The 263,340-nt window shown below is 44.9% G+C and overlaps 5 protein-coding genes across 11 annotated transcripts; 2 read left to right on the top strand and 3 right to left on the bottom strand.

The window, feature by feature from the left end:
- Positions 1–4,470: 4,470 nt before the first annotated feature.
- On the bottom strand, positions 4,471–103,038 carry KIAA0319L (KIAA0319 like). Of its 5 annotated transcripts, none has more exons than XM_045858457.1 (21): positions 102,878–103,038; positions 99,706–99,875; positions 69,908–70,437; positions 42,456–42,702; positions 39,641–39,742; positions 36,157–36,254; positions 33,179–33,266; positions 31,907–31,999; positions 30,002–30,134; positions 26,387–26,615; positions 25,004–25,127; positions 24,230–24,362; positions 22,339–22,487; positions 20,474–20,625; positions 19,971–20,109; positions 18,018–18,177; positions 13,991–14,133; positions 12,775–12,897; positions 12,122–12,212; positions 10,996–11,087; positions 4,471–5,692 (listed from the first exon to the last, which is right to left on the bottom strand). In XM_045858457.1, exons 1-21 carry the CDS (start codon positions 103,036–103,038, stop codon positions 5,505–5,507), a joined length of 3,345 nt encoding a protein of 1,114 aa, XP_045714413.1. In that variant the 3' UTR covers positions 4,471–5,504. The 5 variants fall into 5 exon arrangements, with proteins under 5 accessions (XP_045714413.1, XP_045714415.1, XP_045714416.1 ...); XM_045858459.1 differs by having other exon boundaries at positions 102,646–103,014; XM_045858460.1 differs by having other exon boundaries at positions 102,882–102,971.
- A 38-nt stretch (positions 103,039–103,076) lies between these two features.
- Positions 103,077–111,545, top strand: NCDN (neurochondrin). 2 transcript variants are annotated; one of them, XM_045858463.1, is made up of 7 exons: positions 103,077–103,208; positions 104,395–104,535; positions 105,601–106,569; positions 107,302–107,543; positions 108,097–108,321; positions 108,711–108,853; positions 110,020–111,545. In XM_045858463.1, exons 2-7 carry the CDS (start codon positions 104,413–104,415, stop codon positions 110,454–110,456), a joined length of 2,139 nt encoding a protein of 712 aa, XP_045714419.1. In that variant the 5' UTR covers positions 103,077–103,208; positions 104,395–104,412; the 3' UTR covers positions 110,457–111,545. The 2 variants fall into 2 exon arrangements, with proteins under 2 accessions (XP_045714419.1, XP_045714418.1); XM_045858462.1 differs by having other exon boundaries at positions 103,098–103,542.
- Positions 111,546–117,561: 6,016 nt separating this feature from the next.
- Positions 117,562–131,958, top strand: TFAP2E (transcription factor AP-2 epsilon). The gene is made up of 7 exons (XM_045859650.1): positions 117,562–117,588; positions 117,905–118,387; positions 118,968–119,019; positions 127,615–127,837; positions 129,172–129,290; positions 129,806–129,947; positions 131,676–131,958. Exons 1-7 carry the CDS (start codon positions 117,562–117,564, stop codon positions 131,956–131,958), a joined length of 1,329 nt encoding a protein of 442 aa, XP_045715606.1.
- Positions 131,959–138,084: 6,126 nt separating this feature from the next.
- PSMB2 (proteasome 20S subunit beta 2) lies at positions 138,085–172,172 on the bottom strand. 2 transcript variants are annotated; one of them, XM_045859337.1, is made up of 6 exons: positions 172,114–172,172; positions 166,965–167,087; positions 165,124–165,194; positions 141,863–142,025; positions 140,318–140,367; positions 138,085–138,316 (listed from the first exon to the last, which is right to left on the bottom strand). In XM_045859337.1, exons 2-6 carry the CDS (start codon positions 167,074–167,076, stop codon positions 138,209–138,211), a joined length of 504 nt encoding a protein of 167 aa, XP_045715293.1. In that variant the 5' UTR covers positions 167,077–167,087; positions 172,114–172,172; the 3' UTR covers positions 138,085–138,208. The 2 variants fall into 2 exon arrangements, with proteins under 2 accessions (XP_045715293.1, XP_045715292.1); XM_045859336.1 differs by lacking the exon at positions 172,114–172,172 and adding an exon at positions 171,937–172,107.
- A 44,150-nt stretch (positions 172,173–216,322) lies between these two features.
- CUNH1orf216 (chromosome unknown C1orf216 homolog) lies at positions 216,323–221,057 on the bottom strand. Its single transcript, XM_045859292.1, has 2 exons — positions 220,903–221,057; positions 216,323–218,844 (listed from the first exon to the last, which is right to left on the bottom strand). Exon 2 carries the CDS (start codon positions 218,837–218,839, stop codon positions 218,150–218,152), a length of 690 nt encoding a protein of 229 aa, XP_045715248.1. The 5' UTR covers positions 218,840–218,844; positions 220,903–221,057; the 3' UTR covers positions 216,323–218,149.
- Positions 221,058–263,340: the final 42,283 nt, after the last annotated feature.

Raw genomic sequence — 263,340 nt, forward strand, 5'->3', positions numbered from 1 at the left:
TCCGGCTTGTGTGCCTCAGTGGATTGAACATTGGCCTGAACGAACTGAAGGGTCGTCGGTTTGATTCCTGGTCAGGACACACGCTTGGTTGCAGGCCAGGTCCCCAGTTGGGGGCATGTCAGAGGCAACCAATGAATGTTTCTCTCCCTTACTTTCTTCCTACCTTACCCTCTGTCTGAAAAGAAATAAAATCTTTTAAAAATAAATATATTGAGACTTGTTTTGTGCCCCAACATAAGGTTTATCCTAGAAAATTTTCCTAGTGTACTGGAGAATGTGTATTCTGTCATTTTGGGAAGGAAAGTTCTAGACTATCAGTTAAGTCTGTTTGGTCTCATGTGTCATTTAAGACTGATATTTCCTTACTGACTTTCTTTTAGGGTGATCTATCCATTGCTGTCCATTGTATTCAGGTCCCCTGCTAAATTGTACTTTTATCAGTTTTTCCTTTTAGGTCTATGAGTAAATTATGTATTTTGGTGCTCTCGTCATGTGGGGTGCATATATATTTGTGTGTTATTGTCTTGTTGAGGTGTTGTCCCTTTATCATGACAGAATGACCATCTTTGTCTCTGGTTACCTTTTTACTTTGAAATATATTTTGTCTGATATAAGTACTGCTACACCCATTTTTCCTTGGATGTTTGTTTGAAGTATCATCTTCTGTCCCTTCACTTTGAGCCTGTGTTTGTCTTTGGATCTGTTTCCCACAAGTAACACATTGTTGGGATTTGTGTTTTAATATGTACCACTATTATTCTGTGCCTTTTCATTGGTGACTTTAGTCCATTTACAATTAGGGTGATTATTGATAGATGAAACTTAAACCCGTAGACATTTTTTTATTTCTTTTTGTATCTGCATAGTTATTCCCTCTTGTGATTGTTTCTATTTTAGTTCAGTGGTTTTTCTATGATTTTTTTTTCTCCATTTCCTCTTTAAGTTTGGAATCTTAGCTCTGGATTTTTGTTCTATGGTTACCATTAGGTTTGTGTAAAATTCTTCAAACCTATTCAAGTTATTTTCCTCCTTTGCTTTTATGATTTTTGTGGTCACAAACTATCCCTTTTTATGTTATGCATTCATTACCAAATTATAGTGGTTAATAGTTATTTTTTTCAGTGCCCACATCCATTTCCCCCTCCTTGAACCTTTGTCGTAATTGTTCAATGTCCTGTTCTGAAGTAGGTAGATGGCCAGGTTCCTGCTTCTGGTAGTCATCTTACTCAGTCTTGTATACTTTTCTTTTTTTGTTCCCAATAAAAGTGCTCCTTTCAACAATTCTTACGATTCAGGTCTGACAGCTGTAAATTCTCAGCTTTTGCCTGATAAAGCCTTTATTTCTAAAGAATAACTTGCTGGATATATTATACTTGGCTGATGGTTCTGCTCTTTCAGTATTTTGAATATTTCCTTTCATTTGCTCCTGTCTTACAGTGTTCTACTGTGAAGTCTAATCTAATAGGGTTTCTTTGTAGATCAGTCTTTTTCCCCAAGCTGCCTTGAGAATTCTTTGTCATTGATTTTTGACAGTTTGAATAAAATGTGTCATGAAGGTAGTCTTTTTGCATTGATATAATTAGATGTTATTTATGTTCACTTTTTCTATTATAAAGTGCAGTTCTTTCCAGAGGCTTGGAAAGTGTTCTCTTCAGTTATTTCTTTGAGTAGTCTCTTCGTTCCTTTCTGTCTCTTCTGGTATACCCATTATCCTTATATTGCTCTTTCTAATGTAATCAGGTCGTTTTCACAGAGTTCTTCCATTTTAAATTATTCGTTCTCCCTCCTGGGTTATTTCTAGATTGCCGTCTCTGAGCTCTCGTTTCTCTTTCCATCTGTCTGGGCTGCTGTTTCCAGTGTTCTCTCGTGTGTTCCTCATCTCACCCATTGAGTTTTCTTCAGCTCCAGAGTTTCTTAGTATAGTTTCAGTCTCTTAGTAAGAGGACCCCTTTTCTTCATTAGCTCGTTGAACTACCTCTCTCAGCTTTCTCGCTTGTCATTGAGTTTTTTCACAGCTGCAATCTTAAATTCCCTGACATTTAAATCACCATCTTCCTGTCTTCCATGAGTTTGAGTTTGGTTTCTGGAGACTTTGCTTTTTCTTTCTGTATTCCCAGAGTACCTTGGTTGGTCATGGTATTTGATGGATTATTTTTCTGTTTGAGGTAGTGACCTCTTTTCTTTAGATACTGTTTGCTTTCATCTCAGCAGATTGATAGGTAGGTACCTTTATTTTCCAGTAGATGGTGTTATAGAGCTAGTTTTTGTTTTTTCTTACCTCCAGTATTTGTGCCTCTGGGATCACAATAGTGGCATTGCTTTGGTTAAGGAAGTGACATTTACCTACTCACCTCTGTTAGGGAGCACCCCCACTGTGGTGGGGGAACATGGCAGATGGTGAAGTGGGTCTTGTGAGCTCCCAGAGCTACCTCCTCTTCACTAATCACTGCTGTCCCTGCTCTCTTGGCGGGGGGGGGTCTTCCCTGCCTCTACCAGGCTGTGCCAGGATGTGTGGGGCAACAGAAGCCAAGTTTGTGATTTCACAACTACCCCCCTGCCTGCAGTGGCTGTCAGTACCACTGTGCTGCTTAAGGTGGCAGACATTGGAAGTGACTGTTTTGGGGGCAAGAGCTGAGGCGTCATTGTCAACCCTGGCAATGAACTCGAGCCCAGGGAGGCCTGTGACAGAGAGCCTGGGCCTATAATCTTAACCTAAGTTGTTGGGGTTTTTTTTTTTTAATGCACTGGCTAGTACAGTAATTTATTTCTTTCATAATAATCCAACAGCCATCTGATAGGACAGTTCCTTCTAGATGGTGGTTCAGGGTGAGGCTCCCTCTGTCTTGTGTCTCCACCATGGCCTCAGTGTCCCCCAAGTGCTCTTCTGTTCTGGAAGGGGAGCGGGAGTCACACAGAAAATGTAATGGGCCAGGGCTGAAGATGGAACACCTCTCATGCCCATATTGTGCAGAGGTCTGGAGATGTAGATGAGCTGTGTGTCCTGAAAAGGACCCTGGTTTGGTGAACAGTTGATCTCTGCCACACCCAGCTCCAAGGGCCTCTCCCTGAGGTGGTTAAGAGGTACTGGGTGTCTGGGTACTCATTCCTGCAGGTCTTGAGGCTGAGCTGCTAAGGGTTATTCCCTACTCATCAAGGGCATGGTGTGACTGTACAAATTATCTGAGGAATTAGTAAAAGATCAGTTAAATGTTCAAAAACCAAAACCTCCTGGGTGTGGGTTCCAGGTACCAGTGCGGTTTAAAAGTTGCCCAGGTCCTGGCTGGCATAGCTCAGTGGATTGAGCACGGGCTGCGAACCAAAGCATCGCAGGTTCAATTCCCAGTCAGGGCACATGCCTGGGTTGCAGGCCACGGCCCCCAGCAACCGCACATTGATGTTTTTCTCTCTCTTTCTCCCTTCCCTCTCCAAAAATAAATAAAACCTTTAAAAAAAATTTTTTTTAAATCTCACAATTAAGTAAAAAAAAAGTTGCCCAGGTGATTCTTTTAAGCAGCCTTCGTGGGAACCACAGGTGTTGATGCACAAAAACGTGCTTGTTAGCTTAGACTCGAGGGGGGAGGGAAATCTGAAGTGTAGTTTGAACCTACACTGCAAATTGGATGGAAAGTTGGCCGAGACCTGTCCTTCCCATGAACTTTACTTTTTTTGCCTTGTGACCCAAAAAGCCTGATAAATACCTTTCAAAGTCAAATCTGAACAACTCAGAGAGTTCTTTTTTGGGGGTGGGGGCGGACAGGAATGGCAGCCATAGCCCCAGTGCTGGAAATCTTGGAAACTGGGTAGCCGCCACCACCACCAAGCACAAACTAGGGGGTTAGGTAAGTGGAAGGGGTTATAACAGCGGCCTGGGCTTAACCAAAGAATGTATAGGGGCCTGATCTCACGAAACTCTCTTTTCTAGGGGCCGATGGCCCAATTTCACCCACCTTTTTTCCATACCTGTTTTTGGAGAGTAATTATCAGTGTGTGTGTGACCACCTCTTCAGCTCCTTCCACTTACCAGGTGGATGAAAGGGAAGCTGGAAGAACAAGGATCAGTCTTCCCCCCAAACAGGAAGGCCAAGGCTGCAGCCTTCAGCCCTAGGGGTTTTGAGTTTTGCTTCCTGGTAAGTTTCCTCTATGCACACAGTACCCAGGGGGGTTCCAGAAATGTGAGGATGACTTCTGTTTGGTGTTCTTTCTAGCAAGGGCCCATAGCCTGGGCATTAGGCCCTGGAGTGAGGGGGAGCTATAGGTGTGTGAGAAAGGACAGAAAACCCCTCCCAGAAAGCCAGAGCAGCTGGCATCAGGGCCAGGAGTGACACCATCCTCCGCCACTGCCACAGCGCTGATGCCACTCCTGGGACTTCCCTGCTGCAGGCCGTTCCCTTCACAGGGACGCACAGATAGCTGCACCTGTGGTACAGGTCAGTGAAGGGAGCACAAAGCAGCACACTCAGCACACACAGGTACAATTAAATAGCATGTTTAATCATCTCACAACAGGCAGTAGTGTAGTAGTATAAACTGTAAGTTTCTTTTTAAAAAGTCACTCCCCCAAAGCTCCCATTCCTCAACAACCAGACACAATGGCTGAGGAAATGGCCGGAGGGAATCAGGAAGTCTGTTCCAAGGAGCTGAACGTCTTTCCAATTCAAGGTTGACTCATGAGCAGCCGAGAGCTCTACAAGGAGCTGATGCACGCATACACACTCGAGTGTGCACACACACGCAAGAGACAAGAAGACAGTCGGACATAGAGGAGAACACGGTGGGACAGTCGCACACATGCGCTTTCATGCCATAACATTCCAGTCTAGCTGTGGCTGTCTCCTCTGGGCACAGGGACTGGTGGCCTGAGCCCTGAAGCAGCCAGTACTGTTCAGGAGGAGAGGGGGAGGCAGCCTATGTCCAACCCAGCTGCTCTGACAACAGCCAGTTCTCCCCTAATCTTGGGCCTGACACCGCTTCTGCACTACCAGCCTGCCATCTGTAGTGAGGAGGAGGGGTGCCACTTCTCTGGCCCTGGCGAGACGGTCCGCTCCATCCCAGAGAAGAGAACAAAGAACGTGGAGCAGGCTCTTGGAGTCAGGAGGCTGGTGGTGCTTGGTTCTGTACCTAGGTGTGTGGGACACAGCCAGGCCTCACTGGGCAGGTGCCCTGGGAGCAGCAGCAATACCATCAGAGCTGGCTGTGTCCACCCTCGGAGCAGGGAGGGGTTTGCAAAAAAAAGGAGGCCCTGAGGTGAGGATATTTTGGAGGGGGGTGGCTACCAGATGGGTATAAAGAGGAAACCTCTTCATTCACAGCTTTGTTCAGGGGTTCCTGGAGAATGTCTCTGGATGCAGGTGCTAGCAGCTCCGGTTGGGGATGATGGGGGGAGTGACCAGCAGATGCTGGGAGAACAGCTGCCCACTGAAATGGGAAGTGTGAGAGCCAGCCTGGCAACGCTCTGGACCCTGGCACAGCCAACCCTCCCCTAAGGAGACAGACCAGGTGGTTGGCTATAAGATCTCCTCTCGTGGGCTCCTGGCCTTAAGCGGGGTCTGTCCGTTGGGCACGGAGCCATTCTGACCATGCAGGAGCTTGCCCTTCTCTCTGTCTGGCCAAGTGAAGATGGCATCATCGCTGTCCAGCTCCGACTCGGAGTGCATCAGGCTGCTGCTCAGCACTGGGCCTTTCTGTTTGAAGCCTGCGAGGGAGAGAGGGGACCCCAGAATTAGGAGCCACACCCTCCCCCCAGCCTGAAGAGGAGCAGAGGGAGGGGCAGATGGGAAAGAGGCTTCCTGAGTGCTCTTGGTGGCTGCTTATTGGGACAGCCCCATAAGGAGTGTCTATAAAATGGCCATCAACAAACAGTTCCAATGCTGATTGTTTATCTCCAGTAGCTTTGATTAATGCCACCCAATGATTTTTTTCTCTCTCTCAAATGTGCTATGTCTTATCTCCCTGTATGGACAGAGCAACGTTCTCAAGGCAGGAAATTACAACAGAGAATAGAAGCTCTAAAGAATGAGCTTCCACTGTGCCCTGGCTCGGTATGGATGTGATGTGCTTGCCAGAGTGCCTGACACTGACAGAGGACATGACTTTCACTGTATGGGGATGTTTGCTCGGGCTTCACTGAGCAGGGACCAGAGGTGGGACAGCAGGCAGAGGGCTCAGGAGGCTCTCCCTGCTGCGAGAGCCCGATTGGAGTAGGGGTTCTCAGAAATAGTCCCAAGCCATCAGCTCATTGGGCCACACAAACAAGGGCCCATAAGAAGCACCTGAGATCGGAAAAGATGTCAGATTCTGCAAGCCATGGAGGTCACCTTCAGTTCTATGCCTATGGCTGCAGAGGCCACGCTGCACAGTGTGGTCTGGCGATGGCTTAGGGCAGATCCCATCCCACAGCAAGATGGCTGCCCCCTGGCTGGTACCAGTACTATTCCAGAAAAAGCAAAAGGAAGACTGAGAGAGCAGGACTGGAGAGGGGAATTGCCAACAGCGAGAACCCAGCTCAGCAGTGCTCTGGTCCCTGGCACTGCCCACCCCCAGCAGAAAGGAGCTACCTCCTTTCTCTATAAGGTAACCAGTAGTCAGGTGAAGTGTCGACCCTCATCATCTGACAATCACGTTCCCTCCCCTGGTCCCACCCAGAGCCCCAGAAAACAAATGTCCTGAGATGATTCTCAGCCATTGTGCCCCTTCCTGGCCAGATATGACTGAAGGCTGTGAATGCTGGGGGCAGCCAGACTCTTGACGGCATCTGTCACCCAGGAACCACACCCTGCAGACCATCTCGGGGGTCCTGTTCTAGGACGTGACTGCAGAGAGCTCCACCTCCCACTGAGTCTCAGGATGGCTGAGCTGCAGGGCCAAAGAAGAGTGCTACTAGCATCCAGGGCTTCTACAAAGTGGGGGCTGTGGCCAGCATAAGAACCAGGCCCAGAGAAGGCTCAAGGTCCTCAAAACCCCTGCTGTGCTCCTACAGAGTAAATACCCCTGCTTCTCTGTAACTTCGGGGGGCTTTCTCCTCCCAGTCCCCACTAGAAGCTTCCCTTCTTCCCTGCCACCCTTCTGGGTCAACGCTGCAGAAGACAGTAGTCGGGGGAGGGAAGCAAATGCTCCCAGCTCCACAGTACACAGCACTCACCCAGGGCCCCCCCACCGCAGATTCCTGCTCTGCTTGAAGAGCCGAGTGGACTTGCCCCACTGAACAATGCAAGCTGAGAAACTGCTAACTTCAGTGGGAGCTGAAGAGACACACCTATCACAAAGCAAGTGCATTCCTAGGTCTACACCTAACAGAAATCCATGCCTGTGTCCGCTCAAGGACAAGGAAGAGGGACATTCACAGCAGCACTCCTCATGACAGCCAAAAATGGAAAGAAAGCAATTGCCCACCAACAATATCCCTGGCCAATTAAAATATTCACAGTGGAAATTACACAGCAGTGAGAATGAACGAACTCTTGCTAAACCTAATATGGATGAATGTCATAAATGTAATGTCGAGTGAAAGGAGCCCAACACATTGATTCTGTTGGTATAAACTACTCCAAGACACCAGGAATGGTCGGTGGGGGTGGCTGGAAAGAAGCACAAAGGCACTTCTGGGGTGCTGATTACATGGGCCTGTTCACTTGTGAAAATTCACTGAGCTGTGTTGACAATTTTCTGTACATACTAGGTTGAACCACAAAAAAAAACTGCCATTTTTATTGGCCAGATAGTAATTTCACACAGTTCAACCTAATATACTTCAGTAGAATGGTTTTAAAAAAGATCAATAGAGAAGCAAAACAAAATCATAAACAACAGCTGCCAAATGTGAACCAATCTCCCGAGCCGGGCGTCCCCCACGATCCGCCTGGCAGCCTCTGGGCCCAACGGCTCGCCCAGGCCGGGCCATGCTACTTCCACGGCCGCTCTGCATCCAGGCTCTGCCTGGCTCCCAGCAACGCTTCTACACACGTCCTCTTCCTCCGCGACACGCCGCACTCGATTCGCCCTTCCAGCTCAGCATGTGCAGTGCCACGCCGTATGCAATACCGTCTTGAATCCTACGAGTGACTGCCCTGGGCTGCGCCCGCTAATCCGCAAAGTCCAGAACAGGAGCCAGGGGTTCTGGCCTGGTCAGACCCACCCCAAATCCAGAGGTACCCCCACGGCCCCCTCAGCTGGACACCTTCCTCCAGAGAAGGGCCTGCTGAGCCTCATCTAGTTCCGCCTTAAGTTACACAGATGGGACTGCCACCCTGTGGCTCTCCCTTGCCGCCCTGCCCTTTCACAAGAAGCCTGCTTCCATTCTGCCTTTCAGCCCAGCACTTCTTGGCACCAGCAGCCAGCTTTCCCTCCCTCCTGCCTCAAAAGAGGTGTCTGCCCTTCTCCCTCCATCTCTCAAGAGCCTCACTGTGTCTTCTGCATCTCTGCCCAGACTTGCTCCCTGAGAGAAACCTGTCCAATAAAGCTTTGCTTTCCAACCCCCATTCTGCTGCTTCTCCACTTTTCATCGCTCAACCTCCACAAGGACTTTTAAATATTTAATGCCTCCGTTTCCTCACTGCCTACTTCCTCCCTCCATAACCTGCACTTTCATTTCTGCCGTCATCCACCACTGCTTGGGCTCTGCAGGTGACCAGAAACCGAACCAATGTGTGGTCAGTTCTGGCCCTGCAGCAGCAAACTGCTGGCCACACACTAGTGATGCCCCTCCCGCTCTTTGAGGACGAGCCTTAGGCTCCTCAGCCCTGGGCTCTTCTCTCCTCCCTCAACATTCTCCCCAGGAGGGATCTGGTGCACTTCTGTGGTTCTGGCTCTCACCAGCAGGTAGATTTCTCCGGTGACACTTCTAGTCCTAACTGCTCTGCTCAATTCAGTGTAATTCATCTTCTCTTACCCAAACCATTACTGCACCGAATGTCCTAATTCTGTCAACAGTGCTTCCATTCTCTGTCTCAGGTTGGAAGTCAGCCGTGACCTTGCCCATCCCTGCGGTCCAAGAACACTATGCTGTTCAAGCCATCACTACCTCCTCCTCCGGCCATCGCGGCAATCCTGCTGGCCTGCACCTGTAATCTCTCCTCTGCAGTCAGTAAAAAACATTATCATTAGACTAAATTTCTGAAGCCAGAACTTTCAATGTGTCACTTCTCATCACCATCAAAATAAATGCTTAATTCCTTAGGTTGACATGCGGCTCTTTCCACAATCTGGTCCTCGATCTTCCAGCCTCACTTCCTCGTCCTCATTCATTCCTGTCCCCAACCACATGCTTGATCTCCATTTCTTCCAGGCTGTCTCAGCTAGAGTAACATCGCCCACCTCACAGGTGCTCAAACAAGTGGCCTGGGGGCCACCTTCTCCTTCTGTCTCACACCCCTCAGCCAACACAGCACGAACCTTGTCATGTCTTCCCCCAAACCCAATCCGGAAGCTGCTGGCCTCTCTGTCCCACCACCTCTACCACTGACTCTCCTCTCACTACTCCTGCCCTCTTCGGTTCCTTCACACAGCAGCCACGGCTGTCTTTTCAAAATGTAAATCACACCGCATCATTCGCCCCTTAAAACTATTGGCGGCTCCCTATTGCTCGTAGAAGGAACCCACGGCAAGTTCCCCACTCCCTGTCCAGCCTCAGGCCACCCACCTTCCCGCCGGTGCCTGTCTACCTCCTCACATGCTCTCCGCCCCTTCCAGCAGCTGGGCCTTCGCTCACTGGGCCCTGGAGTGCTGCTTCCCAGCCTTCACGTGTCTAAGTCCTCGTCCCTCGGGTCTGCTGCTCACTCTTTAGAAAGACCTTCCGTGGTCACGTCTGTGTGTGTGTGTGTGTGCGAGTGTCTGTGTCAATCCGTTTTCCCAGATTCCCTGCCCTCAAGAATTTCACTGACCGGGAGGGAGACAAACGCATCACTAATAAAATACAGACGTGCTGAACTGACGGGGAAAGATGAGCACGACTTCAAGTAGCAGGTTAAGGGAGGGTTGAGAGGCAGCTTTCGGGACAGAGACATGAACCAGGCGGAGAGAGCAGAAGGAAGGAGGAGCTCGGAGAAGCAAACTGCTGTCCCACCCCGGTCATGCCCACCGGACCCGAAGTGCGCCACTGAAGGACTTCGGGGAGGGGGGGACACCCGGTCAGAGCAGCATGAAGACGACCGCGGCTGCTGTGCGGAGGGCGGCCAGTGCACGCTCTGACCTCCAGGCCTCCGTTCCCAGCATCTGCGGTGCGATGCCCTGGCTGCACTTCACGGTTTTACCGCCGTCAGCTCCAGGCCCCACCCCACCCGCGCTCTCTAACCGAGCTGCCGCCGGGGTGTGGAGCCCAGGCGGCCTGTGGCCATTTGTCTTCTGATGAGCCTTTCCTCCCTCATGTGACTGAAATTCTGAGGAGGAGGCCTGTCTTACAACTCTTTCTTTTCCCTACTGCCTCTCCTAATGATGAATAATTACTTGGAATAGAAATAGTTACATTCAGAAAGTTTAGAAAGAGCTCTACGAAGCATCCAGTCCCCAAAACAGACGATGCCTGTGCTGCGGCATCCGTGAGGGACGGAGCGGTGACTGAGCCCGGCCGAGGAGGGGCCCCTCCCGTCCCCACTCTCCCAGGCCGCCCCGGGAGCATCCGGGCGCCTGCCCTCGCCCTGCTCTCGTCCAGGAGGGGCGGAGCCCGCGGGCCTGCCGGAAACCCTGGAGAGGAGGCGCTCAGATCTCATAACTGCCTCGCCTTGCTGGCCAAAAGGAGAGACCACAGTCCCCGAGCCTAGCCAAGCTCTGCCGCGTGGCGTGGCGGGACTGCCAAGGAGTGAGCCCAGGCACCAGGGCTGGTCCTCGGCCGCGCCTGCCAGCACAGGGCCCCGTCCACCCTCGGCCTTCCTCAGGGGTGGACAGAAGGCTCTTCCAGCACAAACAGTGGCTAATGATGCATTCAGGAGGGAACCAGTGACGGAGACTCTTCACAGGGAGAGTGCACAAATGAAGGTGCCCCGGCCCCGCTCCCCAGGCCACTACCTGCTCGGGGGGTTGGCTTCAGTTCCAGGCTTTCCTGGTCCGTGGCGTCCAGGATCTTGTACTTGCTTTTTCTCTTGGGCTTTCCTTTTTGCCTGAAAAACACAGGGCCCTCCGCTGCTCAGGAGAGGGGTTGTGTGTAAGATGCAGGCAGCCCACCACCGAAGGCGGCCACTGCAACCTGCTCTTCAAACAGGCCTTACCAGCTCTGGGAAGAGGCAAGGGAAATATGAATGTCTTGGCCTGGACTCACCGGTCCAAAGTGGCACTGACGGACAGATTGCTTAAAAATGTAGAGACTGAAAATCCTGTGCTTGAGGGGTGTGGGGGAGAGAAGCAAGCATTAAACCAAAAAAGCTGTGAACGGTGGTTGTCTTAGGCTGGTGGGAATTTTTAAAAATTCTTTGAAAATTCTCAAGTTTTACGTGTGGTGATAGCAGGTGACTCCCAGCGGTGCCACCTGCTAACTGTGCCCATGGGTGAGGGATGTCGTTTTCCTCTCGGTAAGGTGAGAAAGGGGTGTTGTGCGTATTAAAACACAGTATCTATAAAGTGTTATCGTGGTGCTTGGCACACAGTAAATGTAGAAATAATACTTATTAATAATGAAAAACATGCAGTAAGCATCACCATTAAATATTATAAGACCAGATAGGAAGACCAAATGAAATAACCCGTAACACCTAACCACGACCAACCTAAGACTACAACTACGTGAAAGCATGCAGACACGTGAATCCCTTCTAGGAAGGAAGGAAGGCAGGAAAAAAGGAAGAACTCAGGTGCTACGGCAGCGGGGCTGAGCTAGGAGGGCTGAAGGACTACGCCCTGGAGATGTGATCGAGGTCCACACCCAGGCCCACCCAGGCCCACCCTGGCCACACTCCCCACATTGCAAATCACCGCGCTGACAGCCACTGGCTGCAGGAGTGTGCTTCCGCCCTCAGCGGTGTCCAAGGTGGGGAAAGCCTTGGTGCGCATGCCTTGGCTGGGCCAAACCACTACAGCAGTGACGGGAAGAGAGGAAGCCAGGACTCAGCGCCTCCCGGGTGGAACGGGCCGGTATCTCTCTGATGAATGACAACAGGACTAGAAGCCCGAATGAATTTCCAAGGAGAACCCATCTTACCTTTTACAACAACAGACCAGAGTCCAGGACAGGGTTCCCAAGGCAACAACAATGACGAAGCAAGCGATGATAACATATAACACGCTCCACTCTGCCAAGAAAAATGAAAGTTGGGTGTGGAGAGAGAGGCTAGAGGGAGGTCTGGCCCAAGGTGGGGCCATTCCCTAGTAGATCAGAATGACCCCAGGGCTCCCCAGGGAAGGTGAGACCTCAGAGTCTAAGGGAACTGTAGCTTTAACCCTTTTGAGTTGTTCCTGTCTCTTCTCTGAGACCCTGGGGCAGTGGGGCGGAGGAAGGAGCTTTCACAGCTTTAACAGGGAGTGGGGTTCAGGGGGAAAGAAAACAGAAGGCTCCCAGGAGGCTGTGGCGTGTAGGCACCCCAGAAAGACGGAAGGCCTTGGGGCTGGTCTGGTTTAGGCTGCGATTCGCAGTTGGTGTGATTTAAGTTTGGTTCTTATACAATTGCTTCAGAGCTTCCCTCTAACCTTGGGCAAGTGCAGAGGAAAGAAGTAAAAATCCTCTGAAAACAGAAAATACACAAAGTTCTTGTCTTCGCTTGCTCATCTGCCTCGGAAACACCAACACCCACCCACTCAACTCAGAACCACGTTCGGTGCCAAGTCAGCTGGCTCAGTGCCAAGCGGAACACTCACCACAGTTGCTGTCTCCATCCCTCAGCTGCACCTTGATGAAATTCTCCATCCAGAAAGGGTCACAGATGCAGCGTTTGGTGAAGGAATCGCAGTGGCCGTGGTCTGAACAGTTCAGCTGGCACGCTGACCACAGCGGCAAAGAGACACAAGACAACAGGGGTCAGAGCCAGAGGAAGGCCCGCTCCCAGTGCCTGTGCGCCGGAGAGCACCCGCCCGGCGGCCTGGGGTGCAGTGCCCCGGAGACCGGCCCCAGGAGCTTCCACAGCTGGGGCGCGTTGCCCGGGATTACCATCCTGGTTGGGTGGGACTGGAGCAGTGGGAAAAGCCACTGGAACACGGTTCCAGCCTGTTTCCACCTGGTTCTTTCTGTGTGCCAGCAGGTGTTAACATTTCTCGTCCCGCAGATGCCCTTCTCCGAATAATTTAATTGCCAAAATAAAATGTGTAGTATTACAAAGGAAAGTAATTACATTGAACATGTTTTTAATACCTAAGAATATGATCTTTTAAAATAATATATGTGTGCTTTTATTAAAACATAAAGCAGCACCCTGGGCAGTGTGGCTCAGTTGGTTGGAGCATCATCCCATAAACTGAAAGGTCAGGGGTTCAATTCCTGATCAGGGCACATTTCTAGGTTTTGAGTCCGGTCTCTGAGTCGGGGCACATACCAGAGGCAACCATCAGTGTTCCTCTCCCTTTCTCTCCCTCCCTTCCCCTCTCTCTAAACTCAGTAAGCATGTCCTCCAGTGATGATTCAAAAAAAAAAAAAAGAATGAAAGGAACGGCAAGATCTGGAAGTGGATCTAGTAACTGATAACTCTGAGGGAGTGATGAGTAAGACAATTTCATCAGGTTGTGCGATACGAAATCATCTGTGACTCCACTGCCTCGAAGTCACAGGCTCCATTAATGATACTGTAGTCTGTTGCCTACTTTCATAATTGAGGGCAATAATCAAGTTCGGTTAGTGGTTAATGAAAAGAAGGATGTAATTTTTCCCCAAACATACAGCCCCTCTGAACCCTATCTCAGGGGCCCACAGACCCCAGGTTAAGAGCCTCGACAAGTCAGGACTCTCCTGGACGTGACAGTCGGGGGAAGAGGTTATCTCGGTGTTCCTGGGGCACAGCGGGTAAAGGCAAAGGATGGGGGGAACGACAGGTGAGGGTGGCCACGGGGAGGCTCTTGTTCCCGACATCCCAGCATTACTCACTGACAGTGTAGATTTCCAGGGCTCTGAACACCAGAAAGTCTGCCTTTTGCTTCCGCAGCTCATTCTTGAGCATCGCTGCCACCTCGTAGCCTTTGAGGATCTGGTGGGGAGGCTCATTTTGAACAAAAAATACCATCTTGGTGCTGTAGAGACATGCAGCAGTACGTATGAATGAGCCGGAGCTGTCAGCAACGACAGCAGTAGCTAAGTACCTTCTGCTTGAGCCAGGGCCTGCGCTGAGAATTACATGCATTCTCTCCCAGCAAGCCAGTGAGAAAGGGTTACAGCGTCAGCTCCATTTCGGAGGACAGCACTGGGCTCAGAGGTGTTAAGTAACTTGCCCAAGGTCACACAGTTAATGATGGCAGAGCCAGATCCCAACCCTGATGTCCCTGACTCCACAGCCTGTGCTTTTAGAATGCCCTACGCTGCCCCAGCTGACAAGACAACCCATGCCAAACAGGTAACCGCAGGTCAGGAAAATGGGGATTTGGTTATGACGACATCCCTGCTACCATTAACAGCTGAGACTGTGGTGCTGATGGGTTTGTGCGTGGGTTTCTTGTAAGCCAAACCACAATGCTTTGTAAAATGTAAATAATTAGATGGCATCCAAGAATTATCCATTAGCCAAAATGATCGTTACTATGACAGCAACAAGAAAGACTCCACAATGGGGTGGCTGGTACAAGTTTATGTCACTCCATGCTCAGAATCTGCTTCCTGTCAATTTCCGTCCGAGGCAGACCACGTCTGAACTCACACCTGGGTGGCACCACACCTGTCTTTGGCTTGGCCTCAATTTTGGGTGCCCTGCTTCTTGACTTCATGTTCGTCTCACAGACAGACCTTCCCAACTCCGGGAGTCACGCTGGGTTCATAGGGACGCCCAACACACGGACCCCTCAGCACACGGCACAGCTGGGGGGGACCAGCTGCTTACAGGGTAAGTCCATTTATTCCCAAAGTGCTATGTAAACAGCATCATTTTCCGTGTGGCATGACATACAAGTTTGGGAAGCACTGGCAGGAAAGACATTCTAGAAGCCAGCTGCAGAAGGCTAACAATGGGGTATCACAAATTCCAGAATCAAGAAACAAATCTTTACATAGAAGATCTGTGGTCCATTTCTCATTATCTTCTGTAGTTATCTAATCCATGCTTATAGTTTCGACTTCTGTCTATATACCAGTAAATCTCAAATCTTTATCTCCCCTCCCCATGCCGCTGCTGAATGACCATATCTACCTGCAAATGCTTGCCAGAATATCTACCCCAGACCCTCCACAGGCACCTCAAATCCAACATGTGTCAAAGTAAATGCATAATAACCACTCACTGAGCACTCCCTGTGTGGCAGGGACTACACAAACGCTGTCCTATTGGACCCTCCGTAACAGCCTACAAAATGGGAACCCGCACTTCACAAGAGACACAACAGGTTTGGGGAGGTGAAGCACCGTGTCTGGGAAGGGCCACACTTTCCCCACTATAACATATGAACTAGCTCCCTCCAATGACCCAATCTCTCCAGAATTCCTCAGCTAAGCCAACCCAGTCGAAGCCAGAAACCCAGCCACCCGATGCTGCTCTCTCCCTCGGGCCCCCCGGGCCCCCGGCGACAGCTAGCCTGCGAGCACGCCCTTCCTCACTGCTCTCACCAGCACGGTTTGTGTCCGGCCTGTTCCCACCAGCCTGGGTGGATCCAAGCAGCCACTTCCCCTGCCTGCCCCCCCGCTGCTGAGCAGAGCTCACAAAGAAAGTCCTGGTCCCCATGCTGCCTCGGACCCAGGGAGCCCCAGCTGTACATTAGGTCCACTGGGAGCTTTCGGACTGTTGGTGCCAAGACCTCACTCTAGAACGAGAGCACCGTCATCTCTGGGGTGAGGCCGGGGTAGTGGCGTGTTCATGAAAGCCCCAGGTGATTGATTCTCTGACGTAGCCCGAGCCGGGAACCGCCGATCTCGTCGCGTGTCTCTAACCTCAGCTGAGACCCCAGTATGGCTCAGGGCCGGCAGCCTTTCCAGGCGCTGCTGTCCCCAACCTTTCCCACTTTCCGTGGGCTGCCCACCTCACTCCCACCGCCTCACGGCAGATGGGCCCATCTCCAGTTTCAGAGACAAAACAGGATGCTGGTACCTACGGTCTTAAACTCCATGCTCGCTCCCTCTGCATTCGCCCACAACAGCACATCTTCCCTCCTCTCCCGTCTCCAGAGTGCTGCTCCGGCTCGGTCCCCCAGGCCTGTGTCCATTGACAACCCCCTCCCCAAACTCTGCCTTCTGCGTCTCCTCTGTGCCTGCCCCTCAGTCTATAAAAATGTGCAAGTATTTCCTGCCTTTAAAAAGTGTTCTGTTCCTGGCTGGCATAGCTCATGGATTGAGCGCAGGCTGCGAACCAAAGCATCGCAGGTTCGATTCCCAGTCAGGGCACATGCCTGGGTTGCAGGCCACGGCCCCCAGCAACCGCACACTGATGTTTCTCTCTCTTTCTCCCTCCTTTCCCTCTCTAAAAATAAATAAATAAAATCTTTTTTTAAAAAAGTGTTCTGTTGATGTCCCCCAAATTATTTTCAGCACCAACCTCTTCAAAAAGGTGTTGTTATACTCACCATCTCTGTATCTCCTCAAACCATGAGATGAATTTGTCCTCTGCCCCCAACACCTAAGTAAAATGCTCTCACCATCACACACCCACAACCTTGCTGGGCACCTGCACCTGAATCCCTTGGCACCCCAACCCCCTGCTCCCCCTTAACTTCCAGGAGACCAGCTCCACCTGGCTCCCCGCACCGCTCTATTTCTCAGTTTCCTTTGCCGCCTCTTCTTTCTAAGCTTCCCCCTTAAATATGGCTGTTCTCCAGAGCTCTGTCCTTGGCCCTCTCGACACTCCCAGTGTGACTACTCATCTGTCCTCACAGCTTTGGCTCCTGCTCTTGTTCCCGACTTCTGGCTTTTCCTCCACCCCAAGTTCCAGCCTGTACTGACTATGATCTGCTAAAACATCTCCCTAAGACGCCCCGAACAGAACAGTCAAAACCGCCTCATTCTTAGAAACGGCATTCTTCTGTGTCCTGGCCTCAGTCAGCGGCACTCCACCTGTTCAGGCCTCCAAACCAAAGCCTCCTGTTTGATACTTCACTCATCCCGAAGTCCCATCGATTCACCTCTGAATTTTGTTTTAATTTCTTCTCTTCCTCTTCCATTTCCATCGCCGCTACCTCCATTCACCACCTTTTTACTAGACTGGCCCAGAAGCGTCCTGATGGCCCTCCCAGCCGTCAGCCTCTCCCTCTTTTAGCCTGGCCCTCCCACTGCTGAACCCCTTAGAAATCATGGTAATTTCCTTGCTTCACAAACAAAAAAAACAAAAATGTCACACGCATGAAGAACCACTTGAGTCCTCCTGCCCTAACGATTAACACTGAACCCCTGGATTGCATGTGACCTTTCTCAGTCCGCACAGCCAGTCCTGCCCTCGCCCGCGCTCCGGGGCCCAGTGAGCTCTCTGAACCCAGTGACTCTCCAGAGGAGCTGCTGTCCTCCCTCCCGCAGGCCCACTGCGCACGCTGAGACCGTTCTGAATTCCTCCCACGCTTGACCAGTGCAAGCTTCGCCGCTCGTGGAAAATCCGTGGACTACCCGCCCCTGCCCCCCAGCCCAGCCCTCCTGAAGGACGTCGCTGCCCTCGCCTCCGTGCCTCCAGGACACCACACGTTCTGGCAAATCCACCCTGTACCGATGATGTATGTTTACTTGATTATTCCCCCACTAGCCTGCCTTCCCACACAGTGGACCTCTTCTGACCTCGTGCCCTGACACTCTGCCGCAGCGTCTGACACAGAGCACGCGAGCTGTTCTAGAAGAGAAGAGCTCGTTACAGAAAGGCACAGCACGCGTGGTTCCTGGTCAGAGAGCCCACCCTTCTCTACCAACCCACACTGCTTTCTCAGCTCAGTCACGAAGCCCAGGGGGCCCTGGTCTTTCCTTATCTCCTCCCCCCACTCGCAATTCATTGCCCAGCTACCTCTGCTCCGTGTACGGCTGAATCTTTTGCACGATGATGTCAGAATCCAGCACCCCCAGGAGGACCCCGATCTGGCGGATGAACATCCCCTTCAGCCTCTCAGTCAGCTGACTGACGTTGACATCCAAGATGACCTCCACCAGGTTGTTCTTCCTGGGATCTGGAAAGCATGTGGGTCAGTCATGGCTTTAGAAGTAGGAGAGTTCACACACCCTGTGCGTGTGCTTGGGCACAGGAGAGAAAGTAATGAGGGCATCAAAAATGCAACTGCCTTTCAAATGGAAAGGGGCATTGATGAAGTCTTAGTGGTGCATCCAGTGTTGGCTTGGAGAGCTTTGAAAGCGCTCCTGGTCCCTAAGTCACCCTGAGAATGACCAAGCATATGCAGGGATTAGGGAGGCAACTGGGTTTAGTGAAGGGAGTGGGAAAAAAAGAACATGTGTTTTAAAAGCTTCTCCCTGCCCCAGCTGGTGTGGCTCAGTGGATTGAGTGCCAGCCTGTGAACCAAAGGGTCACCAGTTCGATTCCCAGTCAGGGCACATGCCTGGACTGTGGGCCAGGTCACCAATGTGGGGTGTGTGAGACGCAACCACACACTGATGTTTCTCTCCCTCTCTTTCTTCCTCCCTTCCCCTCTCTCTAAAAGTAAATATATAAAATATTAAAAAACAAACAATAAAGCCTCTCCCTCGGCCAGGCAGCAGCCATCTAACAGTGGTCATCTAACAGTCTCTCCTGATCCACATCTGATTTTCGGTGACTTGCTGTACTTTGCCTACAACATGGGAGGGAAAACGCTCATCTCATCCACCTTACCAGTAACGCGAGTGTGTCTGCCCTACAGGTTTCACAACAGCTCAACACAAAGGAAAGCCGGGCAGCCAAGAAACAAGGAGCCACACTGCAGCTCACAGTGCCTTTTCAACTCTGGAACTGGGAAACCACTGTGTTTTACTTCTGATTATATCTTAAAAAGTATTCTATACTTAGAGCCCTGGCTGGCATAGCTCAGTGGATTGAGTGCGGGCTGCGAACCAAAATGTTGCAGGTTCGATTCCCAGTCAGAGTACATGCCTGGGTTGCAGGCCATGACCCCCAGCAACCGCACATTGATGTTTCTCTCTATCTCCCTCCCTTCCTTCTCTAAAAATAAATAAATAAAATCTTAAAAAAGATTTATAAAAAAAAGTATTCTATACTTGGAAATTCAATGATTATTCAGAATAACTTATTCATATACCTCAATGTACTCTTTGCTTGTTCTGATGTATAATCTGCATAATTACTGGACTCCTTGTGATCTAATTTTAAACAGAGAGTGATGGGACAAGGAATGGACGACCTGCCAAGCCCGTTTCCCATCTGCAACATCACACAGGAGCTCAGCCCAGATAATGGAGTAGGCCCCTATCCCACCCGCACTCACTTCCTCTCTAAAACCAAACAAGCCTCCAAGCAAATCTGAAAATATAAAGGACACCAGTCACTTTACCTTCCCTGGGTTGTCAGAAAAAGCCTGAGGCTCAACTCACAAAAATAAATTGTTTTCTGCATCTGGAGCTGATGAGACATCGTGACTCAAGTCATCCCTGTGCTCAGATTCCCAGAGCACCTGAGCCCCATCTCATCGGTCGCATGCAGAGCAGAAACTGCAGGAAGGGGCACAGAGGCCTGGCTCCGACACAGCTGCCATGTGACGCTGAGCAAGCCCTGCCTGGGTTTCTGCTCCTGCATCTGAGATGAGCAGGGGAGGTCCACGTGCCTGTGTGGGCAGGAGGGGTAATGCTGCCACAGACAGGCCCGAAGGATTTTTCAGCTTGGGGTTTTTGCATTTTTTTCAAAGCTGGATATCCCACCTGGCTCTGTCCAGGCCGGGGCCAGCGGGGTCTCGGGACCGAGGCCCTGCTTGGCTGACCCAGCAGTGCCATCCAGGCCTGTCACACACAGACTCACCGGGTTTCACCTCCACAGTAGTCCGGTCCGTGCTACTCTCACCCTTCGCATCAGTCACTTTCAGATGGAAAGTGTAGGTCCCCTCGACCAGGTTGGAAAGGAAGAGGATGGGCTGGTGGTCAGAGCGATTCAGCACCTCCTGTGGGGGTGAACAACACGGTCAGGCTGCAGAACAAAACCACTCTCCTCCTGTGGACTCGGCGGCTGCCTCCGTCACCACTAAGCCCCTCTGAGCCGCACTCTTCAACTCCAGGCAGTCTCTGCTCTGCGACAGCGCTGCAGCCACAGCTGCTGGGATCGGGGAGCAGAAACACACCCTGTGCCACACTGGCTTGCAGAGTGCCCCTCGGCCAGTCACTCAGCACCCCCAGATTTCAGAGAGCAATCCAGCTGTGAGAGAGGAACCACCTGGTTAACACAGACCCTAGGATGGTGGGCCCGGCCTCCTCTCACCATCTCACCACCGTCGCCGGGCGCCGCCCTCCGGCTCCTGGCACACTCACCCCTGCTGCGGGGCTCCCCTCGTCCCGGGTCCAGAGGTAGCTGACTATTCCCTTGTCATCCGAGGACTTGGAGCCATCCAGCTCTGCCGTGTCCACGGGCAAGGTTATCACCACATTCCCAGTTATCTTGGCAATAGGTGGTTTGTTCATTTCTAAGCAAAGACAGATTATTGAAATAATATAACATTCTGGGAAAAAAGAAATGCTTCTTCATGACACTTATGGGGAAGTTAAACACCAAATGCATCTTAAATGGAGAACTGGTTCCAGCACCTGTCCCTGCCGGCAACAGTGCACATTTAAAGCCACCACTGCCACAGGCCCTGAGGCTACAGCCGCACCCAGAAATGTTCTCCTGATGCCACACAATGGAGGGGACCAGCGCAGTGTCCTCCAGTATTCTCGTAGCAGCCTCCCTGAAAGGAATCCGTTTCTGTGCTTTGGAGGTACAGGATAATTGGAAACAAAAGCCCACAGTTGGATTAAAGCCTTGGAGTTTAGGTTTCATCCAGCTAATACCATAAATTGTCTTTAAAATACGGGTTAAGCCCTGACCAGTGTGGCTCAGTGGGTTGGGTGCCGTCCCATAAACGGAAAGGTCACCAGCTTGATTCCCAGTCAGGGCACATGCTTGGGTTGCGGGCCAGGTCCCTGACTGGGGGAGTGCAAAAGGCAACTGATTGATGTTTCTCTCCCTCTCTCTCCCTCCCAATCCCCCTTTCTCTAAAAATAAGTAAATAAAATCTTTAAAATAAGATAAAACATAGGTTAAAATGTTATTCTCTGAACATCTTTTTTGATGCCTTCCTTAGTACTGTAACAGAGAAAAAGGAGAGACCTCTTAACCCAGACCCCACCTGCAGCTTTGTTTACTCAGGTGTGTGCTTTCCAGTGTTTACTGAGCTCAGGTTACCGCAGGTGGGGGTCACCTGCATATCTGACAGTTTTTCCTACCATCAGCTCATAGCCCTCGCCCAAGGCCAAGGCCATCACTGATCATTGTGCCTGCGAACCGGAGCAAGGCCCATAAACTCTTGCCTCCAGCTGGCTTCAACATGCAGATTCCTAGGACGAGCACAGACAGCGCCAGTGCAGGACAGCCATTCTAAGGTCTGACAGCAGGTGTCACTGTAGCGAGCAGGAAAGTCACAGGAATGCCAGGTCTTAGCAGCACAGAGGAAAAATAAAAATGCAAAGGGAAAAAACCTTAATCCTTAGATTTAGTTGTTGATAGTTGTGATTTTGTTGCCATTTTAATGTTCATAGTTTTGAACTATCAACAACTGAATCTAAAAAAACTAAGCAAACAACCAGAACAGGAACAGAACCACAGAAATGGAGATCACATGGAGGGTAATCAGCAGAAAGGGGGAAGGAGGAGAATGGGAGAAAAGGTACAGGGAATAAGAAGCATAATTGGTAGGTATAAAATAGACAGGGGGAGGTTAAGAGTAGTGTAGGAAATGGAGAAGCCAAAGAACTTACATGCACGACCCATGACATGAACTAAGCAGGGGATCGCTGGAGGGAGGAAGGGTATTGGGTGGAGGGGACAAAGGGGGGAAAATTGGGACAACTGTAATAGCATAATCAATAAAATACATTAAAAAAAAAACACCTTAATCCTTTCCCTATTCAGCGAGAAGGAAAGAAAGGAGGAAGGAGGAAAGGGAACACAAGAAGTTAAAGTTCACCTTACAGTCACTCTCAGTGAAGGTTGTTTTTGAAAAGCAAGTAACAGCTGCCCTTACCCAACTTTCTCCCCCACACCCTGTCTCTGATCAATTCCTCAGCCAAACAAGAGACGATGAATTCTCAGTTATCCGACCCAAAGGCTGCTGCACCAACCCGAGGCAGGGAGGTACCTTCTTTGACAATGACATTCACAGAGCTCTGGCTTTGCAGGTTCCTCTCATCTTTGACAGTCAAGGTGAACACGTAGGTTCCCACCTGCAGCCCCGTCACAGTGGCAACACTGCCGTTAGCGTTCTCGAGCTGCACCCCATCAGGGCCCCTGGACAAGGAGAGAAACCAGAGGATGGAGCTGTGCCTGCTGCTCTCCTGTCCCTGACTCAGCAGGTGCAGACAATTATTGCCTCAGCGAACACATGAACTATTGTTTCCCAGACCTTGAGAGGACAAGTTTTAAAATATTCTATTTGGACAGAGTCTTTTGGCCCCAAAATACAGGCTACCTGCTGAGCAGAAAATTCCATTCACCAGCTTCCAAATACATCCAGCCTTATCCTTTATATGAGCTTCTAGAACATTCAAACTCTTTGCTGTTCCAGTTTGTAAAGGAAAGGAAGTGCTCCAGGGAGGTCTCCGATCAAAAGAATGACTTCCGAGTGATGTTTCTGAAAAGTATTTCTGGCCCAGTAGTTGGTTCAGCTCTTGCCAGCAAAGAAGCAAAATGTATTTCTTAATCCCATGCCAAACTCACTCTTGCTGAAAAGTCAGAGAAGGAAATGGGCCAAAGCTGCAGTGGAATTCTCAGGGCAAAACCATCCACTTCTTAGTGGCTCTGTAAGCAAAGCTGCCTCCAGCTACTGGACAGGGGCCTCAGAGGGCCCGGGACACCTGCTCTGTGCCCACATCCAGCACAACACTGCACGCGCCAGAGAGCCCTTCTGCTCAAGAATCGAAACACCCCAGAGCTTCCCCTAAAACTACAGGAAGACCAGAGACATCTGCATATTTGCAGATGGCATTGCAAATACCATTGTTTTGTTTCACTGTTCAAATCTATCATCTCTGACCCTAGTAGCCCTCCCTGAAACAGATGCTTCTCCAAGAAGCTTGCTAAGCATTATTTCTGCTGTAAACACTAATAAAACTCAACCAAAAGGTTCACCACTAGTATCTTCAATAGTTATAACTAAAACGCCCTACGCTGGGAAAGATTAGGTTCTCAAAAAGATAGAAACAAGAGCAGAGAAAAATAATTTCTAGAATCCAATTCACCAGTCATAAGCCACGTACAATGCAGAAACAACGCTTTCCCACTATTCTCTGGTGCCCTAGACCAAAAACCAGAACAAAAACTAAATAGCCCAGCTGTCCTGTGGTTGCTACCTTTGGAGATAGAGAAATTTAACTCCTTTCCAACTTGTAACTCTTCCTTGGAATTCTTTCACTGCTTTTAGGGTCCTGCATATAATTTGAATCCCAGTTGTCATGGTTTAAAGGAGACAAAAGGAACCGCGAGATTTAGGAACGGTTCAATTTGGTAATTCTAGTTTAATTAGAATTATTTCAGTTACCGCCTTTGCCTCTGGCTAGCATGCTTGGTAAGTGCAGTCTTGTTCAAGGGAACGGTAACAGAGCAGTGCTTTCATTCTGTAGATGAATTTCCAACTCTCCTTAATAGCTGCTCTGTCCCATCCCCCTGCCGGCCTTACCCAGTTAATTTTGAGCAACAGTATTTTTCTGCTCCATTACCCCTTCCAACCAGCCTCTCAAGTGTAATTAAACTATGCATTTCAGCAGATGGATTACACCTGCGAAAGCACCAGGATCACAAAGTACTACCTGGGGACTAACTGATGGTAGGCATTCTTTTTTTCTTAGAAAAATTATTTTATATCATTTTCTTAGAACTGAAGTTGGACATTGCAAAGTTTCTTTCTCAGTCACTCCCCTCCCCGCCCCTTGAATAAGTGAACAAGAACAAGTAAACTCTTAAAAAGCAAGTAAAACCGTGCTCTTCAAACATCTGGAGCCTCTGCATAAGTAAGAGTTTGTGTCAATACTCACTGTGTTTTTTTCCAGAGATAAGAGATAATTTTCTGATCATCTGAGCTTTTGCTACCATCCAGGGTCGTGCTATCCACGGGAAGGGTCAGCTCTTTATCTGGGCCTGCATCTGCCTGCGGGGGCTTGTTGTTTTCTGGAAGACAGAGACGTGGAGGTCAGAAGCAGGCAGCCTGGCTGGGAAAGGAGAGGATCCAATCGGGCCATGTGTTCCGGAAGCCACGAGGACTCCGCCTCTCTGCCCGCAGAACTGTCAGATACCGTGGGACAGCTATGTACTGGGGTGTACTCAGGAAGCTCACAACGCAGACTGCAAGGCTGAAACAGAACAGTTCCGAAAGAACACGGCAGAATTTAATGAAGTTACAATGCCACACTGAATGCAAAATATTATGCCATAGCAGTGCACATAAAAGGGTCCGAGAGTTAAGACAGGGCTTTCTTGAGGAAGTAGGCTTGAGGCTGGTCCTCAAAGGGCACATGATAGGACTGGGGATGGCAGAGACTCTCTCTGCTCTGTGGCCTTGACGACACTATAACTAGCGAAGGGCAAGGGCATGAGCTGAGGCTGTGACATACTCTTCCTCTCAAGCTATGAAGAAAAAGCACCAGAGGAATAAACAACAGAAGTTGCTAGGACAACAGAAGCAGCCGGGTGCTCTGTGGATTGGTGCCTCCCACTTCCCCCCTCTTTCAGCTCAGAACCCAGACCCTCTTCTTCCCCAAGGGTAAAGGGACCAGCCAATCAAAGAGCCTGCACCTCAGGTTGGACCTTACCAGGCTGCACAATCACAGTCACTTGAGCAGTGGCCTGCTGTCCGGTTGTGTCAGTCACTGTGAGCTGGTACGTGTAGTCTCCTTCTTGCATGGCAGAGAGCTGCAGGATCGGTGTTCTAACACCCTGGATACATAAATACAGGCAGTGGAAAAACAGCCTCCCAGAATCCCATCATACGCTAGGTCCTGCTCGGGTCTAAGAGATTTACCCAGTTTTCTAAGCCTAGTTGGTGCTGGGCTATTACCTCCTAGTTCAGCCAAATTAGTGAATGCTGGATCAGACGCTATAAAACATCTTGTTAAAAGGTTCCCCCTTAGAGGGAACAACCCTCCCCGACACAGCAGCTGTTTCAAATGAAATCAAGAGCTCTCACAAGGGAGGGGAGTACAGGAAAATACGCAAAGACAACCAAAATCAGTCTCCACTACCCAAGCAGAAAGGCCACAGATATATAACAACACAACTTTAAAAACAGTGTTCTTCCTACGAAGGCCACACAGCGATCCCAACAAAGCTGCCTCAGTAAAACATGGCAGTAGCTCAAGATGCTATGTGAAGCCGTGCTGCCTTCTTACAGGTCGGCACAGACCTTACAATGGCAGAGAAACCCAACACACTCCTTAGACTAACTCCGGGTGAGATGTGAGCCTTAAGCCACACCTCAAATCTAGAAACATGGAGTCTTGAGTATCAGAAGGAACATCATTTGTAACTTAGCGCAACCTTCCAACACAGGAATGTGAGAACAGGGGCCACAAACTGGCAGCCTCTGGGTGGAATCCAGCTTGTAGACTTTCTGTTCGGCCTGTATGTCTTAAAGAGCTGTAACATTTCACACAGAGGTCTAGATTTCTATCTTTTCTGGAAAAGTTGTGCATTCTAGCAATACAGGGACCATACTTCCATCTGGCAACCACCAGCTGGGCCTGGGGGGCAGCCGACCCTCTAGCCTGGGCTTGAGTTCTTGGGTGCACCACGCCCACCCAGTCTTCTGCGTGCGCTTTGTCACCGGTGTGGTGGCAGGTCTAGGCTCTTCCTAAACATCTCTGGAGAGACGATGCTCCCTGCCTCGTCAGGCCGTCTGCCCCAATTTGTAGGATTCACACCGGGGTCACTTCTAAATAGTCTGCCTCTCTGGAATCGCCCTGGAACAGCTACCACTTCTCATCCAGTCTTTTCCTGACACTAAACATTTAAGATAAATGTGTTAGCCAGTATGTTAATTAAAGGCTCCTTAAACTTTCTGGATTTTTTTAAAATTATATATTCTATGCACAAATCTGACTTTGGTAATTAAAATACAGCAGATATAAGCCTTGGATGGGTGATCCAGTCCAGCAGCTCTAACTCCCCTGGGCAAGAAAGAAACTCCTCCCTCCTACCTGCATCTCCACCACCTTCCCTTTGCTGCTGGGGCTGAGGGACCACTCATAGCTGCTGATGCCGTGGTCGTCAGTGCTCTGGTTCCCAAAGAGGGTGATAGAGTTTTGGGGCAGGGTGATCACTTGGTTGGGGCCTGCGTTGGCCACAGGAGGATAATCCACAGCTTTGTTCACTGTCAGACTGGCCGTGGTGGAGTTGGAAGCTCCATCCGAGTCCACCACCGTCAAGCTGTGAGGGCAGAGAGAGGCATGCAGTCACAGAGGGGCTTTGGTGCAGAGGAATCAACACGAGAGGACTGATAACCAAGGCTAAGGAATACCACGGTGGCAGCGTTACCAATTGGTAACCGATTCTTACCATTCCTCTGGGAAAGGCAGAGTAATACTAGAGGCTAACCCTGACTGAGGGTTTACTGTGTGCCAGGCACTGGGTCAAGTGATCTGGATCTCAATAAACCCTCCCAAGAGCTCTGTAAAGTCTATCCTCATTTTTCTCCTTATACACATGAGGAGACTAAGGCAGAGAGAGGTCAAGGAACTTGCTCGGAAGTGGAGGTGTCAGATGTGCATCCAGGCAACGTGTCTGCCACGCCGTGCCACTCAGCTGTCTGCATGTGTCTGTGTGCGGGGCCGGTACGAGCACGGTCTGATACGACCCCACAACAGTCATCAGTCTCCCTTTGCAGGTGGCAGAGAGAGGCTACGTAACCTGCCCAGGGCCCCATCATGAGCCAAGAGGCAAGGCCAGTCAGTTCTGACTCCCAAGCCCAGAAACCAAGTCTTAAGAAGTGATAGTCCATGGCCCCCATTCCTGTGGGGCTTGAAGACACTACACTAACTACAGCTCTGACTGCAGCAGGCTCTCCTGCCGTCATCCTGGTCCAGAGGTGTGCGTATCACAAGAATGGACACCCTGGCACACAGCCTCTGGGATGGACCGGGAGGGCTGGCTGCGGTGAGACACAAGCCTGAGATGGAAATGCACTCTCCTACGCAACAGCCCCACAGTTTGTGCCAGTGTGAAACAGGATTTGAAAGAGAAAAAAGTGCTCATTTATAAGAACAGGCTTTTACCTAAATGATGCTTTCCAGCTGAACAGCCTAAAGCTGCTCTTGCCACCTCAGAATGTGAGCATAAGCAAGCAAGGTTTGGGCTCCTTCCATTCCGCTGACGGAAAGAGGAAAAGCATAGAAAAGGCCTGTCGTTTGTTTAAATCTCACCACCAGCCACAGACAGAGCCAGACATCTGTGGGCTTTCCCTGTGGTCTGGAGGGGGTTTGGTACTGCAGCCTTGAGAAAGAGCACAGGAACATCAGACACGCAGACATGCAAACCAACAAATACCAGAAGGAGAACAATCCACAGGAGTTTTCTTCCTTTTCCAGTTTGCCTGTTGCTTTCACAGTTTTTTTTGTTTTTGTTTTTAAACATATACTATTTGTCTCCTATTTCATAATAAAAGCAAGTTACAGATAGGTGGCAAAATGGCAGCTGCCCATCACGGACTTCCACCTCAGTCCCTGGCTTTTGGGCAAGAACCCTGGAACCAAACAGCAGCTGACCACAGGGCTGGGGAAGGGCTGCCCATCACTGCCGTGTAAAACTGGGGGGAGGAAAAGTGAAGTGGAATCAGACTGAACCTTAATGCTAATCAAACCCAAACCTGTCAGTTCACAGACTGAGGCTTAGAAAAAAAGAATCACTCCCTAATCCCCCATCCAACCAAACCACTGCAGGCTAACAGCACCGTGAAAAGCTCAGACTGCCTGGGCAAGTTACTTAACCTCTCGATGCCTAAATGTCCTAATTTATAAAATAAAAGTAATTATTTTTTAAAAATATATTTTACTGATTATGCTATTACAGTTGTCCCATTTTCCCCTTTACTCCCCTCCACCCTGCACACCCTCTCCCACCCACATTCCCCCCTTTAGTTCATGTCCATGTGTCGTAAGTTCTTTAGCTTCTACATTTCCCATACTATTCTCACCTTCCCTGTCTATTTTCTACCTATCACCTATGCTACTTATTCTCTGTACCTTTTCCCCTCTCTCTCCTCCTCCCACCCCCCTGTTGCTAACCCTCCATGTAATCTCCATTTCTGTGGTTCTGTTCCTGTTCTAGTTGTTTGCTTAGTTGGTTTTTGTTTTTGTTTTTGTTTTAGGTGTGGTTGTTAATAATTGTGAGTTTGCTGTCATTTTATTGTACATGTTTTTTATCTTCTTTTTCTTAGATAAATCCCTTTAACATTTCATATAATAAGGGCTTGGTGATGATGATGAACTCTAAAATAAGAGTAATTATAATACCTGTTATAAGGATTAAATTGGCTACTGCATGCAAAGAGCTCAGAACAGTAATGAAGACATAGTAAACGTTCAAGAAACAAGTTATTATTGTTATTATTTTTAAAAAGATCATCCTAGCCCAGGCTAAATTCCATAAATGTTAAAATTCCTACATTAGAAATCTAAGGTAAAAACCATTTACATTTTGATTTTAAGCCAATGAGAAGACTCCAACCTTGTGGAATGGCAACTACCTTTCCTCCTCCTGAAGTCCCGAGGTGCTGACGGTTCTGCACAGTCAGAACCTGCACATTCACCTGCACGGTGGGTGTTGTGCTAGATCGCTCAGCACTGTGTTTCTGGCAGTGTCTAAGCCTGACTGACCTCGGGTCCAGTGAAGAAGACAGACACCCATGAATAAGCTGCTGCTCCGAGGTAGGTGCCACATAAGGGCGCTGAGTGCAACATTCTCTGCTCTTTGGAGGGTCTTAGAGAGCCTCATAGGAACCTGGAGGTCCTTAAGAGTAGGCAGAACTCCAACAGATTGAGAAGAGCATTCCAGGAAGCTTAAACAAAACCCATATGGGCCACATCAAGGAACGGAGTAGAATGAGCCCTGACACAGGGTTTAGAAAATCTGCATTTCAGTTCTGGGTAACCTCAGAGAAGCTAGTAAATGCACGGAGCCTCACCTTTCACGAATATAAAATGAGGGCAGTATCATGTACACACGGTGTCTGTATGGTGCAAGTGCTTTGTACCATATGAGGAATTCTGCAGATATAAGAATTACTCTACAGTCAGCCTCACACTCTTAATCGTACTCTAGAATGTTGACACCAGGTCCCCAAAGGACTGCCTTTGAATCAAATTCTCCAAAAAGCCCTATTAGAGGAAGATCCTACAACTCACGTTCAAATAAACTACTTGTCAAAAGTAAAGCGTTAAGAAGTGTTTCCCAAGGGGAAGAGATAAGATGGTAGGTAGGTTCCTTCTAGATTTGTCCTGAGAAAAAGCAAAGAACGATGGACCCTTTCACTTAATAACAGCAATCCTAAAAATACGTTTGGGGATCTGCAAGGTGAGGCTTTGAAAAGGACGAACTGTGGTGGATCCTCATCTACTATGCAAGGGCTTTTGCCCTAAAATGCTATTAATGTTGTAACCACAATCACCACAGGGCTCAGAGAACCGACGGAACCACAGGCTTCGTTTCCATCCAACTCTACAATGAATTTGCTATCTGCCAGAGTTACTCCTGTAAGAATGTAAAACCCACAAGGGGGGAAAAACGGCCAATGGTAAACTTGAAGGATCCTAATTTACCTGAAAGTGTAGTTCCCAGGGACGAGCTTACTTAGTTTTAATATGGGCGTATCTTCAGAAATCTTCTCTTCTCTCAGAGGTCCCTTAAGTTCTTCCCAATGGTACTTGACGATTTTATCATCATCAGTGCTTTCTTGACCGTAAAGAAACATCAGTTACAACATGAGCGCGCTGGTCTCAGCACTTATCCGGTTTACACAAACCAGGGCAACTGCCTAGAGGGTTGAGGCTAGGAAACCGTTGCGAAATTACAGACTATCTCTCCAGAGTATTTCCTTCCTAGGAATAGTGGGTCATTCTGCCTCTCTATGAATATTCCACTGAATAGTTTTCCAAGGACTCCAACACAGGCAACCTCTGGTTAAAAGGCTAATGCATAAAAAAAGGAAAATCAAAAACTCTTAATGCATGAAAAGATACTCAACTTAATTGAAAATAAATGCAAATTTAAATTATACTTAAGATACCATGTTTAAACCTCTCAGATTGGTAAAGACCAAAGTTTCTTAACACATTAAACAGGAAAAGGTATGGAGGAAGAGGCCCTTTCACATGTCATGGTGGAAGCATAAACTGATACAACCTTTCTAGGAGCAAGTTGGCAAAATTTACCTTTGTCCCTGTAATTCCTCTTCTAGGAGTGTATCCAACAGATATCCTTGCATGTGTTAAATGTCATGCTTATGAGATTATTCATGATAGCATTATAATCATGAGAGACCGAAAATAATCTAAACTAACAGTCATTAATAAAGAGTGATTAAAAACAAGTATTCAAAAAATGAAACTATACATCCATATAATGGAAGGCTATGTAATCATTAAAAGAAAAAAAATGAAGTATTTCATATATTGATTCAGAAAAAATTCTCCAACACATCTAAACAGGCATTGTACATAAGTGTGCGTAATGTTTTATCATAAAGAACTGTATGTGTCTCTTCTTATGTATGCATAAGATAGCTCCAGGAAGATATGTAAACTATCTCACTGACTGGAGAAAAACTGGAAAGCTGGGAGACAGGGATGGTAGTGACTCTTTTTGCCGTAAACCTTTACATAGTACTTAACTCTGATCTACTCAAAAACATAAAATAAAGCGGTGCTGCGTGAACCTTTCTACCATCCTCACACGTGCTTCTTCCTGATCTGCCTCATCCCTCCTGGCCTGCTCTTCTTCTAGCCTCCTCTTCTTGTCAATCTACACGAAACGTTTAACATTGCTGGTGGTTCCTCTGCTAAAGCAGGAACCACCTCTGCCTGAAACCACTATTGCTGCCAAGATAGTCAGGGTAACAGGGCCTTAATGAATTTTAAAAGAAACAAGCAAATACTGGTGAGATTCGAGGCCTGAAACCTCCTGCACACGCACAGCCGGGATCAATGGCCAAGACCCAGAAACCCTCTCCTGCCCGCTGACAGGAAAATCTGAGTGAGCCCAGGCAGGGGGCGGAGCCTCTCACATTCTGTGAGTCTCTCACAGAGAAGGCCAAAGAGAACCCTGTTAGGCGGGGATGGCTGGGCTGGGCAAGAGCTCCTCGGTTAAGCCTCTCAGTGACTTATCTCGCCATGCCAGGAAAGAGCTTTGTTTCCCATTACTGAGAATGGCAAGTTTGCCTAAGAAAATTTGAAAACCAGCACGTTTCAACTAAATTAATGCTAAATACATGCATAATCCCACTTTCTTACCATCTCAGAATAGAAATATTACTTCAGACAAGCCACGTGGAGGTCTTAAATAGGGCCTGTCTGGTGCTCACTTCCTCATCAGCTGCTTCAGATGGTTGGTCTTCCCAGAGCATGGTCAAGAAGCCTAAGCAGCATGCAGACATAGCCGGCCAAAATCTTCTACCAGAGGGCACAGTGAACGCTCTCCTAAAACACCATGCCTAGGGAGGTACTCACGGCTGCCATCAATGACTGTAGAAGTGGTTGGCAGAGAAATCTCCTGGAACTGTGGCGACACAACAGCAACGGGAGGCCGATTCTTACGGGGCTCTGCAAGAAAGCGACCCAGGAGAAATTAAGAGAGGGGCTTTGTGAAGTATGCAAGGGGGAGACCCTATTTGGTTGAATTATAAATGTTCCCATTCATTACATAGCTGGTGGCTGAAGCATCACCAAATTCAAAAGTCACAAGACCAGATTGGCATCCTAACATAAGACACCTGGGAATGTTAAGCCTCTTCCAAACTTGACTATTCCCAAGACTACGCCCTGCATTCTTTCAAATGCTCAGGGGCCATCTAGCTCACGAAAAGTACTGAAGCAGTAAGTGCCTGCTCTTGGGCAAGCTGACCAGAGGTGGACAACAAATAAGCTTTGTGCAATAAAGGCCTTGGCAGGCAGACGATCCCTTGCCACAAGACTGTGCTGAAAAGATAATGGGAAATTTCTCAACCACCCGTGAGCCGACTGTGTGTGAGGTGACTAGGCCAGAGTGTTGGGAAAGGCACAAACCACTCTGGTCCTGCTGAGTGACTGTGAGCCCAGTGGCCTTTTCTTTGAGAAATAATCAAATGGCCTTTATGCTAAACATATTTTTAAGAGAAAGTATTACCTTGGCTACAAGGTTCAAGGAATTAAAAGAAAATCTATTACAAAGAAAACAAAGAAAACAGTATTAAGAATTTCTGCCAACTTGCCAACTTCCGCCAAATATCTGTGAAAATGCAAAACAAGATATACTTGCTATTGCACTGTAATCTACTTAAAAAGAATGACGGAATTTGGTGTCCAAGGTGAGGGAAAACTGGCAGGGTTTCAGTGAGGAAGTCTGTGTACAAAGGCCCACATTTCTGGAAAGAGATCAGAAAGGGCCAGCCACGCAACTGGTCCTTCTACATGCTTCTCCTAGGCTCCTGGTTTTTTCGTGTCTCTTAATTACAACACACGGTCCTCTCTCAGCATGACCCACTTGGAGACGTAGTTCTCAGGCAGACAGGGTATCGTTCAGGCCAGACTTCACTGTCGGTCATATGACTTACGTTTCCTTGCCCAGCAAGGTGTTTCACCCAAAACGAAAGTATACGAGTATGCTTTGCCATTCCTAACCTTTTACTACATTGAATTAGGAATTGCCCAGAAAAATGTATTACAAAAAAGAATGAGAATTTAAAAACCCCTAAAGTCAGCTCTCCACCTCCTTGGGAACCCTGAAGAGGGCTGAGAACATACCTGGTTTTACAGTCACGTTCACAAAGCCTTCCCCTTCGGAATTCCGACCATTTACACTCACTTTGAATTCATACAGGCCTGGAGTGAGCTGCAGAAAGGACAGAAGATTTCATAGTCAGCCACAAAGACTAGCAATTATACTTAAAATCACACATATGTGAACTTCCCAGTGCTGATTCTTGGCACTCTCGTCTTCTTGCACTGTTTTCAAAATGGAGAAAGTAAGCTAGCTGAAGAGACAAAACGATGAATAATAAACTAAAAAACCATAGCTTTTAATGTGAACCTTATTGCTAGCTGACTCTAGAACAACAAAAGGGATTTCAGTATCTCTGTACTCCCATTTTCATTTAAGAAGAACATTAAGGGCCCAACCATCCTAGTGCACAGAGTTATGAAATTAAAACAATCATCTCTGCAAAGAAAAACATTCTGTAAAAATACCAAATAGCTCCCAAATATCAGACTGTTTTTCCCTCCTGACTTTCACTAACTGTATAAACATAGTATGAAAGAAAAAATAATCACCCAATATCCCACTGTCCTAACACATCAATTGATGGTATTTTTCTTATTTCCTTCCAATCCTTAACCACACGAAAAAACACTTTCCAGCAGTTCATCCATTCGACAAACATTTATTGGGAACCAACTATGTACCAGTACTCATCCTAGACCTGGGACTTGGAGATGAATAAGGTAAGATCCCTGCCTTCAAGGAAGGTGTATGTAAAAGGTGAGGCGGGGGGGGGGGGGGGGTCTGGCTAAAATCAAAGCATGTATCAAACTTTTTATTATTCTTTCTTCCATTCATTTAGCATGAACGCTTCTCCCATTGTAACAGTGTTTTTAATAGTCATTTTAATAGCTGCAAAATAGTATATGAATACATGTGCCATAATTCTCATAAGCATTCCACATTGCTGGCTATTTGAGTTGTTTCCAAATTTTTACTACTATAACTAACAGTATGATGACACCTTTTGGGCTTTTAAATTGTCTTCTTTGGGTAAATGTTAATTGACTGCACGTAGCGTTTCTGACCACTCCCTTCTTTTTGTAATGCCCTCCCCTTCCTTGGCCTTCACTTCCCTGTCCACTCCTCAGTTTCTTCAGTCTCCTCTTTCCCTAAGCGACAGTGTTCCCCAGGATTCCACTGGCAACCCATTTACTCCTTCATTCTGCACACTCTGGATGATCTCATGTGTTGCCATGGCTTCACCTGCCATCTCTTTGAGGTTGGTGTGCACATTTAGCTCTCCAGCCCAGACCTGTATATAACCTGACCTCCAGCTCCTTACCCCTTACTGGACGCCGCACTCAAATGTTTCACAGGCACCTCAGACTCGCTCTGTCCGAAACAAGTTACTCATCTGCAAACCTCCCACAACCCAGCCCCTCTTTTTGTGCTCCTCTTTCCAGTGACGACCCCCACGTTCGCACCAACACCCACACAGGCGCCTAAGCCAAAGGCTAGAATTATCCTGGACTTCAACACCTTTGGGCAATTAACTGATCGCCAAGTCTTATCATCAATTCAACCTCCATATTTCTCCAATCCAATCACTTCTCTCCATTCACACTACCATCAGTTTAATTTTTAGCCATCCATTGCAGCCTGGCTGTTAAAAGCAAGGGCAGGGGGGAGGCTTTAAAGATAGAAAATTCCAGTTCAAATCTCCTGTTTTACAGCCTTGTGAACTTTGGCCAAACCACTTTATTTTTCCAATTTATAGTTTTTTCATTTGTAAAACATATATTCATATCTACATCTTGGGGTCATTATGAAGATTAAATAAAATAATTGTATTAAACAATCAGCTTGGTTTCTAGCATATGGTATGAGGTCAATAGGTGGTTTTCAAGTTTTATTTTATTTCCTTAGTTTTCTTTTTACTCAGGTTATTATCCTCTCACACCTAATTTTGTCAACAGATTCCTCACTGGTTTCCCTGGTCTGACTCTTTTTCTCCTCCATCTGCAGTCAGGGTGACCACTCTGAACTGGAAATCTGAACATGTCTTTCTCCTGCTTAAAGCCTTTCAAGGGCTCCATGATCCCTCCGGATTGGACTCGAAGTCCTTACAAAGGCTCTGTGTGGTCTGGCCTCCGCATCCTCCTACCTTCCTTGTGCCATTGCTCTTCTCATACCATAGGGTCTATTCAGGCCGAACCACATGGATTTCCTTTTTTCCACGTTTTCTCTCTAATATTTGCCCCAGTGGATTATCTCCCTAATTACAGTGTTATCTCCCCTGATTACAGTGTTATCACTCTGCCCTTTACCCAGTAAGTTAGTAACCTTTCATGACCCAACTAGGCAAACTCTAAGAAATCTACTCCAACTCCCCAGGGTTTCAATATCCACTGCACTGACCTACTGCACCCCTCCCACCTTATAACTCTCTGTTTCCAGTCAGTGCCACCCGCTGTCTTTGAGAGCTAGCTGTCCATTGTCTTTGAAAGCTAAGAGTATGGCTTAACTCACAGGTAAACCCCCAATGCCTATCACATAATTAGTGTACAACAAACAGTTTAGGAAGGAAGAAAGGAAGGGAGGGAGGGAGGGAGGGAGAAAAGAAAGAAGTTAACTGTTTGACCAAAGAAAATGTAAATTGTTATGGCTCTTAATAATTATATTGAGTCACAAGAAAGACTGAGCCAATTTACACAGTCATGTGGCCACAAGTAACCTAGCTTATCTCCCAAATTCTAAACTCCTTATGTTACCCTTAAAAGCTGTTCAGTGTATATTTGCAGCTATCACCACCATGCTTGTACAGTCTTCTCATCATAAATGAAAATTTGAGAATCATACACTAACAAATATTGGATGTCAGCCAGTCAAGACTTTCGAATGATTCACTTTCAAAAGATTGCTCCCAATAGGAGTGTGGCCAGATAATTCTATATTATAAACTTTTAAAAATGATCAACACCTCTACCCCAGCCCTGCAAATGACAGGAGGCAAATTCACCTTAGATAGTTTGAGGCTCTTGGAATATTTCCCTTCCATTTCTCCACTGTAGTCTTTAGGATGAGTGATGAGCTGCCAGTCATAGTTGTAGGTTTCTCCTATAAAACAAAAGTTATAAAAATCATCAAAACACACACCTACACACAAATAGGGCAGGCATGCAAATCTCAATAACAAATCTCATCTAAATCTTTTTTGTTTTGTTTTTTTTTAAGAGAGAGGGCAAGGGAGTGAGAAAGAGAAGAAGAGAAACATCAATATGAGAGAGAAACACTGCTTGGTTGCCTCTCATCCGTGCCCTGACCAGGGATGAAACTGCAACCTAGGCATGTGTTCTGACCAGGAATCAAACCGGCAACCTTTTGTTTTGTGAGATGATGTCCAACCAACTGAGCCACACTGGCCAGGCAGAAATCTCATCTAAATCTTGACAAAGCCTTAGTTCTTAAGATTTCATCCCAAAGCTTGTAGGGAAACCAAACATTCTGTTAGAAGAAAGGATGGATTCTGACACAGTCAGGGCTTCTTCCACTTTCTTCCAGCAATGGTCAATCCTGCCCCAAACCTACCCGACTCAGGGCCGATCCTCCCCCAAAATACCAGGTTTCTCATGGTATGGTATCCCAATGAAAATGCGTGCCCTGCCTACCGACCACCACAGATGAACTCCTTGGGCACAAAGGCCATTTTCTTGCAAAACTTCTTTTGCAACAAAGAACAGCAATAACTTCTAAATAACATGGTTCAAAAATAGCTTTTTACAAAGTGCTAACAATGCTCGTCTCACTGAGGTCATCACACCCTGGTGAGTTAAAAGAGCTACTTCATTCCTGCTGAGCTAAATAACACAGTGCAGAAGGTGGTGGGGATGGCCCACTTAAAACAGGCCCCACTGAAATTAATTAAGATCAAATGAAGCACTAAATGGTCTTCATTTGTAGCTCAAACTGTATGACTGGGTAAAGCAAGGATACAAGGCCTTTATCTAAATGGAATCCCCCCCAGTAAAAGTGGTTTTAAATTTTAGGGAAGAAAAATGCATGTGTGGCTAGGAAAGAGTGGGATTTAGTAGGAAGGTTTAGTTTTAAGTTACCACCCAAAAGTAACAAATAAAAGGAAATATAAGAAACCTCAAATGCTTACCAGAGAATGGTCATTTTCTTCTGATTTTATAAGTTCAAAAGTTAAAGTTAATGCATAGAACCCCATGCCAAGATAGCCTTCATCTGAAGACCAGATTTTCTTTTATGAACCGGAGATACAAGATCTATTACTCTTCCTTCCTTTCCAAAACACTAGCTTTCTCTTGGCCAGCGCTCACCAGCGCCCATGCGGATGTTAGGCAAGGTGAGGAGCAGGAGGGAAGGAGCACAGGCAGGACTGACACTAGGAGATGACATTTCCTCCGACTGTAGTTGGACAGTTTTTCACATAGAAAACAGGCCCACACTAGCTTGGAAACTGACAATTTTGTAATCTCTAAGACTAACAACACAAATTTCCAAAAAGAACAATATTCCTAGGACAGAAAAGCTCAGGGGATAAATTATGTCTTATAGCCAGAAATTGATCCAAGGGTGGGCACGACTTGAGTACAGGCCTGCTGGACAGAATGCTGGTTTTAATGACGGAGGGCGGTGGTTTTCAAAGGGTGCCTGCAAACCCTGGAGGGGCCCTGGGAGGTGCTCCAGGGCTTGCCACAGGAGATGAGGGGGATGAGGGGGATGAGGGGGACGAGGGGCAGGCAGAGCTGGTCCCGCCTCATTGTTCCCAACCTTTGAAAGTTTGAAAACACCCACCTCCTGTATCTGATTAAAGGTTGAAGAACCTGGAGAGTGGAGAGTTGGAAAAAATCTGTTTCTGAACTGTGTTCTGATCTCCACGGCAATGTTAACTCACAGAAATGCATATGCAAACAGAGGTTAGAAAAGAAAATACCACAGTAGAGCCCAGCATATCTTTCACCAAAGAGTGGAAGCAACGGCAGCTCAAGGCAGTTCTTTCCTCACCTCTGTCTTCAAAGACCACCAATCCATTCACCTCAACTCACCACCAGAGGAGGAAAGGGGAAAGCTCTAGAGGGAGGTGGAATGAATTGACAAGGAAACAGAATGTGAGGACAGAAATACAGAACAGAGAGGGCATTTAGGATCGGGAAAAGTACTTTCTGCATAAATATACCATTTGATGTTAGGCCCAGAAAGTAGAAATATTATATTGGAACTGTGTATACCTAAAATGGAAGTACCACTGCACCGACTGGCGTGGCTCAGTGGGCTGGGCGTCGCTCCGCAAAGAGAAAAGTCGCTGGTTGGATTCCCGGGCAGGGCGCATGCCTGGGGGGAGCATGCGAGAGGCAACCGATGTTTCTCTCCCACACTGGTGTTTCTCCCCCTCTCCCCCTCCCTCCTGCCCCTCTCTCTAAAAAATAATAAATAAAGTCTTTTAAACAATAAAATGAAATGGAAGTACCTCTTCCTGAATTGAGTATGACATTCCACTTGACTAACATTATAAATGACAGTAATATAGACCCACTGCAGTCATTTTTCCATCCAAGTATACTTCACTTCATGTCACTGATAGTCTTAAGAAAATATGTATGTGTTTATAAGTCAAATTTTGGTATATAATGTATACTTCTAATGTGAAAGGGATGCTCATATTACAAAAGTTTTCTTAAACAATGAATTAATCATACTTAAATTTATATATTTTGTAAATTTGAGTTTTATATATTACATTGGGCCTGTCTTTTCTTTTTATAGTAGCAGTAATCTTGAATAACTTCTCTACAAATTTTGTATCTGTTATTTTCTAGTTGTTTGGCCAAAACAAAGAAACTGAGTCTCAGTTTCTTCCTCTTTTAAGTGCATATATTACAACCTGCATTTAATGAGCATTAGCTATATGCTAGGCATTGAATTGGGTGCCTTATATATACTATTTCGTTTTGCCCTTAAAGTAACATAATTATATAGGAATCATCCTGATTTTACTGAGAAAGAAACAGAAACTTAGAGAAGTTAAATAACTTTCTGAACATCATTCAGCTAATAACAGGATGAGCTGGGATTTCAATCCAGGCTTGACTAAAGCCTATGATCTCACACAAATTATATTACCTCTTGCATCACATAAATATTTGTGCAGTTGCATGCGATATCCCATTCTCACAGGATTGTTGCAATGAGTAAATGGGTTACGGTGTATAGATATCATTATACATTAAAACATTATCCAAATGTAAGGGGAGCCCTGGCTGGCGTGGCTCAGTGGATTGAGCATGGGCTTGTGAACCAAAGGGTCGCCGGTTTGATTCCCAGTCAGGGCGCATGCCTGGGCTGTGGGCCAGGTACCCAGCTGTGGGTGTATGAGAGGAGACCACACATTGGTATTTCCCTCCCTCTCATTCTCCTTCCCTTCCCCTCTCTCTAAAAATAAATAAATAAAATCTTTAAAAAAATGTAGGGGAATGTTTTACCTTCAAGTGGTTCTTGAAGCACAGACGCATTTAACTGAACTTCATCCTTAGGCAAGGTAATCTGGACACTCTCTCCAGCAAATACCACCAGTTGCTTTTTAACTGCAAATAAAGAAAACATACAAGAGATAAGAAATTAGATCCAAACTATCTCATTTATCTTCTTCCTTTTGTGGCCAAATTTGTTTTATAAACAATATTCAGCTACTGCTTTCATTTCCTCATTATTTACCCACTCGAATCCCCTGAAATTTGATTCTGCCCCCACTTCTCCACTGAAAAGGATCTTTTGAGGTCATTAATGAACTGCTTCTTGGCAAATCTAACAGCGTTTCTCAACCTTCACCCTTCACCTCCGTGGCATCTAATACTGCTGACTGCCTCCATCTTAGAACTTTTGGTGACCATGACACCACATTATTCTATTTTTCTTCCTTTCCCTCTAAGTTTTTCTACACTGTATTTTAACTATGGTCAATCTTTAAACTCTCTATAGAGTTCAATAAACAGAATTCAACTCTGTTTCAGGGACCATTTTCATGCTGATAAATAACTTTCTAAATAAAATACATCTACAAAGGCCCTGGCCAGGGAGCTCAGTTGGTCGGCACATCATCCTGATACACCACGGTTGCAGGTTCAGTCCCAGTCAGGACACAGACAAGAATCAACCAAAGAATGCGTAAATAAGTACAACAAAAATCAACATCTGTCTGTTGCTCTCCCCTCTTCCTCCATCTCTCTAAAATCAATTTTAAAATATACATACATAAAGTTTCTAGAAGAAAAGGCAAGTGTCGACCACAAGGCCAGCCTTACTTTCTTTCCATTCCAATTGCTACAACCACAGGCTTAGACCACTCCAAGAATCTTCACTGTTCTTTCCTCTGTTAGCTCTTTCCACTCTACTGCATTCTGTCTTCCTAAAACACCCACCAACATTAGTCTTTCCAAAATACCCACCATGTTACTCTCCTACTCAAGACCCACCCCCTCCAACACACACACCATGTTTAAGGCCAAAATCACAACCTGGTATAAGAGAACCACTATCATCTGATCATATCATCTAGCCCTTCCTACCCAATTCTGTCTCTAATTATATTTTCTCTTGTGTTCCTGTTGAAGTCTACTCTTGGGGACTTTGCTAAAGCTATTTGCTTCAGTTAGAGTATGAGCTTTCTTTACTCTTAATACAATGCTTTGCTTTTAGCTTAAAACCACTCTTCTCTCCAAGAATTCTTCCCAGGTGGTTTCAGTTCAAACTGATCTACTTTATAAAAAATTTTATTTACTTATTTTTAGAGAGAGGGGAAGGAAGGGAGAAATAGAGGGAGAGAAACATCGATATGAGAGAAACATCGTTTGCATGTCTCACACATGCCCCAACCGGGCCCAGGCCACAACCCAGGCATGTGTCCCAACCAGGAATTGAACTGGTGCGCCCTTTCGCTTTGCAGGACGATGCTCATCAGGGCCAACCAAGCCATGCTGATCAGGGCCTGACCTACTTCTTGAACTACTTTAGCATTTCTGGAACACCATACCACGTCAGCTAATAGCAATATATTGTCTTTATACTACTCATCAGCTATTTCATACATGTTAGGATTTCTCAACCTTGGTGCTTTGGACCAGATAATTCTTTGTTGTGGCCAAACTGGGTTGTGCACTGTAATAGGATCAGCAGGATCCCTGGTCTCTACCCACTAGATGTCAGCAGCACCCCTCCTCCATAGTTGTAACAACCAAAAATGTTCGCTGGTTGTTGAAAAACACTGATTACATAAATCTGACAATAATCGTTCCTTTGGTATAAGACCTTGGGAACTAGGGAGCTTAAGCAAACAACTGGCTAGTCCACCTACATTTCAAGACTGGAGGTGAGAAAGCTTCCTAACAAACAGGAAATCTGAGATTATCAGTCTGCGTGGGAACACTGCGTGCACTTGGGGAGTAATAAAATCATCCATTATGGAAGCTTCACCATTTAGACACGCCAGGAGGTGGAATAAGAATTCTCTGAAGTGGCTTTCAAAAAAAAGAAGAAAGAAAGAAACCACTATACTCAAGGAAAGTATAAAGGACAAAAATGTAGTACATCCCAACCCTTTCTCAATTATACCAAAAATTATATTTGCCTGAATGACAAATTACTTTAGTGCCACAAGACTGAAACCCTAAAATTTCATGTTATTTTACACCAAAAAAAGACCCTTGGAAATTAAAATTTGGTAAAAAATCATTTTCACCGGCTTTGTATCACCCTGTTGACTTTTTCAGGGGTTGAAAATCAACTCAGCCTCCTTCATTGACCACTTCCTCCTAATACCTAAGAATGGAACTCATGAAGCACAGACTTGTTAAGGCAATATTCTACGTATAAATCTCCATCTTATGGATAGCTTTAAAAAAACACGGATGCTGTCAAAATCAGAGAGGTAAATATCTGACCTACAATCGGCCATTCAGAAGGCAAACAGGTACACAGATCCAACTCTTTTTTCCCAGTAGACTCTGTTTGCTTGATTCCTTGAACATTACTTAATTGAATCTGTGCCTTGAAGTCCCAGGCACAGTGGAATCTGGCTCTGGGAAAATGAGCCTCATAAATTCCCATAGGTTGGGGCCTGTTGAGAAAAGGATGGAGAGCCCCAAATCCTATGTTTACAGGGACACTTAGAGGATTATTTTTTCTCTAACCTACAGAATTAAAAGACATGCCTCCTTCCTTTCTTTCCACTAAAAGGGAACATTTTGATCAAATGTTCAACTTTCCCATCCTATCCCCATGGGCAGAAGCACAGGGCCTCACCTGGATATGATGCTGAGGTGGTCTGGAAAGAAGTGTGGGGGGTAGGAGTAGCATAACTGTAGGAGGGAGTCACTGGCAGAGGAGTAGCAATCTGGATTTTCCCAAGGCTTTTCACTTGCTGAGTGCTAGGCATAGTAGCCAGATCCTCTGATGTCTCAGGTTGGACTGATACATTCTTTGTCCAAACAGTAGCCTCCCCAGGCACATCTGTGGTTAGGGGATTGGAAATTGTAATTGCCTTGTGGACCTAAAGAAATATAAAAATTCAAATGAACAGGCAAAAGTTATACAGCTTATTTTTCAGGTATGTCTCATGAAATAATTGCACATCAAATTTTTTTAATGTAAAACTGTCAAAAAAAAAAAAAAAAAGAAACTAACCTCACCATCCAAACCAGTGTTAAAATGTTGACATAAATCTTAAAACAAAAGTTATAAATAATTATATTCTGTGTAGTACTTTTATTTTTTTCTCAATATTGATATTCAATCTTTCTGCAAATACTTATTACACACCTATTATGAAACAGGCCTTGTGGGTCCAAAATATAAATAAAACATAATCACTGTGGTCAAAAGTGAACAATCAAGTAGGGGAGAGAGAACTTAAAACACAGTAAACCAAAATGGTACCAATATCTATACAAGTTATGGTGAACCAAAGAAACACATCTGAGAGCATTTAATTCATCTCTTGGAGAAAGGGAGCACATGAAGGATGGTTTAAATAAAGGTGTTCTGGAAGGGGAGAGTCCTGAGCTGAGTTTTAAAGGGTAAAACAGTTGTTTACTCACAAAGCTGAGGTGAGAGATGCATACAGGCACAACAAAAGGGATTAACATGGCACGTGCTGGGAACTGAGAATCGAATAGTAAGCAAAGAGAGAGGCAGAAAAGTAATGGAAGGTGAGCTGGAAAGATAGTCAAGGGCCAGACTAAAGAAGACAGTATATGCTTGTTTAAGGAGCCAGTTAATGGCGAGCAATTAAAGAGTTGTATGCAGGGAAGTGACAAGGTCGGGTTTCTGCTTTAATGGATCACTCAGGTTGCTGCCTAGTGTAAGGGTTTAAAGAATTAAGACAGCAGCAGGAATACCACTAGGAGGGTGCTGTGTTCATGCAAATAAGAAACAATGAGTGGCTAAACAAAGGTGGTGGTATGGATTTTTTCAAGTTAACTTAATTGAAGTATAATTTACATAAAATTAACTGCACACATTTAAAGTGTATAGGGAGTACTTCTGGCCAAGATGGCAGAATAGGTAAACTCCTCACACAACCACATCAAAGGTAAAACTAAAATACAGAACCACCAACACTCAGAACCATCAGAAATCAAGTTGAGTGGAAGTTTGACAACTACAGAATTAAAGAAACCACATCCACCCAAGCTGGTAGGAGGAAAAGAGACTCGGAACAGGCTGGTCCCATATCCACATGTGACGGGTAAAAATTAGGAAGGGATATCTTGGATTCAAGGAGTCCCAGCCTCACCCCAGTCCTCCTAGCCCAGGGTTCCAGTGCCAGGAAGCTAAGTCCCCATAACTTCTGGCTGCAAAAAGCAATAGAGACTGAAGTCAGTGGAAGAAATTGCTAGAGCCCCAAGCAGTTCCTCTTACAGAACCCATGCACGAAATTACTCAGACTCACTCATTCTGAGCTCCAGCACTGGGGTAGCAGGTTGAAAGGCACCAGTGGCACACAGGAAGAAATTGAAGATTCTGGCGACAAGATGAGTGCTGGGATACAGCTTTTTCCCAGACAGAAGGGTGGGCAGAGGCCATTATCCCTTTTCTGAACCTTCCCCCAACAGAGCTATAGAGCCAGCAGGCTGGTGCCATATCTGAGACTCCATCAACCTGGCTAACACTGTTTTCCCCTCCCTAGAGGTCCCCAGAGACTCTGTCCCACCCAACATACCCTCCCATGCAAACTGTTCTTCCATATGAATGGCTAATCTTGGCTCAGGCTTTACAACTTCCTAAATCCTATCAAACAAGGAACAGCTGGCCTCAGTGAGTCCCGAGCCCCTGTACCTCTTGATAAGTGGGCCCCAGGCCTGGCACTAGCAGCAGCCAACCTAGATTCACAGCTCTGCTTTGCCTGAGAATCTCCAAGCTCAGTACAAATAGCAGCCATCTCACATTGCTTTATAGCTCAGGCAGGGTGGACCCAGAAAAAACACAGGTGAGTGACCTTGATCAGTACCACCCAGGAAACCCCAGAGCCTGCACACCCAGTAGACAGCTACACATGTCGGAGCACCACCAACCTGCCCCTGCACAGCTGATCCTCCACAGAGGGTAGAGGTTGGTGATCAGTGGTCACAGCCAGTCCCTGCTGTGGTAAATCCCTCCCATTGACCTACTAACAGCAATCAAGGTTCAACTACAAGAGGAGGGTATACTCAGCCCACACAAAGGATGCACCTCAAGTACCCAACTTGGGTGACAGGATAGGCTGTGCCCCTGGACTCTCTACAGGACACCTACCTCATTAGGCCATGCTACCAAGACAGGGAGTACATAGTACATAAAAACTTAAAACAAACACAGGGAGGCTGCCAAAATGAGGAGACAAAGAAACATGGCCAAAATGTAAGAAGAGATCAAAACTTCAGAAAAAGAACTAAACAAAATGGAGATAATCTATCACATGCCGAGTTCAAGACATTGGTTATAAGGATGCGCAAGGAACTTAGTGAGGACCTCAGCAGCATAAAAAAGATCCAGTCAGAAACAAAAGATACTCTAATTGAAATAAAGAACAATTTACAGAGGGAAAAACATAGAGTGGATAAAGCCAAAAATCAGATCAATGATTTGGAACATAAGGAAGGAAAAAAAACATTCAATCAGACCAGCAAGAAAAAAGAATCCAAAAAAACAAGGACAGTGTAAGCAGCCTCAGGGGTAGCTTCAGAGGTCCAACATCTGCATCATAGGGGTGTCAGAAAGAGATGAGAAAGAATAAGAAATTGGAAATGTATTTGAAAAAAATAATGAAAGAAAACTTCCCTAATTTGGTAAAGGAAATAGACATGCAAGTCAAGAAAGCACAGAGAACCCCAAGCAAGATGGATGCAAAGGGGTCCACTCCAAGACATATCATAATTAAAATGCCAAAGAGAGAATCTTAAAAGCAGCAAGAGAAAAGCAGTTAGTTACCTACAAGGGAGCTCCCATAAGACTGTCAGCTGATTTCTTAAAAGAAACTTTGCAGGTTAGAAGGGACTGGCAAGAAATAGTCAAAACAGGGACCTACAGCCAAACCTGCTCTACCCAGCAAAGATATCATTTAAAATTGAAGGACAGATAAAGAACTTCTCAGACATGAAAAAACTAAAGGAGTTCATGATCACCAAACCATTATTATATGAAACAGTAAAGGGACTTATTTAGGAAAAAGAAGATCAAAACTATGAACAATAAAATGGCAAAAATTAAAAATCTATCAACAATTAAATCTAAAAAACAAACTAAGCAAACAAGAACAGAGACAGAATTATGTATAGAGAGAGCATTCTGCTGATTACCAGATGGGAGGAGACTGTGGGGGAATGGGTGAAGAGGTGAGGGGATTAAGAAGTACAGATAGGTAGTTAACAGAATAGCCATGTGGATGTAAAGTGCAGTATAGGAAATGGAGTAGTCTAAGAACTTATACATATGACCCATGGACATGAACAATAATGTGGAGATTGCCTGAGGGAGTGGGGGGTGCTGGTTGGAGGAGGTCAAAGGGGGGAAAATCACAACTGTAATAGCATAATCAATATAATCTAATTTAAAGAAATAAAGTATGTAGGTCAATGGGTTTTGACAAGTATATATACTCATGTAACTGTAATCAAGAGAGAACATTTCTATAAGCCCCAAGTTGGTTCTTGCTTGCCCCTCTGCAACAAATTCCTGCCTCCATCATCAGGTTCAGGCAACCAGTGATTTGCTTCTTGTCATTATAAACTAATTCGGGCTTTTTTATGTTTCATATTGTAAAAATTTTACACATACTATTCTGGTTTCTGGTTGTTTTCACACATGTTTTTAAGGTTCATCCATGATTGTGAATATCAATGGTTCATTCTTTTTATTATTGAGTAGTTTACTATTATAGAAATATAAGCCCTGGCTGGTGTAGCTCAGTGGATTGAGTGCAGGCTGGGAACCAAAGGGTCACCGGTTTGATTCCCAGTCAGGGCACATGCCTGGGTTACGGCCTACTCCCCAGTAGCATGTGTGCAGGAGGTAACCACACATTGATATCTCTCTCCTTTTCTTTCCTCTTCCCTTCCCTCTCTAAAAAATAAATAAATAAAATCTTAAAAAAAAGAAATATAAGATTTTTTTATCCATTCACCTATTGAAAGAGATTTAAGTTGTTTCCAGTCCTCAGCTCTTATAAGCAGAGCTGCTATAAATATTTCAATACAATTGTTTCTGTAAACATGTTTTGATTCATCTTGAGTAAATATTTAGAAGTACTTATTATTAGTTACATATAACTGCATGTTGAACTTCATATGTAACCATGAACTGTTATTTAAGTGGCTGTACCCTTTGCATTTCCACCAAAAATGTATGAGTTGTGGTTGCTCCACAACTTCACCAATACTTGGTATCCATTTTTTTTTTTGCCATTCTAATAGTACCTCACTGTGATTTAATTTGCATTTTCCTAATGACTAATGAGGCCAGCCATATATTTTCTTTGGCTAAGTTTATTCACATCTTTGTTCATTTTTTTACAACTTTATTAAGATATAACTGATACAATGAATAAACTGAACATATATAAAGTCTACAATTAGGCAAACTTTGACATATGTGTATACCTATGAAACCATCACTACAATCAAGATAATGAACATATCCATCCTGTCCAAAGTTTCTTCATGCTCCTTTGCAATCACTTCCCCACCTCCCACCTCCCTCCCCAAGCAACCACTGCTCCACTTTCTGTCACTATAATTAATTTGCATTTTCAAGAATTTTATATTTTATGTACTTTCTTTGGGGGGGTCTGGCTTCTTTCACTTAGCAAAAATTTTTTGCTATTCACCCATGTTGTCATGTGTATTAACAATTCTTTTCTTATGATTGCTGAGCAGCATTCTATCTGATTCATTAACTGAAAGATGAACACTAGGGTTGATTCCAGTTTGGCTACTACAAATTGAGCTGTTATAAATACTCCTCTAGTCTTTATGTGACTATATCCTTTCATTTCTCTTAGATATATATCTATGAGTAGAATGACTGGTCATATGGAAGATGTACCTTTAGATTTTTTAAAAAACTGCCAAACAATTTTCTGAGGTTATTGTATCATTATATAGTCCTACTACGAAACTGAGCACTCCAGTTGTTCTACAGCTTTGCCAGAATAAGGTGTAGGAAGTCTTTAATTTTAGCCATTCTGGAGGTGTAGAGCAGCATCTTATTGTGGTTTTAATTTGCATTTTCCTAATGAATAATGAGGTTGAGCATCTTTTCATGTACTTATTGGACATCTTCTTATTGTATAACTTCTTTGGTGGGCAATCTGTTCATGTCATTAGTTTTCTAATTGAGTTACAAGAGCTCTTTATATATTCCACAAATAAGTCCTTTGTTAGGTATTTATTTTGCAAATATAGTTTCCCAATCTGTAGTTTGAGTTTTCATCTATCTTGATAGCATCTTTAAAACATTAAGTTTATAATTTTGATGAGCTTAAGTTTATCAATTTTTCTTTTGTTTCATGCTTTTAGTGACTTATTCATTCAAGATAACAAAAATGTTCTACTGTGCTTTCTTCTACAAGTTTTATAGTTTTAGTTCTTAAATTTAGGTCTATGATCCATTTTGAGCTGATTTTTATGTATGGTGTAATATAAGGATCAAGGTTCATGTTTTTCCTTATCACTATTCAATTATGCCAACACAATTTATTGGAAACACCATCCTTCCCCTGCTGAATTGCTTTGGCACATAAATTGACCATATCTGTTGAATCTATTTCTGGATTCTATTCTGTTTCATAGATTTAATCTCTCTTTACGCCAACACCACTGCTTTGATTAGTACAGCTTTATAGTAAGCCTTAAAGCTTAAGTCTTCCAATTTTGTTGTTCATTTTCAAAATCATTTTTGATCATTCTAAGTCCCAATCCATGTACATGGCTGTATGAGTTTCCTAGGGCTGCCATAACAAATTACCACAAACTCGGTGACTTAAAACAGCGGTCCCCAATTTTTATTTTTTCAGCACCAGGGACTAGCTTCATGGAAGGCAATTTTCCCCCCGACTAGGCGGAGGGAGGAGGTGGGAAGGGAATGGTTTCAGGGTGATTCAAGTGCATTACACTTATTGTGCACTTTATTTCTATTATCATTACATAGTAATATATAATGAAATAATTATACAACTCGCTATAATGCAGAAACAGGAGGAGCCCTGAGCTCGTTTTCCTGCAACTAGACAGTCCCATCTAGGGGTAACAATCTGTATTTGCAGCCACTCCCCAGCACTAGTATCACTGCCTCAGCTCCACCTCAGATCATCAGCATTAGATTCTCATGAGGAGCACACAACCTAGATCTCTTGCATGTGCAGTTCACAGTAGGGTTTGTGCTCCTATAAGAATCTAATGCCACCACTGATCTGACAGGAGGTGGAGCTCAGGCAGTGACAAGCAATGGGGAACAGCTGTAAATACAGATAAAGCTTGGCTCGCTCACTCACTGGCCACTCACCTCCTGCTGTGCGGCCTGGTTCCTAACAGGCCACGGACCTATACCAGTCCGTGGCCCAGGGGTTGGGGACTCCTGACTTAAAATAAAAATTTATTTTCTCATAGTTCTAAAGGCCAGGAGTACAAAATCAAGGCATCGGTATGGCCACATTTCCTCTGAAGGTTTTTGAGAAGAATCCTCTGTGCATCTTCCAGCTCCTAGAGGCTCTTAGCATTCCTTGGCTTCTGGCAGTCTCCATCTTATCCTAGCCTTCTTTCTCGTGGGTCCAAATCTCCCTCTCTCTTTCCTTTTTTAAATAATCCTCACCTGAAAGTATGCTTATTGATTTTAGAGAGAGAGAAACATGGATGTTAGAGAGAAACATCAATCAGTCGCCTACCATATACACTCCAAGTGGGGATCAAACCCACAACCTTGGCATGTGCCCTGACTGGGAACTGAGCCTGCAATTTTTTTGGTATACCCAATGATGCTCCAGCAAACCAAGACACCCAGTCAGGGCTCTCTCTTCTCTTTCTTGTAAAGAAGCCAGTCATTGGATTTAGGGCCCACCCTAAAAATGGAATGATTTCATCTCAAGATCCTTAACTAATTATATCCGCAAAGACCATATTCCCAAATAAGGTCACATAGTTAAGGTTCCAAGTGGATGTAATTTTGAGGGGTACACTATTCAACCCATTACAATGGTATCTCTCTCCATTTATTTAATTTTCTCTCAGCAACGTTATATAGTTTTCTGTACATAGTTTTACCCCTATTTCATGTTTTTGGATGCTACATTTTAAAACTTTAATTCTCTATTGATTACTAATATATAAACACTTGATTTTGTACATTGATCTTATATCCTGTAACCTTGCCAAATTCACTTAATAATTCCAGTAGCTTTTATGTATATTCTGTGGAATTTTCTAGGTACATGATGGTATCATCTGTGACTAAAGGCAGTTTTGCTGCTTCATTTCCAATTTGTATTCCTTTCATTCTCTTGCGTTATCACATTAGCTAGGGCCTCCAGAACAATACTGAGTGACAGTGGTTAGAGCCATTCTTTGTTGTGTAATTGTCATTCCATTTTCCTTTAAATCTTGGACATAGATTCCTTTACTTTTTAAGCATATTTTAACAGCTGCTTTAAAGTATTTGCTAAATTAATAGGTGAGTTCACTCAGAATTCATTTCTGTTATTTTTTCCCTGAGCATGAGTCACATTTTCCTGATACGTTTTTACATATTTCATAATATCCAGTTGAAATTTTTGATAATAGATTGTAAGAACTCTGGATTCTGTTTTATTTTTCTGAAGGACGGTTATTTTTAGTAACTTCCCTCTACTTAAACTAGAGAGTCTCACACACACACACACACACACACACACACACACACACAGTATGTTGCCATTGATGTCCCTGCTCAGTTCTTTTCATTCTCATTTTGATTTCAGCCTGGATTCCTAGGTATCACCCTGTATCTGCATAGTTTAGCAGTCAGCCAGTGATTTGGGTAGAGGTCACGCAAACACCTGAAGCCCACAAAGCTTCACCCTTTGCCAGTCCTTCTGTGTATTGCTTGAGGGATGCATTCTAAACTTCAGCCAATTGTTAAACCTCCCTTGACTTCTACTTTTTACCAGGCTCTCTTGGGTCGCTTTCGCACATGCAATTAGTTTCTCAGTCAGCTAGGGATATGTGGAGAGCTTATCTCAACCCTTCTGTGGCTCTCTTATTTTCAGGATCTTCTCATTAAGTTTCTGGCAGGCCCTCCACTCATCCAAACAGGCATTGCAACCTCAACCTAGTCAAGCTGTGGATTCTCTTCATTCATTCTCAACCAAATTTGCCGATTCTGTTCAGCGCAGCTGTAAATTTCACCCTCTTCCCCAAATGAGGTTTACCTCCTCTTGCAGAAAAGTTGCTATTTTTCATGTCCAGCCGCACACTGATAAAACTAAATCTCTTTCTTTTTCTCACAAACAGTATTTTTTATTTATAACCATTAAATGTCTGAGTTTTAAACAGACTCTTGGACTGAGGGCTCATACCCATCAGTTCATTCAACTTTAGCACCTGTCTCATCACCAGTACCTTTCCCAAAACTGCTGCCTTCACCATGAAATTCCATGAGTTTCCTCAATTCAAACATGGGCTTCTTTGGTATTTTGACTTTTCTAACAAAGACATATGGGGTGGATAATTAGATTGGCAAGCCTTTTCTATGTGTTTTCCAATGCTATCTGGAGTCAATTTATTTACACCTTCTTTCAAGTAATTTGTCTGCATCTCTCAGGTCATGATTTCCATCATCGTTTTTTGGATTTGGCAAGCCCGTTGATGCTGAGCATAAGAAGTCTTCCAAATCTGATCATTGCATTTTTTTAGTAAAACCAACACAGAAAAGATGAAGCAAATAACCATCAGTAGTCTTGACATCAACATGATCTTCAATTATGGTCTGCCATTTTTTGATCATGGAGCAAGCACATTTTGTCACAAGTAAGGTCCGTGTTGTGGAAATTACGTAATTTTTATCCTGAACATTCTCAGTAATTAGCTTGAGTTTTCTAAATGCAATGTCATCATTCTTCAGATCAACTAGGGCCAGGGGTGTCAAACTCATTTTCACTGGGGGCCACATCAGCTTGCAGTTGCCTTCAAAGGGCCTAATGTAACTTTAGGACTATATAAATGTAACTACTCCTCAACAGTTAGGCGAGAACTCCGCTGGGTAGAAACAAGGTGTCAGGCCAGATTCAGCCCGAGAGCCTTTGTTTGCCACCTGTGAGCTAGGCTCACTTCAAAACCACAATCCGTGAGACCATCAGATACGATTTGGGTTCCTTGAGTCCTTCCTAACTAATGTTTTTCCAGTATTTCTTATCAGAAAGCTGTGCTTTCACATCATATCCATCTTTTGTAGAAACTGGATAAACATTTTCTTCTTGGCTTCCTTTTTGCCCCCTTTTGTAAGTGCTTGTTCTTGATGAATGCCATGATGCTGCTCAGACAGCCAAAAGGAAAACTACATTTTCTTGTCACCTGAGCCAAGGTGATGGTGGTCGAGACAGATGGGACAAGCCCCAGGAAGAAGGCTACAAGACTCCCACTGTATTTGTTTAAAGCATTAACAAGAATAAAGAATAAATACTTTTCAAAGAATAAACACTTCTCAATTTGCTTCTGCCTCTATTATATTTCTAGTAGCCAGGAATACCTGTTTTTTGACAAGTTTGTCCAGTTTTATATGTGTTTTTTACAATGAAATAATTATTACTCCATTGTGATGCCTTAAGTGAAAGTTCTCCTATTTCTATTTTCCCATTTTAAAAATTGTTTACATTTTGTTTTTGAAACTCCTCAATTGTCCCACACTAAAACCATTTTCCTTTAGTTCTCTGACAATACTTGGGAGTCTCTGACAATTAACTCGAACACCTGAGCCAACGTGGAGTCGGTTCCTATTGACTGCTTTTTTTCCTGCTGACTATGGGTCACTCTTTCCTGTTCTTCTGCATGTCTAATAATTTTTGTTTGAATATTGGACATTCTATCTAATACATGTAGTGACTCTAGATTCTACTGTTTTCCTCGGGATTGTTTAGAGTATTTTTTTCCTAGTAGGCAAGTAATTTATCTAGATTTAAACTGTAGACTTTGTTTTCTCTGCAATGTGCAGCAACTGATATACTGTGTAATTCCTGAAGCTACTTTATTAGCCTGGTCACCTACAGGTCTTCTTGAGTAACCTGATGATTGGCCAAAACTTTGGCCATAGGTTATGCTCAGATTTGGGTGGGTCCTGCTATCACTGTGTTTTTTTATTCTGGAGATCACTCCCTAATTTTTCCGTCTTAGACTCCATTCTCTGGACCACAAATCCATAAGACTTCAGATTTTTGCCACCTGAGCTGCATGTGGTTAGGGAATGCATTCAGTTACAAAAGCAACAAACTCACACAGCTCACCTGGTGCAAGCTCAGTCTTTCACAGCCAGAACTCTGCCTCACTGATTTCTGTCTGCTTTTTCACCTCTGGAATCTCCCCATGTTTAGAGGTTCAGCCAGGAATTTTAGTAGAGTTTATGGTCAGGTTATGGGTTTTACCCTCTTACTTTCAAAGGCACCTTCCCTTATATTTCCAGGTAATTTTTCTGTTTTGAACTCTGTTCTTTGCCACCATAAGAAAGTAAGACTGATTTTTCCACTGCCACTTTCCTTGGCTGTGAGGGATGGTTAATGCCCTCAGGCAAGAAATGTTAAAAACTGCAAATTCACAATTCTTATCACATCCAGTTGCTGTTTTTCAAGAGTAAACTCTTCTCTAGCTTCTGCCTGCTTCTGGATCCTTTCCAGTTTCTTTAAATACAATTTTTACATATTTTATAATTATTATGTGTGGGAGAATTCAAGAGACCACTTTATTCTGCCACCGTTACCGAAAATTCCCCCTAAGGGATGGATTTTAAAATATTAAGGAACTGTATTTGTGAAGCTGAAATGCATCTGGGGCTTGGTGAAAAGAATTTAAGATGACTCCCATGTTTCTAGCTTGAGTGAGGGACTAACTATAGCAGTGTCAAAAACTAGGATAGACTGGCTCTAAGAAAATAACAGGTAGGTTATGTTTTAGACATATTGAATCTGAAGTACCTTTGGGAAATTCAAACAGAGACCCCAGAGCTGGAATCAAGTTCCTAAAGACAGAAGCCAAGCCATGGGAATAAATGAGTTTACCCAAGAAGAACATATAAATAAAGGAAACAGGCTCAAAATACCAATGGGAATACCAGTATTTAAGATGTGAGCTGATGAAATGACCCACAAAACTGACTAAAAAGGAATAATCGGAGAGAAGGAAAAAATAAGAAAGTGTTATAACAAGAAAGAAGGGTCAATTGCAACCTGTATGAAATAATGCAGGGAGGTTCAATCAGATAAGGACTAAAAAAAAATACATTATACTTGGCAATTGTGAGGTTACCAGTGAACGTAGCAAGAACAGGTTGGAAACCAAATTGCACAGGGCTGAGGATTAAATACGAGTGAATGAAGAAAAGCAAGTGTAGATTACCTTTCAAATTTTGGGATGAAAAGAGAGAACAATGTAATAGTAACTAAAGATGCAAGGGGACAAAGATCAAGGATATCTTTGGAAGGACTGAACTTGAACAGTAAGCACCATGCTCTCAGACTGAAAAGACAATAATAGGCTATTAATTACTCAAACATTTAGGAGAGCATGTGGGCCCAATTTGGGGAAATTAGTATCAGAGAAAGCTTCCTATAGGAAGTAAAGCCTGGGGTAAGTCTTGAAGAATAAGTAGTAGTTAAGCAGGTGAATGCCAAAAAATTATAATTCGAAAGACAAGATGATGCATTTATAGTTGTACACCTGACACATACATAATATTATTAACCAATGTCACCCCAATGAATTCTGTTAAAAATTATTTTTTAAACTTATGTTTTATATATTTTTTTAGAATTTTGTTTGTTTTTAAAGAGAGGAAGGGAGGAAGAAAGAGAGGGAAAGAAACATCAATGTGTGGTTGACTCTCATGTGTCCCCTAGTGGGGACCTGACCTGCAACCCAGGCATGTGCCCTCACAGGGAATTGAACCAGCGATGCTTTGGGTCACAGGCCCGTGCTCAATCCACTGAGCTACACCAGCCAGGGCCTGTTAAAAATTATTTTTTTAAAAAAAGACAAAAAACATGATGGACTTCTGCTTCCAGTCAAGATGGAGTAACAGGTACCAGATTTATCATTCCACCTCCAACAATTCAAAAGCCAGACAAAATATATGAAACAACAGCACTCAAGACACTGACATTAGGCAATGAAGAAAAGCAATTCCTAAGAAATGAAAAAAAAAAAAAAAATAAGATGACTCCTATGATTGCCCCAGCAACTGCCAAGAGAAAATTTCTAGGCCACAGCACAGGAAAAGGAAATCCAAACAGAGACTGGCAGTCTTCCTGAGTTGAAGAGATGCAGCTGAGCCCTGGCTGCTATGGCTCAGTGGATTGAGCACCAGCCTGCAAACCAAAGGGTCACTAGTTCGATTCCCAGTCAGGGCACATGCCTGGGTTGTGGGCCAGGTCTCCAGTAGGGGGCGCGCAAGAGGCAACCACACATTGATGTTTCTGTCCCTCTCTTTCTCCTTTCCCCTCTGTCTATAAATAAATAAATAAATAAAATCTTTTAAAAAATTAAGTAACAAACACACCTAACATTAAAAAAAAAAAAAAAAGATGTAGCTGGAAGTCTGGGAGAGCAGACAACTACAAAGAGACAGAACTCTGAAGGTCTACAGAGGATCCCCCTCAAGTATTCAGCTGAGTATTAATCATCTCATATGTCTGTGAAAATGACAAAGGCCAAAGAACTACCAAAATGATTATAGGGCACAGTACCCAGAGTTCACATTGGCCAGGAATAATATCTATTCCAAAAAGCCAGGATAAAATCTTCATAACTCATGGGGCATAAGTTAGAATATTAATAACCACAAAAATGTATCATCTTACAATTCTGTAAGACAGAAATCTGACACAGATTTCACAGGGCAAAAAATCAAGGGGCTGGCAGTGTTGTGTTCTTTTCTAGAAGCTTTACAATATAATTGATTTCCTTTCCTTTTCCGTTTCTAGGAGTCACTCACTTTCCTTGGCTCATGATCCCCTTCCTCCATTTTCAAAGCAAGCAATATTATATCTTTCTGTGTGTTTCTTTCATAGTAATATCTTTCTCTTTCACTTTTAAGAGCCCTTGTGATTCATTTGGGCCTACCTAGGAAAATCTCCCTATTTTAAGGTCAGCTGTTTAACAACCTTAACTTTATCTGCCAGCCTAACTCTTCTTTGTCATATAATATAACACAGTCACAGGTTCCTAGATTAGGAAACTGGCATCCTTGCAGGGAGGGGGTGTTATTCTGCTTACCACAACTAAGAAGTCAACAAAAGGAGGTAAAATGGAATAAAAATACCCAATTAATTCAAAGGAAAGCATAAAAATGCAGACAAAATAAACAAAGAACAATTGGGACAAACAGAAAATAATACTAAGTTGGTAGACTTGAATCCAATCATATCAATAATCACTCCAATTGATCGGCAGAGACTGTCAAACTGAATAAAAAGCAATACCTGGCTATATGCAGGCCATAAGAAATCAACTTAAAACATAAAGACACAAATAGGTTAAGGGAAAAATGACGGAAAGATGGTAAAAAATATATGCATTATGCTAACACACAGTAACCAAAAGAAAGTCTGAGTGGCTATATTAATATCAGACAAACCCTAATTGGTGTGACTCAGCTGGTTGGGCATTGTCACAAAGTGAAAGGTTGCTGGTTCCATTCCCAGTCAAGGTACATGCCTAGGTTGCAGGTTTGGTCCCTGCTTGGGGCACACACAAGAGGCAACCAATCAATTTTCCCTCTGACATTGATTTCTCTCCCTCTTTCTCCCTCCCTTCCCCTCTTTCTAAAAAAAAAAATATATAACTAATAATTATATATTTATATATTTAATATTTATAGTATATTATATATTTAACATTTATAGTATACTGCATCTTTAATGTATTATAAATATATTTAATATTTATATATTATATGTCTTTAATATATAAATGTGTTTAATCTTTATAAATATATATATATGTTTTTAGACAAAACAGTTTTTGGAGCAAAGAATATTACCAAAAATAATGAGGATAATTTTATAATAATAAATTATCAATTCTTCAAGAGGACATAATAATCCTAAAAATGTACACATTTAATAGGACTTCAAAGTACATAAAGCAAAAGTTGATCTAACCATAAAGAAAAACATATATCTACACAGTGTGATATTTCATTACCTCTCTAAATAACTGATAGAAATTAATAGAAAATAAGTCAGAATATAGAGGATCTGAACAACACTAACCAATTGACCTGACTGACATTCATAGAACACTTGCCCAACAATAGTAGCAGGATACATATTCCTTTCAAGTGCACATGGAATTTTTAACAGGATAGATCATATTCTGAGCCATAAAACAGGTCTCAATAAATTTAAAAGGATTTGAGTCATACAATGTTCACTGGCTACAATGGCAATAAATTATCAATCAATAATAAAACAATATCTAGAAAATCTTCCCAAATATTTAAAAACTACATAAGATACTTCTAAATAACCCAAGTGTCAAGAAGTAGTCAAAAGGGAAATTTTAAAGTATTTTGAACTGAATGAAACTAAACACAAAATATCAAAATTTGTAGATGTGGCTAAAGCAGTATTTAGAGGGAAATTTACAGCACTAAAATGCCTATGTTAGAAAAGAAGGAAGTTTCATATCAATGACCCCAGATTACAACTTAAGAAACCAGAAAAAAAAAAGAGCAAATAAAATTCAAATTAAGCATGAGAAATGAAATAAGAGTAGAAATCAATGGAAGAGAAAATGGACAAGCAATAGAGAAAAATGAATGAAACTAAAGACTGTCTGAGAAAATCTAGCCAGTGTGATCATGAGGAAAAAGAAGGAGATGGAGGAATGGAGGGAGAAAGGGAGAACACAAATTGCAAATATCAGGAATAAGAGAGGTAAGAAATTAAAAGGACAATAAGGGAATATTGTGAACTTTATGCCAATAAATTTGACTAATGAGATAAAATGCACAAATTCCTTCAAAGACACAATCTGTCAAAGCTCACTCAAAAAGAGCTATTACAGATAATCTAAATAGCTATATATCTATAATGCAAATTGTATATGGAGTTTAAAATTTTCCTACAAAGAACTCCAGGGCCAGATGGCTCCACTAGAGAGTTACACTGAACATTTAAGTAATAAAAGAAAATTACAGACTAATATCCCTGATGAATCCAGATGCAAAAACTTGTAACAAAATTTTAGTAAATCAAATTTAACATTATTAAAAAAAAGAGACTTCTGGCCAAGATGGAGATGTAGGCACAAACTGCCTCCTAGCACAACCAAAATAAGGACAATTTAGGAAAAAAATAACAACCAGAACTGACAGAAAATTGAACTGAATGGAAGTCAGACAACCAAGGAGTTAAAAGAGACACATTCATCCAGATGGATAGGAAGAGCAGAGTTGGGCAGCCGGAGGGAGAGGGGTTGTGGCACAAAAAGCGGTGGCACCGGGCGAGTAAGGCATCCTGGGCGTGCAGGCGGCGGCGAGGGTGGCAACAGGCAGACCCAGCGAGGCAGCGATTGTGAAGCGAGGCGGCGATTGTGAAGCGAGGCACTGCACTCAAGGCTGACCAGGCGGTCCCACATTCAAGCAAAAATAAACCACACAAAATTGGGGAGCAAGACAGACTGCACAACCCAGGGTACTAGTGCCGGGAAACAGAGCCTGGGGCACTGATTGAAAATACTTGTGGGGTTGAGGCACAGGGAGAGACTCCTAGCCTCACAGGAGAGTTCATTGGAGAGATCCACAGGGTCCTGGAATGTGCACAAGCCCATCCATATGGGAATTAGCACCAGAAAGGCCCAGTTAGCTTGGGTGAAGCAACGAAAGGGACTGAAATCCAACAGAGAGAGGAGCAAGTGCCATTGTTTCCTCTTGGACCGCGCCCCCACTTACAACGTCACAACCCAGCAACTGGGTTGCCCCACCCTGGAGAACACCTAAGGCCACACCCCTCATATGTAACAGGCGCAACCAGATTAAAAAAATGGCTCAAATCAATGTACAAATCAAAGCCCGAGAGCCAATACTTTTAAGCAACCAACAGATAGCCAACCTATCAGATGCACAGTTCAAAGCATTGATGATGCTCAGGATGCTCACAGAACTGGTTGATTTTGGTTGCAAATTAGATGAAAAAAATGAAGGCTATGATAAGAGAAATGAAGGAAAATGCACAGGGAACCAATAGTGATGGGAGGAAAACTGGTACTCAAATCAATGGAGTGGACCAGAAGGAAGTAAGAAACAACCAAACAGAAAAGAATAAGAAACAAGAATTCAAAAAAATGAGGAGAGACTTAGGATCCTCCAGGACATCTTTATACATTCCAACATCCGAATTATAGGGGTACCAGAAGGGGAAGAGGTAGAGCAACAAGTGGAAAAGTTATTTGAACAAATAATAAAGGAGAACTTCCTCAAGCTGATAAAGGAAATAGACTTCCAGGAAGTCCAGGAAGCTCAGAGAGTCCCAAAGAAGTTGGACCCAAGGAGGAACACACCAAGGTACATCATAATTACATTAGCCAAGATAAAAATGAAGGAGAAAATCCTAGAAGCAGCAAAAGACAGTAACCTACAAAGGAGTTCCCATCAGACTGTCAGCTGATTTCTCAAAAGAGATCTTGTAGGCAAGAAGGGGCTGAAAATAAGTATTCCAAGTCATGAAAGGCAAGGACCTAGATTCAAGATTGCTCTATCTAGCAAAGCTTTCATTTAGAATGAAATTTAAAGATAAAGTGCTTCTCAGATAAGGTCAAGTTAAAGGAGTTCATCATCACCAAGCACTTATTTTATGAAATGTTAAAGGGATTTATCTAAGAAAAAGAAGATAAAAACATGTATAGTAAAATGACAGCAAACTCACAATTATTAACAACCACAGCTAAAATAAAAACAAACTAAGCAAACAACTAGAACAGGAACAGAACCACAGAAATGGAGATCACATGGAGGGCTAGCAACAGGGGAGTGGGAGGAAGAGAGAGGGGGAAAAGGTACAGAGAATAAGTAGCATAGATAGTAGGTAGAAAATAGACAGGGGGAGGGCAAGAATAGTATGGGAAATGTAGAAGCTAAAGAACTTACGACACATGGACATGAACTAAAGGGAGGGAATGTGGGTGGGAGAGGGTGTGCAGGGTGGAGGGAGTGAAGGGGGAAATGGGACAACTTTAATAGCATAATCAATAAAATATATTTAAACACACACACACAAAAGATAATATATCATGACTAAATGGGGTTTATCCCAGGAATGCAAGGTGGGGTTAACACTGAAAATCAATCAAGTTATTTACCACTTTAACCCACTAAAAACAAAGACTTATATGAATCTCAATAGATGTAGAAAATGTATTTGACAAAATCCAACATTTATGCCTGATACAAATTCACATCAAACTAGGAATAGAAAGGAACATTCTCCACCTGATAAAAGGAATCTTAAAAAAACCTACAGCTAGCATACGTAAGGGTAAAAGACTGATTTCTCCTAAGATCAAGAATGTGGCAAGGATGTATGCTTTTACTGATTCTATTCAACATGTATTAAAAGTTCTAGCCAGTGCGATAGACAAGAAAGCATCCATACTGGAAAAGAAGCAAAATGCTCTATAGTCACAGACAATATGATCACACACAGAAAATCCTATGAAATCTATTTAAAAAACCTACCAGAATGAACAAGTGAATTTACCAAGGTTTCAGCATACAAGATAAATATATAAAAAGTCATTGTATTTCTAAAGATTTTATTTATTTTCAGAGAGAGGGGAAGGAAGAGAGAAAGAGAGGGAGGGAAACATCAATGTGCAGGAGATACATAAATTGGTTGCCCCTCACACCCCTCCAACTGGAGACCTGGCCCGCCACCCAGGCATGTGCCTCAATGGAGAATCGAACCAGTGACCTTTCAGTTTGCAGGCTGGCACTCAATCCACTGAGCCACACCTGCCAAGGTAAAAGTAATTGTATTTCTATACACTAGCAACAAATGGAAACTGAATTTTTAAAATATCAATTACAATACATCAAAAATGTATTAAGGATAAATCTGACAGAAGAGAACAAGATCTGTACCCTAAAAACTATCACACATTGTGGCCAGAAATTAGAGATGACAAATAAAAGAGAAAATATACTGTGTTCATGGATTAGTAGACTCACTATTATTATTAGGCTGTCAATTCTCCCCAAATTGATCTACAGCCCCAACAAAATCCCAATCAAAATCCCAGAGGGCTTTTTAAAAAGAAATTGACAAGATGATTCTAAAATTTATATGAAAATTTAAAGAACCTAGAATAACCAAAACATTTTTGATAACAAAATACAAAGTTGTAAGATTTATATATCCAATTTAAAGGCTCATTACAAAGCTATCAAGACAGTTGTTGATGTTAATATAAACCATTCTACTGTTTGTTCCCTGTAAATTTTTCTTTATCTCACCACATGTAACCTTCATTTCTGCCTGGGTCTTTTTATGCTTTTGAAGTACCCAGAAAGTTCCTCAAGCATCCTGATAACCAGCATGTTGAACTCTGCATCATAGGTTACTTATCCCAATTTGTATACTTCTTTTTCTGGAATTTTATTCTATTCCTTCATTTGGGCCATGTTTCTTTGTCTCCTCATTTTGGTATAGCCACCCTGTATTTGTTTCTATGTAGTAGATTGAGCTGCTTTGACTCCCTGGTCTTAGCATGCCCTATTGTAGAAAAGTGAACCAGTAAGTTTGATGGGGTAGAGCCTTAGGTAATTGCCAGGGCAGGGTAACCCGTATGAACCTGGTTGATAGAGTTTCTGATACGGTGTCACCACGCTGTGGCTCTGCGTAAGGGAGGATTCAGTAAGGGAATAATGCCATCGCCTGGTCTATGGAGTTTTGTCTGGGAGGAAGCTGTCCCCCAGCACTCACCCTGATGCCAGATACTTCAGTTTCTCTCCATATGCCACTTGTACCCTTCCAGCTGCTGTCCCAGTGCTGGAGCTGAGAAGGAGTGAGTCTGAGTAAGTCCTAAGTCCATTGTGGGCCCTTTAAGAGGAAACTCCTGAGAATCCCAGTTTCTTCCATCACCCCAACCTCTTCTGGTATTTACAGCCAGGAGTTATGAGGACTTACCTTCCTGATACTGGAATTCTGGGCTGGATGGTCTGCTGTGGGGTTGGGATCCCTTGCTCCCAAGGTATCCCTCATGATTTTTAGCTGCCACCCATTCCACATCTCCCCATCTCCAACCCTCCTGCCTATCTGGATGAACATGATTTCTTTAATTCCTTGGTTGTTAAACTTCCATACAGCTTGATTTTCTGATAATTCTGGGTGATAGTTGTTTTATAAATTAGTTGTAATTTTTGCTGTGGCTGTGCAAGGAGGTGAACCATGTTTACCTACACCTCCACCTTGACCCGAAGTCCCTGATTCCATTTATTTTTTAATTCTAGGAAATCTATATCACCCTAAAGTAGATCAGAGGTTGACTAGAGATAAGGGCGGGAAAGAAAGATTAAAAAGGGACAGAAGAAAACTTCTGAAGTAATGAATACCTATTTTTGTGGTGATGGTTTTATGGGTATACACATATATCAAAACTAGTCACATTGTATACTTTAAACATGAACAGTTTACATGTCAATTGTACTTTAATAAAGCTGTTTTTAAAGTATGGTGTCCATGGAAGAACAAACATTCAAACATGGCTGGAGTGACAAGCAGAAGAGAGTAACAACAAAAAAAAGCCATTTGTGCAACCAAACATATATTTTTAATGACTATACAACATCCATTTTCCCCTTCTTAGAGTACTTCCAACTTTTTTATTAAGTAAACAACATCTCATCATTGTGTGCAAAGCTCTAAATAAATTACCACTTTAGAATAGAGTCCCAGAAATAGGAAAAAAGTACGAATATTTTTAAGTAAGGCAGACAGATTTTTAAAGAAACAGCTTCATTTACTATTTATTATTTCTAAAGAAACAGGGAAAGGAGATAAAAAAACAAAACTTTTTAGTGGGTTGGGGACACTTGGGTGAAATTTCCTTAGGCATTTGACAGAAATCATAAAAACTAACCCAATTCCGAACAAACCATAAGTCATATAATCATGCCCCAGAAGGCACACATGTGCCTTCTTCAAAGAATCTTTATTCAGAATGATAAAATGTTTCTATTTACATTCCCTTTCTCCATCTCTCATTTCTCTCTCTCTTCTTCCTCTTGCTCCTTCCTCCTTCCTCCTCACCACTATTCTGGGACTACCCTCTACAAATCAAGCAAGCCAGACCCAGTTATTGATACCATAACTCAAAATGAACAAAAAACCCTCTATTACAGGCTATTCTGTTTTGACTATGAAACTTCAGAGCACACATAGGATGTTGGTACTTACCTGGATCCTATCATCACAGTCCAGGTAGAGGCCCTCCTTGATAAGATACACGCTACCCTGGTGTCTACTTAATATTGAAGAACAATAAGCAAAAATTCCATTCTCAACACATTTTGATTTGAGGCACAACTGTATTAAAATAAAAACTACTATTGCCACAAACAAAATCCTACTAAGGCAGGGAGACAATGCAGTGTCTCCCTACATTAGCAAAGCCAGTGGGGTAGAAAAGACATATCCCAGGCAAATTCTTAGTAACTAAAGATGTGGCTAGAGAATATGGCAGGGTTCATGTTTGTAGTAGTCAGTTACAAAGTTATGTCTTCTCAGGTCTCCCTGACGAAATTAAGACCACCAAAGAAGGGAGAAGGGGGGAATGATGAAAGGAGTGTTGTTAACTAAGGATAGCTGCTTTTGAGACATTTTTACCATGGCTTGAGTTCAGCCAATTAGCAAGGATCTGTTAATGAATTCACACTAAAATCCTCATCACCTCCTGCTTTATAAGTTAACTTACAAAGTAACCAACAGACACATTTTCAAATTCATTTCACAGAGTAAAACCAGATATGTAGACAAAAGAACCAGAACACTTAGGAGATTACAGGAGAAAGTGACCAGCGGTGGTGAAAAAAATTAAAGAAAGGCCTTTATAATTCAGGCACTAATACTTTAGAAAAAGGAAAAGTACAAGAGCAGGAATTCTTGCACAACCCTACAGAAGGAAATGGGCTGACCAGGTTTTCCCTCCATGCAATAAGCCGCTTGTATAAGAGTAGAAGGGTGGGGAGGTGGGGTTAGCGAGTGCTTAGTGAGTCTACGCACACAGACAATACTGGAAGGGCCTAGGTCACTGAAGGGTCAGGAGCCCATATAGTTTATACATGCCAGACCGCTGAAGGGGGCCTGGAGCTAAAGAATTTTTGGTGTTTTCTGCTCAGGTAACTAAGGATGAGAATCTGGGAAAAACTAGGTCCTGAGGGATTCCAAATTTGCCAGGAAATAATAGCCAGAAGAATAAACAAACCCTGGGCAAAGATTTTACAAGCCTAAAGGATTAAAGGAGAGATTTAAAAACCAAAAGAAAGCAACCAAGCAAAAATCCCTGATAAACAAACCAAAACAAAACAAGAGCAGAGAACTACTTGGGTTTCTGTCCTTGGTTATGCAAGGCTCTTCATCGCTGCCCACACCCCACGCCTCGATTTCCTGGTAAGAGGTAAGCTTTGGCCTTATTAAGAGTCAGCACAAGAGTTTTCTTCAGTGAAAAAAGGCTGCAGAGAGGTGTCCAAGGACTTGGCTCATTTATCCACTCAGTCATTTGTTCCACAGAAAGCCATTGTTTGGAGGGGTTGAAATGCTATAATTATTGACTATAAGCAGGGAGTTGGGTGGTAGAGAGAGGAGGATGTCAGTTTTCCTAAAGTCAAACCTTACATGTAGGGTTACCTAATTGGACCTTCATTTCCTGGACTCAAAGAGAACACTCCTTTTGCTTTCACAAAACAGGACTGGCAGCAATTAATTGTCAGTGGCTGAAATGCTTGTACTGCAAATGTTCCAGTACCCAATCAAGACGCCTTCACGCTCCTCCTGCTAACAATTCAGAGATTCGTGGCACAGAGCAGATGCAGTAATTAAACTAAGCAGTAGCAGCTTCTCCTTCTTTCAGTTGAGAAAGGGGAATAAATTGGTGATATTCCTTTCCACTTCTGGAATTGCAAAAGCTCCACAATACCTTCTCTTGTATACAATATATGTACATTTCCCAAAGAATGAAAAATGCTACTTACAACACTAGGCCTTTGCAACTCTGCAGGCATTTCAGGCAAGACAAGAGCAATTTATAATACACTTTTTTTCTACTTTCAATGCAGAGTTGCTTGACCTACCTTAGTAAAAACAGTACAAACTAAAAACTAGTGCTGCTAGCCAGCCATCCCTAATTATAAGGAGACGATCTACCATGCATATATTTCTCTTCCTTTCCCTAGTAGATTAAGCAGAAGTTTGAACCCCAAGTCCTCTCCTAAAAGAAATGCCTACCAGTTAACCATTCTGAATGTACAAGATGATCACCTACCACCCTTCCAAAGCCATCCATGGCTTTCTTAAGCATAGCACACAAAGTCAAATACAAACTGCCTGGATCTTCACTTTGCACCATTTTTGAGCAATGCTTGCAGTTCTCAACGTGTAATGCCAAACTATACAATGCCTCTGTGCACAAAGGCCCACACAAAGGCCCACTCCCATTCTTGGGGCTTATACTTCAAGTTCAATACCCCTCCCTCGCACCAACATCCACCCTGTCTCCATGTTAGACCACAAAATTTGAGATCGGTGAACAAGAAGAAAAAGAACTCCCTAGCCAACACAGGATCTTCCTTCCAGCATACACCTGAAGTCTATGAGGCCTGAGTTTGAGTTTTCACCATCTTCCAGGAGATTGTCAGGCCTAAACCTACCATGTTTCTCATTTTACTGATCGATTTCTAATTCTATTGAACATAATTATCCTCTAGTGTGCTGACTGTGCCCATCTCTCCCAATTCTGTGTTCAGTGATTTCATGTTGGTAGCTTGAAATTGGTTATGGTATTTACACTATGAAATTGGCTGAGTCTACAATTCAGGGCCTGTTTTTGTTTACTAGGGGAAAGCCAGTTGTTAAACATGTACCACACTAAACTGTTATCCCTATAATCATCTATGCTTCCTCTCCTGTGAGACCCAACCTCCTTTTCTTTGAACTGAATTGCCTTGTTATTTCACTCCATGATCAAAAAGTCACTTATATGCTCAGTCATTTCATGTTTTGTTCCCTATACCTCCTGCAGGACAGGCTACATAATTTGCAGGATCTGGTGCAAAATGAAAATGTAGGATCCCTTGTTGAAAAATTATGAAGAATTTCAGGACAATAAGAGTAAAGCATGAAACCAAAAACAGGACCTTTCTAAGTGTGGAGACTTGTGCAACCACACAGTCACCTGCCCATAAGCTGGTCCCCGACCACTTATTCTAGGATTGAAGGTGGGTTGCTATTTTATCTGCCTCCCTTCCCAATGCTCTTTGCAAACCATTACTCTTCTATCTTCATTGTAAAAACCTCTCCTCCTTCGCCATCTTGCTGTACTACAGCTTCAACTCTCATAGCTGTCATCTCCTAACTTACTCGTTACTCCTCCTTCTTTACTGATGGCCTTGACATTTGGCTCTCAAAATTCCTCTTTACCCCAAGTCCTTGCCTAGTTAAGAGAACAATCTCCAGACAGAATCAGACTGCCTGGGTTCCAGTCTTGATACTACCATGTACTAGCTATGTTACCTTGGCCATGCTCCTTAACCTTTCTTTTCCTGAACTTCCTCGTTTATAAAAGAGAGATGATAACAGCACTTCACAGTATTTGTTATGTGGATTAAAAAGAGTTAATACATGCAAAAGGTTCAGAATGGTGCCTGGCACATAGCAAGTGCTCACTCCGTAGACATTAGCTGTTGCTGCTATTATCATCACCACTGTTAAAGTCTATCTCAATGTCTACATGGATAACTCATTTAACATGTACTTTGAGCTCCCTGTTGTTGATAAATGTCTTCTCCACTCTACCTCAGCAACCCTCTTCCACAGACAGCTGTACCCTAGATCCTGTAATCACCAGAACTCCTTCACCTCCAAAAACTTAATTTCAAATATCCCTGACGATTACCTCCTAGCCTTCCAAGACTCACTTTTGCCTGTGCTGTGCCCCATAAGTCTGCTTCCTATCAGCAAAACCTCTGAATATCGAATCTCCTCTATCATATCTCTGTCGGTCCCTCCTATCTTTACTTCTTTTCCTATCTTCTTACACTCTCTCCTTCATCCACTGTCTTGACAACAACCTCTATTTCCATGCCCCAATTTCCTTTTATACAAGATTGGCAAAGTTTCAATCCTGGATGAATCAAACTATCAGCCTTTTCTGGACAGGGCTGCTGAAAGCTGCAAAGAGGAAAATCATACAACTCTAAAGCTTAGTACCACTTCTTGTAAATTCATGGCCTCCATCATTAGTGCTGCCTAGAATTTTTCTATTTCTTTACCTAGTCTGCCCTCTCCTACCCTTCTCAATGGCTATTTCCAACCATTACCACTCTCTCTAAACCTCCGATTTTCCTGCCTCTGCATACCTATCCCCACTTCAGCTACCTTTACTTCTGCTCTCAGTAACTCAGACATGAAGACAGATATTTCTACCCCACTTCAGAAAAAAACAGGACAATAACAGAACTACCACAATGTCCTCTACCAAACCTCAAAACCACTTTAGCTATACCTGTATCCACCCATTTCTTCCTTCCTATCACAATGAAGGTGTCTTTCCTCTTGCTTAAAGCTAATCCTGTGCTCCATTTCTGGATTATAATGCACCTGTCCTGGAGGGCAATGGTTCTTGAAATATAGCTCCCAGACCAGTAGCATCATCATTCTCCAGGAACCTGTTACAAATGCAAATTCTCAGGCCCTGTGCTAGACCCACTAAATCACAAATACTTGAGTTAGGACCCAGAAATGTTTTAACAAGGCATCCAGGTGATTCTGATGCATACTAAAGTTTGAGAACCACAGCTCTGAGGGATTTGCTGTTTATTCCTTTCCTGTATCTTCAACCTCCGTCTTTAATGCAATGGTTTCCTTGCCTGAAGAGCATCCTATTTGACTGCTCCATGTATACTCTTGCCCTTCTCTAGTCTATTCACCACACAGCAACATATCTAAGTCATGTCATTCTCTGCTTAAATAAAGACCAATATTTTAAGAAGGCCTCAAGGCTCTGCACACCACCAAGCATCTCTTCTTTCACCACTAGCTCTCTTGCTCTGTTTGGGAAAAGCAAGGCTCTCTCAACTTCATTTTTTTTTTCAACTTCTTGATCTTGCCACCTGACAAACTTTGAAACTGTTATCCCCTCTAACTGAAACACTCTTGGCTTGTTTCTTTCCCTAACTGCTACATCTACTTCAAGTCTCAGATTAAACTTTCCTTCCTTAGTAGCCTAACCTTACCCCTGAGTCTTGATTAGGTTCCTACTAGATGCTCTACAGAACTCTGCAGTTACCCTCTCACAACCTGCAACAAACTTATAATTATTTAATTATTATAAATGTAATGTCTGTTTTCTTTGCCAGAGTGTAAGCTCTATTAGGGGAGAAATCATGTTTATCTTATTTACTATAATATTCCTAGTGTCTAGCTTAGTATATAGTACCTTGTACTAATAAATATGCAATCAATATTTGCTGACTAAATCTTTGCATACCCTGTGCCTCTGTCCAGAATGCTTTTTGCAACCTTTAATCCCTTAGTGAAATCCTACTCCTCCTTTGAGAAACAAGTTAAACATCTCTGTAAAATCTTCCTTCGCACAAGTGGATCACTTCCTCTGTGTGATCCTGTTGTGTTATATACAGAACTCTACTAATGCAATAATTATACATTACTGTAACTATCTATCGTCATATCTCAGCCTCCACTAGACTGTAAATAAACTCCCTGAGGGCCATGCCTTGTTTACTTATATATCTCTAGTGCTTAGAAAAGCACCTGACACTGATAATAAGTGCCTATAAATGTTTACGGGCTTTTAAGCCTAAGACTATACCTCTAATATTGCACTGAAAGGTTTTTTTCCTTAACATTAAACCTGGGATCCAATTCTAGGTTTGCTATTCCTGAGCTGCATGATCAAACTGTTTAACCTCTTTAGGCCTCTGTTTCCTCACCAGTAAAACAGGGTTAATAACACCTACTTGGAAATATTGCTATGAAAATTAAACAAAATGACATAGTGAAATGATTAGCACACACAGTGCCTGGCATGCAGTACTGCCTCCCCACTCTGGCTTCAATTTGATAGAGACAACCAGGACAAAACAAATACAAAAATAAGTCAGAGCAATCAAGGGAGACTGAGCATAGAGTGAGTCATTCCTTTTAATCATTTGCTCAGGAAGAATAACAATGAAGAAAAATAAGCAGAATAAACTTGCCTGGTGGTATCTCCCTTGGCATACAAAGCTTGGTAAGAAATCACCCTAGAGACCTCTTGGCTAATGGCCAAATCTGACTCCCTAGCCCAGTAGGTGAAGTATTAATCTGTGGTACCATGGTTACTTCCTACTGAATAGAAGCTACCTCATAAGGAATGTGTTTATAGGCAGAGATGGGGGAGGGGGAGAAGAGAACTTGACTGCAACCACATCAACCAAGTATCTTGCGATCTGGCAGAAATCACTGCAGAATCGTTGGTGGAGACTAACGCCCCCACGATGGTACTTACCTGCAGCCAAGAACCAGCTTTGACTAGAAAATGAGCAGCTTTCTGCTTTTACCAAATAATGGTCAGACTTGTATGGAGTGAACATCACTAAGGTCAAATTACACTTGTTCATCTGGGAAGCCCCCACGAAGATAACACCAAGTGGCTTTAGACACACACGCCTCAGCCTAGGAGCACTGCCCACAAGCACCAGCTCCATTGCCTAGGTATGCCAAATGTAAAGGCAGATTTAAGGGATTCTCTGCTCCTTACTCATAATATGCTTACCTCTTCAGAGCCACTGGTATTCAGATGACCTAGTTCCTTGGAGTCGTTCACTTCAGAATGCTGTGTCACTGCAGGTGTAACTTTAACTTCATCAGGAGACTCTCTCTTCTCAAGCTTCCTGATTAAGCTCTGCTGGTTACTGGAAGATACAGTGGGTCTGAGTGGAGCTCTGAGAGGGCTCTGCCTCCTCTCAGACGCCCTGCTCCAACCTAGCCCCAGAATATGAGGCGCATCATCTTCAGGTGTAAAGCCTAAAGCATCTGCAGTTTGGAGTTTTTTTAGAAACACCAGCATGGAATTAGAAGAGTCTGTCCTAAAAGCCTGGCAGCTCTGGGGCCTGCTGCAGTCAGCCCGAATGCACACCCCTTCTAACCACCAAAGGGCGTGGCACGCAGAGTCCCGGCAGCAGGCATCCCAACATGACTGGAGGGAAGGGGTTCCTTCGAGAAGCTGGAGGTGATTTTCTCCCCCAGATCTTAGGCCAACTCCAAATTGTATCTTCACCTGCTCGCACCTGCTCTCACTGGCATCTAAAAACAAAGAATGAAAATATTTTAAGATGAAATAAAAACAGAGACTACTGTTCTGTAAAGAACCCCAAACACCAACATGTGAGGCTATTTTGAAGACTGACTTTTAAGAAGGTGGGAAAGCTATCTCCTAAGAGGAACAGAAAAAGCAAAAGAGAGTGTTTTTAACTCAAAATGTTTTATCTTGTAGAGTACTGCTCCACCTTCATGGCTGGTTCCCTCTCAGTACGGCCCTTCCATGTAGACCTCTTGCACAGAACTCTATCCAGTTCATGAAACAGGAAAAAAAACCCCACAATCAAAAGAGCTATTCTGGTGGCAGGACAGGGAGGGAAGTGGGGCACAGTCACCTCTAAGGCATTTCTCAGGAGCAGTGTGAGGACTACAGGACCAGAAGAACAGATAGCTGAACAAGCTTGAATATTTCTCCCACTGAACTGGCAGCAACACAGACAAAATGCTTGATCTTTAGCAGGTTACAGGTTTATCATGTTCTAATCAAATGTTTGACAGAGTCGGGTGGTTTTACATATCCTGGTGTTAGACAGACCAGTAGTCAAGCTTAGCAAAAATTTTAATCATGAGAGGGATTCTGCCAGAACTTCTTAATGACAAGCCATGCCATAATAGGAAAAACAGTGACTTACTGTGGTTAACCTAGATAACATGGTTCAAAATTCTATCTAATGTTGCTTATGGAGAAACTTTTGGTCTGCTGAATTACTGTAGGCATGGCATTGACTTTCACTTCTGTATTCTTAGATGCAGTACAGTCAAAGCAAGCTCCAAATGAAAGCTGTTATAAGGAGTTCATTTTAAGGTCTTAGTTATGCAGGTGTCTGTAACCAACTATGGTCAGGGTTATACGGGGCCAGAATCAGGGTGAGGCAAGAGAGGTGCCCCAGGCACAAAGTTTAAAGAGGTGCTCATTCACAGAGTCATGAAGTGCAAGGGTGGTTACCCAACCCTTGAGAATGAGTGTCTCCTTAAATTTTAGGCCATATGTGCCTCTTTCTTCACCCTAGCCCTGGCCCTGCAGTTATAACATAAAGTATATTTTAGAATTTCATATAGAAAAGATGCAGAAGAATCAAACTATTAAGAAGATGGATAATCATGTCTGCATGTATGCATAACTGATAACGGGCTACAGCTAGCTAAAGCCGCAAGCTGATAATCATCCAAAGCCAACCTGACTCCCGGGAAACACCTACTTAAATGTCCAACAGACTAAATGTGGACACAACCAAAGAGAGATAAGAGGAAAATAAAGGCAGGCTTCTGGGTCACTGAGCTAAGCCAGAAGCTTTAAAAGTTCCTTTAAAAGACCAAGCAGCCTGCCTTTGGTCTTTCAAAGAAAAGAGATGCACTGGCACCAACTTAACACCAGGCAAGGCAATTGGGAAGGCTATAAAAAACAGAACTTCCTTAAGAAAAAATGAAGAAACAGCAACTAGGAAAAAAATGAAGCTACCAAGAGCTGCAGAAATACCCCTCATTTCCTCATCCATCTTCCCACACAGTACCCAAAGATGTGAATCTTGGTAACAGCTGAGGGTACAGACTTTGTTGAAATCAATAAATTGTTCAATAACTACTGTGTTACTTTTGTATCAACTTTCCATCATTCTACTCAGAAAAATTCTCTCATATTTAACAGTGAAGATGTCAGCCCCAAAGCAAAATACTTCTGAAGAGGTCCACATAAATAAAAATAACTTGCACTTTTCTGTAAGCCACTATTATATTTCATTTTTTTAAATGTACTGTGACCTCCACTTCTACCCATAAGGGAGAAATTGCCAGAGGACTTGCCCTCCCACCATGAGCAGCTAGGAAACCAGACCAAATATATGAAACAACTGTTTCTAGACACTGAACCACAGGTAGTCCAGGCTGTGATCTCAAAGAAAAAGCACATAAACATGGTATGCCCTACGACCACCTTGGCGCTCCATATACAAGCGAGCTCCGAACTGTGGCACAGGGAAGGAGATCCCAAGCCAAACAGAGAGGTCCTGCTGAGGAAAGAGGGTGTGTGGTGCCTGTGACAGAATTTTGGAGCAAACTACCAGAAAGGAGAAAGATCCTCAGAGAAAGAGCTCCAGAAATCTAGGTAACAGTCCCCTTCAGTCTTTGACTGAATACCAACTTATGCCAAGTGTAGGCTGAAAGTACATGAGGGAAATTAGAAAATATTTTGAACCAAATGAAAAATAAAACAAAACATATCAAAATGTATAGGATTCACTTAAAACAATGATTACAGGGACATTTGTAGGTTTAAGTGCTTACTTTAGAAAAGAAGTCTAAAGTCAACAATCGAGAGAGACATTTAGGGAGAACACCACGTGATGACAGAGGCAGAGCTGGATTGAATCAGCTGCAAGCCACGGATGCCAAGGACTGACAGGGACCATGAGAATTAGGAAGAGTCAAGGAAGTATTCTACTTAGAGTTGCAGAAGACTCTGCCAACACCTTGATTCTGCCAACACCAACTCTGCCAACACCTTGATTTTGGACTTCCAGCCTCTAGAACTATTATTGGCTTATGCAAGATTCTCTGCTCCTACCTGGGAGAACAGTTCAGGAGACAGATGGCTCCAAGATTTCCAAGAACCTAGATATCCAGGACCCAGTTACATTTGAGGACATGGCTATGTCTTTTACTCAGATCGGGTAAAAGTGGCTGGATGCCATTCAGGGGCCACGTGTATGGATGTGATGGTAGAAAACTATGGGAATCTGGTGTCTGCAAGGATTCTCTCTTTCAAATCAAAATTAATTACCCGACTGGAGCAAAGGGCACAGTCCTGGGTGAAAGTACAAGAAGTTCTGCTAGGTATCTATGCAGTCCAGGAGTCCTGGTTTGAAACAAAGACATCAGCCCCAAAGCAAAATACTTCTGAAGGATCTGCTCTGGAAGAGCAAACAAAACCTGTCATGTGCGATATTGGTCTGAATCAGGAGGACTAACAATTTTTCCACAGAGAAAAATCACTATAATGTGGGCAAGTCTTCAAATCTACTTCCTCCTTTATTAGCCATGAGAGAAATCATACTGGGGAGAAGTATCATAAATGTAAAGAATGCGGGATAGCCTATATGAGTAGGTCATTTCTTTTAAATCATAAAAGCCACATAAACAAGCAATCTTATAGATCTATTGAATGTGGGAACTTTCTCAAGAAGCACTCAACAATTACTAATCATCACAGAATTCACTCTAGAGAGAAGCCCTATTCAATGAATGGACAAAAGCTTTTGGAAAAAACTGCATCCTTTTAAATCATCAGACAACTCCTACCAGTCAGAAACTCTCCAAATGTAAAGACTGTGGGAAAGCCTTTGCTGGAAGGCAGGCCTTAATCATTATGAGAGAATACATAGTGGAGAAAAGCCTTTTTTAAATTGTTTTGAAGATTTTATTTATTAATCTTTTGGGGGGCAGGGGAGGGAAAAAGAGAGGGAGAGAAACATCAATGTGCAAGAGAAACATGGATCGGTTGCTTCTTGCATGTCCCCAGGCAGGGTCCTAGCCTGCAACCCAGGTGTGGGCCATGGCTGGGAATCAAACCCACGACCTTTTAGTTTGCGGGATGACACCTAACCCACTGAACCACATACCAGTCAGGAAATCAGGGCAGAAAAGCCTTTTAAGTTGTGAATTTGGAAAAGCTTCCAGGGATAATTCAACTATGTTGGGATATCAGAAAATCCATGATAGTACAATGAATGTGGAAAAACCTTTAGGAGGAGGTCAACTCTTTCTTTTTTTTCTTTTTCAATTTTAAGATAGCATGGGTTTAATCAGTCTTTCAGTGTGGAACTACTTCAAAAGTTTGTGTGTGTGTGTGTGTGTGTGTGTGTGTGTGTGTGTGTTTTAACTGAATATAATGCCCTCCAGGGGCACTGGGAATATAAGAAAAAGCTCTTATAAATTTTGAGAAATGGGCTAAAGGCGCAGCACTAAGAGACCACAGCTCAGATCTCAAGATTCTGGTACAGACACTCCTGGGGAAAAAGATGTGTTTAGTGAGACACAAGTAGAAAGACGCAGGACTCTGCAAACCCAAGGGTCATCAGTTCGATTCCCAGTCAGGGCACACTGCTGGGTTGCAGGCCAGGCCGCCATTGGGGGTACATGTGAGAGGCAACCACACATTGATGCTTTTCTCCCTCTCTCTTTCTCCATCCCTTCCCCTCTCTCTAAAAAATAAGTAATAATTTAAAAAGAAAAGAAAAGAAAGAGGCAGGATTTATTAAAAAATACCGAACCCCCCACACCCTAAAGAATACAGGTGGGTAGGTGGATGGGGTTGGAGGCAGGAGCTCTTTCATCAGGCCCCTTAGGAAGAGCTCAGCTCTCAATGGTATTGAAGAATGCAGAGAGGAGACAAACCCTACCACTGTAGTAAATGTGGACAATCTTTCAGGTATACATTCTTTGCTGGGCATCAGAAAACTTATAGTGGAAATGAACTCTATTAGTGTAATGACCATGGGGAAGACTTTATAAAGAGCTGAATTCTTATTGGACATCAGAGAATTCATACTGGACAAAAACCCCATCACTGTAAGAAATGTGGGAAAGCCTTCAGATACAGCTCAAGACTTGCTGAACATCAGAGAACCTATACTAGAGTAAAACCTTATGGATGTAACTGATGTGGGAAGATGTTTTCCCAAAGTTTGGCTCTTAAACAACATAAGAAATTCATAACAAAGGAAAGACTATTTATTGAAATTAGTGTGGTAAAATATAGAGAAGTAGTTATTCCTTCTGGGCATCAAAGAGGAGACATTGAATAAATTACATGTTTATCAAAAATACTCTGTGCACCTCTATCCTGGAGAACATCTCACTCTTAAGGATTTTATTGCAGTATAGTTTGTACTGGTGAAAATCTGAAGAACCTCAATGTCTATCAATATAGAAATAGTTACTACAGAATAGTATGTGCTATTAAAAACATGTTGCATTCTATATACAGGTAAAGCAAAAGTAGGTATATAGTTGTGAATACACAAAACACAGTTTATTCTTGCATTGTTATTTGTTAATCATTGTATTATTTTCCATATGAACAACTGTAAACCTACTTTTGCCCCACCCTGTATAGCCACAGAAACATCCCCACAATGCCTTATTAAATTAAAAGAGTAAGTTGTGAAAAGCTACATATCATGATCTTATTTGTTTGTACATATATATTATATGCCTTCAAAAGATCTGGAAAAATAAAAACCAAACTCTAACATAGAAATAAAAAAAATCAATGATCTATGCTTTCATCATAAAAGCTATAAGAGTAATTTATACCCAAAATAAGTAGAGAAAGGAAAAGATAGAGATTAAAGTAATCAATAAAACAGGAAGCAAACAAAGAACAAAGAATATCAAAGACAAAAGACAAAGAAAATCAAAGAAACAAAAATCTGGTTGTTTGAAAGATCAGCAAAACTGATAAAGCTCTAATCAGACTGCTGACAGGAAAAAAGACAGTAGTTATAAATTAACAGTATCGGGAACAAAAGAAGGATATAACTACTGATTCTGTAAAGCAAGGGCAGCAAACTATGGCCTATCTGCAATTGTCCATAAGCTGCCTATTATTGTAAATAAAGTTTTATTGAAGCATTGTCACACTGATTTATTTATGCATTGTTTATGGTTGTTTTTGCTCTAAGATGGCAGAGTTAAGTAGCTGTAACAGAGTTATCTAAAGACTGGCAAAACATAAAATATTTACTATCTGGCTCTTAAAGAAAGTTTGCCAACCCCTGGTCTAAGAGAATGTACTTTTAAAATATCATTTATTTATTTTTAGAGAGATGGGAAGGAAGGGAGAAAGACAGGGAGAGAAACATCAATGTGCGGCTTCCTCTCGCACAACCTCTACTGGGGACTTGACCTGACCTGGCCCACAACCCAGGCATGTGCCCCGACCAGGTATCAAACCAGAGACCTTTTGGTTCACAGGCCAGCACTCAATCCTTTGAGCCACACCAGCCAGGGCTATTTTGATTTTTATAGAGATGCAAATTATTTCTTTCTGGTATAAAAGATAACCTCTAAGGTTTAATTAATAATAACCTCATTTCCCACCTAGATATTATCCTTATCTCCTCATTCATTCATCCATTCAACAAACATTACTGAGCATCTGTTTCATGCTAAGCACTGCTTTGATGGAGCTCGTAACTTGGAAGAGGAAGACAGAAATTAAATAGACATAATAAATGTAGGATTGCAAACTAATCTAAGTGCCCTGAAGGAAAAAATTTGGCCTTTATATGATAAAGGCAGCTAAATTTGGAATTTATTGAATAGATATATTATCATACATAATATCAAAAATAGTCACTGTGTGTTGTTTGAGACGAAATAAATATTGGGAATAACTTATACATCCATTACTAGAGAACTGGTTCAAAAAATTAAGGAAGATCCATGTAGTTACTAGAATAAGACCATTCTGTATCATTCTGATATGGAATGATATCCAGGATACACTATGTTGAAAAAGAAAGGCACAGCACAGTGTGCATAATGTGCTACAATTTGTGTTGGGGGAAAAAGGATTAAAGTGTTTATGTATATTATGCATAGACTATTTTTGGAAGAATATTCAAGAGACTGGCACGGCCAACCTTAGGAAGGGAAACTAGGAAGCTGGGAGACTAAAGTTAAGAGACTTATTTGTTCACTAAGTACCCTTTTATGCCTCTGAATTTGTATAATGTACAACATACTATGTTTTGAAAAATAAATTTTAAAAGTTTACATAAACAAGATTTTTTATGACTTCCCAGGGCTCTTAGAATAAACACCAAAAGCCTTAATTAACCTAAAGAGATCTCATATGATCTGGGCCCAGCCTACTTTTCTGGCCCCATCTTGTATGATGCTTTCCCTCCTTCACTAAATTCCAACCCACCAGTCCTCTTTCACTCCTTAACTGGACCATGCTCCCTCCCCTAATGAGGCTCTGCACACACTGTCCCCTCTGTGTGGAACTCTTTTTGCCTCCCTTCTTTACCCAATTAATTCCTCAATATGAGGTCTGGGTTCAACCATCATTCCCTCAAAGAAACCTCCATGCCAAGTTAGGTCTCTCTCCTATATACTCTGTGGATCCTGTTGCCCCTTTCCTTCAAAGCAAGTATAATACATATAAGTTACATTTCTTTGTATAATCATTTGCTCAGTCTTTTCCCCACTCACAACACTGTAAGCTCCAGGATGACAGAACGATGTCTGTCTTTTTTTCTTTCACCCCTGTGTCTCTGATTCTTGTGTTAAGGCTGACACATTACACTGTAGGTGCTCCAAAAATCTTTTTGAATGAAGGCACAAATAAATGCATCTATGCGTATGCATGAAGTATTAAAAGAACTCCCATTTTATTCTTGCAGCTGTCTCACACACAGTTAGGAGACCAGGACACCAAAATGAGTGCAAAAAAATGTCTTCTAAAGAACAGAAGAGCATTTCTGACTTTTCAAAAACCCTCATGCGAGGATATTTTTTAATTGATCATAGAGAAAGGGCAAGGGGGAGAGAGAGAGAAACATTGATATTAGAGAAACATTGATCAGTTGGCCACATTGCCTCCTCTCCACCACCGCCCCCTCCCCCAGTACATGCCAGATCGAACCTGCAACCTAGGTATGTGCCCTGACCAAAACTCAATCCACAACCTTTTGGTGTACAGGACAATGCTCTAACCAACTGAGCTACCTGGCAAGGGCAAGAGCATTTTTGAAAAATACACAGCCAGAAAAGGTGATCCAAACCAGCTGTTGAAAGAAAGCTGTTGCTATTGATTCAGAATGAGCTTCCCAGTTTACTGAAAGGCCCAAGCGCCCTAGAGGACCTGTTTAAAGAACTGGACAAGAATGAAGACCGAGGCGTTAGTTTAGAAGAATTCCAGAGATTATTGAAAAAAAAAAATCCCAGTGAGAGAAGAAACAAACTGGTATCTTTTTGTTCATCAAGAGAAGAGTACCTGGGAAGTGGCTATATTCTACATGGAGTCCCCAGTGTCTGCTTAATTCCTTCCTATTATAATAGTCTGGCAGTGATATCCTGTTATTGCTAATAGACATGCAACAACACCAAAGAATGAACAGTCAGGAAACCAGGCAGCCAGGTATCACCCAGGTCAGTCACACTGAAGATACCCTGACTGATGACAAGATGGAGAGATGAGGCCCATCTGCCATCATAAACAAGGGGGGTGAATGACAGTTGGTAGATGAGTAATGATTAGTGGTATAAACCTCAAAGAGCAGAGTTTTTACATGAAAGTGGAGGAGTAATGTTCAAGAAGTGACAGTGAGGAGTAATAAGGACATCACATCCACCTCCAAACTCATACGTACATGGAATGAGCAACCACTGCCTGCAGGCTGGAGAGGAAAGCAGTGTCTTTCTCCAGGAAAAAGCCAGGTCTCAGAACATCCTTCTCTCTCAAGTCTTCACTAACAAGTCTGGGTATAAAGGGAATTTAGTAACGCCACAGATTCTTGTCATGGTGAAAAAGCTGGGGAGGGGGAAGGTGGTGAGTGAGTGAATTGGAAAAGCACAAAGTTATATAGCAACTTTGTCAAATCAGACACACACAAATCATAATGGTTAAGGCACTTTACAGAGAGAAAAAAGGAGAGGATGGAAAAATATGATGAACTGACAACATGATTGCTGCCTATCCATCTTTGGTATAAAATGTTGAAAGTTTTGAGGTAAATCACAACCATGTCTTAACAATGGTTTTCAGGGAACAGATTTAGAATTAGGGGAAATGGTCAATGGGATTTATGGGGATTACAAGGTCAAAGGGAAGGTAACAAAAAATTCTAATTCCCTGGCTGTTGCTAATAGCTCTGGTTAAATCCTGGTCTTCCAACGAGGAGATAAAAGCAGGGAGCTACAAGACTGGTTTGTCCTGCACAAGCCTTTTTATGCTTCCAAAGCTCCCTGAGGAAGTCACATAAGCTACACAAACATCTGGTAGTATAAAAGGAACGGTCCATAACCTGAACACTCCCTGCTTTATGAGGTGACCTGGACGCCTCAGTTGGAGATCTCACCCATGACTGGCTGGAGAGAACAAGCTCAATGAAGAAAAGAAAACCTGGGGGATCCATATGGATGTTCCAGACTCTCCTACTTCACTTGTACCTCTTTAAAAAAATTTTTTTAAAGACTTTATTTGTTTACTTTCAGAGAGAGGGGAAGGGAAGGAGAGAAACATCGATTGATTGCCTCTCACATGCCCCAACCGGGGACCTGGCCTGCAACCCAGGCATTGCCCAGGCTGGGAATCGAACTGGCAACCTTTCAGTCCACAGGCCAGCCTGCAATCCACTGAGCCACACCTGACAGGGCTCACTTGTACCTCTCGATTGCTGTATTGTTAAAAATCATTACTAGCCCTGACCTGTGTGGCTCAGTTGGCTGGATCCAATTCCAGTCAGGGTACATGCCTGGGCTGCAGGTCCAGTCCCAGGTCGAAGAGCAAACATGTGAGAGGCAACCAATTGATGTTCCTCTCTCACACAGCTGTTTCTCTCCCTCTTTCTTCCTCCCTTCCCCTCTCTCTAAAAATAAATTAAAAAATTTTTAAATTATTACTGAAATTTAGTTATAGTTAAGATCTTTAATTCATGTGAATCTTATCTGACCATTTTAATCCTTTGTCTTAGCCCAAGGGAATAGAGCCTGAGAGGACAAATGGTCAGGAGCACTTGGTGGCCAGGTGTGAAAGACCTGTGAGTTCCGGGGGAGGTTAGCTGTCTACAACGCTGCTAAGAAAATTAGTCCCAATAGCTGACAATAAGGGAAGAAGGTCCTGTGATCTCTTGTTTCACATGTTTAGTTAGTGGGGCCTTGACTGAGTTATTTTGATTAACTATTACTTAATGTTTGCTCCACTATGTGCTCAATAATAAAAATATGGGAGGGAAACAGTTCTTTTCATCCATTCAGTGGATCATAGTTCTTCCTTTTAGATGGTTAAAAGATGGTCAACTGTCTTAAGCAGTTAAAAGACATGACGACAAGAGTTCTAGTTTCAGCTCTAGATTAAGTCCATCTAGTAGTACTTTAATCTTGAACAGTAATTTAACCTCTCCAAGATTTAATTTCCATTGCTTTCATTGTTGTTACTCTTGAGAAAAAGTTCACCTGAGGAGGAAGCAGGGAATCATTCCTAAAGTCAATATTGGATTCTAGATGTAACTAGGATAACGGGTAAGATGAAAATAAGCTCCAATTTTAGATTGGTTCCTCTCCCTGGCCATGCCACCACAGTCTGGCTCTGTTCCCAGAGCCTAAGAAAAAGCAGTATTAAATCCTTATAAAAAGGGGCCCTAGGCCCTTTTTGAGCCCTAGGTTAAAAACCCTGTGGAAAAGTCTGGAACTCACTGTTGGTAGGAGAATGTACAATAGAAAGCTTAGGTTGAGAACAGGAGACAGAGCCATTCCCCTTCCTTTTAAAACCATGGCCAAGCAGAAACTACAGAGACAGGACAATAAGAAGCTGGGAAAATTCCTTGGCAGGTGGAATAGGGAAACTGAGACAGCTGAACACAAAGGCTGAGCAATCTGCAGCCAGATAGGAAAGGTCACCTCCCTAGAGATAACATCTAGCCCTCAGCTGTACTTCAGCTCCAGGACTAGAAAAGCAGCCAAAGCAGGTGGGTGTCACCAGGACCAACTGCAATGACTAATGACCCCTGGAACTGACCAATCAGTGGAGAACACAAGACCACATCCCTAAAAGCACACACTTGGAAAACTGATGAATATTCTGCTGTAACCCTCTCCTGATACCTCCCCTAAGATTCCCACCTGCAGGGGAGAGATAAAAGCCTCAAGACAAAAGACCCTGCCTGGGCTGAGGAGCAGCTAGAGCCAATCCCTTTCTCCTCTTCTTTTCTGTCCCGAGAAGTACTCTAACATTGTGAGTGTCCACGTGAAGGTCTGTCCTATATAAGTCAGCCTCCAGCCTTTGTCACAAACCGGAAGCTCCAGACCACCTATATGGCCACCAGCTGTACAGATAACATCAGCGCCAAGGAATAACCATGAGCCAACAAAGGTGACTACTATGCTATTCACTCAGCTTTTATTGATGCAGGTTCAATCTCAATCAGTAACAATTAATCAATAATGATAACACTCAGAAACAATCAGTAACAGTATCACACAAGAGAACTGGGGAATAACGAACCCAGGTCCCAACACTCCAGATCAGGTCCGGGTCTGAGAGGCAGCTGGGCAGGCAACAGGCAGAGTCAGAGAGACACTATCGTGGCAGAGCTTTCTCCAGAGGCAGAACGTGCAGCACATCTCAAGGTGACTCACTCTCGGATGCACTGTGCACCGTCTGAAGTCCGTCCTCTGCTTATACTCTCTTGTACAATGCAATGTTGTGTCAGCTTCTGATTAACGCAAGTTGTTTTGTGCAACCTCAGTAGACACATGTGGTTTATGTCGCTCTACTGCACATGCTCTGAGAGGATGGTGTGACCCTTCAGATAAGAACATGTTGACCACCTTGTACTTCACATGCTCCGGAGACTGCATCATCCCTCTGAGTCACTGCTTTATGGCACATGCTCTAAATATGGCTTCTCAGTTGACAGGACTGACACCATCTCAGTTTGTCCTGCTCTCCACACTTCCCCACAGGCACACATCTCCTAAACTCTAAAGCAATGAGCAACTGGCAGCTTGTCCCAGGATAATCTCCTGAACCTGTTCTCAAGGCCACCTTTTCTCTGACTTCCCTGAGAGCTTAAGCAGCCTAGCCCAGGCTCTCCTGTTGCTTCTTCTATGCTAAGCCCTTCCTTGTTTCACAGTCCCCAGCTTTAATAAACGTACTCTCATAGTCACCCAGACTTGTATTCTGAAATCTTTCCCACATGAAGTCAAGAACCTATGTACCACCAGCTGGCCCTAGGCAGACCTGGTCAGGGCCAGGCCCCCTGCCCAGTAACAATAGGACTCCTATATGTATTACGTGAAGGATCCCCAAAACAGGAGGCTCTGGAACTAGCAATGCTTACTTATCATTACCACCTCTCAAAAGGCAGAATTCTAATAAATCTAGCACAAAATCTAGACCAAGTTTCATAATTTCAAGCAGCAGGGTAGAAAAGTCTATAGAATATATGAATCATGGCTCAAAGGAAATTCATCAAATACTTTTAGAAAGCTATGAAAAACTCTGGAATTATTTAAGAGGTAGTGCTGTTGCCTCTGGCATTCTTCAATCTCAGATAACAAGCTTGACTTCTCCAGCTAACTTGGAAACTGCTGGCTGACAACCAAGCAGAAAGCACAGACAGAATGCCCCCACATCTCAGGAGCCATATTGCTAAGGTCCTTGAGAATTCAAGCTTTAACCAAATTCATCAAACTGTATCCCAATGGAAGGGCTGAAATGGTGGGAAAGGGTGTGGAGAGAATGCCCCACTAATATTATTCCAAAAGAAAAAGAGCAGTCAGTAAATTCTTTCCTGGGGCAGGGGGTGCAGGGTGGCAGCAAGGGGAACCAACTTTCTGTGGAAAACAATAATACGTGGTTAGGACATTTTATAGGTAAAATGTGCACCTACTTTTAATATTCATTGAAACTAAAATTCTTTTCTTGACATCACACAATTTTACAATATGATCACAAATCCATTCAAAGCTTTCCTATAATAAACTATTATCAAGCAATAGGACAGAAGCCTTCAATTTGGTGAAGCCGGTGACTAAACTTCGGCTGCGCACCATCTGTCTTCCTGCGGCTATCATCAAAAAAAGTACGCGTTCTCTCAGAAACAGCTGGCCTTGGCCAACATGGCTGCCGTATGAAAATGAGACAAGCGGGCATATTATCAATCTCAAAATCAACTCACAGGAACTGTTCAAAAACAAACCACCCCAGGGGGAACCCTTCACCTTCCTTTTGACTGTCAGCATGTCTGTCACCTGCACACCCACTAATAAACAAATACAAAAATGGTTCCATATTACTCTCTGCACCCGTTCGCTCCCTCAGGGGTTAGCCTATTCAGAAAGCCAGGCAGAGGAGGTAACTAAATCCTTTAAAGCGCACAATCGGGTATTATGAAGTTTGGAAAAAGCCAGGGTAATAACCACTGCCCTCTCTCCTTTTCAAAAGGGCCAACACTTTTTTCCTCAACTGCACATAGGTTAGATTGAAAGGTGGCAGCAGCCTCACAAAGCAATCCTTTGAAAAGAAAATAATTACTATTCATTGCTTTTGCTGTGTGCCTAGCTTTCGGAGTACCGTTTGTTAAATGTTATGGTGTAGGTGATTTGCTGAAACTAAGCTAACTGCTAAATGAGAATAAGTAGGCTTTGTATCCACAGTCTGACTCCTTTCTCTTTACCACAATGTTTCCATTTCTCCCAAACACCATTCTGATCAAAGACAAACTCCCTACGGAACTAGCTGCTCAGCAGATACCCCTCAGACACTATTCACATTAACTCATTTGTCTACAGACAGAGGTGGGGAAAAATCTTCCAAATAAATGATTACAAAACCTGAGTCTTGCAACACTTCTCTAGTTAAGAATACTTAGAAGACTGAATCCTCTCCTATAAGACTGTCACAAAGAAAACTCAAAGGCACTAGATTGGGGCAAATTGACGAAGAGAAAAAGAATACAATAACATCTCTGAAAAAGAGGGCAATATTTACATGCAAAAAAAGAAAGAAATGTTCTTTTAATCTACCTACTTAAGGCAGAATAACTATACTTTCAAGGTTAAAAGAACTATGAAAATAACCCTCATTTAATCTTGGTTTAATGAGAAAATATATTCAGTCTCCAAGTTGAGGTTCATACAGAACCCTCAGAAGAGTGAGCTTAAAAACTTTTCAAAAGAAAACCCCATGTCAAGATCAATACCCTTATTCCATCTTATTCTATCTTCTGGCCTCCACCCTACAAGTCTGGTAAAGGCTCTGGCACCTGAAATAAGACTGACTGGGTTTGAATCTCAATCCAGTCAATTTACTGTGTCACCTTGGGTCAAATCTCCTGGTTTCTTCATGTACAAGGACCTAACCTGTGGGATTACTATAGATGTTGTAGGAGATACGCTATGCAAAGCGTATGCAAAGCCTGGCATGTAAAAGCTCAGTAAATATTAGCTGCCATTACTTTTGTTGTTATTACACTTCATTTCAGCTCAGGCACCACTTCTTCCAGAAAGTCTTCCTTGATGGAACCTTCATCCCAGGATTCCTCTTTTCTGTATATTTTACATATGCTTCTATCGTAGTATTTCTCTCAATGGATCACATTTGTTTGTCTACCTCACACACTCTGCCCTCTTTAAATGCTGGGGTTGTAGCTTGCATCTCTGAATTTATACTTATCATGTAGTAGACATTCAAAGAATTATTTGTTAACTTTAAAAGTTTATTCAATATTTAAATACATTTGTGTTATTTTTGTTCATGTCCTTTAATCCTCATCTGAGGATAATTTTTAAATGATTTTTGAGAGTGGAAGTGAAAAAGAAACATCAGCATGAGAGAGAAATATCAATCAGTTGCCTCCCATATGAGCCCCAACTGGGGATCAAACCTGGGGATTGAACTGCAACCTAGATATGTGCCCTGACTGGGGATCAAACCTGCAACCTTTTGGTGTATGGGCTGACACTCCAACCAACTGAGCCACCTAGCCAGGGCTACATTTTTTTTTAAACAAAATCTAACAAAAAAATGTCAGTTCCAATATGGAATTACTTGAATTTTAGTCACTTGAGTCAGATCCTTAGGGTTAATTAATTTATTTGAATAAAAGAAGACAAGGACAAGAGATAAAAACAAAGTCCTCAGTTAACTAAAAAAATATTTTCCAATTAAACTGGGGAGAGCACTGAATGGGAAGTATGATGAAGATGTCAGAGAGAGAAACTGAAAAAAAGCTTAGTGGGTTAGGAGGAAACAACTGAATCATGTGACCAGCCAGGAAAAAAGCCTTTCTGCCTAAACATTAAACTGAAAAATCCTTTCAAATCTCAAAAGCAATCTTTCCTCAAGAAAGGACCAATCGAATTTCAGTTCCTTGAGCTATCTATTTCAGACCACTCAATTTCACTCACAAGCAAGATATGCTTTCATCATAGAACAAAGCAACAGTGGGTGGAGAATAGCTTTCCAGTTCACCTAAGCAAACAGCCATCCATCATCCATCACTGATGACACCTAGATCCATTCAATTTCCCTTCTCCTGAGTAATGATGGGAAGAGGTGGGGAGAAAACCCTCAAAATGCTAGTCACCTAGGTGACAAAATGGAAACCAGTCTAGTATAATCCTACGCCCTTAGCATCTACCTGACTGATACTTATTAGTCAAAACTTTGCATTAACTAGATATAGTTACTGTTAAATTTCAAAAGACCTATCTATTAAGGCTTGGTCCAAAGCCATTTTCACAACTGAGGTATAAGTGAGAGTATTATTCAAAACACTGATATAGCTGGAAATAGCTCTCCTACCATAAACTCACCTGCTCAGAAATGATCCAGTCATCAAGGGTTTTATAATATTTAAAGGTAGATTAAAGGAAAATGACTTAGCCATGTACTTTTTAAAAACACACACACTGTAACTAGCAGTTACATTGCTACATGTGACATACTCAGAATCTCCTGCTTCGCTCTTTCTCCCACTACCTTATGACTAAAAGACTCTGGAGAATGCTGTCAGCAAGGAGAGCACGCCTCCAAGCCACAGTGTGAAGGAACCCACACCTTTCTATGTAACACTGTCTTTGTATTTTAAAAATCACAGGTATCAAATGGTAACAGATAAACTTTGGCCTATACATAAAAATGGCTCTAAAAGGAAAAATTTTGTTTCCAAAGAGAAAAGTGTCTAGATTTGATGTCATGAATCTAGCAGTTCCCTGTAGAGCCCCTGTAGATGTGCCTGTCATCAGCCTGCAGTTGACTGCTGCCTCTGACTGCAGCGCTAATAAATCATTTGCATTCACCACAATCACAGCAACCTTCTTTTGAAACCCACACAGTGAACCTTCAATCAGAATACTGTTTTGTCTTTTGTAAAGGTTTTCTTTCTTTCCTTTCCTTCTTTTCTTTCTTTCTTTTCTTTTTCCTGACTGATTTTGTTGTTTCTAAAGAGGCCATTTAGAGAGCTGCAGCAGAAATATGTAAATTAAATAAAATAGCAGTAAGCTTTGGAGGATAATACAATACAGCAAACCATGATGTGTTATTTCAGCAGATATGGCCAATAGAGGAAAAGTTTATGTCAATTTATCCATTAAAAATCTCTCTTTTTGGAGCATTATATAAGTGTCATAAAAAAAAAAACAAAAACCCTGCAGTGGGCTGAACTGGGACATGTGAGGACTCAATACAACCAAGCTTCGAACACTTAAATATCTCAAACAACTTTTTGCTTATAGCAAATAAAACGCAGAGCTACAGATGCTTTCTCATCTGTGTGTAAATGAAAGCAAAACTGTGTGAGTAGTTAGTATTCTTAGAATTTTGGAGCCAGTTTATTTAAATGAAATCAAAGTCAATCTGTATCTGTACAGAAATAATTTTCTTAGGGCTCTCATTCTCTAGTTTTTACAGAGCTATACATACTCTTCCCTCTACCCCTCCCTCCGAGGTAAGGAAGTGAAAAGAGCTCTGCAGGTTAAAAAATCGCTCCCAGCAAACCTGGGAGAAGGAAGTTCAAAGGGATCAGAATATCCCTTGTCTCACCAGCCTGCTTTAGAACAGGGTTCAGCGTGTCCCTGCCCCACTCTTTGTGCTCCCAGAGCGCATCTGGGAATTGATCATGCTACTTTATGTTTTTTTACATCTATCTCTGCCTCTACAGAGTGAACTCTCAGATGGCAGGAACTAGGTTTTATTTAGATGGGGATGGTGTTTGTTGACCTGAATTGAATATATCTACTGTGTGAGCATAACACCTACATATTAAATATCATTAAGTGATTTGAATTAAGCATCCTAAAGAAGGAATTAAAATTCAGTAAGCATATTTTTAAGACACTGAATGTAACACCACACATATAAAGAACCAGGGATACACTGGGCGGGTGCGCTGGGATGGGAGTAAAAGGCAGAAAACTGTACTTGAATTAAAAATAATAATAAAAATACATTAAAAAAAGAACCAGGGATACAAATATTAAAAACATGTATTTTAGTTAAAGTCACCAGTATAATGTGGCACTGATATTCAGATACTTTGGTATTGTTTGGTTTATTTACTATAGATGTATGGCTTTTTAATAGACTTCATTTTTATGACAGGCACCTATATGTTATCCTTCTCTTATAGCTCCATTTTCAAGTTGACTGTAATTCATACTACTGACAGGATAAAAATTTGGGCAAAATGGTCAATACTTCAGACTTCCAAATTACCTGGTACGGGCTCTTTCTAACCACAGAGAAACTGGCTTTCCCTACCCTCATCTGCAAAATGGCAATATTTCTTTGCTGCTTCAAAAGTAACCTTAATTATAGGCAAAACATAAGGATATCAAAATGCGTCTTGGTGTATATGTGTGTGTGGCTCTCACACATACACACACTCCCTGTAGGCACACAGAACCACGCCCCCCCAAACACATCGATGCACAGAGGGCCTTCATCTTTATCTCTTCCTCTCTTCTTCCCCACTGACAGAAGCAGCCATGCTGCCAAGGCAGCAACCCCCACATGAAATATGAGAGTGGAGGCGAACCGGCTCAATCAAAACAGCTTGGGAAAAGAAAGGAGGGTATGCTTGTCAGCAAAGTCTCTGTGGAAAGGCCAGAAAACTTTTGCTTCTGCTTTGACCATCCTGGGCAAATAACCCTATTCCAGGGCTTCTTATCTGAGCTTAGAGGCCAAATACCAACACTTAACCTTTTACATGTGGGTAATATGGAAATGCACCCAGTTATTTGAAAAGTGCACTGTGAGAAATGTCAGGGTGCGGCTCAGAAGCACACTCTGGAGAACAGAGCTGAGAGCGATTTTGAAAACAAGCAGTTGAAAGGCTGATGAAGTGGAAAGCACAAGTAGAAGCAAAGCTCGCACTGCTCCAGCACAGGGGGCTGTTCTGCAGGCCAAAAGCCACCAACTGACCCAGCAGGATACAGATTACTCAGCTTTCTGAAATGGAATATGACTCGACACCTCTCTACAAGGCTGCTTCATTTGTTCTGATTAAGATTCACTCATTCTACCAGGCCCACTTCCATAAGCCTCCAGCTGACTCAGTTAAAAACAATAAACACTGTTATCAGAGGGGGGGTGGGGGGAGGGAGGGAGGGAGGGAAACCATTTCTTAACAGGCAGAATAGCAGTCCTTTAAACTTTTAAACCTGAATCTCAAATTAGAGCTACAGAAGTAAAGCCAAGTCAATATAAACTCCCCATCTCCCAGGTCTGATAATACTAGTCATTTCCCTCATTACTTAAAAGAGAGAATCCACAAACACACACTTATTTCAAACTCAAATATGCTACCTGGTTTAGAATCAAAGTTATTAATGTTAAGCCAGTTGGAAGAAAAACAGCATTTTTAAAATCCTGTCATTTGCTGGGAGAGTTTAAAAAGGGGGGAATTGGCATGAGCTACACTGGGCACCCACCCTTAGGGACAGAGACTGCAGTTGGAGTTTCAGATATGCCTTGGCCAGCATTCTTCCCTGCTTTTGTATCTCCTAGGGCAGCGTCTGTGATGGTTAGTGCACCGCTCAGGGACATTATAATTCTACCTTATCTTAGGATATTTTACAGTTTCCTTTTGTGACTGACCAGAGAAGTTCAGGATTTATATAATTTGGTGTGTGTCAGATGCTAAGCACTGGAATTGTTCCCCTCAGACCTGATGCCAAAAAGGCAGGAGCATCCTGATGCAGAAAAAATTTTCATGAGCTGACTGGCTAGATGTATCTAAAACCCATGAAGTCAACGGAGGATACATACTTCCAAAATGGGGGCCAAGCCTGCAGCTGTAGGACTTTTTCCAAATCTTCAGATAACCACTCTCACTGCTCATTCAGGAATCTGAGTTATTAGCGGTGGAGAGAATGGGCTGGATTGAAATACTATATTGTGGACAAGGGCTTCACCTACATAATTCTTAGCAGAAGGTTACTCTATTGAGACCAGCTTGAGACATCAAATTGCTGACTCTCCCACAGTCCTGGGATTCTGCAAGCAGAGTGGCTCTCGTCCCTGAGTTGCCTTGGGTCCCTACAGAGGCCTCAGCCTCTTTGGAGGAAACTCGATACCAGCAGCATCATTCCTCTTAGAGAGAACTTCTGTTCCCTAGGAATGACAAAGGTCTCAAAGACTGCCAGCTCCACGAGGACAGAGACTATGTCCACCTTACTCACCACTGCATTCCTGACGCCTAGGTTGCCTTCCTTCCTTCAAATATGTTTGGAAGGAAGGAAGGCACTAACTCTGCAAGCTACTTCTGACACAAAACCCAGAAGTACTATTGAATCACCTTCAGTCAAAACACTGTGCCAACCAAAAAAGTTGGAGCTAACCTAGCCTACCACAAGGCTTTGCTAAGCACGGACACAACATTAGTGTTGCAGGAAGTGAGCCAGGGCTGAGGACCAGGTGGTGTCCTGGCAGCAGGAGAGAGTCCCCTTCCAGAGAAAAAGCATCCTTGGCTAAAGGATGAACATGCAGCCAGTCAAGCTCCTCAGTGGCATGTTATAGTTATGGAAAATGCACAACACAGCTCCCTCTGTCATGGGCTTCAACAAACCTCCTGCCCGTAAAGCTGTATGAACGGAGGTCTAATTTTTCCTGACAATGCAGAAAGGTCGGGTTGCCTACATTATACTAAAAAATGTAGGGACAGCCTTGACCAGTGTGGCTCAGTTGTTTGGGCGTTGTGCCGAAAGTAAAAGGTCACAGGTTCGATTCCTGGTCAGGGCCTAGGTTGCAGGTTCAGTCCCCAGTCAAAGAGTGTGCAACAGGCAACTGATCAACGTTTCTCTCACACATCGGTGTTTCTCTCCCTTTCTCCCTCTCTTTCCCTCTTTCTAAAAATAAATAAGTAAATAAAATATTTTTTAAAAATTATTTTTAAATGTTGGGAGGGACTGACATCCCACTAAATAGAACTGTAAAGAAGCCAGCCAAGACCTCAATCCTGCTGCCCACTGGGTCATCTTGGAATTAGACAAGAGTTTAACCAAAGAGAATTTTACTTTATCACATTATAATGACTATTGCTAACATTTCCTGAACTGTTATTTATGCACCTGGAAGTGGGTTAAGCACTTGGTGTGAATATTTTATTTAACCCTCACAACAATCCCATGAGGGGTGCTGCCTTTCCCATGTTGCAGGTGAGGAGCCTGATGAAAGGTGGTTTTCAGGAAGACCGACCAGTAAGCAATAGAACCAGGGCCCAGATTCAGGCCTGTCTGACTTCAGAGTACACGCTCCCTACCCCTGGCCACTCTGCCTTCTGCCTCTTGCTCAGATGGTAAGTAGGCATGTGATCAAGACCAAGTCTTAACTTCTCTCTAGAATCTAACCCAGCAGTGTCTGGAACCAAAAGTGGCTAAAGGATCTTAACCACACGGGCTGACATGTTATAAGGAAGCTCTTGGATTAAAGGATCAAAAAGAAAATTCAAAATGCAGGCCCTCAAACCAAGAACTATGCATTTTGACTCAAATTCTTCAATACTGCTCACGTCATTAAAAAATGGCCAAACACGAAGCACACACATAATTCTTGGTCATATTCTTGCCAATTCCACATATTGAATTGAAAAGTGTTCCAATTAGTAAGATCATTTACAAAAAGGTTTTCTTTAGTTATTTTCAGAGAGAGGCGAAGGGAAGAAGAAAGAGAAAAACATCCATCAGTTGCCTCTCACACATCTCCAACTGGGGACCTAGCCCATAGCCCAGGCAAGTGCCTTGACCGGGAATCAAACCAGTGACCCTTGGGTTCACAGGCCGGCACTTAATCCACTGAGCCACACCAGCCAGGGTCTAATTAGTAAGATTTTTATACAATCTCCAAAATAAACCAAAAGGCCTTGCTTTGGCCCTGCAAATATTATTTTGTTTTAACAAACTCCTCCACTATCTTATTATTTCCTCCCTTGAGGAATTCCTGAGAAAAGTGAGTTTAAGAAAGTTTTTAAATTGAATTGGATTTATTGGCCAATTATGCCATTTTCTTATCCCTCTTTGCTTTGTTAGGAAATGTTTATTTTTGCATAATGTTTCTAAAAGGCAAAAAGAACCCACTAAGAGTTTTATAGTTTTCCAAGTTAGAGAAAAAGACTTAAGATGATTATCTTTTACTAAAAAGTGTGTAAGCAAGAACTTCACTGCATTGGGAGAGAGGCAAAATTAGAGGATTCTGATTGGTCTTACTTAGCTCAGTTAAACTGTGATATAACAAGATACCGAAGACTTGCTCAATGTTAGCTGAAGTTTAGAATCAAAAGGCTTGCATGGTTTATGTTAACAGCCAGAACACTCTACCTTCCCCCAGCTGCCATGTACTCAAGTCATTGTCCTACAGTCCAAGGAGACAGATTTAGGATTAATAATTTATCACCTTCCTGTACTGCAATGTAGTTAGGAATATAGGACAGTTTGGCAGGAGAAAGTTCCTGCTGAAGGCTCATTGGTATGAGATATATTTCATTAGTCATCCATAGGTGCCCAAAAGATACAAGAGCAGGGATATAATGCCACCTAAAAAGTCTCCTGAAAATGTTTTTCTCCTGAAGATAAGATCTATGCACATTCAAAATACATTCTCCTAAAGGAAAAAGAAAACACTTAGTCTGCTACAAGAGGCGTTACAGCCAGTCCTCAAAGTACAACCAAAGGATAGAGGCAACGGAGGAAAGTGAGTTCCAGTGCCTTCTATCTGCCAGAGGCAAATACAAGTAGTTATATTTTGATAAGATCAAAAACAGAATGAGTACTGGGGAAAAGATCTCTTGTCCAACCAGGAGCAGTCCTTGTCTCATATGTAGTTTTTGTGTGGTTTGAGGGTGATAATTAATCTCTCCCACCCAGAGTTTGGGATTAATTACAAAACATAAAACATGGTAGTCAGAGGTAGATGGAGACTGAAATACTATCTTTATAAGAAGTGATAAGAGGACTAGAGAACAAAGCTTAGATGCACAATCAAAATGGGCTTTCTAATACTTTCCCATGCTGAATGAAACTTACCCCAGTGGACAAAGGCAGGGGGTCCTAGCATGGGCAGACCAGTTACCTAGAACACGGCAGGGAGATTGATTCATGCAAATCCTGAAGACTGGCCACTCCATACAACAGGACTCTTTTCCAGTCTCACCAGTCAGAAAAATCAGTCCTCCATTAATGAAGACAGTCAGAGTAAAGGTGGAAAAGAGCAAAAATTTCCTTCCAAATATTATTCCCTCCTGGGAAGTAAAGTGTCCATTAATGGGCTAAGATTGAAAATCAGAGTAGGAAAGAATGATTCTCTTTAACATGTATATTCCAACGTGGTACTATTTCCAGCATTATCTTTAGGTTAACCCAACAAACCTTTATTGTTACCTACTATGTGCTAGATGCTAGGTATGTAACTATGAGTAAGATACTTACATGAAGCAGTCACATAAGTAATCATAGTAGACTCTGCTCCCAGCCATGATGGAGTAACAGGTACTAGACTCACCATCTGCCATAAAACTACACAACCGACAGAACAGACAACTGTTTTTAGGAAATAAGAGGCAGTGTGAGGCTACAACCCCTGAGAGATGGGAAACTTGAAGTGAGCCTTACTACTGCCCAGTTCTCTGTTAAGAGACAATTTTCCAACCAGTGCACAGAAAGCCAGAACCCAAACAGAACAGAGGGGCCTCAGTGAGCCCAAGAAGCAGCAATCTGAGTGTGGCTAGAATCTGAGTGGTAAGACACTGAAGAGGAAGGAGCTGTGAAAGGAGGGGCAGGGCCGCAGAAGCCTATTGGGAGAATTCCCTGCCAGGCAGAGGGGGTAGGATATAAAGGCACAGGGCAAGCCCATCTGGGGTTTATTAGATAGTAGATGCTACAAGGCTGAGAGGAAAACAAAATCACAAGAGGTCAAACAGTTCTGGGGGAAGGAGGTAGGAGCATTTTGGAATTCTATCTCTGCAAGAGCAAAGAAATCACATTAACACTGTAGATCAGCAAACACCAGAAAGGCTTCATCTTAGAGTGGGTCACACTCTAGAGCAGAGGTGTCAAACACATTTTCACCAGGGGCCACATCAGCCTCCGGGTTGCCTTCAAAGAGCCGAATGTAACTTTAGGACTGTATAAATGTAACTACTCCTTAACTAGGGGCAAGGAGCTCAGTGCTGCCGCCAGGTAGAAACAAAGTGCCAGGCCAGATAAAACAAGGTGGAAGGCCGGATTAGACCAGCGGGCCTTGTGCTTGCCACCTGTGCTCTGGAACAAGACCTACTTAGAACCTCTCCTCATAAAGCCTACCACCCCCCAGTATAATCTGGTGTAATAAATAGGAGATGTGTAGACACCATGAGAACTTTGAAGAGCAGGTTCAATCAGGGGGCTCAGGGAAAGCATTATGAAGGAATGCTTATGGTTACCTGAATCAGAATACATCAGGAGGCAGGATGATAACAGCATATGAAAGGAATGGAGCGCTCTGCCTGGGAACATGAGATAGCAGCACACCCCAAACAGTGATCTGAATGTGGAGGGGAGAAAGGAGTATACAATGACTCAGGGGTCTCTGCCTGAGAACAGGAGTGGAGGTGGTCTTTTCACGACTATACGGGACAAAGGAAGAGGAAGAGGGGTAAAAGATCATGGGTTCATTTTTGACATATTAGAAGTAGCTGTGAGACATCCAGTTGGAGATGTGTAACACAGAGGTGGCTGAGTGGTTTGTAACCCAGAGAGAAGTGAATGAACGGTTACAGATACAGGAGTACTGGGCACACAGTTTACAACTACGGGGGGAAAAGAGATTTCCCAGAGACTGCACACAAGAGTAAGACAAAAGAGAGTAGAAACAGAATTCCAAAGAGCAAAACTTTTAAGGGACAAGCTAAGAAGTGAATGATGAAGAATAATTGGGAAGCTCGATGCATAAGCTGGAAGGAGAACCAAATACAGCCTGGTGTAATTTAAGGCAACTGAGGAAAGGGTCTTAAGAAAGGACTATGCAAAGGTGCCCAATGCAGCAGTTAAGTGAGGTAAAAACTAAAGGTCTCCCACTGAGAAGGTCACTGGTTACCTTGGCAAAAGCCAAGGTTTGGGCAGAAGCCAGACCTCACTAGACTCAGAGGAGGACAGAGGTGGGAGATGGGGACAGCGCATGTGGTCTGCTCCCTCTGAACGCTTCAGTGGCTGGAAAGACTAAGTCATGGACCTGGCTAGAGATGCCTCACAAAGAACAAATCTGGCTCAATAAACACTATATTTGTTGACTGAATATGTGCTTTTTAAAAAGTAAATGAATGATTTGTACCCATCTGGTTGTTTTACCAGTCCTTGTTTCTTACTGTGTCTATCTGCACACTGGATATGAATTATGCATAAGGCAAGTTCCATTTCCTCCACAAAACCCTCCCTGATTTTTCTAAATGTCAAAACCCTCCTCTTTTAAAATAAAAAAGACAGACAATAACAAGTGTTAGTGAGGACACAGAGAAACTGGAACCCTCATATATTGCTGGTAGAAATGTAAAATGGTGCAGCTGCTATAGAAGAGAAAACGTTAAAGAGTTCCCATATGATCCAACAATTCCAATCCTAGGTATTAAAGAGAATGTGGTATAGCCATACAATGGAATATTATTCGGCCATGAAAAGGGATAAAATACTTATATATGGTACAACATAAATGAACATTGAAAACATTATGTTAAATGAAAGAAGCCAGACACAAAAGATCACATACTAGCCCTGGCCAGTGTGGCTCAGTGGATTGAGCACCGGCCTGTGAACCAAAGGGTCGCCTGTTCAATTCCCCATCAGGGCACATGCCTGGGTTGCAGGCTGGGTCCTCAGTGAGGGGCGTGCGAGAGGCAACCACGCATTGATATTTCTCTCCCTTTCTTTCTCCCTCCCTTCCCCTCTGTCTAAAAATAAATAAATAAATAAAAAATTTTTAAATCACATACTGTATGGATTCATTTACGTGAAATGTCCAGAATAGACAAATCCAGAGTCAGAAAGTAGATTAATGGTTTCCAGAAGTTAGGGGGAGGGAGAAGAATAGGGAATGGTTGCTAATAGAACATGGTTTCTTTTCACTTGGGGGTAGTGAGTAAGAAAAATGTTCTGGAATTATATAATTATATTATATCTCAATTAAAAAAGAATATCCTCCTTTAATCTCTTACTACAGAACTCCTAAATCCTGCCCATCTTTTTAGCACTACTTCATACTGAGTGAAATGACTCCCTTCAGTGACAGAGAGATATCTTGAAAACAGCCTCATCCTTTTCTGGACTAGTTCACATTCTAATAGATACCATACTGTACCCCTGACATCCCTGCCCTTTTCAGCTTATTCCCATATCTACCATTATCATTCTTCTATATCCCAGCAAAATGATCTAGGAATTTACCATTATTATTATTTCTATTATTCTTCTGGAACCCTCATTCTGCTTAAAATGTTCAGTAGCTTCCAACTTCCAAAGTAGAATGCTTGCTTATAAGAGGTGCATAAAACAAATCACTGGAGTATGAAAAGGAAATAGCAGCACAATTTATATGTTTTTTAGTTGATTCCTTTAAGTTTTTGTTTTTGGCAGCTCCTATATACATAAGACATTAGCACAATAGTACTTGTTACAATGTATGAGTAAACATATATTAGGGTATATCCTCAACTTTTTTTATGGAGTAGAGAGCATAAGCAAGAATATTTTTAGACCACCTACCAAAAGAGACTAAAATCAAAGCTTCTTTGCCTGGCACATAAGATCCTTCATGACCTGGCCACCACCTACCTCTTCAGGAACTGCCATTTCAGCTCTGCTCTTTATATTCCAGCAACACCAAACTGCTTGTAGCGTTTCCACTATATTAGGCTGTTTCATACTTTTGTGCCTTTGCTCTTGCATTCCGCTGCCAGAGAATACAACTGCCCACCAATCACCACCCTCAATTGTAGGGAAATTGTAGCAATGTTTTGCAACATAGAATAAGTGAGTGTTGATGAATGCTCTTCTTCTAAAAGTGTCCTTGAGGTAAGTCCCTAAAAGGGGAATTACTAAGTCAAAGAACATGAACATTTTAAAGATCTGGATACTTATGCGAAAAAGCTCTCTGTTCAAACTCCCCAGCACAATATGAGGGCAACCACATTACCCTTTGGCAACACTAGACATTTCTACATTTATCTTCATCAATAAGATGGATTAAAAAGGATCGCTCATTTTAATCGGCAGTTCTTTGGTAATGAGAACGAATATTTTTTAAATGTTTATAAATCATTTTAATTTCTTATGTATGGTACTCTGTGTCCTTTATTCATTTTTCCTATTAGGATATTATGTTTTTTAAAGAACTGATGAGGAAGAGATCTAATAAACTCAGATATATAACAAATCTGTCATGTGTTGCTTGTCACACTCCCTCAGTTGGAACACAACTGGTTCTCAGTTCTTCCATGGTAAAGCTCCAAACTCTCCTAAAACGGAAGCTGTATGATCCAATCTCCACCAAAACCACTCCTAAGAAGGACATACAGAGGATCCAGAGACCCATGAAAAGATGCTTAGTATGGCTAGCTATCAGAGAGATGCAAATTAAAACCACAATGAGATACCACTTCACACCAGTCAGAATGGCCATCATAAACAAAACAACAAACAAATGTTAGAGGTTGTGGAGAAAAGGAAACCCTAGTGCACTGTTGGTGGGACTGCAGACTGGTATAACCACTATGGAAAATAGTATGGAATTTTCTCAGAAAACTAAAATGGATCTGCCTTTTGACCCAGCAATTTCACTGTTGGGATTATATCCTAAGAACCCTGAAACACCAATCCAAAAGAACCTATGCACCCCAATGTTCATAGCAGCACAACTTACAATAGCCAAGTATCAGAAGCAACCTAGGTGCCCATCAGTAAATGAATAGATCAAAACACTACAGAACATTTGGAATTCTACGCAGCAGAAAGAAAGGAGCTCTTACCCTTTGCGACAGCATGGTTGGAACTGGAAAGCACTATGCTAAGCTAAATAAGCCAGGCGGTGAAAGACAAATGATCTCACCTTTACCAAGAACCTAATCAACAAAACAAACAAACAAGCAAAATATAACCAAAGACACTGAAATAGAGAACAAACTGACAGTCACCAGAGGGGAGAGGGGAGGAAATTTCAGTGGAAAAGGGGAAGGGTTTGCAGGAACAAGTATAAAGGACACACTGACAAAAACAAGGGGGGGGAGGTGTGGAAATGGAAGGGAGGTGGAAAGGGCTGAGAGGGTGGGATGGGAGTAAAAGGCAGAAAACTGTACTTAAACAATTTTTTAATTAAAAAAAAAAAACCACTCCTAAGAATACCACCTTTCCACCTTTATACTCAAACTGCTCACTAGGATGCTGCTTTTAAGCAACAAGCTCAAGCAATACTAAGACTAGCCCAACGAACCCACAATATGTCTGATCAAGCGTTAGACTGAAAAATAAGAAAAACTTGGAAATGCTGCTTCCTACCCTATACTTGGAATCCCTCAGATGACAAATTGCTTATCATGGTTCAGGGTAAAAAACTGTCTTTAGTCCTCCAAAAGATCACCTGTGGTTGGAAGGCACTGTAGCAGAAGAAAAAGAGCATGAGCTTCAGAGTGGACACACCTGAGTCTAGAAACCTGGCTCTGTCATGTTCTTGTCATGTGAACTTGGTCAAGTCATTGTGTGCCTCTGAGCCTCAACTTCTTTATCTATAAAATGGGAATAAAACTATCTGTTTTAGGTTTATCATGAGGATTAAATGAGATAAGACATGTAATGTTTATAACCAGGGGTCTGGTAGGCTATAGGTGCACTTCAACAAATGTGGTTTTCCTACTCTGATGGTGCTAAATCAGTAACTTATTTAATTCAAATGATCTTACATAAAATGCTGGCCTGAAATAGCTGTCCCAGCACAGCATCATCTGGGTAAGAAACATTTAGGTCAGCTTTCTGTCAACTGCAATTTCCACTGCTATAATTACGCAATCATCAACCACCACTGCAAGACAACAAAAACCCCAAAGCTGATGTTAATAAAATTGCTAAATACAGTAATTACCTGAGTCTCAAGATCATGACCACCAATTCCTTTAGAAAAGCAACAGAAACCTTTGTAATTATAGGAGCAAGAGGCTCAATAGTTATCCCAGACAGTGGTCTCTGTAACAGAAGGCTTTCGGTCACTGCCCAGAATGGGCAGAATTTCTGAGCATACTCAGAAATCTTTCTCAAATTGCTATTTTTTCACATTTCATACTCTGAAAGAAACAATGTCAACAAAAGAACTGAAAGGGGGGAAATGACAGAAAAAAAGGATATTCTTTGAAATCTAGCCTTCTTGGCACTCTTTTCTGGCAAGAGTCTCTAGCCTGGTGAAATAATCTCTAGGAGGAAAACATACTTTATGAAATCTATCAGCATAAGCGCTCTCTATGGAAAAAGCAAGGGACACATTCTCCCTGTAATGCTGATTCCTTTAGGAAAGGAAAGGAAGCAAAGAATCATTTATTAAGCACCTATATTCAGAGTGCTGAACTATGCTATTTGATTATGTTATCTCTCAAATCCATTTGCACTTTATTTTTATTGTTGATACTTTGCCCACCTTCACCCAGCCCCCACCACCCCTCCCCTGCTCAAGGTTTTATTGTTATTAAGTGGAAATATCCAGCTCCAGGTCCACATTCCATGGACCTGGAAGTCTGCCCAACTCTGAAACCTTTATCTTTTCATTATACTTTCAGCAGATCTCAAAATGGTCATGCCAATTCTCCCATATGAGAGAGAACTCAATATGAGAGAGAACTCAATTTAACTTTTAGCTCCAAAACAAGACATACAGACAAATAATTCGAACTAAGTGTCCAACAACAGGCTGTTTCTTTCACTCAGCGCACTGCTTTTCTGCCTCCAATTAGTCTTTCAAATGAATGGAGGGACCCACACAAAATGCTCTTTTTTAAAATCTTAAATCTATAAAGAAAATGGTACCTGTTGACAACCACAGAGCACTGAAGCAGAAATAAGTATAAAACAGGCACAGGATCCTCAACCACTTCCCAGATGTCTGCCAACAAAATCCTGATAAAATCCAGGAACCAGAGCTTGGCTTCACTCCCAGCCTCTTCTCCATGGCCTTCCAGATAGGCAGAACCAGTCCACTAGAAAGAGAGAAAGAAAAGAAATTATGTGCCAAGTAATTAATAATTGATTCCTAGAAATGTGGCATGCAAGGTAGAGAACATGATAAATTAGGGGGAAGGAAAATTCCCAGTTTGTCTTTCACTGCTCATCTCTGCCAATAAATTTTAAACCTGAACTTAGGCATAACCTATAATTATCAGGATAAAAACACAGCAAAGGATATGAAATGAATCCACCGTAAAAATGAAATAACTTATTGTCCATTATTTTCTAGTCTAACAGTAAATCATCTGTGTGGAAGAATGGAAAGAATGCCAGCCTGAGAAAAAGGCCTGAATTTCAGTTCTGACAGCTTTGTGACTTTGACCAAACATACCTTCTTATCTATGAAGAGATTTAGACCTGAAGGTTTTGTGTAGCCATATTGTGTGTTTTTTTTAATTTAATGTGACTGTCTTTAGGCCGGGCACACACTCCAGTTTGCCACTGTCCATACCACTATCATCTTAAAAATATATCCAATTTATACTTTGAGGTCACCTCCCTAACCCCTAGAATCATTTGTAACTCCTGACTTGAACTCATATATACATTCAGCAAATATTTACCCAGCCCCTATTATGTGCTAGACAAGTGCTTGCTAATCTAGAATCTAGGGAGCCATTTGATTTACTTCCTTCCAGAAGGAAAAAATTAATTTCCGTCAGTTTCTTCTCTTATACAACTTCCATATATTTAATAATTACCCAAATCTTGGCAACACTAGGAAGGCTGATCTAGTTCTGAAGAAGCAGTTCAACATCAGCTGTCCTAAATGTGCACCTGTTGTCCACCTCTGGCAAATGGCACAGACTTACAATCACCACTGCCAGCCAACAGTCAGGGAGACTGGCATTGCATGGGTTGGATATCAATACTATTACCAGGAAACACACACACACACACACACACACACACACACACACACACACCTGCAAACTGAGATACAGCCTAACCAAAAAACATTTGCATTGAGCCTTAAGCATCTGAAGGACTTTATCTTTCTCATTCACTCCCATCCATTCCTATTTCTAGTTGCTCTGTAGTTGTATGTTAGGGAACAGGGGGTAGAAAGGTATGTGGGCCAGAGACATGCTCAAGAGATTAATAAATAAAGCAAGTTAGAAAGTATATCCAGCAACTTCTCTAGCCTCTAATGGTGTGTGTGTGTGTGTGTGTGTGTGTGTGTGTGTGTGTGAATGGATCTTACCCAACATATCTGTCTACCACAAAAGGATCTTAAACTCAAGGTGACTCAACACCTGTCATCAGTAGCATGGCAGGTGGGCGATAGAAGCATTAAAGAAATGAATAGGTTTTGAAAATGGGAGTAATAAACACCATTGGATTAGCAAGCTGATGATAAGTACAATATCTTACAAACCATGCATAAGAGAGAGGCAGAGCTATTTTACTGTGAACTTCCAACCAGTTATCCCTATGAAACCTACAATTGCCCAAGGGCACAAATCACTGCTAGGGTCCAGTCAAAGGCTTGCTGACCAGGGCAGGAACAACACCACATTACCAAGATCCAAATGGTTGGTTATAGAATCAAAGGTAACAGCCCAGTGAAAGAACACACACCCCCACAATACTTGACAAATGAAAATCTAGAAAAGCGTGCAATAGTTCTGGCATGTGGGGCGTTACAAGTACACCCGAAATAAAAGCACTCTCTGTTGCAGCAGCTGTTCAGACAGAGCAGGGGGTAATGTTTACTTAATACTTCAGGTTGATGGGGAATGTGTCATAGTTCAGTCTGTCAGCTACATACGTGGAACTCCATTTATGTACACAGCGTTAAGATGTTTGAACAACGACAAAGCAGGTCTGAAACAGCCTATTCAAAAGGTGTGAGTAAGCAAGAATAAAGCTCCCTTTTGAAAAGTCTCAGATATTTGGGAAAGTTACAGAGCAGACTGCCATGAATGCTTATATTTGCAGACATTGTTTTCCAACTAACTAGAAAAATGAACAGGTTGTTCAGGGCGGGGGTGGGGGGTTATCTTTCCTATTGACTCCTAGCTTCCGGTCTGTTAATCACCTAAGAAAGCAGGAGAAAAGTCAGCTAATGCTCTTCACCTACTATATCTATTGTCGGTTGGACAAGATCATGAGGTGAGAGAATGCAAAGCTTTCCTGGAATCCCGCCTAAATTTCCTTTTTCGGCTTCCTACATTCCACCTTTGTGCTCCCTGCAGCCACCGCACGACCCTCCTGTGGGGCATAATTTTCCCAGTACTGGATAAGGCAGGTTTCGCACTGTGATTTACACCTCGTGCTCAGCCCCGCCCTCTTTATTCTGCATCAACTTTTCATCTTGGTGGAAACAACGAACATCAGAGACAGCAAATGAGGGTGAGGCTGCAGAAGTCGAGGGAACTAAGACAGCGGAACCCCGAGCCGGTCTGTCAGTCAGGGGATGGCGGGAGCTCCAGGACCAGGTGCCGGCCTGAAAGAAGCGGGCTACAGCCTGGGACTCGAGCTCCGCACCTGTAAAGCCAGAAGCATCTGGCTAACCTAACAGGGCCAGAAGCGCCACCTCCGGGTCCCAATACCCGGCCAGCGAACCCCCAGAAATAGCCTGTCCCGCTTGCCCCTCCCCTGAGCTCGTGGTCCTCCGCCAGGCAGCCAGCCGCCTCCGGCCACCTACCGGGGCTCAGGGCCACACAACAGGACCCCGGCTCTCGGGAGCCTCCTCCTCCCGATCCATGGGGTCAGGGCCCCAATCTCCGCTCCCCTCACCCGGAGGAGGAGGAAGAAGGCAGTGCGGGCTTCCCACCCGGCAGCTCCCTCTTGCCTCAGCCTCCCTGGACAGCGACAGCAGCCGGAAACGCCGCCTCCTCCCACCTCCCGGGTCTCAACCCGGAAATACGCTCTTCTTGTTAAGGAAGCCCTCCTGCCCCACCACCCCGGAAGCTCAATTCCAGCCGCGAGGACGAGGGGGAGGAGGGGCAGTGCTGGGAGGTAGAACTACCTACGGGTGAAGAAACCTGAGCCTCCAGGGTGTCGCCTCCCGCTCTCCAGAGGCAGTCTGCCTGACCTGCACGAGCCCTGGACCCCAGACTCGGGCAATACCCACAAGCAAGATGGCGGCAACGGCAGCACCCACTGTGGCTTAGCGCTCCGCTGTGTCATTGGCCAGACTCTGGAGTGAAGCCGCCAAGCATTGGTCGAGAGCTCTGCGGGGGAGGGGGTGGAGCTGAAGCTGCCGGGAGCCTGGAGTGGGCAAAGCGGCGTGAGCAGCGGCCCCAGGCTCCGGCAGCGTCGCGCTCGGAGAAGACCTCGCAGCTCGGGGCCGCAGCCTGGTGAGCTCAGCCGCCTTCAGGCCCTCCCCTACATCCCTGCCGGGGCCTCTCCGAGACGGCGCTGATCGACGCCGAAACACCCGGGGACCCTATCGTGACTCCATCGCGCCATATCGCGACATCATCGTGCCCTGTCGAGACTCCATTTTGTCACAGCTCTTCTCAACATATAGCTATATATTTTATTTGCCCTGTCATCTTTGGGGGCTGTCCCATGTCGTGATTTTGCCGTGATCTCTCCGTGACATCACCGCGCCATCGTGAAGTGTGATCTCATCGCCGCCCTGTCGTGACTTCATCAATGTCGTGTTGTGACTTGGCCGCGGCGGGACAGGTGGTGACCGCCAGGAACCCTCTTCCCCTTCTCATCTCCCCACCTCTGCAGCCCCGCTTTGATTATCCGGCTTTTGGATTCTCCGTTGTCCTGGGAGCTACCCGGGACCCTTTCTTGCTTCTCCAGCCCCTGCCGGCATCCACAAGCTGGTATCGGGGCGAGGAGAGGGAGAGCAAGGGGTTAATTCTGCTGCTCCTTCTGCTGCTGCTGCTGCTGCTGCTGCTGCAGCTTCTGCCCAAGGGAGGGAAAAGAGAGGAGGCAAGGAGCCTGCGGGGGCGACTGAGAGCCCTGGCTGGAGGGGTGGGGTCCCGAGGGGCCACCAAACCTTTCCTGGTCAGTGCCCTGCATCCTCACTTCAACCGAGGCTTGTCTCCTGCCTCTTCTGAAGAGGGGAGGGGGAAGGAAACCTAGAATGCCCTTTTCCCTCCTGTCAGCCTGAATGCGGATAATCGAACTTCACCCTGTATGTCTCCATTCCCACCTGTCTGTCCTCACCACTCCCTCCCTGTGTGCCTTAGTGGAGGAAGATAAAACCAGGCTTCTGGTGCCAGGCGGCAGCTAAACAGTGGGACCGGCCCCCTCCCAACCCCAGGAGGTTGGTGAGGAGACCTGTCCAACTGAGCAGCAGTATGCATGGTCCTTTCTCGCTTTCTAGAGGTGACCTTGGACCAGGGTCCCTTCATCCCTAAAAATTTGAAGGTGCAGCCCCTTAAAGGGAGGTCAGTCCTGAGGATCCCATCCCTCCTGCTCCACCCCTCCCTCTGTGCTAATCCCTCCTTCCATCTTCCACTCCCACCCCCCACCCCCACCCCTCCTCTGCAGAGGGATGCTCAGTCCCTCTTGTGTTCACAGTTGGGCAAGACTGGCATCATGGCCTCAGATTGTGAGCCAGCTCTGAACCAGGCAGAGAGCCGAAACCCCACCCTGGAGCGCTACCTGGGAGCCCTCCGTGAGGCCAAGAATGACAGCGAGCAGTTTGCAGCCCTGCTTCTAGTAAGGAGCTGACTGAAAATTGGGAGGTGGGAAGGGCTGGGTGGTTGGACCCCCTAGGAATGGGGTCTACAAGTCCTCATGGATATATAGGTGCTGCTGGTATCCCTGGAGTCACCAAAGTAGGCCCAAGACTACTCTGGTCTTTGAACTGAATACGGGGAGAGTGGGGGTGAATAATGCTTGTGGCCCTAGGAGCCTTGGAGGAGGCTGCCTAGGTCTGCTCTCTGGGGTGTCCCAGAGCAGATGGGAGCTGACTCATAGGGTAACAGCAGCAGGTAGTAACTAGTGCAGAGTACTTGAAGGCTGGGGGTGATTGTTCTGGGGGTGGAAAGGATAGCAGGACTGAAAGTGACTGGGAAAGGGTCCCAGGGGATGGCCAGGATGGCAGTAAGTAGGCTGGGTGTAAGGGAGCTAGTTCTGGGCTCAACCCTGTTGGAGGAACCCAAGCTGGGGACAGCAGAGCAGGAGCTGCAGTGCTGGGAAGGGGGGTTGGTGTGTGGGGGTGAAGGGAGGAGGGAGTACAGCCTGCTGCTTGTTTGCCATGGCAACAGGGAGAAGGCTCTGGAGTCAAGGGCTCACACTGCAGCAGAGGAGGTGTTTAGGTGAAATGTAAGGGGAAATGTTTTGACAGGCGGAGCGGCGAGACAGGAGCCATTTCCCCTGAGAAGGTGGCGGGAATGGATCAGAGACTCCTCTGGAGGGAGCAATTAGGAAGGGACTCTAAATCCTTGGAGGATTTTAAACTTGGAGTTCTAAGCGTTGTGGGCATCAAGATTAGTCATCAGGAAGAACTTCTCAACTGACCAGGTGAAGAAACAGTCTGTAGTTGAGGAGGCCTGGACCTCCCTTCCCTGGAGATAATCATAGATAAGGGATCCTAGAGGTCACACCCATCTTGTCTCCAGGGAGAAAGCAGGAGCTGGATGAAAAGACCTCGGGAAGGCTTTCTGACCTCAGAGTGGGTCCCATTACATAACCTAATCCTGCCAGAGTCAACACTCCAGGGTGCAATGGACAGTCTTTGCCACCTCTTTCATCCTGCTGATAGCACATACTCCCATTCAGGTGACCAAGGCAGTCAAAGCAGGTGACATCGATGCCAAAACTCGGAGGCGGATCTTTGATGCTGTGGGCTTCACCTTCCCCAATCGTCTCCTGACCACCAAGGAGGCACCGGATGGCTGCCCTGACCACGTTCTCCGAGCCCTGGGCGTGGCCCTGCTGGCCTGCTTCTGCAGTGACCCTGAACTGGCCGCCCATCCCCAGGTCCTGAACAAGATCCCCATCCTCAGCACCTTCCTTACAGCCCGGGGGGACCCTGATGATGCTGCCCGCCGTTCCATGATCGATGACACCTACCAATGCCTGACGGCTGTAGCAGGTACACCCCGTGGGCCCCGGCACCTCATTGCTGGTGGCACTGTGTCTGCCCTATGTCAGGCATACCTGGGGCATGGCTATGGCTTTGACCAGGCCCTGGCACTTCTGGTGGGGCTGCTGGCTGCAGCTGAGGCACAGTGCTGGAAGGAGGCGGAGCCTGACCTGCTGGCCGTGTTGCGGGGCCTCAGTGAAGATTTCCAGAAAGCCGAGGATGCCAGCAAGTTTGAGCTCTGCCAGCTGCTGCCTCTCTTTCTGCCCCCGACAACTGTGCCCTCTGAATGCCTCCGGGATCTGCAGGCCGGGCTGGCACGCATCCTCGGCAGCAAGCTGAGCTCCTGGCAGCGCAACCCCGCACTAAAGCTGGCAGCCCGCCTGGCACACGCCTGTGGCTCCAACTGGATCCCGGCGGGCAGCTCCGGGAGCAAGTTCCTGGCCCTGCTGGTGAATCTGGCATGTGTGGAGGTACGGCTGGCGCTGGAGGAGACGGGCACAGAGGTAAAAGAGGATGTGGTGACTGCCTGCTATGCCCTCATGGAGTTGGGGATCCAGGAATGCACCCGCTGTGAGCAGTCACTGCTTAAGGAGCCACAGAAGGTACAGCTTGTGAGCATCATGAAGGAGGCCATCGGGGCTGTCATCCACTACCTGCAGCAGGTGAGGGGCAGTGGTTCGTGGGGGATCCAGTGTTGGGGAGGCAGAAGGCAAGGAAAAAGGAGCGTTAGAACTCCCTCACCTCCGTGGAAAGGGGAGACAGCGAAGATGCCCTTACTGAGGACTGATCCTGCAGCACTCCTGGGAGTAGTGTGTGACCCAGCCCACCCCACCCTCCCTCCCTCCCTGTGCCTCCACACAAGTGCCATACCACACACCATATGTGCATTCACATCACAGTGCATACACGCACACACAACACAATAACCTCCCACTCAAACCCCCCAGTACACACACACAAAATCGAAGCCGTCTGTTCTGCTTGATCTCTAGCACTGCTTTACACACATGCGCGTGCAAACATATGTTCCTGCAGGGAAAAGGAGCAGAGCCGCCTGGGTCCTGCCCTGTGTAGAGGTTCAGCTGACTCCTCCCAGGTCAGAGCTGCTGCAGAGGGAATGTTTACTTAGCTCTGGACCTCCGAGTTTCCTTTTAGCCCTGAGATACTTCAGAGGTAGTTGGACGGGGGGAATGCTAGCTGAATCCCAGCAAGTGCAGGGGCATGACATCTGAAGTCCAGCTGGCTCAGCAGACATGCCCTGAGAACCTACCTTTGAAGGGCTCCCAGGCCAGAAGTCCCTTACAGCTGTATTATTCCAAGGCCGGCCAGCACACTGTCTAGGCTGGGGAGGGGCCCTGGTTTTGCTCCATCTCAAGGGGGTCCTGTGGCAACAGGTGGGGCCGGAGAAGCAGAAGGAGCCCTTTGTGTTTGCTTCGGTGCGGATCCTGGGTGCCTGGCTGGCTGAAGAGACCTCGTCTCTGCGCAAGGAGGTCTGCCAACTGCTGCCCTTCCTCGTTCGCTATGCCAAGACCCTCTATGAGGAGGCTGAGGAAGCCAATGACCTGTCTCAGCAGGTGGCCACCCTGGCCATCTCCCCCACTACCCCAGGGCCCACCTGGCCAGGGGACGCTCTCCGGTGAGTTTATAGTTAGAGTGTCCAGCCAGACAGTTTTAAAGGAAAGCGTTAACGCAGAGACACCTCCTCTCCCCACCACTGAGCTGTGCCAGACTTCCCGACTGGCGCGTGAGAGTGCCTTGAGGACTTTTGCTGTTTGGGAGGGCTTGTCCCCACAGGACTCCTGGGCTGCCAAGTCTCCCTAGCCATCCTCAGATTTCTCTATAAGGAGAAAACTCATGCTTATTGAATGTCATGCCAGGCATTTTTCTATACCCTTTACCAAAGTGATCTCATTAGGTCCACACAGCAAGTCTGTCGTGTAAGTCTCATGCACATCTTCAGGATGAGAAAAATGAGGCTCAGGGAGGTAAAATCACTTGCCCATGCTCCCACCATGTGGCAGAGCCCAAGACTGAGCCTAGGCCTGTACCAATCCAAAGCTTGTACTTTTTCTGTGGTGCCTACGAGGATGTGCCCTCCTTCTCTCCGACTTCCAATTCTCTTAGGTGGTGTGCCCCCAAAAAGGGAATCTCTCCCCCACCCCTCACACATCTGTCCCTTCCATACCCAGGCTCCTTCTGCCCGGCTGGTGCCACCTGACGGTCGAAGATGGGCCCCGGGAGATCCTGATCAAGGAGGGGGCCCCCTCACTTCTGTGCAAGTATTTTCTGCAGCAGTGGGAACTCACATCCCCTGGCCATGACACCTCCGTGCTGCCTGACAGCGTGGAGATCGGCCTGCAGACCTGCTGCCACATCTTCCTCAACCTGGTGGTCACTGCACCTGGGCTGATCAAGTGAGGCTGGGGAGGAGGCTGGGGGAAGTGGGGGGCGGGGTGCTGCTGCAAGTTGCCCCAAATACCCATCTCCTACTTTGTTTCCCTGTGCGCACGGGGTCCTGTTAGTGTTAGTGTTAGTATTAGAAGGAAGGGGTTGCAGGACAGACAGAACCACCCCCATCTTTGCAGCCTCTCTGGGCACGTGTTCCAGTTCCAGTCAAGCCAGTCTCTGATCCCCAGATGCCGTGAGAGGGGCCCAGAATGAACTCTCCGCCCTGCTGCCTAATTTGCCAAATCCTGGCCTGGGGAAGCTGGGAACCCAGACTTTTAGGTTGGCCCACGGCTTGGTCTGGCTCTGTCAACCCACACCCCTGCCTTCTCCCTTGTTTACCTTCCTTTCTCCCCAGGCGAGATGCGTGCTTCACATCTCTCATGAACACCCTGATGACGTCGCTGCCCTCGCTAGTGCAGCAGCAGGGGAGGCTGCTTCTAGCTGCCAATGTGGCTACCCTGGGCCTCCTCATGGCCCGGCTCCTTAGCACCTCTCCAGGTAAGCCCTGGGGACTTGGTCTTAATGGATGGGGGCAGATGGCCTGGGTGACCTACTGGCCACTGGGGATGTCACCATTTGCAAAAAAAAGTTTTATAGAATGTTCCAGTCCAGAGGAACTCTCTGAAGTATGTCTCCATTCCCCCACCCCACCCTTCCCAAAATGATATCACTCTCTTCCTTCTGAGGACTTCTAAGGCAAGGTCTGGTGGGTGTAAGTGCAGGCCTACTCAGAAGCACAGGCACAGGCACCTGGAAGCCCAGCAGCCCAAGGAATCTGAATCTAGTGTTTTCAAGGTGGGGCCACCCCCAGCCTTGAATCAGAAACCTTGCTTCGCTCCATTGAGGTTTTTCCTCTGCTCAGCACCTCACCTCCCTTGTGGCAGGCTTCAGTACTTGGTGCCCCTCTGCGCATACCCTCTCCCTAGCTCTGCTTTACTCTGTGTGCAGGGGCAGGGGCATCCCCTCCAACCCCTGCCAGCCCTTTGTGTCTTCCGCTTTGGTCATGGTGTCTGCTTGGGTCCCTCTGTCCCCGCCTGTTCCCTCCGCCCCATCTGTCAGGTTGGAGTTGCTGAGCAGGTGCCTGGGAACAGGAGTACCCAGCAGTAGGAAGAGGAGCCCCCCTGCTCCTTAGCCCCTGAACTTCCTCAGTCCCAAGCAATATCACCACAGGTCCTGAGTAGAACCCCAGTGCTGGTTCACCCACAAATGCCACCAGGTTAGATTAACAACCTCCAGGAGAATCTGCAGTGCAGGGGTGACCCCTACGCCAGCTCTGGGTCCCCTCTAGCGCCCTCTTCTGGCCCAAGAATCAAAGTGGTGATTCTTGGCAGTTGAGGAGCCCTAGGCCCAGCAGGGGCTCCCGTCACTACTCAGACTGTACAGGAAGGTCTAACCATGAAGCTGAGTGTACCAAGATTATTACATTTATTTCTTATAGCAGATTTCTAAGATGATAGCACTGTTATAGGTCCTGTTTCGTAAGTGAAGAAATGAGACACGGACCCAAGGTGATGCAGTGAAATCAAAGACAGGGTTTGAACCCAGGAAGGCTAATTCCAGGCTATGCTTCAGCCCCCTAGGGCCCACACAGGAAGGGAAAGTAAGGGCCTGGCAAAGCAGCTGATGCATCTGGTTCATGCCCCCACTGCCTTCTTGCCTTCCAGCTCTTCAGGGAACACCAGCATCCAGAGGTTTCTTCGCAGCCGCCATCCTCTTCCTGTCGCAATCCCATGTGGCACGGGCCACACCTGGCTCAGACCAGGCAGTGCTGGCCCTGTCCCCTGACTACGAGGGCATCTGGGCTGATCTTCAGGAGCTCTGGTTCCTGGGCATGCAGGCCTTCACAGGCTGCGTGCCGCTGCTTCCCTGGCTGGCCCCCGCTGCCCTGCGTTCCCGCTGGCCGCAGGAGCTGCTCCAGCTGCTCGGCAGCGTCAGCCCCAACTCCGTCAAGCCGGAGATGGTAGCCGCCTATCAGGGTGTCCTGGTGGAGTTGGCACGGGCCAACCGGCTGTGCCGGGAGGCCATGAGGCTGCAGGCAGGTGAGGAGACGGCCAGCCACTACCGCATGGCTGCCCTGGAGCAATGCCTGTCGGAGCCCTGAGGGGGTGTCCACTGGGGACAGACCCGGGGGTGGGCAGTGAGGGAATGAGGGAGGAGGCATCTTCCCTGAAGCCCCCAAACTGGATCCCCCTCCCCAACTCCCCCCCAAACACCCCAGCTTTCTGGCTTTTTCAAGAGCAAGGGCATGGTGCCCACCCTTCAAATGTAAGGAACTGCGTCCTGCCCCCTGAGGCTGCTCACGGGCAGGGATTGTCTTGGAAATCAGTGAGGCTGTCCCCGCCAGGTCGGGGAAGGTTGGAGTAGCCCCCAGGGAGGGGGGCTTTTAAGTGTCATTGTGGCCAGTGTCTGGCTCCCCGAAGGAGGGAGTCCCCAGGGTGGGACAGGGCTGGCAGGAGCTGGCTGCTTCAGCCCATTTGCCCTGCCGGCCAGGGTGTGGGCTCCTTTGGCTGTGGTGCCCCTCTGGCCTTCCAGGTCCACGTCCTTTAAATTGGCCATTCAATTCTTGTCTTTGGCCCTCTTGGTCAGAGAGCGGGCTCAGGCCATTGACATCACAGTTCTTCCTATCAACTTCAGTGACCCAGGGTCTGAAATGCTCCATCCATCCAGGGAAACCTGGGACAGACCGTGCTGGTGTGGTGGGGGGAACCTTCCGCCTGAGCTTCCTTGAAGGGACCCAAAAGTCCTGCGGCCCCGTGGTCTCTAAGCTTTTGTGTCGTGTTACAGCAGAGTGATGATGAGGGTTGGGGGGGGATTTATTTTGCCAGTCCTTACCCCTGCTTGGACACCTGAGCATCTAATTTCTGTCCTCCTGGTGCCATCTGGCCTGGCTGGAGCCAGGAACAGGAGGGACACTTTCCCAGAAACCGCATGTTTCCCTAGTGATTGCACCCCATCGCATCGTGGTGCCTGGCTTTAAATCCCACCCTGCTTATGACTCCTCTCTGCAGAGAGACGCGACTGGCGGCTCCAGCAGGGACTACCATTCTTATGAACCCAGGGGGACCCCCACATACCTGATTCCTTGCTTCCTTTCCCCTTTCTTTCTTCCTCCCCTCCCCCAGTATGTTCTGTGATCGCCAAGTTCAAAGCTGTGCACATGTGGACACTCAATAAATGTTCATTGGTGAAGGTGGCTCCTGTGTGGTCTGTCCGGCACCTTCTCTCTCCCAGGCCCAAGCAGCTCACAGCTGCTATTTGCTGGACACAAGCCTTGCCGAGCACTCTGCACAAGTGTTATCCAGCCCACCCCAGAATCCTAGGAAGCAAGCATTATCCTGATTTTACAGAGAAGCAACTTAGCCATGGGTAGGCGATTTGCTCAAGGTGCTAACAGCTAAGGGCCAGAGCCAAGACTCGCAGACCCTCCGACTTCAGGCTGCATGCACTCTTCATTGCTAGGGCAGGGCTGCAAACTCACACTGATGTGACCAGGCCTAGTGGGGGCCCTGGTGCTCTTCTATACAAATGAGGTGCTGCCCCACCCCCCATGCCAGCAGGTTGTTGCCAAGTGGCACTGCCACATCCTCCAAATTTTAAAGAATTCAGAAATCCTAATTTTCATGTGAAACCTGATTTTCAAGTGATAATTTTTTTTAATGCAATCACTACTGCCCCAGCAGAACATCTGTGCCAAAGGGGAAGGGGAAGGGCCTGAGGCTTCAGCAGGAGATGAGCAGAACGCCCACTGCCGCACCAGACCTGAAGGGTGGCTGTCAGACTGGGGCCAGACCAGCCCAGGGCCCACACTCTGCAGATTCTTCTCCGCCTAGGCCCTCGAACCTACAAGCATTCACTCGGCATGTCCTGTGCACCTACTTAGGGTTGTCTGTGCCCAGGCAGAGAGGAACACTAATTATTTATTTATTGGATGTACCGAAAGTCAAGTTCTTAGCATGGATTCCCTGAAATCCCTGAAAAATACGAAAAGATATACCCCGCCCTCAAGCAGCTTAAAATCTAGAGAAAACAAAGCAACAAGGTTAACAACAACAAAGGAATAAACGGCTGCTCCTATGGAGGTCTGAACAAAGTATGGCTGGAGCCTGAGCCCCTTCGCCTGGCTGAATAAGTCCAGGAAAAGCTTTTGCTCAGAGGCCTGAGAGTGAAGACAGCTTGCCAGGTAGACAAGCAGAGGAAGAGCAGGTACAAAGGCATGTAAGCTTGGGAACAGCAAGTAGGTCATTAATGCTACAGTGGAAAATGTGCGTGGGAAGTGTGGAAGGTGAGATTGGACCAGTGGACGTGGGCCAGCTCTTCCAAGCCCTGGGGTGCTGTGCTAAGAAGCTTAGATGTAGGATCATGCAAGACCACAGACTTTTGAGCAGATTGAATGTGACCCAGCTGCATTTAAGCAAGATGATTTTGTCTGCAAGAGGGATGACTGAGGCAGAGCTCCAAGAGGAGGCAGTAAGTCTGAACTAAGTGGCGGTGAGGATGCAGAAAACACAGGTGGGAATTATGTAATAGGGCTTGGTGATTAACTGGAAGTGAAGAGGGGTGGAGAGCCAAGGATGACTTCCAGATTCCTGCTCTGGGCCACTGAGTGGATAAGGCCGTTCACAGTCACAGGGAACACTGCGAAACAGGTTTGTGCACAATAGAAGCTCTGAGTGTAAGGGGTGTATTTGTGCTACTTGTGGTACATCCGGAGCAGTTTCCTGCACTCTGGAATTGAGACAGGTCCGGGTGAGCAAGATATGTAAATTGTCTGTATAGAGGGTCCTTAAAGTTCTGGGAGTGCTTGAGGTCATCTGGGGAGGTGCAAAGAGCAGAGAAGGGACCCAAAGCAAGTGGCAACCAACCACTCACGGTCCCTGCACTCATGCAGTGGGGGAGCCAAACATTGAAGACAGCCTCCTAATACAAAGCAGACTGTGCCCTGTCTGTCCTTTAGTGAGGAACGGTCAGAGAATTCTGGGCTGCGGACTCCGGAGAGGGAGGGTTAGGCGAAGTTGGAGAGGCCAAACTTGCTCCTGGTAATTCAGCTTCCAAGGAGACTGGAGCTGCAGTTGTAATATTTTACCACAAGGTGGAGCCTAAGCATCTCTGTGCCAGATTGCACACCACCCACCACCCCCTTCCCCTCAGCCAAGCCCAGAGCAGAACATTATGAAAGGCTGGGAGGAGGGTGGCTGTGTCAACAATGAAGGAGACAGGCCACAGTTTTTCCCTTACATAAATGTCCAAATGCAAGCTCACTTTTTTAAAAGAGAGGAAAAATTCTGAGCCTGGGGGAAGAGCAATATGTTAAACATGCAAAATGGGAGTCTGTATGTTTGGACGTGTGTAGCTATATGTCATTATATGTGTATGTCCTGTGTTCCAGTATTATGTGTTTCCCATGAGTGTCTCTGTGCTTGTTGTGTGTCTCGTCTGCCTAGGGGTGTCTATGTGTGTGCCCAACACATATCCCAGGCCTCCGCACTTGTGCATGTGTCTCAGAGAGTGAGCAGTCCCTTGGCTTGAAAGAGTCTGCAGCCGTAGAACCCCCCCTTAAGTTTTTAGGAGCCCCCCAAATTAGCAGCAGACAATGGAGAACATTCCTCTCCCCAGTAGCCATAAGCAAAATCATTTATCAGATGACTTCCTAAGATTATACCTGGGTTCTCTGTCTAGCTATCCAGGGTCATGCTCGCATGGAAGCTTCCTACATGAACACTCAATAGACTGAGAGATTCACACACTCACCATTCATTCCTTCATCATTCCTCAAGTAAACATTCACTGAGCCCCTGCCATGCACCAAACCCAGTGCAGGACACATTTTCTGTTTCTCCTTTCGCCTTGTGAAATAGTTCATGAGGCAGGAAAGGAAAATTAGTTGCAGCCGCCTGGTGTGCTACTTAGAGTGTTTAAATGTTTTTTTCCCTAACGATGGACCGTGGGAAGCCCCAGCAGAGTTTTCAGTATGGAGGTTACATGGTCTAGTCACTCCTGTTGCTAAATGAAATTGGAATGGGATCAGAAGAGATATGGATGAAGGCAGGAGACCAGTTATTGGGTCTGTAGTGGTCTGGACAGAGGTTCCCAGCCTTACTGTGCTTCTGAGTCACCTTACAGGCTATTGAAATACAGATCGCCAGGCCCCACCCCCAGGGTTATGTTTGGGCTGGGATCCAAGAACTGACACTTCTTTTTTAATTAATTAATTAGTTAGTTAATTAATTAACTTTAAAGAGGGAGAGAAACATCAATGTGTGGTTGCCTCTTGTGCACATCCCCCAATGGGGACGTGGCCCACAACCCAGGCATGTGCCCTGACTGGGAATCGAACCAGCAACACCTTGCTTCACAGGCTGGAACTCAGTCCACTGAGCCACACCAGCCAGGGCTCAACTGGCACTTCTAACACATTCCCAGGTGATGTAGGTGATGCTGGTCCAGGGAGCACACTCTGAGAACTACCAGTCTATGAGAACGAGTCTGGTAGCTTAAGGTGCTAACAGAGGGAGAGAGAGATTTCTTTAAGGGTGAGAAATGACAACATACCATGAAGAGTAGCTTAGGTGGCAGGGAAGAGGTCAGAGTCTGGGATGATTCTATTTTTAATTGAAAGGATGGTGGTGGCCTTTATGGAACCACAGAACTCAGGAGGATAAGCACGTACGGGTTGCTGGGTGGGGGGAGGAGGTGCTGAGCTCAGTTCTGGACTTGGCGAGTTTCAGACGGCAGCAGCACGACGTCTGGAGGAAATGCCCTACTGACAACTGCATCTGTGCGCCTGGGTTTCTGGTGAGAGATACAGACTGGAGATAACATGGCTGGGAGACGACGGCAGACAGGTAGTCATTAAAGTTTTGAGAGGGGATGAACTCACCCATGAAGATGGTAGATAGAAAGAAAAGGCAGAAACTTCAATTCTGAGGATAGATTACTGACATTAAAGATGTGGCTGAAAAGAGATGAATTAGAAAAGAAGACTGAGAAATGGCCAGAGAAGAAAGGAGAATAAAGCGAAAAGGGGGTATCTTCGGCTGTAGGGAAGTTGGGTGAGGAAACCCAAGGAAGCCACTGGGCAGGCAGCCAGCCCAGCCAGTCACTTTGGCCTTCCCAAGACTCCTGGGGAGCGCAGCGGGTCCCCACAGCTGGGCAGGGGCATTATCAGCCTTGCTGCACTGGAATTGTCCCAAAGGGGTCCACCTACCTGCATGCCATGCACTACACATACACACCTGTCCTGGCGCCTGACTTCTAGCGTCCTGTGTTGAAGTTGAGGATGGGGGTGAAAGCGGTCTCACCAAAGACCACACCCACAAATACACACACACACACACACACACACACACACACTCCTAACCTCTGATCTGTCCTAGGCACGAGGTCACAGAATGCCCAGTTCTACTCCGTCCACTGCTCTAGCTGGTGCTTCCAACCTCTGGAGAGTTCTCAGTGATGGATCTGGGGCTGCTATTAGTCTCCTCCTCCCCCGCAGCACCCCCAGGCTGAGGTGACCCAGACCTGACCACCCAGACCACGTACATCTCATGGTTCGTGGTGTCTCCTCTACCTCCCCTCTCCTCTAGTCTACCTCAATAATTTCACCTTTACATTCTCATCTTGCACTTCACAGAAAGGGGCCTAAGAAAACGTCTAGCCCTCTCTGCCCTCCCCTACTTTGTTGTTGTTGTCAAAGCTGCAGAAACTGAGGTCAGAGAGGCAAAGGGATCTGCCCAGCATCACAGGCCAGTCGAAGTCAGGACGAAATTCTAGGCACCTGAGTCTCACCCAACACGGAATAGGAGCTCCGAGCACAGAGAGGGGCTAGGGACGGGCTACCCTGGCTCTGCCACTTAACTAGCTGCTTGGCCTTGACCAAGTCAGTTCACCCTCCTGTGCCTCATTTTCTTCACGCGAGAATGAGGACGATAAGGCTAGCTATCTCACAGGGCTTTGTGAGGATTAAATGGCTCCATACGCATCAAGTACTTCCTACGGAGTCTGGCACATCTGTAATAAGTGTTTGCTGTGATTCTTTCTACTACAAAACACCTTCCTTCTGCTTTCTTCATTCTCATTCCCCTTAGCATTCCTCCCTTAATCCCTGTCCTTGTTTCTCTCAGGGGGGCAGGATTGGGGTTTGGAAATAAGAAAGATGGAGTCACTACAGAGACCGGAACGGCTAGAGAGCCGGTTAGGCCCGCCACGGTAACACACAGCCTGCCCGGAGCCCACACGGCGTCGATGACACACAGATCACTAACAGGCCCACGTCCCGGCAGCCGAGGCCCTCCCGGCTTGAGAAACACCTCGAGCCCTTCTCAGGCGGAGCTCACGCCCAGCCCCCCTCCCAGGCTACTCTCTCAGTCTGGTGAGATTGTGTCTCCCCAGACCCTGGCTTGGCCCTGGGAGTTACCGACTCCAGGGAGGCGGGAGGGACCTGGGCGCCCTCAGAGGTGCTTTGATCTTGTGTAGATCGAGAGACTGCGATGGGCCCCTACACACGTCTCTGCACGCGAGCCGGTGGGCTTGAGTCTCACAAACTTCTCCCACGTTCACAATCGCCCACTTCATCCACAGTCCGGCGAGGTGGTTAGAGGAAAGACTGACACCCCTGCTGCAGACAAGGAAGCTGAGGTCGAGGAAGAGCGGTGCTTTGCTCCAAGTCAAAACAGCAGTAAAGCCGAGATGCAAACCGAGGGCCCCTACGTCCCAGCCTTGAAACCTTCTCTGCTTCACAGCAGCTCAGCTGGGAGACCCGCGGGGGCTGAATTCACGCCCCGTTACCCACCACGGAGGGTCGCGCCGAAGCCGCGCCTCCGCTGGAGCAGTCCCGGGTGAGACGGAGAGAGCGGCCACCGCGTGTCTCTTTAACGCGCGCCCCCGGAGGCCCGGCGCGCCCCCGCCACTATAACTGGAGTGCATGGAGCAGGCAGCGCTCAGAGGAAGCAGGGCGGGTGCTGGGCACCCGCTGACCGACTTTTCCAAGTGCGATCAGAGCCCGTCCGGCCCACGTCCCGCCCCCATGGACTCTCCCGGGGGCGCCCACACTTGAGGACCCGACGCCCGCTGGGTTCCGCGCTGGGTTACAACCCCCGCCGTCAAGCGACTCCGCGGGCTGGGCAGGGCCCCGCACCTCTGCCCGCAGCGCTAGCCGTCGGGCCAGGGCTCCGCCGTCGCCACGCCTCGCGCCCCACGCTGCCCGCCCCATGCTGGTGCACACCTACTCCCCCATGGTGAGTAGTCTCGGGTCCGGGAGCGCGGGGACAGCAGTAAGCCTGAGCGCTGGCCCTTCCAAATCTCCTCCTCCAACGAAATCTCGGAGGGAGAGGGCCGCAGGGACTCCGCCAGCCACGCGTGGTGAGCGCGGAGACCCTGGTCCCAGCCCGAGGCTCCTGCGCCCGCCGGTCACTCAGAGAGAAACCTCTGGCCCCGGGAAAGCGGGTGGGACGGCAGCTGGGTCCTTGCGAACTGACCTGAAGGAGGGTCCTCTAGGGCTGGGCTCCTTTCAGCTGCCGGTGGGTCGCCTAACGCGCCCTTCTCCTCCCCCAGGAGCGCCCCGACGGGCTGGGCGCGGCGGCTGCAGGGGCCCGCCTGTCGTCTCTGCCCCCGGCGGCTTACGGTCCGGCGCAGCAGCTCTGCCACACGCCGGCCGCCGCCGCCGCCAGCGATTTTCAGCCGCCCTACTTCCCTCCACCCTACCCGCAGCCGCCACTGCCCTACGGCCAGGCGCCCGACGCCACCACCGCCTTTCCCCACCTGGCCAGCGACCCGTACGGCGGCCTGGCGCCCCTGGCACAGCCGCAGCCTCCACAGGCTGCCTGGGCAGCGCCGCGCGCCGCCGCCCGCGCCCACGAGGAGCCGCCGGGCTTGCTGGCGCCGCCAGCCCGCGCCCTGGGCCTAGACCCTCGCCGGGACTACGCCGCCGCGGTGCCACGGCTCCTGCACAGCCTGGCCGACGGCGCGCACAGCTTGGCGGACGCGCCCCTTGGCCTCCCCGGGCTGGCGGCTCCGCCTGGCCTGGAGGACCTGCAGGTGAGGCCCGAACGGTCCGGGATGGGCCACGACCCACCGCAATGATTTAGGACTCTGGCTGGAGGCAGAATGGCAAACACAGGAACCAGACTTTTCTCCCAGCCTGCCACTTCTTCCTCATGATTCCGATGATGCGTCCCGTGGCCCGGGTTAGACGCTGCCTGGCTATTAAGGCAGCCTGGCACTGAGTCTGTGCTCAGTGCCCGATGGCGGCAACCCTCCGCGGAGTAAATGGAGAAGTGTCTCAGCCACTTCTCTCTCTCTTGCCTGGGCCACGCAGGACACCTATGCCCGTCCCGGTCTGCTGGGGAAGCTTGTGGCTGGAGCAAAGAGAGGCAGAGGAGTTGCCTAAGGTTCAAAATTCCCTTGCGGCACGGTAAGGTACCTGTGGCCCAGATCGGCTGCACAGACGGTGCCGAGCCTTGGAGAATACTGGTCCCACCGGTGGCCGCCCCAGGCGACGAACCGAGTTGCGCGTTGGGAGGAGCAGGCAGGACAGGAGCCAGGGACAGCAGGGGCCTAGGAAGCAACAAGACACTAGGTCCATAAGCGCCCTTACCACCGCATCTCCTATTTGCAGGCCATGGATGAGTCGGGAATGAGCCTCCTGGAGCAGTCTGTGATCAAGAAAGGTAAGGACTGGAGCGCATCTGCCAGGACAGAACCCGGAGAGCTGGTGCCCGCCCTGGGCGCACATGCCCATTTTCTTCCCCCACCAGCGTGCCTCCTGTGCGCCACCGGGCTCTGTGGCCGCGGAGCCCTCACTCTTCCTGGCCCAGTAAAGAGACAGGGGAGGGGATGGGGGACCTGGCCAGGCCTTGGGCAGCGGTGCAGGTTGGTAAGTTGGCCCCACAGCCTGCGGCCTGGGCTGAGCCCAGTCCATCAGCGCTCAGCTGGCTCCCAGGGCCAGTCAAGCTGCATAAGGTCCTGGCCCCTCGCCACCAAAGGGAGGGCACTCCCCTGGATCTGGCGTTAATTTGCAGAACGAGTTAAACCACTTCCCTGTTTCCTAAGAGGTGAGAATGGGGGTGCTATTCCCAGGACTTTTGTTAAGTGATCTCCACATTACAGCGCCTACCAGTCGCTAGCCTGGCAAGAGCTTTCTGCTCCTTACTTCCCAGCAGGGCCTGGCAGGTGACTGGGTCTGGGGGTGGGGATCTTGCATTCTCCTGAGAAATTTTCTCTCCAAGCGGGAGCCGCTTTCGGCATTTGGGATTAGGGAAGCTCGGTAGTGAATACCGAGTGTGCAGGAGGTGAGGGCCTGTCTGCTCCTGGGTACCGATGTGAGTTCAGGTCCTGTACGTGTCTGTGTACTCCTTTCCTAGGTGTCTTTCTGGTATTTTTGGTGCATGTGTTTCTGTCGCTGTGTGTGATGCGTTTCTATTGTATTGGTGTACCTCTCTCTGTGTTTGGGTGGGAGGCCTCCGTGTGGTTCAGTGTTTCTGTTGTGCCCCAAAACTTGATCTTTGGTACTGAGGGTCTCTAAGCATGTGCGGGTCGCTTCCTGCGTATTTTCCGGGTGGTGTTTGTGTCTCTGGACTAGTAAAAGCCAGAGGTTTGAGACTTACCCTCGAGCGGATTTTCTGGCTTGAGTACAGAGTTCTGGCCGTGCCAGGAAAAGGTGAGACAGAGACAGAGAATGACAGAGACAGATTCTGGGGGGTCCAGGTTTTGGACTGGCTCAGTAGATCTGGGGCAGATGCGGGGCAGGACTCCGAAGTCGCAGACAAGTCCGAGGTGCCTGAGACAGGCACTGGCTGCTCCGGTGTGATTCGACTTGAGTCATTTTTCAAAAGTGAATTCAAGTCCCAGCTTTGCTTGCCTTCCACCTCCGTTCCCAGCAGAAACTGGGGGTGGAGGTGGGGGTGGGAGCTGGGATTCCAGGAGGGGGGCTGTGTTACCAGGGGCTGAAAGTTAGCCAGACCTCCTAAAGTGTGTATGGGAAGCTGCGGGGACAGACCTCCTGGAACTTGGGGCGGGGTGGGGGGGCTCACCTCGCCCCAAGGTATTTGGGGCTGTGTCACCTGGAGCTGGGGTTTGAGAGGACCTGGGTAACTGGCTGCCTGAGGTTGGGATGGAGGTGTGAACTTGGGACCCAGAGCTTTGGGGTAGGAGCTGCTTTGCCTTAGTGGACTTTTTTGAACCCATCAGAAGGAAGAGCTCAGGCCCCCAGGAGATATGATCATGGTCACAGCCCCCTGGTCCTGACTCTGTGGGAGGGGCTGAGGGACCTAGTCTCATTGACTCTCAGAGGAGGCCAGCCCCCTGTATTATGGGAAGGGGCCTGGGGACCTCTGCCCTGGAGAAGAGTAGAAAGATCAGCTGGTGCTCTGAGTATGTAAACCCCAACCCCCAGACCAGGGCGAGGACAGGAAGACTTGCTGTGAAGAAGGACTGGAATTGCCCCGGAGCTGGTTTCTCTCAAGGGACGTCAGTGTCCCTAAATCTCGGGTCCAAGGCAGTCCCAAGACCACAGCGAGTGTGGCGAGGACTGCCCGGGGTGCTGCTGAGCTGTCCGCGGGTGGGGTGGTGTTGGGGGAGGCAGCTGTGATTGCAGGTGCTGTGCAGGATGTTGCAGGGCTAGTTGTGCACACCTGCTGGACCGTGGGGTCAGTAGGTCGGTAGCTGAATGCGGCAGCAGCAAGGTGGGGCGCTGGCGACCCCAGCTGGGTACTGCCCCCTGGGCAGCCCACCCTGGACGTCTGAGAATGGGGGCTCCCTGAGGAAAGGAAGTGCCTGGCTCCCCAGTGGGCCCTGGTGAAGGAGAGAGAGGCAGTGCCAGTGCGTTCAAGCTTTGCAAATGCGAAGGTCCTGCTGGTTCCCAGAGCTCCTGACCTCCGGGTGTGCGTGGTGAGCAAGGAGCAGAGTCACCTTGACTAAACAGGTGGACCGGCCGGAGCCCAGCTCACAAGCGGCAGTTTTTGCAGGGGTTCTGCGCTGTCACTGCAGGACTCCAGTCAGCCGCCAGCTCCTTGTGGGCCGTGAAGTAGCGCCGTTCTTAGCCCTCGGGCCTTTCCAATGGCACCCGGATCCCCTGTCCAGTCCTGAAGCCCTCCCGCACTTGCCGGCAGCTGTGGGGGCCTCATTCCGGCCTGAGCCCTGGATTTATGGAGAGTCATTCTCGGCTGGCTGAAGCCTGCCACTCCTCCAGCCCCTCCTGGCCCTGGCGGAGGAGCCACTGTGCAGAAGGCTGTTGGGAGTCCTGGGTGTGAAAGGGAGGCAGCCCCATCCTAGAAGCTCGACGGTCTTCTTACCGTGGGGTGCCTCCGGGGAAGAGAGCCTGGAAATTCTCCCGGCCCATAACCCTTGGTTACGAAATCTTCGCTACTCCAGACACTCATCCTGGAGGGCAGGGGAGGCGCGCATCGGAGGAGGGCAGGGGAGGCGGGCAGGGGAGGCGAAGCGCGCCGTGCACCGCCCCCCCCCCCCACCCCTGCCTCGGCCAGGCCACACCACACTTCAGGTTGGCAGCCCCTTGCAGCCAAGGTGTGGGTTAGAGGATGGCAGATGGGGCCCAGGCCGGCGGGAGGGGAAACCAGGAGGCCTCCATTGTCCCCTCTGCCCACATCTGTCCCCTCCAGTGTTGCGACCTGTCCTAAGGGCACAGAAAGCAGACAGGACGACTGGCAAGGAAGACAGACCTAGAGAGGATTATTTTCAAGCCGAGAGAGGCAGTGAGAGGGTCTGGACAGGGCTCGGTGGGAGCTCAGAAGGGGAGTGGTGAGTGTCTGAGGATGGGAGACTTCCTGGAGGAGGCGTTAGGATGGAGCTCCCCAGGCACCCAATGGTGTTTGTTGAGTGAATGATGGATGGATGTTGAGGTCTGAGTGCATTGGGAGAGGGGGTGTAGAAAGGGCCTGGCTGCTTTCACTTGCACTAGGTGCAGCATGTGCAAATGCCCTGTCTGTGGAAAAGCCAGACAGGTTAAAAAGGTTAACAATCCCCATGGGGTTCAGTTTATACAGTCACAGCTGGAGGGGAGTGGTTTGGTGATGAGAACTGAAATACTCCTCCTTCCCTCGGAGGAGAATGGGTTGTCTAGTTGTATAACCCCCTCTGCTGGACTCCATTGTCGTCTTGGGGGTCTCTGGGGAAGACGAAGGCTGATGTAACCAGTCACCCTCTCCTCTGCTCCCCTTGGCTCTGGGGAAGGGAATGGGAGATGGGGAGGGTCTGGCTTCCAAGTGAATCTCCAGGCAGTCCAGGCCTAGGGTGAGGTACATACCTCTGAGGCAAGATTTAGATATGTAATATATTTTAATGCAACATTTTAAAATAAGAAGAATGCAAAAAATCCATGATCGACAAAATATCAACAGTTTACATAAAGACGGCATCTGACCCTGCACTTGCTCATCCACACCTCAGTTGCCTCCCAGACAGGACACTGTCTGCCCCGTGGGGAGACAGACAAACCAGTCAGTGACCATGCAGAAAGTTCGGAGGGAGGCTGAGGGCAGTGCGGAGCAGGGGAGTGCAGGGTAGCCGCTGAGCCCTCTGGCAGTTGGTGAGGAGGAAACTTAACCAGCAGGTCCTACCGGAGGAGACAAGGAAACTCAGGTGGGCTGGGAGGAGGGTCACTACCCCTCCTGTCTGCCTTCTTCCTGCTGTCCCTCTGCCTCAGGCTTTGGACAGTGGTTCTCGGTTCTCGAAGTATGGCCTAAGGAACTGTTGCATCAGAATCTGTTGGGGGTACTTGTTAAGAAATGCAGATTCCCCGGGGCACCACCCCACACCTACTGAATGAGAAGCCCTGGAACACCCTGGAACTTGGCATTTTTTACCAATTTATTGAAGTAAAATTTACATACCTAAAATTCACCCATCGTAAGACTATGGAATTTGATGATTTTTAGTAAATTTATAGTTGTATAATCTTAACCACATTCAGTTGTAGATACTTCCATCACCACCCAAAATTCCTTCATTCCCATGTATAGTTAATCCCCATTCCCACCCCAAGCTTTAGATGACCACTGATCAGCTTTCTGTCTATAAATCTGCATGTTTTAGATATGTTATGTGAATGGAATATAGAAATATTTGGACTTTTGCATCTAGCTTCTTTTACTTAGCATAATGTTTTGAGGATCATTGTGTTGTAACATGTATATAAAAGTAGTTCTTTTTTTTTAATTGCTGAGTCACTACTTGATTGTATGGATGTAACACATTTTGTTTATTCATTCATTAGTTGATGAACACTTGGTGTTTCCCCTTTTTGGCTGTTATGAATAATGCTGCTGTAATCATTCCCATACGTGTCTCTGTGTGGACATATGTTTTCATTGCTCTTAGGTAAATTCCTAGGAGTGGAAATGCTGGATTTTATGGTAATTTTGTGTTTGATTTTTTAATAAAATGCCAAGCTGTTTTTTAAAGTGGCTGTTCTACTTTACGTTCCCACTAGCAACGTGTAAGGGTTCTAGCTTCTCCACATCCTCACCTGCACTTGATGTTATTGTCTGTCATTTTTATTACAGCCGTCCTAGTAGGATCTCAGTGCAGTTTCAGTGTGCATTTCCAGAATGCCTGAAGACACTGGGCACTGTTCCATGTGTCTATGGGCCATTCCTGTATCATTTCCAGTGAAACATCTTTTCACATATTCTCACCTTTTCCTAATTGGTTTATTTATCTTATTATATGAGTGCTTTATATGTTCTAGATGCACATCCTTGATCAGATGTATGATTTGCTGATACCTCCTTCAAGTTTGTGGTTTGTCCTTTAATTTTCTTGATAGTATCTTTCGAGCTACAGGAATTTATAATTTGATGAGTCCAATGCATCATTATTTCTTTTACGGATCATGCTTTTGATATTGTATCTAGAACTCTTTGCCCGAGCCAAGGTCGCAGAGGTTTTCCTGCTATGTTTCTGCTAGAGGGAATATCCATTTTCATCAGCTTTCCAGGGTGGTCTGTTGCATGCTCCCCAGATTCAGTGATCAGACCATGTTCTACCACCTGTGATGAGAGTGTGTGGACGTGTGTGAGAGTCTCGTCTGACAGGATGAATAACCAGGAGCTCTTGTGTCTGTAGGAGTCTGTAGGAGTCTGTAGGAGTAGGAAGGGCTTCTGCATGCGTGACCGAGAACACCATGAGTAGAACGCTCACGCCTCAGGAGCCACTGGTGTGGGAGACAAACGCTGCTGTCCCTGCTTTGCAATCTGGGAGAGTGTAACTCCCACCTCTATGCCTGTCCCTCTTCCAGGCTGCCTGCTTCCCTCGCCTTCGGTTGGTGCCCTCCCTCTTGCCGTTTTTGAAGAAAGAGGCTCTGAGGAGAGATGGAAGGACAAGTAGGGAAAGTCTCTCATTCATTATTTTACACACACACGTGTCCATCTGTCATGCACCTACACCCTTCGGCGTCTATGTTTCCATAAATCCAAGATCCACTGTGTACAAGTATATCAACAGGAGCAAAAGCTTGCAGATACCCACATGCACGCCACATTCAAGAGGGTCGAGACTGTCTGTGTGTAGAGCTGGGCTTCAGTATTTGTTGAACGAGGAAGCTTGCATGTGCACAATCTCACCCTCGTTCTTCTTCATATGACAGGGAATATAATTTTGCGTACAGCCATTTTTGAGACACTCGTGCTCACCGTGTCCCTGTTTGCACACGAACAAATGGCCTCATGTAATCTTGGCCTGTCTCCCCTCTCACAGGGTCTGGCCTCAGAGGGCCCCAGGTTTTGGCAGAAGTTGGATGAAAGAGGCAGCTGAAGGGCAGAAAAATGTTCTGTTCCTCTGACTGCTCCCTCTGGCTGGGGACATGGGAGAAAGTACAGTCTTATTTAAAGTTTTTGATTTTTTAAAAGATTTTATTTTTTAGAAAGGAGGTGAAAGAAAGGGAGAAAAGCATTGATTGGTTGCCTCTCACAGGCCCCCAACTGGGGACCTGGCTTCCAATCCAGGCATGTGCCCTGACTGGGAATCGAACCGGCAACCTCTCTGTTCTCAGGCTGACGTTCAACCCACTGAGCCACATCAGCCAGGGCTTATTTTTTACTTATCAATTTGTCATTTTACTTTTGAAAGTCAAACTTGAGGTATAATTAACATACAGTACAGTTTACCCTTTTTAGATGTGCATTTCTATGAATTTCAATAAATGTAAATGTATGAAGTCATGTAACCATTAAAAGAATTAAGATATAGAATAGTCCCATCACTGTAAAAAGTCCCTCAGGTCAGAAGGACACAGGTGAAGAGGGGGCCTGTGTACAGGCCCGGGAGACACGGGGATGAGAGGCGGGCAGGGTTCCCATTGCATGTCTGGCGTCCGCAGCTGTCCAGTCAGGGCATCCTTGCTCTCCGCTCTGGGACAGGGCTGGGCTGAGGGGGAGGTGGGTGAGGCAGGGCCGAGCCACAGCGGGTCGGAGCCCTGTCTAATCAAAATTGTGATATTTTGTCATCATAAACTCTGTCATTAATTTTTATTACTTTAATCATTGCATTAGAATACTACTTATCTTGATTACTGAGAATTTTGGTGCCTCCTTAAATTTTCCAAGTGCCTCACTTGCCACACCCTAGTTTTGGTCCTGGGCTGGGAACAGGGAATGGGCCTGGGGTAGGGTATGTGTGTGCTGCTAGTTCTCTCTGACCTCCCACTTCTCACCTTCACCCACCCACCCTCCATCCATGAGCTTTTGGCCCCTCCCTGGTGCCTGAATAGGGACCCAAGGAGGAAAGGCAGTTTTACTATTAGATGCTAACAAAAAAATGGGGCTCCCTCAGCACCCCTCTTCCAAATCCCAGCTGTGGGCCATCGTCATTCTTTTTCCTATTGCAAGTTTCAAAGGCCCCTGCTTCTCTCATTTACTCCACATTCACTGATGGCCACTTGTGCCAAGACTCCACCCTCAGGCACTCCTAGTTGGTGGGAAGGTGGAGCTGGAATCAGACAGGAAGGGTCACTGGGTAGGGAGAAGGATCACAGGTGACAAGGAACAAAGGTGGAGGCCCCAGGAAGCTTTGCACCAGGATAGTACCTGAACCAGAGCTTGGGAGGGAGCAGCCCTGCTCCTTAAAGCAGGGAAGAGCCCTGAGACAGTGAGCAGTTGCGTGGGGCTCAAAGCTGTCATGCCGGTGTCCCCACACCCCAGGTGACGCTTCACATGGGTTCTGTTTGGCCTGTGCTAAATTTTTAAGTGTTGGAATCAGTTGGCAATGTTTAGAAATACAGAAACACACCTCTCTGGGCTTCAGTTTTCTCATCTGGAAAATGGGAATAATAAACCACTTTGGGGTTGTTGGGAGGATTTAGAGCACGTAGCACAGGAACTGCCCAGTAACTGCTGGCCCTAGAGCTCACACTTGATCCCCTACCCAATGCACACAAAAGACCTGCCTTCTCTACCAAGGCTCTCACTTCTTTGAAACAAGATTGGCCCAGGGAAAGTATTCTCAATTATTCTCCCTTCCCCCTGAAGCTAAGCAGGAAGATAGCAGTCAGACTGCAGGAAGAACTTTCTTTTATAGCCAAGGGTATCGAAATGTGTTTTAGAAAATGAATTTCTCAGATTCCCTTTCCTGCCTTTTATAGATATTAGCAGATAATTAGCATTTTCAGGGAGGAGGCAATTGGGTGTGTTTCTTTATTCTTGGTCTCCTTAAGCATCCCAGTGTGATTTGGCAGGAAGAGGCCAGGGCTAGAAGCTTAAGGGGCTGTAACATTCCTGTCCCCTTGCTACTTTGGGGGGTGGTGAAGACATGGGGATCACAAGTGGGCGGGGGGAACTGGGGACCCCTTGCAGTTGTGCAGGTCTGGCTGGGCCCTTCACAGTGACCCAGGAATCCTGCCTCTAGCTCAGACTCCACTTCCTCATTTCCAACTCCCTCTCTGGTCGCATCTGCCCAAACTCCAAGAGTCTGCTGGAGCTGCTGAAGTTTTACCAGGGATCTGGCCTGGCTTAGTGAAGGGAACACAGGTTCAAGAACCAGGCAGCTATGGATTCAGTTTGCACCACCCATTAGTTGAGTGAACTTGGGCGAGTCACATTAACTCAATGTGCCTTCATTTCTTCCTTCGTAGAACCTTCCTCTGAAAGACGCTGGGACACTTAGATGTGTCTGCATGTGTGCACAGCATGCAGCGTGGCGCCCAGCACACAGTTGGTGCTCCATCAAAGCGCCCAATCCACAGCTGGCTAGTGTCCTGTGGTTCCTGGCTGAGTGTTGTCTCTCTCTCCCTTGCTCTTGCTTCCACTCCACAGTCCCCATGCCCTCCAAAGCCAGCAGCCTCTCCGCCCTCTCACTGGCCAAAGACAGCCTGGTTGGTGGCATCACGAACCCCAGTGAGGTCTTCTGCTCCGTGCCAGGCCGGCTTTCACTGCTCAGCTCGACATCCAAGTACAAGGTGACAGTGGGGGAGGTCCAGCGGCGACTGTCGCCTCCCGAGTGCCTCAACGCCTCACTGCTGGGTGGTGTCCTTCGCAGGTAGGAAGGCCAGCCCACCATGCCCTGCACTGTGCCTTGGCCAAAATTCGTGCTTCTTTCATACGTCCTCATCATATATCCTCAGGGGATCAGAGAGGGGCCCACCTCACCCCAAGCCACAGGGCCATCACCTATGCCTCAGTTTCCCTGGGGGGTTGTGCTGCTCTGAGGGCAGGCCCAGGCCCCCAGCAGCAACCACACGTCTGCAGCTTTGGGGTGGGGTGTGGAGGAAGAACCCTGGGCACAGACAAGGGTTAGCGGGCTCTCCCACATTGGGCAGACTGGGCAAGGCTGGGTCTGGGGGTCAGAGAGTGCCGTCTTTACCCCCTCTTCTAGGAAAGGGACCCCCAGGACCCAGTGGTCCTGTGGAACATGGGCCTCTCTGGTGTGTGTGTTTTGGGGTCCATAGTTACCTTCTACTTGTGTGTCTGTCCCTCTTTGTGCCTGGATAAGATATCAGTGCTCAGGACTAAGAGTCTTGGTGTGTCTGAGGACAGTGTGTGCACGTGTGTGTGCATGAGTGTGTGTGTGTGTGTGGTGTAGGGGGCGGCCAGAAGGACATGTTTTCATGGGTGTTTCTTGTGTTACTTTTAATGAGATGGGTTGGCTAGCCTGTGTCCTACCCTGTGTGAGTGTGGTTACCTGGGTGTTTGGGGCTAGACATACGTATGTTTAGGTGTCTGTACCTCTGTGTGAGGCTGTGTTTGTGCAGGTGTGGGGGCATCTCCTTATTCCTGGTCTCTTTGAGCATCCCCGAGGGGCTTGTGTGAGTCTGCGTGCGTCTGCACATTCGTCCCTGGGGTCCTGAGTGGTGTGAACATTTGTCTGTGTCCCCGCATGTGCCTGGGTATCTGGGTCTCCACGTCTCTGTGTGTGTCTGTCTGTCAGGGGGTGTGTGTACTCTTGGCCTTCAGTGTGTGGTCACCTGTGTGTGTATCTATGCATACCTGTGTGTGTCTGCTTGCCCCAGTGTCTCTCTGCATGAAGTCTGTGTGTCCCTGGGTAGCTGTGTGTGGCCTGGCTGGCAGGCTGAGGCGGGGAAAAAGGCCTGTCCTGCCCCACCTTGGGTCCTGCTATTGAGAGGGTTAGGGAGCAACGAGGGGCTCCTGGAGCTGGATGCTGGGCCCCCTGCCCCCTGTCTTGGCTACAAAGCCAGTGAGGTTAGAAAGACGTTGAGACCAGGCTGGAAGAGACCCCAGACTGTCTGTCCCCAGGGCCAGAGCCTAGCCTCAGCAGGGGCTGGTGGAGGCAGCAGGGTCACTCAAGGTCGCTCAGCCTACACGCTTCTCTCTCGTCTTCATAGTGTGTGTCTGTCTCTCCCTGTGCATGTGAAGGGCCAAGTCCAAGAATGGAGGCCGGTGCCTGCGGGAGCGGCTGGAGAAGATGGGGCTCAACTTGCCAGCTGGCCGTCGCAAGGCTGCCAATGTGACCCTGCTGACTTCGCTGGTGGAGGGTGAGTGGGGCCTGAGGGTGGGCGTCAGCGTGGACACAAGGAGCCCTGAGTCACCCAGCATGACTATGTATGACTGCCTCTAATGCAGGAGGGTGCATTTAGTCACATGTTCGTTCTCTCTGTCATGCTTAAGTTCTGTGTGTGGTGTGTGTGTATGTGCATGCACACACATGCAGCAGAGAACATGTGTGTGTGTGTGCAGTGGGGGTAGTGGCCCATGTTTGAATGAGGGAAAGGGATGAGGGGGTTAGAGTCTCTTCCCTGGAGGTTGGTGACTCTGGGCTCAGTCATCTCAAGCTCAGGCTCCCGTCCTGAACCCAGAACTCGTCCCTGGTGGCCCCAAGGCAGGGCGATGGGATTGAGGCTGGAACGGGAGATCAGAGGAAGTTATTATAGAAGGAAGATGGGGCAGAATAGGCCCTGGCCAGGGGGTCAGAGGTTCATGGTAGGGCTCTAGGCTCCAAGATATACCTGGTTGTGGTGACAGCTCACCTGTCTGCCTCTCCTCCCCGCAGGAGAGGCCATACATCTGGCCCGAGACTTTGGCTACATCTGCGAGACCGAGTTTCCAGCCAAGGCAGCTGCCGAGTACCTGTGCCGACAGCACGCCGACCCTGGGGAACTGCACAGCCGCAAGAGCATGCTGCTGGCCGCCAAGTGAGTGAGGGTGCAGTGTGGGCGCTTCCCGACACCATGCGTAGGCTGTCGTGGGTGCCATGAGCAGGCACATGGAGGTGAACGCACAGACACCAAGCATGGGCACAAGTGGCACCACGCACGGCACACCTGGACTCAAGGCTGTACATGCTACAGCGCACGCACACGGACAAACACGAACAAATGCAGGTTGAACAAAGCAGCCAAAGTGGTGTCACAGAAAGGCTTACATAGTCTGTGCCACACCCCCAAACACTGCTCCATGCCACCCCCAGCCCTCGTCCCATTGTGGGGCTGAGGTTCCGTGGTCTGCTCCCTCTGCTTGAGCCTCACCCATCAGCCTTCTGTCCCAGAGACCTCACAAGGCACCAGTGCCCACACAGGCCCCAGGCTGATCATGCCTCGTCCCTACTTCACGCTTAGACCCCTCTGCACCTCCTGTTGGTGCCTCCCTCACCGCCGTCCACAGGCCGCCACCTCAGCTCTGGCCTCCCTCCCTCTAGCACCCTACCGTTCCCTCAGGCTCCCTGCGCAGGCACTGCTCCCCTGCCCGAGAACCTTCCATGGTCTGCCTTGGTTTTCAAACTGGATTCTGGGCCAGTGCTTCAGGGTCTGTTGAATGAACTGGAATTCCATTAAGATTTTAGGTTTTAGAAAGAATCTCATTGCAAGAAGAGACAGAGCAAGACAGAAAGAGAGAGGAAAGGAATAAAATTTTTTTTTGCAAACCTCCAATCCCTAGGGTAAAGGCCAGACTCCTCTGAGGGCCCCACAATCGAGCCCACACAAGCCCCACCCAGTCCAACTGACCTCCTTGCTCTTCCCTCCCGCCCTCGGGCTTGCTCTGCTGCTTGGAACACCCATCTAGTGCAGCCTTCCACGTTGCATCTCCGCCCTCCCCTCTGGGAGCCTTCCTCCAGTGCCCTGGGCAGAAGTGGAATCACAGACTCGAGGGACTTTTGTGGCTCAGGGGACCTTTGAGGCTGTTTGTATGGGAGCTGGAGAAACATACCTAGGGCCAGGCTTGCCTCACCCATTAACCGGCTCACCCATCCAGCACTTCCTGGGTCCCACTCATGTCTAAGGTGCTGACTGTGTTTCACGGTGATTCTAAGGTGAGACCTAAGTGATTCTCCTGCCCGAGCCACACACAAGATCCACAAAGAAAAAATGGCCGCAAACTAGAGCGGGATTCAAATCCCAGCTTGGCCACTTGGGCAGGTCCTACAACCTCCCTGAAACCAGTTTCTGCATCACACGAGGGGGATGAAGACACCAGTGCAGGTCTGTTGTGGGGATAAGTGGGACGATGCACTTGGCACAGCATGTGGGCCTCAGTTCATGTTCAAGCCATTATTTCAGTTATTTGAGGCGGATTCTGGATCACTCCCGAATAATTCTAAAGACAAAGACTGGCATTGGGGGTGGGGGTTGAGGATGGGGACGGGGGTCAAGGAAAGTGTCCTGGATGGGGTGGCAGAGCTCGACTTTGAGTACAGGCGGCGTGCCCACAAGAAGAGAGCCCCCAGGGCACTGGCATGTGCTGTGTTCTAGCGTGTTAAGTGGGAGAAGCCAGTCAATGTCTCTGAACCTTCGTTTCCTTTTCTGTAAAATCGGCATGATCATCATTTACAGACTATTGGCAGGTTCAGCGCCCAGCCCGTGGTGGGTCCTTCTCTGGGCTCAGAACTTTGACCTCTAACCTCTGACCCTCTTTCCCCTCACCAGGCAGATCTGCAAGGAATTTGCGGACTTGATGGCTCAGGACCGCTCGCCACTGGGCAACAGCCGCCCGGCACTCATCCTGGAGCCGGGCGTGCAGAGCTGCCTGACACACTTCAGCCTCATCACCCACGGCTTCGGCGGGCCGGCCATCTGTGCCGCACTCACCGCCTTCCAGAACTACCTGCTGGAGGCGCTCAAGGGGCTGGACAAGATGTTTCTAAGCAGTGCGGCCAGTGGGCGTGGTGACACCAAGGCTTCAGAGAAGGATGCCAAGCATCGGAAATAACCGCTTCTCGGCCCCATCCCTTGGGGGCTCCCTGAAACGAGGTCTTAGCTCTTGGGGTGGGCCTGGAAGGATTACAAGGTGGGGTTGGAGTCAGGCCAGAAAAAGAACAGTCATCCAGAAACCCGGAGTCAGGGTCTGGGGTGAAAAAAGGTGGGGGTCGCCTCTCTGTGGCAGTTCATTGATAAGCGCCCAGTTGTCTGCAATTTTCTGGCCCTGGATTGCTGAGAAGTGCTTGAACTTGGCAGGGGAGAGCCTGGTTCTCAGGGCTGAGCCCTGCCCATTAGGGTGCTTTGGGCACTGGTGGGGGCTCCTAGGGTCCAAGGCTTTGCTGTGTTTTACTGAAGGCAGGAGGGAAACTGCTGACGAACCAGAGGTGCTACTGAGGACTTGGCACCCTTCATTCCAGAATTGCTACCCCCAAAAAAGGGGTGCTGGCAGGAAAACCCCCATGGGCTCTTTGGACCCCTCCCATCCTAGAGAGAAGTAGACAGGGGGGGCCCTCCAGGAGCCAAAAAGACAAAGCACAAACAGCAGAACTGCTGCACTTCACAGTTCTGTCCCTGTCTGCTCTATCTCTGTGTGTGTGTGTGTGTGTGTTGTGATTAAATCTGAACGTTTAAAAATGCCCAGTGCCACTGATTCATCCCAACGCGAGGCGGACTCCAGTTTCACCATTTTGTGCTCACGCCAAGAGGCCCGGCTGGGTCTGGGAGCAGAGGGTATTTCGGCTCACAAAGGGCTACTGGGGGAGGGCAGGGGGCAGCGGGGAGGAGAGATATGCCAGGGGCCCCGAAGTTGGCACCGGGGTTTTGTATTTGCTGTTGTTTCTCTTGACCCTACCGGTCAATGTACCTCCCCAGCTCTCAGAATGCTTTCTCATTCTCTTAATACAATAAAACCTTTTCATTGCATGGGGAGCCCTCCCCGTCCTTCTTCAGTCCAGGCCGGAATTCGCCTCCCAAGAGGCCCTAGGACTTAGGAAGAGGGGTCGAAGTGGAAGGGGCCTCTAAGGGGGAGTCGTGGGAGGGGGCTGTGGGCACCCGTGTGAGATGGGGCACAGACAGTGGGTCTATCTGGCTTGTCAGTGTGGCTTTAGTTCTGTGTGGGTGAAGTGACTCCTGGGTCTGTGTGTGTAGTAATTACTGAGACTTGTGAATGTGTCGGGCATAGGTGGTGGGGTCTGTGTGCATCAGTGTGAAAGCTGGTGGCTGTGTGTGTATGTGTTTTAGGTAAAGACTGACCCAGCTCTCTGGCTTTCTTGAGGATTTCGGTCTTCAGGCATCTTCTGCACCATCAGCCTCTCCCTCTCTTACTGAATAATTTACCAAACCATTCTGCAAAGCACATGTTCTAGGGCCTCTTGCCTTACAAAACATAAATCCTTTCCCCATATATTTCCCTGGCCATAAAGTTTCTGAAAAATTGTTATGCCCCAAACGGCACTTTCTCACCCCCAATTCACCCTTCAACCTACTTCCATCTGGCTTCTACCCCCACCAGTCTATGAAAATCTACTCAGCAAAGTTTTTGATAACCACAATGTCAAATCCAAAGGCCCTTTTTCTGGACTTAGCAGCATTTGACCTATTTTTTTTTTTATTTTTAGAGAGAAGGGAAGGGAGGGAGAGAGAAAAAATGATCAGTTGCCTCTCGTATGAGCCGAAACCAAACCTGCAACCCAGGCATATGCCCTGACTGGGAATTGAACCAGTGACCTTTCGCTTTGGGACAACACCCAACCAAATGAGCCACACCAGTCAGGGCAGCCTTTGACCTAGTTGATCACTTGCTACTCCTATGGCTTCCAATTTCCCCTGGTTCCTTGATCTCTCAGGTTCCAAATTTGGCTCCTTCTCCACTTGGCCTCTGGTGTTGGACTTCCTTGGGGCCTTCTCCCTGCATTCCAGGTTTGGGTGCACAGCTGTCTGCCCATTTCCTCTGGGTTGTCTAACAGGAACCTCAGACCTAGGTCCGAAGTGGAGTCCTTGACTCAAGTATTCAAATCGTGACCTTCTTCACACTTGCCCTCTCATTAAAAAGCACCTGTCAACCCAGTTACTCAAACCAGAAACTGGGGAGTCATATCTGAATCTTTCCCTACGCGCTATCCATCAGAAAGTCAAAGAAACTAGCTTATTATGAGCTTCTCAGTGCGGACAACATTCCCTGTTAACCATGTAGTCCTCACCAAGTTTTATTTTAGAGAGATGATAGCTCAGAGTAACTTGCCCAAAGTCACAGCGTAAGTGGGGCTCACACAGATCCCTCTGATCTGCCACCATCCTTTCAGTTCCATTGAATCCCAAGGCCCCCTGCAGAGGCTCACAGGCCAGAGCCCAGTGAGGGGAAGCAGGTCTTCCCAGCCTGTCAGGCCTCAAGGCTCAGCTCCTCCAGTATAAGGTCAAGGTTGTGCAGAAGCAACAATACCATGTGGAGACCCTGAGTGGCATAAGAAACTTCTAATGAAGTCTCAGCATTTGGTTCTTTCCAGTAAGGGTTTTTTTGGTTGTTGTTTTGTTTTGTTTTTAAATCCCCATAGCAAAACAGTGTTTTATCCTCTAACTAGGTTTAGTCCTAAGGAAATGTAGATGATGATTAAAGAAAGCGTATACAGCCCCGGCTGGTGTGGCTCAGTGGAGTGAGCGTGAGCACTGGCCTTCGGGAACCAAAGGGTCGCCAGTTCAACTCCCAGTCAGGGCACGTGCCTGGGTTTCAGGCCAGGTCCCCAGTAGGGGGCGTGCAAGCAACCACACATTGATGTTTCCCTCCATCTTTTTCCCTCCCTTTCCCTCTCTCTAAAAATAAAAAAATAAATAGGCCCTGGCTGGCATAGCTCAGTGGATTGAGCATGGGCTGCAAACCAAAGCATCGCAGGTTCGATTCCCAGTCAGGGCACATGCCTGGGTTGCAGGCCACAGCCCCCAGCAACCACACATTGATGTTTTTCTCTCTCTCTCTCTTTCTCCCTCCCTTCCCTCTCTAAAAAATAAATAAATAAAATCTTAAAAAAAAAAAAAGAAAGAAAACACTTTCCTGTTTTCTTTTAAAGGATCATAGTGCTTCAGGAGGAGTAAGGTAAGGGCAGCCACTGAAACCCATACCTCCCTCAAACCTCATGAAGGCGAGGCTGGGAGGCAGGCCCTTATCCTCCCATCACATACAGGACATAAACAAGCAGCAGACACCTAGACAGGGTTCCTGTATGTCCACCCTTCTCCTTTGGGGCACAGCTGCTCTTCCAAGGGCCCAGACAAGGAGACAGACCACGAAAGGACTCTGGGCTTTAGGCATTAACCAGGCTTCGGCATTAGCCGGGCAGAGCAGACTCAGCCACTGTTGCTCAGCTGGCAACTGAGCCGAAGCTATTTCCGTGCCCTCTTCCACCTCACTTAGAAGTTCCCTGTCAGCCTCCCCAGCCTGTTCCCTCTCACCCCCAGGCTGGGAGGAATAAATTGTTTTCTGTGTACTAATAACCTGAAAGCAGATGGGAACCAACTGAAAGACTATTCTGTTTGGCCAGGAGTGTTAGAGAATCGGTGCGCTCCCAGTGTTTTTCAAACTCTGGGTAATCGGCTTAGGTCATAGCTGGCATTAAACAAATAAAATCTGGTAGAAGAAAACAGATTACAAAACATCAGAGCACTGCATCGTGACGCAATCACACATATATGCACTTCTAGAAGGAAGTTCCACGAAACAATGCTTACCCTTCTTCCAGCAGGTATACAGGTATGAAGTCATGCTTGCTGAGGCCATAGAAATTCAGCTGGATCAAGAGTTTCATAAGGTAGAGAAGAGGGGAAAATGAGGGGGTTGGTTGGGAGAGGACTGTGAAACGTTTAGCATGCCAAACCAAAGAACTGGGCTTTATTTTATCAGCAAGGGAAGCATCAGGAAGTTTTAAGTGAGGAGAGTTTGAAGGACGACCGAACTTGTTTGAGTACAAGGAAAGAACCAGAAAAGATACTAAAGGCAGAGAAATTAGGAGGCTATTAAAATAGTCCAAGAAATTATGGAGATTAATCAGGACAATGGGAACAAAGATTTTTTTCATTAAAAGGGATGTAGGAAGTTAAACTGCCAGAACGTGGTGACTACGTGAAGGCAGGAGAAAAAGGCGGCATCGAAAATGCCTAGCGAAATGCAGCGCGGTGCCCTGGACCGCATCCTAGAACGACAGAAAAAGAACATTCGTGGGAAAGCTAGCAAAGTCTGAATAAAAGCTGGAGTTTAACACCAATGTACCGATCGATGTTGGTTTCTATTTCGACAAATGTACTGTGGCTACGTAAAGTGTTAACATAAGGGAAACTGAGGGAAGGGTATGAGGAAACTCTGTTTAATCTTTTCTTCAACTTTTCTGTAAAACCAGATTTACTCCAAAACAAGTTTATTAAAAGTAAGTGATGCCTAGGTTTCTGGCTTGGGCTCGTGGGAGCCAGGTGGCTCTGATTCTCTAAGATGGAATGCTGTAGGTGGGGCCTGGAGGGGGGCAGGTGGAACGCTCAGCTTCAGACACATTGAGTATGAGGTCCCTATAGCTAGAGGGTAAGATACTTAGGATAAGTTGATCTGGAGCTCAGAAAGAGATGTGAGTTGGAGAAAAGACACTGGCAGTCAGGGTGGGCTGGAGGGCTTGCCTAGATTGCCGTGGGGACCCTTACATTCGAAGGCGGAGAACCATTTCATTCTGGTGAGGCCTGGATGCAGAATAACAAGTTTACCAATGATCATACACTTACTGAGCACTTACCACATGCCAGGCCCTGTTCTATACGCTTTATATTGTCTCACGGAGTCCGCATAACCACCCCCATGGAAATGGCACAATTTTGACTACTTCACAGATGAGAAAATCATGACGTGGGACTGCCTGTGCTTCGGTAATGGTACTCAACTGGGGCACGTTACCTGAATCACCTGCGGAGCTTTAAAAATAGATGCCTTAGAAAGAGACTCAGGGATCTAGTCAAAGCCCAAACCTACACATCTTCACAGCGGTAGTGGAGGGTGAACCAGCTATGGTCGTACGAATCAACTCTTTTCCCTCATGTATCCAATAACTAACTTTCTTCTTAGAATATAAAGCATTTATCCTTGGTGTATTAAAGTGTGTAACATTTAAATCTGATGTTACCACCATTAATACGCATGTTCTGATCTGAAGGTAGTATCTTAGAGAGATGCTATTTCACTTCAGACAAACCAAAAACCTGTCTGTATGTGAGCTCTTTATTAAGAGCAGCCCAGAATTGGATGGAGTTCATCTTACAATCAGAAATGTTAGAAATGAAAAACCTCAGGCTGTACCTCAAACATGCACCAACTGCAGAGGTAGGACCCAGCAAGCTGTGTTTCAATAAGCCATTCAATAAGAGTGAGATGCTTGCTAAAGTTTAAGGATCACTGCTTCAAAAACACTTCATTCCGGTGATTCTCTATCATGACTGAATGCAAACTTATTTTTAAAAGGGGATGCATGTGTGCACATTTTACACAGGAATGGCATCTATCTCTTTTCAATAAAATTTTTAAATTTACTTTTACAGAGAGGGGAAGGGAGGGAGAAAGACAGGGAGAGGAACATTGATGTGCAAAAGAAACATCAATGGAGTACCTCTCACACGCACCCCAACCAAACTGAACAGGCAACCCCTCACTTTGCAGCACAACACCGAACTAGCTGAGCCACGCTGGTCAGAGCTGGAACAGCACATCTCTTAAAGGATTGATAAGAGATGAGTAGCTGAAGTTTCCTCTGGGAGGGGAAGCAGGTGACCAAATTACAAGGCGAGGAGAAACATTTTTTACTATGTGTCTTTGTAATGCGTACATTTTTCACTAAGTGCATGTAATACCTATTCACATTAACTAAATTTTTTTAGCTTGGGGAAAAAGAATCACTGCTTTAGAGGGAATGAGACATTAGCAAGTGTGACATATGAATGAGCTAGATGGGAAGGAAGCAGGACAGTGAAGCAGAACGTGGGGCTGTCAGGTAGAGCTCGAAGGGAGGGAAAGGGACGGGAGGAAGGACAGTCTTGGCCAGAAAGTCCAAGCAAATAATCCTCCCTCCACTTCCTTCCTGAGGTGACGCCAGGTAAAAGGAAACTCTAACCAGAGAGCTCAGCTTATCCACATTCAGCTTTATTCTGAATTAACCATCTATCAAGAGTGCATGTTGAAAGAGTAGAAAAAAATAAAGGACCCCATCAAAAACAGTTCCCTGGCGAGTGGGAGAGGCAGGACGTTAGGAGCCCTGCTTAGGGAAGGAAATGTTGTCCAGGTCATGGATGCCATGTTTGTCGATGATTCGAACACTGAAGGTTGGCAGATTCAGGATGAAGCGTTTCTGGAGCTGCAGAGAGACAGGGAGGCAATCAGTCAGCAAATACTCACTGAGCTCTCTCTAGGGGCCAGGCTCTGACTGAGACACTGGGCACACCAGCAGAGGAAAACCCCTGCTTCTGTGGAGCTTACATTCCACTGGGGGCCGTTGGCACTAGGACCCTGAAGAAAGCCCAGACTGCAGGTGAACGCTGACTGGAGGGCAGTGAGCAAGAGCTGGGGGATGCAGCTACAAGCATGTCTCTGGTCAGGCGGCTGATGGAACACTGAGACCATCTGAATCTCTACTCCTCAGTCTTCCACCTACCAATCAGCCTGGGAAACCCAGACTTCTCTTTTTGAATGTCTCAAGGGGATAAGCCAACAAAGAGTGATTGCCCTAGGAATAAGCTGTGGACCAGAGTTTTCTCCAGTCACCCACCCATATTATCAGGACCTGGTGTGTGTGAGTGCTTGTGTGTAGCTGTAGCGGTGGTGGATGTCAGCAGAACTCTTGGAACACACTCTGCTTCTGTCTCCTCCAACCCAAGCTGGCCTGTCGTCACAGTAACGTCTCTGCTCTCTCGTAAGACCCTGCTTCAGGCTGTCCCTAAGGAGCTGCATGGTCCCTGCATGGTCTAGGACGTGCATAGCGGCAGACAGCCCCACTAGCCAACCTGGCCGGAGATCGCTGAGGGACACAGCTGGAAGACATCTGTGTTCCTGTGGTTACCCTTCCTGGACACCTCACTAACAGTCTCCAGAGAAAAGAAGGCACAAAGCTCTCTGCCTGCTTCCTTAGGAGCATATCCCAGAAACATCCACTTTCCTAGGCTGGAGCTCTCCCACCCTCAGTGTTTCCCACCCCCTTTACTGCTCAGCACTGGGCAGCAGTGGCCAATTCACTTTCAGAGGCCTCTCTGGCTGATGACTCCTATTATCCAGAAACAAGATTCAAGATCAAGAAAAGGTGACAATAAGGAAATGTGGGTTTCTAACACGATCATCTTTTGGATCTATAAGGAATAAAGTCTCAAAGCACTGAATATTCCAGTGGCCTCTTCCTGGCAGCACTTTGCAACACTTGGGGCTGCCAGACTAATGTGGCCTTTCAGCTGAATGGTTAAGAAAAGTACATGAGTTTATTCTGTGCTGGAAAGGGGATTTACAAACAAGAGGGAGAAGGGGGCACTGTGGACGGAAAAGGATAGGCTTCTGTTAAGAGATCTGCACCCTCCCCCACCATTCTTATCCCCCCACTCGCTCACTAGACTACAAGTTAATCCTTAGGCCACAGGGACAGAAAAAGAATGAAAAGCTGAAGGGACTGCTTTCTTCTCCTCCTCACCCTCCATTCATCCCCCAAAGGCTCTGACTCTTGGGAGCAGTACTAGACTGGGTGGTAGGTCCGAGTTCCTGGCCTCACAATCTAAAGGCTACTCTCCCCTTCTGCCCAAGGCTTCCTAGTTGCTGTCTATGGTCTCCTGCATTCTCAGGGGAGGCTTTCTCTCCAGGACTCAGGACCCATGCACTGTTGAAGGGAGCAGACAGTACGACAACTGGGGTGGCACAAGAACAAAGCAGGTATAAAGTACAGAGAGCACTTCTTAAAGCACGGCCCAGTCACCGCCTGCAGCAAAATCACCTGGGGCTGCTAGTTAAACTGTTCTCAGGCTCTGACACCAGGACAAGTGAATCAGAAGGGGGCGTGGCCAGGGCAAAACAGTTTGATTTTTCAAAACCAGTTCCTCGGATGATACTTATACATGCTAAAATTTGAGAACCACAGGTCTGGATGAACCAAAAAGAAAAGTAATTAAACTGTAAAACTGACATCAATGAGGAGGTGACCCATAAGAGGAAAAACTAAGCTTATTACCCACCAAACTATCTCTGGCAGCAACTTCACATCTAGTTAATGGGTATTTATTGGCAAGGGTCAGAAAAAATGTAACTGAGGAACAAGAACAATATTGGCAAAGAGACAAAACATTCTTTTCAGTCCTTTTGGAATCCCCGGGGAGCTACTCACCTCCTCCAGACACTTCTTGAGAAGATCCACGGCCATCTCTCGTGAGATCGCTGCAAGAGAACACAGGGGCCAAGCACTCACGGGGCTGCCGTTAAATCCAACTCTCCGCTGCAACTTTCAAACTCCTTCAGGTCAGCATCTCACACAAATGGAAAAGCACCCCCTCAATACCCCTAGCCTTCTAGCTAGCAACAAACTTTTTCCATATGCAGTTGAGGGTGCCCCAGACCCCATGCTCTGGCAGCCACAAGCCATTGCAAATTGATTTGCTACAGAGAAGGGTAAGCATGACGGAATTCTGCCCCCCTTGGCTGGGCCTGCCTCTAGAGAGGTCCAGCGGCCTGCCTCTTTTTTTTATAGCCCATCCCCCGACCTTACCCCCAAACCCCCCCTTCAGACCAGGGCTTAAACCAGTTCCATCTGCCCTAGCCAGCTGCGAATCAGGGAAAGGGAAGACAGGGCCAGAGTTTTAGCCTCCCTTTTCCAGCTGGGTCTCAGTTTAACAATGGAAAGAGAATTCATAGGATGGGGCTGAGACTCATAAAATCGGAGCCAAAGGAACTGTCCATGGGCATGTCAAACCAGGATGACACATTACGAAGTTAGGCTTCAGGGGTGGCTGGTGGTTACTCTCGTGGGCCAATCAGCTGTATTACTGACAGATGCCAAATCCAGAAACAGTCACTAGGAGGCCAGGCTAATTCTTTTCAGGATGTGGCCTGGAGCTCTGGCAAGGCTGGGGGTGAGTGAGAGGGCAGCACCAAAAAAGGAATGAATAAGCCAGATTTTTGCTATACTGACAGGGAAGAAAAGAATGTAAGAAGAGAGGTAGTTATCTGTGCTGCATCTATAGCCTGTTAAAGCCAAGACCCCCAAGTGCCTATTGCACACAGTGGCTAATGTCAAAGTTGGAATCGGGGTCAGAAGATAGAACTTAGCACAAAAGCATCCGTGTCAAAGGCTTTGCCAAGCTGACAGTTCATTGACAAATAGAGAGCCAGCTTTATCTTGCAGGAGGGGGTGGCCATTAGGTGATAAAAACCAAGGGAAGGGCCCAGACTAGTGGCCTTCAAAAGCTCTGACATTTAAGCAAAGAAATCTTCAGTTGTCATGCTGGGGAACTGTTCATTCTCACAAGCTCAAAACAAACACAAACCACTTGGTTTATTTGCTCTTTCTCTACAGCTTTGATACTAATAAGCATCTATGCAGGGCAAGATGAATGAAAAAAAAAAATGAACTTTTGTAGCTGAAGAATTAGTTTTATTCACTATTCCAACCCCCTTTTAAAACAAGTCAGAACCCAGCTCAGGACACATGCAATATCTCATTTTGTCTGGTCAAAGAGGGACTTTTATCAGCTTTTCAACAGCCCCACTGACCTACAGGAGAAAGCAGCTTCCAGAGGGTACCTGAATGTGCTTCTTACGATCCCTCCTCTATTCAAGCCCTGGCCACCCAACTCCAAGGAGTAGTGCACAAAACCAGAAGGCAGCTGAGGATGGAGCTCTGCTGCTTTTCCCTACCTATGTTGCTGGAACTTACTTGGTTTATAGTACCGGTCCAGGATACTGAGAGTCAGGAAGGCACCATAGCCATGGGCTGCGAAAGGGGCCTTGGCCAAGGCTGCCAGGTAGTCCATGTAGTAGAGCGCTGGCCCCTCGTGCTCATCGTAGCCAGCCAGGAGGAGGTTGACATGATACGGGGTCTGCAACAGAAAGTCACGGCAAAGGGATCGTCACAACAGTACCACCACCATCACTTTCCATGGCCAATGGCAATGTTCCACCTCTCGGTGAATGAAATAATAGCAGCAACTAAGGAAATCATAATGAAAGTTAGAATTTAGAGAAACTTAAAGGACGTAGATTACGTAAGAGTTTAGGGAAGTCAGCTTGTTTTCTTTGAATAGAAGAACACTGGGAGCATCCTAAGGAACTTTAAGGTGTATGAAAAAGCTGCTTTCTTCTTGCATATGCCCTGACTGGGAATTGAACCTTCAATGCTTTGGTTCACAGCCTGCGCCCAATCCACTGAGCTACACCAGCCAGGGCAAGCTGCTTTCTTCTTAAAGCCTACAGACCAGAACCTATTACAATGCATTTTAAAGGCAAACCATGGGTGTTCTTGTGTCTCTCCTAATTGCTGAAATCAACAAATACAATTTTTAAAAGAAATTTTTAAAAGATTTTATTTACTTATTTTTAGAGAGGGGAAGAAAGAGAGAGAAACATCAATGTGTGGTTGCCTCTCATGTGGCCCCCACTGGGGACCCAGCCTGCAACCCAGGCATGTGCCCTGAGTGGGAATGGAACCTGCGATGCTTTGGTTCACAGCCCGCGCTCAATCCACTGAGCTACACCAGCCAGGGCCAACAAATACAATTTTGAGTGTCAAGACACAGACTAAAGAAAGCAGAAGCACCAACCGCATCATTTTAAATAAACAGGTGCAGGTTGAGTACCTGAACCAAAATCTTAGGTGGTTAGCTGTATTTCTCATTATTAAAGAAATAATTCTCAAATATGTAAGTCAAATCACTAAACTTGTAATGCAGACAAGAGTAATGGAAGTCCATAACATTAAAAAGAAAAAAATAGAAGAACTGTGGATTTAGGTGAAATGCTAACGTTTTTCTAATATAACGAGGTTCCTGTAAGATAACCAAGAAGTAATTTTTACCAGTAAGGCAAATAAAAAGTAGCTATAACTTGGATTTATAGGTGTCCTTTCTTTGTTTTACCTGCAAGCTCAAGAATGCAAGTTCCTACAGAGAACCCTAAGTCTGCCTTGTTCTTCACATCCAAATGGATTCTTTTTTTCTACACCAGGTGGACCATTTTCCATGTTAAATTCGGTCTGTCTATGTCCCCAGGAATCAGCAGCAAGACTCCCATGTTATATGGCTTGCCTTTGTTCTGCAAACTGTATCTGCCTCAGTGAGCAGGTGGTAAGCAGCCCTTGCCCAAGGTTTTGTGCTCATCCCTAAAATACCTTTATGCTCCCTATTATAAAGCGTGAGGGAATAACAGCTAATGGTCATAAAGGCGACATCTTACATTCTTTGAACACGGGTTAACATGGGCACTTGGCAGCCTGAAGAAACTTATATTAGAACACATGAAAATATAATATATACTTATTTGAAATTCAAAGCCAGCTGTGCTAAGTAACATCTACCCATGATTACTCAGTAGATCTAACCTGCAAGCGTCTGCCTTGGGGATTAGATGGCTGACAGTCTCCAAGGAGTAGGAATTGACCAGCAGTAGTCAAGTCTTCTGAGAAAATAATTACCTGCCTATTACATTTCCCAGTAGGTAGTGTGCTACACTCTGCCAGGCTCTGGAACTCTCTGCTGCATTCTGTGACTATGTTCTTAGTACAGAAGACCTTAGGCAAGACACTTAACCCCTACGAGCTTCTGCTTCCTTATGTGTAAAACTGGGTTAATTAATCCTTCCCCTTTCTATCTTCTAGGGAGTGTGGTAAGAAAAAGTAATAGAGGTGAGGCATTCCAAACTCTGGAAGAAAAGATACACTAGGAAGAAATTTCTAGTATATTAGCTATACTCCAGTCTCCTTTAGATAGCATTTTTTAAAGTGTGAAAACAGTACTGTAAAATGAGGCAAACATAAAATACCTCAGTGTTCTTACAATTAAAATTATACTAACAAAAGGGGTGCAAGAGAAGCAGGGAAGAAAATGGGGTTCTAACAAGTTTCCCTTCTCAAGAGATTCAATACTACAGGCTCTTCTTACTTATCACAAAATTATTCATCTTTTTGCTAAGAAAATGACTCTACTCTTCTTCCTTCATGGACCAAAATACCCACTGTATGGGTAACCGAAACAATGTTATCAAGTTGCAATGGTGTATTAAGGATCCACCCGGATGTTTGCCTAACCAGCAGACCCAGATTTGTTCTGTCTCCAATGAAGATCTTGCCCATACCATAAGATTAAACTGTATTTAAAACAATTAATATGATTTTAAAAGTCACCACCAAAAGACTGTACACTACAGACTGTACACTGTACACTGTAAGACTGTACACTGTACGACACTATCTTGACAGAATTCCAAAAGCAAACTATATTGCTTAATTGCTCTGTATGATATCATTTATTTATGCTCAAGCATCTGACAACACACACACTTGTCAAAGTCGGCAGTCAGAAGCTACAGCATGCGGCATACAAGACAACTCACAAATGATCGTGTGACTTCGAATTACCAACTTTTGCATGTGTGAGATGCTTAAGCATAAATAAATGGTGTTATCTAGACTAATTAAATCAATACATCTGTGTAACAACTTGCAGTTTCTGAAATTCTTCTGACAATGCTCCATCAAAGCTCTCTGGTTCACACTGGTTTTTTAAAATTTCAAATAAAGTTTGTGTACTGTTGTATGTTGTCACTCCTCTGGGAATCATGGTGTTCAAAGAGACTAAACCATAGTTGTGGGGTTCCTGACTGTTACATTCCTTCACGTTCACGATTCATTACTGTTTTATTGGAATGAGACAAATTCCAAGCCATTCAATTTTGTGCTAGTCTTACAGCACACACACACGTAACTGCTTGTGGTGTGTTTAGGGAAAAACTTAGAATGTGCAAGATCCAACCAACCTATTCAAATACTTATACCAATCATAAGCTCCATGAAGTTGAGACTGTATCTGGCTTGTTCAATGATGTATATGCTCAACATTTGTTGAGTGAATAATAATCATACCAGAATGCATTACATATGTTTTAATACATATATGTGGCTAATGCCTAATATCACAAGAGGAAAGATTAAGAAATCCACTAAACAAATGTCAGAAAGTGACAGGCCCTACTTCTGAGAACTGGTTCAAGTTTAAATCAATTGCCAGCCCCTCTGTGAATGCACATATGTTGTTGCCTTCTGCTAGACTCCTGGGTTCTTCTCTTTCTACCTCCCTTTAGACACGGGCTCCTAAGTAAAGAAAAAATTCAGCTACGGGTCAGGCGTTTGGAATTAAACAAGAGCATAAGTAAATATCTCAGAAGAAACAGCTGGGCTACAACACTGCAGAGTTAGACCTGAGCTTGAAATTTGACTCTATTGCCAGATGTGTGGCTTTAGAAAAGTTAATCACTTAACCTCTCATTTCCAGTATTTTCACTGAAAACATGGAAAACTACCTACTACAAAAGAGCTAGGGTAAAGATGCAAAGAGATAATGCTTATAAATGAGGAGCACAGTGTCTAAAACAGTAAAGGCTCAAAAAATGCTAAAGTTACTACTAGGGGAACACACTCATCTATGAAGTTCATAGTGTCCACATACTCAGGAGAAGCCCATCTACTCCTGGCACTTGAAATACGAGATAAATCCCTCATACATCTTCATAAGGGGATGTGGACAGATGTTTACAAAAAGTGCCTAGACCCTGTCATAGTCATTCTATGCTTCACCTCTCTTATATTGGACAGAAACCTCTCCTTCAGGTAGGAACAGTAACCTACCTGGAGGAGACACCAGAGGGTCAGAGAGGATGGTGGAAGGAGGACAAAGACAGGCGAATAATGCTTAAAAGGAACAGACCAAAATGATATACTTCCTGGATTATATATGTTCTGCTCTGGAGACCTCTGACCCACAATCTTCACACACATGCCCCAAAAGATAAATACAATACTATTCATTAAGGCCTCTACTTTTATAATGAAAAAAAAGTAGAGGCAATATAAATGTCCATTGAGAAGATGGAGGCATAGATAAAGACATTTCGCCTCCTCACTAAGCTACAGAAGAAATTACAACTGGACTACAAAACAAGTATCACCCAGAATTGCCAGAAAATCGAGCTGTATCGAAGTCCAACAACTGAAGATAAAGAAAAGGTACATTCACCCAAGACAGGTCCGCTCTTCCATAATAAGCCACGCTACTAAGACAGGAAGTCAAAGCAGCTCTACCTAATACACAGGAAGGCTGCCAAGTTAAGTAGACAAAGAAATATGGCCCAACAGAAAGAACAGAACAAAACTCCAGGAAAAGAATTAAATGAAATAGAGATAACCAACCTATCAGATGCAGAGTTCAAAACACTGGTGATCAGGATGCTCAAAGAACTCACAGAGTATAGCAACAGCATAACAAAGACCCAGGCAGAAGTAAAAGTTCCATTAAGTGAAATAAAGAAAAATCTACAGGGAACCAAAAGTAGAGGGGATGAACCTGAGCATTAAATCAATGATCTGAAACATAAGGAAGAGAAAAGCATTCCATGAGAACAGCAAGAAGAAAAAAGAATTCTAAAAAATGAGGATAGAATAGGAAGCCCCTGGAACATCTCCAAATGTACCACCACCCAAATCATAGGGGTGCCAGAAGGAGAAGAGAAAGAGCAAGAAATTGAAAACTTACTTGGAAAAAGTAATGAAAGAAAACTTCCCTAATTTGGTAAAAGAAACAGACATACAAGTCCAGGAAGCACAGAGAGTCCCAACAAGTTGGATCCAAAGAGGACCACACCAAGACATATCATAATTAAAATGCCAAAGGTTAAAGATAAAGAGAGAATCTTAAAAGCAGCAAGAGAAAGGCAGACAGCTACCCACAAAGGAGTTCCCATAAGACTATCATCAGCTGATTTCTCAGAAGAAACTTTGCAGGCTAGAAGGGACTGGCAAGAAATATTCAAAGTGATGAAAGGCAATTACCTACAACCTAGATTACTCTATCCAGCAAAGCTATCATTTAGAATTGAAGGGCACATGAAGTGCTTCCCAGATAACGTAAAACTAAAGAAGTTCATCATCACCTAGCCTTTATTACATGAAATGTTAAAGGTACTTATTTAAGAAAAAGATGAGCCCTGGCTGGTTTGGCTCAGTGGACTGAGTGCCGGCCTGCGAACTACAGGGTCACTGGTTCAATTCCCAGTCAGTGCACATGCCTGGGTTACGGGCCAGGTCCCCAGTTGGGGGAGTGTGAGAGGCAACAGATTGTGTTTCTCTTCCTCTCTTTCTCCTTCCCTTCTTCTCTCTCCAAAAATAAGTAAAATATTTTAAAAAAGAAGATGATGATCAAAACTATGAACATTAAAATGGCAACAAAGTCACAACTACCAACAACTGAATAAAAAAAAAAACAAACAAACATAGCAAACAACCAGAACAGGAACAGAATCATACCTGTGGAGAGCACTTACAGGGTTATCCGTTGGGAGGGAGGAAGGAAGGGGGAGAATGGGAGAAAAGGTGCAAGGATTAAGAAACATGAATTGGTAGGTACAAAACTGACAGGGGGAGGTTAAGAATAGTATAGGAAATGTGTAGCCAAAGAATTTATATGCAGGACCCATGAACATGAACTTTGTATGGGGGGGGGGGGGACTGCTAGAGGGAATGAGGGTACTGGGCAGAAGGGGGCAGGGGGGGAAAAATTGGGACAACTGTAACAGCATAATCAATAAAAAATATATATTTTTAAAAAGTGCCTAGCACACTGCCTGACACATACTAAAATGCAGTAAACAACAGTTTCCTCCTTTTTCCTTCGCAGATTTTTTTCAGCGGCCCTAAGGTGTTTATTGTCAAAAACATTCACAAGCATTAACACTTAGGGCATATCTGCTTTTTAGTCAACCACTCTCACCTATCTTGAGATTGACACAGGCATGGAGACAGAGACAACAAGATTTTCTGGAAGTCTTAAAAAGCAAAATCAAAAACATCCTACATCCAGATTTGGAGAGTAAATTACTGTTCACTAAGTACCTTCATGCTGTTTCTGTCCTTACAGGTTGTCGTTACAGGTATGTCCATCCTGAGTGCTAAGCCTCCCTTTCTAATTTTTCACTAGACTCCTTCCCCATGATCAGTACTTAGTGAGAACTGGCCAATGATTCAGAGGAAATGGGAACACTAATCAATCATGAATGAATTGCCAGAACCCCCTTTTACAAGGCAATCCTTATACTGTGATGATATAATTTAGTTTTTGCCTGTCTCCACTATTCTAATTGTTTAGACAGCAAATCTAGGTGATAAAGTTATGAGGTCCCCATGGGGAGAAACTCCATCTTCTATGTATGTTATATGTTTAAGCATCTTCCACAGCAAAGGCCCGGGCTGAATATTATATGTAATTGTGAACTAACGAAACATCCAAATGACCAGTAAATTAATCCAAATATTCAGCTGAGACACACTCTGTCCAATGCAACAGTTTGCAGTGCAAACACCAACGAGCTTAAAGTTCTATCTAGCTAATATACTAAGAAAAAATTTAAATGAACCATCATGGGAATTTAAAATGAATTTTAGCTTCTAAAATAAGGTACTACAAAAATTTGCCTCTTTTTTTTACATGTGGGAAATAAAAAAACCTAGACAAATGTGGTATCTTTTCCTTCCTTAAAAAAAAAAATGACATAAACTTATTTTTTAAGTGGCAAGCTTTAAGTCATTTTGAGATTTCCCCATCTATACAATAGGATAAAAACAGGGTACATCATGTGGTTGCCAGAAGGAGAGGTTGGGAGGATATGTGAAAAAGGTGAAGGGATTAAGAAGTACAAACTGGTAGTTACAAAACAGTCATGGGGATGTAAAGTACGGCATAGGAAATATAGTCAATAATATTGTAATAACTATGTATGGGGCCAGGTCGGTACTGGAAATATCAGAGAGTGGGGAGGAACATTTTGTTGAGTATATGATTGTCTAACCACTATATGGTACACCTGAAACTAACACAAAATATTGTAATATTGAATGTTAACTATATCTGAAAAAATAAGACTTCCGGCCAAGATGGAGGCATAGGTGGACGCACCGTACCTCCACGTACAACCAAGATTGGAACAACAATTTAGAGGCAGAATAACACCCAGAACTGACAGAAAATTTACCTGAATGGAAGCTGGACAGCCAAGAAGTTGAAATAGACCCGTTCATCCAGACCTGTAGGAGGGGTGGAGACGAGCAGCTGGGCGTGGGTCATGGCTTGGGTCTCGGTGCGGAGAACAGGGAGAATTGGGCACACAAGGCAACCAGGAGTGCGTAAGGCATCTGGGGCACGCAAGATCACAGCGGGTGGCCCCTGAGTGCACAAGCGGCAGCTGGCAGACCCAGCGAGGTGGCAATTGTGGAGGAGGGCAGAGCGCGCAACCCAGAATCCCAGAGAAGGGACTGAGGTCCCATAGAGAACTGAGCTACTGCCATTGTTCCCTCTCGACCTGCCCTCACATACAACGTCACAATCTAGTGACTGGGGTGCCCAGCCCTGGTGAACACCTAAGGCTCCACCCCTTACTGTAACAGGAGCAACCAGACCAAAGGAAAAAAAAGAGAGAGAGATGGCTCAAACAGAAGACAAATCAGTGCCCCAGAACTCATCCTTTTGAGTGACCCAGAGATAGCTAACCTATCAGATGCACAGTTCAAAACACTGGTGATCAGGAAGCTCACAGAATTGGTTGATTTTGGTCACAAAGTAGATGAACAAATGCAGGTTACCATAAAAGAAATGAAGGGAAATGCACAGGGAACCAATAGTGATGGAAAGGAAACTGGGACTCAAAAAAATAGAGCGGACCAGAAGGAAGAAAGAAACAACCAAACAGGAAAGAATGGAGAAATACGAAGTCAAAAAAAGTGAGGAGAAGCTTAGGAACCTCCAGGACATCTTGAAACGTTCCGACATCTGAATTATAGGGGTACCAGAAGGGGAACAGGAAGAGCAACAGGTTGAAAAAGTATTTGAACAAATAATAAAGGAGAACTTGCCCGTTCTGGCAAAGGAAATAGACTTCCAGGAAGTCCAGGAAGCTCAGAGAGTCCCAAAGAAGTTGGACCCAAGAAGAAACACACAAAGGCACATCATAATTACATTAGCCAAGGTAAAAATGAAGGAGAGAATCCTGGAAGCAGCAAGAGATAAGGGGACAGTAACCTACAAAGGAGTTCCCATCAGACTGTCAGCTGATTTCTCAAAAGAGACCTTGCAGGCAAGAAGGGGCTGGAAAGAAGTATTCCAAGTCATGAAAGACAAGGACCTACATCCCAGATTACTTTATCCAGCAAAGCTTTCATTTAGAATGGAAGGGCAGATAAAGTGCTTCTCAGATAAGGTCAAGTTAAAGGAGTTCATCATCACCAAGCCCTTATTTTATGAAATGTTAAAGGGACTTATCTAAGAAAAAGAAGATAAAAACATGTATAGTAAAAGGACAGCAAACTCACAATTATTAACAACCATGCCTAAAGCAAAACCAAAAGAAACTAAGCAAACAACTAGAACAGGAACAGAACCACAGAAATGGAGATCACATGGAGGGTTAGCAACAGGGGAGTGGGAGGAGGAGAGAGGGGGAAAAGGTACAGAGAATAAGTAGCATAGATTGTAGGTTGAAAGTAGATAGGGGGAAGGTAAGAATAATATGAGAAATGTAGAAGCTAAAGAACTTATAAGTATGACACATGGACATGAACTAAAAGTGGGAAGTGGGTGGGAGAGGGTGTACAGGGTGGAGGGGAGTGAAATGGGACAACTGTAATAGCATAATCAATAAAATATATTTAAAAAAAGAAAAAGAAAAATTAAATTAAAAAATTACATGCCAACAACTTGGACAACCTGGAGGAAATGGATAAATTTCTAGAAATATACAATCTTTCAAGGCTAAATCGTAAGAAAACAGAAAATCTAAACAGATAACTGCTAACGATATTGATTCAGTAATAGTAAAAAACAAACAAAACAGTGTACATCATTATAGGGTGGTGGCAAGGTTTAAACAAATAAACATAAAGGGTCTGATGTAATGCCTGATACATACTAATAATACAGAATCAATGCTTCTCTCTCACACTGATATATTTCTCTCTCAAATCAATAAACATATTATGAAGATGTTCCACAGAAAGCCAATAAAATTATTTACCTTTTTTGACTGCTGAAAGGGATACAATTTAAGCTGAGGAAATTACCCAATAAGCACATCTTTTTTTTTTTTAAATCTTCACCCAAGGTATGTTCATTGATGAGAGAGAGAGAGAGAGAGAGAGAGAGAGAGAGAGAGAGAGAGAGATAAACACTGATGTAAGAAACATCAATTAGTCACCCTCCCTGTAGCCCAGGATGCACCCTGACTGGGGATGGAACCTGCAAGCTAGGCATGTCCCCCTACTGGGAATCAAACCAACAACCTTTTTGTGTACAGGACGATGTTTAACCAACTAGGCCACCTGGCCAGTGCAAGTACATCATTTATGTACTTCTCCCTGGGATCGAAATAAACCTCCCATGTACCTTTGAGTTCTGCAGAGCTGATCAATTCCCTTGTACATTCAGGAATGGAAGGTGTACATGCAACAAACATGCAAACTTTCCTTAAGTTAGGTGGAACATTTCCCTCCCTCCATCTCTTGTGTGTACGACTCCTTATATATTTCCTCTCTCATGAAAAGGAAACACTGTAGTAATTAAGAGTGTGAAATTCCATAAATTTTACAGCTAAAGAAAACAGTTGTGATAAATACACTGAAACAAGAAAATCAGTGATGAAAGTCTGGGCGGTGACAAGCAGCAGTGTGACATCTGGCGGAAGCCAAAGTCACGGCAAGGGGGAGAGAGGTGGGCGTGAGGAAGCATCCTGCCGAGCGTGGACACAGAAAAAGAGAGGAATTGACAGTCTTCCTTTGGAGCCTGGCCAGCCTTTGCCACCTCTAATTGAATAGGAAGACATGGCTATGAGGTGCCTTGGAGAATGGTGCAGTCTTTTGCAATGTGCTGCACCTTGGAACATTAAGCGGTATGTGAAGCATACTTCCATTCCTGGAGGGTAATTTGGAAGGCAATGCAGACCATCAATGGGGCAAAGAGGTTTGTCTAGTGATGAGAATGTTTTAATATAGGCTTCTAAATACCTTAAACAAAAACTGGGAAGTGCCTGCTATTTCTTTTAGAGCAACCAATTGTTAAAGCTGCCTAAATAAAATTCTACCTTTGCCACTGAGAGTACTTCACAAAAATGCTGCTTATAGAGTTAGAAGGGATCTTTGCTCAATTAGTTTATCCAACATCTTCAAAAATGTGGGGACTCAGCTCAAAGAGGAGACAGTGACTTGCCCTAAACAACACAGCTAATTAGTGTTAGAGTTGGGACCAGAATTCAGGCTTCTTGAGTCCAAGTCTTGTGTGCTTTTCTAGGAAATCATGCTGCCTCCACAAAATGGAAATTAGTGTGAAAATATGATTCAGTATGTAAATGTCAGCTTCACACTCAAATATTTCAAAATGTACTATTTTGCATACCAGCATCTATTGTTCTCTCGTTCATGTATACCTCACATGACCAATAATGTTTTAAAAGAGCAGGTTTAACACCGGACCACTATGACTCTTCTAAAGGGCCTAAAACGATGTAAGACATACAGAAGGTACTCAATAAATACACATGATAAATAGATACCAATATCTTAACTGCTCTGCCAATACCCAAATTTTCAACTTCATTAACAAATGAAATCACTAATGAATGAAATTATTCTCTTCTTACACTGGTGCTCAGAACTCTGAATCGAGAGCTTGTTTCCAATAACCAACAGAATTTACTAGCTATTTGCTTTAGGTGGGTTCGGTGGTGTAACTTGCAACGTTCACTTTTACAAAAAAAAATCACAAAGATTTCAGCAACTTCCAACTGTCCTCATGATCTAGTAAGTACCTTTTCCAGCTGAAAAAGATTACAGTTCTATGGATGCAGATGGGGCTGGGAAGACCTACCTATCTCTAATGCTAAGCAATGCAGAATTATTTGTATCCTGACTTCAATCCTCTTTGACACAGTCTTTTTTAAGGAAATCCATCAATCTTTTTCTAATATCAATGATGACTATGCCTTAACTATAAATGTACACAGTTTATAAAAGGCTTGAACCATGTCCTGTGAGAGTTCCCTGAGACAACACAGGATAATTACGAAATGGATAGATGCCCCAGTCAAGTTCACTTCGCATTTGGAATGTGAATATATTATAGATTCAATAAATATTATTTGGCATTCACTCTGTAAGAAGCATCATGCCAGGTAATAGAGATGGAAGCCTGAATCTGGAAGGAGCTCACAAGGCAGACAGGGGTACAAAGGACTCCAGATGGAGGAAAGAATGCATGTGAAGGCAAATAAACAGCGGGACATGGAGTGTCTGGGAAGTGGTGAATATGGGACTGGGATATACCTAGTGAATTAGGTGGTTTCAGCAGCAAGCAGAGAGAAAGTGGAATGACAGGAACTAGGACAAATACTGTTCTTAGCTTCCTAAAAAATAAGAACTTCAGCCCTGGCCAGGGTGGCTCAGTTGACTGGAGCATCGTCCTGTAAACTGAAAGGTCATGGGTTTGATTCCTGGTCAGGGCACATGCTTGGGTTGCAGGTTCAGTCCTTGTCAGGGTGCGTGCGAGAGGCAACAGATCGATGTTTTTCTCCTTCTCTCTTCCTTCCCCTCTCTCTAAAATCAATAAACGTGTCCTCGGTTGGGGAATAAATTAGAGTAGAGTAGAACAGAATAGAGTAGAATAGAGTAGAGTAGAGTAGAACAGAACAGAACAGAATAGAAACTTCAGTATATAATCCATGGAGAAGCCAGTGAAAATTAACCCCACTCTCCTGCCAATCCAAGGTTTTTCATGTCTTAGAGCATTGCAGAAGCAGCAGAGATAAAGGAGAAGATATTTAGGAGGCAGAACTGACAGGAATTAATAATCACTAGACCAGAGGATAAGAGAGAAAGGGTTGTTAAAAGGAATCTCAGTAAGGGGAAAGGTGGTAGAGCAAATGTGAAAAACTCAATTTGGACCCAATGAGTTTACATTGAGCTGTCCAGAGGCAGCTGGAAAAAGAAAAGAGTGTACAGCTGAAATCATGAGAATGAAGAACCAGCTAATTAGAAGGCTTTATGTACACAAACACACACTCCTACGTTTACACGTGGAAGGCGGTGCATGTTTACAACTGCAACAGCACCCTATGGCAGAGGTATTCCTAGGCTGCCATGAGAGTGCAAAGAAATTGAGGTGATGTATACGTGTGGGAAAGTACAAAGAAAGTTCCCGTGAAGAACGCTGAACTGAGTCTTAATTGGCAATTAAGAGTTGGCCACTGGGAGATGTGGTAGGACATTCAAAGCAGAAGGAGCAGTATGGTGGTGGAATGGGAAAAGGCAGAAATGCAAGAGAACCACAGCCGGTAACGGGAAGTGCGGGCGGTTCGTTACGAAGGGGAGGATGTGAGGGGAAAGGCGGTGAGAGGCAGGTCTGGAGAGAGAGCAGGCGAACAAGTGGAAGAAGACAGAGGAACCAGGAGGCTAATCTCCAAGACTGTGAACTTGTAAGTCTTAGAGAGCAGTTGTGGGGAGCTGAGGAGAAACTGGACTTTTTCTCCTCCATAATCACAACCTGGGACCAGAACTGTCACCCACCACTGCCACTCAGAGGGTGAAAAAAGGAGCTATGGAGTTGGAAGGTGAAAACAGTTTCCTACTAATCCTGTGACTGAAAAAAAGTATGAGTTTAAACTGATCAAAATCGGAATACCACACTGAGCTTCACAACAAGGAAGTCAAATTAAACTGATGGCCTCCCTTCTCTCTCCCACGCTTCGTAGCACTGAAAGCCAAGCTGGCCCGTGTTACAAATTCTCACACTACACTGAGAAAAGGAGAAAGCAAATGTGCCTCAAATGAAGCAAACCTTTTAATTCTCAGAAGCCCAAGACAAAGTAAAAGGAACACAACTCTGAAAGTGAGACTGACTAACCAAGGTTTCCCTTTTCTCTGCCTTAGGTCATTCTCCACAAGTGTATTTAGTGCATCCGTCTGATGCTGGTGCATGCAGAAATCGTAATATAAAAATTTGCCTTTCATAATGATTAGCTTATGTTCAAATATCTTCGTTTAACACTCTGGCGAAAATTCTTAAAATGGTTGAGGTTTTTGAACTTAAGGTCAGGAATGTTCCTGCATTTACAACCAACATTTCAAACTTTAAAGTTAAAACACCCTTTAAATTATTCTTTGAATAAATTATAATTTTAAATGCTGTTAAGTCCTGAGATAGGCATGTGTTTTGTGAAAAAAGTAATGAAGATCTGAGGTCCAATGTGCCTCTAGCGCTTTCTGTTTGTGTTCCCTGAGATGGTCACTTCGCCTCAGAGCCTCCAGCACCCGCCCGAATGCAAAGGGCAGCACCGCACGCCTGAAGCTGTGAGGAACGAGAAGCGCTCCCTGCGTTCAAGTGCCCAGAAGACGGCCTAGTGAGTAGTGGGCACCCAATATATACCACCTGAATCCGAATTTTAGGAGCAAAAGTAAATAAATAAGTAAACAAATAATTATGTATATTTCAACTTTTAGTAAACTAGACTTTAAAGTTCCCCTTCAATAATTCCAAAGTATCTGTAAATTTTACTACTCTAAAGCCATGACTGACCCCAAGTTTGAACAGTTCTCCTATTAAAGTTGTAATCTTACCGTAATTAGAAGTTTAGAAATTTAATGAGTTGAAATGCAACATGGCACAGATGCCTTATTATACCAACTAGTTAACACAGTATTTGTTTTCTACATTAATTTTACTTGCTAATCAAAAATACTGCTTTCTCCAAATGACATCAAAATAAAATTGCTGATTGTGCAATGGTAAAACCAACAACACCATGTCTGCAACAAGGCTACTTGAATTCTCTTTTTAAATGAGCTGGCAGTTTCCAGGAAAAACGTAAGACTCCATATACCTTTCGGTCAGTTCTCAACAACTCAAGAGCAGAAGCCATGCTTTGTACACAAGGCATACAGTAACTTACACTTCCCAAACATGCTGTGAGCATCTATTAATGTTGAACATCAGAGCTGATGTGTCTCCCTGAGTTAATAAATAAGTGTGCTGAAAAAAACTAACATGACTATACATGATTGTATATATTTGGATGTCCATAGTGATTATGTAGAGAGTACTAAGGAAATCCTGGGAAGCACACTATTTAGCAGCCCTTCTATTAGAACACAGTGCTTCCCATTAGTAGCCCATTTCAACACAAGTCACTCCTACCTGTTCAACAGACATGGAAGTTCCTCATTAGTCTCCCTGCTTCTTTCTCCAAATGCTCTATCAAAGAGCAGCCAATGGTCTGACCAAATTCCACCTGATCATGTTAACCCCTCTTAGCTAGCAAGCTTCCAGAGGGTCCCACTGCTATCAGCATAAAGCTTTTTCCTTCAAGTTTTCATCAAGTGGACTACCTCTCTAGTTTCAATCTCTTACCATTCCCCTAAAAACCTCGGCTTCAATTAAACTACTTTAGATTGTGGATTTTAGATATGTAGTAAAAACTATATACAGGTATTTATTTATACTTGTTATTCAATCAGTAGAGACCCAATTTGTATCCAGCACCCCACCAGTTAAAACAGGTAAAAAATTAGGAGTAGGAGGCTCAGAGATCTATTTGTTTCTGCTCTGAACATCATTAGAAAACCACTGTATCTAACCTAACACACTCTCTCCTTGGTTTGCACTTCCAGTTTTCCCTTTTGTTTCCTTTGCCATCATGACTGCTGGTCCTTCAAGGCTCAGGATAGGCTCTGTTCACACAACACCTCTCCATCTGCATGGCTATTGCAGCACTGATCACTCTGCAGTGCGCCCGACTGTTTTACTTCTCTGTTTTCCCATGTGAAGGCACACACTGAGCTTTGCACCTCTGCTTTCTCAGCCCTAAGGAAATTGCAGGCTGTAGATCTGCTGAATGAATGAATATCAGTGCCTATGAAACTTCTGTTATTACAGGAAATGGCTTATGTTAGGAGGCATCAGAAAGGGAAATATGAAATTTTGGGGGGTTATTTCAGACTAAAAAGAATCAGAAATTATTATTATTTCGTTTCCCTTTCCTTTTCCTTTTCAGTCTAGTTAATTCTATTTGCTCTATTGTCTACACTCAGAAGTAATGGTAAATATGAACTTATTTTAAGTGTTAACTTTCTTTTCTTAAAATTTTTTATTTTATTTTATTGAATACATGGGGGTGACATTGGTTAATAAAACCATACTGGTGTCAAGTGTACAACTCAACAAAACATCATCTGCACACTGCATCATGTACTAAGCCTCTTTCCATCCCCATTTATCCCCCTTTTCCTGACTTCCATCTCCTCCAAAGCCCTTTCCCTCTGGCTCTCATGCTGCCCGTGTCGTATGTGTCATACATGTATATTTTTTCCTTAATCCCTTTACCTTCTTTCACCCAGCCCCCTCCCCTCTGACAGCTGTCAGTCTCTTCTATGTATCTATGCTCTGTTTCTATTTTGTTGGTTACCATAAATGATTTTGTTGATTAGATTCCACATATGAGTGAAATCATATGGCATTTGTCTTTCTCTGACTGGCTTATTTCACTTAGCAAAATAATTTCCAGGTCCATTGACGCCGTCACAAAAGGTATGATTTTCTTCTTTTTTACAGCCAAGATTATTCCATGAACTTATTTTTCCATTTTTAACTTATTCAAAAAACATGTTGAGCTTTCATGCCATTTTACCCTTCCTTTTTATTTTCTTAAACTTTTTTTGTGAAATAACCACACACTCATATAAAAATGCATAAAATACCCATGTACAGCTTAATGAACAAAGTGAATATGCCCGTAACCACTTCCCAGGTCAAGAAACAAAACAGTCAGCTCCTTCCCCATCCAACGACTTCACACTGTCCTCTATTTTACGTAACTGTTTTTTGGGGGGGAGAGAATTATGAAAATCTCAGTTTTTAGGATCAGCCCCTAGATTCATATTCCTGCATGATCCTGGGCTCCAGGGCAGATAAAGAGGCACCAAGATGCCAGGACAGATGTGTATTTGTATCAGTGAGTGTGTGTGAGGGCATGCCCACACTGGCCAGGGCACTGATATAAAGCAATCTTAAAAATTGGGGTAAACTGGCACTTCTAATGATAAACATTTTGAAAATATAAACATGTATTTACTAAGCACAGTACTCTGCTGCTCCTGGCTTAAACCAAACCTTGATAGGAAACCATATAATTTTCAAGTCATAAGTTTCAAATTTAGACCAATTACCTACATTGCTCCACCTCCATTATGGGTAAGAAAGATGCTTGAAGTGAAAACTTGGCATTATGGGTTGCACAATCCCAGACACCCAATAGCCTCATTCCATTCAACCAGAACAGGGGTTCTCTCTGCTCACAGCAGGCATCCAACAGGGTAGCACATATATGCTCTCTGAGTGCGAAAGCAACACCTTCTCACATACAACCCCCTGGAGAGAGATGGGGAAGGGGAGGAGGGAGAACTTTACACCTGCAAACTCCTAACTCTATCAGCACTAGGGCTGGGAAAAACAGCACATATTTTTTAAAAAGAAGGAAATAAAAGGTTTCCTAATAAAGCCAGTAACTTTCAGAGAAGAATCTTCTTAAGCCATTTTTTTCTTAGGAGACTAGTAAGTACAATGATTCAACATCTAAGTCTTTGTCTTCCTAGTGGACTTAGTCAAGCCCTAATGACAGTATAAGCAAACTGTTCAAAAGGGCAGCTGTCAGAATTCTTATTCTTCTTGGTATAAAAAAAATTGAAACAATACTATAAGCACAAAATATAGTCATTTTAATTAAGGCACCTCAATTTCAAGGCACACCTGTTCCTGGGCCTTTGGATAATCAAAATGATCCCTAAAAATAAAACAGTATCTTCAGTGGGGCAGACATGACCCACCCCCACTCCTGAGAGACTCCTGTAAGATGTGACCTGGGATGCACATGTGTTTTGCAATACCACTGAATAAACATCTAAATGCAGCCATATGTTTTCAGTTTTTACTTTATGTCCTATTAAGGCCAGGAGACAAAAATTATCAGACATGTAACTTTTGGCCCATTGTGAAAATCCAGTCAGCTGACTAGCAAGCTAACTGTGGTCTGGTGGGAAAGAAAACTGCTCTCCAGGACTAAACAAACTGCTACTTATACTAAATTCCATGAGTTTACAATGAACATCTTGATTTTCCTTTTTCAATTTCCCCATCACCAAAAGTAAGCCAGCTCTGTCTGTCAAGATGCCCAAGCTGTGTGGCAGCAGTGTCAAGGGCTGCCATTTGCTCCAAGGCACTGCCATCTGCGACAGCACAACATTTTCGTCTCCGGAAAATAAACACATCTGCCTTTGCCAGTGTCCTCCCACTGTGCCGCCCATCTGGAGCAGGTGAGCTGGAAGGCAAGCCTGGGCACGGGTGAGACAGGGGCAAGCAGGGGAGATAAGGCCTCAAGGGAGATGGCACATGGAGGAAGAAGGCAGTGCTGTGTCATGTCACATCCTGCTAACCACGTTTGCCAAACAGCATGTGAAATTACCCTTGTTAGTGATACTTAATCACATGTAGCAAACGGCTGGCCATGCTTAGGGGACAAGACCAGCAAAGTCAAGGTTTCACCTGGGCCATCTGTTCATAAAGTCACATGATCTCACTAATACCGATATAAACAGATGATGTCTTTGTGCCAGCCACCAAAGGCAAGAGGACAATAATTAGTGGTCAGAACAGAAGGTTCAAAGCAACAGCATTCTTCTAGGACAGGAGCATACTACACATGGCTATTAACTAAACCAAACACTCAAATTCAGGCCAGAGTTCTGGACAAGTCATGGTCACTTCTGGAAATGACATACTCAAAATTCTTCCCTACTTAAAATTCTTCCCTACATAGTCTTTCCTTTTCACTAAAAAAATAAATTCAGGTCTGATTATAGTCTTAACAGCAGATCTTTAAATCATACTGTTTAGGGGAAGGGGCAGAAAAAAATTAAAAAATTATCCAATCAAATTCTTTCTTTCTCACACAGTTCTCCACTAGCTCGCAGGAGAGCGAGTGCTAACCTACAGCAGGGCCCTTTCAGCTGTGCCACTAGTTCTCAACCTTTAGTGGGAAGGGGACGGCAAAGCCACTCTTTCAAATAAAATCATAAACAGAATCCCAATATATAAAATAGATAAAAGTTGAGCTGATCTATATGAAGCGGAGCTAAAGTTTTGCCGCACTGGCCTCCTTGATGAGTTTCCTGAGGCAGCTTCACGGTATAAAGTTTGAAAACCACTACACCAGGTCGGATATATTTTCCCAACTTATTATTTCTATTGCTTATTTGCTAGGCATTTACAAGTATAACCCTATAAAAAGACAAATTATGAAAGACTCACCAAGCACTTCGGAAAAAGCACTATGAAAATACTTGGGCCAGTGAAGCCCTGGAGATCACACACCACGGAGGCCAGCATTCTGCTCTCACCTGCAATTTTCAACGAGCGTGCCCCACAAGACGCACACGGGTGTGCCGCCAGAATGTTTCCTACATGCAATACCTGACTGACTAGGACTATTTAAAACATGCTATACGTTCTTTGCCCTTAGTTGTCAAATATGAAAATGACAACAGTCAACACAACAACAGCTGTCCAGTATGAATCAAAATTATACCTATTTTCTTGTCAGACTGGCAAAAAATATATTTTTTGGTGTGCCACAGTAATTAGTTCATGTGTGCCATGAGATGAAAAAGGTTGAAAATCGCTGCTCTGAGCCTTGCCACAAATTTGACATTCCCCAAGGATATCAGATTTCACTGGTGCATATCTGTCTCCGCACATGAAAAACAAAAATCTTGGCAGATAGTAACAGAAAATCTGAGGGCATTCAGATGGGCTACACCAAGCGTGCCACATAATTCACGTCAAGCAAGAAACAGCCCCGCTGCTTATCACTCTCCCTCTTCTAGCCCACTAATCAAATCATAAGGACAATTTAAATAAGCCTCATGTAAACTACACCTGTAAGTCACCACAAAATTCTCAAAATAATCCTGTTAAAATCCAAATAGAAGTTTCTAAATGAGGAGTCACTTATTAAATACCTACTATTAAATACTTACTAAATACCTACAAGGAGGTATCATTCACTCATTCCAAATACACTTTATTAAACCAATGGTTAATAATCAGTTCTCATAATTTGCCACATTTGATCACTTCTTCCTTTTTAACAGATCAAAAAAGTGATGCTCAGCAAACATAATTATTCAAGATCATACAAACAGAGCATATCAGAGAAGAGACTGGAACTCTGGTATATTTCCCTTTAAAATCTGTGCTCAGATATTCAAAATTGGGAGTCAAAAGCCTAATAAGCCCCTTTTCCTGCTCTTTGGAGTCCAACCAGGAACAGACCAACTTAAATGTGCACATGCACTTGCATAAAAACTAAACTAACGGCTCTTGATTTCCACCACCAATCTGTCTTTTTTATCTCTTCCTGCTGATCTCATATCTTTAATTATTACATGGAGAAGTAATGTCCATTCATTAGGACACATTAATAAAATTCCCTTCCAGTGTATTAATGCACAATAACATTTTCAGTGGTATATGTGGACTAAATGGATGACATTTATTTGGCAAATTTCTTAAACACCTACAATGGGTACACATTTATACCTTATCTATGTAATACTATATGGAGAGTTTGGCATTTTAACAGAACTGAACACTTCATGCTTCCCCAAATAAATGCAAACTTACTTGTATATTAGTCCAGTAAGTAACATAATATAAAAGAAAGTATAAAAGAGTATAGTATTTGAAGTTAGGCTCTTAACTCAGCTTTTCACATGCTATATATGTGTCTTTGGTATACTTGGACACATAAGAGAAACACTTAACCTCTCTATTAACCAGCCACAGTATCCTTGTAAGAAAAATGGGAATAACATTCATTTTACGGTGTCATAATAACCATTAAATAAGGTCACATATATAACTATCTAGAACAGCACTAAGAGAATGATGATAAAAATGTTCTATACCTTCAATGTCCAGTATGGTAACCATTAGCCACACGTGGCTATTGAGCACTTGAAAAGTGGCTAACATAACTGAGGAAGCAAATTTTTATAGAAACAAAATTTTACCTCTCATTCAAAGTCTAGGAGACCCTTGCCAAGGAACTGAATTTTAAATTTTATTTAATCATTTCAAATTTAAATAACCTCATATGACTAGTGGCTACCATACTGGACTATGTCAATCTAGAACAAGGCCTACCACATAACAGATGATCAATGTTGGTTTATTTATATTTTCCATATTAATCTCAGTAATTTTTTATATCACCCTCTTTATTAGTAGATCCATTCAACTAAAATAGCACAACAAAGAATCTCCCATAGGGAACTAACTTGTAGCTATTAAATTGCTTCTTCTCCCAAACAGCAATAGCAGCATAAAAACAAGTGACTTATTAATTAGTTGTATATGCTATACACTATACTAACAGCTTTGCATGATTACCTCACTTAATCTTTATAATAATTCTATGAAGCAGGTGCTATTATTTTGGAAGCAGGGAAATTAAGCTGAGAATTGGTCCAGAGACACACAACTAGCAAGTGAATGAGGAAAGATTTAAACCCAGGCAATCTAATTCCAGAAAACTGTACAAACTACCATGTTGACTTGCCTTCATCTTAAAGAAGCAGTTTACATAAGATTATGTACTTGCAATAAATAAACATCCTTCCAAATACCGCCACCAAACACAATCCACACACACACTGCTAACTAGAAATCAAACAACTGGAGTTACAGAACCAAAATTATGCATGCTAACCCAAAATAAATCTCATGTCCCAGCTGGTGTGACTGCATAAATGTACCAAATCTAGTGACTTTGCTCTTATCAGGAAGATTAAAAAAGTTTCATCATCTTTCTCCCCAGAACAAAACAACTAAAATGTAAATTCGTATTTTAGAACTAGAAACGTATCCTGATAAAAGAGTGGGGGAGCAGGATGGACACGGAAACACAAGGCAGAGACAGTCAGTATTCACTAGAGTCCCACGTCCCTGTCGACACAGGATATTCATTTGTTAAGACATCAAACAATTCTGCCAGGAGATTAACTGGATTCACTACATTTGCATGAAGCACGTCAACACTCTTGTCTTAATTCTAAAAGAAGCTTAATTCACTTAATGTGCAGCATTTATAAAAAAGTGCAGCATTTATAAAAAAGTATCTATTGTGCCCCAAGCTGGAATTCTTATTCCAGTTCTGCCTGACAAGTCAGGAGTATTTTACACAGAAAGCTACAGCATAATCTTTACTGAATTCCACAGAAACTTATACCTGACCCCTTTTCCTCTCTCTTGAAGGAGTGAACAAGAAAAGGCCACTGACCTTTACCCAGATAAAACAAAGTATGTAAAACTGTCTCCTCTTCCCAATCCATCATGCCTCTATCTTCTCTTTAAATTTCATGATCCTTGCTATTACGCAAGCCCCTTGATCAAAGCTAGCACTGAGAAAAAGATTCTATTTATGGAGAAGTTCTCAGTCCAGTATTATTAGGTACTAGAGAATAAAATGCTTTACAGATCTGTAATAAGTTAACTTAGAAAAAAACTAACACCTGTACATGTTTAGATTTGTCATAACTCAGCTTAAGCAAGTGCAGATGAAGCTAAAACCATAATAAAAAAATACAACCAACACCAATGTTCTAGAAACACTACTGAAAAACCAAGGAGCTGATGTAAGGCAGAACAGTCACGTAATTATGGCACCATCAGTGCAGCCTTGCCTGACGCGCTATGTGACCTGGAGCTAGTCCCTTTGCCACTTGGTGCCTTTCATTCCATATCAGTGATAGAGAATTAACCACTATATATCTCAGTGGAATAGGGAGTAGATTAAATTATTAAGCAAAATGCTTTGGGCAAAAGTCATATGAATGTTAAATATTATGATTTACAAGCATTCATTTTCCTAGCACTCCTGTGGGGTTAGAAGTTATCTTGATTTCACAGATGAGTAAACAGGCATGGGGGAGGGGGAGTAAGATCACATGGTGAAGCTCCATTTACTCAGTCCCTATGGGAAGGGAATACACACCCTTAGCTATCACATGAACTTTCTTGGCACATCCTGCAATCTTTAACACATTCAGTCCCTTATTTAATGTTGCATCTTTTAACATGCTATTGATGGAACAAAGACAGCTCTAAGACAGCCACAAGGCCATAATAAGTGAGGAGGAACAATTCTGCCTGTTTGGGCAAGAAGAGTGGTAGAGCCCTGGCTGGTGTGGCTCAGTGGATTGAGCATTGGCCTGCGAACCAAAGGGTTCAATTCCCAGTCAGGGCACATGCCTGGGTTGCAGGCCAGGTCCCCAGGAGGAGGCTTACAAGAGGCAACCACACACTGATGTTTCTTTCCCTCATCTCTTTCTCCTTCCTTTCCACTCTCTCCAAAAATAAATAAAATCTAAAATAAATAAATAAATAAATAAAGAACAGTCATAGAAAGACACATATAATCTCAAGATGAAATTTCCATTATTATTCTCAAGATTTCACCTCCACTAGCATGGGGATCTTCAACCACAGAAATTAAGAAACACGGTTTGCTAATGAAAACACTCTGAAAGTAATTTTTAAAGGCTATCATGGGCCTTCAGGTCAGTGTGGCCCATCCAAATTCTCTGGGCTACATTTGCTTTCTGGGTTATAATTAGCAACCATGCAGAAAGAGAAAACAAATTCAAAGAAACTAAGTAATGACCAAGTAGTAATGGGAAGGGCTCGGGTAGGCCAAAAAAACGGCAATACTACTACTCATGTATAATGGAATATAAAAGAAGCACAGGAGATTTTTCTGCTCCTACCCAAGGCTGCCTGCTATGTAGCTTACCCGACTCCGAAGACAGTCAGCCAGGTTTCGGCGCGTGAAATTTGCTGCCGCTGTGGGAGACAGTTCATAACCTGGCACAAGAGATAAACAGTCATACTTAAAGGAAAGCAGAAGGAACGACAGAACCCCAAATCATTACACTACTCCTATTCTTACAGCCTACCACCCTTTGTACACTCGAGTGTATATAAAGTACGCAGAACAGCGAGTGCAGTCTTTCTTCTCGTCCCGTTCCCCATCTAACGGTGGTGAGACAGCTGGTAGCACTGATAGTAACTCCTGGCCACAAAATAAAACCAAGGTGAGATTTAACTATTCTATGGTGACATCAAATTAACAGCCTTGCCTAAGCTATTTATTCATCAACAGACTGTGGTTTCCTCCATAGAAGGAAAGAAATACAAATACACAGGTGTTAGAAAAAAAAAAAAACAAGAGGTCTTGAGATGTCAACTGTTCTAGTTTATTTTTAACACATATTGGGGAAAGAGAGGCTGAGAGTTTGAAGAGGCTCAGAGTTACACTTTATAAGATTTTCTTTTACAAAAATTAATTTTATTAAGAACTATAATATGGTTTTTAAAAGTATAAGCCACAGGGGGGGAAATGTTGCTATCACTATCCACAACATTTTTAAAAAGAGTACCTCTAGCAGAAAACCTTTGAAAAAAGCTGTGATGCCAATAAAAGTATAGCCCAGAGGAACGGCATCAGGTGCACACGTACCAGGGCACTCACTCTGGAACTTCACCCCCAGTAAAACGGCACTAGCACCAACAGAGACATGAATGACCGAGAACCCAGCAGATCCACACAGAAAATGCCAGTTTGGAAAGACAGCAGGTGGTGAAGTTATTCCCTACAACATTTTAAACACTAGTGTCACATCAGGTAAGATTTAGATTAAAATTCTAACAAATATTTATTGAACAGCTATGTTTCAGGGTCTCTACTAGGTGATCTCACATGTATCAATGAATTTCATTCTCACAAGCCTATTAGCACATATTAAATTGTAATGGAAGCAGCTCTAGACAAGCAGGAATACTTTCCAATTCTCCACCTAACGTCCTGAACACAATTAAGGATTTGACAGTTATCTTAAAGGCAGAAAAGTCTGATGCCTGACCATCTGCATATAGATTTTTCTTTCCCTTATTTTAGCTTAGTTCTTAAACTTTAATATGCGTAAGAATTACTATGTAAGGTTATGTAAGCAAAACTACACTTGGCAGGTAATTTAAGGAATTTAAAGGGCAATTTTAACCTAATTGTCTTCCTAGACAAGAACCTGCTGGAGAGGCAAGGCAAAGCCCTTTTATGACAGAAAATCTCCTACAATCACAGAGCTTCAAGTTTACAAAGCATTTTCATACACATTATTCATTACTCTTATAATTCCATTGTAGAGATAAGGAAAATAAAAGGCCCAGAGAGGATAAGTGACTTGACACACACACAATAGTAAACCAAGTTTAACTTAGTTTTAACTCTGAGATTTTTTTTTAACTCTGAGATTCAGATATACTTTAGTTCAAATCACATCCTCTGAAATATCTTACTTGAAAAGTCTGATATTACCATGCCCATCTCCAATATGGTGTTAGTTTTCTCTCTCAAGTATCAGTGCTACAATGGTCCTCTTTTCTGAATTGTTATAGAAAATCTTTATGATCAGAAGAGGGATCTAGGTAAGGTTTCAAAAATAGGAAGAATCAAATAAAATTTTGGTGTGTACACCATTTTGGTGTGCTCATGTATAGAACTGACAGTAGAGAGATTCTTTTTCAGTACAAAGTTAAAAACAAACCAACCAAAGCTACATTCTGAGTATTACCCACCATTTCGCATCTTATAAAGTTGCACATTTTTCTGAATATATTCTGCAAACTGGACAGTGTCTCCAGCCTCTCCGACACACAGGAGTAAGATTTTTTCACTCATCTTAAACATCTTGTCATGATCTGCTCAGAGAAAAACACATCAGAAATTACCTTTTCAGAAGTTTACTAATATACAGGCAACCAGAAACATTTATCAATTACTATATTGAATAACTTAACTAATCACTGTTTTTAGAAGACTTTAATGGGCAACAGTATTAATTACTCTTTCCCTCTACATTTTACAACTATCAGCATATTTTATTAATGTTGGTTTCAGATGGAGATCATACATGAAAGCTGACAACTGAAAATACAATGAAAAACAAAGAAACCAAAAGGAACCAAGCCAAAGGCCATTATCTTTAGACTCATGATTAAAAAGTCCTGTAATGTCTCTACAAATACAAATGTTAGTCATTATATTTATACACATTTATATACAGAATCATAAATGAAAAGGACTGGTGCTACAATTGAAATTAAGGAGCCATCTCAAGAAAAAAATAAGCTGAAAATATAAGTCACCTTAAAAAGTAAACCACCTCCATTTCTAAAGCAAAGGGAAAATTAAAATGATTGCCAAAGCAAAAGTTCTAATGAATATTGTAACACTAAGCTATTTAAAAATACCTCAAAATCCCAACACTCTAATCTTATCTAGCTGAACCAGACCAACTCAGATTAGATAGATAAATAAATATTCAGATAGCAATTAGTGCCCCAGGAAGAAAACGCCACAGTCAGCCTGAAGCTTCGGAAAAAGCTTAAATCCCCCTATCTTACTTTCACTTTCACTTTTCATTTTTGAAATAGTGCTAATAATCTTCCCTGGGAGACATGTTTCCTGTTTGAAACCTTCTGAAATGTCGAAATCCCTTAATAGGATTTAAAGAACAAAATGCTACAGTCAAAATACTTTCCAAGTATTTGAGTTGTGGATACCAGTAATATGGCTTAGCCTTTGAACACACACAGGCAGACACACACATGCACGCAGTGCTTGTAGAGTGTCAAATTGACTTGAAACTCCTACACAAACACATCTTCATTTGTTACAGGCTAAGGAGATTTAACGACTGTTTGCAAACTTGTTTAAAAAAGAAAAAAAATGTCACCTATAGTTATAATATCTATGCAAAGAAAAAAGACCAGAGGTGTATTAGATGCCACTGGCACCTAAGTTCTTGCCAGTAGCAAAAGTATGGGCAATTTTTATTTCCTTCGTTTTGCTTATCAGTATGTCCTAAAATGTCTATTCTTAACACGTATCATTATTGTAAGAAAATATTAGTAAGTTTGCATTATTTTCAAAATGAGGAAAAAAGCTGTTCTTATTTTTTTTGGGGGGGACTGCTTGTTTACAAGGAATTTATGTTATATTTAGAAGAAATCTAAAATACTCAAACTGTCCAACTTTGAAATGAACTTAATACATGGCCAAACGTATTTTTTAAACATCTACTGCATGTCCAGTGAGTAGTGAAGGGGGAAATAAAAACAAAAGTGACAGATGCTAGCAGCTCCCTGAGTTGTGCAAGAAACAGCCTATGTAGCTCTAGGGAATTTCTGACCCTTAGAGAACCTACAAGATCCACTTACATGAAAAAAATGGACAACAAAATGAACATCAATGTACAATTCTGTGGAAAGGCAACTGGACCAGAACCCAATCGACCTTAGTTCTAACCTGGGCTCGGCACTCAGAGTTTGGGCAAATGATTTGCCCTCTCTAAGCCCCAGTTTCCAAGTATATAAAATGGTAATACTATCCCTTACAGCTATCTAACTCATAGGCAGGAAAACTGTACATGTACATATTATTAGATTCAGTGTTACACAATATAGTTCAGATTATACATGCTATAGGAATTCAGAGAGAAAAAAAAGACATTCTATGTAGGTTTAAATACTCTGAACAATTCTGTATAGGCCAAGAGACAGGTGTGAAATGTGGCATATAACCAAACTTAAGAATTGGGCCACTTTACTAAGCGAGCAATCTCTGGAGATTATCTTCTGTAAAGTATCAAAATATCTTACAAAATGACAAACCCCCAAAAATGACTGGAAATATCACTAATTTTATACCTGGAGAAAAAGAATCCCAAAAGGTCACTCATTTTCAGCATTCTTGCCTGCCCAAGTTCCTTCACGACATGAACTATAAAAAAAGTCCTAAACCCTGGCTGGCGTAGCTCAGTGGATTGAGCATGGGCTGCAAACCAAAGTGTCGCAGGTTCAATTCCCAGTCACGGTACATACCTGGGTTGCACGCCATGACCCCCAGCAACCACACATTGATGTTTCTCTCTCTTTCTCCCTCCCTTCCCTCTCTCTCTCTCTCTAAAAAAAAAAAAAAAAAAAATCCTCACCCAAGGATATGTTTATTGGTTTAAAAATTTTTTTTTAAAAAGTCTTCATGCAATTCCAAAGCCGCCACCACAAAAATTTTTATACCAGGAAAGACTATAGGGAAAATTAGGCACTGAGTTGACTGCAATTATTTCCAAACATTTTCAAGAACTCAAATTCATTTGTCTTCCACACCACAGTGATCTTCTTTTCTCTGAATACCCTTAGGACTTATTCCTAAAATCATCAATTTAAAAACTAACCTAATACTTACTAGTGACACTGCTTTCAACAAACTAAATGATCTTGCAGTATTTATTTCCTTGTTTTCTTAATGTCTTAGACCACTCTGTGGATCCTATCTAATACAGTGCATCCCCTGTAACACCTAGGAGTACTGTGCACATAAGCAGAGTTCAAGCACATTCTACCTTCCAAAGTGATTTAACATACACGAAGTTCAAAAACTTGCCTAAGACCGCGAGTGGCAGAACCCAGTTGAACCGATGTAGTCTGGCCTCTAAAGGTGCTGACTTAGTTACTGCTCTACTTAAGCACTATTGCATGCTAAATCACTTACATACCAAAGGTCTTAGCAGTCAAAATGATGAACAGATCTACTCTCAAAACAAATTTACTCCTTTGGAAAAGCATGGTTTACAAACAGAACTTCAAACTAATTATGCACTTTCATAGAGTAATTTGACTTGAGGAACAACGCATAACATAGATGTTTAACAAACCACTTTCAGGTCTCTCCTTCTTCACAGGGAATAAAAACCAAGCAGAGTCCCTCAGAGTTCTCTCCATATTCCCAAGTGATGACAGCCTGACAATCAGACGCCTGTCACTTACAAAAGCAGTGGTGGACACCTCTTTCCCTTTGTTCACATACTACAGGAAATCCCAGATTTAATAATTTTTCTTTCTTTAAGCCCAGGAGAAACTATTATCTGTTCTCCTCAAAGTTCTCCCTAACCTCTATAACCAGAGAGAATCTCTTCTTCCTCTGGATTACCTAAAAACAATCTCTCCTATCTCTGCACTACCTCAGAAGTTTGACTCTATTTTTCTTATGGAGCATACTTGTCTTGTGCTACAATTACGTGTACACATATCTGAGTTTTTTGTTAAACTGTAACTTATTTTTTTTAAGATTTTATTTATTTATTTTTACAGAGTGGGGAGAGAGGGAGAAAGAGAGAGAGAGAAACATCAATGTGTGATTGCCTCTCTCGAACCCCCTACTGGGGGCCTGACCTGACCTGGCCCACAACCCAGACATGTGCCCTGACTGGGAATAAAACCAGAACCTTTTTGTTCGCAGTCTAGCACTAATCCACTGAGTCACACCAGCCAGAGCTAAACCATAACTTCTTTTAAGACGTGGGCCACATTCCTCTTTGTATCCCTTCAGTACCTAGCACTGTAAAGGGCACATAGGTGGCCAAAATCTGTCAAGTGAACATTAAATCACCTGAACCAAGGCATAATACTTTTCAACAGTAACATGCCTATGGTCAGGCAGGACTGCAGGGGGCCAGTATATACAGTAGTTATGGGCAAAAGATACGGGGTCAAACTGCATAGGTTCAACTGGGTTGTGCCACCTATAGTTGTAGGCAAGTTTTTCAACCTCTGTGCCTCAAAACTAACGTTTGTAAGGTGATGATATAATAGTGCTTATCTCAGAGCAACAGGGTGGGGGGCGATTGGGACAACTGTAACTAAACAATTTTTTTAAAAGTTTAAATGGATTAATGTAAATTGGTTAAAATCACACACAATACATAAGTGCTTGGTATTATTACATAAGTATTTCTAACTGTGGTAAGCATTTGCACAAAACTTTTTTACTAATCCTCCCAACAAGCTTGGGATTTAACCGTTTTTAGACAATTTTTATGAGTTTATTTGAGCCAGACTGACCGCAATTGCCAGGAAGCAAGATTTCAAAGGCACCCAGATGTATCATGAGGAAATCGGGGCACTGTGAAATAACTTACACAAAGTCATAAAGCAAATTAAGTGACAGGGCTCTAGCTTCTAAACTCCTCCAACTACCTAAATATAAGAAAAATGCGACAGCCAATGCCCTGGAGAACTGGAAACGGGATCAGAGCTGAGACAAAGGAGGACACAGGCAGGGGAAGGGGAATGCCAACTCTAGTTCCACAGTCTCCCTCTCCCCAGGATCCCACCTTATGCTGCCAGCAAACTAACCTCGTTAGTAGCGAGCGACATCAGGAAATTCATCAGATATTCTGGGTCTAGGGAGCATGGCGCTTGGCAAGTGCTTAACCACTTAAAAACTGAAATCCCTTCGGCAACTCTCGCCTAGAACGCGTTTAGCCAAGGCCAGGGCAGAGCACTGACCCAGGAGGCCAGGGAGGACCGAACGTTAAGCCCCCAGGCTTGCCTGCCAGTCTCCTAATTCTAAAAAGTAAAGCAAGTGCAGATCAGGGCAGGCTTGGTTTCACCTTCCGGACCTCCCAGGTATTCACCCATGTCCCCACGAAGTTTCTACCGGCTGTCCCTACACCCAGGCCGGGAAGGGCCACCCCAGCTTCCTCACCGTCCTTCATCTGGACAATACTGGTAGCAGCCACCCTGTCGGAGGCGACAAGGACAAAGTCAGGGCCCTGGATGCCGATGAGGTACTCCATGCTGGCGGGAGGCCGGCTGCTGCAGGCTCGACAGGGCGCGGAACTCCCCGGCTTCACTACCCCACCAGTGAGACAGCACTACCTACCGCAGTTTAGCTCTACGCAGGCCGCGCGACTGTCCCGGCCACCGGCGCTCCCGGATGACGTAAACTGTCGCGAGACTTTGGAAAGTGGGCGTGGGGTTGGGCTGTTAAAAGTCTGCACTCGCTTCCTGGCATGTCGTCAGGGACGTCGCAATGCCAGTTCTGAAAGGGTTGGCTTGTTATATGATGCCCAGTTCCTTCTTTCCTTCCTTTCTTTTTTTTTTTTTTAACATTTTATTTATTTACTTTTAGAGAGGGGAAGGGAGGGAGAAGGAGAGGGAGAGAAACATCAATGTGAGGTTGTCTCTCGCGTACCCTTCACGGGGGACCTACTTAGCTTTCAACCCAGGCATGCTCCCGGACTTGGAATCAAACCCGCGACCCCTTGGCTCGCAGGCTGGCACCCAATCCACTGAGCCACACCAGCCAGGGCAATGCTCAGTTTATCTATGAATCTAGCGCTTAAAACTCTCTTGAAGATGAAATCACGTGCTATATGTAAAATGCTGAGCACGTGTGAATGCCAAAAAGGCGTGTGATCCTAGTGGCTGTTGCTCGTTGAAGTATCTCCCCAAACCTCTTCCCTAGGGATTGGAGAAAAAGAAACTTGATGGGAGACCTGTTAAATTGTTTCACAAAAATAAAATATGATTGAGTCAAATCATAAAAACGGTGGAGGATAAAGTATAATTTGATAATCTTTGGAAAGATTATGTGTTTCTAAGCATGACAGGGAACCCCAAAACAGGAAAAGATAGGAGGAAAGTATTATAATGTTCAAACGTAGGTATAAATTGAGAAGGTGTTTCAATATATAAAATAGTTCATAACTGTAACTTAAAAGGTATTCTTACAAATCAATGGAGGAAAGATAACACAATTTTTACATCGCAATTCGCAAAAGAAGCAACACAAGTAGCCAAGAAATGAAAAGATCTGCAACCTCAATGGTAAATAAGAATATGAGAAATAAGAAACACTGAGGAATTATAAATTATTGGTAAGATTATAAAGACTTTTTATAGAGGACAATTGGATATCTGTTAAAATATAAATGTACATAACTTTTTATATGTGGCCTAAACAAATGTATGCAGAAACACCCAAATATTTATATGCAGAGATATTCATTGCATTGCAGTACAGCAACAGCAAAAAAAGGGGGATAGGGACGAAATGAAATGTCCATAAGTGAATAAACTGTGTTTTAAATGATTTTATTTATTTATTTTTAGACAGAAGAGATGGAGAAAGAGAAACATCAATGTGTGGTTGTCTCTCTGGCGCCCCCTACTGGGGACCTGGCCCACAACCTAGGCATGTGCCCTGACTGGGAATCAAACGATCCTTTGGTTCACAGGCCAGCACTCAATCCATTAAACCACACCGGCCTGAGCTGAAGAAATTGTTATATAAACTGCACATTCATGCAGTGGAATATTATGCAGCTATTAAAAGAGTAAAATCAATCTAAGCCTACCTATATATTCCATGTAGTCCAGATATATTAAGTAAAAATGAAAATGCATTCCTTTGTGTAGCACGATGCCATTTTTAAAACCCCATGTATATATGATTATTAATGGGAAAGATATATTTACAGATGTTCCAACCTCAAATTATATGCAGTTGTTACCTCTGGTAATAGTGATTAAAAGGGAGGGCTTTCACTTTTTCTCTTATACACATCTGTATCATGTGAATGTTTTACAATGCTCATGAATTACTCATTTTTTTAAAATAAGAAAATGCACAGCCATGTCTTTATATCTGGCAGCCATTCTGGAAAAAGCTGAAATATTCCATGATTAGTTTCTGACATCCACAATTCAGTACTAGCCCTACTGGCTTCCAACACAGTTGCAATTATATCTCAAATGCAACTGTGCAATTCATTTGCTCCTGCAGAAATCTGCAGTTCTTACTCTATTCTGAATGTTTCTTCCAGCTCTCTGCCCATGAAGGAACATAGACCCTGAGGAGTGTGGGATAGCCCATCTATTACAGGATGGATGCCAGGGGCAAGGAGGTCATTAAGTCAACCATCCCACTATGAACACAGATGCATCCATCATCTTAGAAATCCTTTTCTTAAACACCACTGGGAAAGAAGTCCCTCAAGCCTGCCTCTCCCTCTCTCCCTCCCTCTGTCTCTCTCTCTCTCTCTCTCCCCCGCCTCCTCTTTCTCTGCCATTGTGTGTATGTTTTTTTAATTACAAATAGTATATATTTATACTATGCACACACCCACATGAATAACACAGAAGTGAAGAGTTAAATATCTCTCCTTCCACCAAAGGTAACTACCCACAAGATGTCTCGATCCTTCCAGACTTTTTTCCCTTCATACATATCAATATTCATTCATTCACAAAAGCTGCAGAATTCTGAATTGGAAGATCCACAATCTTTTTTTAAAAGGACCTGACAATCTTTTAAGCTGGTTCTTCTCTCTTCTTCTTTAGGATTTTTTTTTAAATCCCCTCTAGCCAAGTCACACCAGAGATTATCTTAACTTCTTGTTAATAAAGAAGAAAATGGGTTTTCAAGACCCAACTTGTATTATCTCACTAGGAGTCAAAGAGAATTCCTTTTCCACCTAAAGCCTTAAAATAATTTAGTTTCAGAATTTAAAAAATATATCTGTGGAGGGTCCAGTAACAGCATGATACAGCCAACTTTTCCTGTAAAGGGCCATATTTTTGGCTTTTCGGGCCATGCAGCATCTGTGACAACTACTCAATGATGCCATTGTAGTGAAAAAGCAATCGTGTCCAATACGTAAATGGGTGACCACTGCTACATTCTCATAGAACAACAGCAGGTGAGGGAGAAAGGGAAAGCTGGATTTCGCCCAAGGGCAATAGTTTGCTGACCCCTGATGTAGGAAGAGTCCTGCAAATCAACACTTAACTCTGGCTCCAGCTCTACCTTTTCCAACCTTAGTGTAAAATTCATGAAGCCCCAACTTCCTTATCTACAAAAGGGACTTTCAGAAGAGAGATTTCCTTTGTATTTCTCTTGGTTGGTTTTGTGAGTATAAGGAACCATATCCTAATCCCTCATGAGCCCTGGGGAGTTTGAAAGGATCTTAAAGAAGAATGATTGTAGTATATCTAAGGAACATGGCTATAGTATGGGAGGCAACCAACTTCACCAAGACTCCCAAGCTCAAGGTTGATATGGAAGCATCAGCACAGCCCACACTCACAAGACCCCATGAGCTTAGACAGTATGGTTGAGACAGTGTTAAACTGGAGATCAGAAGCTCACCCCTAAATATTCAAGAATGTTAATGCATTGCATACAGTTGATGCCTTGCCCATATCCCTTTTACATACCTATAATAGCTGCTATAAATATTGGTCAGTAACTCATAACTGTTTCTTTCATCAAAGAATTTCTCTCAACCACATGGGAGGCATCCTTGCCTGGGAGGCTATGTACCTATACCAAGCCCCAGCCAATAACTGGTTGACAAAGGGTAAAAGGTCAATTCCCTTAACTTAAAATGGGATAGTTTGTCTTCCAGAGTTTTCCCATGGATCAGCCTAAAGCTAGTCTCCCTCCAAGATCACACAGTGTGCATTTAATAAATGATATTATTGTTGTTATTATTACTAACAGTTGTGCAAAGGGCCAATCAATGGCCAGTTAGAACTGTCCATCAGAGCCACACACCACTGTGGAAGGTAGATGTAGCAGGGCTGTACCAGAAGGAAGTTCAGTACAGGAGAGGTTGAACCAGAGGGGCATTCGGCCAGTCAGAACACTGGGTACCAAAACAAAATGTAGAAGAGGGAAGGCAGCCAGGCCATCACACCTCAAATGGAGAGTCAGGAAGGGAAATAAGCCAAGGGATGGGTGAGATTCAAATACAAATGGGTGAACCGTGCTCATTTGAAATGAACACCCTGAAAGGCAGTGTCCTTCCTGCCCCAAGGTACCTGAGGTGATAGAAGCAGAAGTAGAGAAAAAGAGCCAGGACAGATAATAACCTTCTCAAAATTCAGTTTTTCTCCCTTGCTTCTCGACTACTAATCTAGGAAAAAGAAGTTTGGCTTTTAGTTAGAAGGCTTGAGAAAGGAGCCAACCTTGGGGAAGAGGTTAAATTGAAACTGGAACTTAGAAATTAGGCAAACTCTGTGGCTGGGTCTTGCACTCCAGCCTTTAGTTGCTCCATCTGGAAAGGAAAAATTCCCCCTGGAAAATCTCCCTTTCTCCCACCCCCATCATCCCTGGGATGTATGGTTGGCCTAAAACACAAACACCAAGGCTGGCTGGTGCTCTCAGCAGCAAGTTCTAACATCCCAGAGACTGTCAAACAAAAGACACCTTCCTGCTCCTTACCTTACCCTCAGGGCCCAGAACTGTCACATCTGCTGATGGCCAAAAACACAACTCTGCCTGTAGGTCCCACTGCAGCTGACTCAGCCCCAGTAGAACTGAAGTGGTCCATGATCAGAGATCTGTTGCTGCCTTGTGCCATCTGAAACTGGCTGCACCAAGCACATCACTGGCAAACAATTGCTATTTACCATCTGTAATTGTCTTAACCTCTTTCCCAGTGGCAGGGAAATGGACCTCATGACTTTTAGAGAGTTCCATGGTCCAAGAATCCTATTATGATTTAAGATGGTGATTCTGGGGTCCTTTAGGAAAAGTCATGGTGGACTTAGGAGGGTTCTACACAAACATCAGAAGTATCATTTGTGCCATCTGACTTCTGGTTCTCAAGATCACACAGAACCAAGAAACCTGGTGCACCTCCTTCCAATGACTGGGACCAGAAGGATTTCAGGACCATGTTAAGCCCTGCCTGATCAGTCTCCCTCCAATTCTCACCCCAAATCCAACTTCCACCTGAAACCCGCCCTTAATTACCCCATTACCTATTCAGGGTTTGGTTAAAAAAAAAAAGCTGTTGAGTCCTCTTGACTAGGGCCCTTTGATCTGGTGGTTGCTGCTCCATAGCATTCCTGCACTATATTCCCACTCTCTGATCCCCCTACAGACAGAAGTGAAACACCAGTGTGTCCTGACTGAACCACCAGAACTGATGTTGAACTGCTGAGACTCCAGGCTGAAAGCCCATCCTCAGCCTGGCCCTCCTTGCTGCTCATCCTCTAAAAGCATTTGCTTCCCTGATGCTTTTCCTGCCATGAGGAAGTGCGGCGGGCCAGCTTTCTGCTGGCACCTGCCACACTGTAGCATAACACCAACACTAATAGCAGAAATAATCACAGTGACAACGACGGCTTGGTCTACATACAGAAGGTACTTGTCATCTCTCCAGGAGTCTCCTGGCCTGGGGCTCAACTGTGATGATGTATCTGGCCCCTGGCCCACACTGTCTCAGTTGCACAGCAGATTCATCTGCATGGTTACATTATCATTACTGTCATCACCATTCTTGATAACTATTTATTTAATTCTGCAAAACACAATTACTGTGGAAAAAGTGCATGACAGGTTCTGTGCAAGATTCTGAAGGAGTTACAAAGTTGAACACCTTCAAGGAGTAGTCCACAGGCAGAGAGAGAGAGAGCAGCAAATAGTTCTAAAACAAGATTTTACAGACTGTTGTAGATGGATAGATTCCCAATGCTTATAAAACGATGAGCTATAGTGAATGCTCAACTAATATGTTTTTATGAATAATGAATGAATGAATGAATGAACAAAAAGTATGGGGTCTGAGACTGAGAAAAAGAGTAACTATGTGGGAAAGACATCAAGGAAGCTTCCAGAGGAGGTGACACATTTGAGCTGAATTCCAAAACCTGAAAAGGCAGCAGTGTATACTGGCCAAGAGCATGGAGTCTGGTTCCAGAGTGCCTGGGTTTGAATATCAACTCTGTGTGGTTTTGGTCATGTTACTTAATTTCTTGATACCTCAGTTCCCCCATCTATAAAATGGGTTAATAGTTCTTCCCTTATGGGGTTGTTGTAGAGATCATAAGCATTATTATTTGTAAAATGCTTAGAATATAGCACTAGCACTATATACACAATAACACATAGTACCACCTAAATGTTTGATAAATAAAAACAACTGGCTGAGAACTCATCAGGCTGACAAGATGGAAAAGTAACTGTGAAGAAGAGCACTCCATACAATGGGGTGATATCGAGGTTTCCAATACCATGGCATCCTCGAGGAATGGAGGGAAGGTAGTGGGGAGCAGGGGTTTGCCAGGGCATCTTGGGTATCAGGCTAAGGAGCTGGTGACCCATTACTTTTTTACAAGAAACTTTTGATTTTGAAATAATTTTAGATTTACAGAAAAATTGCAAAGTAATGCTAAGAGTTCTGAGATATCCTTCATACAATCTCCCCTAGTGGTAACATTTTAAAGGGAGCTATGGTTCTTAAAGCAAGAGCATGACATAGTCAGGAACATGTTTTAGCAAAGCTGTTGCAGCCATTGTGAGGTGGGAGAATTAAAGGGAGAGAGGGGGCTGTTAACATCATCCAGTGGGAAATGGTGCAATCAGGAGAGGAGCTGATAGGAGGGCACAGATGTGAGAAAACTCTTGTACCAGAGTAGCTGACTATGAATGCTCTGGAAAAGAAAGAGCCAAGAGAATAGTCAGGAGATACAGGCCCTGGGCCGGGTGGCCCTCTGTTTGAGGCATTTGCCAAGCAGCTATCCATATGAGTGACCTGCTAGGAATCTCCCTGGAGAGTTCAGCAGGGTGGCAGGCCTATGGTGTTCAGATGGCTGTGCAAAGCCCAAGGTGGGACAGGCAGTGGCCAGGGTTCTTTTCCAGTACCTTGGGTCCAAGTTCTGTGCATTGCTCTAGCTCCAAAGGTAGCTGCTGAAGCTTTTTATTCTTTTTTTAATCCCCATCCAAAGACATGTTCATTGATTTCAGAGAGAGAAAAAAAGAAGGAGGAGGAAGAGGAGAAAAAGAAGGAAAAGAAAGAGAGAGAGAGAGAGAGAGAGAGAGAAACATTGATGTGAAAAACATCCATCAGTTGCCTTCTATACGCACCCCTCCCAGGGATTGAACCCACAACCTAGGTATGTATCCTGACCAGGAATTATATCTGCAACTTTTTGGTGTGCTGGATGATGCTCCAACCAACTGAGCCCCTCAGCTAGGGCAAGGATTTTTATTCTTAGTGACTGTTAAGATGTGGCCCTCCTCACCTGGGGAAATGGACCCCAATGAGACCGAGCAACTGATACAGATTCATACCTGACTTAGGAAGCTATTCTTGGCACCAGGCAGACTGGGTTCAAGTTTCAGCTCTACCCTCAACAACTGTGTAACCTTGAGCAGGTTACTTAATTTCATTGTGCTTCAATTTTCTAATCTGTAAAACAGAGATAATAATAGTCTGCCTCATAAGAATGATGTAGTAATTAAACATTAATAGATAAAGAGAGTGTATAACATCTCCTAAGATATATCAAGTCTTATTTATGTGTTTAAATTGTTTGATTAATGTGTTTAAATCAAATGTGTTTTAATTATTTAATACTACTATTATGTCCACTTTATACATGAGAAGAAGCCAGCCCAACAGAACGCAAACCTCATATAGCAGAGACTTTGTTTGTATTGCTCCTTTGGATCCTTGTACAGAATATGGTACCTGGGACATAGTATTAGTTGATATTTACTGAGTGTTTTTTGAATGAATGAATGAATGAATGAGTGTTATTCTACCTCAAGGATATGGGCTGTATGTATATGCTAATTCAGAAACACTTTGAAAGGTCTGTCCCATCACCAAACAGCTTCTAATTCAGTGTTTGGTAATTGTCCCACTTAACATGTCAATATTAACACTAGGTGTTTTGTTTTTAAAAAATGTTAAAGTAGCAGTTCTGCACTTGAGGTCTGTTCTAGGTAGATGGTTATTTGGCAGCAAGGACCAGAAATGCACCCAAGCCACTTTGATAAAAGATCGTTATATTGGAAGGACACAGGAGAATCTCACGGAACCCCACTCAACAAGTACAGTCAGTATGTTCGGGAACTGGAAAATCATCAGGCAGCAGCTTCCCCCACTGCTGCCTCTTAGGGCCCCATTTTTTCCCTCTACATTTTTCTGCATGACTGCTCCACTTTCCTCTCACCACACTGGCTTCCTCTGTTCACACATGCACTATTCATACACTGTCATCGCTGCCCGGATGCACACGAAGTTAGAAAATGTCTGACTGGGCTTAAGACAAATGTTCCCTACCTCTGCCTAATCATCTGTGACCAGGGGGAGGACTGAGGGATACAGGGGACTCCTCTTTTTGGAAGAGGGTATCCTTTGGAAGAATAGGAAGGGCATCTCTAGAACATGGTCCCCTTTCCCAAAATTAAACAAAACTGATGAGTACAAGTATCTGTCAACATGGGCAAAATTTTATTTTTCAAAGTAGGAAATAAGCCCAGAAATTTACCCAAGGCCCTAGAAACACCCTTTTCCCAGGCACTGCACCTAGCTTGACAGAGCCCAGCTCCTGCCTGCCTGACTTCTGCTGCTTCCAAACTCAGTTTTCAGAACCCAGAGGCCTTCATCAAAAAGTCTGATCATGTCAGAAAAACAAGGACTCAAATTGTTTTGGCTACTTACTATAACGAGAGAGAGGAGAAAATCTCTCCTAGGCCCATGTCAACAGAACTTCCCTCCCAGAATTGTCAGACCTCAAGGATAGGGTTTGAGGTAAAAGGGGAGGTCCAGGTTTGGAAAAAGAACTCATTCTTCTAGGAGCAGTGGTCTCTGCTTTATGTTAACTATATTCTGCATCATTTCTGAGCTTTACATTTCCTAGGTATAATTGGAATCCTCGTAGAGACCCTGAACAGCTGAAATTTTTATCCCCATTACACAAATGATAAAATAGAGGTTAGAAGAGATGGCGTGCCTTGTCCAAGTTCACAAAGCTATATGCTGATCTGAGACTGGAACCCAGCCCAGACTTCCACTGTACTGCTGTGCCTGGCAATGGTTTGGGAAGCAAGATTGTATCTGGGGAGAATATAGAGAAGGCCAGAGCTTGCAGGTGGCTGGAGGTGCAGAGTTAACCAGCTTCTCAGCCTCTCGAAGAGGAGAGTGGTTTGGGACTATAGGAAATGAGGAATCGATCTGCCATTTCATGTGAAAATAGACTGTAGCCCCAGCCTGCGCGTGCCAATGGAGCTGATTAGCACTTGCCACAAGTCTCCAGCCATCGATTGGTAGGTGAGAATCATTCTGGGAGCAGCAGGGAGCCAGTCCTCTCCCACCCCCATCCCCACCAGCTTCCTTCCTCCACAGAGGTTTTCTCCCCTTCCCTACTGGATGAAGTCTCCAAACCTCCTCCAACTTCCAGGCCCGATGGACCTCAAAACTCCTCTAGCTGCTCCTGACCAAGAGAGGAGGGTATAGTGGGTACCTTCATTCAACCATGCTAGGTGCAGGTGGTAGAGGAAATATGGCCTCGCCAAGAGGCACTGCCTGCTTGCAGGGTCCATTGTGACTAAGTAGATACAAGGTTTAGCTTGGAGCTTATAGCATTCAATGAAAAAAAAAAAAGAGCTCTGCCCTATTTTGCCTATGTGACATTTGGCAAATCATTTGCCCCTCTGGGCTCCGGTTTCCTTATGTGTATGTGTGATGGTTAATTTTACATGTCAACTTGACAGGGCTAATGGATACCCAGATATCTGGTAAAACATATCTGCATGTATCTGTAAGGGTGTTTCAGGAAGAGATTAGCACATAAATCAGTAGACTGAGTAAAGATGATCCACCTTCACCAGTGTGGGTGGGCATCACTCAATCTGTTGATGGGTCCAAATAGAACAAAAGGCAGAGGAAGGGTGAGTTCCCCCTCTCTCTTCTTGAGCTGGGACATTCATTTTTCTCCTTCTCTAGGACTTCAGAGCTTCTTGTTCTCAGGTCTTCAGACTCAGGCTGAATTACACCACCAGTTTCCTGGTTCTCTAGTTTGCAGATGGCATGTTGTGGTACTTCTCAGCCTCCAAAACCACATGAGCCAATTACTATAAAAAGCCTCCTCTTATGTATGTCTCTATATATATCCTATTGGTTCTGTTCTCTGGAGAAACCTGATTAATACACATGGAATTAAAAATAGTGTTCTCACTGGATTGTTTGGATTAAATAAGGAAGCATGTGTAAAAGTATTTTTGCAGTCCCTGGCACACAGTAAGAACTAAAAATGTTAGTTGGAAATTGACTCTCCACTCTCCTCAAGAGGAACCCAAACTCTGGGGAGCCTTCCTAGTTTGATCCCACTTCTATTTATCTTTTATTCTTTGAGTGTCAAGTGCAAGTGACAGCAAGAGCCACTGAGGCTCTTGCTGACTTGGAGAAGTTCTGCTTCCAAGGAAGCTCAGCCCCAGTATTCGATTGCCTTTGGGAGAGTGAAATGTCCATTTTCAGCAAGGGAACAAGACAGGTTCAGATTCATCAAACCCACAAGGTTCATCTGGACTTAGAGTTTCTTTCCTAAGCTTGTCACATGGTATCTGAGATGCCCTAGGCATTCTTGTGCCTGTCCAGCTGCGATCTCTTCCATTACCCATATTATACATAGTCTTCATAGTCATGGCAGGATTCCTCAGTTAGTTTTTTCTCTTAAGTTGGACACTGTGAGACCATCTGATGTTACAGCCAAATGAGAGAGCCTTCCTGAGTTCCCCAATCTGGACAGTGTGACTAAAAGTTATAAACTGACAGCGACCCTAGCAGGGCTTTAGTGGTAGAGGATTGTTGTCAGGACCATGGACAGAGTCCACAGGGTACCCCTTGCGCGGGTTGAGGCTGCGTTCATTGGCCCTGACTCCCTGCTGAAGCAGTGAGTAGGGGCTCAGAGTCAGCACCATGGACAGACACCACAGTCTGTCTTAGTTTTCTTTAAGACCCTGGATTAGTCAAGATTCTTCTGACTAGAAGACATGAAAACCTACTTTAAACTAGCCTAACCTACTCTTTGGATGAACCAGAGGAGTGAGATGGGGCCTTTGGTGGTACTGAATGCCAAGACTTGGTGAAATGAGCAATGGGAATTTGTAGGTGCATCCCCTTTACCTAAAAGCAAGATGTGATTTCTTTATGAAATGTAGGGCCATTCAAGTTACCTATCTCTTTTGAGCAACTCGAGGAAATTGTATTTTTATCCAAGTTATCAAATTTATTGGTGTAAAGTTGTTCATGGTATTCCCTTAGTATTCTTTTAATTTTTGCAGAATCTGTAGTTATAATCCCTCTCTGGTTCCTGATATTGATATTGGTAATGTGTATCTTCTCTCTCTATTTTTTTCTGATCCGTCTGACTGGAGGTTTATAAACTTCATTGATTTTTTAGTATTACTGCCACTGCCTCCATTATGCCAGTTTAGAAAATGATCATTTCATTGTGGCAGCCTCCTAGGAGAATGCCACAGCCTCCCACTCCAGTATACTCTGCATTCTCTGCCACATGAAGCATTCTATGTTTCATATGAAGACTCTCAGTGCTCTACCTTGCTTTTGAATAATTTCCAGTTCCTTTCACCTTACATTGAAGGTGCTCTCCCACCATCTGACAAGCATGCACATTTCTAAGTCATCACCCACTCCTCCTCTGCACAAATCTTTTCCAGGCAAGCAGGTCCATTTGTTATTCCTATTAAATCGAGGTGAGTTCTCAGCTCTGTGCTTCTACTTCAGCTGTCAGCTGCTGAGGGAAAAAGATCAGACTTGCATCCAAATGGCCTCACTTTCTTTATCGGAAAAATGGAGTGGTAATGCTTAACTTTCAAAATAATTTTTAATACATTCAGCAAGCACTTGCAGGAGTATGCCCTGAGTTTACCTGCATACTTGTGTGCACGTGTGTGCACATGTGCATATGCCCAGTGAGAAGCAATGCTGATGTCCCAGCATGAAGGAATGCACCCAGAAGATGTATACGAAGAATAATAACAGATAGCATTTATTGAGTGCTTACTATGTTTGTTGACTAACTACTATACTAGGCTTCAGCGATATGATGGTGAGCAGACAGAAAAACTCCCTGCCTTCTTGGAGTTTACATTTAATTTCTACATTCTAATCCCACATTTAACCTTCTGGAAATCTAATTATAGGCTGCACTCTTTTTTTAATTTTAAAAATTTAAATTTTGGTGACATGCATATAACATAAAATTTACCATATTAACCAATTTTAAACTATTTATTTTTAGTATGCAGTTTAGTAGTATTCACATTGTTAGTAACCATCACTACCGTCCATCCCTAGAACTCTTTTCATCCTGCAAAACTAAAATTCAGTCCCCATTAAACAATAAGACCCCATTCTCCCCTTCCCCCAGCCCCTGGCAGCCACCATTTTCCTTTCTGTCTCTCCAATCTGACTACTCCAGCACCTCATACAAATGGAATTATACAAGTGGAATTTGTTTGTTTTGTTCCTGGCTTATTTCACTCGGGATAATGTCTTCAAGGTTCATCCATGTTGCAGCATTGTCTGAATTTTCTTCTTTTTGAAAGGCTGAATAATATCCCATTTCTATTTCTTTTCTATAAGCAAATTAATACACATATCTGGTTTTAAAAAGCCAACTAGTGCTATAAGTTTTGTCACAAAAGACAATAGTCTATACCCCATCCCCAAGTCTCACTTCCTATGGCAACTGCTTATCATTTTAGCTGTGTCTGCTGGTATTTACCTCTGAATAATATGCCTTTATGCTAGTTCTTAATCTATTATGAAATGTGATAATTTAATATTCTATGGCACTCCATCCCCAGACATCCCCCCCTGCATCCTTCTGTTGTAATTGTATCACAATTTTTGATTAAATTGATATTTATCTTTTACTGTTATTGATTTTGCACACATGGTCACTGCTGAAACTAATATTGTATTTAATTTCTTTTTTTAAAGATTTTATTTATTCCGCCCTGGCTGGCATAGCTCAGTGGATTGAGCATGGGCTGTGAACCAAATTGTCACAGGTTTGATTCCCAGTCAGGGTACATGCCTGGGTTGCAGGCCATGACCCCCAGCAACCCCACATTGATGTTTCTCTCTCTCTCTCTCTCTCTCTCTCTCTATCTCCCTCCCTTCCCTCTCTAAAAATAAATAAATAAAAATCTTTAAAAAAAGTTTGAAGTTAAAAAAAATATTTTATTTAATCTTTTTATTTATTTTAATTTATTTAATTTATTTTATTTATTTATTTTATTTATTTATTTATTTTAATTTATTTAATTTATTTTATTTATTTTATTTATTTTAATTTATTTAATTTTTTTTTATAGAGACAGGGGAAGGGAGGGAGAAATATCAATGTGTGGTTGCCTCTTGCATGCTCCCAACTGGGGACCTGGCCCGCAACCCAGGTATTTACACTGGCTGAGAATAGAACCAGCAACCCTTTGGTTTGTAGACCAGTGCTCAATCCACTGAGCCACACCAGCCAGGGCTAATTCTTCCTTTTGAAGGCACACATCCTCTAGTAAGTTCCTGAGAAAGAATATATGAGAAGTAATATTTTTGAAATCTCAGAAAAATTTTTATATTTTAGAATTTTGAAGGTATTGCTTTAGTATAGCTGTAGAGAGTCCTTTGCTATTCCTGATTCTTGGTTACCCTTTGCGTGTATCCTGTCCTTGCTACATGGAAAAAGATTTTTTATCTGTACCTTTGATTATCTAAAACTTTATGTTAATGGGATTTGGGATCTGCCTATTTCCATTTGTTATATTCATCACACCTTTGGGAACTTAATCTTATTCTATTATTTCTGTGAATCTGTCCTCTCCAGTTTATCTGATAGCTCTCCCAATATCTAAAAATATTTTCTCTGCTCAGTTGCTCCAGTGAAGAACCCAGTCTCCTCCTCAGGGGGTGGGTATTCATTCTACAAACCATGTCTCACAGGTCCCAGAATCTCCTGATCAGACTCTCTCTTAATACCCCTCCTTTCATTATGACACTCTACCCTGATTTCCACTGGGCTCCATATTCCCGGCTGAAGACCTTCTGGTTCACTTTCTCAATGGAATAAAACCTCCAATGCCTGCCAGGGTAATGCAGATATAGCCAGCTGTCTGTGTGTGATAGGGAAGGGACCTGCTTCTCATGCAGAGTTTTAACCTTGCTCTTTGCCCCATGCTATGCTCCCACTTTCTGCAGTAACTGCTGCCTCCAATATCTGTTCTTTCCCTGGCCCTGGGTCTCCACTTGGCTGGTTGCTCTTTGGCATCCTTTGCTGTAGCACTTGGTAGGCAGCTATCCCAGCTCTGCCAACTCCTTCATTCACTTGACGTGTTCTAAAAATGTGCTGACATCTGTGGTCCACTATTGCTTCTTTTATATTCTTTTACTTTTATTTTAGTGAGGTTTGTAGAGAGAGAAGATATAAATTCATGCATTCCATCTGCCACATTGAACCAGAAATCCAAAGACTTCACTCTTAATTACTATGCTATACTGCCTCTCAAATAAGACAGTATCTCTGGGGCCCTACAGCCCAATGAGGGTGAAATGAGATTATACACATGAACATATTTGGGAAGCTCTAAAGAACTGTGTGAATGAGAGGGTCTATGTTACATTACCTTATCAAAGTGCCCTCCTTCCTCCTCTCTGCTCTCTGATTTCTACCCATCTCCAAGGTACAGCTCAAGCTTATCTCTTCCTTGAAGCCCTCCCTGACCAACTGAGCTCCTTGGGATGTTTCTGAGCTCTGAGCCACCTCAGGATTCTCTGTGCATATATCCCTTGGCTGTAAGCAACGCTGCTTTATTCTGTTGCAGGCACAGAGCTTGGCTAGGATGCACAGTCAATGTGGATCTTTCAGTGTACAACAAGAGAGCTTTCCTCCTTCTTCCTACACACAGGCGACACATATTTGCCTAAATAAGGATGAGGTTTGGGGAAAAGAAGAAAGAGTGTTGTGTTTCTCTGGCAGTAAGTTTAGGAGTTAAAATGGCCTGTTGCCCTCCATTCTTAACTGTGTCCCCTTTGCTTCCTGTCCTCTCTCCAGACCTCCTCTCCAGGCAGTGGGGACAGTGACGTGGCTGCACCCATGGGTCTGTGCCCCTGGTCCAGAGGCTGTGTCCTTTTACTCCCTCACTCTTACCAGGGCTTTGATCTGGGTTCTGAGAGATTCAGTTCACATCTACATAGAGCCTCAGCCAAGATGGTGGTGGAAAATGGACTGGTCTCTGACTGGAAGCCGTAGATCACTGCCTCTAAAAGGTACTGGTTAGCTATCACAACAACTAAACTGTGAAAACAATTCATGTGTCCACGGACAATGAATGGATAAGCAGAATGTGGTACACACATACAATGGGACACTATTTAACCTGAAAAAGGAAGGAAATTCTGACATGTTACAACATGAGTGAATTAAGAACATTATGCCAAATGAAATAAGCCAGTCACAAAAAGACAAAGTCTGTATGATTTTGTATATGTAAAATAGCCAGATTAGTCAGATCCCTGGAGACAGGAAGTAAAATGGTGGTGGCCAGAGGTGGGGGAAATGGAGAGTCATTAGCTGATGAGTATGGAGTTTTTCAGTTTGGCAAGATGAAAAAGTTCTGAAGGGGATGGCAGTGATGGTTGCACAACAATGTGAGTGTACTTAGTACCACTGAACTGTACATGTGGCTTTAAAATGGTTAAGATGGTACATTTCATGTCATGTGTCTTTTACCACAATAAAAAAAAATTGAGGAATCAAGATCTTGATTATTATCCAAGAGACAGATTCCATCTGACGGTCTTTACAGAACATTCTGCTAGAGAGAAATGTGCCATCACTTGTGTGATTATTGTGAAGGAATCTGAGCTTCAACCAATGGCTGCAGCTGCAGGGAGCTCTCTGAAGGCCAGGGCTCCTGTGCTGGAGCGCCTCCGGAACACTCAGTGCATAGACACACGGGCGCCCCAGGACGGCAGGGCGCCGCTGTGTGTGCAGCAGCAGCATTGCCCTGTTCCGCGTGTGTGCACCAGGGCCGAAATCCAGCCCCTCTGTACTCTCTTCTGTACTTTCCAGACCCTTCATCCTGGAGACCCTTGACCCTGAGGCTGATGTGGCTGGAAATAGCCAACAGGAGCAGCTAGGGGGAAGTGCCAAGGAGACAAAGACAGACAATGAGGAGGTCAGGTCCCTCTGGTCTGCCTCCATCCTGCTGCAGACTGTCCCAGGACTTGGGATCCCACTTCCCGACTTCATTTTATGTCTACAGCTGTCATCCAGTACCGGCCGGAGCCCCGGCCACGTGCAGCTGACTGAGCACTTGAAATATGACTAGTCTGAACTGAGGTGAGCTGCAAGTGTAAAACACATGACAGAATTTAAAGATATAATGCCCCCCAAAAAGTAAAATATTGCCTGAAAAAAGGTTTTTTATTAATATATGCTGAAGAGATAGCCTTGGGCTATATTGGGTTAAATAAAGTACATTATTAAAATTAATTCCATCTGTTTCTTTTTATTTATTTAATTACATTTGTGGCACACATTATATTTTTAGCCTGCAGCTTATCCTGATCCCAGATTGCGTGGCTGGGCCCTGATATCCCGCTTGGATCTTGTCATTTTTTTTTCCCCACAGAAATGGAATCCTTGTCCCTGTTAAAGTCCCTTGCTGACTAAAACGATGAGTGTGTACCCACCTGAGGTGGACATCAACCCCTACATGCACTTCTTCCCACTGTTCCTTCTGGTTTGGGCCCAGAGCACTCCCTCCCCTTCCCAGCATCCATTCTGCTCGAAGTCCCAGCAAGGGCTGCGTCTGGCCTGGATGCAGGCTCAGAACTCTCCAAGAAGGCCCCTTGGGGCTTGGCCCACACTACCAGCTCAGGCAAGGACAGGTGGCCACAAATGCTGTATCTTTTTCTTATTTTTCCTCCTTCCCACTTATCCATCCAATCCTCACCGCACCCCGCCACCCCCTAACACTTCCCCTCTCTTTAAAAAATCTAATTCTGAGCAGCCGGCACCGTTCAGCCTGACTGGTTTGTTATGGCTTATAATCTGCGCCAGGATTAATTAGCTAATTACTGACAAACGTCCACTGGCAAGATTCTGCTCCAGCATGTCAGCTTGAAGTGCTTAATTATTTTAATCATTTACTTTCATCTTCAAAATTTATGCTGCTGAGAGAGTTGCAGGGCATCTTTTAATTATGATTTGGGGTTTCTGCTGGACTGTGTTCTGTTCCTGGGGGTAGGGGACATAATTTTTCACTAGTCTACTGCCAAGGCTCAAATGCCTTCCACTCCAGGGCCTAGAGCCACACTCCATGAATGGGAGGCGAGGAGGGAGGCCAGATCTCCAGATACCGCCCCTGCCATATCCCCAGATCATGAAGTGCACGGGAGCGTGGTGTGAACTGGCATTTTGTGAGTACCTATTGTGTACACAATCTGGACACAATGCTGGATGTTTGCATCATTTCAAATTTGTGAGCATCTTCAAACACAAAGACCATGGGAACAGCTGACAGAGTGGCCTGGGGTGATCACTGGAGAGCAGAAAAGTAAGGAATGGGTTAATTTACGTATTCGTCTATAGCATAATGTATAGTAATGTGAGATCATCTGAAACACAAAGCTGAGTGATGTCACCCACCTGGAACAAGGTACCCTAGAGACTCCCTGTGTCCCCTCCCAACCAATTCCTCCCAAAGATGACCACTTCTGACCTCTGTCACCATAGATTTCTTTTGTCTAGTCTTTGCTTTCATGTAAATGGAATTATATGACAGGGTCTCTTTTATGTGTGACTTCTTTCAGTCAACACTTTGTGAGAAGAAAGGTTCTTTAATTTAAATCATATCCCTTGGCCAAGGCTTTGGCTTGGGTCCAGCTGAGAGATTCAACCCCAATCCTTAGAGAGATTTCCTTTCCTATTAGCATTGTCCTGAAAGTAAATGAGCATGTGACTTTTTCCCACCATGCCCCCTGCTTCTCTATTTCCTCCTCTTCCTCTGCCTTCTCTCCCCCCAGCCCTGGACATGTCTATCACCATGTCCTATTAGGAAGTCATTTCTGAGCTTAGTTCATGCCATTCTGGATGAAAGGCTTAGGGATTTCCCAAAGACACATGGTGTTCAGAAGTGGGGGTAGTGGAAGGCAAAAAAAGTGTCCCCTATTATGGGTTGAATTCTGTTCTCCAGAAAAAATAGGTTGGAGTCTTAGCCTCTATGAGGTTTTTCTTGAGGCAGGGTCCTTACAGAGGTAATCAGGTTAGAGTGAGGTCCTTAGGGTACGTCCTAATCCGATAAGACGAACTCCTTGTGAAAAGGGGAAATTTGGACACAGCCACACACACAGGAGAACAGCACATGAAGATGAAGGCAGAGATGGGGGAGATGCTTCCACAAGCCAAGGAACGCCAGATTGCCAGCAACCCACCAGGAGCTGGGGAAGGGCCTGGAACAGATTCTCCCTCACAGCTCTCAGAAGGAGCCAAGACTGCTGACACCTTGATCTTGGACTTCTAACCTCCAGAACTGTGAAAGAATATTCTGTTGTTGGAGTTTGTGGTGCTTTGTAACAGTAGCCCTAGCAAACTAATCTACCCCCTCCGAGAGCGCTGGTCAGTCTTTCTGAATCTGTGTCATGGGACTGATTGCAATCCAACCTCCACAGAATCCTCCATGCTGGAACCACCCACTGAGGTTAACCCAGCCCCAGGCTGGAAGTGACTGAAGCGACAGCTCAGAGCTGGGAGACTGAGAAGAGGAGAAAGATCAACTTAATGAGCTTGACAGTGCCATTAATGAGGCACCAGGCAACATCCAGAGGGCTCTGTGTCAACCTACACCGGGGCGAGCTGTGCCGAAAGATGCCACAAGCCAGGCCGGGTTCTAACATGATGTGATCTGTCCTCTTGATGCCTTCCTTCCACAGAGCCCAGGATGGGGGTGGGAGTAGACACAGAGTCCTTGCCCCGTGGCTGAGATGGTGTGGGACTCCCCTCCCTTCTGTAGACTTGGGCATGACCCTGCACAAGGCATTGCACTTTCCGACATGTAGTTCATACCTGAGTCCACCCTCATACATGCCGGCACTTAGCTATGCCAGGTTTGGCTATGGAACTCTGCCCTAATGTGTTTCCCTCCTCCTCCTCCCACCCACCTTTGAAGTTCCATCTGGAACAGTTTGCTTCAGAGGAATGCAGCTGAGCATGCTGCTAGCCTGTCTGGCAAATGCCTAGGGAACCTCCCGCCCCAATGGTACAAAACCCTCTTTCTTCTGCTATTCCATGCCAGAAATCCCACCTCTATTTGAGAATCCCATCCCTAAGGGAAGAGCCAGGTCTTACTACCTTCTGCCAGAGCCAATGACTCTGACTAACAAGCCCCCTCCTCACCTACAGCCAAGGAATCTCCCTGTCTGTCCATGGGGGTCTATGTGGGGTCTTAGTCCCTGTGTCAGTCTGTGTCTATACAACAAAGTCAGCTATGACGACCTGCATGTGGAAGGGGCATGGGGCAGAACTCCCACCATGGGCTGTCTGAGAATCTCGGTCACGGGTGAGCATGAGACCTGTACCTGACGGCCTTGCCATACAGTAAGAGGTAAGGAGAAAAACAGGTGGGACCTGGGTTCTAGGGCTGTCCTTCCTGTAGGGAAGGCCAATTCTCTTCTACGTCTCAGTTTCCTCACTTGGAAAATGAGGACAATAGTCTCCATGGTACAGGATTTTGCAGATTAAGGAAGAATATAAAATGTAAAGTGCATGTGGTATATACGTACAATGGGATGTTACTCAGCCATTCAAAGGGAGGAAATTCTGACACATATTACCACGCAAATGAACCTTGAGGACACTGTGCTAAGTGAAATAGACCAGTCACAAAAGACTGTATGATCCTTCTTGTATGAGACACCTAGAGTCATCAGATCCACAGAGAAAGAAAGTAGAATGGTGGTTGTCAGGGGCTGGAAGGAGCAGGGAGTGGGGAATTGGTGTTTAATGGATACAGAGGGTTTTTTGCAAGATGAAAGAGTTCTGGAGCTGGTTGATGGTGATGATTATGCAACAACGTGCATGTACTTAAGGAAAACATACACACCATAGTGGAACTGTATCCAAGGAGCAGCACATGTTTGTTCTTTCATCAGGGCCTCAGCCCTGCACACAGGCCTTTTACAAAGTCCTGATCAGTTCCCTGCTGGCCCTTCTCCAAACAGCAGTGTCGATACCTCTTGCCAAGCCCACATCTCCACCACCTCCAGGCTTCACTCTCAGCACATAATCTCACTTCTTTCCAGAGAACATAAAAGGATTAGGGATCATCAGAAACAGACCCTCCCTGCACCCCCACCCCCATAGAAACCTACTTCCATTTGTCCTCAGCCACACCTCCTCCCATCTCAGAAGCATCCACAGCTAATTGCTTACTGATGTTCTGTATCCCCCCACTCGCACCTCTTCTAGAACCTTTCTCCATCAACTAATGCCTATTTCCTATATCTTCAATCACTTACTCTCACCTATACCCTTCCTTCATATGTAAATATACTTGAATCTCTTCCATCTTAAAATAAATGATCACTCTCTACATTTCCTTCTATTTGCCACTATGTCTCTTCCCTTTCCCTCACTGACCATTTTCTTAAAAGAGTTGTCTTCACTCATTCTCTCTCCTCTTCTTACCAGCACTTCATTTCCCAAATCACCGCTGTTTTCTGCACTCCACCCCAGCTGCCCACTGAAGGCGCCAGCCATCTCTTTGGAGCTGAACCCAATGTCCACCTCCCGGTCTCTGTTATTGGGAGCTCTTAGCAGCATTGACTGCTGTGGACCATTCCCTCCTTGGAACTCTCTCCCTTAGTTGTCTTCTTTCATGGCAAGTTCTGACTCTTGTCTTTCTCTTACCTCTCTGGCCACCTTTTATTGGCTTCCTCTTTCTCTGCCCTATTCTTTGACTACCCGTGTCTAATCAATATTAACTCCATAATAGCTTCTACTCCTAAAGATCTTCTAAAGGAAAAGAGCTCCACTTCTCATCTTCCCATGACACTCTCAGGCTTAACCTGAACTCAAATACCACCGTCCTAACTAGGTGTCCGGTGCACTCCTGCCTTTTCTAGTTTACTCCCTACACAACGTCTAAGTGATCCTTTTAAAATACAAATCTGACTATGTCTGTCTGTAGGACAAACTTCCTCATTGGCTTCTCATTGCCAATAGGATAAAATCCAAATTCTGAAGGAGGCCTTAACAATATCTTCTGTGTTCAGACCCCAACTTTCTCTGAAGCCTCATCTCCCACAGCTACCCCCTTGCCTTCTATACACCTTTTCTGTTCCGCTAAACCCTTCTCAGCTCCTCAGATACAGTATGCTATCTCTGGCCTTTGGGCATTTGAACATAGTATTTTCTCTGCCCACAAAACCCTCCCTTTCCCTCAGTTCATCTGTCACCTAAATAACTCATCCTTCAGGACTCAGGTTGGCCAATGACTCCTCCTTAAAGACCCCTACCCCCATCCATCTATTTATTTGTCCAGTTATTCAGTGAGGGTAGTTGTGTGTAAAATTTAAGAGTCTCAAGGAGCCCTGGCTGGCGTGGCTCAGTGAATTGAGTGCCAGCCTGCAAAACAATGGGTCAGGGGATCCAAGTCAGGGCACATGTCTGTGTTTCGGGCCAGGTCCCTGGTGGGGGGTGTGTGAGGGGCAGCCACGCATTGATGTTTCTCTCCCTCTCTCCCTCCCTTCCCCTCTCTCTAAAAATAAGTAAATAAAATCTTTCTTTTTTTAAAAGAGCCTCAAGGAGAATGCTCAGTCCACTCATGGACCTGCTAGGGAAGGGAGAAAACTGGAAGAAGGGGATTACAAAGTCCTAATGATTTGAGAGGAGGCAATGTTACTGGGAAAACAAGCCTTCTCTAAACATAGAGTGATAGTACATAGAAAAATAGAAAGTCAGTAATAAGAACTATGGGATTTCTCCCATGTATGTTTTAGTTAAAATTTTCTCTCTGGTCATTATGAACTTATAAAGGGCCTGTGAGAAATTCTATATTGATGAGAAAAATAGACTTAGCAAGCCATATTTATTGGGCACTAGAGGCTCAAGGTGAAATGTATAATACATATTATCTACCACAATTCTTGTGACAAGATAAGCATTATTATTCCCGTTTTTCAGATGAGGAAAATAGGGTTCAGAAAGGTTAAGTGATCTGCCCTAATTCTCACAACCAATTAAAGTTGAAATCTAAGTCTATCTGAACCCAAAGACAAGTTCCTGATGTTGACATTCTTCTGCCCATTATTACTACTGGGGTGGGTTTAGTGGAGGTTCAAAAGACCCAAAGAGTGGAAGCCCATTGGTATAGTTCCCACATTTCATGTCCCCATGGCACCATCCTCTGTGTGCTGACAGTTTGACAATTTACACAGCAGCTGGTTTGCTCGGAGGAGATCTCTGTTAATTAAAATAGCACAAGGGGAGAGCAGCACACAAACCATCTCGTGAGTAATTAATGCAAAGGAGGGCCAAGGCAAGCGAGAATGCTCAGCTTCTACCTGCCAGAGCCCAGCTCCTCTCATTGCCCCAGCCCAAATTTGCCACTTTGTCCCTTGGACCATGAGCTTCTATCTGCCTGCCTAGCTCTGTGGATGGGAGAGAGAGGACCTGTCCTCTGGGGCCAGAACCTGGGCTACTATTCTTACTGGGCTCTAGCCTCCTAACCTCCTTTGAACTTCCATCTCTCCCAGGAGGTCCATGAGGACAGGAGGAGCCAGAGATAAGCCAACCAGGGCCCAGGGCTTTGGGACATCATCTCTGAGGAAGTGTTAGTCTCTGCCTGTCCCTGCCCCATCAAGCAGACCCTGCCTTATCTCCCAGGGCAGGAGACTTGAATTAGCCAGCCTCAGCACTGTATGGAATGAGCTGAACCCAACCCCACCATTGCCTCTGCCCAGGGTTTGGGATTGCTTCCCTGCTGGTCCTGAATCTCACTGTTCTGCTGGGATCCTGACCCGTTTCCTGTCCCTTTGTTCATTTCATGATCACACCATATTCCCAGCAGGTTCACTGCCAAAGGATAATCCTCCGTTACACAGATGAACAAACTGAAGTTCACAGCAGCAAAGCAGCTTGTCCAAGAAGAAGAGAAGTTTTCCTTTCTCTGTTCAGATACTGTGTTCTTCTGGAGTTCCAACCCTAGGCTCAGCTCTAACTTGCTTTTCTGTTTTTAATAAACTTTTTTTATTTTAGTAATTTTAAATTTACAGAAAAATTACAAAGATAGTACAGAGAGTTCCTGTATACCCTTCACTCAATTGCCCCATTGTTAACATCTCGTATTGCCATGGCACATTTGCCAAAACTAAGAAACTAACTTTCTGTACCTGGATTTAAATCAGGCACTTTTTTCCTCCCTGGAGGATAAGCCCTAAATTTCTCACCTCTTCATCCAGAGGATCAGTGAAGGGTCTGGATGCTTGCAAGGTGACGCCTCATCACCAGTACAGCCCAGGATGATGGTGGCCTGAATCAAAGCAAGGACTTGGGGAAGGAGAGGTGGGTTTAAGAAACAGTTTAGAAGTCAGTAGCCGATGGGTTTCAGGGAGACTGGGTTGAACATGATGATCAGAAGTGTAGCTTGGGTCCCTCCGTAGGTAGGTACTGGTGCCATTTATTGTGAAAGGGAACCTTGAACAAGAGAGGGTTGAAAGAAGGTGGTGAATTTAGTTTGGGCATGATGTGTTGTCTTTGGCCATTCAAATAGGGAGGTCCATCAGGAAGTTGCACATATGAGCCCAAAGTCAGGAACAGAAATAGAGTCTTTTGAGGCATGAGTTTGTAAGTGAGAGTAGAAAGCATTTGTATAGATATGATTGCCCAGGTAGAGTCAGAAAAGAAAGAGGACAAAATTCAAGGGGAAAACAATATGTAGGGGATGACTAGAGAAGGAGAAGCCTGCAGAGGAGATAGAATTTTTTTATATTTGGAAACATTTTTAACATTGTTGATTTTTGCATTCCACAACTTATTTCTGGATTTAATGTCTTTGTTGCTGAAACCCATCTTTTAATAATTCTTTTAACAAGATCTGCCTTTGTTTTTATGTGACTGAAATAACTTTATGTTGTCCACATCTTCCTGTGCTAGTTCAGCCAGATATAGAACTCTAAGTAGGTAGTTATTTTCTCTCACACTTTGATGATGTTATTCCATTGCCCTCTGGTAGCTATTGCTGCTGTTGAGAAATCTACTGTTGGTCTGAATGCTATTCCTTTTCATGTAATTTATCTTCTCTTGTTGGCAGCTTTTAAGATTTTCTATTTTTCCTTAATGTTTTGCAGTTTTACTGTGATGTACTAAGTGTTTCTCTCCATTGACTTATTCAGCATGGGGCACCATGTTTGTTTTCAATCTGAGAATTCATGCCATTTACCAACTCCAGAGAATTATAATTTATTATCTCTCTTAAACTTTCTTTCTCTCTTTCTCTCCTTCTGGAATTCCTTTTAGGTACATTTTGAAGCATGCCACCCTATTATCTGAGTCTCTTCACTTTTCCCCCTGCATCTTTATCTTGTGCTATATCCTGGGTTCTTTCCACTGATCAATATATTAGAATTCAATAATTCTCTCTTCAGTTATGTCTAGTCAATGTTTAACTCATTCATTGAATTATTTTTTAAAAGACTAAAACTTATTTTTAGAATGTGTTTCAAATTCATCTGTTAATTTTTCCAAGGTCTTATTTATGTCTCGTGTATTTTATTTTCTCTCTCTCTCTGAACAGGTAAAATCTTATGCAATCATTATCTATGCTTTGCAGACTGTATCTTATGATATTTGATCTCCTTACTTGTCTTCTATTTTTTACTTGTGAACATATCTTCTGGGAAATTTTCTTCCATAGGATTCTAGAAATATCCTGGGCTATGCAGTAGATTGTGGATTGTTTCTGACCAATGTGATTCATTGACTCTGGGTCAATTTTTATCTTGGGTTCAGGCTACTTTGAGGTTGGGGTTTCCATATCAAGGAGGTGATGTAGGCTCGTAGCCCTCAAATCACCAATTGCTCAGGCAAGAGGTTCAGATTTCTCAGGACCGACATTAATAGATCTCCCATTCTGGACCAAGTGGTTCATTTCTACCTCTGACTATATCTCCCAGACAAGGGCAGGTAGAGAGTTTTGTAAATCCAAATGAACATCAGAACAGCCCTTTCCTGACTTCAGCTTTTTTCAGGGAGCACAGTTCCAGCCTGTATTCTCAACTCGCATCCCAGCACCGAGTTTAAAACGCCAGCCCCAAGGCTCAGATCCCAACCCCATTTGAGTGGGAGTCAGGAGGCAAATTGAGGGGTTTCACATCCGTGTCTAGGTGGAGTCAGGAGTTTGGCCTTGGTTGAGGGGATAAGCGGAAGCAGTCCAGATAGGGTCTCGGGGAAGGGGAGTGGGGGAGGTCCAAGCATATGGGGCGGTGTGGGCAAAGGAGAGGGAGCATCACTGAGTGACCTCTGGGCAAGAAAGGCCATGGGAATCCCTCCCACAATCCAGCCTGAAGTAGGTGTCAGTCAGATTAGTGCTGTAGGAGGCCCAGGGTGAGGGGATTTGGGTGCTGGTGAGAAGGTACAGCTGCCACAAGTGTGCCTGGGTGAAGTAAAGTTTTTTGGGGGGTAGGTACAAACCATCCCTAGGCAAGGAGTGTTGGGTAGAAGTTTCCAAAAGTGGAGCTTGAAATTTTTTTCTTGTATGTAAATTATTTTGTACAACAGTTCTATTTGACTGGGACTTGCTCAACAAATAAAGAATACATGAATGAAAGAATGATAAATAATAGGTCAAAGGAAAATGCAGAGAGAGAAGTGAGGGAGATAGACAGGCCATGGGCAGACGGCTAAGTGAATAGATGAGCATAAAATAGCAGGCCTGGCAGACTCTCCCCTCCCTAAACATGATCTTGCTATACTTAGTATGTTCTCTTTACTCCTCTTTTTCTTTTCTCTGTGTCTTCCTCCAGTCTTCTGCTTGGAGAGGGGCTGGGGGTTGTTTTGAGAAGAGCTGGTTCTGAGGGCTGGCACTGGGGTGGGAGGCAGTAGCTTCAGGGATGCTGGGTGGCAGAATGCAGCTGAAGCTGAGGGGGGAGGGGCGGCAGAGGGAGATGCAGAGGTGCCCCAGGCATGGAAGCTGCAGAGGTGTCCGCGATGGAGACTTAATGACAAGCCCGGGGTCCACCTGCCCAGAGGAGCGGAGCGGGAGGTGGAGCTGTGGGAAAATTGGAAAAGGGACACGTTCATTTTTCAGCACACTTTCTCCTTCTCTCTCTCTTTCTCTCTCCACACAAACACGCCTTCATTTTATATTATTATTATTATTATTATTATTATTATTATTATTTTATCCTCACCAGAGAATGTGCTCACGGATTTTAGAGAAGAAGGGAGGGAGAAAGAGAGGGTGAGTAACACCTATCGGTAGCCTCTTGTATTTGCCCCGACCTGGGAACTGAACCTGCAACCAGGCATGTGCCCTCATCGGGAATCAAAGCCGCAACATTTCATCTTTTGGACGCAGTCCAACCAACTGGGCCACACTGGCCAGGGCCACACACACACCTTTAATTAGGAGCTGAGGGTTATGCTGTTCTGGCTCCCACTCTATTTCCACAAAGGAACCCCTGAGGAAGGGGTTGTAAACAGGTGCAAAGAGGGTCCTGGGGAAGGAATGGGATCACTTTCTCCCTTGGGCGTTGCCACTGTCTATGCACCTGCCTGGGCTGAGATCCAGCGGGCCATGTCTTTGGTGAGCTAGGGGCGGGGTGGGATAGAATTGGAGACCAAGAACAGGCTGGGAAGCTGAACTGGTGCCCAGCTTTGGAGCAGGCACTTGGCCAGAACCCCAAGACTTCAGGGCCCCAGCTCAACCCCTCAGAAGTGGCCTAACTGTGGTCTGGGAGGGTTCCTCAGTGCCCTCTGCCCCCATTCCAACACACTAGGGTCACAGGACACTCACTAAGCCCCCAGCCCTTAACTCCTGTGCTGGGTCCTCTTCCCTGACTCTAGGATTGGGACAATGGGGTCGGGGGGAGCTGAACCTCTGAGCCACGAGGGGCTGGGTTGTCTCTAAGGCCAGCACCTCAGGACCCAATTTCAGCTCTTACAGCCCACAATAATTCACATCTGTGGCAGTTATACTAATGCCATTCTGGCATCACACTCAGCTCCAGGCACTAGGAAGAAAGCCCTTCCCTCTGCGCTCCCCTGCTTAAGATGGGGTGGCCTTTGTGTCCAGTAAACACACATCTGCCCACACAGAAACTGGAGACTCTACTGTGTCTTTGAGGCTCTATTCTAATAACAGTAGTCCTGGGTGACCACAGAAGTCCATCCTCTCTCCCATGTATTTCTGAGGCTCCTGGGAGGCATTTGCATGTTCCTCTAACTCACTGCTTGCCACTCAGGGAGCTCAGTGTGGTTGTGCAGGTTATAGACAGTGCATCTCTAGGGCACCACTCACACAAACTGTCACGATAATATAACCATCTTTGTCTCTCTATCCAGTCACCACGGCTGTCAAACCCACTGACGTGACTTCAAGTTCTCTTTTTCCCAAAGGCACAAATTTATCAATTCAAAGAGGGTGAATCATTCCAAAATCAGAACTTGAGTTATTTTGCAACACCTGATTCAAGCTATCTGTGCTTGTTACTTGTACACAATTTTTTTTGCAGTGGGTATAAGCTAACTATTTTAGTAGTCACCAACCACAAGTAATTCATTTTTTAATTACAACTTGTAAAACACCACATCACCTAAGGAGTTAGTTTAGCTCCTAAAGCTCTGATGGCCGGTGTCACTTATGGGCTACTTGCTAATGATGCTGTTGAGTGTGGATTACATGAAGTCACTTGGATCTCTTTGGTGCAGGCAAGTCAGTGACAAATGCACTCTCACGAGAGCAGGGCTTGTGGCAATCACTTTTCCTGTTTGCTGTGTGTGTGTGTGGTAAAATACAAGTAACATAAAATTTATGAGTTTTAATTGTGCATTTCCATGGCATTAAGTACATTCATGTTGTTGCAAAATCATCTCCAACTCTCTTTTCATCTTGCAAAACTGGAACTCTGTACCCATTAAACAATAATTCCTCATTCCTCCCTTCCCCCAGCCCCTGGCAAACACCATTCTACTTTCCATCTTTCTGAATTTGACTGTTCGAGGTATGTCACATAAGTGAAATCACACAATATTTGTCTTTCTGTGACTGGCTCATTGCACTGGGCACAATGTCCTCCAGATTCCTCCATGTTGTAGCAGGTGTCGGAATTTCCTTCTGCTTTAAGTCTGAATATATGTCACATTTTGCTTATCCATTCATCACTGATGGGCTCTTGGCTTGCTTCCATCTTTTGGCTACGGTGAATAATACAATTATGAACGTGCTTGAGTTCCTGCTTTCAATTTTTTGGGGTATTTACCAAGAGGTGAAACCTTTGGATTGTATGGTAATTCTATATTTAATTATTTCCTATTGATTGATTTGAGAGAGAGGGAAAGATTTGCCATTCTGCTTATTTATGAATTCATTGGTTGAATGAATAATCAGAACTTGAGTTATTTTGCAACACCTGATTCAAGCTATCTGTGCTTGTTACTTGTACACATTTTTTTCTTGCAGTGGGTATAAGCTATTTTAGTAGTCACCAACCACAAGTAATTCATTTTTTAATTACAACTTGTAAAACACCACATCACCTAAGGAGTTAGTTTAGGCCCTAAAGCTCTGATAGTTGGTGTCACTTACGGGCTATGTAAGTGGGGATCCAGCTTAAGTTGGGGATCCAACCCACAACCTGGGTGTACGGGATGACGCTCTAACCAATCGTGCTACCCCACCAGAGTTATATTCAATTTTTGAGGAACTACCATGTAGTTTTCCACAGCAGCTGCCCCACTTTACATTTCTGCCAGCAATGCACACAGGTTGCTGTTTTTCCACATCCTTGCCAACATTTGTTATTTCATTGTTGTTGTTGTTAGCTTTTATTTTCCAAATTTTGGCCAGGTCTGCACCTGCTGGCTGCAGTGACTTCGTGCAGGGGAAACGGGACAGTCAGTGGCCAGTAGGGGCTTTTGGCCTAGGCTGCCTGTGTACGAAGAGCCTAAATTTTGTACTTCCATGTGTAACCTCATATGTAATGAGATTATTCATAGATTCTTTGTATGTTCATATCATGATGAAACTAATTTATTAATGGAAGTGTTTAATTTATAGCACAATTAAAAGCCCACTATTTTTTTTATGTACCCTTGACCCTCAAATAAACAAAAGTGGCCTGGACTCCATCACCCTCTGAGAGGCCCTGGCCAGCTGTCCCTGCTGAAACACCGTTCTGAGCTCTGCGCTGTCAAACCCCTGCCCCCTTCGCTGTCTGTCCTTCTTCTCTCCACCCCCAGTGCAGGCCTTCCTTCCCTAAGGTGCAGTGTCTGCTCCCTGGCCCCTCAGATCCCGTCGTACCGCCCATGACCACGCATTCACCATCCTTGTGTGACAAATGGTCCCGAATCCCTGTCTCTCAAACAAACTGCCCTCCCAAGCCTGGACATGCATGTCCAACAGTCTAAAGTTGGTTCTTTGAAAACAGAGTCCGAGATAGAGATCTGCAGGCAGGAAGTTTATTGGGGAGTGCTCTTGGCGTCAACATCAGTGACGGAGGAAAGGAGGTGGAATTGGGCAGATGAAGGAACGAAGGGTCAAAAGCGAAGCCAAAACCAGCCCCATAAGGAGCTCTGGAATCTGGATGGCCTTCAGATTTGTCCTGCCTTGAGCAAAGGTGCCTGGCTTTTATATGCTCACTTTGGTCGGTCTTGGATGTTAGCTGCCTAGGAAGGCAGTGAGACCTAGGGCCACTCTCCAGCTAAAAACACAATGAGGGACTCAGCTGAGAGCCCTCAGCCACTAACACTTCCAGAAATGGGAGAATGGGTGGTTTGGCCCTGAAAGAGGGATGTGGGTGCTATAGTACAGCATCCACTACACTTGGATGTCCTTGTGTATCTCAGACTCAGCATGCCTGAGACTGAACCGAACCTGCTCCTTCTGTGGGTTCAATAGTGTTATGATTGAATTCTTAGGCCTGTCACATCTGAGTCAGTTATCTTCCCTCTATTTTACCCTACATCCAACTAATACCTCATCCCATAGAGGGTATTAGACTTTGCCTAGAGTTCTTGAACGCATTCCCATCTCCTCCCTCCCATGAGCACTGACCCAGCTCAGGCCCTCACAGCCTTGTTATGGCACCGTACTTCAGTTACCTTCCAACAGGCTCACAGCAGAAAGAGCTGCTTGGCACAGAATAGGTGCTACACGAAGGGTTTATTGGGATACTGTTTAAAAAAAGAGAGAGATATACTTAGCCTCATTAGAAATCAGAAAGAAGGAAAAAGGAAGGAGGGAAAGAAGGAAGGAAGGAAGGAAGGAAGGAAGGAAAAGAGGAAGAAAGAAAATTTAAAAAACAGTTTTAATAACATATAGTTAATTGTAATATTCTCTATAATAAGATATAGTATATTTAGTCAATTATTATATATTCATTGTATCTAATAATTGATTTGGCATCTATTAAATTTGCAAGGATATCTTTAAAAAAATGACTTTACAATATTTCTCAGGAGCCATATAGATTCTTCAATGCAAGAACTCTAACTCTAAGAATTTACCCCAGTTTAAACTATGAGGAAATATATGAACAAAGATGTTATTATAGCATTATTCATCATTATTCAGCAACTTAAATATCTAACAAAAGAGGATGAGTTAAGTAAATTGTACTTCATTCTATGTAACATGAAATAATTTTTAAATGGTCAGAAAATCTATGTAAAAGCATGGGAAATGATTATTAAGTCAAAACACTCATCAGAGTCATATTGCTTATGCATTGCAGTTGCAACTATGTAAAAAGTTTGATCAGGGAAAACAATCCAAAAGACACCAGCGTGCTCAGAGTCCTCGTATTAGGGAAAAGAAAAGTCATCCCAGGTATCTTTAGCTCCTCCCCCCCACCACAACTTCCCCTCCGCATTCTTTGACTTTCTTAGTGTGTAAAGTGTGGTGGGAATGCAACCTCCAGACCCACCCCCTTCCATCAGGTTGCTATCTCAAGTCCCGCCCACACAACCACTGTGGAGCCACCACCAGCCGTCTATAAGCCCACAACCCTGGTTCTCCAAGTTGTAGGTCACTACTTTTGTAGTATGATCGATATGTAATATAATTATAATAAATTAAAATGCATCAGTACTTCATTCCTCTTTATTTTTAAGTAATATTTCATTATATGATTACACCACACTTTGTTTATCCATTTATCCTTTGATAGACATTTAGGTTGTTTCCACTTTTGGCTGCTATGAACCCTCATGCCCAAGCCTTTGTGTGAGTGTACATTTTCATTTCGCTTGGGTATGTATGTACTAGGACTGAAATTGCTGTTGTTAACTTTACGTTTATGCTAACTTTACGTTTAACCTTTTGAGAAACTGCCAGATTGTTTTCCCAAGCAGCTGCATTATTTTACATTCCCACCAGCAGGTCATGAGGATTCCAACTCCTCCACGTCCTCACCAACACTTACTGTGTGTTGTTGTGGTTACAGCTGTCCTTGCAGGTGTGGCGCGGTATCTCACTGCGGTTTGACTTGTGTTTTCCTGAGGGCCAGTGATGTCCACCCATTAGCCATTTGTAACCAAAAGCAAATGAAGTAAGGTTGAAATATTCCCAGTAAAAAGTAATTCATGCTCATTATGAGATATTTTGTGAACAGATTTTTAAAAAATATTTAAACCACACCCAAATAGCACCATCTAGAGGTAACCACTATAAATATTTCAGTGCGTTTCCTTTGAATTTTTTTCTCTTTATTCTTTAAAAAATATGATTGAAGTTGTACAAGGTTTGCAATTTTGCTTCTGGTCTTTTCACCTAATATGATAAAATGGGAATTTCCCAAATCTCTTTTTAAATGTTCCTGGATGTAACAATTTCCTTAGCCACTCCCCTGTTGATGGACACTGGGTTGTTTCCAGCCGTATTTGATACTGTAAATGAGGCAATAATACAGTGCTTTGATATTGTTCTTATTGGCTCTGTGTTCCATCTGCCCAGTGAGGCTGGCATCTTTGAGGATAAAGAACCTGTTCTCTCCTCCCTCCATCCACCTCTACCCTTCCAGGATAGTACTTGGTATAGAGTAGACTTATTAAGCCCTGATGGGCCAGGCTCTCTTCTAACCACTTGGTGCTTATCAGTGCATTTAATCCTCACAACTTCCCTGTGATGTAACTATTATTATTATTATTATTATTATTATTATTATTATCATCACATCATCATCATCATCATTATTTTATAGAAAGTTGAAGTAAAAAAAATTGTCAGACTGGTGGTTGCTAAAGGGGTGGGGGGTTGGAGGACTGGGGGAAAGAGGCAAAGGCATTAAGAAGTACAGATGAGTAGTTACAGAATAGTCATGGGGATGTAAAGTACAGCATAGGGAATATAGTCAATGATATTCTGCCTGGGCCAGCGTGGCTCAGTTGGTTGGTTGTCAGCCCATGAACCAAAAGGTCATCGGTTCAATCCTACTTAGAATAAATGCCTGGGTTGCGGGTTTGGTCCCCTGTTGGGGGCAAGGGGCAATAGATTGATGTTTTTCTCTCCCTCTCTTTCTCCCTCCCTTCCCCTCTCCCTAAAAATTAAATAAGTAAATATTTAAAAATTAACATTCTAGCCCTGGCTGGTGTGGCTCAGTGGATTGAGCACAGGCCTGTGAACCAAGGGGTTACCAATTCAATTCCCAGTCGGGGCACAGGCCTGGGTTGCAGGCCAGGTGCAGGATACATGAGAGGCAACCACACATTGATGTTTCTCTCCCTCTCTTTCTCCCTCCCTTCCCCTCTCTCTAAAAATAAATAAATAAACAATTTTTTAAAAAATTAATATTCTAATAACTATGCATGGTGTCAGGGGGGACACTTGGTAAAGTATACAATTGTCTAACCACTATGCTGTACACCTGAAACTAGTACAAAATAATATTGAAAATAATAATGTAAACTGTAAAACAAAAAAACAAAAAAAGAAACTTGTTCAAGGGCATCAGCTCCTAAGGAGCAGAATTGAAAACTAAATGCAGGCAGCCTGGCTCCAGAGTCTGAAACTTAACCGTCAGCCTTTTTGCTTCCCTCTGATGATGGGGGCAAAGAGGGCTGGAGGTGGGAGGACAGACACCAGGGCTTTGGGGTGGGTGGGTCGCATGTTTGAAATCAGGCACTCAAGCTCCACCCCTAAGTTGGGAGGGGGAGTGGGCAGTCGGGAAGCCTCCGCAGAGGGAAGCAATTCAGATTCAACTCACAGGACCGAAGCATCTAACTGTCCTCAGCCTTGCACCTTCCCATTATCCTCCAAAGCACCTCAATGATCTTTCTCAAATGCAAATCTGATTCTGTCACTTCCCTGCTTAAAGCTCTCTGTTGCCCTCAGGACAAAATCCCCAGGCCCATAGGTGGCATGAAGTCTTCTCTAGCTCCTTCTCTCTCCATTCTCCACCGGGCCTCTCACCACTTTGCATTTAGGTCCTGTGAATCTCACCATGCTGTCTCACTCTTGTACCTGCAGGACTATGGGCCTGGAGAGCACGTTCCTACCTCCCCCTACTTACCCCACTCTGGCCTCTTTCTCTCTGCTGAAACACTCCTCTCTCCTCGGAAGCCCGCCCCAGACCCTTCAGCGGGATTGTGTTTCCCTGCTGGACCTGTACTTCTCTCCCACACTCATTACATTTCTTGTAATTGCTCTTCTGAAATACAACATTTAAAAAATTTACAAATCATAGTTACAATAGCATTATCATGCTTTACAAAGCCAACCAGTGTTTTTCTTTTTCCAACTTTTTCTTTTTAACCCCATGGAAAAGTTGCAAAAAGAATTCAGTCAACAACCCTAAGTTTCTCACCTAATTCACCAGTTGTTATTTGCCACATTTGTTCTCTGAGCCCTCAGAGGCTAAGCTGCAAACATTATGATCTTTTAGCCCTAAGCATTTCCACCTAAGTTTCCCCCAAACAAGGAGGTTTTTCTATGTAACCATAATATGCTGATCATATTCAGGAAATTTAAGAGAGATGCAATAAAATACCTGTAAAACAATCCGTAGTCACATTTTGCCAAATGTCCCAATGGTGTCCTTTACAGAAATTATTTGTCAATCCAGATTCTGATTCAGAATCAGGCATTGCATCTTGTCTTGACCCTTTAGCTCCTTTAGTCTGGAAGGGTTCGTTCTTCTTTCACGACATTGGTATTTCTAAAGGGCTCCTGCCGCTGCTTCTTAGCCTGATCCTGAATTCAGGGTTACCTGGCGGTTTCCTGCTGGTTCCTGGTTCCTGCGGCCCCTCTGGCGGGGCGGTGTGTCCTCAGGGCTTCCCATCAGGAAGGAGATGAGCCCGTTTGTCCCACTATGATGACATCGATTTTAATTGCTGATTAAGGTGTCCTTTAATTGCTTTAAATTTTAAAAAATTTTCTGCCTTTTTTTTTCCTGCTAGACTGTGAGCCTCAGGAGGGCAGAAGCCATATCCATTTTCTCCATCTCTGTATCCGCCAAGCATGGCGGGTGTAAACTGAAAACCTGTGCCACCCAGGGCTGGTCTCCACGCCTTGCCCTGCACACAGCCACACAGCAGTCCTGGGAAGGACTAACTGAGAACTTAGGGGAGGAAAACAAGGCTCAGAAAGGGGCGGGCTCCACAACAAAATGACTTTTTTCAAACTTCTACCTGAGCTGTTTCCTCCCTAAGAGTCTCCCTTTGGATGGCACTTGGGAAACGCACCCACCTCTGTCCCCATAAAAAGTGGTTTCAATGGAAACAGAGAAATTCCCAAAAAGAAAGAAATCACATTAGCGGTCCATAGCCTAAGGGCTGGGGGAGAGGGATGGGAGGCCCTATTTGCATTTTTCCCATTAAGGAGCTTGAGTCCAGCTAGCTCGCCTGGGGAGATAATTTGAGAGGGAAATCTTTGCATGTTTTGTTTAAAAGCACACCGCCATGTTAGGCGGGTAGTAATGCAGAGTGTGGCGATTAGGTGAGGCTTGCAAGGGGCAGATATGGGGTCCTTTCCTTGCTTTCCTTCTACCACCGTATCCCACCTTCCCCCTCCCCATCATCCTCCCCCAGTCCTAGGAACCAGACTCCTTAAAGGAACAGCCTCTTCAGGCTTCAGAGATAGGTTGGGGTTCAAGGCTCAATAACTCCTGACACTTTCTTGCTGAGGGAACACAAGAGAGAAAAGTCCTGAAGCTGGGATAATAGAAAGGGGATCAGTGTCCAAAGCTGAGACCCTGGTCCTATGGTTCTAAGTGGCAGCGGGGAGAAGTGAGGGTGGGGAGATGCCACCCCTATAGGGAGCTTTTTAAAAAATATGAGAGAGGTCTTTTGGTTGTCTCCATAATTGGGTAGGCAGGGCTATGAGTAGTTCATGTCTAGGAGAGAGGGATGCTACACTGGGGTCCTGCATTGCCTAGGACAGCCCCACTCAAAGAATTAGCCAAATGCCAAAGACACTGCCATTGAGGCAGCAACTCTCCCTGTAGGCATGTGCCAATCTTTAAGTCCCGCAGCCACACTGCAGCCATGGGGTTCAATAGGACTCAGGTGAGACTTGTGGTTTAGTATGTGCTTAGTCTGTGAGCAGGGTTCTTGCTCCATCACAAGCACCGGTCATTTAACCCCTGAGCCCCACTTCCTCCCCTGTAAAAAGGCATACCTGGGCCTACTTCCCAGTGTGATCAGAGAAAGCAATGGAAAATAGAGGGAAAGTGTGAGCACACACTTTGATATTATAATGGGGAGTAAAGCGATGTATTAAGGGACTTCTAAAATTATTCTTCTCTGGGTGAGGTTTATAGGGCCATGGAGACCCTAACCATTCCTGCCTCACTGGGTGAGGGGCTCATAGTCACACAATCAGCTTCCACAGTCAACACTGCTTGACTGTGGTTATAGTCTCTCCACTGAAAATGGGATTGATCGCCCCTGTTCTATAGCCAAATAACAGAACTGGAAGTGATTTGGAAAACGTTATGTAACCGTATTATGAAGAGGCAAGTACACTTGTGCACACTCAAACCAGAATATCTCATTAGAATTAGGGGAATTTCTAACTATCTCATATAAAACAAATTTCATTACAGAGAGCAAGGTGGTGATTGTACCTGAGACAAGATGGGGCAGTGCGGGGGGAGCTGGGCAATCACTTGGGAGGGGCTGCTTCTATCTGGGTGAGGCTGGGAGTAGGAATGAATTTCGAGGGCAGGCGGTTGGTGAGGCCTAGGAGACTGTATGCAGACTTCAGGTGCTCCAGGCACAGGAGGCGGAATCGGTAGCTCCTGCCCTTCCCCAAGGGGACACATGTTGAGCACTAGGAACAGGGCCTGCCCAGTGCACAGTCAGCACTCGATGGGCAAGCTCTTCTCCTCCCAGTCCCCCTCTGCTTCTGCCCTCCTCCTTCTCCTTCTCCTCTGGCGGTGTTAGGGAGATGGTAAGGGCCACAACAAAGACAGAGACGTGAGTTGGGGAAGGTGGTATTGAGGATGGGAAGAGGATGGCTAAGGGGATAGGAATACAAATATGGGAGTGAGCGTGGCGTTGAAACCCACCAGAGAAGAGAAGCTTTGGACTTCTTCACAGGGGTCTGCACACGTGCGCGTGTGTGCACACACACACACACACACACACACACGTACACATCTGCAGATTGATGGCTCCTGCAGGACAAAGTCAGCTGACATTTATGCAAGAAAAGTCTTTTGAGGAAGTCTTGTTGGCTCCCATGATGAAGCCCTGGTATGGAAGCACTCTCTTCAGAAGACTGGCTCCTAGCGGGTGCTGGGTGAACCTGAAGACAGAGGTTTGTCTGGTTCACAGGCAAGTGAGATGTTTCACTGACCTTAGTATACTGCCTGAATCCCAGGAAGTGACGTGATGTCTCAGGCCAAGCTCCTGAGGGAGAGTATTAATCATGGTTGTATAGATAAAGCCCCTCTCCCCAGTGCAGTTGCTGGCTCACGAGAGACTGTCTCTGGGACAGCACCCTGCTTTGGAACTGGTTCCAGCCTCCCTGGGGCAAGTGCCCTTCACTTTCCTAGAATGCTCTTTTTATTGATCTTGGGGAGGGGAAGGAGGGAGAGAGAGAGAGAGAGAGAGAGAGAGAGAGAGAGAGAGAGAGAGAGAAAGAGAGAGAGAAAGAGAAGAGAAACATTAATTTGTTGTCCCAGGACGATATTCTAACCAACTGAGCTACTCGGCCATGGTAGAGATGTGCTTTTATTCACCTACTTTGACTCACTCTCCAGGTCGACACCAGCTCCTCACTGAACTCTTTCTCAATTGCCCCTCATTCCTGTCCCTCCCCAAACACAGAATTAGTCTCCCCATTCTCTAGGTTCCCACAGCAATGCGTTTCCTAAATGCAACCCGGGAATACTCAGAAAAGGGTTACACGCTCAGACGAGTATGAGAAGCCCTCTTCACGCCCTGCCTTCCTCTCAGGAATTCCCGACACAGGCAGCACAGGAAAAGCCCAGACAAGTCCTGCAGTCCACAGGGCCAGTTAACATCCTGAAAACCCGTGCTTCCCAAGCCTCTCTGATCACGGAAATCTTGTACTTCCCGCCTATTGAACATGCTTTGAAAAGTGCTTCCGTAGCCATGTACAGACTGCCATTAGCCCTTAGCACGCTCTCACTTCCCATGTCTGGGTCCACCTTCCTGGACAGACTGTGAAGTCCCTAAGGCTGGAGCTGTGTTTGACTCACCTGTGTCCTCAGTGCCTAGCAGAGGGCCTGGCATGTGGTCAACAATAATAAACATTTGCTGGATGCAAAAACAAATAGTCTTGTCTGTGACCAAGATGAGGATGTAAAGAGCACCTTGGTGACAGGTTCTTGGCAGTGCCTGGTGGGAAGAGGTGTCTGGTGATGATGGTGACAGGAAGAGTGCGACACAGACATACTTGCAGACTGTGGTTCTGGGATCTCTGGGGAGGTGGCCCATCCTGAGGGATTTGGGACAGAGACAAGGGTGCCTGGCATCCCTGGGGACAGAGAAAGTGGAGTGGTCTCTGTAACCACAATGGCCTGAGGGAGCCCAAGGAAGGGCAGGACCTCATCAGTGTGGGAGGACCCTCAACCCCCTGCATGTGGCTGGAATGTTGGGGTCAGGGCTGGGCCAGTGCCCTCCATCTTTGGCGGGTCCAGCTTCCCTGAATCATCCACTGCCCTGCAGCTCCCTGGACCTTGGGGTTCTGAAGGATGGTTCTGTGAGGAACAAGGCCAGACAGTGATTTCCTTTCCAGAAAGGAAACAATCTCTATGAGAGGCCTTAAGGAAGGTCTTTGTGGACTAGACAGAACTGTGTGGAGCACTAGACCCTGGGGAAAGATCAGGCCGGGGCGGGGGGGGGGGGGGGCGGGGGGTATGCAGGAACCAGCCCGAGAAGGCCTTGCAGGCCAAGCTCAGCACATTGAGCCACTGGAAAGCCTTGGAAAGGCGCTGTTAAGTTGGAGGAGTGGGAACCAGACCAGGAGCCCTTCCAGTTGTCGGGGTGAGAGGTGGTGGTGGCCTGCACCAAGGTGGGAGAAGTTGAAAGAGAGAGGAAGGCACGGGCTGAAGAAGTTCTTGGGAGTTGGAAGGGATGGACTCAGTGACTGAGTGCCATGTGGCATGACTGGGAGGGCTGCAACTCATGCCACATGACTGAGTGAAATGACCCAGTTTGTGGGTGGGGAGATGAGCTCAGTGTTGGACGTGGAAGTTTGAGCTGCTGTGGGTCATCTGGGTGGACATGCAGTGGGGGCAGGAGGCAGAGACCCTGCTGAGGACAGAGGTTTGGGACTCCCGAGTATGGGGGCGGGGAGGGGCTACTGAAGGCACAGAGAGGAGGCGATCCCAGGAGGAGGGTGGGGAGAAGAGGTCCCAGAGGTCCCTGCGCACCGGAGCATCGGAGCATGGAGGTGGAGGGAGAGCTGTCTGAGCACTGGAAGTCGGGGGCTGCCGAAAGGAGTCCAAGAAGATGGGGAACCACGGAGTCCCCTTGGGCGCGCTAACTCGCACCCTATCAGGCGTGTGCACCCACAGTTCCCGTCCCACATCTACGTTCTCACTTGCAGGCCCACATCGCCTGCGCACCCCTGCACACCCCTACCCTCGCAGCGGAGGGCGCACCCCGCAGCCCTCTCTTGCTCTTCCCTCTGTGGCTCTACCCCTCCCTGCAAACCTTAGTGTTAATCTTCACTCTGCCCTCCGCCCCCAGATTAGGGGCGCTGCCCCCCTTTGTGTGCCCAAGGGCCCGAGGCGAAAGCCCTGGAAGGCTGCCGGCCTTCCAAGCAGCTGAGGTGGGGAGGGCGGCAAGGGGCTCGGGGGAGGAAACACAAAAGGGGGAGGGATCCCGGCTGCAGCTGTCCCGCGAGGGGCCAGGACAAAGGGCCTGCTGGCAGGACGCCCCGGGCCGTTTTCATGCTTGTTGGGATTAGACGCAGGAAACGTCGCTGGCAATCGTGCGGATCAGCAGTCCGGGGCGCGCCGGCGCGTGGGGCGGGCTCGGCCCCGCCCGGCCCCCGCTTTGTGAGGAGCCCCGGTCCGCGCGACTCCGAGGAGGCCGGCCCTTTGTCTGCGCCTTTCGGGGGGCCGAGCCCCGCCCGGAGACCGCTGAGCACCAGCTGAGCGCCGGCCTCCAGCCCTCTCCTTAGCGGGCGTGGAGCACTGCAGCTCCACCTTGCGCTCCCGCGTGAGGTCAGGGTTACAGCCTCCCGCCCGGAACCCCTCGGACTGCTCCGGCCCCACAGCCCGAGACCTCTTCCATCCCTGGTGGGTGGGGGATGCGGGCCTTTGGGGGTCCTAGCCCCTCCCCCGGCCCTGACCGCCGCCACCGCCCTCAGAATGGATCGATGAGAGGACGGTCGATTTCCTAGCCGAGGGGTTTGAGGAGAGGAGCGGAGACGGGACCAGGAGCCCTCAGGAGAGGAGAAGGAGACACTTTTCTGGCTGTCCCGTGCTGGGGCCGGGAGAATCTCAAGGGGCTGCTGGGATGTGAAAACCTGCCCAGGCTAGGTCGTATTTCCGAGAGGGGTGAGGGAGAGGAGTGTGCATCTGTGCGCGTGAGCGCTTGTGTGTGCCCGTGCACACAGGCATAGGTGTGGTGTCCGGCGCCCCTGTCTGTGGGTGTCTGGTGGGTATGGGCATGCACATGAGTGTGGCTTTGACCCTGGCTCAGACCCGAGAGCACCTCCGACTCATGCTCCTCTTCTCACCACCAGCTTCCATTAAACTCATGGGTCTGGGACTAGAGGCCCTTTAGCAACGACTTTTAACATACAGTGCAACTGCCCAAGGGCATCTCCTACCCCTGATGACCTCCCCCTCCTCTCCTAGTAGGATAATAACATTTATGGACTACTATCTATGTGCCAGGCTGAGGTCTGAGTCTCTCTATATGACCAAACTCTCACGTAACCCTATGGGAGAAGTACCAACTGCCCCCAAGACATTTGGGTCCAGCCTGCACAAGAAATCATTATCTTCTATTGCCTCAACTTCAACTCATTCTCTAGGCTCCTATTCCTCCAGGAAGCCTTCCTTGATCAGGTGATCTCGTTGCCTCCTCTGCCTATCACCTGGTCAGGCTGTGATTAGAAGACACCAAGACTGGGTTTTGGGTGAGGCTTGTAGGAAACAGGCTGGTAGACAGGCCACAGGCTGCCACCAGGGGGCATTCAATCTACACAGAACCCTGATGGTCCAGGCCCCAGGCTGGGGAGCCCACCGCCCACACTCTGAAGCCTCCATATCCCCCTAACTCTTTCTCTTCTTCCTCAGTTCCCAGTTCACACCCTGCATCCCAGACTTTAAGCCATCCCTTCTGGCCATGCTTGATGGAACCGACCTATGTGGGGTCTCTGGAGAGAAGGTTTTCCAAGGACCCAGCCCTTTCTCTCCCAGGAGGACCCAGCCCTGCATGTTGAGGCCCTGCTGTGTACCCTGCCCCTGTGGGTGTCTGGTTATCAGCCCTAGCCTCATTCCTCATTCCTCCTACCAAGCAAGACACCTCAGGTAGCCCCAGACAGCTGAGTTAGACTTCCCTACTCCTGGTCATGGGATTTCATTCTGGTGGGAAGGGAAGGTAGCTAACCCTTGTTCTAACTAATCCCCTGTTTAGCACAGGAACCTTCCCTACTCCCCTTGCTGTACCAGGGACTGAAAAATCCCCACCCAGTAACTTTAAAACAACTTCCCAAGTTACCAAGTCTCAGGCAGAGATCTGCACAGAGGGCTAGGACCAGCTCCCCCTCTCCTAGACTCAGAGCGACCTGTGTAATAATCTTTTAGATAGAGGTTTCATCTACCACTGCAGACCAGACCCACTCAAGGGCTGGGGCAGGCTCTGCAGGGCCTTGAGTGGAGGGGCCCAATCTGTTTTAATGCATAAAATGCATCTTCAGGTCTATGTCCTCATTCAAACCGTACAGTTACCACAGGTAGAGGCAGTCTAGACAGTCCTGGAACAGGTGTGCCTCACACAGAAAGTACAGCAGTAGCCTCGGCCCTTTCCACAATCAGGCCCGATGGCCAGCGTACCTGACAGGAAATGGCAATTCTTGGCTGGGTTGGTTCATCCACTGGGGTCCTGCCTTAGTTTCCCTGTCCCAAATGGCTGGCCTGGCTGTGGCTCTGACTCCCTGCTCTTGCTTGGCTCCTTCCCTTACCCACTTCCCCTCACCCACCATCACACCAGGGGCTGGGCCTGTCCCTAGACCCTGGATGACTGGCAGGGGTCCTGTATGCAAACCATTCACCACATGGGATCCTTGGTCTGGCTTTCATCTTTTTCTCAGCTCAGAAGTCTCTTTTACGGAAAGGAATATTAGTCACATGTAGCTGAAAAAGCTTTGAAAGGCTTTTTTAAAAAGAAGCATTTCATTTTAGATTCAAATTTCTTAAGACCACATTTGATCTTTTTCTATGAAAAAGTGTCTCATAATAATAATAATAATTGCATTATTACAAAAACACTATTGCACTAACAATAAGTGCATTATTACAAAAGCACTATTTATAATAATATTTATAACTCTCATTAATGTAGTTTAGTATGTGCCCAGTATAGCTATAAGTATTTTGCATATTATATATTCATTTAATCCTTGAGACAATGCTGTGAAGTAGTTACTACTATTGTCTCCATGTGAAGATGAGGAAGTTGAGGTACAGAGAAGTTAATTAACTTGCCCAAGGTCACAGAGCCAGAGAGCAATGGTGCTAGCATCCAAATCCAGGGGTCTGGCTTCACCGTCTGTGCCATTAACAGCTGGTGGTGCTCAGGAGAGCCTGCACATTCTGGAAAGGGGACCCCTCTGAAAATCCCCACTCTGGTGGTCTGAGTGCTCAATGTTATCTCCTTGTTAGAAATTTCCATGGTCAAGGTTATTCAAATCTAGCTACAGCCCTTTGTTAGAACAACATCTCTTACTAAATGGAATTTGTCAGAACTGGTTCAATACTGTTTCTGTCTAAATGTCAAATGTAAAGATGACAAGAATTATGAATATCTTAGGTCACTATTTCAGAGAGGGATGCTTTGTGAGGTTTGAAATATATATACCTTGTTGGGGGCACTATAAAAGAGGACATTAGATTTTTCTAAAGTGTTTCAGTGTTGCCCTGGCTGGATAGCTTGGTTGGTTAGAACGGTGTCCCTATATGCCAAGGTTGTGGGTTCAGTCCCTGGTCAGGGCACATACAAGAATCAACCAATGAATGAGTGACAACAAATGAATGCTTCTCTCTCACTCTTTCTCCCTTCCCTTCCCTAAACTAAAAAACTAAAATGCTTCAATTTTTCTAAGTAGAATATGTTTTTTATTTGTGTAATTTTAAAATAATCAATAAAATATTTGATTGATATAATCAATCAAAATATGCCTTCTGTGATAGGCAGCCTCTCAGATGCCCCTGATGCTCCCTGCCTCCTGGTACTTAGACCCCTGGGTAATAGCCTCCCTTCGAGTAACTTACTTCTAACCAAGAGTATCTATCACAACATAGTGGGGAGGACACCTCTGTGCTTAGGTTGCAGAAGTTGTGTTAGTGCTCTAGCACTTTCTCGGCTCGCATGCTTTGATGAACTGAGCTGCCGTGTCGGAAGGGCCCACACGGCCAGAAACTAAATGTGATCTCCAGCTAGCAAACAGCCTTTGAAGAACTGAATGCTCCCAACAGATGAGACCCTGGACCCTGGACTGACTCAGCAGCCTTGACTGAGCCTGGAGAGAGATTCCTGACCTACGGAAATGGTGAGATGACAAATGTGTGTTGTTTTAAGTCACTAAGTTTTAGGGTAATTTTTTATGCAGAAATAGCCAACTAATATACTTTCTTTGTAAAAGTAATGAATTTTTGAGACACCAAATTTTCATGCAAAATAATATAAAATAGAAGACCTAATTTGATTGGCATCAACAAATATCTGAAGTCATGTACTGCAGTGGTCCCCAGCCTTGTTGGCACCAGGGACCGGTTTCGTGGAAGACAGTTTTTCCTTTTTCCACGGAAGGGGGTGGAGCGTAGACCTCAGGCAGTAATGTGAAGGATGGAGAGCAGCAGGATGAAGCTTCGTTCACTTGCCCACCGTTTACCTCCTGCCGTGCAGGCACCCTCCCCCCCGCATCCCCCCTACTGTTCCTAAAAGGCCACAGACCAGGCCCAGGGGTTGAGGACCCCTCACAAACAGTATTATGACACCTGTGTCAGAACCATTTAAGGACCCCCAGTCTTTTGCTGTCAGGCTGCCTTTCTGGGAATCAGTGGCTCTGGAGCAAGGTTGAGAATGTGTTTGTGTGTGTGTAAGGGGAGGGTCCCTCACAATCAATGCCCCCCTTTGCAAGCCCAAAAGTGTCTCAAGACAAGGACAATCTCGCAGAGGCCAAGCCTTCCTCATCAATCTGGAAGGCCCCTGAGAAGAGACCTCTCTACCCTACTGTGAGATGGTCAACCACAGCAGGCTGGATTCCTCCTCCCCAAGGGCTCCCCGCACCCCCACCTCAGCTCAGAGCCCTGCTCAAAAGAGGGGCTAAGATGGTCTGGCAAAGAGGCCACCATATGGCCTGTGTGATAGAAACACAAACTCAAGCATTTCTGGGCCCCAGTTTATTCAACTTGGTTCATGCTCAATATGCAAGAGCTAGACACAAAGTCCCCAGGGTCACTGCTTCAGCCTCCCTCCCCACTGCCCTCACCCATCCATCATTAGGGAGAGAACTCTTTAGGGACCGTCAGAAAGAGCCTCCGCATTTTGCAGGTCAGAAGACTGAGGGCCAGAGGCAGCATCAGTGACCTCCAGGACGTTCCTGGAGGTCACCCAGGAATCCATCAGGGTCTTGTTCACCCATCAGGATCTTGCAACTTAAAGGCTCCCAGAAGCCAGAGAGCTGGGCTACCTTAGTCCTTGGCTGTCGCCAGAACTCACCAGTTCTCTAGTTCACTGAGCTTCTGCTACAGCCTGCCAACATTTAAAGGGCCATTCAGTGATGGGAGGGGGTATGACTCAGCATCCTAAGTTTACAGAGGCAGGATGACACTGCCCCCTGCCCACCCTTGAAAGCAGGGCTGTGGCTCCTCCTGGTGCAGGCAGTCTGATTCCAGGGAAACGAACCAAACACAGTCAACATCCAGCCAGGGCTGCTACGGCAGAGACGCACAGCAAGTAGAGGCACAGAGAGGGAAGTGAGATTTTACCCAACAGCAAACTTAGAAGCACACATTCCTTTTCATCAGAAGCTTACATCGACTTGGTCTGCAAGCGCTCCTTTGCAGAGGAGAGATGATCAGTGGTTTGTTTGGAACTAGTGTTGCAGAATTCCCAAACTCCTGTTCTTCACAAGATCCTACCATCCTCATCTCCCATCCCCATCTCCCATGTGCCCCAGGGGGCAGAGTTCAAGTGTCCATCACCACCCTCAGCTCCCCTCCCTGACACCGATTCCCTCGGGTAAATGACAGCAGGCATCCCTCTTTCCAGGAAGCAGTGAGACCCTGTGGACAAAAGGCTACGGCAGGCCATGGGTAACACAGGGTGTGGATGGATGTCCCACAGGGGGAATGGAATATATATTCGCACACATGTGCCTGCAAATACATATGTTCCTAACATACATTTCCCATGCCTGCAGCTGCACACACGCACCCCTACCTATAGGCCCCCTCACATAAGAACTCACTCTCACACACCTGCCATAAGCCTGCACATTCAAACTCACCCAGAGGTGCACACACATCTTTTGCAGGTGCAGTTGACACTTGAACAATGCAGGGGTTAGCGGTGACAACCCCTGAAATAGTCAAAGCTCCAGGTATAACTTTTGACTCTCCAAAAACTTAACTGCTAATAGCCTGCAGCTGACTAGAAGCTTTATTGATAACATGAACAGTTGACTAACATTTATTTTGTATGTTATATGTATTATATACTGTATTCTTACAATAAAGCTAAAGAAAATGTTATTAAGAAAATTGTAAGAGAAAATACATCTGCAGAACTGTATGTATTTATCGAAAAAAAAACCACATATAAGTGGACCTGTGCAGTTTCAATCTGTGTTGTTCAAGGGCCAACTATAGCCCCTCACTCATGCACATATGCACACACCACTGGGGCCCTGTTCATGCACACACGTACAAATTCACTCCCTCTTAGATACATGTTGTATGTGAGAGGTATGTGTGTAACATACATACATAGATATACGCAGATGGACACACCTGATATGGGCCTGCACATAAGTTAGACTGTGTGTATACACAGCACATGTAAACTGATGCACAGGTGCTAATTCATACATGCCTGGCACATGTTAGCACATGCATGCTCATGTATGCTTACCTGCACTCATACCAGTTAATAATCATGTACTTGTGTTCAACCACATACATGCCTGCAAATATATACATATAGACCCTTGCACCCCAATGGAGGCCTTAGCGCTGGTCCTGGGGCCTGCATGGTGCTGCCCTCTGTTGGAAGCAGCGGATAAGCTCCTTTCGGTTGTCTAGGATGGTGTCAAAGCTCTCCTGCAGGCGGGCCTGCTGGTCAACCAACTGGTGCTGCAGGCCTCGGATCCACTGAAGCAGGGCCAGGCGGCGGTACATCACCAAGTGCACATGGTGCTTCTCCTTCTCCTGCTCTTTGTAGCGCTCTTGAGCCTGCAGCTTTTGCACAGCCTGGGCCACTGAGGGCAGAAGGGAATCTGCAGGGCCAGGGTCTTGAGGGGTCCCACAAGCAGGCTCAGGGCTGCTGCTGGGGCTGTCAATGCTTAGGGAGCTGCTGGCATAGCCATTGTCTTCTAGAGGGGAGCAGACTGTGCCAGCACTACCCATTTTCTCAGGCTCAGCTCTGGGGATCTCTGCCCCCTCTGGCGGGCTGCGGACCTCTCCTTCTGGGAGTCCAGGGGCCTGGAAAGCCTGGTTGTCAGAGGGCAACTGGGCGGAGCTCCTCATCGGGATGGGCTCTACTTGGCCTGGCATCCCACGCCAGTTCTCATTGGCATCCTTGGCTCTTGCCATGAAGTTGGAGTTGCTGTCGGCTTGGAACTCAGGCTGACACACTCCAGGAGGCCGGCCCTCCAGGAACTGGCCCCCCTCAGCCACCCTCGGTTGGATGGCGAACATCTGGTCTGTAACGGGGAAGCAGAAGGATGAGTCACAGTGGGACAGGGTGGGGTGCCCTGGCAGAGTCGAGGCAACCTAGCTGCAGGCACAAGGTGGCAAGCACCAGCCTGGTTGCTCCTGCTCAGCCCCTTTCCCTGCACTCTGGTAACACCTCCCTTCATGGTTTTCCTCCTCCCTCCTCAGTCTCCTGCGCAGGTTTCCCCTCAGCCCCCTGAGGCAGGCTGTCTTCTCATTCCATGCACTTGTGCCTAGATGACCTCATCATCCTCTGCTGTAGCTTCAAGGAACATCATGTGTTGGTGACTCTCAGATCTGCCTGCAGCCAGACCCAACAGCTATCTCACCCTGTGGCCAACCACAGGCTCCTCAAGTCCAAATAAGCTCTCCCTCTGTGCTGGCCTCGGCGAAATGGCCCCACTCTCCATTCAGTCACTCCAGTCAGAAACCTGAGAGCTCCTGGACCGCCCACTCTGCTTCCTTCCCCCATCTCATTGGCCACCGAATTCTGACAATTCTCCCTCTTAAAAACCTCTGTGCTTGTATGAACATACAGGCCATTTCTTACCTGGATTACTGACTGCCACAGCCTTTTTACTCATCTCTCTGCCTCCAGTTACAAATACAAATTTAATTCATCACAGCTCCCTAACCTGCTGCTAAACTGCCACGTGGCCTACAAGGCTGGGCTTCATCTGGCCCCTGCTCACGCCTCCAGACTTGCCTCTTGACACTCTGCTCCCCCAACCCCCCCGCCAGCCGCCACACCAAACCGCTGAGATCTCAGAGATGCACCACTATCCTCCTCACACAGTTCCCTGGGCCTACAACACCCCTCCTCTCCTCTCCTCTCCTCCGAGGTCCTCCCTTCTCCACCTATCAAATTCTTTTGTTATACTTGAAAACAGCTTTAATATCCCCCACCTCTCTAAAGCCTTCCTGATATTCTCCTCCTTGCCCCAATACACACAAGCAAACACAGTTAATGCTGCTTTCTCTGGGCCCACATGCCCTGGGCACACACTGCCTAATTCATGTTTGTTTCTTGTTCCTGGCACATAATTGATGGTCAGTACATGTCTATTCAATTAAAAAAAAAAAAACAAAAAAAAAACCTCTCTTGTAACAGCAGCTTATACCTCTGGCTCCCTAACTAGATGTGGAACTTCTCTGTATGTCCCCTATCCCATTCCCAGGGGCCAGCATGGAGCTGGTCACCAGGCAGGTGTCAGTCCACACCTGCTGGGCTGTGAGTGAGTGGGGGAGAGGGAGGAGGCTGCAGTGGGCCACCCGCGCTCAGGAAGAGCAGGAGGCTACCACTGACTGCCCAGGGCTGGAAGAGCTGGGTTCAGTTCCTTCCTCTGCCCAGGGAGGCCCCTACCCCCTTCCCTCCATACTATTATACTATGTTGTGTCCTGCCCCCAGCTGCTCCATCTTGATGCCCTGGAGGGAGGGTATATAATACTATTCTTTCCTCCTCAACAACCGGCTTCTACCAAAATTAGGGGTTCAACTGACAAGAGGTTTCAACTGACTACATAGTACTAAAATGAGAAAATTCGGGTATCAGTAAGACTGAGGGACGCCAGGGGCCCTCCCCACATGCAGTAGTGGGCAGGCCTCCGAGCTGGGTCAGGGATGTTGTCTGCACAGTCCCTTTACAAGCTACCAACTCCCCAGTACGCAAGGTGCCCGGCGACCCTCCCCCTGCAAATGTTTTCTTTTTCCTAAACTTGGGCGGGGCCGTGAAGGAAGCCGGGATGCGGCAGGGGTGGTGGTACGAATCACGGGGTTCTCAGAGACGGTAAAATGGGAACCCAGACACTCCAGGATCAGGTTTCTCTCGAAACGAATCCGCAATTTGCCGGGGTTCGGGGGTGGGGGGCATCTGCCTCCCTTCCTGCCTAGCCTTGCGGGAGAGGGAGGCTACCCCGAAGACAGGACAGACACCAGGCCTCCCTGACCTCCCCATAGGAGGCAGCCGTGCGGAGGCTGCGCTTTTCCCTCTCGGCCCCCAAAACCCCTGCGGCCGAGCCGCAAACCCTCCCGCTAGGGTCCCACTCACGGCCTGGAGGCGCCCGCCCCGGCGCGGCTTTGGCTCCACCGGCCCCACGGCGGAATCTGGGCCCTCGGGGCTGGGTGAGGGGTCTCTTGGCCTGGGGGTCCGCGCGGGCCCCGGTGTGGTATGCACGGAGCTGCTCGCCCAGCCCGGGGCACCGACTGCGGAGCCGGCGGCGTCTGCGCGCGGGGCGTGGCGGCCTGGCCCACGTGGGCCGGTCGGGTTTTCTGCGGAGCGGCGCGCCGGCCGGCGCCGGGCGGCCTTTCTGCAGTCCCCTTCCGGCCTTCCGCAGCCTTGACGGAGGCCTTGCAGCTCAGGTGACATTTTCAAAACGAAAATCTGATCATGTCGCCACTCTCCCGCCTAAACCCTCAATGGCTTCCCCAATGCCGTGCATCCTTGAGGCGGCAGCCTCAGGGCTCCGAGCACCCTGCCCCGAGCTCTCCCGCTGCCTTGGCGCTCCAGCCTGGCGCTCCTTGCGGCCACGCTGCTTTTGCACACATTGTTCCCTCTGCCTAACAGTCTCTTCCCCCTTTATATCATCCCTGGACACTTTCTTCATAGCATCTATCACTGTTAGTTTGTTTTTTAAGAGAGAAAAACAAGAGAAAAACATTTATGCTTTTTTTTTGTAGAAGAGCTTATTTATTTTTAGAGGGGGTGGGAAGGAAGGGAGAGAAGGGGCAAAGCATCAATGTGTGGTTGCCTGTCACATGTCCCCTACTGGGGACCTGGCCCACAACCCAGGCATGTGCCCTGACTGGGAATCGAACCAGTGACTTGTTGGTTCGCAGGCCAGCAGGCAATCTACTGAACCACATCAGGGAGCCAGGCAGAGCTCGTTGGTTGTTTCTTATACGTGCCCTGACCAGACATCAAAACCAGAACATTAGCTTATTGGGATGACAGAGCTCTAACCAACTGAACTACCTGGTCAGGCTGACATTATGTATTCATTTTGCGTTTATTAAAGTCACTTAGGGAGGCTAGGCTTTTAAGAGAAGAAAGAAAATCTGCTCTGGGACAGGCATGGAGCTACTGCCAGGACCAGGTGGCTTCCCACAGGGCAGAGAACACCTCATGGTGCCAGCACAGTGAACTCTTCTGTTTTTACTTACTGAAGCCTGACCCCCTTGCTCCCTCCATGGGGGAAGCATAGGGTTTGGGGCCCCAGTTTGCTATCAAAGAGAACAGAGAAATCGCTGAATTTAATGATAAAACAAAGAAGCACTGACTGGTATTACATTAAAGCTTCTTAAAATAAGTTACACAGAAAGACTAGGACAAATTTCGCCCTCAGGGCACATGAGTTTCCACGAGGTCTCTTCCATACCCTGGTTCTACTGAGCAAGCTAATCAACTGGTTACGCCTTTCTCATGTACCCCCCCTTTTCAAAACTAAAATAACATGAATTCATCATTGAATCCTAATACATTTTTAAAAATATTTTATGTACTTCTTTTTAGAGCGAGGGGAAAGGAGGGAGAAAGGGAGGGAGAGAAACATCTATGTGTGAGAGATACATGAATCGGTTGCCTCTGACAAGCCCCCAGCTGGGGACCTGGCCCACAACCCAGGCCTGTGCCCTCACTGGGAACTGAACTGGAGACCTTTCGGTTTGCAGGTTGGCACTCAATCCACTGAGCCACACTAGGCAGGATTGAATCATAATACATTTAAAATACCTTGTCTTTCCTTCATCCCCTTCTTTTGCTTTTTTAAAAAAAAGATTTTATTGATTTATTTTCAGGGAGAGGGGAATGGAGGAAGAAAGGGAGGGAGGGAAACAATCAATTTGAGAGAGAACTGTCACACCTCCAACCAGGAACCTGGCCCACAACCCAGGCATGGCCCTAACTGGGAATCGAACCAGCAACCTTTCAGTTCACAGGCCAGCACTCAGTCCACTGACCCACACCAGCCAGGGCTGCTTGCTTTTTTTTTAAAGTAAATATTTGTAAAATTTATATATATATAAATTCCCTTCTCTCCACCCAACCCCAGCCATCCCCACCTCCCTCCCCTGATTCCACCCGCCCTTGGTTTTGTCCATGTGTCCTTTATAGTTGTTCCTGACACCTGTCACCCTTCCCCCCCCCCCCCGCCCCATTAACTGCCCCTACCCATCTCTCCTCTGGTTACTGTCTGTTTGCTCTTAATTTCAATGTCTCTGATTATATTTTGCTTGCTTGTTTGTTTTGTTCATTAGGTTCCACTTAAAGGAGAGATCACATGGTATTTGTCTTTCACCACCTGGCTTATTTCACTTAGCATAATCCTCTCCTGGTTCCAACCAGGCTGTTGCAAAGGGTAGGGGCTCCTTCTTTCTTTCTGCTGCTTTTTGTTATTGTTGTTTGTTTGTTTGTTTAATGAGGAAGAATTTAAGTCTGTGATTTCCATGCTGGGGCATCCTCTTTCAGTTTCAACTCAATTCCAATTTACCATTCTGCAACCTAGAGACTAAATACAAATTAAATCACACCAACCAATCCTACATACAAAAATAAGGGAACTGGAAGAGGAAAAATGCCATTTTATGATTATGACAACTCCTATTTTAAGAGGGAAAAGGAAATAAAGGGAGAAGGCAAAAGTAATTCAAACTTGGGATACCCTCCCAGCTTGGAATATACAGGTGGAGACCTCAGCCCCAATTCTGTTGTACATCAGGTCCCGGGCTAAATTACTCTTCCTTTTCCCTTTATCTACTGCAAGTTGCCCATGCCACAGAGTTTTCTTATTTATGAGGTGACCCAAATCCTCACTTCTAAAGGCACTGAGCTCTGGTGGCCTGGAGTTATGCAGATCTTCCCATGCCATTCAGCCATAATGCCATCCGATTGTTTGGTGGGCCCAGAACAGCTCCTCCCCACCGTTCCTTCAGCTCTGTCTCCCCCAGCTCTCACCACGGGGATTAAACAGGAGCCTGCTGAGTCCAAGGATAAGACAGCCCGCTCCAGGTGAGTCAGTCAGAGTTCTTCTCTGGGGCTTTCTGAAATAAAATTAAAGGAAGACAAAGCAGGGAAGACACAAGCCCAGGGCTATAGCAATCACATTTCTTGGCGAGTAGAAGGTTGTTTGCAGTAGGAGAAAATGATGCCGACACACAGAAGCAGAGACAGAAAACAGCGTCCTGGTGAGGTTCCAGTCCCCGTTTCCTGAGGCCTTTGTAAACCTTCCAAGAAGGCCCTCGTTTTGCCAAGCCTAACTTGAGTGGAATTTCTTTCACTGACGATCAAAAGAACCATGATTAACAAAGCACCCCTGGGTCCCACTCATGCACCTCTCAGTCCTCATTCAATAGTAGCAACTCCATTTCCCCTTGATGGCCACTATCGGTCCAGCCTGCATCAATGCAGTGGAACCATCCTCGTGTTCCCTGGTTGGAAACATTCTTCCCTAGATGCCGAAACCCCCTGAGCTGCAGAACCTAGAATGTCAGAGTGCGCATGAGAAGGCAACCAGCTGACATTTCTCTTCCTCTCTTTTTCTCTCTCCCACTCTCCAAAAGCAATGAAAAAAGTATTTTTGGGTGAGGATAAAAAAATAAGATAAATAACATGATACCCATTCAGTCCAGTGAATTCCAAGGGCACCAGGCTGCAGCCTCTCTTTTCTTTTTCATTGTCTATTCACTTTAAAGAATATGTTTATTAATTTGAGGGAGAAAGAGAAACATCGGTGTGAGAGAGAGAAACATCGATTGGTTACCTTCTGCGCATATCCTGACCTGACCAGGGATCAAACCCACAACCTAGGTATGTGCTCTGACTGGGAATCGAACCTGCAACCTTTTGGTGTACGGGATGATGCTCCAACCAACTGAGCCACCTGGCTAGGGCTAGCACCAGCCTCTTTTCTTAGTCAAGGGCAATGTTGTATGGGATACTTTAGCATTGTATAATTAATGCAGTAAATACTCAAATAATGATTCCCGCCCACTCCATAATATTCAGGGAGCTGGGAACCTGGAGAACAAAAAAGCCCAGGAAAGCAGAGGCATCCGTGTTTATATGACCACAGAAAAGCAAATGTATAGATGTCTCTTATTCCTTTGCCAGAAGCATTCTCAGTAAGGATACCAGGGAATCAGTCACCCTGGGTGAAGGGGTACCTGTAGCTACTAGATTGAAGGGATTTAATTGGCAGGGACACTGAAGTCACCAGAGATGGTCGATATCAGCCTGAACAGGGCTCTGCAGCAGGCCAGCCCATCATAAAGGTCCAGCAGTGGGCATTGAGTAGATACCCTGTCAAGCAAGCAGATGTCAAAGCCAGGGGAGGCTGGCAATAAGTAGCCAACTCCGGGCCCTGGGGGCCTGGGTGTCGGGCAATGAGACAAGGGAAGATGAAAAGGATTTCTACTCCAGTAAATAGGACAGGCATGAGTTCCTCCATAGCAGATAATTTTTCAATGTCACTATTCCCAGGAAGAAAGTGGTAGGTACCATCAAGGTGTTTCAACACCAAGGACCTGCCCCTTCCCATCCATTCATTCACATCCAGCACACAGCTATGGCGTGCTTACTCTCTGCCCAGTCCTGTGCTGGGGATTCAGGGCAGAATCAGAACTGGTGGTGGCCTTGGGAAGCTCCCTGTGTAAATAGGGAAACAAAAAAGAGTGGACTAGACAATGTGACAGGCCCTGCAACAGGGCTGGAAGGAAAAGTAATGAGCACAAAATAGGGTGGGGAAGGCCGTACAGAGGTGGTATTTGAGCCCGGCTTCAAAGGATGAGTAAGAAAAAGCAGAGGGCCGAGGAGACTGTGTGTGGTGTGTGTGTGTCGAGACAATACAGGCAAGGCCAGTGTGACTGGTATGGGGGGTGGGGGGGCAACAGAGGCAGGAGATGAAGCTGAAGGATAAAGTGGACCCAGAGGTGAAAGGTGCTGATCACCATGCCCAGGAGCTGGGGGTAGCAGGGAAAGAACAGGGGTCCCCTAAATGTTCCACACGAGAACAAAGCACAAGCTCCCAGTCCTGTAGTTCCAGCCACATTGCTACCTGCTTTATTCTTCAAATCATTTAAACCTTTTTAGGTTAAGTAAAAACAATATGCCTTGAACATTGTTAAAGAACATGATATGGTGAACAGCCTTAGTTGGGCTCCCAGGACCAGGCACAGCCCTGCAGGACCTTTGATGGACCAGAGAGCCCTGAAGGCAGATCAGAAGGAAAATCATTCCCCAGAATTATGAGCTCATCTTGGGATAGACAGGCCTACAAAGCTGGAGACGTAGTTGTTTTGTCCATCCAGTTCTCCTCTGCCTCTTAACGGTAAAGTGTCACTCTAGTCTATCAAGAAATTGCTGTGTGATCACATTAGGTAAGACAAGTCCATCCTCCACCACCAGTGTGGCTGTTTCCTCAGCTATAAAATGAGTGAGGCACACATCAAATCTGAAGTTAAAAAAATTTTTTTAGAGGCCTGGAATCTTTTATTTTCAGGCAAATATTTCCAATATACCCAGTTTGAGATCTCTAAGTCCTCCACCCCAAACGGCTTCTGAGGGGGCTCCCAGGAAGTTTTTAAAGCTTAGTGGGACACAGTTGCAAACCCACTGTACCACCTGATCCTAGGAGATGAATCCTGCCCCAACCTTTCCCTCCCACTCCTGGGAGGAAAAGGAAGGGAAAAAGGGGACACTGAGGGGTGTTTTGAAGCTCCTGGAAGAATGAAATGAACTCTTTCTCCCCAAGGCACCCAAGTGGTAAATGGTGCTCCCCAAACCTCCCTTCCACCAGACCAGGAAAGCCAGAGCCCAGGTCCCAAGGCTGTGTGAGCACCCCAGAGCCCACAGCAAAGTGAGTGAGCTAGACAGAAAATCGGATCTGAAGGAGAAATGAAAGAAGGGGTGCCTGTTCCACCCCCTTCCTAGCAGCTGCCTCTGTGGGCTCCATAATCCCCATGGCCTCTCCCCCACCCCACCCTCTGGCCGCCCACCTCTCCTCCACCCACCCCATTCATCAGTAGGAGGGCTCAGTATCAGCACAGCCTTTCAGGGCCTGACAGGTCCTTTCTGGGTGCCCCCCACACGTAACCACTTAACCTCCAGCACAAAGGGCCTGCCTGAATGGGCTTGGAGCTGGTGGCTCGTGCAGAAGGAGAGGCCTCAATAGGATTTGGGGAGCTGGGTGTATAAACCGCTTTGCTCCAGCAGCTCTCAATGGAGGAGCTGGAGTCTGGGCATGTGCCGAGGGGAGGAGCCCAGCAGCTGCATCCCGCCCCTGAACAATGATTTATTCATTCTCCTGGCACACACAGAGAACACAGGCTGGGGGAACATGGCCCCACAAATTGCCCTTGGCCTCAGCCGATTCCCATGGCAAATATCCCAGTGAAGAGCGCCCCCTCCTACTTGTAATTTATTGCCTAAAGCCTGCCTTTCCTCTTCCCCATAAGGAAGCGGAGTACATTATGGGAGGCCTTGGTAGCCTGGAGGTCAGGCAGGCCAACTTTGAATTGGGTCCATCCCATGTCAATCCCTCTCCTTCCAAAAGCTTCCTGATCAGGTTTTTCTCTCATCCACTTCACAGCCAGGGAAACTGATATAGGAGAAAAGAGAGAAAGAAAAAAAAAAAAAAAAGAAAGGGAATGCTTGGCCTGTCTCAGGACTACCTGGGGGAAGGAATGAGAAAGAAGCAGGGAGTTGGGGAACTTAGCCTGGAAATAACTGATAGGTAACTGGAATGCTGTAAAGGCCTGCTAGGTGGGTCAACGGCCACTAACAAAACGTACCAAGTCTGCTGTCCTCACACCTCACCTCAGCCCCCACCCTTTAGCCACATCTGGCTCCCACTTTCGGAAGAATCTTTGGGAGAACTTTGGGACTAGGGGAGAGAATAAAGACAGGTAAGCAAAGGTACTAAGACCGGCAGATTGAAAGAAAAACGTCGGGTGAGTAGGTGGTTTCAAGAAGCTAAATCGTGACGAGAATAAATGTGTTTGGCCCTCTCGCCTCCATACCTCATGTCACCAGGGCCAGATCACACAGAAAATAATCATAATAAATAAAACTAAAAATCAATAATGTTAGTAGAACAGGGAGAACCAGATTGAAGTGACCATCCTCAGACTGGCCCCCGGGCCTCCTGGCCCCAAGCTCATAATTACCTTGTCACACAGAAAACAAATCTATTGGGGTGGCAAGTGTGGTGGGCTGGGAGATTCTGGGTAAGGAGTTTGCCCAACTGGGGGGGTTTGGCAGGGAGGGGCTGCAATAGGAAGACAGATTGGCCTTCAGTGCTGCAGGTGGCGGAGGTCAAGGCTGACAAAACTAAGGCCTAGACAATTTCAGAAAGTCTTCTTCCCTTAGGGAGGTGGACAACACTAAGGGAGGTCAGCCTGCCTAATACTGATACTGGTGGTAGGAAATGAGAAGGGACAGGAAAAGGCCCCAGACCACTCTGGGGAACCTCAAAAGGGCAGGTTGCTTTGATACTGCTGCCCCCTGGTGGACATAAAAAGACAGCGCCCACACCTCCTGTGCTGGAAACAAATACTGGAAACTGCAAAGGGATCTCTGTCCTTTCCTGCCCAAAAGTTTTGGCCACCACGACTAGCACACTCGCAGGCTAGGTTCCCCAGGAAGCAGACTCAGACAGTTTAGCACGCAGGATGTTTAGTAAGAAGTGCCCTTTGGATCAACATCTGTGGACGGGAGGGGACAAGCCCATGATCAGTTAACTCCTAGGGGAGCTCTGAAGCTAGAATGGCCCATCGGAATTGTCTCGAAATGAGCTGAGATGGCCAGGCGTTTATACCCGTGTTGTCATTGGATGTGGGCTGTGCTGCAGAGGGTCATGACCTTGGGCAAGGTGTTCTCTGAAGCTGAGGCAATCCCCAAAGGGCTGACTGCTGAAGACGGTCTGTAGACAGGGCTCCCAGCCAGTAGCTGGGCCAACAAGGCCGTCCTTGAAGGAGGAGGGGGGCCCCTCACGGGGTCTACCCCACACACCACCGATACTCATTTAGCATGTGTTAAATGAAGGGCAGGGTAAGATCGTGGCTCAGGCTCCAGGTCCAGTGAGACAGCCCATAAATCTGAGTTATTCAAGCTGTTACACACCGACCTTTGGAAATGGTCATTTATTCAACAAACACTCATTGAGGTTCACTATGTGCTAGGCCTGGAGGCAGACACTTTACAATTCTTTTTTACTTAATCCTCACCACTGTGGAGCTAGTATTAACTCAGATTATTCAGATGAGATCAAGTTATTAAGTGGCTTTCACAGTCCAATGGCACTTGAAAAAAAAATGACAATTACAATGGGACAAGTGCGATGGCTGCTGCCAGATTCCTCGGGCCAGACAGGGCCTTGGCTCTGTTCCGTGTGTGCATGTGCGTGTGTGGAGAGGTGGGCCTCTGCTCTCAGTCAGAACATTTCCTTTACTACAGCCCAGAGTCGTACCTCCATAGCTTCCTGCTTTAATTCCTTCCTAATAATGTTGCTGCCCAGAGTTCACAGAACCGCAGGCTTGAAACATTCCTGGTTGTAACCACACAGCTAGCCCCTCCCCTGGATATTTAAGAGGGAGACAACCCTTAATCCCCTGTGTTCTTCAGCCATCTGATCATCAGAAAGTTATAAAATGGTAAGTTCTTCCCCTAACGTCTGATTCCCATAACTGCTGCAATCAGTTTGAGGTCTAACACTGAGGGGACAGAGGTGGCGGTTTCTGCTCCAGAAACCTCTCTCTGCCTTGCTAGCCCACCGGTTCTGTAGGAGGCGAGAGGGAGAGACAGAGAAAGCTGTCAGCTGCTGTTCTGTTATAGCCCTGACATGTTCTTATTCTGGCCAATTAAACCTTTCAGCACTCCCAGCCACCAACATAAAGCTTTTAGTTTTCTCATTTAGATTCTAATCATAAAGAACTTGAAGGAAAAAGGAGGAGGGGAAAAGCTTGGATATCATGGAGCAATTTCTGGGTCTGACTACAGAGACATAAAGTACACTCAACACTCCTCACCCCCTCCCAAACATGCGCATGCTCATGCACACACACACACACACACACACACACACACAACGCCTTTCCTCCTAGGCCCCCAGAACCTAATTTTTCACATTTGGAAAACCCAGATGATTTTTAGCCTGGGTCCATCTGGTTTCCAAATAACCTGTCTACTTGATAAATAACATAAGTTAAATTAGACAAGACAAACAAAGAGAGGGGTGGGCAGTCAGCCTTTTTCCTTCCCTCAGCCTCTGAGAAAAAAGAGAGACGGGGTTAAAAAAACCCTACATGACTCACTCCCAACCAGCCCTGCCCCAGCACTTTTCACCCCTTAACTGGGCCCAGCGATTCTCCAGCCTGGAGCTGGGGGCTGCCTCTTCAACCCACCCCTAGCCCACCAGCCGTCAAGAATGCTAGACTGTGGCTCCCGCTAAAATAAAGGGAAAGAACCCAGGCATCCAGCTCCATGGCTTCTGCCAATCACCCTTAGGCTGTAGCTACTTCACCCCCCCTTTTCCCATTAGGAATCCCACCACAGGGGAGACATAGATCAATAAACTGAAAATGAAAAACCTTTCAGGTGAGAGAAGAGAGGACAGAAAGAGAGAATGGAAAGGACATGGACTGTATAGACCAAGACAATACAACTACTAGGGACAGAGGCCTGGCACCTAGGTAAAATTCCAGGTGACATCAGCCATATACAAGGCTATTTGCCCAGCTCACTATGAGAGTCCAAGCCCATAAGCAGCCCTCCATCCTGACCACTCACAAGTCCCAGCACTCGGCTGGCCATCACTGGTGCTGAGGTAGGTCCATGGGCTGGTATTGTGGAGACTGGTGAGGCCCGGCCTCTTTCCCGCTGAGCCAGGCCTTAAGGGGGCATCAGCACCAACCCTTCCTCGGCAGTGGGTTAGCCAGCCGTGGCTCAGTCTCAACAAGTTCACGTTAATTTGTTCCTCTGACCTAACCATAACCCTGTGAGCCAATCCAAGCCTTTTCACTTTAGCCTGATTTTCCATTTGAAGAAAAATGTTCGAAGAGAATGACTTATCCAAGGCCCTGTCACTTGTAAGTTGCAGAGCAAGGACTGAAGGTCTCACATAGCAACCACCTCTATTCTGTTCCACACAAGAACACTTCTTTGGAGGCCATTCAGCTCTAAGCTTTTCACCATTAGCACCTCTAGGCTTCAGACCACTCATTGCCCCATAAATACGTACTTGGGTATGTGCCAGGCATGGCACTACCCAAAGCATACCTTTGGTAGCAAAACAAGTATGGTCTCTGCTTTCACAGAATTAAGTCTAGTGGGGAAGAAAGACCTAAACAAACATTAAGGTGGCAAATAGTGATTTTTTAAAAAAAGCAATAGTTAACTAACCTAGGTAACCTATTTTAGAAAGGGGTGGTAATAGAAGTAAGTCATCTCTGAGGAAGTTAGAGCTAAGCTAGCACCTGGAGAATTATGCATTAGCCAGACAAAGGTGGGTGGGAGGAAGGGATTCCAGGAAAACAAAGGACACTCTAGAAGGCCCAGAAGCCGAGTGTGATGTAAATGGAAAGAGTGGATGGGAGGTTAAGAGGCAGAGCTGTATCACAGGGCATAGAGGGAGGGACTTGTGGGTGATGAGGAGTTTGAACTTAATTGTGGGTTCAATGGAAGACATGGGAAGGTTTTAAGTGGGGGAGTGGCATCCTCTAATTTATATTCAAACAAAGGTCATCTTCTAGCAGCTGTGCACAGATTGTATAAAAGAGAAGCAAAAATAGCAATAGGGAGATCAGGAGCCTACTGTGGTATCCTGGCAAGAAGTTCTTGGAAAAGGGCATTCACTGGCTATAGAGCTGAAAGAAGTGAACTGATTTAAGATGTAATTTGAACCCTGCCTGGTGTAGCTCAGTTGGCTGGCTATCACCCAGCAAACCTAGGGGGTTATTGGTTGGGGTACATGCCTGGATTGCGGGGCAGGCCCCTGATTGGAGGTGTGAATTACTGAGTCATGGCTTTCTAAAAATGCTGAGTCATAGTGACATAAATTGCTAAGTCATGGTTATCAAAAATGCTGAGTCATGGTGACATAAATTGCTGAGCCATGACGCCTCAAAAAATGCTGAGCCATGGTCATCTACAAATGATGGTCATGACTCAGCATTTTAGCCAACCATGATGGGCATTTTCCAGTAACCATGACTCAGCAATTTATGGTGCCATGACAGCATGTTCAGAAAAGCGATGACTCGGCACTTTCAGTAACCGTGACTCAACATTTTATGGCACCACTGCTCAGTGTTTCTGAAAAATGATGACTCAATATTTTCTAGCAGCAGCAACAGCATTTTGATAACCATGACTCAGCATTTTCAAAAATCATGGCTCAGCATTTTGGTAGCCACGACTCAGCATTTTTAGATGTCCCTGAGTCAGCATTTTATCATTCTAATTCTGGAATTTATCCTAAGCAAATAATGAAAGAGATACTCATAGTTTCATGTAGGCACATAATACCCCCTCAGTATTATTTATGATGGTAAACTTTTAAAATAAAATACTACACAACAGCCTAAAAATTATTTAATAAAAGATTATTAGAAAATATCATTTAAAAATTATTTATTTTTAGAGAGAGGGGAAGGGAAGGAGAAAGAGAGGGAGAGAAACATCAATGTGTGGTTGCCTCTTATGTGGCCCCCGCTGGGGACTTGGCCTGCAACCCAGGCATGTGCCCTGACTGGGAATCGAACTGGCAACTCTTTGGTTCACAACCTGCACTCAATCCACTGAGCTACAGCTGCCAGGGCAGAAAATACCATTTTTGTTTTCTAAGGCTTTTCCGATGCAGAATGTTTTGATCATATATTAAATGAAAATTAGTTTCTGAAACACTATGTTTACAATATCCAAATATTTAAAAAATGTACATAAGGAGGAAAATGACCAAAAATATAATCATTAACACATTAGTAGAAATTTTCCCAGGACCTTAAAAATGTAGATGGTTTATATTACAAAATTTTCTATAATTCACATAGTTTTTACAGGAATAATTGTGAAAATGGATAATCGCTTTATGCATTACTTTGTGGACATATAGATTCCAAATTATTTCTCAAAATGATAAAATATATAAATACTTGGGGTTTTTCTTTTGATGAGCATGAGTTATCAGGAAATAACTGTTAAAATGTCACTGTTTCAAAAAAAATGCCTTTAGCTTCTTGGTAGAAAATTGCAACCTGGCCCTAGTTGTTCCTGTTATTTTCATTTAAGAAAGATAAAAGAGTAAAATTTTACTCCAAAACTGTAGAAAGCACTCCACATTTTAGTGTTTAAGTAAGTTATTCCCAGGTGTGGCTTTGTGATGCCCATCCTGTTATTTCCACTAAATATTTCTGGTATTATTTCATATTTCTCAAAGAATCATCAAAATCTGTGAACCATCTCTGCCTCGCCCACTCTTTAATCTCTCACATGTAAGTCCCCCTTGGTGCCTCCTTCCAAAATGATATGGTTATGGTTTTAGACCATTTAAGCTACATTTTTAAATTGAAATCATTTTTAATTGCAAAAGCAGTTCCTGATCAGTGTGGGAAAGTCAGAAAATACAAGTAAACTGAAGGAGGGAAGGATCAAATCTCATAATCCCACAGCCCAGAGATCATTCAGCCCCATGGTACATTTAAAAACTAGTTGTAATAGTATTTCACTGAAGCAATTAATCTGTAGTTACATTCTGCCTGAGAGGGGTTCCTGTCACACCAGGGGTAAATGTGTCCAGTGACCTGTTTATTTCCATAAGAAGTCAAGGAACAATCAGGGAAATTGCTTCAGTTTAATCTTTCTCCAGGTACAAAATGAAAGGCGTTGCCACACTGTAACTTCCTTACAGTTTCTTTTTTGTGGTCAGCTCAGTCGGTGTGTGATGCAGAGATGCAAACTGGTATTATAACTCCTGTGATGAGGGTATATTATGGCTGGCGACAGTCTTGTAGGCTGATCTGAGTCCTTTTATAATGTTACTCTCCCTGGTTTGAGCATCCTCTTTCACTCATAGCGTAGTTCACATGAGCTCTACAGCTTCAGAAAAACTGTCAAAATGTTTGTGAACAATATATTTTCTGAACCTTTGCATGTCTAAAGATGTTTTCCTACTGCTTTCATATGTGAACTACTAATTGGCTGTGAGTGAAATGCTTCTATCACAAAATTTTCTCCTCCAAAATTGTAGATATGTCAGAAAAGTTAAAAGCCAGGCTGATTTTTAGTTTCTTCATGCTATCTTCATGCTTATATTCTTACCCAAATAACATACAACTTCTTTTCCTTTATTAATTTTGCCAAGAATGAGTTTAGGCTTTTGAATTTCATCAGTAAACATTTTTTATCTCCACAAATTTTCCTTTATTGTGTTAGTTCTTCTGTTCCAATCATTTTGATTTCTGACTTCTTATCCTGGAAAACCCTGCAACCCGGCTCTAAAGCTGGACGGCCGATAATCTGAAAGAAGACACTTTCCCATACTGAGCTGGGCCACTGGACCCAGCCACAGGATGAGAGCCTCCCTTCCCCATGAACTTCACCAAGTTCACTGTTGAAAAAAAAATGGCTAATTATTAGTTCATTTTGGATAAGTGTACAACATGTTTCTATGGGACATTATCAAACAAAGGGAGTTCAGGGCAACCTTCTTGATCCCTCTTGGGCTGAGCCAAGACTGTGAAACCTTCATTTTTCACCCTGATTTCTTTCTTTATAGTCTTGTTATTATCCTTAAAAGTAAGGAAGTTCTGATTATTGGCAGCTTCTTTCCTTCAAGAGTACCAGTTCCTTAAGGTAGTATTTTTACCTACTAGCAACAGTCCTTATTTTTCCTGAGTACCTATTATGGACACAACTATCTCTTAAGAACTATTTGGTTACAAAAAATCATAGTATTCAGTCAGGCAGAAGCTGTATTATTTGTACAAAGCTATCTACCAGCTTGACTGTCGTATTTTGTAGACTGAGGGGGTGATTTGTTTGACAAAGACAGACACAGAGGAAACTGGAGTGCACAGTGTCAGAGTCACTTTTATAGGACACAACCTTTAGAGATAATCCACCAAGGTCAATGTTTCCATTTTCATTGTTTTGTATCCAACGATGATACTTTAGACACAGTTGTCTTACAGAACCCAACAACTGCTCTCCATAGGCTTGATTTTGTATGTAACAGTTTCCTGTACTTTGGATATACACATTCCCCTTTGTTGATTTGAAACAAGAAAACAACGCAGAGATGGCTCTCTCTGAATCTATAGGAAAACCTTTTCCCAACGAGCTAAGTGAATTATTACACCTTCTAGCTTTCTCTCTCTAAAAAAACACAATCTAGCATAATTGCACTATCGTGTATTGTAAGTGTGGTATCTTGTATACAAAATGGTGAATAGTGCATCACATTTACTGTCAAAGAACCATCAAAACCGATCCTGAATAAAATCATGAGGGAAATGTGTTCATTTTTCTAGCTGCTTCTTCCTCCCTTTCCCAGGCCCTCCCTTCTCCTTGGCTCCTCTGTGTGACACTTCACTTCTACTGATTAATACCACCATTCTTATTTAAATTCGGTGGCTCCCAAAGCTTCTTCAGACTTGTGACCAGGACAAGGTTAATAATAGGATATACATAACTAGGATTTCACAAACCTCATCTCCAGGGGCCAGAGGTACAAGCACAAGAGGTATGTCCATCTGATACAAAGTGGATGAATAAGGCTAAGAGTGAACGTATCCAAATTCCGAACTGATTACTAAGATTCTAACAGGCCACAAAGATCTCCCGTCCTGATTACTCGTCAAAATGTATAGCTGTGCCCACAGAATGGGGCAACACATTTCAAATCATGTGTCTCCTAAGAGCCTTGTATGCAAATATATAAAGAAATCTTACAACTCAACAACAGAAAGACAATTAACCTAACTCAAAAATGGCCAAAGGATTTGAATAGACATTTCTCCAAAGAAGATACACAAATGGCAATAAGCACTTCAAAAGACACTCACCATCATTAGTCATTCAAAAAAAATGCAAATCAAAACCACAATGAGATGTCACTTCAAGGAAGGCTATAATCAGAGATATACAATAGCGTATGTTGAGAAGGATGTGGAGAAATTTCAACATTCCTACCTCAATAGTGGAAATATAAATGTTACAGCCGCTTGGGAAACCATTTGGCAGTAGCTTAAAAAGTTAAGTTCATAGACCCCAGCAATTCCACCCCTAGGTATACACCCAGGAGAAGTAAAAACGTATGCCCAACAAAAACTTGCACGCAAATTTTCACAGCAGCATTGTTCATAGTGCCAAAAAGTGGAAACAACCCAAATGTCCACCAGCTGATGAACGGACAAACAAAATACGGTATGCCCATACAAAGGAATAAAATCGCTAAAAAAGAACTGAAGCGCCAATACACTGACAACATGGATGGATTTGAAAACATGGTTAAGTGAAAGAAATCATACACAGAAGACCACATAATGTGTGCTAATTTACATGAAATGTCCAGAACAGGTAAATCCACAGAGACAGAAAGCAGGTTAGTAGTTGCCAGGGGCTGAGGGAAGAAGATGATGAAGCATGACTTCTACAGGTACCCAGGGTTTTTTTTTTTTGGTGGGGGCAAGGGGGAATTAAAACTGTTCTGGAATTAAATAGTAGTGATGGGTACACAACCTTGTGAATATGCTAAAAACCACTGAAATATATACTTTTAAAGAATGAATTTTATGTTATGTGAATTGTATCTCAATTTTTTAGTATTAAAGAAAAAGTACTAGCTGCCAATGCTATGCTTAAACTTACAAGACCAAAGCTAGTGATGACCCCTTCCTCCCAACCCTAATTCAATGCAAAATAGTGTTTTGTTGAAGTGATATCTTCCTGTCCTGCTGTGTCTTGAAATGCCTCGTATATCTGGAGAGTCAAATTGGCCTTGGCCAGCAAGGAGGTTCTGGAAAACATACTAGTGTTTTAGTATGTAATTAGTATGAACGATACATACTAATGTGCTCAACTGCCTTTTCCTAATTCAATGGTGACTTTTCTGGAAACACGCCCCACCACCATCCCCTTGCTCTTCTTGATCATTGTTCAGAGGATTTATAAAAATGAGACAAATCACATTATCTGTTCACTCTTTGTTGGTTGTTTTTTATTTTTCTCAAGAGAGAAAAGCTGGAGTTAAGCTTTTTGTTCCCACAGGACAATGCAAATAGTAACAGGAGGGTTCCCACTACTTGAAATCAAGAATATCAAGTGCTCCCTAGCGCCCCCTTTCTGAAGGTGACAGGCCCAAGTCCCCATGGACTTCAAGGGAGCTCTAATGCATTCCTGACCGGAAGAGTCCCCAGTGTCAGCGTCCTGAACGTCATCTTCTGCTTTCTGTATCTGTTTCACTCTAAGATCACTTCAAGGGTCTCTGAACCCAGTCTAAAAACCTAACTCCATATTCCCAATTGAACTATTATTGGCTTGATAGTTTGGCTTGGGAACCTAAGGTCTGACCTGGCAAATAAATTATGATTACTAGTGTCCTCGTGGCCAAGCCAAAAGATCACAGGTCTTTCCCATTTCTACTGAATTCAAAATTATATTTACGTCAAACAAAACATTCTGTTATGCACTATAAGGGTTTTGTAAGTCATAGCTTTTGGCCTTAGGAAGAAGTTACATTTGTCACAGAGATCCTGTAAAAAAAAAAAAGCAACGCACACACACCAAAAAAACTGTGGCCTCATTTCTGACGGCACTTTTGTTTTGCCCTCAGTGTGATCTCAGAATATATTTTTAAGCTCCTATGTTTAGGCCTGTGCTGAATTATTCTATCATTCATATATTGCTGCTTTCCTGTATTTCTGCTGCCATTAAGTACTAGATAGAACACAATTTAGTTGTCTAGGAACTAAATAAAATTTATTTTTAAAAATTAACCATCCAATCGTTTCTAATATACAATTCTGTCACTAAGCGCCTGCAAGTGGGAGCCCTGAACCTGCCGTCCGGCCTACACAGGTGAAGAGTGAACTACTCCCGGCCTCTGTGCTGGGTCCTCAGAGGCTGAACACGCAGAGGTCTTCTGCGGCTTGTTTCTACTTCAGTGCGCTTTCCACCAATGACAGTATTTCAGAGGAGTAGCCCACATAACCCCTGGGGACGGCCCTGATGACAACTCACATCTGGATGTTCTGACTCATCCCCGTGATGGATTGGAGTTTTCCAATCTTCTCTTGGGCTTCTGGCATGGGCTCCACAGAGCCCTGCCGCTAGGGCTCCGGTCCGCGCCTTGCTTCCAGCTGCGTGCTTTGCACCACACTCTGGGCTACGCTCAGCCCGGCCCCTGCATGTTATCCCCGCCACGCCACTCCAGCGAAACTGAGCACCGAGCCTCGCTCTGCTCCCCGTCCAAGACACATGTTCTTCGACTCCTGCTCGGTCACAAGTCACTGGGAGTCTAATGGCTCCTTTGTAGCTTTATAGGAGATGGCAAGGGGTAGAACGGGTGTATTTAGTACTGCCCACCGCCTACCGCAGCAGCCAACAAGCAGTGACCAAGTGTTTCCTTTATGTTCAGCATGCAAACAGGTCCTGAGCTGCTGAGTTGTGGGTTTCCACTAATCTCACCTCCTCCCAGCGTGACCTACACGGAACAGTTTCTTTCAGCCAGTGTGGACTTGAGTCTATTTCTTGAGGGCACAGTGCTGAGATCCCTCAGGAGTTACAAGAGACACAGCAAGCATCCCCTGGTGTTTCAGGGAAGCTTACACACGTCTGAAATTCTAAATGATGACGAGCTTGAAATGGTGGCATTAATGAAATGTTTGTGCCAACTCTCAACTGACAGGAAATCTACTTTCTTTAATTTTTGCAGAATGGCATAATTTGAAAACGGACTTAGTTGCCCACTGTTTATGGGATTGCCACACCCATGACACAGTGAGGAGAAACACAAGCCGTCCTTTGTCAGGAGTATGAGAAGTTCTCTTGATCCCTTGCAGCAGGATTTCTGAGAGTGACTTTTGGTTTTAAGATCTGAGCAAGCACTGCGATTATCATTTCAAATCTCATTTTTTAATGTGTTCACGATGTTGTCCAAATTCATTAAATGGCACCGCTTAAAGTTAGTGTTCAAAACAAGCCCCAAATCTATAACTGTGGAATAGACATGAGCTGGGACACAGCACTATGGAGACCAAACAACCACCACCATGAACCTGGGGAGGGGCTCTCAGAAAAATACGGGGAAAAGAATGTAAAAAGTAACTTCAACACAAATATACACTAAAATAGTTACCCATGTATACGTTCCAAAAATGCGTTCTTTCTTTGGGAAAATTTGTTTTGAATTACTTGAGTTTTAAGTTAGACAAAGTCTCCAGGAATAACATTTCCCTCCTTTGGAAAGCAAGTACTTAAATTTTATTTCCTACTGCTCTACCTCACAATCCCTGCAGTTTAGTTAGAAAAGTCTCTTTATTACTCCACACATCCTCTGCCAAGGAGACCAGTGTTATCCCTCTCACTATTCCTTTTATCCTGCTCCTCTTCCTGTTTGAAATATCTTCCCTCTTCCTACCCACTAATATACGGCCTAGCTTCAAAGGCCCACTCCAGCCCGACCTCATCTGCAAAGCTGTACCTGACTCAGTGGAGTCACAGGGTTTTATACTTGGAATGGATCTTGGAGATTATCTAGTTCCAATATTTTCCAACTCTGCAACCCAGAGACACTTCGGAGCCTTTTGAAAGAGTCAGAAACGGATGGGAAGTGTAAGTGGGCAGCGGAGTCCCAGGGCCCGCTCTCCTCTTTCCTCCAGCACTGATTTCATCATTTTAATTATGTTACCTTTCCAAGAAAGAAATTGCAGGAGCAATCGATTCCAGAGCTTTGAGGGAGGGCAGCCCCACAGTCCAACATAGATAAATGAAGAAATTAAGGCTGTGAGTAGAATATCTAAGTCCCAGTTTTCAAACAGTAGAGGGGGGAAAACTAAACTAAAATTCTGGGATCTTTGGACTCATGGCCCAGCTACACTGATCTGTTTTCTTTGTCGCTAGAATACAGTTTCCTGTGGATGATTCTCATGCGTCTTTTGTTACTACACATTTGACTCCCGTCTGTCTAACGCCCTGAGCGAGGCTGCGGATGCCCCATGCGAAGGTGTACTTTACACTCTTCTGTCCTTCTCTTAGCCCGGCGCCAGGTTCAGCGAATACACTTGCCCTAAGTCCCCTCTCCAGAAGCACTGACACTCCTGATTCATACATAAAATTAGGCAAATAAATCAACACTGGAAAGATCAACAGTTGGGTATTGACAGAAATGCCATAAACTATCCTGCACAGAAGCTCTCTTCTATATCCAAACTTTATTCATGAAAGTTGGCATAAATGGTAGTCAATATAGACTTTTTTCACAAAATAATTATATATTTCTGGCCTCGCTTATATTTTTACCTTTATTTGTGTTTATCAATCTAGACTGCATCAGTTACACTCCTTGTTCTAAGTGTCACTCTGTTTTTAGACCTTGAACTTGTTTTGGTGACCTTATACAATTGCAACAGGACACTTCAACAACAGCTGACCTCTAATAAAATCATTTTTAATTTTTAAATACAATTAAGAACTTTATTCTTTATCCACCATAAGCTCTTCCTCCAGCTGCCCCTTTCTTCTGATAAACTTCTTAGAAGTGTATGCTGCACATTCTACCTTGGTCTCCGCTCTCATTCTGTCTTCAGGCTCCATGTTATTTTCCTCTGAAGCGTGGGGGCCATTTCTCCACCTCCGTTCGCTCTCCACACGCTATGTCATTCACTCTCTCTTTATCGCCGCCTTTAGACCAGGGGAAGAGCAACCCTCTTCTGGACTCCAGACTTGAGACACCTGCTCTGCCCCCTACAGGGTGAGTAGTCAGCAGTCCCAGCAGGATGCGCTCCCCTGGAGTCTGTACCTTTCCATCCAAACCACACTCGGGGCACCCGGGACCTCAGAATTCCTTATCTGAATCTTGGTGAGTCTGCTTCCAGGGCTCAAGTGTCTTCTTCTTGACTTTGGGACCATACTGCTGCTGTGCACAGTGGACTTCAGGTCCCAGAGGTGGCCAAGGACTGGTTGTTTGTGAGAAATGGGCCTTCAGGCAGCGGGGGTGTGCACAGGGCTGGGGTCTGCATGCTGGGGTCTGCACGCTGGGGTCTCCCAGAAGTGCACCTGGGGCCATGCCCTGCATGGACAGGGCCGGGTGGGAGGAAATGGGCATGGGGGGCCCTTCCTAAGCTATTGCCAGCACATGTTAGCACAGAATTCTAATTCAAACCTGGCCTTTGAGGTGGGCGATACTGTCACAATAGGAGGTTAGACTGTATGTTATTTAACAGTCTGCGGCTTGATTTATTACTTTGAAATATTGAACATATGGTATGTGGTCCTCCATTTTCACTCTTACCCGAGGACCTACAAACCTTAGGAGAAGACTAGAGTCTCTTCTAAGATCTGTTTCTGCCTTCATACTGACTTCATCCTTCTTTTCAAAGGTGCACATCCAGCTTCAAACATCAAAAGCTAAGTTACTATCTTCCTTCTCATCTTGTACCCACCTGTCCAAGTTTGTGTCCTTTCTTATTCAATCGCATCCTCACCCATCAGCCACCAGCCGAAGGTCTCGGCATCATCGTCAACTTTCTTCTTCTGCGACCCTCAGGATTTAATCAGAGGTACGGGAGAGCCTATGCGTGAAATATTCAATTTCATCTTCTCTCAGGCCTCATCATTCAGGTGATTCATTATGACTGTCATTTGACTGCTCTCTCCGTCTGTCCCCCCATCCTTCAACCTCTGACCACGTTTCCACCAGAATTACAGTGTTCACGTTCACCACCTGGCCCCCATCCCTGCCCCATTTTCTATACACTAGAAAACAAATGTACTTTTTTTGGAAAAATATTTTATTTATTTGTTAGAGAGAGGGGAAAGGAGGTAGAAAGAGAGGGAAACAACAGTATGTGGTTGCCCCTCACACACCCCCAACTGCGGACCCGGCCCGCAACCCAGGTATGTGCCCTGACTGGGAATCGAACCGGCGACCCTTTGGTTCACAGGCCAGCACTCCATCAACTGAGCCACAACAGCCAGGGCAACAAATGTACTTTTTTAGTTCCAAGGTCTTCATAACCCATCCAATAGGCTAATCTCCCACCTCCCACAATCACTCTGGTCTCATAGTCTTTACACTCATCCATGCAACTACACGCAAAGGCTCTCTAATCTAGTCGCTCCAGACTACTTGCTGATCCCAGATGATTTGCTAACATAAATTTGTCATAAACTTTCACATACATGTGCATTCCCTTAAGCTGTTCCTTCTGTCTGTATTCCTTGTGCTTCTATGAAAATCCAGTGAACTATTCTATTGCCATTTCTCCCATGAGGCCTCCCACAATTATTTTGCCAAAATTAACTCCTCTCCTATGCTCACTGAATGTTTACTTATACCAATGCTTAAATTTTTGCAATTTATGAATGGATGGCTTTCTATCCCTTAAGTACACATTCCTTTTATGCAGAACTAGTCTGTACTAATTTCTACATCATCCTCATGCCTTGCACACTGTCCCACACATAGTAAGTGCTTTAAATGTTTAATTTCTAAGTCAAATTTAAACAGGGATTGGTTTTAATAAAAATAAAAAACAAACCACATACCATATTCACTTAAAGAGGGCTCCCAGAATGCCTTTGTGCTATTCCAATCCACTTTGAGACGCTCAACCATTTACTTTATCACAAGATTCTAAGATTTCTCTCTCCAAAATGGGTTTAGCATCTCCTCTAGAAGCTGCAGTGGAATGTCTGCAGAGCTTATCAAGAAGCCCCGATGATAGACAGAGCGGAGCTGCAAGTCTTATTGGGAAGACGGGTGTAGCGTTCCACCCGGAACCCGCCAGCTGTGTGTCCTCGGTTCGCAGAGAACAGAGATGCCTCGCACATGCCGGCCACAGGCCTCCCCATGTCACTTATCACCCTGTGCACAGTGCTCCTTAGATGGAGGCCGTCTGGGATCGCAGACTTTTCCGGCCTAAAGTCTTCTAACTTTTTCATCACCTGCTCTCACATAAGCCTGGTTTGGTTTTGTGTGTATAGTGTGTCTCCCAGGCAGTTTATTAATCTGTTTCTGGCTTTTTCCCTTAAATCATCTTGGGAATCACAGGATGAAGTCAGGGGAGCAGTCCCAGTCACAGGACTCCCACATCCCTTCAGCTATTAGAGCGGGTGAAAATAAAACGCTGTGTCTTCACTCAGTAAATACACAGGTGAAAGCCCACTAAGTCTATCAAACATCTGGGTAACAGCGAGAGTACATCAGAGAACCCGCCAGTTCAGAGGCGACTCTCATGTGTATTGTCTGCCTAGATTTTCATTACAATCCCGTGATGTATGTGTCCTGTTTTACAGATCAGAAACAATGGTTCTCAGATTTCTTTTTTCTTTCTTAGAAACACAGAGCTAGTAAGTGGTCAAGCTAGGATGCCAGGCTTCTGACTCCAAATCTCATGTTCTTCAGTACAGCATTCCATACATGCAACAGACAACACTCGATTCTAGTTCTTTGCAGAACTAAGAGCAATTTATGGCATTGTCAGTTTTCATTCATACAGGATGAAGTGTGTGTGTGAGGAAGCACAGTTCAATGAGAAAAAAGTCCAAATTGCACTTTAAGGCAGTTTTGTTACTAAGGAGGGTGGTGTGTATGATAAAATAAAAAGTAAGTAAGCGGGTAATAAGTGAAAAATATGGTACATGGAGGAGAAAGAATAATGCACACCAGATCTTTATGATGGTCTTACCATTGCCAAAGTTAAATATTGTGATATCATTCAAACTGTTTTATTAATCCTCTGTAAAAAATGCCATCGATTTTATAATTAGCTAAACAAAGCTCATCATGGGCTCTGTTGTATTCTGTGTTGTACCCTCTCTCTCATTTTACGATGTTTTTCTCAGTGACCATTTGCACTTTTTCAAATATTGTTCATTATGATTCATTAGAAATCTGATCTTTAAGTATTGATTTATCATTAAGCCCAATTGTTAAGAGCAAGTAATGTCAATGGTATTGGTAACAGTAGCATCGCTTTCTGGTATTCTTCACTTTGGGGAATAATTTGGTCTTTTCGTGCTTCTTTTATTTTTCCACATTTAGATTGCAATTCTCTTTCTATGTGTTTGGCTATGTATCTTCTTAATTAGATTATATAGCATTATATCTAGTGCTTTTCTGTGGTTATGGTTAAAGAGTGATCATAGAACAACATCCATGCAAAAAAGAATTCTGTTTTTGCTTAGCAGTAATTTAGATTAGAGCGTTAAGTAAGAGAAATGGCTTGGACAACATTCTACTCTCTGATTTCATGCTTTCAGACACATCTTCTAGAGCACCTAACTCCCCACGACAGCAAAACATGCAGAAATGTATAAAATTTTCCTACTCAGTCCTGATTGTATCCGTTTTCATGCCTCACTTCTGAACCACTGAGCTGTCGCTTTCACTACCTATCGCAAGAACTCAGCAAGAGGAGGCCAAATGAGAACAAAATAGAATTTTCCCTTCAATGTCACGATCAGCTAAGAACACATAACTTTTATTTTGCATCAGTTATTAAACAGTAATTTAAAAAAAAATACTAGGTTTTTTGAGTGAGAAAAAAAATTTTAAACTGAGAGAAGGAGGCACATTTTGATTTCCCAGTCAGTGGGTTATCAGTGGCGCGTGATGAAAAGAACTCGGAACTCGGAGACGCGGGTTCCTCCTTTGCTGCTGAAGAGAATTGAGTTCTGAATAGACCACATCACACGTGAGGGTCGATACCAGTCGCACCGTGACACACACCAGGTCGACAACAGCATGCCTCTTTTTTTACTTCGGCAGTTTTCATATAATTTTATCAACAATGCTTGTTTCTATCCCTCTTGTTAGATTGGTTAATTTGGCTGCTGACACTTGACAAAGAACAACCAATCTGTTATTCTGTTTGTTTGCGTAAACAGAGTCTAAACCTGAGTGAAGTAATGTCTAGGCGGGTACACTCCCCGCAGAGGCTATTTTGTAAGGGAGGAAAATGAAAGGAAGATTCTTGCAGCGCTTTCGCACATACACTCCCTACCTATTCCTGCTTCACTGTCTACGTACTTAGGCGCACACATTAGGAGAGATACACTTATCCTACGACAAGTCCAACCAACTGTATCTGCAACCTCTGAGGGAACAACGAAAGAAACTGTCAGAATGAGGAGTTTTTGGTGTTTATTCCAAAATGGATATCCCTAGGTCATTCTCATGAAACTTCTCCCTCCCTTTGTACAGACTTATGTTTTGTGCATCTAGTTCTCGTGGCTCTTTAAGTCACGTGGAAAACACTAGCATTTTTACCAGAATAATTCAACTGGTATGTGATAGCTGAAATTAACACATCCCCGTTAACTCTATATTCTCATTTTACTCCTCTCAAAAAAAAAATCCTTCTTAACAGAGAAGAGCTCAGTTTGATTTGCCCACCTGGCTGCCATTCGTGGGACCCCTGTTACTTCTCTCTTCTGACAGGGTCTGACTTGGTTCGGCAAGGTCAATGTCTCTGGTGACAAGAAGAGACACGAATACCAACAATGAGTACTTATCTAAATTAACTTCTTGTCAAATGTTCTCACAGCTCTATTGCACTCCAGTTTGCATGCACCACTTAAGGCACTGAAGTATTCTGTGAGTGGGAAAAGCCAAGAAATAAATAAAATGCCAGTAAAATGTTTGAAACCAAATCACATAAATATATTTGGTTTCAAAATGTGATTTGAAACCAAATATATTTAAGATGAGGTTGACTTATATGCATATATGTATGTTACTGGTACAGTAAACTTTCTACACCAACAAAAGGGCACAGTTTTTCCTCTGCAAATTAGTAGATTATAAAATCAGTAGGCTTTTCAAGAAAGCAATTAAGAAAAATGGAGGCAGAAACAACTTCAATCTTTTAAAAAAATTTTGCCTTCAAAACAACTTTCTGTAAAAGCACCTAAAATGAAACATAAGTTCACTCTGATTCTATGAGTTGAGTGGAGTCAAATTCAACTTGAAAACATCTTTCATTTCTATAGCTACTTTACTGTATTTATACAAGACTACAAAAAATTGATTGGGTGATTTAAGTGAGTCAACTGTCACATATATTATGAGCTCTGCATGTGTGTGTTATGAAGCAATGCTGACTCCGAGCTCAGCCTTTTACCAATTTATTTAGCCGAGGTTGCTAGAAGTTACTTAATGAGCATGAACACACAAACTGTCAATCAACGTACAGGAGGAAAAGTGGCCCATAACCTAAAAGGACCCCTCTGTTAGGCCAGGGAGACGATGAAGTAGGTTAAGTCACCAGGCCTTCCATGTGACGCCTGTTTCTGCTGCCAAGGCACGTGTGGTGAATTGGTCAATTCAGGGGTTGGGCCATGTGGGTAAGAGAAGGTCAGTTTCTAAAAACTCACCTCGCAGTATGTGTTAAGTAAAAAGCCTGGGAGAAACACTTCTTCCCAGTTAAAACTAAAGAATGCATGAATATCTGTAGCATCTAGTCTCTGCGCGCTCAGGACCTAAGCTATTCCTGACCACACCTGGCAATCTGCATCGACCCTTTCAGTTCATTGAGGACGAGGGTCAGGAACATCTGGGGGAAACGGATATATGTTCTATCCTCTATCTTGTGTGCAGTGATAATTTCATAGGTGTACACAAATGTCAAACCCTATAAAATTGTACCCTTGCAGCCTCTTTGGTTTATTGGGTTTTTATTATACTTGAGTGGTGCTGTTAAAGATAGTAATTATATTATAAGAACAGAGAAAAGGAGCTCCACTCCACGTATTGGTCCAAGGAGATAACCTCAAACTCCAAGCTACCCCGAATCCATGAAAACTCAGCTCAGGATACAATAGCTGCCTTTTTAAAAAAAAAAAATTTATTTATTTTTAAAGAGAGGGGAAGGGAGGGAAAAACAGAGGGAGAGAAACATCAATGTTTTGGTTGCCTCTTATGTGGCCCCCAATGGGGACCTGGCCTGCAACCCAGGCATGTGCCCTGACTGGGAATCGAACCAGTGACCCTTTGGTTCACAGCCTGCACTCAATCCACTGAGCTACACCAGCCAGCCAATGGCTGCCTTTTTCATTCATTTTTTCATTCCAGAAATACTTGACAAGCACCCAATAGAGCAGTGAGGATATGACAGTGAACAAAACAAACTGCTTGTCTTCATGGAGCTCATATTCTAAGGGGTGAGTTTGAGAGAAAACAATGAAATAAATTCAGGGGTGGACAAAAGAAAGCTTACAGTTGCACTGTGACATTCTCTTGAGTTAAAAAAGCTGTTGTAACTTCCAGCCAAGAGGGAGGCATAGGTAAATACACTGTGCCTCCTCGCACAACCAAGATAGGGACAACAACAATTTAGAAACAGAATAACAACCAGAACTGACAGAAAATTGATCTGGATGGAAGTCGGACAACCAAGAAATTAAAATAGACACGTTCATCCAGACCGGTAGGAGGGGTGGAGTTGGGCAGCCCGGCTCGGAGAGCTGAGAACGTTGGGACCCAGTGTGTAAGGCATCCGGGGTGTGCAAGACTGCAGCGGGCAAACACTGAGCACACAAGCAACAGCTGGCAGACCCCGGCTGAGGGGTGGCAACCAGCAGACCCAACGAGGCAGCGATTGTGAAGCAGGGCACTTTGCACAACCCAGGATCCCAGCACTGGGAAATAGAGCCTCAGGACACTGATTGAAAACACCTGTGGGGGTTGAAGCACAGGGAGAGACTCCCATCCTCACAGGAGAGGTCCTTGGAAACTCCCACAGGGTGCACAAGCCCACCTACATGAGAGTTGGCACCAGAGGGGCCCAGTTTGCTCAGGGGGAGTGGCAAAAGGGACTGAGGTCCAAGGGAGAGCGGAGCAGGCACCATTGTTCCCTCCCGAACCCTGCTCCCACATACAACATCACAACCCAGTGACTGGGGTGGCCCGACCTGGTGAACACCTAAGGTTCCACCCCTCATACGTAACAGGTGAGAACAACCCAAAGGAAAAAAAAAAGATGGTTCAAACAGAATAGCAAATGAAAGCCCCAGAGCCAGTACTTTTAAACAACTGAGAGATAGCCACCCTATCAGATGCACAAAGCACTGGTGATCAAGATGCTCACAGAATTGGTTGATTTTGGTTGCAAATTAAATGAAAAAAATGAAGGCTATAATAAGTGAAATGAAGAAACATGCATAGGGAACCAATAGTGATGGAATGAAAGCTGGGTCTCACATCAATGGAGTGGACCAGAAGGAAGAAAAAAACATACAACCAGAAAAGAATGAAGAAATAAGAATTCAAAAAAAATGAAGAGAATCTTAGGAACCTCCAGGACATCTATAAATGTTCCAACATCTGAATTATAGGGGTACCAGAAAAAGAAGAGGAAGAGCAACAAGTGGAAAACTTATTTGAACAAATAATAAAGGAGAACTTCCCCAAGCTAGCAAAGGAAATACACTTCCAGGAATTCTAGGAAGCTCAGAGAGTCCCAAAGAAGTTGGACCCAAGGAGGAACACACCAAGGCACATCACAATTACATTAGCCAAGATTAAAATGAAGGAGAGAATCCTAGAAGCAGCAAGAGATAAGGAGACTGTAACCTACAAAGGAGTTCCCATAAGACTGTCAGCTTGCAACAGGATGCAGCCAAGAGGGGGGGACCCAAATAGGGGTCCAGAACTCAAGGTGTCCAGGATATATTAGGATGTTCTTACCCCCATCCCCAACCACAGGTGTGGGTTGGGGGAAGGGACACATGGAGCAGGGCCACTGAGAGCTGTTTTGCATAGCAACAGCTTTGCAGCTAACCTCTGGTGTGGTCATTTAACATATCTATAACCTTTAACTGGTTTCATAGATATGTTGAATAGCTGTGGCCATGCTCTGAGCCAGGAGAATGGAAGTAACTTCCCCACCAAGATATAACTGGGGGGGCAGGTCCCCTGAGTTACAGCGCCTGTGTGGGAGCTTGGAGAAGACTGGCTCCATGACATGGGGCTACACCTGCCAAGACTCACCATGGCAGCCCAGTAAAACTGAAAGAATATGAGTGCTGGCAGGTGTAACTGATTGTAGGAGGAGTCGGAAATGGGGCTGTAGAGGAAGATTGGGCTGGGTTTTAAACCCAGCCACGGCAGCCATTGGACATGTGAGAGGACCACACAGCTGTGGACATGTAAGAGAATCACCATGAAGCTGTAGCAGAAAACTGCCACTCGGCTTTGGCAGAGTGGTACCACCCCCCCACATTGAGGAGGGAGAACCACGCGGTTTTGGCTGAGTGGGGACTCCCATGGCCCTGGGAGAGAGGACCACGCGGCTTTGCCAGAGTGGGGACCCCCACAGCTTTAGAAGGAGGAACCACCACCCAACTTTAGCAGAGATCCCAGAGACACCGCTGATGGTGCCAGGAACCAAGGGAGGCCTACCAGCTGAGATGGAGTACTGGGAAGAACTGGGGGCTGCCTGAGCCACGGACTTCTATTTCTTTTCCTGAGATACGGTACCCCAGACCGGGCAAAGGGGGGATGGAAGGACTGTGTGTGTTTGTGGGTGTTTTAAAGGACTTTGGGATTTTGATGAAGACATTAGATCACTACTTTAATTTGTATAGCATTAAATAAACATTTCCTTTCCTTTTCATGAATCTCTGGCATTGAGAGACGTCTTTCCTCTGGCGGCAGACATAACGAACCTGGGAGCTTCCTTTCGGTAATAGTGTATCATCCCAGGCTCCACCTTGTTGTTCTGTAACAAGCTGATTTCTCAAAAGAGACCTTGCAGGCAAGAAGGGGCTGGAAAGATGTATTCCAAGTCATGAAAGGCAAGGACCTACATCCCAAATTACTCTATCCAGCAAAGCTTTCATTTAGAATGGAAGGGCAGACATGTGCTTCTCAGATAAGGTCAAGTTAAAGGACTTCATCATCACCAAGCCCTTATATTATGAAATGTTAAAGGGACTTATCTAAGAAAAAGAAGATAAAAAACATGTATAGTAAAATGACAGCAAACTCACAATTATTAATAACCATACCTAAAACAAACACAAAAAGAAACTAAGTAAACAACTAGAACAGGAACATAACCACAGAAATGGAGATCATGTGGAGGGTTATCAACAGTGGAGTGGGAGGAGGAGAGAGGGGGAAAAGGTATAGAGAATAAGCAGCATAGATGGTAGGTAGAAAATAGACAGGGGGAGGGCAAGAATAGTATAGGAAATGTAGAAGCTAAAGAACTTATGACACATGGACATGACTAAAGGGGGGAAATGTGGGTGGGAGAGGGTGTGCAGGGTGGAGGGGAATGAAGGGGGAAAATGGGACAACTCTTATAGCATAATCAATAAAAATATTTTTTAAAAGCTGTTGTAATGATCATAACCTGCATATCTTTTTCCATATGAACAACTGTATACCTACTTCTGCCAATTCCTGCATGTACCACCAGGTAATAAAAAATGCTAAAGAAAAAGGCAAAGTAGAATTATTCTTCCTGACACCCATTTGCATCCATTTTACTTCTTCCCTGCTGAATTGTTTTTGTCCCATTGCATTTTGGGAGTAAGGTGACCAACACATATTGAAGGGTCCATAAGAAACACTGTCACAGGAGTCATGTATAAAATAAAACAGAAGATGAGCTCACTGCCAGTTCATTTTATTTTATAAAAACTTATTTAACAAATATCTATATTTCTCTCCATACATGCCAGGCACTGTTCTATATGCTTTATAAAAACATACTCATCTAATTCTAATAATGATGTTATGAGACAGAAACTATCATTACCCCCATTTCAGAAGGGTAAACTGAAGTGCAGAAAGATTGAGTTACTTCCCCAAATCCTCCATAGCTGACGGATGCTGGAAGTAGACGGCTGGCTCTCTGGTCCATGCTCTTCTCTGGTCCATGCTCTAAACTCTTATTTCATGCTACTTTCTTTGAAAGAAGAAAGCTCTGCTGGGATGGCAGCATTTCTGGTAGATTTCAGCAATAATATGTAGAACAGGCATACACCAAAAGTGATCAAGAGGAATAATGAAGGTTAAGGAGAAAGAGTACTGCATAGAGAAAGAACAGTTTGAGCAAAGAATACAAATAGGAATTACAAAGACATTTAATTTCTCAACCAATATTTGGTAAAATCCTATGAAAGGATTTCATCCTTCATCAAGACCAGGCCCAGAGGGAAGTCTGGCCTGCAGACTAGGGCAGCTTCGCACACCTGCCTGGTCTTTGAAAGCATTAGCTTCTTGGCTCCTGACCAGGAAGACCATTAAATGCTGGGACTAGAGAGAAATACATCCCCCCAAAGCTCATCTTGTTTGTTTGTTCCTTCCTTTGTTCTTCTATCCACCAGACTTGGTTTAAGTGTCTGTTACATACAGGATCAGACCAGGTATAGGGCTATATGGCAAACTAGACAAACATCTCTGTGCCCCCAGGAATTATATTAAGCTTTCTGGTAAAAGGAGCAAGGTCTAAGCTTTTAATTGAATAATTAATTATTAAATTATATTTGTTATAAGTTATAAAGAGTAAGCTCAACTACTGAGGAAATGTAAACACAAGCACAACTGAGAGAGTTAAGCACCAAAAGTATTATACTTTTAAGGGGCAGAGAAGAGAGTCACCAAACCCAGTCTTTGGAAGACTGGAGAGATGGGTGAGTGGGGGAAGGGCGGGTGGGGGTCAGGGAAGAAATGTCAGAGCAGCAATTCATCTGAAACAAATGATTGTCAAGATAAAAAAAGAAGGAAGGAAATTGTAGCTTCCATTTTCCTCTCTCAATTATGTTCTACCCCAAATTATTTTGTTTTCTTGACATATAGGTTTGTCTCAAATTTAATATTCCATTCATCTCCATATGAATCTAAAAGGGTGTGCAGCTAATGTGTATTAACAGCACCACCCTTACACCATTTGTTTCGAATTAGGTAATTCGGGCTCTCCCTGGATAGATGACTTAGCATGATCCTGTGGCCTAATATTTTTTAAAGGAGCCTGGTTATTTCATGACTCAAATAAGTTATAGCAAGCAAAGCTAACCCACACCCTAACAAAAAATATATGTCTTACCCATGAACAAAAAGGTTACAGTACTTGTGCAAGGGGCACGAACTGCCAGCTGGATTTTAGATTTTGTATTTATCTTTAAACCAAGAGCACACTTTTCGATAAGTCTGAGTTTGCATTTTCTGCAGGTTCTTCCTGTAGCACGATTTCTTTCAGCAGCTTCCTTTCTTGGATTAAATTCACTTTTATGAGTTTAATCCATGTTGCAAATAAATGGATCTGTCATTGTTTCTCAGGATGTGTTGTTTTCAGCACGACCTGCTGATTTTCCCAAGTGCTCACTGTTATTGCGGAGTCATGGTAGCATGGCCCATCAACCCCTTTCACTTGCTTTTTGGCCACCAAATCCCTTGCCTTGCGTTTGACCTCCATTCAAGTATAAGGCCTTATATCATTCTTTTCTCCAGATGTCTCTACTTTTTTATTTTGACTCAAGTCCAAAGTTTTTTAACTTGAATTTTCTTGACTTATCCCAAGAATAAGAACAGCTGCTGGAAAAAAGCCCACTCTTGCACAGGGAAATCTAGGTAGCAGAGCTCCTTCATTTGCACCTCGACTTCACCATCATAGTTTTGCAAACAGCCCCTCCAATTTTCTTTCACTCCCCACAGAGTTGTTGAGAAAGTCAAAGGAGATCACACATGTGAAATGGCTTTGTACACTCTAAAATACTAGAGGGGACAACTTTCTTGTGGCTGTATTCTGCATTTGAATTAGCTTTGTTAATTTGGAAAACCACAAATTGAACAAGTGGCTTGTTAGGCTGTGATGTAGATTGACTGATTAATCCTGCTCAATTGTGACATCTGCTTTATCTCCTTCAAGCCTTGTCTCAAGAAAGCACCTGCTCCAAGAGCCAACTGTGAACCTGGATTCTCAGCGTTGCTGCATTTCAGAATCAGCAAGGGGGCTTTTAGGAATCCCAGGCCACACATCTCCGAGCAATACACTAGAAATCCTCCAAGCAGGAGCCAGGCATCTGTATTCTTTTAAAACATTTCAAGTGATTCCAGAGTGTGACCAAGCATGACAATCACTGGTTTATGCTCCTAAACACCACGTGTGCCGACCCTTGTCACAGCCCGTGGCACATTGTGTCAGATCTGTCTGTCTAGGTGGCTACCTCTCCTCCTGGAGGCTAGCCTCCTCCTTTATTTTATTTTATTTTATTTTATTTTATTTTACTTTATTTATTTCACTTCATCTCATGTCTGGAGCCTCGCACAAGGACTAGTATACACTAAGCATTCAATAAATGTTCAATTAAATGGAAGAGGATTGTAAATTTCTCCAGATTTCTCAAGATGATTTTTCCTGTTATACTGACTAGAAAAAGGCTCAAAAAAATGATTGGGAAAAGATGACTGGGTAAAAGTTGAATTTTTTTATTTGTTTTGAATATTTAAACTATTAGCCATGAATTTTAACAGATAGTTAGAAAGATTATTAGAATTTCATCTCTGGGAGAGGAGCGTCTTTTTGAGGCGCAGGGTTTAACCTGCAGAGTGAACGTTACTGAACGGAAAACCAGGTGGTACATTTGTTGACAAATTTTAAGAAGCTTAAAATAAATTTACTTCAGTTCTCTAAAATTAACATTTACTCAGTATTCTAAAACAATGGTCCTAGTACTTACTAGATTTAAGGATGAATTTGAAATTTTGTTAAAAACTCATGGTCCTGGGCCTTCATTAGTCCCAGAATTTCAGATTCACAGGTGGAACACAGGCACTTAAGTAGGTAGTTGTTTTTTTCTATGCCTGAAAAATGTTTTATTCTCTACACAGATGTTTGTTATCTTGGGCACTATTCAAGATGACAGAGAAGTAATGTCAGAGCTTACTATATGCTTTTACAAAATATACACCACCATCAAGATACTAGACTGCTATCAGAATACGTCTAGGGTAAAATATTTTCAAGATAAATAGTCTAAATTACATTAGGGGCTTTATTTTACAAGAAATAATTAGAAGAGATAATCCTTCAGATGCCCAAATCATACTGTCAGCCATACAAGATTAAATACATGCAGTCAAACGAGTTAGATATCTCCCTCTCTCCCTCCCTCTCTCTCTCTCTCTCTCTGTCTCTCTCTCTCTCTGCCCACCTCCCACGAGCATTTTCCTTCATGCCTATGTTCTTGTTATTATGCAATTTGGTTGGGTCCCAGCTGAAACCGGTAGCCTGTGTTGTCAACCCTACAAGAGCAATTATCAGATACGCTAATATGCTTAGTTGTATAACAGAATCCATTCTACTTACTCTAAGAAGAAAGGGTTTTATTATCAGATTTGGGTAACTCACAGAATCATCGAGAGGCCAAAGAAACAGACTTTAGGCTGAGTTCCAGGAGTGACTCCCAGACTCACACTTCCAACTGGCCCACCCGGGAAGTGGATAGTTCTGCCAGAATGAGGGAGCTGGAGATGCAGGGAGCTGCTGTGAATGGCTCCGCCATAGCCTGGCTGGGGAAAGGGAGGCATCACAGACACTGGGGTGCTCTGCAGAATCCAATTCCCAACCAAAGTCTTCCTTGGGTGCATCTGATCTCTCGAAACCATATTAAATATCAGTTCCCAGCAGGAAGAGGCTCTTCTATGAAAGTAGGATTTGCCCTGTAGGGACTGTACAAGTGCAGACGTGGTGTTCCAAAGTTTGGGGGTTGCCGGGACCCTGTACTAGGTAAGTCATGACAAGGATTAACGTTTTGCCTCCCCAAACACCCTTAAAATGTTTTTTGCTTTTGGTTGAGCATCCTGAAATGGAACATAAAAGTCCTTAGGTGTCCCTCAAAGCATCACAGCTGCTTCAGAATTAATTAATCTTTGCAGTTATTTTAGTATCATTGGGATGATTCACCCACCCCTGGAGATATGTTTATTTTCTGGTTTTGTATGGGTAACAAAATAGATTTTGTTGGGAATGTTTGAGTCAGAGGTTCCATGTAGATATACTTTAGACTAATACTTCATCTTTGAAAGTAAATAGAATATTTGTCTCATTTTGTGAATGAAGGGTATATTAAAATGTCTAATTCTTGGTGGAACTAGGGAACCCAAAATTTGCCTACACTGTAGGTTGGAAACAGAATAGCCAACACCCTTTAATTTAACGAGGTATACGCACGGCTTGTGTGTGACATACTCACCAATGCTGCCCTGCATTCACTAGCACACAAGTTGGAGCCATAATATTGGCAGGAAGAGAGGGAGGGAGGGAGTATTTGCCTTAGTTTAGACAAAGCTACCTAACATTTGAGGTGGATGCCAATGAAAGAAATAGGCCAAGTTCAGTCAAATTTGATAATTACATAAAGCAGCATGGGTTTTCTTTAAACATAAAGGGAGGCAGCTTGACGTGAACCCTGGGCTTAGCTCACTGCCTTCTCTTGTGTGAATTATCAAGTATAAACACAATGCTCATGAAGAGCTTCTGGGCAGCCATTCGCACTTGCTGTTGGACTCGCTGCGTGTGCACCTGATGCGAACTTTCCAAATTATCTTGTGAAACCCAATCTGCTCCAACTTCATTCTTGGTGAAAGGTTTTTCTTTCCTTATTGCATCAGCTGGCCAAGACTTTGAAGTAGTCCAACATCTTTATTCTTAGTCACCTTAGTCTCCCTAACTAGAGCATAAGTAGCTCCTTTGCTCCACCTACAGGACCAGGGTCTTTATTGGTCCCATCCACCTTATCCCTCATTCCAAATATATTACCTGCTTTTATTCACGCTGAGGAAAAGATGATGGAGAGCTTGACGTTCAATATCCTAACAGGAGGTAACAGAGCTAAGTTTTACATTCAAAAGGGGGGAAAAAGACCCTAATGATAGTCAAGGAGATTACCCAACAAATAGAAGGATTTTAACAGGGTTTAGGAGGAAGATGAATACATGTACAGAGAATCCATCTCTCCATTTACAGGGCAAGCTCAATTGTGACAGAGCACATGGGATGCAACTGCCTTTTCAAAAAGTCTTAAATCATGTCTTTTTCAGAACAAACAATTCATGAAGGAATCAATCAGTATTCCCTATATCCATGCCCCTGCCTGCTGTCATTGACTCCATTCAAACCATTAATATGTAGCTTATAGAAAGGCAAAATGCCCCCTGACGGGATTCCAAGTTTCCAGACCCTCCGTGTCACCACCAGAGTCATGTTCCAAAAATAAATCCCGTGTTTGGTCACTTTTCAAAATTTTTCAAAAATTACCCAAAGGACAAAGTCTAGGTGTCTCATGATAACATGGCAAGCCCTGTGATTAATATAAGCACAGCCTATTCAGCCACAGGCTCTAAAGAGTTTTTACTTCAGAGTCTCAATGCTGCTCAAGTCTGGAGATGATCCTGTGTGAGCCCATTACACCTTTTGCGATGATTAGACCCTTGGGGTCTGGAACTGGTTGTGCCACCCTAGCTCGGTTTAACCCTCTGCACCTACAGGCCCATCAAGAGTCAGCCTTCTCCATGACCTCCCAATATTTGTTTTCTTCGTGTTAGTGTATTAGGCTTGAATTTCCTATTTCCCCTTCACTTCTACCACCAGGACTCCAGCCTTGTCCAGAAGGCCAGCCTACTTGGGTGGGTCTACAGAATCCTGTAAACCCAGAGCAAATGCTAAGGCCCTGAAAATCTTACTGATGGCTGGAGAGCTAATGCACCTTAGATAACAACCTACATGAGACATTGTTATCACCATCTTGAGACCGCCGCTGCTGGGTTCTGCCCCACAGGTCTGATTCCGTAGCTACTACTACTTCAGTGCCAACCCACATGCCACAAAATGATCTTCTGAAGCCACAGGTGTGGTGAATTCTCTCCGTCCTAGCCCTGCCTGTTCCAGACTGACTCCTTTACCAGTTTGTATCTAAGAGGTTGGAACATGCTTTCTGCATACTCCACCTAAGTTATGGCTCTACATTCTAGCCACCGACCCTTGAATACAACATGACGCTCTTTTATATCAATTCCGGTCCACGTGGTTTGCTCTTCTTAGGTTTCCCTTACTTCTGTCCAATCATCTAACACCTCCCAGTCTTTCAAATGCCACTCCTAGGAAGTCTTCATTCAAACCCTAAAGCTTGCTCCCACTTGGCACATGACTTGATCATAGAACTTCTCAGATAGCATTGTAATATTTTTGTTCTCACATGTTTACACCAAAAAGACTGATACCTCCTCAAGGACCAGCTTAGCCCTTAGCATCTCCTTCCTCACTCACATCTGAGACCACATGTGCCCTGTAAAAATGTCCCTGGGGCTGCTCCAGCACTTCCTGGAGAATGCCCAGGGTCTACTCTCACTCTCTCATCCAAATCCCTTGTTCTAGTCTAGTGCTCACTTGCCTCCATGACAACGCCTCATCCCTAGACGAACTGGTGGGTCCTGCCCCTCTGCCTTGCTTCTTGAGGTTGAGTCCTTAAACTGTCTTTCTGGCTTTTGATTTCAGTTCCATGCTTGGATCTACTTGAGCAAGTTGCTCCTATACCGCTGGCCAGAAACCACCCCCACCTGTGTCCAGCCCAGCCTCTAGGGACCCTAACTTAGGTCCCATGTGTCCAGGCAGGGAGTTGGAACAAAAAAATAAATAAACATCCTTGAGGTTTGTGAAGTTTTTCCTAGTGAGAGAGAACAAAGGCTTCCCCTTCCCAGGGAACAATGTTGATGTAGGTCTTGACGAGAAAGATGGTAAGGTAGATACCTGCTCTGTGCCCCATGGGTTCAGCCACGCCAAGGGCACTGGCAGTTCCACAGATGAAACCCAAGTGACATAAGGTAAAAATGAAGAGCATTTTGGGTACTCATTTATCCAGTGAAAAAAATGTGACCACAATGTAAAAAGTCATGGAAATATTTTATCATTCCACCCCTCAGACTTCCCACCCTTCAGAATGATTTTTCTAAGTTCCTCGAACATGCCATGGTTTCCTCATACTATTGAGTCTATTCTAAACGCTACCTCAGTCTTGCCTCTATGTTTCTTCCCTGATCATAGCATTTTCATCTTTCAGGTTTCAGGTAAATACCACCTCCTCTTGGAATCCTTTTCAACTTCCCTATTATGTTCAGTACTTCTCTCATTAAATACATTTCTTCATTTGTTTGCAACTCCCACTGGACTCGGGACAGGAATTGTGAGTCTAGATACCAGAGTATCTAGCACTGGTTGTCGCATTCAGTTCATGTTCAACAGGTGTACAGATGGAGCTAAAGTAGACTGGAAGTAGACTAAAGTAGACTGTCCACCGCAGGGCAGGAACATGGAAGATGAGGGAGAAAAGACCAAGGCCATCAAATGGGTGAAGACACTGAGCAGAGACTGGTGTGTGGCGGAAGATGTCATGGCCGGAAGAAACTGCTGATGTCACAGAGACGGCTGAGATTACAGAAGGTATCAGTAAGTGGGAACAGAGTAATAAGGAACCTTGGACCAGGCCATGCTCGTGAACATTAGGCAGTGAACATTCGAAGTATCTTAGGGAGAGCAGCCAGTCCATAGTAACAAAAGTGGAAAGTCAGGCCAACGCTTCCATTACCCGATGGGAAGCCCGCAAGCTCAATGCAGAAAGACTGGGAAACTGCACGGATGAGCAGCGTCTGTGGACAGTTACGGGAGGAAAAATGGCCAATGTCCAGTTATAAGAACTGTGTCACAAAAGAGTCATTATATGGCAAGACCATATTAGAAGTCCAGTTACCAGTTTTACATAGAGCTAAGAGCATGGAAACTCACCTTCCTGCTTTTCTCCTCCCTTGGTCAGTATATTCTAGACACAGAAGTCTGACTTATCTCTTCAAAATGTAAATCAGATGCCATTACTTTCCTGCCTAAATGATTTTCCATCACTCCTAAAATGAAATCCAAAACCTTATCACAGCCTGCAAGGCCCTACGTGACCAGGCTCCGGCACACTTCATCTGCTGATACACTTCCTCTCCCAGTCCCAGCTCCAGTGACCCTTGTGTCTCCCTCTCCTCAAACACATCTAGTCTGACCCTGCCTCAGGGCCTTCGCACATGCTGTTTTCTCTATCTGCAATTCTTTTCCCTCAAATATTTGTATGATTTATGTCCTACCTTTCTTCAAGTCTAGAAATAGATTCTGTCTCTATCTTCTACAATCATACAGAAATAAATATAAATATATGTATATAAGTTATACATATACACAACTTTATATATATATACATGTGCTATGTAAAATGTGTTATCTCAAATCAATGGGGCAAATATGAACTTTTAAATAAATGGTGCTGGAACAACTGGATGGTCATTTAATACAAGATAAAATTAGATCTATTTCTCACACCATAATCAAGAATAAACTCCAAATTATAGTGATCTAAATGTAATAAATTAAATCATACAAGTACTGGAAGAAAGCATGGATGAATTACTCTTTATTAACTGTAGTATAGAGGAAAACTTCCTATGATCCAAAAATCCAGATGCAATAAAAAGAAAAGATTAATAAATCTGACTTAATAAAAAAAAAACTTTTGAATAGTAAATAAAAAAAATCATCATATGCAAATCAAAGACAAGTGACAGGGAAAAAAACTGCAGCAAATACCACAAAAAATACTAATATTCCTCATATATAAAAAGCCTTAAAATTTTTAGTACAAAACATTTTATAAAGGCTATGGAAAATCAGCAGAACTATAAAAATATAATTAACTCCAAAAATGACCCCTAAATGTATGAAAAGATGTTCCATTTTATTTATAGGAACAGAAATGTACATTAAAACTCACCGAGATAATTCTTCTCATTCGTCGTCTTGGCAAAAACCTCAAAAGCTTACATGTTGTTGGAGAGACTGCTCATACATTGCAGACAGGAAGCCAACATGGCCCAACTCTTGGAGAGAAGGCAGAACTTGATGGTATTTAACAAAACCATGTATGTATTTGTCTTCTGATGCAGCAATCCCACTTTCCGGATTTTGCCCTGACCAAAATGAACATGCACACAAAAGGGTATTTGTTGCCTCATTATTTGTAATTGCAAAAGACTGGAAACTACCTACATGTTCAAACACAGGATGTCGGCTGAATATATGTGTCGCAGGCACGGGGCACAGCACCGCAGTATTACGTAATTGCAAAACAAGAACAGGGAAGACAGCAGGGAAGCGATAGGGAATTTTCCACGACATATTAAATTAAAAGAGCCAAGTAAAAGAGCATATACTATATTAACTGTACACTTCCTAACTAGATCACTTTAGTATGGCTATATGAGACATAGCTTTGTTCTTAGGGAATACAGAGTATTCAAGATACGGTACAAGATGAGTTCTTGATTTTACTATGAATGAATGAATGAATAAGAAAGGAATTAAAAGAGGGAGAGATCACATGGGTTGGATTCTCCAGGGAAGGTATCTCAGAGTTGGTGACACTTAAAATGTCTGTTAAAATCTGCTAAAATGGAGGGGAAAACAGAAAGTGAATGTGGGCAAAGGGGACAGACACAGGAGTGGATGCACAGGGCTGGAGGCAGGGCCATTACAACAGGACCAGACCGAGGCCGGGGGATGGGGTGAGCAGGAAATGAGTGTGGACAGTTCATGAAAGACCGGGGCACAGAGACACCACACATGGAGGCAGGAAGTCTGCGGAGGTGCTGGAAATTCCCAGGAGCTCCCAGTAACGTACAACACAATATCTGTAAGCCACAGAGCCTCGTGTTGGCCTAGCCACACTGGGGACAAAACAGGCCAATGGTAAAGACTCTTGCTGCCTCCCTCAGAGGATGTGCATGGTCCCAGCTGGCATCCCGATTGCTCAGCTCTTCCTCGTGAATTTCGATTGGTTGCCTCCCAGGTGCAACCAATCGATGTCTCTGTCACACATCGATGTTTCTCTCCTTTTCTCCCTCACTTCCCCTCACTTAAAAAAAAATTAAGATGTATTTTGAAAGCAGAAATAACAGGACTTAGAGATTGTTTATGAAAATAAGAAAGGAAGTGTCAAGAATGCCCTTCAGCCCTGGCAGGTGTGGCTGTTGGTTAGAGCATCGTCCCGTAACCAAAGGGTTGCGGGTTGATTCCTGGTCAGGGCACATACCTAGGTTGCAGGTTCAGTCCCGGTCCAGGGACGAACCATCCTGGTCCGTGTGAGGGAGGCAACCAATCAATGTTTCTCACACCATTGTTTCTCTCTCACCTTTCCTCTCTAAAAGCAATGAAAAAATGTCCTCCGGTGAGGATTAAAAAAAAAGAAAAAAGAATGCCCTTCAGTTGTACAACAAATAAGTGATAGGGTGGTAATGTACAGGATGGCCACGTGTTCCCCACCTGTCTAATAATATTCCATGGCATATTTCAAAGTTGCATGTCCTGGCTGGTGTTGCACAGTGGATTGAGTGCTGGCCTGTGAACCAGAAGGCCGCCAGCATGATTACCAGTCAGGGCACATGCCTGGGTTGTGGCCAGGTCCCTGAGGCAACTGATCAATGTTTCTCTCCCTCTCTTTCTCCCTCCCTTCCCCTCTCTCTAAGAAAAACAAAACAAACAAAAACTTTAAAAAATAAGTTGCTGAGAGAGTAGATTTTAAAAGTTCTGATCACAAGCAAAAGTATTTTGTAAGTATGTAAGGTCACAGATATTAACTAGATTTATTGTGGTGATCATTCCACAATATATACAAATATCAAATTGAAACTGGGTACAAAGTGGGGGCCCCTGAAAATATTCCCCACAGCCCACGGTTGGGGGATGGAGGAAGTGCATGACACAGCTTAAGATACTTTGCATAACTATGGCAAGTTGGTAGCGGCTAGTTGATAGCTGTGCTGACACACTGGGCCAAAGGTCTACTAACTTTCAGAGCATTCAGTGACTGTGACAGCCAGGGGAGGTGGCCCACCCCAGATGTCCATGAGTCACAGGAGACACTTGCCCTGATTAAAGATGGCAGCTGAAAGAAGGTAAAAGATACAGGGGGACTGGCAAAAGTAGCACATTGTAGACGGGGCCAGATATGAGGTAACCTGGGAAGCTCTAGGTCAGCACTTAAAAATGAGGGTGGGCTGAAAGAGAAGGGGATTCAGCCATGCTGCCTGTAGTGAGAGGGGTCACATCTGCTCCTCTGAGAAGGCAGCCATGAGGAAGGAGCCATGAAGTAGGGGGGATTCAGCCATGAGGTCTGAGAGTGAGAGCAGCAAGCAGCCCGCCATGAGGGCTGGTATGTAAGGTAGAAGCCATGCTGGTGGAGTCAGGATTTGGCCACGTGTCCTGGGGTAGTGAGGAAGGCAGCCACATGGGCCGAGGGAAGGCTGTGAGGAGAGAGCTGATGGAGCTGTGCGGGAACCTGCCTGACCAAGCATGGGTTGGCAGGAGATGCTTTGGAACTGAGCTGTGACCAGAAATGTAGACTTCTGATTCTCTGAAGGACACAGAAAAGCCACTCTCTTGGGATGTGTGCTTCCCTGGGCTCCACCATGATCCAGTGTAACACAGCATGTTTCCTGGACTACTACATGGAAGCTGAGGACAGCATACCCCACATCCTGAAGTGGAGAGTGGCAGTGAGAGGATGGCAACTCTGAAACCCACAAGAGCATCTTCCAGAGGGGATGGAGAACCGTTTGCACAGCCGCCGTAAGAATAGTTAAGAATATGGGAACTTCTGGGCATGTCTTTGGCTCATAGCCTGATGGGGAGCAAGTGAAGTGCTAAGTCTCATGGGAGAACAGGGCTCAGAGCAGAAGTGCTCCCAGCACCCCTTCCCTATCAGCAGTTGGAATCCTGTAAATAAAAACTTGTTTCCTTCAACACTAATTGTTGGGTCGCGTATCAAGGTAATGCATGGACAGGCTCTGGTTTGCTCACTTATAAAATCATTATGTTGTACACCTGAAAAACTAATATAATGTTATACCTCAACAACAAAGAAAGAAAATCTTTTCAATTCAGATCTGAAGAAGTAAAATGAAATGAAAAAGAATGGCTTTCACGTTTCCAGCCCGAGTGACTGGGTATGTGGATGAAACAGGAAACACAGGAGGAAGAGCAGGTTTTTAGGGGGAAAGTCACAGTTTTAAAGATGTTAAGTTTGAGAATCTTACGAGACAACAGGCGTTTAGGAAGTGGTCCACAAAACATGCTGCTGCAGTTGTGACACTGGCAATTTACACGACATAATGTACTCACATCCATTTTCCAACTTCAGCTTCATGACAACTCAGACAAGCATGAATTGCCATCCTCATTT

This window comes from Phyllostomus hastatus, unplaced genomic scaffold, assembly GCF_019186645.2.
Source record: "Phyllostomus hastatus isolate PE091 unplaced genomic scaffold, TTU_PhHast_1.1 phas_scaffold_182, whole genome shotgun sequence".
Lineage (NCBI taxonomy): Eukaryota > Metazoa > Chordata > Mammalia > Chiroptera > Phyllostomidae > Phyllostomus > Phyllostomus hastatus.

What these genes read in the sequence shown, in the direction of transcription:
- KIAA0319L (XM_045858457.1), bottom strand. Translation starts at nt 103,038, where the DNA reads ATGACACAGCGGAGCGCTAAGCCACAGTGGGTGCTGCCGTTGCCGCCA. An exon ending in AGGGGAGCCCCGCAGCAGGG is followed by an intron (nt 20,110 to 20,473) that starts GTGAGTGTGCCA and finishes TCACCCCCACAG; the next exon opens with GAGGTGCTGAATCGCTCTGA. An exon ending in CCTGGAAATCTACACTGTCA is followed by an intron (nt 12,898 to 13,990) that starts GTGAGTAATGCT and finishes CGCTGTGGTCAG; the next exon opens with CGTGCCAGCTGAACTGTTCA.
- NCDN (XM_045858462.1), top strand. Translation starts at nt 103,510, where the DNA reads ATGTCGTGTTGTGACTTGGCCGCGGCGGGACAG. An exon ending in ACTTGGCCGCGGCGGGACAG is followed by an intron (nt 103,543 to 104,394) that starts GTGGTGACCGCC and finishes TTGTGTTCACAG; the next exon opens with TTGGGCAAGACTGGCATCAT. An exon ending in TCATCCACTACCTGCAGCAG is followed by an intron (nt 106,570 to 107,301) that starts GTGAGGGGCAGT and finishes CTGTGGCAACAG; the next exon opens with GTGGGGCCGGAGAAGCAGAA.
- TFAP2E (XM_045859650.1), top strand. Translation starts at nt 117,562, where the DNA reads ATGCTGGTGCACACCTACTCCCCCATG. An exon ending in GCAGTCTGTGATCAAGAAAG is followed by an intron (nt 119,020 to 127,614) that starts GTAAGGACTGGA and finishes TCCACTCCACAG; the next exon opens with TCCCCATGCCCTCCAAAGCC. An exon ending in AGCATGCTGCTGGCCGCCAA is followed by an intron (nt 129,948 to 131,675) that starts GTGAGTGAGGGT and finishes TCCCCTCACCAG; the next exon opens with GCAGATCTGCAAGGAATTTG.
- PSMB2 (XM_045859336.1), bottom strand. Translation starts at nt 172,027, where the DNA reads ATGGAGTACCTCATCGGCATCCAGGGCCCTGACTTTGTCCTTGTCGCC. An exon ending in TATTGTCCAGATGAAGGACG is followed by an intron (nt 167,088 to 171,936) that starts GTGAGGAAGCTG and finishes TTCTCTGAGCAG; the next exon opens with ATCATGACAAGATGTTTAAG. An exon ending in TCAAGAAGTGTCTGGAGGAG is followed by an intron (nt 138,317 to 140,317) that starts GTGAGTAGCTCC and finishes GTCTCTCTGCAG; the next exon opens with CTCCAGAAACGCTTCATCCT.
- CUNH1orf216 (XM_045859292.1), bottom strand. Translation starts at nt 218,839, where the DNA reads ATGTTCGCCATCCAACCGAGGGTGGCTGAGGGGGGCCAGTTCCTGGAG.